This window comes from Rhipicephalus microplus, chromosome 3 (genome assembly GCF_043290135.1).
Source record: "Rhipicephalus microplus isolate Deutch F79 chromosome 3, USDA_Rmic, whole genome shotgun sequence".
NCBI classification, from domain to species: domain Eukaryota; kingdom Metazoa; phylum Arthropoda; class Arachnida; order Ixodida; family Ixodidae; genus Rhipicephalus; species Rhipicephalus microplus.
This window is the reverse complement of record NC_134702.1, coordinates 134574599-134818688: the sequence shown is the minus strand read 5'-3', so window position 1 is coordinate 134818688 and position 244090 is coordinate 134574599. Positions and strand designations below refer to the sequence as shown.

At 46.7% G+C, this 244090-nt stretch overlaps 2 protein-coding genes and 2 non-coding genes across 14 annotated transcripts; 3 read left to right on the top strand and 1 right to left on the bottom strand.

The window, feature by feature from the left end:
• Positions 1–62304: 62304 nt before the first annotated feature.
• LOC119171581 (cholesterol transporter ABCA5-like) lies at positions 62305–176107 on the bottom strand. Of its 10 annotated transcripts, none has more exons than XM_075890255.1 (27): positions 175879–176022; positions 157173–157238; positions 139537–139606; positions 110130–110228; positions 108421–108693; positions 107760–107895; positions 105927–106045; positions 104248–104950; positions 98021–98186; positions 97033–97381; positions 95749–95868; positions 93364–93502; positions 93039–93129; positions 91535–91820; positions 89146–89262; positions 83488–83601; positions 81089–81281; positions 78355–78497; positions 76964–77236; positions 75121–75405; positions 73914–74051; positions 71492–71794; positions 67621–67827; positions 66641–66813; positions 65078–65607; positions 64552–64607; positions 62305–62536 (listed from the first exon to the last, which is right to left on the bottom strand). In XM_075890255.1, exons 1-27 carry the CDS (start codon positions 175899–175901, stop codon positions 62468–62470), a joined length of 5241 nt encoding a protein of 1746 aa, XP_075746370.1. In that variant the 5' UTR covers positions 175902–176022; the 3' UTR covers positions 62305–62467. The 10 variants fall into 10 exon arrangements, with proteins under 10 accessions (XP_075746370.1, XP_075746371.1, XP_075746376.1 ...); XM_075890256.1 differs by lacking the exon at positions 175879–176022 and adding an exon at positions 175845–175867; XM_075890261.1 differs by lacking the exon at positions 175879–176022 and adding an exon at positions 175046–175119.
• Positions 126385–126456, top strand: TRNAE-CUC (transfer RNA glutamic acid (anticodon CUC)). Its single transcript has one exon. It is a non-coding gene; the product is annotated as a tRNA-Glu (tRNA).
• On the top strand, positions 136453–136524 carry TRNAE-CUC (transfer RNA glutamic acid (anticodon CUC)). The gene has a single exon. It is a non-coding gene; the product is annotated as a tRNA-Glu (tRNA).
• Positions 176108–176401: 294 nt separating the features above from the next.
• LOC119188206 (rRNA methyltransferase 1, mitochondrial) lies at positions 176402–237796 on the top strand. 2 transcript variants are annotated; one of them, XM_075890253.1, is made up of 10 exons: positions 176402–176555; positions 176810–176976; positions 185516–185798; positions 189792–189862; positions 192973–193027; positions 193392–193471; positions 203737–203830; positions 219463–219598; positions 233375–233491; positions 236801–237796. In XM_075890253.1, the coding sequence occupies exons 1-10, from the start codon at positions 176538–176540 to the stop codon at positions 236839–236841; spliced, it is 1062 nt and encodes a 353-aa protein (XP_075746368.1). In that variant the 5' UTR covers positions 176402–176537; the 3' UTR covers positions 236842–237796. The 2 variants fall into 2 exon arrangements, with proteins under 2 accessions (XP_075746368.1, XP_075746367.1); XM_075890252.1 differs by having other exon boundaries at positions 185513–185798.
• The last annotated feature ends 6294 nt before the right edge of the window (positions 237797–244090 follow it).

Below are 244090 nucleotides of genomic sequence, written 5' to 3'. Positions count from 1 at the left end.
AATCTTTTTCTTTTTGTCATCCTTCTTCTCCCCTATATATATTTTTTAATGCTCTTTAGTGTGCCTGATGATATCCGTTGTTTGGAAAAACCAGCACACTTCACAGAAATGACAGTTGCATCTTTGAGAGTGGATTGACGGGTGTGTAGACTGTGTGTGCTGTGTGCAGTTGGAGAGGAAAAAAAAAACTTTATTGTGGTGACGCTGTTTATATTGTTATAGTAGACTTCCTTCTTGGGGTTCTGTTTTGTAACTTCCTTTTTAAAAAGAGGTGTGTGCATGTGGTTTGATTAACTTTTTCGAATGAGCTGTTGCGCTTTTAGCACAAAATGACTCGTGGCAAGTTTCGCATTGCGTTGGCTGGTGTGGCTGGCTGGCAATTTCCCGACGCTCCCCATTTAGCTGATGTAAATTTGGACATGCGAAGTGAAAGATTCGTGTGTAGGTATGCTCAAGAAATGTTGATTGAATGCGAGAGAAGCACAATGAAATGAATGAGTGTTTGAGGAGAAAAACATGTTGACCACCTTCAAAACTTTTTTTTTCTTTTATAGTGCCTCGTGGCTAATGTGATGGTGTTTTGTGGTGGTCATAGTCCAGGCGAGAATAACTGTAAATGCTTTGTTTGTCCAGTGAACATGCTTTTTTTTTTCTTTTTTTTTTGTGAACGAGAGCGCGAGTGCCCAACGTACCTAGTCCTAAACCAGACTCTCTGGACAGTGTGACATTTGTATTACTTGAAAGTGCAAATCTGGCTGGCCTTGCTGTGTGAAACGAGCCTGGGAAATTGCTAGCCACATTGGTCAGAGTAGCGCCCTCTTTTGCTATTTTTTTCCTCACCCATTTGGGATTCTGCTGTTAGATTTCATTCGTTGCACCAAGACAGACACATTCGTGGTTGCGCTCGAACTCATGTAAAGTAGTGCTCTTCAAACAACTGGGCTTTTTGTATTAGACATCGGCAATAACCGCAGCATGACGGATCCTGCTGGATGCGCTGCTATAATGCATTATCATTATGACTAAGCCTGACACAAGGCAGATGATGTATTTAATGATACCTTTGTTATTTTGGGAGGGCTGATACACGGTCATTATAATGCACCATGGTTTCTCTGCGAGAGGCTGTTACGGTTAATGATGCCATTGCCTGACCAGTGTTTAAACACCCAAGCTTGAGGAGCTCTGTACATTCCTAGAGGTACTCTTGCCTTCACAGTGTGTATACTTGCCAGTAAGCATGTAGAACAAGAGCAGCAGTGATGCAGCCTGTTTCTCTTTGTAGTAGGAGTGCGTGTGTGTGTGCTTTTTTTTCTCTCCCTTTTTCTTGCTCTCGATGGTCTTGGTGTAAAGTGAGTGTGCACAAAAGAAGAAAAAACAGAGATGCGTATTGCCTTTAGTTAATCATTGCTGTGGGTGGAGTGCGTGTGTGATGCATGTTGTGTATGATGTGTGTTGCGGCAAACAGGAAACAAATAAAAGCCGTTTCTATATCGGACAGCCCTTTTGTTGTGCGTGTATGTGTGTGTGATGTGGACGAATGCTAGATGCCTTTGGTTGGTGTGTGTGGCCTGGACATCTAGAATCCAACAAGCAGGGTCATTCCTTGTCCACTCTTTTCCGAAGGCACGTTAATGCACAACTCCGAGCAGAAATTTCAAGTTGAGGTTAGCCAGGGCGACAACCGCACCTCCTTTTTTATTAAACCTTCTCAGCAACCTCAGGGGCCACGGCGTAATGCTAAGCACATGGTTGCGGGGTCGATACCAATCTTCATTGACCACACCTCTGTGGGGCGAAAAGCAATAACTACAATGTTCAAGGGCTAAAGTGTGTGGTGAATAACCATAGGAGGTCGCAGTCCTCCTTGTTTACTGAAACAGTGCATGCGCTCTAGTGGTAAGGTCTCAAAACATGTTGGTATTGTCACCGCAAATCGCTCCATTCCGGAAGCTCTTGTGATTGTGTATGCACACGTGCACTGCTTCAAACGATGCTGCGTATGGTTTTATAGAAAACATGTCTTTGTCTTACCGACAATGCACACATGTGTGTGCATGCAACAGAAGGCACAATTCAACAGAATAGCAAGTGGCGTGAACATCATTTAAGTTAGCTTGAGTGATGTTTCGTAACGAAGTTTAACGTTTCTGATGGATATTTGCAACTGCCTGGGCTTCATCTTGTGCTGTCAGCACATGCCTGACTTTTTGTACCTATTTATAGATGACTACTCCAGAAAGGTGCCAATAGCAATGGACAGTTCAGCGGAGTCGGTGGTTTGAAGATAGTACAACCAGTGCTTCAAATTTCAAGAGCACTTAAGCACGACTCATATTGGGGAGCGGCAACTAAACACATTTGTACAAATTAGTGCCTATTATTAAGGTGCTGCATTGTATACCAGTGCTTTGCTATTTAATATCATTGCACTTCAAGCAAACAATGAGCTGTAAGTATACATAGACGAAAACACTGGACTGGTAAATGAATACTCGGAGTGGCAAAGCTGGGCAGTAATATTGTCACGATGTCAAAGCAGAGGTCTTGCCCCAGAAATCGAGATACTATAAGCAGGTCGGTCTCTTGTTTATTAGAACGTGTAAGCGAGCTCTTCGTATTTTCAATAGTAATTCTTAGCACATGCATAAGTAGGTACCATCGTCTTTCTTGCCGCTAACACGCGACACTTGCTTCTCTCCAAAAGAGGCATTGTCCCAATGCACAACTTAGGCACTCTACCAGGCGTATTGAGTGGTTGCACCAACACGGTAACCGGGAGCTAACTAGCTAAATACAGTTTCATACGCTCTACGGGCACCACATCTGATAAATGCTTTCGGCGCTTGGAAGTATAATCACTGTTGGGAACAACCTCGTAGTTCAAGTCGTTCAGGCAACGCATGACCCTGTAGGGGCCAAATTACCGTCTTAGCAGTTCTTCAGACAGTCCATGTGATCGTATTGGAATCGGAAACCTAGACCTTGTCGCTTGGTGTGTAGCTAATGAACTTGTGTCGGGGGTTGTACTGTTGTGCATCTTGGTGCTGCTGATGACAGATGCGCACGCGAGCTGTCTAGCTTCCTTGGCGCGCTGAGTGAAATCTTTAGTGTCTACATGAATGTCGTCACACTCATGCGGCAACATAGCGTCCAACGTTGTCATTACTTCAGGCTTCGTCATTCCGTTTGTGACAGTATGCAGTTCTCCTGTGAGCTGTACCGCTGAGTCTGAGAACCGACTCCAAAAGCTCTGCGGTGAAGCCAGGTCCCCTGTCTGTGATCGCTGCTTTTGGAGCGCCATGCCGAAGGACGATGTTTTCGATGAAGAACTGAGCGGCTTCTGCTGCTGTGCCACGCTGCATAGCTTTAGTCTCTACATAACGAGAGAGGTAATCAGTGGCCACACTAATCCATCTGTTCCCTGTGGTGGAAGTTGGAAAGGGGCCCAACAAATCCATCCCAATCTGGACGAACGGCTTTGCTGTTGTTTCGACTGGATGTAAAAGACAGACTGGCTTGCTGGGAGGCACTTTGCATCTTGGGCAGTCAGTGCAAGTTTGCACGTGATGTTTAACAGCAGCAGATAGCTTTGGCCAGCAGTACTTGCACCGCAGTCAGCACAATGTTCGGGTGTAGCCTAGGGGACCAGAAGTGGCTTCATCATGGCACGCATCCTTAATTTCTTTTCGAAGGGATGTAGGCACGATGACCAAGTGTGTTGCTGTTTGGAGATAAGTTTTTCTTATAGAAAATATCATTCCATAAGCAAAAAGATGGCAGTCCTCTAGCAAATAACTGTGGCACATCTTTACGTCGTCCTCCTAAATAATCAATGAGTGGGAACAGCTCGGGGCTACTGTGCTGCTCTTGTGCAATAGTGGCCGTGTTGTCAACTCCAATGTTTTCGTCGTCGGGAGCGAAAGGCTCGACTGGTGACCGTCAGAGACAGTCGGCGTCGGTGTGCCTCTCCCAAGATTTATAGACGATGGTCATGTCGAACTCTTGAAGCCTTAGACTCCAGCGCGCCAAACGACTGGATCTTTAAGGTTGGTGAGCTAGCAGAGAGAGTGATGGTCGCTAACAACCTTGAATGAGTGACCATACAAATCCGGACAAAACTTGATGACCATACACACCCACAGCGCGGCACTCCTCAGTAGTTCTCAGGGAGAGAGTTCTGCTCATATAGGCTATTACTTTTTCACAACCGTCTTGCTACTGCGCCAGAACGGCACCCAGACCTACATTGCTGGCATCAATGTGAAGCTTTAGGGACTTCTTGGTCAAAGTACACAAGGACAGGGAGGTGTTTGCAGGCGTTGCCGTAGTTCATTGAATGCCATTTGTTCATGTTCACCCCAAAGAAAGGGGACGTCCTCGCATGTGAGTCGTGTCAATGGTGCCGCGATAGACAAAAAAGTACGATAAATCGTCAGTAATAGGAGCATAGTCATAAGAAGCGCCTCTCGGTCTTTTTGTCGTGTGGTGCAGGGAATCGCGCTACGGCGTCCATTTTGGCTGGGTCAGGTCGAACGCCCTTGTGACTGACGAGGTGGCCTAGAGCTGAGTTTAATGAAACCAAAATGATATTTTTCCGGTTTAAAGTAAGACCGGCCGAACGTATGGTGTGGAGGACAGTGATTAAACGGCTGAGATGTTCCTCGAATGTTGCCAAGAATGCAATAACATTGTCCGGGTAGACCAAGCATGTTTGCCACTTCAGGCCTGATAGCATGGTGTCCATGAGACGCTGAAAAGTGGCTGCTGCGAGCACAACCCAAAAGGAAGCACCTTAAATTCGTAAAGGCCATCAGGCGCACAAAGGCCGTTTTTTTTTTTCAAGATCTCGCTCATTGACTTATATTTGCCAATAGCCACTTTGTAGATCCCCTGATGAGAAATAGTGCGCATGGCGCAGCCTATCAAGCGAATCATCTATGCGAGGCAGTGGATAGACATCTTTCTTTGTGACTTTGTTCAACTTGCGCTAATCCATGCAAAAGTGCAAGCTGCCATTTTTTTTTTCTTGACCAGAACCACGGGAGACGTCCAAGGACTTAGCAAAGGTTGTATGACATCATCTTCGAGCATCTTCTGTACTTGCTTCTGAATCTCCTCGCTTTCTTTTGGAGCCACACGATAGGGATTCTGCCGAATCGGTCGCGTGTTGTCTTCAGTAATGATGCGGTGCTCGGTCAATGGTGTTTGCTGGAGCTTTGACTTGCACAAAAAGCAGTCTTTGAATTGGCTGAATTGGCGTATCGGTTCAAGCAGGCGCATCCTATCAGAAGGCCGCAGCATAGAGCACATGTCCACTGACTAATTCGTCGAGGCAGGGACAGTCACGTCGACCGGTTGCAAGGCAGAACAATCCCCAGCTTGGTCTACATCACCGTAGCAGGCAATGGCGATGCCCTTCTGGATTTGACAGCACTCGTTGCTGACAATATTTCAGTTAGCATTTAAAGAGATTGTGGCGAAACATTCATTTCCGGTGCTGGAAGCATAGACTTTCAGCGAAAAATTCGTTTTCGGTTGTGTCGACACCCTACCGAAACGGCAGTGAGCAGGCACAAAAATGTGAGGGGCTTGTGTTCCACCTGAATAAATGAGAAGCCAAAGAGTGCCCGCGATCCAGTGCTGTTTAATGTTGCCACTTGAGCTGATGTTGAAAACTAATGACAATGAGTAGTGGTGCAATCATCGTTTGGGAATGCGTCTGTTCGTTCCAACAAAGGTGGACCAGGGAAAGAGGAGGAGGGCGTCCGTTGCTGTAGGGATGTCTCGGATCCTGGAACTGGCGACAAAAACTGGAAACAGCGTTTACACACGTTATGTCTAGTTGGCGTGAGGCCTGTGTCGCAGAAATTCCGCTGCTGTCGTCATTGGCGTTGACGCTGTCTTGTACCACTTCTAAAGCTGAAGCTTGAGCGATTTTCAGTTTTCTTGCAGAGACGTGAACTGTCTAGACAAGGGCTAAAAAAATCCGCACATCTCCACGAAGTGGACCACGATGAGCGTTTGACGCTCTTGATGGGTAACCGCATGTTACGTAAGCGTTGGTCCATATAATGTAAATTGAGTGATGTAATGTGTACATAGAAGCGTAAATTTATTTTACTTTCCAGTCGTCCTAAGCTATCCAAGGAGAACTAAGAAAATTGTTGAAGTAGAGAATATACCTTGAAAGTGAATTCAAGTAGCCACCACCTTACTAATGGCAGGATACCATTTTAATATGGTTAATGTTAAAACATATAGTGCTTGCTGTGTGCCTTTGCTTTACAGGTTTCACAAATCAACGGTAGCCGCTTCGGCAGAAGCAAGTTTCCGAGCTGTCTAACGCCTTCTAATTGGGCATCTGCAAGCCTGAAGTCGTGCTCGGAGCTTCTCGCCCAGTGGTTGAGAATTGTTGGGTGGCTTTTAAGAATCGCCCAATATGCTGGAAATGCCAGAAATAAACACAAAGATGGATGATATGCACAACCGGCGAACACCTTAAGGTGGGGCAGACGCACAAATCAACCTTGGAAATTTCAGTGTCTTGCCAAAGTGTTTCCAGCGGCAGAGGGGAGAACAGCAACACGGTAAAAAATAGGGCAGCTCAGCACTTGTAGTGCTGAGCCTGAAGGGAGTGCACAGCTGCATGGCCTTAGCTTCTCTTTGGTTGTCTTTTTTCCTACTTTATTTTTTTTTCGCTGTTCCAGTTTTTTCTTTTTCTTATTTCAGTTAATTTTTCCTCCTATTTTTTCCCCTTTTGATCTCTTCCTGTTTCCCGCATGATTCCTGTGTAGTATTTTGATGCCAAGCAATGACAACCCATGCACCTATAAAGTGCTCCGCGTCTAAAAGCTGGCTTATAGCAGACGTTCTTCACTATGGCTGGTGTGTGTACCTTGGCCTTGGATTTTACAACCCTAAAATTAATTATTGGGTGGTGTCCATTACATCAATGAGAGGTGTGTGGCCCTACATGCCGAGTGGTGTACCTAGTTTGGAGATTCCATTGGTTGAAGCCGCCAGCCTTGCTCTCCGGACCAAGGTCTTCTGGGCTTGAAGGTGGGGTGATGTGCATGGATTTCAACGTTGGCTGCCCATGCCTGAAATCGCCGCAAGCTTTCATATTCGGTGGTGGTTTTCACTTCGCAGTAGCATAGCTGCGTTCGCTGCTGTCCTTGTACATTGTTCATGGTCCGGAGCCTAAATCCTCCTCCTGGAGGTGTAGGAAGGAAGGATGGACAAGAAGAATAAGAGAGAAAGCAGGGAGGTTAACCAGGCACATGCCCGGTGTGCTGCCCTACGCTGGGGGAATCGGAAGGGGTAAAGATGAGAGAGGAAAGAAAAGAGACAAAACTGTCAGTCAATGGGCTGATGCCTATTTTATTTATTTATTTATACTTATACCTACAGCGCCCTCTGGGGGCATTGTTGGCGGGGGGGTTTACAAATTCAAAGTACATTTAAATCAGTGGGGACAAGTTGAATTGCACGGCACTCAAAAAATGAAAACAAATCAAAAATACCTAAATCGCAGCATACAATATCATTGTGTGACCACATACTCCTTTAAAAGGGAAGGAAACGCTGTGGAAGGGGCGGTCACAATGTTTTTTGGAAGACTGTTCTATTCGTGAATAGGTTTAGGAAAAAAAGTATTTCCACAGTGGTGGACTACACAAAAGTTAAAGGCGTTCACATAGGCCGGTATTCCTCAAAAAATGCAAGATGACTTTGACTGCCTTTTGAGCCGGCAGAAGACTAGCACGGTGCTCCAGCAGCATCTGCACAGATAGTGGCCGATCACCCAATTGTCGCAATGCGTCGGAAATCTTTTCCCTCACAAAGGCACATCGAGGGCAATGGCATAGCAGATAGTCGATGTTTTCGGTGCTGCAGACGTCACATTCCGCACTGTCGGTCAATCCAGTAAAGGTTGTATATGCTTTTGTGAAGGCAAGCCTCAACCAAAGCCAACAAAGAAGCAAATCTTCACGTCGACGGCTTGAGCCTGCACCTGCTGGCTGAAATGTATAATAACTACGTGCACATATATACCGATGGTTCAACAACAGCGTCTAGTTCTGGTGGTGCGGTGGTTATACCAGCTAAAGGAATCGTTCTGCGAATCGAACTGTCGCTACGTCTACGGTCGCAGAACTTGCGGCTTTGCGTGGCGCCCTAGAGTACATCACTTCCCAGAAACCGAGTAAATGGGCTGTGTTTTCCGACTCGAAAATGGCCTTACAGAGCATGCAGTCAGCCCTTCGACGAGGTTGCCACGAACACGTAACGTACGAGGTTCTCAAGCTTCTTCAAGTCACCGAAACAGGCCCGGAGGTCAATTTTCAGTGGCTACCTGGTCATTGTGAGATCAGTGGCAATGATTCCGCAGACACCCGGCTCGCGCATCCTACTAAGAAGAGCGAAACCTTCCGATTCCTTTGTCAAGGACAGATGCTCCAGGGCAACTTCGTCACCTGGCATGTAGTGTGTGTCTGCTGGAGTGGAACACCCCAAGCATAAGACATGCGAGACTCCACCAAGTAAACCCTCGACTGCAACTTCGACCTCCATCTATATTAGTGAGAGGGTGGAGGGGGGCGGGGGCGTAGGAAGATAAGCACAATATGTGTTTCGAATACTCAACCAGAACTGCTGTCTCATCCTGCACGAGGTAAGTATTTCGTCTATAGTAGTCTACATAGTTGAAAAGATGCACATGTCTACTCAAATTCCTGCAGGCCCTTGTTCTTTGTCATGTGTGATACATGTTTAAGGTCAAATAAAGCGTTGGAACAGACTATCTCGATTTTTCCTTCTCGATAGTTAATGCGGCTTTATTCACACACAGTTAAGTATATGGCAGCCCAGCTAACTCTAGCGAGAGTAAATGTGTCGGAGCATTTTAGGATGATGCCAAAAAATGTACGTTGCAGACTATTGCATGGAGTACATCGCAATGCTTTTTAATGTCCTGCTTGCTTCTCAGACTAAATTAACGAACTTTGGAAGTAACAAAGCTGTGCGAGAATTCCAACGAAAAAGTTGTAGATTGATTTCATCAATGTACGGCTAGACAGTTTGTCGGTTCAGTATTGGTGGTGGCCTTCACACGTATGACGAAGTATTCATTTGACACTCTGCTTGGCTGTCAGGATTGCAGTCCTCCATAACGTGCCGCTTAAAAACGATACGCTTCCCTCGCAGTGATTAAGCGGCATTCACACAAAGGGCATGAAGTCTGAGCTTGCAGCAATTCGCAGAAGCAGGGCTTGAAGTCAAGGGGAGCCCAGTAGGGCTGGCCCCTTCTGGCCAGATAAGATGTAGCTCTGCGGCACCGAGATGATGAGCGTTGGAGTTAATTATTTTGTCGCTGCACTGGCCGAGGTTCAGAAGTTTTGCGTGGCTTATGTCGCGTGGTTTCGCGAGCAGTTTGGCGCAAGCGCGAGGAGCTGTGACGTGACATGCACAGCTGGCGCGCCGAAGGTGGCATGGAAGCTCGCGCACTAGTCCGTCTGTGGCTCACACTGCGTATGTTTTTTTTTTTTAAGAAATGGCTTAATCACGAATATTCGTTCTATGGTGCGCCAGCGAAACCGAAAATAAAAAGAAAGTTTCTCCATATTCCGCTAAAAGGACCCATGTGTGGATGCGAGGCAGCTGGGAGATTGTTCGCTTGGCGGGAACACAAGCTCTATAAAAGTTTTATTCAGAGCTTATGCGGGTAGTAACACTGCCCGTGGCGTTGACACTGCTGCTCATTGCGGTATCGCGCAGGAGAGAAACCTGGGAAGGCGCAAAGCACGCAGTGATATAGACTGATGTTTTTACCCTGTAACGGGCCAATCGCTGCTAATGGGCAAAAAGAAACGGAAAACTGATTGGACCCAGAGACTTGCAGTCCGCTTTTTCACTCCCTCGCTGGATTTCGTGCCGACCGGTTGTGTCCTCGCGATCTCCGACGTCAGCGCAGCTCTGGCCGACTGGGCTCGCCCTACGTTATCTCTTTACGCCGATCTCCGAGGACAGCACAGCTCTGGCCGACCGGACTCGCCCTACGCCATCTGCTGATGCGGACAAGAGCTCTCGCCGAGTAGTGCCCCGTCCTCGGACTCCTGGGACCATGTCCATCTTTCCTATCTCATCTACCGTCGCTCGCTGTCCCTGCGCCTCGCTCTCTCCTTCCTGGCTGGCTGGCTGGCCTCCTCCTCCTCCTTCAAACGTGCTGCATACCGTGTCTACCCCCTTCGTATTTGGCCCGATATGTCTTGGTTCGCAATACTACTCCCGTCCTCCCTCAAACAGTAGAGAACTACCCCGAGTATTATTGTAGATCTCTAGTGCGGACTTCTTCATTTACCCGTCAATTTTCTGGTTCGCTTCCTTCATTTTGTATCGACATTCTTCATGTACAAGTAGCTGAAAACCTTCCCAGCCCAAAGCTCCTTCCCCATTTCTATCAATCGCTTCTCAAATTTTATCTTGCTGCTATACCTATACCACATTGCTTAATTTCTAATCTTCCTTGAACTTCTGATCTCATGCACACGACCGCATTGCCGAAAATCAGACCTGGAACCATGACCCCTTTCCATAATACTCTCACAGCATCATACCTATTGTAATTCCACAGTGCCCTGTTTTTCATTACCGCTGCATTCCTGTTACCTTTAGTCGTCACGTATGTTTCGTGTTCCCTTAGGTACTCGGCCCCATTGCTTATCCATACGCCAAGATATTTGTATTTATCTGTTTTCTCTAGCGTGACCTCCTGTATTCAAAGCTCGCTACCTTCATTGTCATTAAAAATTATGACTGCTGATTTTTTCCTTACTGAATCTGAAATCTAACCTATCTCCCTCATTACCGCAGATGTCCGCCAATCTCTGCAAATCTTCCTTGTTGCCGGCCATTAGCACTATATCATCTACGTACATCGATGCTGGTAGTGCCTGTTCAATGAGTTTTCCTTGTTTGACGAAAGAGAGGTTGAAGCCCAGTTCACTTCCCTCTAATTTGGTGTCTAGTCCTTGTAGGCACATCATGAGTAACAAGGGTGACAAAGGACACCCCTGCATAAGTTCCTGTTTTACGTCTGTGGGCTAGTATACCTGTTTTTTCCCACTTTATAATTACCCCGTTACCTTTATGGATATTATTTCAAAGATAACTGACTCCATCTTCCACACCTAGTGTGTCCAGTATTCCCCACAGGTCCTCTTGGACCACGCTATCGTATGCTCCCTTAATGTCCAAAAATGCTAGCCACAGGGGCTGTGTTCATTTTCTGCTATTTCTATGCACTGTGCCAGTGAGAACAGATTGTCTTCCAACCTCCTGTGTTTCCGAAACCCATTCTGCAGTTCCCCCAGCACCCCCTTATCATCTATCCATGCCTGCAGTCTTTCCTTTATAATCTGCATCGCCAGCCTGTAGACCACTGATGTCACCGCTATAGGACGGCAGTTGTTTATGTCAGCTTTGTTCACCTTTCCTTTATAGATCTGGCTTATCCTGCTAAGTTTTCAATCATCGGCAACTTCACCACCGATTATTACTTTGCTCACTGCCTCTCTCAAAGTCTGCTTAGACTTTGGACCCAATGTCTTTGTCAGCATAATTGGAAACCATCTGGGCCCGTTGATGTACTACTAGGAACCCTCTTCTCAGCCTTTTCTCACTCTAGTTGTGAAAATGGAACAATTGCACCACTTGATTCATCCTTGTCTATTGTGGTGCATAAGGCACTTCTTTGTTGAAATTTTTTTGTCACCCTTGTTCTTATATATCAATAGCTTCGTCCCCTTCTATCCTAGCACCTTGAGCTGTAGTTATAAACCTCTGCTCTAGGCTCGGGTCATTTTTTATGAATTTAGATGGTTCTAAAATCTCGCCGCTGCCTTTCTATCCTTTTTATGTACTTCTGCCAGCCACTGCGCACCCTTCTCATCTTTTCATTGATCAGAATGGATGCTTCCTTTCTACAGCTTAGAAAAATTTCCCATTTTCTTCAACATCATCTGTCGGTTCACCCCACTTGTTAGCATGCCCGTGTTTTCTAGAGGCTTCCTGACGTTTTGCTATGACTCTCTTACCTTCCTAATCCCAAAAACTCTTGGGTTTGTGTCGTCTTTTCTGGGGTGACTTGTCACGTGCCTTAGCAAGCTCTAGCTCAAACAGTCTAATTATATTTGTGTATGTCCACACTGTTATTGTCCTCAGTGGTTACTTTCTCAATTTTTTTAGTAGCTATTTCTATTTGCCTTTCTGGATAAAAATTTTCCTGTAGTTGCTCATCTTGTCTCCTTCCCACTTTCACTGCTCTGCCAAAACTTAGCTTGGTACATTTGTGATCACTACCCAGACTTCTGGACCCACATTTATCTATGTGCATTCCCCTGAACCTATCATACATATCATATGTGACATCAGTGTGTAATCTATCGTCGACTGCAGCCTTCCTATCTCCCATGTTATTTGCCCTTCACACTTCTTAGTACTGTTGCAAATCATCAAATCATTCCTTCCACACATATCCATGATCGTTTTGCCTGTTGGGTCGGTATACCCATCTATATCTTCTGTGTGCGCATTCATATCCCTTTGTAAAATTATCTCGCACTCTCTTCCTAATTCCTCAATGTCCTTTGGTATACACTCCATTATTGCCTGGTTTTCCTCTCTGGCCTTTGCTCCCGTCCACAAGTACACCAAACCAAGGAGTGTCATTTGCCCTGCCACTTTCCCTTTTAGCCATAAATGATCCTTGCACTCCTGCTTGACCCTTTTCCAGTCTGTACTTTTATGAATAAATGCCCCAATACCACTCCCCTTTCTGCTGTCTTCTGTTCTATTACAATATTCCCACGCGTAGTCCGGATTCTTAGGAGGTTGTTCCATGTCCCTAAGATGTGTTTCTACAAAACCGTATACCATCGGCCTCTCCTCCCTTAGCTGTCCTTCCATCTCTTCCCACTTAAGCCTGTTCCTGCCACCCTGCATGTTAATATACCCTACGTCTGAATTGGTTCGGCCCTTGTGTCTACGTCTATTTCTGCCCCGGCCTCTACCTGTCTTAGATATTGGTGCCACTTTAGAATCGTATCTGTCCATACTACCTGTCAAAAAGTCTCCCTGGTTGTTTTCCTTGTTACTAGCTATCCTGGACCCCGTAGAGCCCGCGTTCCTCTAAAAAAAGCTACTGCGCATACTGCAAGTCGCCAACCCACCTCATGACCTAGCTGCCCATCGAAGTGAATTCTGTCTTGTTGAAAACCACCCCACCTATGCACCTTTCTGTTTATTTCCACCACCTCAAAGCCTTTCTCTCGACTCATTCGTCATATCTCTTGGTTTGCGTTGACAATCGCTCTTTGCAGGTTGCAGTCACGCACCGTTACCTCCGGTATCGTGCATATCACCACCTGTACCTGAGGAGAAGTGGTGCACGTGTCATCGACCCCTTTCGCCAGTGTTGTCGCTAGTGCTGCCGTATCTTCATTTAAGACTTCGTTTAAACCACCTGAAATTATCACGAGGTTTCGTCCATCAGCTGTAGTTTTGAGCTTTGCGCTCGATTGCCTCATGACTAATTCTAGCTTGCGACCTGGGAACGTCCCTACTGCTACACTCTTGTCACCTCTTACCGTCTCTTTGATTGCTTCTGCGCATCGATTTAACTTCCGAGTCCCCGGTGATTATCACGTGCTTTTACTTTTCAGCTGGAGCATTCTGCACCGGGGGGGGGGCTACTTGCACCTGTGACGCCGGCTGCTTTGTCCTTTCCCAGCCCCACCGCTGAAGCTGGGTCTTACGACCATCGAACTGACTGAACCTGTTTTTTTTTTTTTCAAACTTGCTTGCTCTTTCTTCTCCGCCGTTCTGGTTGCCGATGCCTTACTGTTCTCTCCGTCGGCCGCTCCTTTGTTCACCTTTGCTAGTGCCTCCTCGGCGAACTCCAGCCTTTCTCCCATAGCCCTCGTTTTCTCTTGCTCTGTCGCCAACGCAGTCTCCAGCTCGGTGATGCTCATCAGCAGTTCACTCTGGGCAACCATCATTTTCTCCATTTTTTCCTCGACCTCACATTGCCTACACTTGGCGTTAGCTTCCTCTCCATTCGATTCTGCACTTGAGTCCATCTTCAAAGCCACACTGCATCTTGAACACATTACAGCCTTTTTAACCATGTCCTTCTGACACCAATTGTCCTTATCAATTGTCCCACTCGATAATTACATAACACGGCGTACGACAAACCCTGCACTACAAAAAAGAGAAAGTCTAAGCTCTACTACAAAAATGTGCAAGTTCAATGTACTTGCACGTCCCCCACAGCGTGGCAAGAGAAAAAAAACAATGAAACAAACACACACAAACTAGTAAATACTTGGTGACTGACTCCCGAAAAAGCCGTTCAATTTAATAAGTGCTGCAAAGGTTTTAACTGCTGCCTTAATAATTATAAAGGCAAGCTTGAAACATGAAAAACCACTTATCTGCGCAGTCGATCGGGAGCGCTCAAAAAACACGTCTGTCCACCGTGCCAGTCTGTACTGAACTGTGAAACTAAGACAAAGCGCTTCCTGGCGCCGCGTCTCCTTCCTGTCTGACAACGGCACGTACGCGGTTATACAGTGAACTAGATAGGGTGGTGGTAGTGGTTAGAAGATGAGAAAAGGCACCTAATTTCTGCAACCCGGTCGGGAGCACGGCGCAGTGCCTGCGGGGAAGGGAAAAAGGGAGAAAAGTGGAAAGAAGAGGAAAGATTAATTGAGCAGTGGAGCGGTCGTCATCAACAGAAGCAGCAGTCCAGAAGCAAAAGTAGGGGTGGCAAGGGCCCCATCCTCAGCGGTAGGCCACGATTCCCGTCTCGTCCAGGAACTCCACCAGGCTCCGGAGTGCTGGTAGATGGGGACGAGATGGGAACAGTAGGTGCTCTAGGGTGGTGGCAGGAAGGTCATGTCTCCGGTAGGCTGTGGTGACCCTCGAGCGTTCCTGGGCCAAGGCAGGGCAGGCACAGAGGAGGTGCTCGAGGGTCTCGGGGTCGCCGCAGCGGCTGCAGGCTGGGGAGGCGCTGCATCCCTTGATATAGCGTCGGGCCGCAGTCCACACGCATCCGGTTCGCAGCCGCAGCAGGTTGGCTCGTTCTCTCCTGGTTAGGCCTGCCTCAGGAAGACGCCTGGGTCCCCGCCCATTGGCCACCCTCTGGTCTGGGTGGACTGAGGCGAGGAGCTTCTTGATACGGGCCTGCGAGTAGTCTCTCACCGCCACGGTTTGGGTGATGGGGGTTCCCAGCTGATGTGCTGCCTTGGCCAGCGTGTCCGCCTCCTCGTTGCCAGCTATGCCCACGTGAGAGGGCAGCCAGTGGAAGGAGACGGACGTCCCGGCTGCTGCTAGGGCCCGATACTTGGTTGCCAGGAGACTCCCCGTGAGCCCGGCACGGCGATGGTTGGCCAGTGTCTGCAGGGCTGCCTTGCTGTCGCAAAGGACTGCGACCGGTTGAGCGGGAACGTCCTCGGCCAGCAGGTCCGCCACCAGGTGTAGCCCTGCCAGCTCCGCAGCCGTCGAGCTCGCCGGGAAGGGCAGTCGGCACTGCCTGCTGATGGCCCGGGATGGGATGACGCAGGCGGCCGCCGCTGAACCGTCTGGCATGACGGATCCGTCGGTGAAGACCTGGAGCCGCCCTGCCAGTTGCTGCTGGAGCTTGGAGACGGCGGCCTGTTGCAGTGCTGCAGCAGGTGTTCGGCGCTTGGTTACCCCGTCCAGGTGCAGGTGCACCTCAGGCGGCTGGTGGTGGGGTGGTGGAGGGGCCACCGGGACTGGCGGGTCCGGGACCATCTGGTGGTAGAGTGCACAGAGACCACCCATCCGTGACCTCGGCTGGCTGCGAAGTCGCTCCAGGAGGGTTCTGCCGTCGGCGGCACGGTGTAGGCGGTCTACGTGCCCCAGAGCACGCTGGAGCATGTGCAGAGACAGGGGCCACTCTCCAGCCTCGGCCAGGGTCGCTGCCACGGGGAATACCTGGGGAGCCCCAGGATGGCCCTCACTGCTCTCCTGTGATGTCCCTCCAGGTCCAGTCTCCTGGCAGGCGTCAGGTCCACCAGTGGAAAGGCGTATAGCAGGACTGAGGACGCTGAAGCCTGGTTGAGTCGAAGCGCCAGCTTGGTCAAGCAGCCATGTCCACGCTGCTGCAGCTTGCTGATGGCTCCCTGGACTCGCCGTACTTGTGTGCAAGCGACCTTGGCAGCTGGGACCCAGGTGAGACGGTGGTCGATGGTGAGCCCCAGGTACTTCACTGTCAGCTTCCAAGGCAGGTTGCGGTTGCCCACTCTCATCTGCTTCACGTAGCGTCGTGCTGCGGCCAGCGGGTGGATCAGCAGGGCCTCGGTCTTGGTTGCGGAGACCTTGAGTCCGATTCCACTCAGGTAGGCGGACACCGCATCCAGGGCCGCCTGCAGTGACGTCCTGATGGCTGGAATGGACCGCCTCGGTCCCCGGGCCCAGAGTGCCACGTCGTCGGCGTAAACAGAGCAGCGGGCCGCGAACCTGGTGCCTGTCGGAAGAGAAGCGGGGAGTCCAGCCATCGCCAGGTTGAACAGGAAGGGGCTCAGCACGGAGCCCTGTGGTACACCTGCGGTGATGTCTCTGGGTTTGCTGGTCTCCTTGCCAACTCGAACCCGGAAGGTCCTGCCGGTCAGGAAGGCAGTCACGAAGCTGCGGAGGCACCCGTGAACGCCAAGTCGGTCCAGAGACGTCTCGACGACCTCGTGTGGGAGACTGTCAAAGGCACTCTCCACGTCCAGCAGGAGCAGCATGGCCACGTCACCACAGCTCTTGGCATCCTCAAGGGTGGCGACGACGTCGGAAATGGAATCAGCTGTGCACCGGTGGCGCCTGAAGCCAGTCAGTTGTTCCGGGAAGAACTCGAGTTGGCCAGCAATCCACTCAAGTCGCTCCAAGGCCACCTTCTCCAGCACCTTGCAGGGAGCCGAGGTGAGAGAGACTGGCCTGTACGAGGAGAGTGCCATGGCTTTCTTCCGGGGCTTCAGGATCGGGGCGACGACCGCAGTGCGCCATGACTCCGGTAGGACCCCACTGCTCCAGACGTCGTTGTAGTACTCGAGCAGGTGCTGGCGGCCAGCTCCGTCCAGGTTACGGAGCATCTGGAAGGTGACACCATCAGCTCCCGGGGCACTTCGTCTTTTCGATCCTGCAAGGGCAGCCTCCAACTCGTGTTTCCTGATGGGTTCGCAGCACAGCTCTTGTACTTCTGCAGCTGTCCACCCAGGATGGTGGCAAGTGTCAGGATACTGCAGCGCAGCAAGGGGAGGTGCAGCAGGCAGCTGGGCAATGTCCCTCGCAGAAAACTGGTCGGCCAGCTGTTCTGCCAGGTCCGCTGCCTGGATGGAAAGGTGGACGGCCAGGGACATCACTTGGTTGAACGGCCGTGGCACCATCAGCAGGCACTTCAGGCGCCAGGCCTTGGTGCCATCCCGTGATCGGTCGATGGAGGCGCAGACGCCCACCCAGCCCTGCTTCCTGCGCGCTCAGGCGTGGCGTCTGCAGGCGGCGTCGACCTTCCGGAACGCGGTCCAGAGCTCTGGTTGTCTCTTCTTCAGAGCCTGACGTTCTGCCCGCCTCCGTGCTGCTCTCAAGGCTAGGTGCCGGATGTCTGGAACAGGCTGCCCTTGCTGCGCCTTAACAGCGACAGTTGCAGTCCGGGCACTGTCAGCCACCAGCTGCATGAGGTCCTTGTCACCGGTGTCCTGCCTGAGCAGCTGCCGGTATACCCGCCAGTCTACCACCCGGTACTCTCGATCCCTGGGGGCCTTGCCTCGGTAAGGGGTGAGAAGGATGGGCAGGTGGTCCGAACCCCAGGTGTCCGGGAACGGTGTCCAGGCGTACCGGCAACCCTCCGTAGCCACGCTGAGGTCTATGGCTGTGGTGGTGCTGTTTGCTCCGCGACGCAGGTAGGTGACGGCCCCCGTGTTCAGGATCACCAGGCCCAGCTGCCAGAGGACGTCTCGCACCTCTCGCCCTCGTACATCGGTCCTGCGGCCGCCCCAAGCTGGATGGTGAGCGTTGACGTCTCCACACAGCAGGAAGTACTTCCCTAGTTGGTGCGCAAGCTGCCGAAGACACTTGGGGTCCCAAGGTTCCTTTGGTCTGATGTAGACGCTGGCCACCGCAGTGTCAACACCGGCGAGGCGGACCCGGACGGCGCAGCACTCGAAGGGCCCTCCGGCCAGGTCGGCCACGAATACCTCCGCCTGCAGCAGGTCCCGCTTGACGTAGATGGCACAGCGGGAAGGTCCTTGTGGGTGGTTGTCGTCCAGGCAAGGGGCAGCACTGCAGTCGGTCAGGGTGCAGCTCGTCCGGCTGCTGTAGCCGACGTAGCCTGGAAGTCGGAGCTGCTCTGCCTGGGCGTAGACCTCCTGGAGTGCAAGGACGTCATAGTCGTTGTGGAGCAGGTGTTGTGCGAGGTCGTCTCTCCGTGGTCCCAGCCAGTGGGCGTTCCACTGGAGGACGCTCGGGCGTCGGGGCTGACGTTGCCTGGTGGGAGGACTAGCCATGCTGGTTGTTCTGTTGCCAAGCCCCTGCCTGCAGGCAGATGGCACGAAGCGGGTGCTCTTGTGGAAGCAAGGCAGCGACTGCCTGCAAGGAGAGCAGAAGGGGGCCCAGAAGTTGTTCCACTAGAAGTGTCGGGGCAGAGGTCTCAGCAGTCTGGGCCCTGGGAGTGGCGGTTGCGGGTGTGCAGACTTGAGCAGGAGGTCGGTCAACAGGAGCAGCTGGGGTTGCAGGCTCAGCTGGAGTGTTGGTTGCAACTGCAGGGGTTGGCCGGCGGAGGTTGCGTGGTGCTGGGGTTGGTCTGGCTGATGCCGCGTGGCCCTTCACTGCACTGGCATAGGACCGAACCTCCCTTGTCTCTTCCCTCACAACTGCCGCGACTGCTCGTCTGGAGAGGGCTGTGGTCGAAGAGGCCATGATGGTAGCCACTCGTCTCTGCTCCTGCCAGCGAGGACAGTCTGGTGTGTCAGCACGATGAGGGCCCCCGCAGTTCACACAACGGAGATGCTGGCAGTCCGACTCTCCTGGGTGAGACCGGCTGCAACGAATGCAGCTGTCTGGCCAGTTGCAGGTCTCCCTCACGTGGCCGTACCGGCCACACTGCCTACACTGGAGTGGCCGTGGTCTGGCTGGTCGGACTGGGAAGCGTACTCGGAACAGTGTCACGTGGTCTGGGGGAACTGGGCCCTCGAAGCGCAGCGTGACGGTTCGGCCTTCTCTAGATGCCGAAAGGACCCGTACAGCCGACTGGAGTCCGGACAGCAAGTTCTCGTCAGCAGCGTCGCCGTCCACACCGTGGAGGAATCCCATACTGGTTCGGCGGTCTGCAGGCTGTCTGGCGGTCACTGGTATGCCCTTGAGCTCTGTGAGGGCCAAGAGCTTGACAAGGCATTCCTGGGAACTCACGTCCACTGCTACCACGTTGCAGTGTTGGTTGACCCGGATCGCAGCGACTCCCGGGTGCAGCGACTCCCTGGTGCAGCGAGAGTGCCTGGGCTATGGTCAGTCTGGGGCAGTTCCGGAACGAGCCTCCAGCAGAAGCAGGCCGGTAGAGCACTGTCCCCTTCACCGCAGGGTCTACAGGAAGGGCTGCTGGTGTCAGGTTCCTGGTACGACGAAGGGCAGCCTTAGAGCGAACTGTCTGGAATCCCTCATGGTCAACTGTCTCAGTGGTAGGGGCAGCTGCACGTCTGAGGGCAGTAAGGGGCGTGGGGGATGGCCCCGTGGTTGTGGTCTGCTTGCACTGGCTCCCAGAAGAGGGTGGGGAAACCGCTGCACTCTGCAAGGCTGGTACAGTCCTCCTCCTACGCCGATTCCTGTTCCTCTTCCTCCGAGGTTGCCCAGTGGTGTTGGCACTTGTGGCATCCTTCAGGAAAGCCGCGGCAGGGTGAGGGGACACGGTCTCGTGGTGAAGTGCTTCGTCCATTTCTTCAGGAGCATCAATGGCAGGTACGCCTGGAGGGCCCGTGGCCACAGTAGAGGGGTCCACTTGGATCACCGAGGCCACCCTAGTCGTAGTGCTGCTTGCAGAACTGTCGATAGAATCCTCGGTGTGTTGGGAGTCATAGGACAGCCGAGAATCCGAGCTGTCGGCACTGCTGTTACTCTCTCCTTGAGGATTGCCTTGGGCCAGCTTGCGCCGTGTGTCCGCTTCATCGTCGCTGCTATCCTGAGGGCGGGGACGCTTCCGTGACGCGGACATGTCCATCTCCTCTTCAGCAGCAGGGGCACTGGTACACATGGCGTCTCCGCGCGAGGCCTTCGACAAACGTCGAACAGCGTCTGCGGCAGCAGTCTTCCATGCCATGACCATGTTGTCTCTGGACTCCTGTAGAGTCCAAGATTGCAGGCTTTCCAGCTGGACGAATGGAATGCCACCAAAACTTGCGCCACGTTTGTGCCTGGGGTTTCGCACAGGTCGGGCCGGCAGTGCTCCTGGCGGCGGCATCATAGCTTGCGCTAGTGCCTTCGCATCCTCGGAAGGTCGGTACCTATCCTGGTCGTCCATGATCGTGCAAGGGAGCCGACTGAGGTCTGTCGGTTGTGCACGCACTCACCCGCAAACACTCACACACTTTCACTTAAACCACTAGTTGGCAGAGTTCTGGAAGGAAACACTTCTCGGCAGAGCCGGTGGTTATTGTGAGGGGAAAAGCACTGGTTAGTCACTGAAATCACTACACGTAATGTAGTGCACTAAAAAAAAACGAGCACGCTACTATACACGCTGCCCAGAGGCAAAAAACACGCACTTGAGTGGAAGGCAAGAACGCAAACAAGCACACACACAAGGGCTAAAAACGAGTCAAGTAAACGCTGGCACAAGGCACACTTGCTAGGAGTAGTCAAACACCAACGGTACTCACACTAAAAGTAGCCGAGAGGCACAAGAACACACTCCCGATAAGTAAAAAGCGCCCTGTAAAACACGAAGAAGGCTAGGCTGAAAGAAAACAGCGCACGGGAAAGAAAGCGCACACGCCCACCTGAAGAAAAAGATAACGCTAGGCACAAAGCACACTCGCGATACCTGATCAAAAACCCGCCTTACTTGTGCTATCAGTAGCTCGAGAACACGCGCTGAAAGTAAACAAGCCTTAGCAGTGCGCGCGCTACGTCACTAGAAACACAAGAACAGGGCACGCGGGTTAAATGCAACTAGCAGCTAGTGACTGTTATAGAGCCTGAAAAGAAAAGTCAAGCTCGTTCCTAAAGATTGCTAGCGTTCCTAAAAACAGACACTCGCGTTTCTGCAAAAAAAAAACGAAGTCTGAAAAGAAAGTAAGACCGCACGTGTTCGAGACCGCTGTCGTCACACGCGGTGCGATGAGCCGCGCTAGTCGCTACACTCACTAGTCGAGCACAAGAAACCGCAACAGTAATAAAGAATCACTCACCAACCAGTCGATGCAGGCTAGAAGGCAGTGGCCGAAATTCTATGTCGGTTATCTAGAGAAAAGGCACAGGGCACACGCGTTGAACCACGGGCACGGCGGTGCTTGCGGCGCGCGCGAGTACGGACAGCGTACTCGCACGAAGCACCGGTGAAGCGACCGCACTCCTCAGTGGACTACGCACGCCCGGCGCGAAGCACGAGTCACGAAACCAACAGCTGAGGAGCGCGCGTAAACACGACCTTCCCCTTCGGCTGCCGAAACGGCTCTCCCAAAACTAGATAGCTAGTTCACTATAGTTGTTATTCAAACGCATCCTCTCTTCCTTCTCACCTCTCTGAGGCCGGCGCCGCGTCGGCATTGGCCAGATGCCGTCACGTGGGACCGCTCGCAGTGTTCGTTTGTTTACAATCACTTGCGACTGCCATCTTTGCTCTGGAGGCGCGGACTCCTTGGGGCGCAGCGCATCTGTTTTGACGGATACGAACTTGTCCTTCCGTGCGCGCCCTGCTGTGAAATACTTTTCAATCAAGAATGATGTCGCGGTTCATTGCCGTGAGTGGTTGTTGCGTCCTCTGCTACAAGTCGCAGTTGTGTTCAAGATCGCACGATCTCTCACTCAGGTGTGATTGACGCTTCTGGGGGGGCTTTTTTTGTCCACAATACATGGTTACGTGTTCTGCTTGTTATGCACCAACTGCTTTGAGTTCGTGGTACTTCTTTGTGCGCTTAGATTGTACGTACGCGGAAAGACGCTCGAAATTGTGATTACAGAACATCAGAGATTTCGCATTGCTGTTTTGAATTAACAAAACTGGACTGCAGCAACTCAAATTAAGATTGGTACTCTCCGCTGGATTATGTTGCGTGTTCGTATATTTCAGAGCGAATTGCTCTGTGTGGCTTTTGTACGCGTTCCGATCAGCCGGGGGACTCGCGATGCAAGGATATGCAGCAATGCATGCTTTCTAGTCGCTGGGTGCGTGCATCGTTTACGAACCTCACACATACGTTTCGTTTCGCGCGATAATCTATTTGCTATTTCGTGTGAAGGTTTATATGTCCGCGAGCGGAGCTCTCGTGAAGTAATCGCGTATGGTGGTACGCTAGTTAATTCATACGCTAGCTCATTCTTTGGGCCATATAGTTCCTATGTGAGATACGTCCATGAGGCGCCCTTCTGAAATATGATAGGTACGTCTAACCACTTCACGAAACAACCATAGCTGTTCGAATGTATCAACTGTGTGCCTTCTGACACATTATTAAGGGCTTAGATGCCACAATAAACGCTAAAATGGGCCGTCAGCGACTGTAACAGGCCCCGTTAATTAGGGAGGCGATCGCCGGGCTAATTCCAAGGGCCGAAGTATCGGTCCCCCGAACCGCACCACGAAATTGTGGACAAATTAGAAGTGGTCCTATTTGGCGCGCCAGCGGACGCCGGCTGTGGCCCAAAGAACAGGTCAGAGCCGAGAGTTGATAAACAAAACAAAATTATATTCTCAGTTATGGCAGATCCAAACGATACACAAGATTGCACACTCGTCAATAGTTGAATACAATGTGTCACCAATCAAACAATGTACTACACAGTACAATCAGCCACTATCGAAACAAGGAACACAGACAACAACACGCACTACAATGCAGTCGCATGCATCGAACAACCAAGACACTTAAAGACTAAAGAGTTAGAAAACTTATTCAGTCCAAAGTTCTTGGAACAAAAGTCTGGATGATACTCTTCCGAGAATCACTCAAAGTCCAGCGTTGTTGTCGTTCCGCTGCCCCCGAAGTTTCTCTTCCAGGAAACCTCTGTCGTTCCGCTGCCCCCGAAGTTTCTCTTCCAGGAAACCTCGCGTCTTCACTTGGCCGCTCTCCAAGCTTCAAACTTCTTCGCCGGAAACACGTCGGCTTCACACTCGCAACTGTTGCCACGCGTCTTCGCTCGATAGCGGTAGACACACACTCTTGCCTGTAGCTCGAGTCGTCACCCCTCAGGTGGAAATCCTCTTCTTCTCCTCCTTTGTCACGGAAGACAAAAGGCTTCGCCCACAAGGCGGAACACCCTATGCCCTCTGGCGCATACTTTCTTCTTCTCCTGCTTTGTCACTAAGGACAAAACCTTCACCCAAAGACGCGGCGGAATACCCAACGCACGCTGGCGTTAACTTCCTTCTTCTGATCTCTCATCTTGGCTGCTCGATTAAATACCTTCCGCGCGAGATTCCAGAAAGTTCTCATCATTTCGTCGGCGTGATACGCAGCGAAGGCTGGGGGAAAGGGCGAGACGATACGGGGGCCGTGCGCGACGGATGACTCAACCCGGCATCACCACGCCCCTTTTCATCGAGAAAGTTCCAGGGCTTGCTCGGCCGCCGACGCGAGGAGGTTTCGTCGGCGTACCTACCCTTCCGAGGGAGGGAGACGCGCGCCCAGGAAGTCTTTGGATGTTTGTTTTCTTTTTTTATCGTTGACCTCGTGGCGTCATTCCGGCGTTTTGTCGCGAGAATTTGGCGGCGCGCCCTTTTTGAGCGCTCGTTTTGAGACACTGCCCCCACTTTAAGAATATTATCTCATAATATTCAAAACCACACAAACGAGTGCGAACAGTCCCCACACTCTCAAAGACTGTAACATAATCCATTGCTCATGACACTTCTCATTCACAATAGATCACTCAATACAATTGTACAATGTAATTCAATCTCGCAACACATGAAATATAACCACATGTGCATGAGTACAACACTCCATCACAGATTCCAGACAATACAAATGTACAAAGTTCTCTCATGACAACAATTGTACAATCACATACCCGTAACAAACATTTTGACTCACTCGACATACAGTTGTGACACAGGATAACAACCACATTAACTTAACATATAGCACTGTCAAACACATTCCGAATTGACCTCGACACCTATTCTGTGCATTTCGAGCAGCGCTTGCGCCATTTCTCGCGGTGCTCTCTCGATCTTTTATTATTGTTTTCCTCGTTTTGTTCCGGTGAGCCCCTTCCAACGACGGTATCTGAAGCGGCGTCTCAGCCATCGTTGTCACTTCCGACAGTGTTAACGGGTCAAGACGCTCAACCGATCCTGCCCGGTTATTCACCCGCTTGTTCATGTCATGACATTGGCCTGGCTGACCGACTACGTCACCTTTACACTGTCGGTCGGTTGAGGTCGTGCCGACGTAAGTCCAGCTGCCCAGCACGTGAACTCATTCAACACGATCATCTTCTCATTCACTGTCTCTTGCACCGCGGCTTCACCTTGGGCTCCAGTGAGATCAGTCACGGGATGCTCCTCCACTGTATCTCGCGGTCGCTGGGTTGGCGAGGGCTCCATCTTCGGGTCTTCTCCCAATCGTTCAGGATCATTCGGCCCTCGCGCCCCGTCGATGTTTCCGACGACGAGGTCGTACAGGGGGGTCGTCATGCATAGAGCAGTAACCTTCCCGCTGAAGTACGGGGTTTCGACCTCAATTTCTGCTTCGGGAAGCATCCGAACCGTACTATCAATTAGGCAAACTGGTTTAGTTTTGCCTGTTAACTCACTTTCTCGTTCCAAATTTCTCCGCACGATAACGGTGGAAGCTACCGGTGTCTCTTAACACCGTAACCTTCTTGCCCGCAACTTTTCCAGACAGTGCTGGCATTCCCTTCGTAACACCGGTTGGCTGTTTTGTCATTACAGCATCTACAATAGGAAGTTTCTCCCCATTTTTCAACTCTACGAATCCGCCGGTGACGGCATTATCATCGGATTTTGATGCTGCTAGCACGCAGGATACCTGGTGAGTTTGACTCACTCCGTCACGACAAGCGTCTGCTTTGTGCCCAGTCTGACCACACTTAAAACATTTTACTACTTTAGGGCTCGTAAAGTTAGTATGACAGTTAGCGCGGTGACCCACTCGGTTACACAGAAAACATCGCGGAACACTCTCTGGTGCACGCTTTTTTTGTTCGGGTGCCGAATTTTTCGAATCTTCGGGACACTCCTTGACCTTGGCCAAATTAGTTCCACCTTGCGCTTCCAAGAATTGGTCAGCCAATTCAAGCATGCCTTCAAGTGACTCAGTCTTCCTCTCTTTCAAGTACAGCGACAGGCTTGGGTGGCAACTGGTGAGGAATTGCTCTCTAATAAGGAGCTCTCTAAGCTCATCGTACTCCTGCGCTGTCCCTGAAAGTTCAATCCATCTGTCGAAATAATGGCAAAGTCGGGCGGCATACTGCGTAGCCGTCTCACCATCAGCTGGCTTTCCTGTCCGAAATCTGTCCCGGAATCCTTCCACAGTAAATCTAAATCGCTTCAGTAAAGCAGTTTTCACCTTTGCATAGTTGGCTGCATCGGTCGGCGTCAGCCTACCGTACACACTGAGCGCTTCAGCATTCAAGCAGGTACTCAAAGCAGTTGCCCGTTGATGTTCCGGCCAATTATGGCTCCTTGCAATCGTCTCAAATCGGTGAAGGTACGCGTCAAAGTCGTCCTTCCTTTCATCAAACGCTACGAGCAGCTTGCTTGGGTTCAAGCGGAAGCCGTGGTCCTCCCGTTCGCTGCTTTCAACTTTAGCTTGGACCGGAGTCTCACTTCGCTGTTGCAAACGGAGCCGCTCGAGTTCCATTTCGTGCTGCCGCTGCTGTTCCCTTTCAGCCATCTCCGCTTCTCGTTCTTCTTTCGCCCTTTCAGCTGCCAGCTTTTCTCTCTCCAGCTCCAACTTCAATTGTTGCTCTCTTTCTTCCTTGGCCCTCTCTGCTGCCAATCTCTCTCGTTCCCACTCAGCTGTTTTTTCTTCCTTGGCTCTCTCAGCTACCAACCTCTCTTTTTCCAACTCAGTTGCTTTTTCTTCCTTGGCTCTCTTAGCTGCCAACCTATCTCTCTCCAACTCAGCTTCTTTTTCCGCTTTGGCTCTTTCGACCGCCAACCTTTCTTTTTCCAGCTCAGCTGCCTTTTCTTCTATGGCCCTCTCTTTTTCTTCATTTTCCTTCTGGGTGACTCACTTCCGTAGTTCGGCACCAGAAAGACCCATCTTCTCACCAAGAGCTACTTACTTTTCGAGATCCATTGTGTCTCGCAAACGAAGTCTTGCCGCGTGGAAAAAGTATCTTCCTAAATCAGTCTATCGGAACACTCCCCTGCACTCGTTAACGAGGACACTGAGCAACACACGAAATTGTTCGGATAGCTTTATACACAACTCGAGGCTCTTTCTCACTACTTTGGACACACTGTGCACCAAAAGGTCCTTGTCGCGGATGCCAGATTAATTCTCACAGGTCCCGTTAATTAGAGAGGCGATCGCCGGGCTAATTCCAAAGGCCGAAGTATCGGCCCCCCGAACCGCACCAAGAACAAGTCAGAGCCGAGAGTTGATAAACAAAACAAAATTATATTCTCAGTTATGGCAGATCAAAACGATACACAAGAATGCACACTCGTCAATAGTTGAATACAATGTGTCACCAATCAAACAATGTACTACACAGTACAATCAGCCACTCTCGAAACAACGAACACAGACAACACGCACTACAATGCAGTCGCATGCATCGAACAACCAAGACACTTAAAGACTAAAGAGTTAGAAAACTTATTCAGTCCAAAGTTCTTGGAACAAAAGTCTGGATGATACTCTTCCGAGAATCACTCACTCAAAGTCCAGCGTTGTTGTCGTTCCGCTGCCCCCGAAGTTTCTCTTCCAGGAAACCTCGCGTCTTCACTTGGCTGCTCTCCAAGCTTCAAACTTCTTCGCCGGAAACACGTCGGCTTTCCACACGCAGCTGTTGCCACGCGTCTTCGCTCGATAGCGGTAGACATACACTCTTGCCTGTAGCTCTAGTCTTCACCCCTCAAGTGGAAATCCTCTTCTTCTCCTCCTTTGTCACGGAAGACAAAAGGCTTCGCCCACAAGGCCGAACACCCTACGCACTCTGGCGCATACTTTCTTCTTCTCCTGCTTTGTCACTAAGGACAAAACCTTCACCGACAGACGCGGTGAAATACCCCACGCACACTGGCGCTAACTTCCTTCCTTCTCCTGATCTCCCATCTCGGCTGCTCGATTAAATACCTTCCGTGCGAGATTCCAGAAAGTTCTCATCATTTCGCCGCCCCGCCGCGGTGGTCTAGTGGCTAAGGTAGTCGGCTGCTGACCCGCAGGGCGCGGGTTCGAATCCCGGCTGCAGCGGCTGCATTTCCGATGGAGGCGGAAATGTTGTAGGCCCGTGTGCTCAGTTTTGGGTGCACGTTAAAGAACCCCAGGTGGTTTAAATTTCCGGAGTCCTCCACTACGGCGTCTCTCATAATCATATAGTGGTTTTGGGACGTTAAAACCCCACATATCAATCAATTATCTCATCATTTCGTCGGCGCGATACGCAGCGAAGGCTGCGGAAAGGGTGGGACGGTACGAGGGCCATCCGCGAAAGATGACGCAACCCTGCATCACCACGCCCCTTTCCATTGAGAACTCTCTAGGGCTTGCTCGGCCTCCGATGCGAGGAGGTTCTTTGGCGAACCTACGCTTCCGAGGGGAGAGAGACGCGCGCCCGGGGAGTTTTTGGATGCTTGTTTTCTTTTTTTATCGTTGACCTCTCGGCTCTTCGTCGCGAGAATTAGGCGGCGCGCCCTTTATTGAGCGCTCGTTTTGCGACAGCGACATCGGCGTTCCGCGTGGACTGCTACAACGCGAGTTATTGCTTTTTTTGAATGACAGTCACTGTGAATACTCTGTGCACATATTGTGTACTCTATACACTGTGAAGATCGCACCACTAATGCGCTGAGTAAAGAAAGACAGTCGCACTGTCCATTCAGGTGCTATGTCGCCAGCTAACAGAAAGGTTAGCCATAGTAGCTGCACATGAACGTTTGAGCGATGTTATTTACAGTATAAAACCTATGCGGAGGCGCACTAAACGATGGGCCAAGAAAAAACGGGTGTTCTCACTAACGGTCACAATTTTTTTATGTTTAAAGGGGTCCTGAAACACTTTTTCAAGTAACCATAAAATGAATTAATTGGAAGAGCTTATTGCCTCACGAATCCAATGCCGCAAAAATTATAAAAATCCGTCCATTGCGAGTGGAGTCACAAAGGTTTGTCGCATGTTGCAGTTGCATTCTCTGTTCTCTAGTCCCGACGAAAGTGCCAGAAGCTAGGCTGAACGGAATGGCAGGGCCACAGAAAAATGTCACGTGCGATTCTTTACTTTGAGCACTTTCTTTTTTTCTTTCTTCGAATGCGCGCCTTTGTCAATGTGATCGCGTGCACATGGATGGATGGATGGATATGACTGTACCCTTTAGATGGGGCAGTGGCTAGCGCCGCCAAGCCGTAATACTTAATGAACCAAAAACTAGATTTATTTTTTTCTTTAAAAAGTGAGTTTGAGGATTCGTACTTTGCAGTGAAGAGTTTAATTTTCATTCGTGCCTTGACTTTAGCCACCAATCAGATAACCTCTTTCTAGTTAAGTCTACCCGCTTAAAGTATACTTTGCCCTCCCGGTCCCTAAACCCCAGTGCTTTGAAAAACTCTGCGCCATCATCCTGAACTATAGGGTGAAGCCCTTTACAGAACATTATCAAGTGTTCGGCAGTTTCTTCTTCCTCTCCACACGCACTGCATACTGTGTCTACCCCTTCGTATTTGGCCCGATATGTCTTGGTTCGCAGTACTCCCGTCCTGGCTTCAAACAGTAGAGAACTAACCCGAGTATTATCATAGATCCTTTCCTTGGCAATTTCCTGCTTAAAAGTTCGATAGATCTCTAGTGTGGACTTCTTAATCATGCCCATTCTCCACATGTGAGTTTCCGTTTCCTTCACTTTCTTCTTAACCGATATTTCTTTTGGGTATGGCCACCTGCTGTTTTCTAAGTATTTACCAGTCAATTTCCTGGTTCGCTTCCTCCATTTTGTATCGACATTCTTCATGTACAAGTAGCTGAAAACCTTCCTAGCCCAACGTTCCTCCCCCATTTCTCTCAATCGCTTCTCAAATTTTATCTTGCTGCTAGCTTCCCTGCCCTCAAATGATGTCCATCTCATATCACCTTGTACTCCCTGATTTGGTGTATTCCCGTGAGCTCCTAAAGCAAGCCTACCTATTCCACGTTGCTTAAATTCTAATCTTGCTTGAACTTCTGATCTCATGCACAAGACCGCATTGCCGAACGTCGGCCCAGGAACCATGACCCCTTTCCATATTCCTCTCACAACATCATACCTATTGTAATTCCACAGTGCCCTATTTTTCATCACTGCTGCATTCCTGTAACCTTTAGTCGTCACGTATATTTCGTGTTCCCTCAGGTACTCGGTCCCATTGCTTATCCATACGCACAGATATTTGTATTTATCTGTTATCTCTAGCGAGACCTCCTGTATTCTAAGCTCACTACCTTCGCTGTCATTGAAAATCAAGACTGCTGATTTTTCCCTACTGAATCTAAAATCTAACCTATCTCCCTCATTACCGCAGATATCCATCAATCTCAGCAAATCTTCCTTGTTGTTGGCCATTAGCACTATAGCATCTGCGTACATTAATGCTGGTAGTGCCTGATCAATAAGTTTTCCTTGTTTGACTAAAGAAAGGTTGAAGCCCAGTCCACTTCCCTCTAATTTGGGCTCTAATCCTTGTAGGTACATCATGAATAATAAGGGTGGCAGGGGACACCCCTGCCTAAGCACCCGTTTTACCTCTGCAGGCTTGGATACCTGTTTTTCCCACTTTATAACTACCTTGTTACCTTTATAGATATCCTTTAAAAGATTAGTGACTACATGTTCCACGCCTAGTGTGTCCAGTGTTCCCCACAATTCCTCTTGAACCACGCTATCGTACGCTCCCTTGATATCCAAAAATGCTAGCCAAAGGGGCCTGTGTTCCTTTTCTGCTATTTCGATGCACTGCGTCAGTGAGAACAGATTGTCTTCCAACCTCCTGTGGTTCCGAAACCCATTCTGCAGTTCCCCCAGCACCCCCTCATCCTCTATCCATGCCTAGAGTCTTTCTTTTATAATCTGCATCGCCAGCCTGTAGACCACTGATGTCACTGCTATAGGACGGTAGTTGTTTATGTCAGCTTTGTCCCCCTTTCCTTTATAGATCATGCTCATCCTGCCAAGTTTCCATCCATCGGGAACTTCACCATCGATTATTATTTTGCTCACTGCCTCTCTAGAAGCCTGCTTAGACTTCGGACCTAATGTTTTTATCAGCATAATTGCAATGCCATCTGGGCCTGTTGATGTACTACTAGGAACCCTTTTGCTCAGCCCTTTCCCACTCTCGTTGTGAAAATGGAGCCATTGCGCCACTTGATTCGTCCTTGTCTATTGTGGTGCATAAAGTACTTCTTTGTTGAAATGTTTCTGTCACCCTTGTTCTTATATATTCAATAGCTTCGTCCCCTTCTAGCTTAGCACCTTGGGCTGTAGTTATAAAACTCTGCTCTAGGCTCGTCTCTTTTGTTAGGGAGTTTAGATGGTTCAAAAATTTCGCAGCTGCTTTTCTATCTTTTTATGTACTTCTGCCAGCCACTGAGCTCCCTTTCTTCTAATATTTTCATTGATCAGAAGGGATGCATCCCTTCTACAGCTTAGAAAGGTTTCCCATTTTCTTTCAACATCATCTGTCGGTTCACCCCGCTGCTTAGCATGTCTGTTCCCTAGAGGCTTCCTGACGTTTTGCTATGGCTCTCTTAACTTCCTCATCCCACCAACTTTTGGGTTTGTGTCTTATTTTCCGGGGTGACTTGTCACGCGTCTTAGCAAGCTCTAGCTCAAAGAGTCTAATTAGATCCGTTTATGTCCACACTGTCTTATTATCCTCCGTGATTACTTTCTCAATTTGTTAGAGGCTATTTCAATTTGCCTTTCTGGATAAAAATTTTCCTGTAGTTGCTTATCTTGTCTCCTTCCCACTTTCACTGTTATTCCAAAACTTAGCTTGATACGTTTGTGATCACTACCCAGACTTCTGGAGCCACCTTCATCTATGTGCATTCCCCTGAGCCTATCATACATCCTATGTGACATCAGTGCATAATCTATTGTCGACTGCAGCCTTCCTACCTCCCATGTTATTTGCCCTTCACACTTCTCGGTACTGTTGCAAATGATCAAATCAAGCCTTTCACACATATCCATGATCATTTTGCCTGTCGGGTCGGTATACCCATCTATATCTTCTATGTGCGCATTCATGTTTCCTAGTATAATTATCTCGCACTCTCTTCCTAACTCTTGTATGTCCTGTGATATACACTCTACCATTGCCTGGTTTTCCTCTCTGGCCTTTGCTCCCGTCCACAAGTACACGAAACCAAGGAGTGTCATTTGACCTGTCATTTTCCCTTTTAGCTATAAATGTTCCTTGCACTCCTGCTTGACCCTTTGCCAGTCTGTACTTTTATGACACGCGCGGACAAATAGCGGCCTCCCGCGGTGATCTCTGTAACAAATGAGTGTGCCATGTTCAAATCAGCCAATGGCTGAAAGATTGATTGTTGACATGCAATTTTCGGGCATATAACGTGATTTGTTGAGAGAAGAGAAAGCAATTTTTAGCTGACTTTGATTATTTATTGTGAATTCCAGGCCACGCGCTGTGCTATATTATTTGGCTTGCGTGTTGTCGGGAGCCTCTGCTACCGATCGGCAGCGTTTTCTGACCATGCCGAAAAACTGTTTTAGGGCCCCTTTAAGAACATACTAAAGGGTGATGTGCACAAAGTTAACATACGGTCACTGCGATGCCGAGTGACTCCGTCAAGGCCTGATCACAAGTACGCCTTGCGCGTGGCACTAAACAGTGCTAATATGGGCTAGTGCTACACTCGTTAAGATAATTTTAGGATGAGTGAACGACTGGCGCGAATCCTCTCAGCGCGCTGCCTGCCGACAAGCGCTCTCTTCGCGAAAGGGCGTCTGCTACACAGGAGCATTGCAGGTGGCGCCACGTTCGAAATGCGAGTGTGGAGGAGAAGAGACCAAGGAGAAACGCGAGCAGAGGAGGAGAGTGTCGCTACTTTACGAAGTTCTAGGTACTTTAGTTGTGCAGCGCGAGCTGTTGGTCTTTTCAATCAAGAAACTTGCTAGCAGGCGCTGCATGCGTCAGCGTTGAGAGATGAGAGAGGGTGAGGGGACTTGAAATAGTTGTCAACGCCGCGGGGAGGGTTGCCTAAAGGAGATAGGGGGAGTGAGCGTAGGCTAGCAGATTCTGCTTGCGGCGGCGTTGCGGAGCGCTGGAAAGGAAAGAGGGGAGGGGACGTGCATGCGCAGAGGGGAAGGGAGGTAGACGCCGAGGGACTGAGGGTTACACCCCTGGCATAAGATGCTTCGCATACTCAGGTATTTTCGTAGAATGTTATTTCCTGAGGCGTAGCACACCACGGATCACCACACGGTTCGACTAAGCTTCTTAGAACTGCATACTGTTTCCATGAGCAAGAATGTATACCTGCTCGTGAATTGAAGGGTCACCTAGTTTTTTTTTTAATTTAGCAGCCACTATTCACTAGTAGTGAATTGCAGGTTCCGTGTAACATCGAAGACGCCTGTATTTCGCCTTCTTTTTTCAGGCAAGTGCGTAAAGCGAATCCTGTGAAGCTATATATTGTTACCACATGTGTAATTTAGGTATGTGCACTTGTGTAGCGGGGAACATCGTGGTGGCAGAAGAAGAGGACGTTCGGTTGGTGGCAAGAGCTAATGGCGCCGCCTTGTAGTAGGGTGGTTTGGTAGGTGGATGCGGAATGGTTTCGTCAACCCTACCACCTTGTCGCTGTAGCTCTTCATGCACAATTGCCCGAATAGTAGCGGCAAGGTCGGTGGGCGGGCTCACGTCAACGCTGGCGACCGTTGTCACATTTACCAGCCTACCAAATTTCGGGGCGTTGCGACGAGTCTTCAATTTTTCAAACGTGCGGCAGTTATGTTGGACGTCGGAGGCAGAGGTGAGGTCATCCCCCTGCCTATCAGAAAATTGTAGACGTCTTCCGCTATGCGTTTCAAGAGGTGTCCGACCCTGTCTTCTTCAGACATCTGCGGGTTTATAATCTTGCAAAGCTTAAGAACGTCTTGTATATAAGCAGTGCAGGTTTCTCCAGGAGTCTGTGCTCTTCCAGCAAAAGTCCGCTCCACGCTTTTATTTTTTGAGTCGGAGTCACCAAAACATTTCTTCAGTTCTTGAGCAAAAAGAGCCCATGTGGTCAAGGACTCTTCGTGGTTTTCATACCACATCAGGGCAGTGTCCGTGAGAAACAGCGCGACGTTTTCCAGCTGATCGATAGAGTTCCAGTGGTTGTACCGGCTCACCCTTTTGTAGTGTGTTAGCCACGCGTCCACATCTTCTCCTGCCGTTCCCGCGAACGGGTGGGGTTCCATGTAGTGATGCCTAGGTGTAGCCAGCGTAGACCTGTACGAAGTTGAGGCGGTTGATTCCTGACCTTCGCTCTGGGCCATGACGACTGTTGTCGGTGGCAGACCGGCAAGACGACGGCTCCGGCGAACTCCGAATAGCTGTGTCTCCGTGGTACGTCGACGTGCCGTACCCCGCACCTCCACCACTCTGTTACGTCTACGAGAGGGGTTTATTCAGAGCCGACGTAACGGTCGACTCGACGGTATACAGCAGTGAACGCGCAGCATCGAGCTCTTGCCACCAACCGAACGTCCTCTTCTTCTGCCACCACCATGTTCCCCGCTGCACAGGTGCACATACCTAAATTACACATGTGGTAACAATATCATTGCTGCACCAGAGGTCATCAAGTCACTTAGAAGTGTGGCAGCTTCGGCTAGTTGGTATGGCATGACGACAGTTATAGCGCGAGAACGAAACGATGACACAGAGGCAAGAAGGACACGAAAGACACGAGCGTTAACGAGGACTGAATGATTAAGAGAAACACACGAAAAAGAGCCCGGGCTCTTCTTCGTATGTTTCTCTTCATCATTCAGTCCTCGTTAGCGCTCGTGTCTTTCGTGTGTTTCTCTTCATCATTCAGTCCTCGTTAGCGCTCGTGTCTTTCGTGTCCTTCGTGTCTCTGTGTCGTCGTTTTGTTCTCGCGCTATAACTATCGTCCTCAAGTCAGCCAGTGAATGTTATATTTGTTTTGAGTTCGCATATGTTATTAAACGTTCTTCATCCCCAGTTAATTCCACAAAAAAATTCTTTTGAAAATTTTAATTTTTTTCTGCTTTATTGTAATGGCGCATTAAATAATGCCCTAAATGAACTCTTAGTACGACTGCTTCCACAGGCGTCGGAAGTGGCGTGCAAAGGGGGCACTAGTACCCCTCAAGCCACGCCAGCACTGTCCCTGAGGCCATTGCAACCCTGTCGAAAAAGGCAACTGCATCACGAGGTGCTCGCGATTTAACGAGCCAGGCAACACAGGCCCAGAAACTCGTACTTACCAGTCAATCCGAGCTCGTTTCCTATTTTTATTCCGCAAGTCGACCTTTAGCAAGCTCTCCTTGTGTTTGGAGTGGCGTTTGTCGTATAAGACCGGGTTGTTGGTGCGTCGACAAGCCAACCAAATGCTACGATCGTGGGACGCTACATGGTCGAAACGCTATTTATTCTGACGCCATAGGTATAGCACCATCACAGCAATAAACAGGAACTCGCAACCATGATTTAGCGCTTCAGCAGTAGGTTCATCCCTATCTCGGGCGAGGTATATGACAGAACCTGCCGTCTCCGGCATTTCCCGGGAGACTTCTGGAGCTCGCTATTTCTTACGTTTAATTGTACGGTTGGCTGGAAAATCTCGCGGAAATAGAAATTTCTGTGCGTGCACATGATCTGGCCAAATTAACTAAAGTCCAACCCAAAGGCTTTTTACGAAACTACTGGACTATCACATTCTAATTTAAATGAATTCAGATGCGTTTATGTAAGCGTACAATAAAATAAAATATCGGTGATATCCCTATCGGAAAAATTGCCATGGTGGATACTGGAAAACATGGTGGGAGTAGTGGAAATAATAGTGGGCATGGTGGAAATAATAGTGGGCATGGTGGAAATTATGATGGCTATGGTGGGACGTAGTGGAAAATATGGTGGTTATGCTGTGACATACTGGGTGGTATGGTGTACAGATGATGGGTAAAGTGGAAATGATGGTGGAAAGCAGAGGCTAGATAGTGGGCAATAATGGGACACTCTGCCCACCATTGCGATAATGCTGGGAAGCCCTAAGCATATGGTGGGTGGTGCTTATTATGGTGGGCTACATGGTGTACCAAGTTGATAAACTCTTCCCACCATTGCGATAATGCTGGGAAGCACTAAGTAGATGATAGGTGCTGCTTGTTATGGTGGGCCACATGGTGTACCAAGCTGAGAAGCTCTGCCCACCATCGCGATAATGCTGGGAAGCAGTAAGCAGATGATGGGTGGGCTTATAATGGCGTGCAATTTATATAGTGTACAAAGCTGGGATCTGTACACTACATGTTCTACCACCATGATTTCCACCAAAGGTTAGGCCTATTGACCGAGCCCGTACAATTGTGTTATCCGTGCTTCTGGGTTTCAGAATACATGATTGCGACGATTAAGTATGACAATACAGCGCAGCCATATGGCATCAATTAACCTAAATGAAGCATTTTTCATTGTGTATGGTGTCCGCTCAAGAAGCAACAAACATCGATGCGACGCGATTTAAGCACTCCCAGAGAACGTAATTAAGTGTCTTCTCACCGACAGCCGCCGGTCACACTCGCCGGCACTTTTCTAGCTTTTGTACGAGAACTCAGACGTAGCAATTCGTGTGCTTGGTGAACCAATATCATAGCGTAATGTTTCCGGCACACTGCATTCGTTTTGGCCAAGCCGTTACGGTAGTTGTTGCTTTAGCGAAAGAGCTACAGCATTGCGCAACCGCCCTCTACATTGCGCGAAAAGCATCCCAATACTCAATCAAATAAATTAGGCTAGCGTATCTATGGAATGAGCCTAGAAGCTTCAGAAAGCGTGAACAGATGTCGCCCTTTAGAACGAGCGCGAAACGGATATTAAACTTGGCAGACCCCGCCGTTAAACTGTCGCTGCTCCCCAGTCCACTTGGTTTTTTTTTCTTGAAGTTGTGAATTGCAAAAAACAGCACTAGTGTCATTAACATAGTGGCAATCGTTACAGGCCGCAGTTGCTTGTGTTTAATAAATGTGCATATTTAGTAGCAGGTGTAGATCTTGTCTATGTTGTGTACACGACAAACATAACCAAGTTGAACCTTAAGTTTGTATGGCAACTAAGTATTTAACACGCAATCTACGTCATGTTGGTGTGGCGCAGCCGAGGTCGCGTTCGGCTTCGGTGGGAGACGGACGTGTGATGGCTCGCTCCGTGCGAGGTGCTTCGGCGGCCGCTGCTGGCCGCGGTGTTAGGTTCCCTTCTGCACCATCGGATTACCGGTTTTTGTTGCCTACATGGCCGTCGGGTGACAGTATGGAAGAGTGTGTGTTTCTGCACGGGGATTTGGAAAAAAGACTATACCGGTTGGAAGACTTTCGGGCCCCGTTGGAAGAAGTGGGACTCATCAAGGCAATCATTGGCATTGGAGCCTTCCAGATGAATCACATCTGGCTGGCGAAGATGCGAAGCAAGGATGATAAAGAAGCATTACTCAAAACAGGTGGACTCCGAGTCAAGGGTGGCTTCTGTGCTATCATCGACTTTATCCAGCATGATGTAACTGTGAAAATCCACTGGGTTGACTTTGCGGTCTCGAATGAGAGCATTCGACAAGCGTTAGGTGAGTTTGGTGAAGTTCTGGAGGTTTCCAACGACAACTGGACCGTCGCGGGCTTTGAACACGCGATATCGACGACGAGGGTGGTGCGACTGAAACTGAAGGAAGGCGTGGTGCTAGAAGACTTGCCGCACCTTTTTAAGATTGGAGGGGGCACCGTCCTTCTTGTGGCCCCGGGTCGGGCACCGCTATGCCTAAGGTGTCACATGCAAGGACATATACGACGAGACTGCCAGACTCCCCGCTGTGGTGTATGCCGAGCGTTTGGTCATGAAAGTCAAGATTGCGTCAGGAGTTATGCCAGAGTTACGAAGACCGTGCTGCCAACAGACGACGCCCAAGATAATCTAATGGACGCCGAAGAGGCTGAGAAGTTGGCCCCTGGCAGCAACGCCATGGGACCCGACGCCGCGGTTCAGGCAACTGGAGAAGAGACAGCCGACGCGACAACGCAAGATGGCAAAGACTCAACGGAAGAATCCGAGGAGTTGGCCGCAACAGGCGGCCAGCAGGACATTCAAGAATCGATGGAGGAAGATATGGGTACCAGTGGCGAGATCGCTACGCCAGAAGCCGGCACAAAGTCTCCGGAAGCGACCACGGGACGCGGCAAGCGTTACCGAGTGGAGAGCACGGAACGCAACCTGAAACGCCCGGAGCGTCTGTGGCATCGCGTCACGGGCGCTAAGAGTAAAAAAATATGCCCTCGAAACCCGGTCGGCGTCATCGTCGCCGGTTCGGGGACAGGATCTAGACGCGTAAGACCCCGGTTTTCCCACTGCACGGTATACGAGACACGGTAAGCGCAGGATTGTAGTTTTCATCTTTGTCATCCACATGGCTAGCATGACTGCGCCTTTACGCATTGGTACGCTGAATGTACGTAGTCTAGGAACGCGTCGCAAACAGTACCAGTTGAAACGCTTGATGCAAGAAAAAGACCTTGACTTGCTCGCGGTCCAGGAGACTAAAGTTAGTACTGAGGACGCGACTGATAGCTTGGTAGCAGAATTTTCATTGCGGTACAATGCGTGTGTGAGCTATGCAGTGGGAGCATCAGCCGGATGTATTATTTTTGTCAAGAACTCTCTTGGTATTGTAGTGGAAGAGGTCAAAAGTTGCCTACATGGGCGTTTTGTTTTGTGTGACTTTTGTTATGGGAACACTAAATTTAGAGTTATCTGTGTATACGCACCTACGAATTCGAGAGACTAGATGTTTGTTTTTTCGGGAAATGCAAGCGTACTTTGAATGTCAGAAATGTGTGGTTCTGTTGGGTGACTTCAATTGTGTTTTGACCCAAGAATATTGCACGTATACTGCTAAATTAGGTGATGAAAGCGTTGGGTTGCTTAGAGACAGCCTTAATAAGTACTTTTTACATGACGTAGCTCTGTTTGCGATGGGTGGCAGTCGCCAGCACTTCACACATTTTCAAGGTTCGAGTCACGCACGACTAGATCGAGCATATGTTTGTTCTGAGATAGTACCTTTATGTCAGAACTATGACGTTTATGCTGTTTCCTTCAGTGATCATTGCTTAGTTTTGTTTGAGATAGGTAGAAAGTGCAAAAAGAAGGTTGTATGGGAAACATGGAAACTGAATACTAAGATAATTACGCACGAAGGGTTTGTAGATAAGACAAAGAAGGAAATCGAGATTTTTTTCAAAAACGCAGAAAGGAGTGCCATGGAAAGATGGGAATTATTTAAGCAAAAGATAAAAATGAATGCAATAGAGTGTGGTTGCTACATGCAGTATCAAGCTCGAAAACAGGAACGTGAGCTACGGGCAGAGCTAAATGATTTGGTGAATATTGAAGCAGAAAACCCGGGCTTATTCACACATCAACTGCAGGTTGTCAAAAACAAAATTGAATGTCTTGAAGAAGATAAATATAAAGGCGCAATTATACGAGCAAGAGCTGAGAGATACCTCGTAGGTGAAGCCCCGACAAAGCGAGCCTTGTCAGATGAAAAGGCATATGCTCGAGCTCACGACATACTAGAGATAGAATGGAATGGTAAAATATTGAAAGAACATAAAGATATTATGAAAGCTTTTGAAAACTATTATCAGGACTTGTTTGCTTATCGCGAACCAAAGGAGCCGGGTTTTGTAGATGAGTTCTTGATAGAAATGCCGACACTTAATGCTGAGGACACAAATTTATTGGAAGTGTCTATTAGTATAGGGGAAATTGAGAAGGCTATCGATGATCTCGGCATGGGCAAATCACCTGGTCCAGATGGCATTTTTGCCGCCTTTTACAAGGCGTTCAAGGAGGATATGGCCGCCGCATTGCATGAGGTTTTTTCAGAGTCTTTAGATCGCGGAGCTTTGCCTCCATCGTTTAATCGAGCACACACCGTGCTGATTCCTAAAGGGAAAGAGCAACATGTTTTACGCAAAGTGACAGGATACAGGCCAATCACGCTAACAAACGTAGATTATAAGGTGTTTATGAAAGTTCTGGCTAGGAGGTTGCAAGGAGTTATATACAAGTTGGTCGGGTCACATCAGACTTGCGGCATCAAGCGTAGGAGCATATTCACGAATATTCATGTTGCCAGGAGCATTTTGGAGTATTGTGATGCTGCGCTTCTAAAAGTAGCTATGTTGCAAATTGATCTAGCCAAGGCTTTCGACATGGTTCCACACAATATACTCTTCATGCTAGCTGAGTACGTTGGTCTTGGTGCGATCATATGTAAAGGTATTAAATTGGCATATAAAAATTCAACCACAAATTTAATTGTAAATAGAGAACTGTCACAGCGCATACAAGTACTTTCCTCCGTGCGTCAGGGGTGTCCTTTAAGTCCTTTGCTATTCGCTCTATTTTTGGAACCATTGTGTCAGAAAGTGATTCACCATGCAGGGATTAATGGTTTCAGGTTGCAGTCATGTGAAGTGCGTGTTTTGGCATACGCCGACGATATTGCCTTTTTTGCAGTTGATAGAGAGAGTGTCACTTCGTTATTAAAAATCACTCAAAGGTTTTGTGACACGAGTGGAAGTTTCATGAACAAAGAAAAAAGCATTGGTTTATGGCATGGTAATTGGGACCTTACGCCCAGTTCTTTTGGAAATATTCAGTGGCTCACGACGCCTAGTCGTTACCTAGGGGTACCATTGGACAGGTATCAAGACAGTGAAGCATTTTGGCTTGAAAAGGCTGAAGAACTGCGCGCGACCGCCGAAGGATGGGGCGGTCGTGGCTTATCAATTTTCTCTCGGTCAGCTTTATGCAATGTGTTTCTGGCTGCTAAAATTATGTACCTTTTGCAAGTACTTAGTTGTAAGCGTAAAACCATTCACAAAGTCCACAGGATATTCGCCACGTTCATCTGGAGCTCTACGTGGGAGAGAACATCTAGAACGAACTTGTTTCGGCGAGTTAAGCAAGGAGGGCTGTCTCTGTGCCATCTGTTTCTTAACCAAGTAATATCACGCTTCCTGCTCATTAGAGACCAGAGAGACTCTTTTTTACGTTCTTTATTTCAAACAACGCTGTTACACCACATGCCTGACTTCTTTGTATCTTCAGACAGGCGAGAACGACACACCTTGTCACCGTTCTTGCGCGAAGTTGTGTTCTCATATCGTTTCTTAAGGGCGAGGTTTTCGATAGATTACCTAACTAATGTGAAAAGAAAGCGCCTTATGAAAGACCTAATACAGAATGTTTTTCCTGTGCCCCTGTACCGTTCAAGGTATGAAAAATCATATGGTCATGACGTACTAAAGCGAGTGAAAAACATGTGTATACCACCCAATGTGAAAACCTTCTTTTTTAAACTTCATACGGGAACCTTGCCAGTAAAAACGTGGCTTGAAGAGAGAGGGATGTATGTACCATGGGGAAGCAGCTGTCTCCTGTGTAACAAACCTGAGACCATTGAACATGTGTTTATTGATTGTAAGAACGCTATTTTCTTTTGGGACATTTAACAGAGAACTTTAAAAAAAGATTTACCTCTTACTTCATATGGAATTCGTTTTTTGCCTTGTGATAGTTCTGTGCAAAACTTGGATGTTATATTTGTACTTGGTCTTCATTCGGTTTGGCGTAGTATGCTATCGTACAGACACTGTGATGTGAGAGTTCTATCCGTTAATGAGTGTTTCGTGGAAGCTGTTATAAAAGTGCGAGAGGTGTATAAGACTACCGACTGTACTGAAGATGTAATATCTTTGTTTGACGCGTTGTCACGCATGAAACACGTGTGATAGTGATTGTCATATTAGCTTGACCTGTAGTCAAGAAGGCAATAAAGAAAAAAGAATTGGTGTGGCGCAGTGGTTAGCGTCTTCAAATAGGAATCCGCAGGTTGCACGTTCGATCCTCTGTGGCGCCTTGTTTTTTTTTTTACGGGATGGGTGTTTTTTATACCGTTTTTATAGAATTCTTTTTTATTTTTGTGGCAGCTCGTCACGGTGATTCTGACGTCATTTCGCGCTCAAGTGTTGCCGGCACTGCAGCACCCACCATACCCACCATGCGCCATGGTGGGTGTTTCCCACCATTCACCCACTACATTAATCTACTACAATGGTGGGTGGTGGTTTCCACCATGCCCACCATTCGTTTTTTTCCGATAGGGATGAATTTGTGAAATTCCCCAGCCGAGTTCCACTGTGTCCAGGGGGCCGAAATTTGGACGTTCCGAACACTTTGGTGCGTCGCGCCAGGTGATACGAACTGCGGCAGCAAACCATCGAACAATGGCCGAGACGAGAGCAACGTGCTGGAAAGCTTCAGATGGACGCATGCAGCCAACGAAACCACGGTCGCTCGACACGATCCGACAGAACTCCGAAAGTGCACGCGAGTGATTGGCGCACTGATGGGGCGGGGGGGGGGGGGTTAGGGGGTTGTAACCGCCTTCCCCCAGAGGCTGACCTAACCCCCCTCTTGTATGCCCCAATTTCCTTGGGGCCGGAATCAGGTGTTTTAATTTCCCCCACCAAAAGTCGACCCCCCCTCCCCATAAGTGCAGCCTTGTATTCGAGTTGTCGTAGTTTCAATCCAAGAAGTGGCTCGAAGACAAAATTGCCCGATTTATTATATTAATTATGTCGTATTCACATATCTACTCCTATACTGAAGGAGAAGAAACCGCATGCTATGTGGCTCGAGCTGCGTTCACTTCCAGTGAAGCAGCCTTGTAAAAAAAAGAAAGGTGCTTTCACGAGTCGTCAGCGTGACCGTTCTTATTTCATTCTTGGTGGAAGTCTAAGAGGGGCTGTGTACAATGCCCTGCGTGTCTTGGCTTCGGTGCACAGTGCATGTCACTTCGTAATGTATCACATCTAGCAGCTCAACCAGCTATGTATGCAATGCTACATAAATGTATGTTGAAGATGAGCAACATTTGCAACATACATTTGTAATACTTGTGTTCATGTGCTTCGAGTTGTTGAATACACCCTTGCGCTGTCAAACGCTAGCTTCATATCCTGGTTAGCTCGATTGGCAGAGCGACCGTCCCGGATAGGTGTTGGTTCTGGTTCGAACCACGTACCAGGACGAATTTTTCGGCAACTAAGAGGCTCTCTTTCTGGGAAATGCATATACATTTTCTTGTGGCTTCATGCTAGAAACGGGTGGTTGTCTTCTTGCCCTTGCATACATGTATGTTCAGAACAAGAGTTCGCCGTGTTGTTGACCGTTTATAGCATTATCCGGTTCACACGGGCAAATCTACAGCACTGACTTGCATACATACAAATACCTGGTTCACATGGACGCTGCTAATGCAATGAGAGATTCAGATCTCAAGGGTCCTGATACCACTAAATTATCGGCCTCACAAGGCTTGATGTAAGGGCCCTGAAGGTTTGATGTGACGAAGCTGCAAAGTGATAACATTACGGTCATGTTGTTTTAAATGTGCAACTTTATTCAAATAAAAAGTCATGAAGCTAATTTCAAAGAAATAACAGGTAAGTTCATTCAATGGCCTCACTCGCTATAGAAGTGAAACACGTGGTGCCCATTTCCAGTTTGGATGCCGGTGCCAGTTTCGTTACTTTTTCCCAAATACTTCACATTATAGTGAACATGAATTGTGTCCGTCATGTAGCTTGTTTTCCTTTAAATAGTCAACAATAAGCACAATACTTGCCTAAAAGCATTCTTTTTACATCACAAGTGAGCTCTTCAAAAGTAAGAACGAGGCACCTATTCGACGGTAAACGCGTGTCGCCGCTACAATGCTCTTTAGATTTAAAGTATTTCCAATTATCTTCACTGTTGACGTGCAAACGGTGTATAATTCGGATTGGCAGGATGAAATCAAGTTAACTACCGATCCTCTGAAACAAAAAAATAGGAAAAGACCATTTCAAGCACCCTTGCCTTTCCAGATGCATTGTGTGACGTCTTTTTCTTGCTTCATCACAATGCATTACGTTTGTTAAATATACAAACTTTCTCATTGTTATTTCATTATTTGGAACTCTGAGCCCGTGTCTACGCGCATTTCCACCGCGCCAAATATAACAATGAAACACACCAAGGAACTTGCTTTTAATCCATTACAACTATAACCGCACCTTCTAAAAGACCAGATTCATCTGAAGGACTGTCGTTTCATGAGATCTTAAGTCGCATTTATTCTCTCATCTAAATTTATTAAACAAGTATTCAGTTCCCCCTTGTAGCAGAGGCTCATTGTTGCTTTTGGATGTTCTCGGAACCTGAAAATAAAACTGCAAACACACCTACCCTAACTTATATCCTCAGTTCACTTCAGACCACCCAAAAATCCGCGATGCATCAGTAGTAAAGACAGTGATGCGAAGAGCCGCAATCCAGTGCAGCACACAACTAAAAAAGCAAAAAGACGCTATATATTTAGCAATTTCGCCATTAACGATTATCCAACATTGTTTATTTAAAATCAATTCCCTTCCAAAAACACAAAGATGCAGCCTTAGAAATGCAGCAACAGTATTTCCGCTATCAACACCACGACAGAAACATCACTATCCGTTGTCCGAGGCGCCAGCGAAACCATCGCCCGTTTGAAGCGAACTCAAGCGACGTGCATTCGTACAAGGCTGAGTCGGGTCCTTAGAAGGATGGTCGTGCATTTTCTCCTAGACAGCTGACGTACAATGAGCACTGCAGTGGCGAGAAGAAAGGTGACCTTGCACGTGGCGACCGCAAACCGCGGAGGCTCTGCAGCAGAATCACATGGCGATATTAGTTTTAAGCACATACGTAGCTGTGGTTGCTGCATTTCCGAGCAAGCCTTATAGCGTGCGCAACGCCAGCATGGTCATCTGCCACCCCGCAGTACAGCACACATGCAGGGACCCCAAGCAAGCACGACTGCCATGCGAAACCTACAGTTGCGAAGAAGGGAGCAGCAAGACACCGTGGTATAATGAGGTAAAATGGCTTTGGAAACTTGCGAAAGGTATATTGGTGGCGATCACCTTTTCTTGCTTTTTCTTTCAGAAGCTATGTGCCACGCTCTCTTCTGTTACCCCTTCTTTCTTGCACGTGGTACATCGGACGAAAGCCACCCATGCATGCATACGTTCAGTTCACTCGCTACAACTTGCGCTCTGCGTCTGCTGCACGAAGTTGCGTCAGCAGTGCGCTTCCAAATACACCCCAGGCATCGCTGAAGTGCCATACGAACACGATCCTCACCGACTTCCCGAAAAAGATTCCGCATTCAAGATTCAAGACACGCAGCAACAACATCGGAATCCTCGATTACAGCCAAAAAGGAAGCGATTATACTCGGCACATGCTGCCGTCAGATGCGTCCATCGATTACTCATCACTGAGGATGCTTCAGTCGCCAAACTTGACCATCCGAATGACATTGCGAATTGGTAAGCGTAGTTACAGGGCAGTTGATCCGTAAGCTGAGAATTTTGCTACACGTGTGCTGCGTTGAGCTGTACATGCTCTTTATAATCAATACCGCAAAGCTTATAATCAATATTTACGGTGCACTTTCATACTTGTCTTACGAGGCTCAAAGGAAGTTAAATATATGGGATAATCTCTTCACATTATCCAGGAAATCCTCAGTTGCAGTTGTTTTACTGCTAAAGTTGCCAATAGGACTTGTTTGTATCGCATTTGCTGACGTTACTGAGGTAAAAAGACAAAATACACAATAATTGGGACACAAGAAAGGCACATTGCGCAAAGTGTCGTCGTGTGTCTTTCTTGCGTTCCTTTTGTTTGCTCTACCATAGAAGTCATATTCTTTTTAAACAGCATTGTTTGACCGCGAGCCGGCCCACACGTCAGCAACGGAATCATAAAACGGAGCTGAAAAGCTAAAAAAAGTAAGTATTTGCCAGGCAACTCTGTTGAGAACTATGTTACGCCTTGTTTTGTTCGATTTACCATTCATTTTCTACGTGCACTGCTTCATCGAACAGTTTCTCGGCCTTCTCAAGGTTTTTCGAGGTCTCCCGGTAAAAACACCCAGAGATCGTTGTCGGTGTCATTGTATATAATAAAAATAAAAAAAATAATAATAATAATAATAATAATAATAATAATAATAATAATAATAATAATAATAATAATAATAATAATAATAACAACGAAACGGGGTTTGTTGGCGTAAGTAGTACTTGCACAGCAGTTCTATTTTGCGGAAAGCGGTCGGCAGCAACGGACCCAGGAGTCATAGCACTCGGGGCAACAGCTCGCGCTCGGATCCTCTCGCTACAGGAGTGACCCACTGCGGCACATAATCTTCTTCCTCTCTACAATACCCCGGCGACGAAGACGAGCCATCCTGGCAAGTCAAGGTGACGAAAGTAGGAGTGGGTCGTGATAGGGCTTGAGACGACTCACGTGGACAGTCTCACGACCAAGGCATCGCCTGTATGTAGATGGCGTGACCGGCTCAATCACGTATGTGACATGAGATCGACGTTCGACGACGTGATAAGGACCGTGAAATTTGGGGGTAAACCTAGAGGACAGACCTGGGGAGTAGGAAGGGCAGTCGGAGACAGACGAGCGAGCCCATGGCAAAAGTCTCGACTTGCTGGTTGCAGTCGTGGCGGTCTTATTCGAGTTCTTGCTTGTCCAAGGGGATCGGGCCAACTGACGACACTCTTCAGCGTGGTGCAGAATTTCAGGAAGATGGTTGAAATCTGAGACGTCAGGACGATACGGCAAAATGGTGTCAAGGGTGGAGAATGGCTCACGCCCATATAGAAGAAAGAAAGGCGAGAATCCTGTGGTTGACTGCGTCGTGGTGTTGTACGCATAAGTCACAAATCGGAGAATGACATCCCAGTTCGATTGGTCGGAATTGACAATAATGGCGAGCATGTCTCCTGGAGTTCGGTTGAAGCGCTCAGTTAGACCGTTGGTCTGCGGGTGGTAGGCTGTAGAGGTGCGGTGCACCGTGCGGCATGCCTGAAGGAGTTGTTGTACAACTTCGGATAAAAAGACACGCCCTTGATCACTTAGTAGTTCACGTGCTGCCCCGTGACGCAGTACGAGGCGTCGCAAGACGAAATTGGCAACGTCACGTGCACCAGCCGTAGGTAATGGAGCTGTTTCAGCATACCTCGTCAGATGGTCGACGGCGACAATGATCCATCGATTTCCAGCGGCAGTATACGGAAGGGGATCATATAGATCAATTCCAACGCGGTCGAAAGGGCGCGCCGGACATATAGGTTGTATACAAGCCGGGTGAATGGGCCGCTGTCTTTCGTCGTTGGCATAATGAACAGGACCGAATGTATTTTTGTACAAAGGTCTACATACCACGCCAGTAGTAACGCTGGTGGATCCGGTGATATGTTTTTAACACACCAGCGTGAGCATGTTGTGGGTAGGCATGGAAATACGCACAGGCATCAGATCGCATGTGGCGTGGTATAACCAAGAGCCATTTACGACCATCCGCGTGGTAGTTTCTGCGGTATAGTTGCGCGTCCGGTATTTCGATATGAGTGGCTTGGCGGCGAAGAGCGCGTGGGTACGCAGAGGTTGAGGAGTCGCAAAGAATGTTAAGGAGAGATTTTATCCATGGGTCTTTCCGCTGTTTAGACGACATGCTTGAGACGGAAATGGGAGCGATGGGGAAGTTGCGTCCGAATGCAGGTCTGCGCTGGATCTCACTGGTGATTGTGAAAGGGCGTTTCGCATCAGAGTGTTTTCGTCCTGAGCGGTAGACGGCACGAATGTCGAATTCTTGTAGGTGAAGAGCCCAACGTCCAAGGCGACCTGAAGGATCTTTTTGCGACGCCAACCAACAAAGTGCGTGGTGGTCTGTCACAACGTCGAAACTCTGTCCGTACAAGTAAGGACGAAACTTGCTTAACGCCCACACGATTACGAGGCATTCTTTTTAAGTTACTGAGTAGTTCAGTTCCGCTTTCATGAGTGCGCGGCTTGCAATGCGACGACGTACTTTGGTATACCGGGCTTTCGTTGCGCGAGTGCTGCTCTTAGACCAACGCCACTAGCGTCTGTGTGCACTTCAGTGGGGGCACTTGGGTCGTAATGGCATAGAATGGGTGGTGACGTAAGCAGGTGGCGCAGTGTAAGGAAGGCTTCGTCACATGTCGGGGTCCATTTAGAAAGATTAGCTGGACCGTTCAGTAGTTGCGTAAGTGGGGCTATTATTGATGCAAAGTTGTGGACGACACGGTGAAAATACGAGCACAAGCCGATGAAGCTCCGAAGTTCTTAAGTTCTTTAGGTGAAGACGGCTTCGGAAAGTCGGCTACGGCTCGAAGTTTGTCCGGGTCGGGGCAAATTCCATCCTTTGACACAACGTGACAGAGTATAGTAAGTTGGCGAGCCCTGAAGCGGCACTTCTTTCAAGTCAAGCTGGATGTTTGCCTTAGTAAGGCACTGAAGAATTGTGCCCAGACGGTCGACGTGGGTAGGGAAATCAGGAGATAATAGGATAACATCATAAAGGTAACATAATCGTATCTGCTATTTAAGGGCGCGTAAAATGCTGCCCGTCATTCGTTCAAACGTTGCAGGTGCATTGCACAGACAGAATGGCATAACCGTGAATCCGTACAGGCCATCCGGTGTAACAAACGCTATTTTGGGACGTTCACACTCTGCCATCGGAACCTGCCAGTAACCTGAACGCAAGTCCAGCAAAGAAAAGAATTCGGCACCTTGTAGGCAATCGATAGCGCCGTCGATGCGGAAAAGAGGGTATACATTCCACCGTGTAATTTTGTTCAGTCGCCGGTAGTCGACACAAAATCTAATCGAACCGTCTTTTTTTTGTTTTCACCAGCACAACAGGTGAAAACCAGGGGCTAGAAGATGGCTTGATGACACCGCGCTGAAGAATATAGTCCACCTGCTCTGCAATTACACTTCGTTCCTTCGGTGATACGTGGTAGGGGCGTTGCCGCAAAGGAGGGTGCGTTCCGGTGTAGATTGTGTGTGCGACGGTGTTAGTTTGACTCAGTGCCTTTTGAGGAAGGTTAAATGAACCTCGGAATTCATGCAGAAGGGTTATTAGCTGGTCCAGTTGATCCGGAGGAAGCTTGCTGTCGATGGAACGATTGAAGATATCCGAGGAGTAGTCATCCCGCGTAAAAAGAGGAGTAACAGCGTTCAGTTGAAGTTGCTGGCAGGATTGTGGGACTCAATAGGCACAATAACGTTGTCATCAACAGGAAGAACATAGCCCAGTGTTTCGTGAGCTCTTAAGGTGAGAGGGCATGAGCTACGATTGCAAACGACCATTCCGGAAGTATCTTGGTGAGGTGGCAGAACGGCGTACGTCAGAGACGTACCGTGGCGGCGACTGAAAACGTCAGATGGGGAGAACACAACGGTAGTTGATTTCTCCCCATCTCCGGACAATTCTCCCCATCTCCGGACAATTCAGTGCTATTGACGGGGACAACGATGGCACTAAGAGGAGGAGCATCAATGTCGGAAGCAACAAGAAGCTTGCCAAGGTGATTACGCTCATTGTCGGTAGATGGCGCATCAGAAAACACAGAAAATTCCACCTGCGTGCGAGCGCAGTCAATTACGGCGCGGTGGCGCGACAAAAAAATCCCATCCAATTAAGTATCACGTCGTGGGAACAAGTGGTCAACACGAGAAACTCGATGTGGCACAGGACGTCCTCAATGATTACTCTCGCCGTACGTGCTCCGACTGGTCGAATTGGTTGCGCGCTCGCAGTATTCGGTAAAACGTCGGAAGACGTCGACGTTACTTTCCGTATCGAACGGCAGAGTATTTGGCTCATCACAGATACGGCGGCACCCGTGTCAACAAGCGCAAGAGTTCGTAGGCCTTCAACAAACATTTCCAGGACGTTTGTGGGGGACGGGCGAGTACTACAATGCGACGAGCTCGCAGCTCGTGCCTCTGTAGCTGCGGTGGTCAGCTTTCCGTCTCTACGAGGTTCGGTCGGCGACGCAGAGGGGACGGAGAACGGTAGCGGCGTGGTGAGGATGAGCGACGGGGACCGAATGGTCGGTAGCCGGCAGCAGGGTTGTGGTCTAGTTCGGTTGGGGACGGGTCGCGTTGCAGTGATTGTCGGTCGCATTGACGGGGCAGTTCTAGTTGCGCGTTGTACGGGGCCGGGAAAGAGTAGTCACATTACCTCGGTGCTGCGGCCGGGCCCGTTGCGAAGCACCGGCGACAGATGCGCGCCAAGTGACCTGGATATCCGCATGCGTAACAGGTCGGGCGATTGCCAACTCTGCGCCAAGGGTTTCCGTTATAGCACTGTTGTGTTGCTGGAAATGGCGTCGTTGGTACACGCACAGGCTGGGGAGTCGGCCCAAGCGGAGGTCGTGGCAGAGTATAGCTGAACAGCAGCGTAAGTCAATGGCGCGGTGACGGGTGCTTTCTGAGAAACGGACGGCAGTGGATCAGAGACCTACGCCTGTATTACCTGCCTGATGGTGGGCGCGAGACGCTCAGAAGAAGGTTCCGTTGCCGGTAGATACGACAGGCACGAAAGTTGTCGGGCCACCTCCTCGCGCACATACCGTTTGATATCCGACATTTTCGTGTTGTGGTCTCCACCCAGGGTCAATGCCGCGAGAGTTTCATCGGTAGCCACTGGCCACCTTGTCATGACCCGTTGTTTGCGCAACTCCTCGAAGCTCCGGCAAGGAGTGGCGAGTTCTGACACGGTACGTGGGCCCTTGGCCAGCAGCATCTGGAAGGCGTCGTCGTATATCCCCTTCAAGATGTGTTTGATCTTGTCTGCTTCGACCATTAAAGGGTCAAGGCGCTTGCACAAGTCGAGCACACCCTCGATGTAGTTTGTGAAGCCTTCCCCCTGAAGCTGTGCGCGTCCCCGTAGGCGCTGTTCGGCACGAAGCTTTCGTACCTCGGAATGACCGAACACATCGGTAATGCGTAGCTTAAAAGCACCCCAAGTGGTGAATTCCGAGTGGTGGTTGTTAAACCAGAGACTCGCTACCTCTTTCAGGTAGAAGGGTACATATTGCAGCTTCGAAGGGTCGTCCTACTTGTTGCTTGTGCCTACCTTTTCAAATGTCGACAGCCAATCTTCTACGTCTTGCTCATCAGTACCGTCAAAAAAGGTGGATCACGCACGCGTAGCATTACACCGCAGCGCCAATGTTTACGATTACGGGACCGTTTGTGACCTATTCCCCCCCTCCTTTTTCCCCGCGATGTTTTTTGTAAAATAAAAAAAGTGAGAAAAACTGACATACCCCCCCCCCCCCTCTCCCGTTGCGGTAATCTCCCGGATTCGGTTGGATGAACTTGGCAGGTATGCCTAGGAATAAAGAGTAGACAGTCTAGGGAGGAGGTGGTCTGAATTCTCGCAGCTGTCGAGGAATATGCCGAATCCTCGTAGAGTCACTGCAGAAGGAAAACCACCTGGCTGGGATGCTGCACTCTAATCTATACACAGGAACGGAATGACATTGCGCCAATCGAGGAGAGTGATTGAGTGATAACTTTATTGTGGCCCAAAAGTGGCAGAGGCTGGCTGATCGATTCCTTTCAGCATGACTCATGTGCTCAATCAAGGAGTTCGATATACCAATTGAAAACCGAACTCGTACAGCGGTCCGGGCAAGGCTGTGGAACATCGACGTACGTGCTGCACGAAAGTTTTCATGCGCTCTTCCTCTCCTCCCTCACTTTCCCGTGATGTAATACGAATGTAATACGAAGATGTACACGAAGATGTAATAGATCTAAGCAAAATACAAGCCTTTCTTTTCCATAGTTGTCATAGATCAGCCATGCCATAGATCTGTGCAATTGAAGAGGGGGTTGCTCGTCTTTGGTGCAGCAAACCTAGGCACGTGCATACACACATCATGGTGTTGGGACGCGATTAGGAGGAATGGATTAGGAGGAAGGGTCTACCAGACGCACGTCCGCGGTTTGCTACCTTACACGGGGGGAAGGGGTGAGGGGATTAAAAAAGAAGAAAAAGGAGAGGTATGGCACCGTGTGGGTATACATGTACGCCTGTCCATTGCACGGTTATAAGTGGTCATTTAGTCCGGTCGACTTCAAGGAACCTAGCAATGCCCACGTCGCTTTGCTGGCCTGTGACGCGTAGAGCCATGAACCAATGACTTTCTCTTCGGAAAAAGTTTATTATCTTTTAACGTTTTGTGTAGCACGTAGCTTTCGCTCGCAAAACGATCACAGGAACGCAGTAATGTTCTATTGTCTCGTCGCTATCGCACCAGTCGCATCTGGATGTATCTGCCATTCTTATGCGAAAAAAGTACGCATTCGTGAAAGGTACTCCTAACCACTGGCGGCACAGTGAAGTTGCATCCCGGCGGAAGAGGTCAGGGAGAGGTTGAAGCTTTCTAGATGGGTCCCATTTATGTAGGCGGCGGTTCCCGACACTGGGGTCACTCAAGTTTCCGACATTGTGCCAGCGAACGAATGAAGGCCCCTTGCAGCGTCGGTTCGCGACAGGGTCATTGGGGTTGCCTGGGTATTTTCGTGGGATGATCGGGCAGCACCGTCAGCAAGGTCGTTACCGACAAGTGCGGTAACCACTCGAACACCAAGTCATGCAGGGGCGGCCGTTGCCACCCCACACCCCCGTGCAGTGATGTTGCCGGGGGTCGCACCCCGGGTGGCAGGGGCGGCCGTTGCCACCCCACACCCCCGTGCAGTGATGTTGCCGGGGGTCGCACCCCGGGTGCCATCCCCAAAGTTGTTCGTCGTAACACACAGTGTGCAAAATGACCATTTGCCTGTCCGGCCTTGCTTCACCTCGAAAAAAAAATTCTGGCCTCACGCCCACGACTATGCCTTAAACAGCGGACCATATATAGTGTGTACGTCCCACAGAAATCGGGCTACACCATTATGCACCAATGGGCCATGAAAAGTGAAGGGAACTGGCGGCAAGCACCAGTTAAGGTGACATATTTCGCATGCCAAAAAATTGGCAGATCCCACGTACAGCGGGAATTGATGCAATTCGAAGCATAAATGAGAAATGTTGATATTCCACTTTAAATCGGCACATGGTTACGAGGTGGAGGTAAATATGTTTGGATGTGTCGTTTACCTTCGTTCTATTCACGTCACGTGATACCAAACTTAGTATAGGTCGAGCTAGCGAAATGGCCGCGAGCGCGCTATGAGCGTGGTTTGTTGTCATGTTCTTACATGACACGCGTGTCAGGATTATCATGTTTGCACTAGTCATATATTTGTCATTCCTTGACGTCGCGTGACACCAAATTTGGTATATGTGGAGCTATCAAAACGGCCGCGAGCGCATCACGAAGGGCCCAATATACTCCAATGTAGCGTTGACGCACGCGCACGCTGCAGGCACAGCGGCGCTATACGTTAGCAAAACGTGAGCTCTCTATAGTCTGACGAGGACGCTAGGTGGCGTCGAGCGGATCGGACGCGTACGTCTCGGCTCCTGAAAATTTTGCATGTTTTTGCGTTAAACTTCGTGGCTTCTTTAAAGCAAACGCAGAGTGTGTCTGGAAGTATGACGTGATCATTTTGACACCAAGTTATCGGGACAACGACACCGATTTCTTCCATTCTGAAGTGACCAAGGACCTGGCATGCCCAGCCGCCAGGCTAGGACTAGCGGCGGACCGGGGAGCAGTGCATCGACTACCAGCAACTCTCCTGGGCGTGCCAATGCAGCAGCCAATAACCCAACGGACGACGACCAGGTAACGGCAAGGGAAGCCATGGACACGGACGATCAAGATTTGAGCACAGAACTGGGCTCTGCAGAAGATTTCGTCAAATACTCCCCATCGTCTGACGAGGCGATACAAGTGGAGTCAGCCAGCGGCGACGCGAGCGAACACCATGAAGCTTCAAAGGGAGCTGACGACGAGGCGAAAGACGGTCAGTGGCAGCTTGCTCTTTCATTACGCGAACGTAAGAGACTAAGGAAGCAAGCGCGGGCCATGGAAGATCCCAGGCAAGTTGGTGATTTTCAGCAAACTTCACTAAATCTTACGAAAAGAACAACTAATGACTTAGCGTCTCTTGCAGACAGCAGCTTCAGAGACAGCGAGAGGAACGCGGGTGGAAGTTACGGAACGCCTGAGCGGGCGCACGGCAGTAGACGCGACGCGTCGAGTGCCATGAGAGGCCGCCGACGCTCACGTGCGACGCCTCTACCTAAGAATGATATGAAAATTATTATACGACCCAAACCAGGGCTCGTGGTGAGAGACTTAAAAACATATGAAGTGGCACGAGCGATTGCACGTGCATGTGGAGACGCGGAAATAGGCAGAGGTGACAAATTCCTGCTGCGCCTCCGGAATGGATCCAACATTATCATAGCAAGTACTCCGCACGAGCACGTCGCCGAGCAAATTTTGAAAATCAAGGCGCTCGACCTCAAGAACACCAGACATCTCGTAAATACCTACATTTCTACACCGGAGGGGTTTCTCAATGGAGTTGTGCACGGACTGGAACGTGAAACACCGGAAGAACTTCTCAACAACCTTAGAGTACGCACACAGGGCGTCACAATTGTGCAAGCACGCATGTTGGGAAAATCTGAGACGGCAATGATAACCTTTGATGGACCCATTGTGCCGCGTTTTGTGTATTACTTTGGTGGTGAGATGCCATGTCTACCATACCAACCCACAAGACAATACTGTAAACTGTGTAAAAGCCAAGGCCACAGGACGGACGTCTGTCCAACAACCACTGTGAATGTGTGTGGCGGCTGTAGGCTTAAAGACCCTCCAAACGACCACGAGTGCGTTCTCAAGTGTGCACTATGTGGCGGGGATCATCCAACGGCGGCAAAAGAATGCACTAAAAGGCTTAAGAAAGTCCCCCAACGGGGAAAAGAGCAGGTACAACAGCTTAGACACGAAAATGGACAACGATCTCCAGGAATACTGAAGCGTCGGTGGTTCAGCACCGAAAGGCAGGATATGGATTTAACGGAGGGGTCCGACGCGGGATCACGCTCCGGATTCCGGATCTCGATCCAGTTCCCGCTCGAGATCAAGGTCCAGATCGAATTCCCGAGACCACTTCAGCCCCAAAGGCAATCGGCAAGAAGAAAGCAAGACGAACAAGAACAAGAAGCTCAAGAAGACGCAGCAGCAGCAGCAGCAGCGGCGGCGGCGGCGGCGGCGGCGGCGGCGGCGGCAGCGGCAGCGGCGGCGGCAGCGGCGGCGGCGGCGGCGGCGGCGGCGGCGGCGGCGGCGGCGGCGGCAGCAGCAGCAGCAGCAGCAGCAGCAAGCGCAATCAACACGCACACAGCTCGCGCGACTAGAGCGAGAGCTAGAGTTAATGCGTGTAAGAATGGGGGATTTAGAAAGAGAAAATAGGCAACTTAGAAGCCAACAAAAGCAGCAGCAGCAACAATCACAAGAGAAACCCACTCAATCTTCCTTGGCAGGACAGCAACAGCAACAAAGCGTATCAATATTGAACAGCGACACTGTGGTGACGATAGCTATTCTGAAAGAAGCCGTAAAAGAAATAGTTCTCTCCATCGTTGAACAGGTCATGGGGCAGGTAGACAGAAAACTCGACGTGTTGGAAAGAAAAATTCAAGCGCAACAGATAGAACTCACGAAGACGTTGAGAAAGCATACCAATGGCAGCCACATAAGGGAAAAAGCAGATAAGGCATACAACAGGCCGGGCCTACTTATTATGACACAAGAAGATACTGACAATGCATAAGCGACTAAGAAAAACTACGGAAGAGTGTGACATATGGCAGTGGAACTGCCGGGGATTCCGACGAAAAAAGGAACAGCTTTCACAGCTGGTGGCCATGCAGCCGAGGCCACCTGCTGTGATAGCTCTCCAAGAGGTGGGAATAAGGCCAAGCATGCAGAGTTATGACACTCATGGTGAAGCTGTGAATAATAACGAATGGAGAGGGGCGACATTAGTCCACAAATCCATAACCGCAATACAGCATAAACCAATAGAAGGAATCGAAATCCCACATATCATTATGGAAATCCTATATAAAGAGAAGAAAAAGAAAAGCATTTTCATCCTGAACATTTATAGCCCACCTCGACAAAGAAAGGCAACTTTCCACAAACTCCTTGAAGATTCAGCAAAACTAGCGAAGCAGAACACGGTCATAGTGGTGGGGGACTTCAATGCAAAAGACCCAAGCTGGGGATACCTCACTCAGGATGCCAAGGGCAGAAACATAGCCCAGCAAATTAAAATTACAGGTATGACACTCCTGACGGATCCAGCAATGCCAACAAGACTAGGAAACAGTGACTCCAGAGACACGACACCGGATCTAACTATGTGCAAAAATTGTCAAGAGGTGGAATGGCACAACACTCTAGAAAATCTAGGCAGTGATCATTACATATTATGCACCACTATACACACAGATCAGATACGTAAAAATATTGGCGTTGCCAAAATAACTAATTGGCATGCGTTCAGAAAATCACTGCAACAAAGGTTGACTGCCTCAGATATAACAAACTTGAGTGATTGGTGTGACGAAATAAGGCGTCAAAAAGAAAGGTACAGTAAAAAAAATTACGCGATCAAGCAATGCCCCTGAGGTCGACTCACACCTACTACATCTTTGGGAAGCAAGAAAAAGCCTTACGAAAAGATGGAGACAGAAACGTAACCGTGAATTGAAAGAAAAAATCAAAGATATCACCCAGCGCGCAGAGGATTACGCCAATCAATTAGTTGCAACTAATTGGGCCAATTTCTGTGATTCACCCAATGAAACGCTGAGTACGGCCAAAACATGGAACATACTGAAAGCCATGATAGACCCCACGAAGACAAAAAATGAAAACAGTAAAGCCGTTGAACGATTGCTGCACTTATACCCAGGTACAAAAGAGGACCTCATTCAAGCCATGCATAAAAAATGCTTTGGGGAAGACGGAGCGACGCCTTCATATCAAGGAAGGTATAAAGGATCACCGCAACCTGATTTAGACAAGCCTTTTACGGATGCTGAGATAAGAGCAGCCATATTTAGTAACAAGAAAAACACAGCCGCGGGTGCAGATAAAATCACCAATGGTATGATCAGGAACCTAAATGACGAAGCCATTGAAGCTCTCACTAAATACATAAACAATAAACAAACATTGGCTGGCTGGAACTGTCCCACCAGAATGGAAACATGCGATTATGGTCATGGTGCCTAAACCAGGAAAAAAACTTGCCATTGAGAACATGAGACCTATCTCGCTCACGTCCTGCTTAGGAAAAATATTTGAAAAACTGGTGAACACCAGGCTCCTCAACCATCTCGAGAAGAACAACCTCATGCCCGAAACTATGTTTGGCTTTCGCTCACACCTTTCTACGCAAGATGTTCTACTACTTTTAAAAGAACAAGTATTAATGGACATCTCTAAGGTAGGGGAAAACGTCGTTATGGCAGTTGACATGAAGGGAGCCTTTGATAACATCAGTCACAAAGCAATCACAAGCAAAGGTCTGGAGGAAGCTAACTGTGGAGAACGAATGTTCGACTACGTCAAAAGTTTTCTTAGTAACAGGACTGCAACAATCAAGCTGGGAGATTACGAATCCGACATCATTAAACCTCCAAACAAAGGAACACCCCAAGGAGCGGTCATTTCACCGACACTTTTCAATGTCGCCATGACAGGCCTTGCAGGAAAACTCAAAGATATTGCCGGTCTACAACATGCGATATATGCAGACGATATTACGGTATGGACAACCACAGGCAGCCTAGCAGAGAAAGAACATAGGTTACAACAGGCAGCTAACACCGTAGAAGAGTACGCAAGGATACGGGGTCTTCAGTGCTCAGCCGAAAAATCAGAGCTCATTCGCTTCACGAAGAGAAAAGCACGGAGGATCGACCCGAATCTAAAGCTGGAAGTCAAGCTCGACGGAAATGTCATTCCGGAGAAAGATACCGCACGCATACTAGGAATGTGGCTTCAAGCTAATCAGAGATGTCTGCACACACTAAATCAACTCAAAACATCAGTACAGCAGATCTCACGCATGATCTCGCGAATAACAAACAACCATAAAGGCATGAGAGAACAAGATACCCTAAAATTGGTCAAAAGCCTCGTCATCAGTCGCATTACATACTCGCATCCATATCAAATTATGAACAGGGAAGAGAAGGAAAAAGCAAACCAAATAATTAGAATGGCCTACAAGACAGCCCTGAGATTACCGCGGAATACTTCAAACGACAAGCTGCTGGCGCTTGGTCTTCATAACACAATTGAAGAATTATCCGAGGCCCAGTTACTAGCGCAAGAAAATCGCCTTCTCCAGACCCCAACAAGCAGAGCAGTCCTAACAAAACTAGGGCGCGATACTTTACTACAAACACACCAAGAAACTAAAGAAGTACCAAGAGAATTCAGAAAATGGTACACCGTATTGCCAATACCAACCAACATGGATCCTACTCTGCATGCTGGAAGAAGAAAGGCAAGGGCTGACTACATAGAGAAAAAGACAAGATTTTCGAACACGGCCAGATTCACTGACGCCGCGCCTTATCAGACCAATGCAAAGAGATGTGTGTGTAGCCACCGACCATAGAGGGAAAATCACAGCCTGCGCTACAATAGATCAGGCGTCGACAACACAAGCAGAAGAAGTTGCCATAGCACTCGCAATAAAAGAGGGATGGACGCGAAACGCTCCATTAACAATCATTTAAGATTCGCAAAAAGCTTGCAGAAACTATCTAAAGGGCAAAATTGGAGCACAAGCGCTCCGTATATTGGTTGGGACAGGATGGGACCCCACAGTGAAATACGTACAGGCTGTGACTTGGGCACCGGGGCACGAAGGCGTGACAGGGAACCTGCGCGCGGATGAGGCGGCTCGAGGCTTCACAAATCACCGAGCCACTCAAGCCAATGCAAGTGATGACCCTACACCCGTGGACCCTTGCTTCGCAACAATTTTAAAGTACTATAGAGAAAATAAGCAACTGTATCCACGTCCTCACAGCAAACTCAGCGCTGCGGAGGCAACAGCGCTAAGAAAAATACAAACTAACACTTACATAAATCTGCACACTCTTCACCTGATCTACCCCACGGCGTACAGAGATATGTGCCCGTGGTGTGGAGCCACCCCAACACTCTTTCACATCACGTGGGAGTGTGCAGAGCACGACGAAGAACACGACACCACTGGCACGTGGGAGGAATGGGAGGCGCTGCTGTCTAGCCCAGCCCTAGTGGATCAGCTGCGACTGATCCAAAGAGCTGAACGGATGGCTCGCGCCAGTGGGGCCCTGGAATAGGGGCACCACCCTGCCGGAGAGACTTCGCTCTCCACCCCGTATATTCTTCGGGGCACTGGAGTTCAAGCCTGTCTGGATTATGTATATAATAAAGTTTTGTACTACTACTACTACTACTACTAGTCTGACGCCAGGCGCGGCCAGCGACCGTCGGTGCGGCCCGACGGCAACCGGTGCAAAATGCGACATGCTGCATTTCACGCCGATGCCATAGAGTGACATTGTTCTAGGCCGATGCGTTACCAAGACAACGCTGCGTCTCCCTCCTTTCGTGACAGAGGGACGCCAGACGTGCTGAAACGTGCATGCGTCAAAGCAGCGCAGCACGACGTGCACCTGCGAGTAAACCGCAAGACCGGCGCCTGGCGTAGCAACGCCGGCGTGACGCGACGAAATGAACGCCGGCGAGCACGCGCGCCGCGTCATGTCGAAATGTATTGGCGCCTGACGATGGCATGTACTGATGTTCTCACATGACACGCATCTCAAGATTATTATGGTTGCACCAGTCACATACCTTCGTCATTCATTGGCGTCCCGTAATACCAAATTTGACTTGTGCGAAGCTAGCAAAACGGCCGCGAGCACTCATGAGTGTCGCATGTAGTCCTGTTGTTACAAGACACACATCTCATGTTTATCATGTTTGCACCAGTATTATACCTCTTTCATCTATTCACGTTCCGTAATACCAAATTTGGTATAAGTGAAGCTGGCGAAACGGCCGCCAGCGCATCATGAGCGTGGCATGTAGGCACGTTTTTACATGACACGCATCTCATGAATATCATGTTAAGGTCTGTCGCTTGTGTTCGCCATATAATTATGTCATACCATACCAGTTTTGCAACATGCCATGTGAACGAAACCACCACAAGAGCTGCAGGACCATTAAATGTAAATTATCACATTCATGACATACATGTCACAATTTTCATGTTATGATTAGTCAAATATGTTCTTCATACAGTGATGTTATGCTATACCAAGTTTGATTCGAAACCATTATCGAAACGTCTAGGAGAGCTAAAAGGCGTAGGCAGATAGATAGATAGATAGATAGATAGATAGATAGATAGATAGATAAATAGATAGATAGATAGATAGATAGATAGATACCCTCAAAGTCGCCGAAGTTAGCTAAGAAATGCTTCGCATTTAAAACTCAGGCCGCTGCAACGGCAAACGGAAGTAAGCATACGCTAAATTCAAAGGCGACTTTCTGAACATAGGTTTAGGATTACGTTGGAGCGTGTGTCATCGTCTATGGTTTGAAATTTTTTGACACCTCCGCGTCGCCTTATCAAAGTGGAATGCTTCTCAAATATTTAAAATACTGATTGTGCCTCATTGGCGGGTAGACGTCATTATCAGAGGCATGTTTGGTCATGTGACGTTACAAGAAAACGATGCGAAGTTGGTAGGAGGCTCAACTTTACTAAAGATCTCTTTACATATACATGGTGACGGCAGTGCGGTGCTCTCAAAGTCGAAGCGAGAAGACGGAATAGGTTGTCGAGGCTCCGCCGCTAAGGAATGAATTAATGACAACAGGGAAAAAGAGTGCTTGATACGGGACGGTGATAGGAGGATGGACAGGGCACTTGAAATGCGATAGTTACAGAAGCTTCGCGCATTAGACCTAAGCACAACACAACACAGTATCTGCGCAGAGATATAAATAAGTCATCACGGCAAAACAGTGCTATAGACACGGGGCGTTGATGGAATGACAGGCAACAAGAACCTAACTTTAGTTCCATCATCATCCCCTGTCTTGCCTTCGCCACAAGTTTCGGCGCCGTTTTCCCATAGCAATATCTCCCATGTTTTCAGCTGTGAAATCTCATGCAGTTTGTCGAATGTTCTGAAAGAGATTTGTATTGGTCTTTGCGTGCAATACAATTGTGGTGGTGGCAAACAGGCAACGCGAAAAAGGAGCCGCTGTTCTGCTCTCCTGAAGCCTGTCTAAAGCTAGGGTCAGGCGTGAAGTCTGCCCCATACGCTGACCTAAAAGGGGAAGGGACGCTGCAATCACCCCCCCCCCTCCAATCGGGAATTCTGCGCATGCTTATAATTAAAAGTGGCACTCGTATAAGCACCAGTCCCCTAATTGAAAGTGATCGTGGAAATATTTGTGCATGGTACTATACTATGTCAAAGGAAGCCTTAAATACCAACCACCAGTCTTGTTAAAATCTAAGCGAGCATGTTTTTTTGTAGCAGATCCAAATATGGACACACCCTGCACGCAAGTGTTCCCTTTAGCAAGGAACCGTCTGTTCGTTTTTGCACGTGGACGATGAAAACCCTTCGCCATAAAATTCGACCTTGGTCGCCTTTGGACAGCCGTTATCGGTCAAAAAACTGCGAGTTGTGCGTGTAGCCATCAAACCACGCAAAATTGTCGCCACACCAAAAGGCGACGTGTACCGACGTGAATGCCAAACAATCATCATCACAGCCTGGCTACACCAACTGCAGGGCGAGGCCTCTCCCATGTTCCACCAATCGGCCCGGTCTTGTGCTTTCTGCTGCCACGTTATACCTACAAACTTTTCAATCAAATCGGCCCACCTTTCTGTCAAGGTTACACCTATCTTTTTCCTTTCCATCGCTTGCGGCGTCGTCCTCAATTTAAGCTAAACCCTTTTTGTCAGTCTTTAGGCTTCTGTTTCGTAGGTAAGTACCGGCAAGATGAAGCTGTTATATACCTTCCTCTTAAGAGATAGTGGCAATCTACCAGTCGTGCTTTGAGAATACTTGCAGAATGTGATACACCTTATCCTTATTCTTCCAGTTACTTCACTCTCATGGTTCGGCTCCGCAGTCGCTACCTGTCCCAAGTAGACGAACTCTTTTGCAACTTCTACAAGGGCACCTCTACCTATGTCGAAGAGCTGTTCTCTTTCGAGGTTGTTGTTCTTTTCTTCAGAATAATTTGTAAGACCTACCTTTCTGCTCCCTTGTTTAATTCAGTAATCATGAATTGCATTCGTTCTCTTAGTTGCTCGGCAATGCAATGTCATCAGCGAAGCGCAGGTTACTAAGATACTCTCCTATAACTGTTATTCCTAACTCTTCCTAATCGAGGACGCTGAAAACCTCCTGTAAATACGTGGTGAATAGCATTAAAGAGATCGTGTCTCACCGCCTTTGCACCTCTCTTTATTGGGAATCTGTCCCTTTCTTTATGGAGGGCTATGGTGGCCGTGGATTCGCTGTGGATTCCATAACTATGGGGGTTGCGCTTTCCGTATTGCCGAAGGAACGACAGTAACCGTCATGGTGGAATGGTCGTGGCAATGACATGCGCATGATTTATTCTTTACGAACACAGCGATGAGGCATCCGAACCCGAGCGTATAGGCAGCGTCAATGTGACAATGATGACACACAGGAGAAAAGGAGTACGGTGGAGGTGCGCGCACATACTAAGAAGAAACACTCTTTAGGCGTGAATCTGACCGTCGTCGTCTTCCTGGGCGAGCTCCTGCTCTTTGGCGAATCCCAGGAACACCTGCGAGTCAAAAAGAAACCGGAGTATGTCCGTCAGCGGTCTGCGTCATGCTTTCTGCGGAATCTGATGAGGCTGATGGAAACGTGACAAATGTTGCCCATGAAGACACGCAGCGTGGGCCATGGTGCTGATTGGACCGAGTCTCGCATAATTTTAATTTGGCCACATGTATCGCCATGTGCGTTTAACCCAACGCAACCTGCTTTTGACTTCATCAATTCTCACAATCTGCTGATCCTCATAACGCAAAAGTAACATGCGCAACGCAGCTCGGGAACCCAGGGTCTTGGACCCCAAGTTCTCAAACTCCATATTAACCCAGGTCGATAGATATTTTATCGCGATAACAATTATACGGGCACTCCCATGCATTTTGCCATCGCCGTCCCGTATACAGTCCAGACCGATAACATTGCCGCAATGGTCGCAAATTGCGGCAATCAGGAAATAGGCACTTTGGTCTTCTGGGCATGGTCGTGCACGACGTATCTTGCATGGAATCAGCAGACGAATCTTCGTATGTGCTGTGATCAAGAGCACGAAAGACGCTGCGCTGGCTGCAGCAACCACGTTTTCTTACGGCAGCGTCTTGTGCTACGCCAGGTCGCATGTTAAAGAGGTGAGCTGCTAGCCTTACTTCTTACACCATTCCAATATGTTGCTACCGCATTCAAGGTCTTGCCTTTGCAGCGAAATTGTGCCTTTTATATATTCGTATTTTTCAACCGGGTCGAATACCGCAGAATAGCTCGGATGTTTGTATCACCAAAGGTACCGTATAAGCACCAGATAACGTAACAAATTCATTTTTCGTGCGAAATTTTCAGTGCATATTTACCAATTGTCCGGTTCACATTGCAACTGAAATTTTTTCCGCTGGTTGATTAGTTGTCAGTGCGCAATTTCTGATTCCGCGTAACCTTCGGAAAAGTGAGCTATTGTTTAAACGTGAGTGTACTGCAAGTAATACGGCTAAATGTGGAAAATTGTCTAGAATGTGAGCACAAAAAATGAGGAAATAAAGCACGTTCATTCGTCCTCTTGCTTTAAGTCCATTCTCGCATACATCATGCTAAACCAATCAGCCAAAACATTTCTTAAATACGAAAATATTTTTTGAATGAAGTTCACCAAAAGATACAATTACTGCAAAATATTTTTGAACGCTTTATGACATCCTCAAGGTTGTGCACCGAATAAATGGCAGTTTCGCCGCAAGTGCGAAGTAATAAATGCGGCTAACAACTAATTGGAATGTTATATCGAGAAAGAGTGACAGCTAACTTCACCAGAACCTGATGCCACGTAACTCTACACAAAGCTTGGCGTAAGAGATTACGGGCCGTACCATGGAGCGAATCGGTTTTCGCGCTGCCTGTCGTTGAACGTGAAGTAAGCGGTGGAAGCACAGCACGTACAATAGTATGAAATGTATGCTAATATAAGTGAAGATTATGCGTGCGTAACCGCAGTCTTGATCGAATTTAGCCGCCTGTAACTTAGCAACGCAGCCCCCCCTTCCCCCATCACGGGCAGTTCATGCTCCTTCGCCCTGCGGAACCAGCCAGCACTTCATGTAGGCGATCTTCACAAGCTCTCGCTCCCACGTAGAACATATGACGTGCGTGGGGTGATGTGATGGATTTGTGCGTTATACGGAACATGACAGTGACAGCAAAATGGGCCTAGAGTGTACGTATAGTTGCTACTGAAAAAAAAAAAAAACATGCACGAGATGGGTGCTCGCATAACGCTTTGGGTTCGCACCAAACACGCCTTGGTAAGTCACTTCGTTGGCAAAGGTAAATCGCATTGCAGACCGCTTTCGCCGGCTTCGCGCAACTGTCCTGGTCTCACGGCTGGCATCACGCAGGCTTTCGCGCTGTGATACCGAGGGTGCGTCACGCGAATTAGGTTCGTAGTACTAAGAATAAGCCAGCTGTGTTAGGCAATCGCTATGAAAGGACTTTGCACATGCGCGCAGCCCACGCGTGCAAACGCTGTACGGGACTCACCTGTTCTAATGTTGTTTGGCTAAAGCTGAACTCTTCTATAGAGAACTTTGCTTTGGCTGAAATGAAAAACAGACAAAACCCGTGTAAGTGAGGTGTTCTGTGCGTGCAATTTAATTCTTTATACAAGAAAGCTTCCTCCATTGTCCAGGAATCGAACTATGCATTTGAGCATTCGCAGATGGTGTAAAAGCTTGTGACGTTTAAGTTTACAAGTGGGCTGTTCGGCGTCTGTTTACGACGTGCACGGTGGTTAAGAGTCCTGAATGGGGGCAAGTTAAACAGTAAGATTGAAGGAATTGTCATTCATGGCAATAATACACTTGTACGCATTCTGACAAAGAACATTGAAACGTACAAGTTCAGATGCTGCAAAATGGCGTTCACTTATAGTTGGCGTCGAGGTATACCTTTCTGAACAACTGCAGTAATCGTTCGACCCACAGCCGTATGGGAGATAGTTGTTCGCAAACAGACGGGCAGTTAACGAAAGTGTAGTACAAGAGGTACGACAGCCGCGTAAGCGCACCTTCGTCCATGGCGACGAACACGTTGGCTAGCGACGTGACGCCGGCCTGCGGGATGTCGTAGGTGAGCCGGTCCTGGAAGCCCTCGCGCAGCGAGGCCGTAGGGAACACCCGCTTGACGTACTGCTTCAAGTCGCCCAGGTTCTTCTCCCAGGCTCCCTCCTGGCGCTGCATCTTGATGTCAAGCGTGTAGCCGGCGCCGTACTTGTTCTTCAGGTGCTGCGTGGAGCCCAGGCATCGCAGGGCGCCTCGCACCATGATGCCCACCTTGGTGCACAGCGCGTCCGCCTCCTCCATCGAGTGCGTCGTGAGCAGGGCGCCCCGCTCGCCGCCCTGCGGGAACGTCGAGCAGATGGTGTCCCAGAGGAAGCGCTTCGACTGAGGATCCATGCCCGTCGAGGGCTCGTCCAGCAGCACGATGCGCGGCTTGCCCAGCATGCTGATGGCGTAGCTCAGCTTGCGCTTCGTTCCGCCCGACAGCTGCTTGGCACGCTTGTCCGCGTGCTCGCGGATGTTCAGCTTGTCCATCAGCCTGCCAAGAAAAAGGGAGATTAAGAGCCGTGTATAGCGACGATCACAATCTCGGTAGAGGTTAACATAACTATTGAGAATTTCGGCTTGTTGGTGTAGCCTTATGAATCAGTCATTATTGTCAATTAGTGCTGCGTTCTGTTTACGTTGGGTCTTAATCACTTACGTGCGTTGTTTCATTGATAATTACTTGAAAATAATGCGATGACTTTATAGGCGGTAAAAACGTGAATACAAGAGAGAGAGAAAGTACACAACACGCACTCTGGACTGACTCGTTTTATTTGCTACTTTTGTTTGGGCTCGTTCATGTGCCAACTATGCCTCGATAGCGACATAATTTTTACTACAGTTGAATACAACCGAATAATTCTGGAGATGTCCCACTCGTACAACAGAGGTGTGGTAGCCAAACGCTCCTGCGACTAAAGAAATAGTTCCGCTCATGTACTCAGCAAATCTCCTAGGTGGGGCCACCAGCCTTCCTGCTGATGACGTCACCGTTGAATGCGCGCCCGTTGGTGCAGGCTTGTGCGCAACCGCCTTTGAGGAGGAAATGCCTCAGGCTTCTATAAAGTTGTATCCGACTCTATATAACAACGCGCGTTTCTTTTGTTTTTGCTGTGTTCTGTTTACAACCACAAAGAATGCAGCACAAACAGCGCCCAAAGTGTTCGAGAAGCTTCGTTTTAGTGGATCACTTTGTCAAGATTGCGCGCCTGACGCGAACACTCGAGCTAATTCCAGGGTGTGCGACCAGTGATAAGGCTGGGAAACTTGATGGCGCTTCACCGCTTGTCCGTTTATCGACGACCGACAATCTGTGCGACCATATCAGTCGATAGCGTGCATTGCTTGCAGTAATTTCAGTTCCCGTTTCGCGGCCAGATAAATAGTTTTACCTTGAAGACGCAGACAGATCCCTTCGTCAACGTCACGACCACGTGGAAATATCATTGCTGGGCAGGGGCACCTTCAGCAGGGCATAGGTGCTTCCTTTAATCTACGTTACAAAACACATAATGTAGGCTTACCAGTTGGTTACGGGCTCGATCTCGTCATAGCGTATGCCCCTGAGTGCCGCAAAAAGCCGCAGGTGTTCGCGGAGGGTGAGGTTGTTCCAAAGGGCGTCGTGTTGCGGGCAGTAGCCCAGCATCTTGAACGCCCGGCACAGATTCGACGTGATCTCGAAGCCTCCCACTGCGACCTGCAACGTCGCCACACACAGTGTTGCAGGTAAGCTTTCCTTTTCCATCATAAACTGCCTGAAACATCTATACTCCGACGCTGCGATCACACGCCCCAAATGAAAATAGTAAGAAAAAACGCGAGATTATACAAACCAATGAAAAGATAACTTCTCGTTGATGGAAGTCGAAGCCACATGCATGCATGTAGTACGCATTGCACATTCAGTACGTTACTACTTGTCTGTACTACAGCGACTATCCAACAGTTATATTTTTTATTTGTACTGTGCAGTCGCGCCCAATATATGCTGCAACACGCTGGCTGTAGTTAGTGACCCCAAGCCAGAACGTTAAATTTGTTGAGAAAGTATCACTAGGGAGTTTATTTCAATTTATTTAAACGTAGGCGCCACTTTGCAGTGTTGGCGCCAGCTTGAGTGTAGACACAGAACTGCAAGTAATACTGAGTGCGACTGTATGTGCTATACCTGCCACGAGTGTCCACAGGCTGTGAACGGCGCATCACGAACAATTGAATCTGAAACTGTGATGAAATCTGATTGCGCCTGAAATAGCGCTGCCCCGTCGAGTGCTGGTTTTGACATCCGTGATCAACTCGACGCGTCATGTGCGATGCAGCCCACCGTGTTCAGTCGACTCGCGTTTCTCGTGATCAAGCAAGAGCCCCAATGTTCAGCGTGAGAAAAGCGCGCCGAAAAGATAAGTTTTGATCGCTTTGTTTTCGCATATCCAATCGAACAGTGATTACTGATTACTGAACAGGCGTGCGAAGTAAACAAAACACTGCTCGAGCGATGTCGTACCCTTCCGCTGGAGGGGCTCTCCTCGCCCACGATGACCTTCATGGTGGATGTCTTGCCGGCACCGTTGGGGCCGAGCAGGCCGAATATGTCGCCCTTGTCGATGGCCATGGACAGGTTGCGGATGGCGATCTTGACGTGGTTGCGCGGACGGCAGCGGGCCCCTTCCTCGTACACCTTGCGAAGCTCGTGCACGTACACCACCGGAGGCTGCGCGGTGCACGATAGTGTCGGCACCACTCGTTTGTGCCGACATTACAGCACGGAGCACTTTGTGTCACATTAGGTGGCTTAATCCGTTGAATAAAGCACACTCGATAAGCACTTAGAGGGCTCCTGACCAAGTTTGTACACTGCCAGCAGAAATGGAGTGGCGTTTCGGGTGCGCGCTGGAGATTATCTAGCTAAGTTTCGATTTGCTGAAGAGAAAGCTTCAAACGGGAGGCTGGGCGCTCGCCCCGCCGTGGTGGTATAGTGGCTAAGGTACTCGGCTGCTGACCCGCAGGTCGCGAGATCGAATCCTGGCTGCGGCGGCTGCATCACCGATGGAGGCGGAAATGTTGTAGCCCCGTGTTCTCAGATTTGGGTGCGCGTTAAAGAACCCCAGGTGGTCGAAATTTCCGGAGCCCTACACTACGGCGCCTCCCATAATCATATGTTAGTTTTGGGACGTTAATCCCTACATATCTATCAAGGCTGGGCGCTCTTTTAACTTTTCCTGCCAGAAAAGGAAAGTCAGATTGCTCGAACTTGTTGCACCACCTGCGATGTCGGACATTGGGGCATGTGGCTTCGGTAAGTTAACAGCCTGCGCGGAATGGTGACTGTAACTGCGTCAAGCAGCAAAAAGGAAAAAAAAGGAAGGAAGCGGAATTCTATAAAGTATCTTTTACGTGGCCCGCAGTGGTTACTCTTCATCAAGGTATAACACATCCGCATTCATTTGGATGTCACATTATACGTCATGGTGCCGACATATACTAGTATGTCGCAACTTGTCAGCTGCTTTGGCGGGTTGGTACTGTACTCTTAAAGGAAAACACTTTTTATTGGGAAGAGTGCGCTCCGTCGTACCCCAAGCTTTCTTTCTGAAAGACTTAGCACACAAAAAAGGGTTTTTCTTAAAGAACGCGTATACACTCACCGTATACACTCACCGTATACGTGCAATTTTGTGACACGTTCATTCTCTTTAGCTTATTCATCAGCAGTTTTTTTTTAATATGGCTCAATGAACGGACGAGCCTAAAACAATGCGAGCTTAAAAGTGGTGAATGAACATGCACTTCTGATAAACTTCAGACTTGTTGTTAGAATGGCAGAAAAGAACAGAGATGAACAAAACAGAAGCTGATGAGCAGAACAAATATCGCGTGAACCTGCACCAGGAAGTTGGTGACTGAAGCCGCTCGAGTGTCTGCGTACCTTTATCGGTTTTTGTTCGGGGTCCCCTGCGACTGCCGATGCGGGCTCTGCTTTTCGCAGAAACAGAGACAGGAACCACGGGTTACGGTGCTACAAGGAACACAACAATGAACAATCTGTTGCGCCGACCGCGCTGTGCAGCCATCGGTCAAGCTGAGTGTAAACTGTTGCCGAAATATATCTCTAAGAAATAAAGTAGTTGCACTAGATTAAGCTATTTATTTTATCCCTTTGTAATTTAGACCACTAGAAGAAGAAGCTAGACCAACGCTCATCAGTGACGTATCATCTATCACCAAAATGTTCGTCGTTCCTTTTTTAAATCCCTTTTATAGGGGAATAATCCCGCGTAGACCGACTACTTGCACGTTGTACACTTCGCACTTGGCGTGTACTGTAAGTAAGGAAGCCATAAAAATTTACTGAAGCGATGCTTGTTGTTGGGCTAGTAGGTTAATCGGTTTTGCAGACATAACAAAACTGTGGGAAGAAGACAACATGTTAAAAACACGGATGCACGAAGCTTAGACTTTCAGCTCTTGGAAGCCCACGCTTCCTGTGTCTACGTCTGAAATACGCGCCATTTAAAATGGAAAGTTTAAATGGTGCCTGAGAGGAGTGCGATGAGAAGTAGTGAAAGGCACAGTTTCCTAAAATTACCTAGAGCGACTCTCACGCAGCGATTATTAAGCCACTTTTAAATATGGTGGTTAGTACACAAATTTTCCTAGCGTTCGTACCCACGGGCTTCAAACGCACTTTGTGGGTTTGTTATTTGCAGTGTTTTATTTTTTTTTTAATAAAAGATCAGACCGTTGCGAACTCCGTGAGCCGATTTGATTTGGTGAGACGTCTTGCGGCAAAGCTGATTCGGACCAAATGGAGCCGCAAGAACGAAGATTGCACAAATTTGTGTACTACCCATCATTCCCATGCTGGTGGAAATGCCGTATGTCTTGGCTTCCGTAGACACTAGCGCCAGAGTTCCCTATAGCGTATATATAAAAAAACTATGGTCAAGAGAAAGTTTCATTATTCCGTAGTGAAGCAGACAGAGTAAGAGGACCTTTGAAAAAAATAATGTGACAACTATTTTAAGCTTGGCGAACGTTGAAACCTCATACATCGAGCGACGCTATTATGCGAGTACTGCGACTATGGTCTATACGCAGATGATTTTGCGTGCTGCGCGACAAGCAGCCTCGAGGCTGTATATACGTACTTCCAGCTTCTAGTCACGGATTTCAGGCTTTTCATATTTGGACGGCAGAATAAAGTGATGGTCTTTGTGTAGATATTGGAGTATATCGCTGGATTGAGGTTGAACGGAAATATTATCCAACGTTATCCATCATTTTATTACCATTAACTAACTTGTTAGAAGTAATTCATCAACATTCAGGTACGAGTAGCCAGCATTACATTCTATATACTCTTGTGGACGTTGAATATTATTTAAACACAAGCCAAAATCAGCCACTCCTAATCAATGCTTGCAGTAGACGAGTAAACACGGTATGCTATGATACACCGCTCACCGTTAGCGATTTCGCATTCGTCGACAAGTCGAGAGCAGTGAGGTTAAGATATAATATCACACCTAAAAATATCATGGTTTCTGCGCAGCATTTGTACGAAGACCGAGAAAAAAGCGCAGCTTGGTGATCTTCCTTCTTACTCTGATTTTCTTCTTGTTTCTTCTCTATTTTGTGCTTCTCTCTTTCTTGTATTTGTATTTTCTCTTCAGTTTTTTCTTTCTTCTTTTCTATTTCTCTGCATGCCTGTGTTTTTATTGTGTTTTGTATTAATTTCCTTTGTGTTTATTTATCTTTTCCTGTCTCGCACCTACTATACATGGTTGTGGGACTTGCCCGAATACGGTGGCGCGAACCCACTTGTGTGTTGACACCGCGCAAACTACGGCGAGCTACAACAGCATCGCTGCTACGAGGAAAGTTAGCAGCGGCAAGGCTAATTGTGTCGTTATTTTGCTCCCGGGAATACACTACCCTTTTTCCCAAGCCCCCCCCCCTAACCCCACTCGTATGATCGGACAAGCATTGCCGAATTTTATTCCAGGCCTACATAAGAACCCCACCCTCTCCCCTTTTACAGACAGGCCACCTGACTTCTGAAACCTCAGACCCCTGCATTTTGTACCACCACCACCCCTGACATAGACCAGACTATGACCGAGGTGGTTGACAATGATCTATCGCTGTATCACTGTAGGTAGCGCAAAACCGTAGGAAGAGCAAGGAGTAGCGTACAGCGCAGGTAGTGCAAAGGACAGATACAAAAGTTTTCGCACAATGTACGAGACAATTATGGAAAAACTTCTGTCCGCCACACCATCATTGTGTCATTGTTTAGCGTACCTAAGCTCGCCTCCAGAGGACACGGCGAGCTACGAATGGAGGAACACGAGGAACTACAGTAGTAACTCTACCTTTGGCATGAGGCTGATGTCCATCTGTGAGACCCTCTGCCTCTCGGCCTTGACGTCGGCGTCCTCCTTCTCGGGCAGGTCGGAGTTTGGCGTGATGTCGATGATGCGCCTCGTGATCCAGAAGGCATCCGCCATGCGACCCCCGGCCTTGCCGATGTCGGCCATGCGCAGCAGGAAATAGTAGGCCAGCGTGTGGATGAGGCACGCCACGTACGTCACTAGGATGTTGCTGTCCCAGTCGAAGAACATCCACCGGTCCGCATCGTACCCATTCGAAAGCCTCGTCTCGATTATCACCGACGTCTGCGAACAATGACAACAATCATACCTGATCATACAAGGCTGCTATTTTGTTCAATATATACTCGAATAATAGCGCGCCTGGAGCGAGGTGCTCTTCTTTGAAACTCAGATAGAGAGAGAGAGAGTACACTTCAAGATGGTAGTATCAGTTCAAGATGGTAGATGGAAGACTGGGACAGTTGGTGCAGCAGATTGTAAACTGTATGAGCACATAAACAGCAGAAAAAGAAGGAAACATGTTGACAGAACAGACGCTTTAACAGCCGGAACGTATGAAATAATGCTGACAGGACAGGCGCTGCCGAAATCATTTCTTCCATTTCAGCTGTTTATCCGCTCATACAGTTTAGAATAACGGTACTACTGAGAGGAAAGGAAGAATAAGCTTGACTATGTGGCCAGAAAATTACCTAACAAGTAGCCAAAGTTAGCTTGGAAATACAAAGAGAAAGAAGTCTAGTTTTTATTATTTTGTCCTCAGACACTACAGACAAGGTGCTGCCAAAGCTAAACTCTACAGTATACACGTCTGTGTCTTCGTCAGTGGCTGTGTGCGCGTACACAAATAAAACTCATTCATGCATTCGCTTGAATTAAGCTTTAGCTTAAGCTTGCGCAATAAAAAAGATTGTTTCTTGCGAAGACAGAAAAGTTCTTCAAAAATGAGAAAGGATGAAAACATGAAAGCTGGTGTCTATGTGCCAGCGAAGTTCTCGCGCTTGCTCGTGGTGAGAAGTGTATGTTTTGGAATGGATGCTCGCGTATCCGCTGTGTATCGGTAATATTAGATCACTTTGCGTTTCGCAAGATCACATGAGATTCAACCTTGCGAGTTTATATGACGATTTCCGATCAGAAAATTTCCAAATGACAAAAAAATATCATTAGAATTTGTAATTCCACATTTACGTGTAAAGGTGCTGTTACACAAAGATATTCAAAAATAAACATTCTCGCCTCCTTTTACTTCGATAGTTCCGACTCTTGAGCTGGTCTAAATTAATATATAATGTCACGTGGTGTTTTTAGCCAGCAAGCCATGACCATTCAACAAAGGCGGAGAAGTAAAGAGAGCTAGCCTTTGGATCGTCTTTCACATCCGTGTGTCTTGTTGTCGCACAGTATTTAGATGTTATTAGTGCAGTATCACTGTATAAGTATTTAAATAGCTTATTACAAGGGTCTACCAGTTTAGCGTTGCTCTTCAGCGTGTCCTTGATTAGCCGAACCTTAAGTCAACGGTAAAATGGCTGGGAGGAAAGATAATGAGAAAATAAAGGAAAAACAAAAAAATACTGGGTGTTGCTATCAAGACGGGATGAAATGAAGGCGAATTTTTTAGTTTTTGCTTTTGCCCCTAACCAGCAGTTGCGTTACGGCTCGATTTAACAAGCTTTGGACGATCCGAAGGACCGCCTCGGTTCAGTCGGGCCGCACACAATATTGCCTGGTCCTCATACTTGTAAAGCGTGCACTACCGCAATGCGCTTTAGCATGCAAAAAAGCATCTTTACAAAGTTTGTTGAACTTGTTTGAGATAAGCACTGGGTGGAACCATTTTTAGCTAGAAGTCAGAATTGTGCCAACGTGATGGAAATTGATCAGTGGGGCGGCCTGCAAATGAGGATCCAATTCTGTGAATTCTTACTGCGCCAGATTGTTATCACTGCTTTTGTCAGGTGGCATACTACAAAATGTGGTGGCGCAGCCGAATTCCGCAGGAAAAAAGTGATTCTTCACGGATAATGAGGCGCATATTATTTTCAACCAATTTCGCTTCTATATATATAAAAAAAGATGCACACTCCGCTAAAAGCCAGCCAGCGTTCCCTGTGTTGTCATCTCTGTAGATAGTTTATTTTTGGTTGTATGTGACGCTGTCAGCTGCAGCAATGAAACGATGAGGTAAATTGGCCGGGCCGAAAATATGAAATAGGAAAAAATTGCCTACGCATTCAATGTCTGTGCACCACATTAACAAGAAGCAACATTCATTCCTAATAAAAGGTGTGTTCGAATTAGAAATACAAGAATAACAATAATTGTATTGAGTGCAATTTATACCATCGCCGAGATGCAATAACTGCTTAATTCTTTCGCTTCAGAGGTTCCTACTCACCTTAGTGATGTAGTAGAGGCCGCCATTTGGAATGTAGAAAGGTACCAACAGACACAGGGTGTAGTGTAATGCCGTGGCACTGCGGGAGGAGCCCATCATGTCCAGGATGGTCACTGGTACAGCTGGGAACATGGAGCACTGTGGCGAGAGAGCGGATTCGTGAGAGTTAGGGTTTACGAACGAAGAACCACAGACACACAATCTCTTACTGGACCATATTAACATTATTGATAAACTCCTCATTGCACCATGCAATTTTGATGATTACCTTGATCGTTACTTTGAAAGGACGAAGCTCTGAGCTGTTGAGGGGGGGGGGAGCTGTGCAGAAAATCCACTGTAGCTGAATGCTTTTCGCCGGGTGAGAGCTCTGGTTTCATTTCGTTTCCTTTTGTCTGTATTTACGTTTGATTGCTTTTGCGGCGGACTGTTTAGTTTCTTGTCTCTTGCTTCAGTCCGCACACTTTGTTCACTCATACTGTTCCCCAATTTTGTGCCACATTCTCAGCTGCGCATATCCCCAATGCCCCAAGCTGTCTGTTAGGACACATACCGAGCAGCATGTGTCCATTGGCCTAAGTTGTATGGTCGGTAAAAAAAGAAGTCAGTCTCGAAAACTTCCCTTTAAAATAATCATTTTCCATAAGCTACATTCCCAAAAGTAGACAGGTAAGCGGCACTTGAATGAAGTAGGAGCCCCTATCACCAGTACAGTCCACTGTCTAAACTGGATAGTTTCTAATGATGCTCATTGGATGGAACTCTGGTGCTAGTGGCTATGGGAGCACCAACGCATGGCACTTCAGTGAGCATGGGAATGATGGGCAGTGAGCTCATTTGCCAAGCCGCCGTTCTTCTGACTTCGTTTGGGTTCGCGTCGCCTGGAGCCGCTCTGTCACGAGACGACAATCAGCGAAGGTTTAGCTGTTACCCTTCACCACCTTTTCCTTTTAGGACCAACACTTCAAATCGACTAACCAAGCTCACAACAGTCCGTTATTTTATGTTGAAACAAAGCCAAAAACACGGGTACAAACAAGTGCACAAGCATGTTCTAAGCAGGCATGCGCGAAGACCACACAAATATGCGCACTTCCTATCATTGCCACGGTCGCTTAACGATCGCAGCGCCAGAGTGCCCTTTAGTTAATTTCGGCAAACTCTACGGTTTACACCAGCCCAAGATGGCGCAACAATCTCTTCTCACCAGCAGCGCGAGGAAAGGAAGCACTCCTTTGGCGGTCTCGTGCTTGTTGAACAGGTGCGTGAGCACGTAGCAGACGACGAGCGAGGCCGGCACGTAGAGCAGGAACAGGACCACGATGGCGAGCAGGGCCACGGGCTCGGTGAGGAAGGGCACCCGCAACACCACCAGGGCCAGCACCGTCAGCAGCACCGAGAGCAGGTACAAGGCCGCGTGACTCAGCAGGACCGTGAACCAGTAGCCGCTGAAGAGCAGGCCGGACACGCGGAGCTGGTTCTTCACCTTGTTCTGCAGTGCACACGAGATGCGTCATATAGAGTTGCGTTGACTCGCGTCGTTCCGGTGTTTAATTACGTATAGTTTACCAGTGAAATGCCAGCCTTTGTACGTCTAGCGACAATAATATGGGGTTTTACGTCCTCAAACTACCATACGATTATGAGAGACGCCGTAGTGTTGGGCTCCGGAAATATCGAACAAATATGCACCAACACAACAGGAACGACGGGTCTCTGCCACTTCACCTCCAGAGAAAATGAGACCGCCGCGGCCGGAATCGAACCCGCGACCCTCGGGTCAGCAGCCGAGCACCTTAGCCACTGTTCCAATGCGGCGAACTGAATGCCTGTCGAATTGATTCGTCAGCGTACTCCGCAAATCTTGAGGACTGAGAAGGAATAGCTATTCTCACGCTACAGAATCTAGGGACTGTCACTGCGATGACACACACACACGCACACAAACACAAAACAACATAATACAGAAAGACATATGACCGCTACAATGCTCACCGCAGAGCAGTTGTCTATCAAACTGGCGACAAAGTATGGATTTGGACACCCGTACAAAAACGAGGACTATCAGAAAAGCTCTTAAGAAGATACTTTGGGCCATACCGAGTGCTGCGACAACTGAGTGACGTCACTTACGAAGTTGTTCCCGACAATTCGTGTAGTACCAAGCGTCGCCAGCGCCATCCTGAACTCGTTCACGTAGTGCGCATGAAGCCTTACGTCAGCGAGTGATTGCGTGAAACTTATCTTTTAACAAAAACTGCATTATTGACTTCGCATCGGGTCGATGCTCTTTGAGAGGGAGGCAAATGACCCGTGTCTACATGTGGACGAAAACGATGATGGGGGGATTTAGCGGACACCAGGTAGTGGGCCTCTGGCTTGACGCGAGAACGAAGAAAATCTTGTGGCTCAGCTGTTGAAAACACGCTGCTTTCGCTGCCTCAAGGCGTACTTGTGCTTTGTTCGCGTTGTACTGCGACAATATAGTACGAAAATAATTTAAAAAATAATTAGCCAGGAGACCACGTCAGCCCTATTTATCGCATACCGTACCTCGTTTCACAGCTCTTCATTTGTGCTATCTAACATCGTGCACCACCTGTACTCAGACTTGGAAGGTTTCATGCGTCCATAGAATTCGTAAAAAAAAAAAATCGGATGTAAGGGATGTCAACGAATACGTGGCACTCCAAAGGAAGAGTGTGTTGTCCAATTGTTATGACTTGGGCAGATTAAATGAATGCAGATGTATCTTCAGTTGGTCGGAACGTCTATCCGTCTGTACGAAGGCATACATAATACCTACAGTGTGGTAGATGTATGTACAGTATATATTATCATAATACCGAATAGAGTACGTATTCTCATAATACCGGCAAGGGCAAACTGTATACGCTCGTTAACGACTATTTCTAATGAACGGCTAATGTTGAAAATTTGACTGGCATCAGTTATAGGGCATTGGTCAAGAATGCTAACCCACGCAACGGCACAAGCCCACAACTACTCAGGCTGTAGCCAAAGTTGCCCGGTGTCTGTACGACACTGACCTGCCTGTCCTCGACTACCTCGACGGCGATGAGGGAGGGCATGTACGCGAGCACCACGCTCATCATCATGGTCCACGTGTAGAGCTGGGCATCGAACACCTTGTCGACGCCGCGCTGGGGCCACGGGTAAGAGGAGACACGCAGCCGTCGCTCGTCCAGCACAGCCTCGTCCTTCTCCAGAGACGCGTAAAGGGCGTTGAACGTGAGCGACTGGAGGATGGGCAGCGTGTGCACGTGCGAGTCGTTGAACAGCAGAGTCAGCGGGGTCGTGTACTGTGGAGAAGAAGGAAAAGGAGGCATGTCGGATTGCGAAGGGCAGGAATGAAGAGTCATCGATGCAAGGGCTGTGTGTACAGAGGGGCTCACAGTGGGAACACTTTCGTGTGCACCGTGTCCGGATTTTGCTCTCTCGCGAAAGAACAGTGGCTTATTCTTGCATAATACTCCAGGTGGTCCTTTTTACTACAGGTGACTCTCTTCTATGGAGCAGCGCCGTGCTCGAACTATGTGTCTACGTCTACTTGCAGTTATGGGGCCCGCATTTTGACAGGTGCTCACCAGAGTCTTTTTTGACACTTGATGACACTGTACATCGCAAGAAGGAGCTCGATACAGCAACATTTGGCTAGATTACATTTTGCATTAATCGACACTTCACGAGAAAAGGCACAATGGTCAATGCTCGATTGGAATGAAATATTCATATGAATGAAGTGGAGGCATCATTGGCAGTACTATTTCAGTTGCCTTATTCGGACGACTTCATGCGTGCCAAATCTCTCGCAAGGAAGCTGATGCCTAGATGATTTCTCGGAAGCTGTTCTCACGTCACTGATTCCAAGGCTACGGAAAGAAAATATACTTATAGAACAGTGAAGTTCTATCCCTAACGAATCTGGGGTAATAACGTTTTGTTGGGAGTGATGCACGGCACATCTTCTGCACTTAGTCGCGGATTGTCGAGTGAAACTAAAACAAGCTGCTTAAGGTCCTTTTTCAGGTCACTTCTGACGGTCACTTCTGACATCATTTTGTTTGGGATTGTGCTGTTCCTCTCGCGTGTGTTGGATCATTATTAAGTACTATATCAATATTTTTAACTTTGTCAACTCTTATCAGTTTCATCATTCTTATCAATGCCTTCTTGTCTTTATAAGTATATACCCTCGTGGTTCTGTACGCTGACGATGATGCCACTTTACGCGCCTATCGATTTTTTGGCCTCACATGTGTTGTTGACATTGCTGGACGTTCCCACTCCGCTTTTTATGAAGTACTGAAGGATTTTGCCTTTATATTTTCGACATGCAATAAGCAACGATTCGTTCCATTGATAACTTGCCGGAATGCCGAAGTTCATTCGTATACATTAAAGCTCTGGGCAAACTTACCTTGTAGTCCCCGCCAAGGTTTTCGGGCACCGAGGCGTAGTAGCTGTTGGGCTCGATGTTGTCCAGAGTGACGCTGCCGTTTCTCCAAGAGATGTTCATCATCTGCTTGCGCATCGCCTCCTCGTATAGTCGAACCGGTTCGCCTGCACAGAATGAGAGTGTGCAAACAATAAGTTTTGTTAACTGAAAGAGATTTGTAGGTAAAGCAAGGTGAATGAGCTTTATTTATTTATTTATTTATTCATTTCTTCTACAAGAGCCCTTTGCAGTCTGTTTTACCTTCTACTCAGGCTCAGGATTACGTACACTTGATCGCTTCTGCTTCTTGCCGCGCTAGATTTATTGGTTGGCGCTCTTTCTGTCTGGTCTTTTTTTTTTCTCTTGGTCAACCTTGCGCCACGTATTTCAACCCATGCACCCCCCAGCCCCACACACACACACGCACGCACGCATATTTTCCATAAGCTGTGTTGCGTCAAAGATATAGAATTGCGCACAAGGCGGAGCACGAGCTCCGTCCTGTGCCATTTTGCCGTTTTGCTTGTCAACGCGATAGCTTTAAAAAGCTTGACGTCAAGTCTTTGGATGCGAGCAAGAAGTTATCATATCTGCGACCGAGAAATCGAAAAAAATTGCAGATAAAATCCGAGTGAGAATCGAATCAAGGGCGTCAGAGTGACATACCACACAGCCACGCTATTTGCTCGAAACTGACGCCGAGAAAAAATGACCGCAGTTTCACGAGTGGGAACACTGGTTAGCATGCGGAGCATATATGTGCAACTGCAATAAATGTGGTTTGTAGTTTGCGATATGCGTGTGTGTTATGAGTGAACACGAGTGAACACGCACGCACGTATGCTGCGAAAGACGATGTTTGATATTGATGATATTGTTGTTTGACAATATTGATGAGACGTTTTGGGTATTTTGAGCAAGATGGCTTTATGGTCCCTAAAGTGAAGGGTGAGTGCGTCTGGATGCAGCGGTCGAATGTCGAAATTTGCAAAGACGTGGTTGGTGCACATCCCGCGAACCGTGGTTGGATGACGCTGGTGTGTTTGCGGTTTCGTTAGCATACGTTTTCACCAACGACATCGGACGTGTTGCGACTGCACAAACCAACCGAAGAAGGGCGGCGCGCCCCGACACTCGATTTTTTATAGTGAGCGCCGGCCTCAGCCTGCGCATGCGCGCGTTAGTATACAGCTGACGCACGTAAAAGGTCGTGCGCGGCGCGTAGTGTAGAAGCGAGCGCAGTGCGTGCTGTGTTGAGAGGAGGAAGGGATGCACAGATGGCTGGCGGAGGAGGAGGGGAGGCTGCGGACGGCGACGGCGCATGACTAGCCCCTAGTATAACATGCTCCGCATGTAAAAAAAGAAAGCACGTAATATGAGTGTTATGTGGTGGAAGGGGTCTAATGAACGCATGTAAAACTCCGTGGCAGAGGCGTAGAATTGCGCCAGGCGTCACAATATGTGAATTACACAACGCGTGGGTGTTCTAAAAGCTCACCCATTACAAAGCGCTCAAACATATGTTCGCGTGTTGCTTTATGGGCATGTATACTGGGCCCTTCATTGATTCGTAAATGGAAGAATTACGGCGTAGCGTGCACTTAACGATTGCACTTGCAGTCTACAATCTAGTATAGTTTCAAACAGGCGATGTTACACGCACGCTTGTTCGTTTCTTTACGGTGCGATTGAGGCACGCGCTGAGAACAGAAGCAGGCTAGCAATTAAGATGACCATGCACGCAGGGCCTGAATACGCTATTGCGTTCTACTCTCGAAGACTGTGACAAATACACGGCCTCACTAAGAAGGCGCGCGAGCGTTCCGTCCGCTTGCATGTCTTCCCAGTCCCACCGTGACAAATCCTTCTGTCCAGGCGAGGCGTTGCCACAAACTTTTCCAAGCCGTGACTGCTTCCTCGAAGACTTCGTTAAGGGGTGCAGAACAGTGGTCCACATTCGGTACAGCTACAGAGGCAACACCGAATACAACAGCACAGAAAAAAGCAATTTCATTGCGAGGGTGAAACCATTTGCAGTGTTATACAAAGGGAGGCTGGCAGCTAACTCTTTTGAATCAGATTTCACGTAACTCTACGAAGTGCTTGTTTCAGAAGTATAGCCTAAGAGGTATAGGCTCAGAGGTATTGTTTCAGAGGTATAGCCTCGTACTCTGTCTGTTGGCCGCTCTCCAGGGACACATCTCATCGCGTTGAGAGCACACCACGTATAAGGGCATTCGTGCCGCCCGCTGACGGTTGCCGAAATATCGAGATAACTCGCGTGCAAGGGATGAGTGCACGCTCGTGAAACCAAAGGTAGCAGTTGAGGCTCGAGGGGCACCCCCCCCCTTCCCTTCTCCTTGCGTATTTTCACGATCGTTAAAGACGGGTGAGGTATTTGCTCTCTGTTTGAGAATTCAACGGCCGGTCTAACCGGTGGGGGCAGGCTCGTTTGACGCCTGCTTCAGCCGGATTTGGCACCTCCGATTGCGCGCGATTACCCGTGGATAGAAGGTTCGATCCGACGGGGATCTTATCAATTTGGACTTAATGTGTTACATGGCGGCAACGGCGACGACAAAAATTCGTCTAAACCATTCATTTATTTGCTATTGCAATAAAGATATCACGTAGTGTTGCTTGTACGACTGGTCTATGAAATCCAGAATACAGACGGCGATGCAGTGGAGCCAGACCTTCCTTTTATAGTGCTTACTCTCTCTGTTGGCCGAGGTATAGCCTCGTATGATTTTCGCCTCCGGGTAGAAGTCTGGCGTGAACACTCCCAGCCTGTTGATGGGCACCTCGTTCTTGTTGAGGAAGAGGTAGCTCAGCATCACCATAATCACCGGCAACACCACCAGGGGCACCACGTGCATCGGGGCTCGCACGAACAGCAGCAGTCGGACCTGCAGGCAACAACCGTTGTGAGGATACGAGGCATGCGCCGTGGCGTACCTGTAACCTTCCCTTTTTAGACATTTAACCTGATGTCGTTTGCAAAAATGGTTTATTATTATGAGAGATAAGATTACTATTATTTGGGGAAAGTTAAAACTTTGCGAGTCGAACTCCTCGGAGTGGGACACGCATTTTACGAAATACGCTAGTGTATGTCTATTTCTTAATTGTTGAGCCGTAACTGTATACGGTTCTCAAGTGTGATGCTGAGATCTGCAGTATTTTTGTCGTACTTGAGCTGTTTCTAGGCAGTAGTGATTTTTTTATAACTGGATCTGCAGACTTCTTAGCATTATTTGAATATAATGAACTTATTCGCCGATTAATACTGCATTTGGGTAGACTGTGTCGGTGACGTTTACTGGTAGTGGTTTTAAGCTAAGCTCCTGTTAGCGTATCGCATGAGACTAACGTTCGCGTGGTTCGCTATTTCGGGGCGCTGTTGTGCCATTCTATTTTTGAAGCCGGGCACCTGCGCAATATCATGCTTGCTCTTCAGACTAAGCCAACACACAAATGAATCCGTGGAACGACAACCGGAAACGTATCTTAACAACGTGCGGCTGCTAGCGCAGCTTCATCGCGATACAGCTCTGATTTCAAAGTCAGGGCTACCCGATCTGCAGCTTCAGAAAACGTCTTTGTGTAGGTGCCGTCCCGTGGTAAGAGATGGGGTGTGAACGCGAAAGCTAACTGTATAAAACAAGCACGGGTGTCACGTACTTTGAATGACTGCGACGCTTCTGCTAATGCTAGGACGCGTTGTACTTCCCAGCTGGAACTGGCAAATGATTCAACAACCTAATAGCAGGAGATGCGTTGAGTATACACAGACTACAAAAAGTGATTTTTCGTTCCATTTTCTTCTACTCGTTCAGTGCCGCACACTTCAAGCTCAACAGCTGCGACCGGATTCACAAACTTTTTTCATAAGTTTGTCTTCCAACGGGTCGACCGATGTCCCGTGTCGTGATTGGCTGAAATGTTCTCTTACGCAAAATTTTAGCACAAGGCATTTCAGTCAATACGAAGCGCGCTTCGCAAATCTGAACCGTCGCTACGAAGCGTGACAGCATGGTCGCCATCAACAACACATTTTACGAGTGAGACAGAAACAGCTTGCTGGTACACTATATATGGCGTTGGCGTCTTTGAATTCCTGTCAGTGATACGGCGTTGAGGTTGCATTGCAAGAAAGAGACAATTTTCCGCAGCACATTCGAATAAGTTTAAACGCTCTTTCCAAATTTGTCATTCTGTGTTGTCGATTTTACTATTACGAAGTACACTTCAACACCTCGGACACCGCGAGTGACTGCCACATTACGCTCACTTGGTGCATTTCGGCTCTGCTTGTTGTCAATGCAGTGATGAAGATGTGCTTCCCACATCTAAGAGTAGGAATAGACTCGTTTCACTGCACATTGTAGAAGCAAAGCGAACAGCTTTACAGTAGCGGCGGCTTTGTCGGCTATTGATGAAGAAGAAAACTACCGCGAAATGCCGTGAGCGGGCTTTCCCACGGGCGTAACTTGACCAAACTAAAGATGCCGAAGGTTTCGCTTGCAGTGAACACTTAATTGAACGCTCAGACACTAAAAGAATAAACAGTAGCGTGTTATCACTGGATCGACGTTATCACATCGATACCTAATTCACGAGTATATTCTGAGCTTTTGTGTATTATCTGGGGCTTCACGTCCCACAAGCAATACGTTATGAGAGACGCCGTAGAGGAGGGCTCGAAAAATTTTGTTCATCTGGTGCTTTTTTTAGGTGCACTGACATCACACAGTACCGGACATCTATGTCATTACCATCGAAATGAGACTGCCGCGATCGAACCCGGGTCAGCAGCCGAGCATCGTAGCCACTGTTTCATCGAGGCGGACTACATTCCGAGTTCCGTCGTGACGGGTTAGGCCAAGCTAAACGTGAAGAAAAGCGTACTTGATTTTAATTATCGTATAAAGCGCCCAGCGAAACAACTTTCCCCTTCGAATTTCGTCTGGCCAGAGCAGTCATCTAGCGTGACTCGACATTGAGATGCTCACAGAAGTTGTCCGGAAAGTAGACCCTCGCTATTTGATATATCTGGAAGAACCGCGGTGGCTCAATAAATGCCGAGGCGTCCACGAACGGAGGTGAACTGACCTTGAAGAAGGCCATGAATGCCTGCAGCACGTTCGGCTGCACCGTGCTGACGGGCATGGTCTCCTTGTTGGCCTTGAGCAGCTCCATCTCTTCGATCTCCTTCTGGTAGTTGGTCTGCACACGCGCGAGACATCTGTTATCCCTATGGGATGGCCACTTCTGTTGACTGCTACAAGCCAAGTGCATGCAGATACTGAAACAGATACATGGCACTTTTGGGGAAAATATTATCGGGAACAAGGACGCCAAGTCACGATGATGACAAAGTAATAAGTCCTGCCGTCGTTAGTGTAGATGCAAGGCAGGGATGGTTAGCAATAAAACTGTTCGCACTTCTTACATTGCAACCTGACGCATCCTTGTGGCTGGCCAGTGATATCCATCTATGTCAATTCATTGCACAATATGTATGTATGTATGTATGTATGTATGTATGTATGTATGTATGTATGTATGTATGTATGTATGTATGTATGTATGTATGTATGTATGTATGTATGTATGTATGTATGTATGTATGTATGTATGTATGTATGTATGTATGTATGTATGTATGTATGTATGTATGTATGTATGTATGTATGTATGTATGTATGTATGTATGTATGTATGTATGTATGTATGTATGTATGTATGTATGTATGTATGTATGTATGTATGTATGTATGTATGTATGTATGTATGTATGTATGTATGTATGTATACATCAGCGCCAGAAATAAACGTCATTTCTCCGAATTTTTTTTCCGTTTTCCTGCAGCTGCCATTCCTCCCCTCTCCACACTCAAAACGTTTAAGACTTGTGACGTCTTAAATAAAGCGAACATGACATGGAGATGTGGAGCTATTTGTGTGCAACAAGGATCTGATGCAGCAAGCGACGGAGAAGGCAATTCCGGAGCGTTAGCGCAGGCGCGTACGGCAGACTGGTATGTAGCAGCGAGCGGTGTCAGTGGCGTGACACGTCGATTCAGAGGCCATTGACAAACACGTGAATTGACATGCGAAGGGAAGAAGGCACATGCAAAAGTCTGTAGAACAGAGCAGACAAGTTCATAGAACGACACTGCGAAGCAGGGACAGGCCCGTAACTTGTCGCTTTTAATCCGAGCGTACACATTACAGCACAAGCAGCACAGTCGAAGCCGGAGGACAAGGAGAGGTGCGCAGCTCTGAAAAGGAAGCGAGACAGAGATGCATTATTGCGATGCCAGGATTAGTGCTTCAATGACGGTAAGTGTAAAATGGTACGCTAGCTATTTTTGCAAGGCCCACATGTATACAACCGCATATGCTATAAATGTTCCGCAATGACGAAGCCACCGAAGAAATCTCGCGTGACATGTCGCAATTCTTCCGCGTTATGTGAAGCCCTTCAAGATGCGGGAACTGTTCTTTAAAAGTCACGAATGACTAGGGTTAAAATCATTTTCAGGAATTGAAAGATTTACTTAAAAGAGCGATCGTGGGGAGTCGATCTGTCAACTGTAAACCTTCATGAACTGGTCAGTATTGGCCTCAAGAATCCTGTATTTATCTGAACGCATATCTTGCGCTAATCGTACGTTTTAACATTTTCTCTTGCAAGGTTTAAATTTTGCAACATAAATGTCCTTCTGGGTTGAACACTTTATAAAACAAATACTCTCCAGTCAAGAGCAGTCAAAATTCACGCACATCCACGAAGTTAATGCTGATGGTGGGGCGAAGCAGCGTCTCTGTATATACGAACAGCACAACAGACAAAAACGCAGAATAGTAACAACACACAGCGCCGACTTTCAACAACCAGTTAACAGTGGAGTGGTGTACATATATGTGTGAAAAAAAAGGGCATGCATAGAAGGGGCAGTTAACAACCACAGCTCTACAGTAGCAGCAAAACTCTTGTCACTTGTTGGTTGAACTGGAAACCAGTACAGAGCTTAAAAATGGTTCAGATACGCAATCTCTTTTTGAAATAGCGCAACTGATGGTGAACTTACACATCTACCGTCAAACTTACTTATGTGATAGGCCTCAATTATCTCACGTGTGGGCTGCGAGTGGCGCTTGCCTATTACCTCGCAAGTTACAACGCTCAAAGAGGGGCATCCAGCCGCAGTGGCGGCAGTAAATCCCAACGTGACCTTGAACCCCATTGTGCACATTATTATTATGCTCTTATAAGCGGTGATTCAAGCTCCTTCTTTTTTGCTCTATGAATGTCTTACTACAGGAGAGCGGAAGAAAACACACGACACCAGTAACACAAGGAACAAAGCGCGTTCTGTGTTTTACAGAGTACCTTACAGAGCTTTACATTTTACAGAGCTGGTTGATTCACTAACTTACATTTACAGATGATCTTACAATGTTTGCTGCTTATTGATTCACCGTCTTACTAGCATTTGATAGCTTTTTTGGAGCAGTAAAAACAACAGTGATGCCAGCGCGTTTTCCGATTTTTTTTGTCAGCCTGCAACACAGTTCTTAGGAACTGAAGCATTTTAAGGCTGAGATTGCCTTCCTTGATATTTGATTTGCTTCAAAATCTTTTCAGCAACAGCAGAAATCTGAGAGTTCGAGTAACCAGCTCTTAAGAGGCGCTCTACCTGTGCCTTGAAACTGCCGATTGCATCGAGTGCGGGCATGACCTCCTAACAGCGTTAACAAGGCAAGCAATAATAATACCCCTTTTCACTACTTTTGAATGAGCTGAGTGGAAAGTTGAAAGGGGTTTTTCAACTTCTCGTTGTGAACAGCCAGTACAACAGATCGCTCCGAAAGCAGAGCGTCAGGTCTGAAAACATAATCGAATCGCCAGACAGTAGCTCATGCGTAAGTTCCAGTGGATGCAAGTGATCCTTGAACAACAAATCATACAAATCTTTCACATCTAATGAGAAAGCCTTCAGTCCTTTGCCATTGGTCTTTAAAACCCCGATAACAGCCTCCGAGTCTTTTACCACGAAAGGATCGTCAAATGTTAAGTTAGACTTTTCTTGTGAAAACATGGCGGCCTCTTTTTGCAAAGTCCTGTTTTCAGTTACCATTACGCGTTGTGGACATTCAATCCTGTGCGTCTTAGCGGCAAAAAAAAAAAAAGTCCAAACTTGGCTCTGGTGCTGCCAACCCTAGGAGACGGTTCATCCCTAGATCGACCCTCTAAGCATTCCTAGATTGCTTGGTTGGTTCATTCACAGAGGGACAACGTGTGGTCCTAAGATTCTCGGCCCCTAAAACTAACGTAACATGACGAGGCCTGTTGGAAGCTTTTCTTCACGGTGACTACAGTCAACTGGCTTCGAAACATTGGGTAACCTTTCTCTGAAAGTAATTCTGGCTTGGCACTCGTCTATCGCTATGCACATTTCCTTGGGTGCACTTTTTGTTCTCGGACGTGGAGAGCGGGTAGCCCCTGCGTTAGTATAGCGTGCAGTGACGAAAGTTGCACGAGTGACGGACGTTAAGGTGGATGCGTGGTTTCGTGCAGACGTCGGTACGCGCGTTTGAATAAGCGTGTTTACCAGATGCACTCCACTAGACGATGCCATAGGGCTAGAGGAGGTACCAGACTGCAGACTCGCGTCGTGCTGCAGAAAAAGGGAAGTTTGCCGTTGAAAGCAGAACCTCTGTACCCCTTTTCATCTGACAACGCTATTACCAAACGTTTCTTCTATTAACGTAAATAGGAAGCAATAAATAAATATACCAATTCCGTTAGCATTGCAATTTCTAACCGCTTTGATCATTGTGAAGTTGCTATTCTTAAGCAGCTGCTCACATGCAGTCATAAGTGTTGTATGACTGACACGGCTGAATGTCTCCATCCTTCAAACATCTTGGCGCTAAAGAAATGATTCAAGAAGTATACGTTTTAACTCATCATATCTGGTACACCAGGGTATCTCACCATTTCTTCGTATCGAGTGTTCGAAAAGTTGCATTAGGAAAACAGCTTTTCAAATAGTGATCTGGAAGTTTCGATTTCTCAAGTAGGTTCTTACTTTTTCTTTCAAGCACGGTCTGTGGAATTTTGCCCCTAAAAATTGCAGGTATTAGACTATTTTTGCATACACACCCGACTTTACTATTTAAAAATTTGCTATAGTTTAATAAACTTGATTCTCAGCATTTTTTTTTCACATAAAAAAGTCAAAGCTTTGCGGCAAAGGCGAAGCAATGAAGGTGATAGCAACAAATTGGAAGGTCGCACGCCGAATGGCAAGCAGATCTAAACGTGTCCCGCGTTTCTCACGCATAAATGATGCACGAAACGAACTCAATGGTGCAGATGAATGCGAATAAGCGTCTACGTTGTTACTTCGCTATGTCTGGAAAGCGCGCCCTTTTCGCAAACGAAGACTGTGCAGTGATTACAGTAAGCTTTGTGCGCCCGGTAACTGCAACAGAAACGTTCTAGTGAAAGCCGAACACCAGTCAAGACCAATGCCTCCTAGAAAAACTATGCCTGGAACGTCGCTCTCTTTTCAATTGGGAGCTTCCTGCCAGCACGCTATCTCGGAGGCCATGCCTCCTGTCTTGTTTTACAACCCTGCAGCCGCCGCGTGAGACTGCTCGCCTCCGTACCGCTCTGTCACGTGACATGACGGCTGCTAAGCATTGCTGTGTTTGCAGGGGGTGGCCGTCAGAGACGCTCGCCTTCGTACCGAAGGAGGAGGGTAAAATCATAGGGTAGGGCAGCGCGTTCGCGGCTCACGTTCTAGGCATAACTTTTGGGGGAGGCGTTGTCAAGACGTGCGATCGTCCCCACCGGGAGTTAAGGGCGCGTGAGCGAGCATCCCCCTTCTCTACTCTGAGGGGCAAAGTACGCTGGGAGATCTTTTCCCCCTCTCCCTCCCTCTGAGATGCCCATCACCAGGGGTAAGTGGTAGATATAAATAGCTTGCCGTCTGAATGTCGAAGGACGTGCTCTGCGGTGGCTCAGTAGTTAACGCTTCGCATTCACGACTCGGAGGTTCTACGTTCGATTCCGCGCGTCAAAGTGTTTTGCAGACTTTTTTCTTTATTTTTTGCGTTTTCATTAATATATGAATACGTCTACATAGACAGTGAGTGTCGGCCACGCCCACGCTGACGCCGGTGGCAAGATCCAGAAGAGAGGGTCCGTATAATTGCTATCGCCATAAAAGGCGACTTTTCTACAATCTGTATGCGTCACTATTGGCCAACCGAATTTCGTTCTCGAGTTGATGCTTTTGTTTATTGTTCCTGCTCAACTGCATGATTCAGACATTGTCACGTGGTCGTGACGTGGATGAAGTTAGCAGACTGCATATCCAAGATGAAATGTTTATTTGGTTGAACTTGTAGCCGGTAAACGGAAACAGATTACTGCGACACACGCTGACACTGATAGCGGCGAACAGAGCGTCGATCAACTGATCCGCGGCAAGGTACGTCCACATTTATACATGTGGCGTAGAACATCAGAGCATCATTACTAGCGGCCGCGTTTGTTCTAGAATCAACTGAGCTGTTCGCGTTTGCGTGCTCAAGCCTAAAAAATGACCTCAAGAAATACCGAATACCCTCAGATACTCTGGCGTAACTTACGCAAGATACTATCTACAATTCAGATAGGCTGGCATCATGAAACAAGGAAATAAAAGAGCATAGATTAGAGAAAAGCACAGATAAGAAGCAGCCACTCACCTGAGGTGTAGACGAAACGGAACCGGAAGGTTCTGCGCCCTCAGGCCTTCTTCCCATAGCCATCGCTTTCCTCGTGGGCGGCGGGCTGTGGCGTACTGTTGATGCCGCAATGTCTGCCTGTCGTGAACGAGTCAGATGTGCACTGCGCTCGCGTCAAGATCGTGACACCTGGAGACGACCCGGTCTGGCGAGCTTCTGGAAAGCAACCTTACGCGCGGTGCGGTCCCTTTGTGCGGTGCGGTCTCTTTGTGCAATCATTTCGGTTCTCTGCTCACGTATTATTGAGCTAAAATATGTAATATTGAAAAATACGCATTTATTTCAAATACCTTTCGCCTTGTCACGTGCCGTGACACCAATTCTTGAGTAATTTAGTGCTTTAGCGTTTGTGTGAATCACTTTTGCAGTACAAAAAAGAAATTTGTACTGAACAAAAATTGTCATTCACGTTGTAGTGTAAAATGAATTTTAAAAGTAAGAGTTACTGTATTGTTACTGCAGTTGAACCCGTATAAATAAAAATTTCAAGAACGAGAATCAGTTCGGTATATTGTATAATTCGGTATAAAATGTTTGAAGAATACACGTACCATATTTTGGTTGCGAATTTCGGGCCGTGAGACAACTTCACGTAATGTGGGACGTTAAACCCCACAAATCAACCTCACGTCATCGCGCGAGGAAGGTGGCTTCATGGCAGTACGGGAAGATTTTCTTGTTTATCCATGGTTTGTATGTAGTTGAGGGTGCGATTTATATGCGGTGGTGCGAAGAACACGGTATTGATGTAAACAACGCCTCAACATTGCCCTACGCATACGCAGCTGTGTGTATGCTCAGGCGCTGGAGACTTTCAGTCTTCTCGGCCCTAACGTTGGCTTTGTTTTTGAATGTGATAATCCACGTTCTTTATTGTATTCTGTACGCAGCGGTGACGTCAGACATATTTTATCCACGTGATTATCACCGACTACGCGGATAACCCCCAGGTTCTTCTGTTTTACGGCAGCGATTACGTTAAAGGGTCACTAAAACGTGGCAATGAATTTTTTTAGAATGATGAAGTGTAGTTCGAGTACAATAATTTTGTTAAGTTTCGTCACAGTTTAGTAATAAAGAAAACATTGAAGATTGGAGCAACACTTCAGAATTTTCTGCCGGAATTTTCGCTCGTGACGTCACGGGTTCGAATAAGTACCTGTCGTATTTTGGCAATATATGCACAACATTTCCGAAAAGCTGGTTTGTTAAGTCTAGGGCATCTTAGAAGGTCAATGCACTTCATTTTTACCTACTTAAATATCTACGACGTCATGACGTTTGGCTCGGGAATTTACAAGTGGCGTCGTTGCCTGCCACATTTTTTGTACCCTTTCTCATTGACAAAGCGTTCTTTGTGTGTGCGTGTGCGTGTGTGCGTGTGCGTGTGTGTGGCAAACATGGCGATTATAGGACGGCAAGAAAGTGATTTACGAATACGAGGCAAAATTTTCTTTTTTGTCTTTACGAGGGGAGTGGAGAAACGAACGACGTTCTCACTCTACGGGTCGACGAGCGTGCCAACAAAGAATCATAGGAAAAAGCAGGAGATGGCCAGCTCACTCAGTGCGACACCTTCTTAACCGCCCCGTTAGCTCTCCCTAATGCATGCCTCGCCTTCCGCGAGGGAAGGCCAACCGCGTGGAGCATCTCACGTAACCGATGTTCGATATATCAAGTGCTGCGGCAATGTTTGTTCGACGTAGCCGTAAACTTTTCTAAGATTAGACGCTAAAGCATGATGTTTGAGTCTCTTTCGTTTTCTCTTTCTCCTCCTTTTTGTGTGGACTAATGGTTTGCCGCGGTACAGTTTTATTTGTATATTTGCAAGGGTGAGCGATTACTTGAAAAATCAAATATGAATTCAGCAATGTCCCCACCCACGAGGTCGTATTTAATGTGAGAGTCATGTATTCGAAAATCTAGAGTTTTCATCTGATATCCAAAGAAAAGTGTTCCACTTTTCTACTCGTTTCCCGATTAGATGGAACGGTACGGGTGCATTTGTCGCGGGTTAAGTAGGTGTACTACAAGAGCTTTGCGATTGTAGAACCTTCTTGTCGGTAATTTAGTTTGGTTTTGTATTGCAGCTTTATGCCACGTATGCCACATGCGTCTTTCAAACAAGACCTTTCCCTGTACATATATTGCCCCCTGGAACACCATAAATACGCGTTAAGCCCTAAACGATGCACTGCTGAGGCAGCGACGTCAGTGTTGCTACTCCAGTGACCTAGCTCAAAAGAAGCTGATCCTTCTCTACACTACTTTCGAGTATACGAGAAGAGTCACACTGCACCCGTTTGCGGGTACAAGAGTGAAAACTTTAGAGCAGAAGTACGCTGCGCACCTGAATGTCTCGCAGGTGCACCTCGTCGGGCTTCTCGACCTCGCCCATTTTGAGGAAGACCTCCTCGAGCGTGGTCATGGAGATGCCGTAGCTGCGCACGCCAAGGGTGCCCTCGGAGATGGCCTCCTCGACGGCGGCGAACAGGTTGGCGAAGTTGTACGTCGAGTCCATGGGCAGGATGAAGGCCAGCTCGGTGCCCGTCGACCGGTACACCGTCATGCTCGGCACGTACCGCTGCACCAGCTGGCTGATCTGGCTCTTGTCCGCGCCCTGATCGACCACCATGCTGCGCCGAGCAAGCAACGACAGACTCCCGTTCAGCAACGTAAACATCGGGATTTGCGCGAGCGCTGACGAAATTCCATAAATGGTGTATACTCTGTCGCGAGGTGATGTCGTCGTCGCTGTCATTGATTGTACAAGCACGGCAAACTATAAAAGCACCATCCTGTATAAATAGGCCACACGGTTCGGATTGTACGAACTTTGTCAATGTTCAGTTCATCTAATAAATATGTGGCCGACAGGGCAAGTCGTCGTTCTTGTAACTGTATTTTCTCGCGTATGTGATTCTTAAAGAGAGAAAAGAAGATGAAAGTGAGCCCCGTAAATGTCTGTATCACAGTGCGATACCTCAACAGTAGCTCACAAGGGATGGCGGTAAGGAGGAATTACAAGGACAGGATTAAAGGTATAAAGATATGGAGGGGGAAGGAGAGACGTGGCGAAAGGGCCGCGACATCCCGAAGTAAGAAGAAGATAGGAAAGATGGACACGGTCGCAGGAGTCCGAGGACGGGGCACCACTCAGCGAGAGCTCTTGTCGGCGTCAGGAGATGGCGTATAGGTTGAGCCAGTCGGCCACAGCTGCGCTGTCGTCGGAAATTGCGAGGCACAACCGGTCAGCACGAAATCCAGAGATCGAGCCGTATTTTCTCGCCGATACCCTAATGCATTCTTTAGGAGCATGTCCTTACATCTTCGCCAGCATTTTTTTCCGAACGGTGCCCGAAAATTCGCTGCACAACTTCAAGGGCCGGGCTGAACTACATACCTTACTGTTCGTAAGCTTTTCGTTCGGTAATATGTCCAGCACCATGATCAGCAAACAGATTGCTTTTGAGAACAATTCTAGTGTTAGACATTCTTTGCTTACGTGGACCCTCGGCCATTTTTCTACTGTTCCGCTTCCAGGCGTGCTGAACTCGCTGTATCAAATATAGTAATATCTTATACGTATACTAATCAAATACACAGCCATCCACTGCAGTCACCTCTGCTTTGAACATTCTTGTGCCATTCTATGCGTTTCGTGAAAGGATCGGCATGTCCTTAAGGAAGCAAAGGCGTCGGCAACCGTCACAGAGCTCGTCATAAGTATGCACGCCATGCTGAACACGCCCTTACAGAGCAAATGACTTCAGCACACGTTTTTGGGGGCTTAGGCATCAATACTGAAGTAGAACTCCGCATAAAGCAGTTTCAAAAAAGTCAAGTTCACTTACGTGAGGTGATAGCCTATTCCGAACCGGTTCTTGAGGAAAAGGGAAGTTCCGGCACATCGCAGCTTGCCCTTGCACAAAATTGCCTTCCAGTCTGCGAGAGTAACAAATGCTTAAAATCATCAATTGCTCCAGAATAGACTGCATACAAGTGCTTTCCTTAAAGTTTGGCGCTTCATTCGACAAAGTTGACGAGCGTGCCACCCATTTAACGTTTGTGGTTTCCGCGCATCATTACTCTACAAAGACTACGCAGCGCTCGGTGTTGTCTTTAGTTTTCAACCATAGAAAGGCGTATTTGTTTAATAAGAACGCCGAGACCACGTGCCTGCGAGGATGTCAGCCTCGTCCATAAAGTGGGTGGTGAGCACGATGACCTTGCCCTCCTTGCGCTTTTGGAGCTCACTCCACAGGTGGCGCCTCGAGTACGGGTCCATGCCGCTGCTCGGCTCGTCCAAGAACACGATCTGCGAAGTAACAAACGTCGGTGTTCGCTGAACGATTTACTATCGTGGTATCATTTCCACGACACCGTCGACGAAGCTCCTTCGGTGCCGTCACCATGACGTCTATTCTTCACGAACGAGATCTCTGCAGAACGTTATCAAGAATCCTAATTCGTTTGGGTGCTATAGGAGGTGCCTTGAAAGCCGCGCGCAGCGCCACTTTTGGTGCGGTGGACGCGCAACGTTGAGTGTCTTGGCAGACAGCAGCGCCTCATTGTCTTGATAGCTATGGTGGCACAAGCATCCGTGGGTGGCGTGCTAGTGCTTCAAGCAGGATTAAAATTTATCATAGCGGGAAATTCTTCCGAGATGTCACCATGAATAAACAAAAAAACCTGCGCGAAAGCGGCCACGTTTTCCACGTTAGAGAGCGCCTTGCTGCCCGTCGTCAGTATACTGATGGCGGAATGCGTGCGTAAGGAGTGCGTAATGAAAGATGCTTACTTTATAGCTGTCGCGGTAAGCTGCCGTTCTTCCACACTTTGTATATTGGTGCGTGGCCACTACCCGCGTACTTGAGCATTTAGAAATATCGAAGGCTCCACGGCCCCTCGCCGTGGAAATCATGGTGAGTGGACGGATGGCGTGCTCGTTTGTTGTGGCTTCGCACCGCGGCGATTTTTAAACACCGAGTCTCGCAAAGTGCTTTGCTTGAAATTCTCGCGTCATCATCATCATCACTCATCATGATCATAGTCTTTACCTCGCCGCTCGCGCAGTTCATGCTAAGAGCTTGAGGCGCGGGCGAGAAAGAGAACGTGCTATGCGATTTCTGCCAGAGAGGACGCCGTAACGCCGTTTAGCCTTTCGCTTCACCTTGTAAAGTGGCGACGACGATGGTACGGTCACTTCGGCCACCGTACCATCGTACCTCTCTCATTCAATACAAGCTCTTGCGTTGATCTATGTTCCTTTACGGAACAAACACTAACGTGCACACCCATCGCTAGAAAATTCCGAAAGCTTCATTTTTTTACGCCATTGTTTTGCTACTCTACGTCCCGCATCATTTCTTCCTAACATGCAGAATGTTTACCAATAAAAAATACTTCTGCATTAACCACTCCGAAGGGTGGGATTCAATTTATCACATCCGGTAGCTCTTTTCTTTGGCCCAGGCTAGCACTAGGTTTTAGCCCCAAGAGCATTTGGCTAGCACTGAGTTTTATCCCCAAGAGCGTTTGCGACGCCGTTTGCAATTTACGTGAAACGTAATTAATGCTAAGGTTATCTAAATAAATCCTATTTTTAAACAAGATTTGTCATTCTTTCATGAATTGAGCTAATTAGTAGTTTCGAAAACGATGTTTCAAAATATTTTGAGATTATAAACAAATTCATTTATATAACGAGACACCGCTCACTTTATGGCCGGTCCACCATGGTAGGTTGTGCCAGTTTATTTAGGGACAACAACCAATGAACGTCTTAGCTCGATCCTACCGAATGCGCATAGTGCTGCTGGGCGGCTAGTTGTGTTTACGGCGATGTGCTACGCAACTGAGTTTACTCCTTAACTGATAGTCCCATCAATCCAGCAAAGAGCTGATTGGCTTCGCATTACATTTCCCAAAAACTGCGAAAAGTAGACGGTGAGCTAACACTTATTAAGCTTCAATAGAACGTTCCAGTAGCCTTGAGCCGAAATAAAATGCTTTGAGTCGTTCATTTTCTGCTCATATGGCAGCAGGAACATTACGCAAGATCATTGCACCTGCTGAGGTGGTGTCTCAGACCAGTTCGATCATGCAGAGGAAGAATGCGAGACGGCAGACGGAGCAGGAAGCAAACACTTGTACGCCTCACAGCCGTGATACACACATTTCGCTGCCCCAATGAAGCAGGGACGAGTCGAGAAACTGTAAACCCGCAGGACACGACATGTACTCATTGGTGCAATCGACTACGCAGCAGTTCACGATTTCGATAAAGTACGTGCTAGCGGGCGTTGGAAGAGCGCATGGTTCTGCTCGGGCTCTCAACGACTATCTGCACTGATGACCGCGCGGTGGCACGCCAGTTGCAATGCACGGAGTGTATATAGCTGCATAGTGAAATCTAGTTAAGAAATGTATAACGTAACCTAGCGTTGGCTAGAAGCACTTGACTGTTGGTTAGCGGTGGTGGCATTTCGCCTGTATCGTGGATCTGGTTGCGTGCGGACAGCGTTGAAATATCTAAAAACAGGCAGAGACAACCACATATACCTTTGGGTCCCCGACGAGGGCGATGCCGACTGAGAGCTTGCGCTTCTGTCCTCCACTCAGCTTGATGGCTTGCACGTCAGCTTTCTCCGCTAGGTCCAGCTCAATCAAGATGTTCTTCACCTGCGGGACCACGCATGACGTACATGGGGCTGTTCGAAGGCAAGCTTATTTACATGCCCTGTTTAATTTCTCTCTGTGTCAGTCCTGAGTGCAATTGTCACTTCATTTTTTTTGTGGAGTCTTTCTCGGCACACTTACATTGTGAACGCTAAAGTTCAAAATTACATTATATATATCTATTTTTTTCAAATTTGATCGCTGTGTTGTTTATGATGTGTGGATGCTTTCTTGTTAGGGTGGGAAAACTGCGGCTGGTAGATTATGAAAATAACACGCATCATCGAGGCTCGTATATTTTTGGAGATATCTAAGTGTGTACAGACCTGAAATAAATTTTGACTGAAGTCAATTATGATTTAATTGTCTTCTTCTATAGTTTACTCATATCTAACAAATAAAAAGCTCGAAGTACCTTGAGCGCATCATAGTGGGCACCAAATCACTAGCTGGCCAGAAATTCTAGATGTCGAAGTGTCGCCATTTTGATAAAGTGTGATGACGCGCACAGCTGTCCTGAATCCCGACATCCTAATCATCACATTTTAAGTATGTTATCTCAAGCATCGAGAGTCATTGGTACTACGTACCAGCCTACTCCCTCCCCCCCCCTTTTTTTTTTTGAAGGGCCCTTCACTAATCCGTACTGTCAATTTTGGTTACACACTTGAACTTGGAAAGCGTCATTTTGGACACTTTCTGCCACTGTTTTTATTTAATTGGTTTATTAGCGTAGTACTTATCCTGAGCTTTGACAGCAGGCGAGGGACATTTCCAACAGATACTATCTGGCCCTTTTGCCTCAGTCAACTTCTACAAGGGTCGTACGTTCCTTGAATTCTCTAGTGAGCCCCATTCGAGTTTACGCGCCCTGTTCGTGTGACAAGCTCCGCCTTTTTTTTTTCATTGTAATTTTATTTTGGTGCGAAATTCAAGAAGTGGAATGGCTCACTCTTCAAGGTATGATAACAGAGATCGCGCACTGTGGTGAAAGACGTTCTCTTATCATTGCTTGTCGTTTAAAACATGCACGCTTGCGTTTGTACGCTAAACTCAGAGTTTCTCGATCTTATCCAAATGCGGGCAGCGGTTGTTTGTCGCGATTTCGAAACATTGCAATAGTATTTTTTATACGAGCCATTGGAACAGTATGGGAAGAAGGCATGCCTCGAGGTCAATGCTGCTGTGTGGCACTCCCTTCATGCGAGCGAAGAAGCGCAGGTGCTGCCGGGCGGTGAGCGTGTCAAAGAGGATGTCCTCCTGGAGGCAGACGCCCAGCATGGATCGGATCTGGGCCACGTCCTCGGGCTTGTCCGTGTGCAGGTCGTAGATGCGCGCCGAGCCGGACGAGGGCTTCAGGGTGCCCACCAGCATGTTGAGCAGAGTGCTCTTGCCGGCGCCGTTGTGACCCAGCAGGGCGGCGATCTGTCCCTCGTGCATAGTCAGGCTGACGCCGTCCACGGCCACCACGGGCTCCTTGCGCCACGAGACGAACACCTTGCGCAGGTTCTGCACTCTGCGTGTAGCGACGGAGACAATGCGCGGATGTGATTACAGGAGTGCTGGCTGGTTCATTTGTGGACTCGTTACGCGAGGGCAGCGTGAAGGCTTAAGTACAATGAAACGCAGTCCAGCGATCGTGAAATCTACTGTGTTTTTTATGAATGTATGTTTGCGCACCTCTTCCTAACATGTCTTTAAAACACCACCGGTGTCACTTCCAGGCACCACAGTTAAGATTGAATCCCGCCGATGCTGCCATACGCGAGAGTGAAAGGAGTGGGTGAGATGGAAATGTGGCGACCACTAGTGCAACAGCGAGCCTTATGTTCTAATTGAAGTTTGACTACGAGAGAAACCTGAAGTGCTTCAAGGAGAGCTGGGGTCCGGAATATCGGACGCGGAGAACCAAGTCAGCCAGGGGCGTAGCAAATAGACGACCTCCTCAATTTAACGACTTGCGCCTTCGAGTGATGATTTCGTGTTCTTGTGGCCGGGTTTACTCAGTATCGGACTAAATCACGTGATATAAACGAAAGACATTGTATCGAAAGCCCTTGGCTTCTGGAAGTTAATGAACGCCTACGGTGACAATATGGGCCATCACAATGATTTCGTCCCTACACAGCAGAGCGAAAAACGTCAGTTCACTCACTTAATGGCCTCCCTGCCGAGTAGCTCTGCTGGTCGGTCCTCGACGTCGGGAGAAGGCATGCTGTTGTCGGGCTTGACCAGATCATCCGGCGCGGTCGGCTTGCGGTTCCCGCCAAAGCCGAGCCAGCTGAAGATGAAGAATGGGCTACGCTGTTGACCGAACTCGCCTGCGATGGACACAGTGACCGCGGCGGACAAATTAGACCCCTGGTCACGTGAATCTTGTATTCATGTAAGACTCCGTCGCTTGAGAGGAGTACATTAACTGAGTGGCTATTCCATGGATCAACATTATCACCAGCCTGTTTTTGTCCACCGAAACCCACGCTGAGCTGCTCAAGGTGCTTTTACTTTATGCACCGCATTGTTTCGCACTTACACTGGACATGTCAAGTGGTCACCTCAGTCAAACTAATATGTTCAACCGCAATGTATCATTATCTGCATCTAATCTCTTTTAGCTTACTTATTAGTATAACCTCTTTTAGCTTACTTTTGCTGCATTCCAACAAAACGCGACTGTTAACATTCCCGATGCTTTACGTGACCATTCTTAGCTTCAAGTGCTTGGAAGTTCGAAGAAGTGTGAAGTCCTCGCTCTCCCTTTGCCTTTGACTTTCTCCATCACGACTTCTCAACTACAAAAAAAAACTGCTAAAGAAACAGCGAAGCTGATGGGTACTTGTTCTCGACTCTCTTGGATGTGTATGCAGAAGCAACGTGTGGGTACGGACTAGTTGCTATTCCGTTTGTATAGCGATTACAGTGCAAAGGGAAGAAATGGCACAACGAGACGAAGGACGTCAGCGTTCGTCTTCACCCCGTGTCTTCCGTTGTGCGTATCGACGGTTTCGGTGTTTGTAAACAAACTGGCTCGCGCCCAACGGCCTATACCCCAGCAGACTTCTGGTGCGGCACTTCCGCAAATGCTTTTTCAAAGGTTCCGGCGGTGTTTTCGTGGTGTGTTTCAGTTTGCTGCTCTGTTATTTCTGGCGCATTCTTTAGGATGTGTTTGCAGCAACGTATAGCGGCTACATGAAGGGGCTCACTGCTCACGTAGCCAATGGGCGCCGCGCAAAATATTCTTCGTGGCGTTTTGATAAGCGCCGCCTTCTGCTCCGTGTTGCCTCCGATAGTGGTCGCGCCTATACAAACAGAAGATGCATAAACTGCCCGAGAAGTCTGTCAGCCCACTTAATGGGGCCGGTTGGTTCTGCATGGCAACAATGCGGATTTGAAGACGCGGACCAGGATTTACAGCGCACACCTTTTCTCTGTCTGCCTCTTCAAAGCGCACCCACATCGTCGACATGCAGACGAAGAGTCGCTCGATTCATTGTGAAGTTGTTCAATTAAGCTTTTCAACTAGAACTGGAAACCTGCCCTCCTGTTGAACCCCGAACATATTTGTTTTCGTCTAAGCATACAAACTCAGTATAAAACGCTTATTTCTGCGTCTGTGTCACACCAGGCACTTTTTAAAGAGATCAGCGACAATCGGAATCGCTGGCGATCCGAAGTGTCCATGTGACTGAGAAATTATAAAATGTGCTGATGTGATGACTTCAACTGCGGCTGCAGGGTCACGCGAACTATTATGGTTTACTCACGAGTAAGCTATTCATGCATTACACGTTCAAGTTGAATCTACCTAAATTTACAGTTCATGTTCACACCCAAAAGATACATTAGCGAGAATGCGGCGATGTTCATTAACAGCAGAAAAACAGGCGATGAGTCATTTGCTCACACAGATGAGATCCTACTCGCCGGCGTCCCTTAAAAAAATCGAATGCAACGACAACGAATCGTGCACACCACGACTTACACTATGCGGCAAATAATGTTAAGTGCGGGTACATTGTGTCTCGTGTTGTTTTGAACAGTGCACATAATTGATATCGCTCAAACTATAAAATAAACACCCTTGCGATGGATTTTCAGTGTTAGCTTTCACGTTTTTCTGCCCGTTTCAGGCGTCAGTACACTTACGTGTCACGGGTAGGACACGACAGTGACTGTATGCTGTGTTTCAGTGACTGGGCGTTTTCGACTATAGTCTAACGTCTGAGTATCGCCTCTGTGCTATCAGTCTGCGCCGAGCTTTGCATTTCATTTGATGAAGTGCAGAGCAAACTATACGCGCTCTTATAATGGGAATCTAGTTTTCTTACGTGATCGCTACAATGCAGGCACCCTTTCTATCGTCATCGGTGAAAACAGAACGTTTTGACTAGCATATAAAATTATTTAGGCATGTAGACTGCATCCTGGCTTGACAAAGCTCTGCTCGAGTTGCCAGCGCTTCATCAAAATAATTTTATTTGCATAAAACACAGGAACACAAGCAGCCGCGGTCAGCAACAAACGCTAAAACCACGCAAAAACAAGCGAAAACGGAAGCTTCCAGGGATGGTTTTCCGGTGAACGCACAGTGTTGCTAGATACCGGCAGGCTCTGGCGAAACCGTCTATACAGGTTCCTTTTGGCGTTGCTGCTAGCTCTCCCGCTTAGCATCAAGCCTTGTTTCGCGAAGCGTGACCTCCTTTTCGGCAGCACAAACTTATTCTATGTCGGGCCATTGCAGCTACTGAGCGAGCACGCCACATGCGCATGCGAGGTGGTTGCATCTGCGCATGCACGTCTTCGCGTGACGTCACTACAGCGACCGAAAGGCTTTTCCATGTGTTTTTGCAGCTTTGACGTCAGCGGTTGCTGCTATGGCGAAGGGGCGACGGCACAGCGTGAATTTGTGACAGGTCAACGTGAATGCTTGGGTGAGTTGGTAGCTCACAGTGAAGAAAATTTTGAACACTGCCGAAAAAAAAAGCACAGATGTTCAAAAAGAGGCTGACGTGGACAAGCGTGACAGGGTTGAAATTATGGCTTGCTAGAACAGCCTCGCTATAATGTAAAAAAAAAAAATTCAAATCATGAATATTAGTTGTAAAGGTAGCTTCTCTGTCAAGCGACTCTGTCCACAGCGGTGCACGCTTTACAAGGTTGGCATTCAAGGCATCTTGAGCTAACCGGTTTCTGTCGTGTTAGTATATTATGTTTCACACCACTGTATTTGCGAGACAACGCTTGGTAAGCGAAAGAAAAACCCAGTAAGAAACATGGCTTACGCCGCTTTGAGATTCCCGCACCAATTCGCCATAATGTCATAGTGTTTGATGGCATCGGCCAGGACATACATAGTGTCACGGGGGTGAGAGAATGAATGAAATACATATTTACAAAATATACAGGGAGAGTCAGAGGCAGCTGCCGCCAAGATGGAGGTACAACAGCAGAAACAACAAGAGCGCGATCGCATTCATCGTCTTCGTCGTCTACCTGATGCTCTCTCGTTGCCGGTGTCTTGTAACAATAGTATGATGGAATAATGAAGCAATTTTGGGAGCATACAAACGAAAATGCAAACATACATAGCGAATGAGGAGCGGACACTGCACACGGCATTTGGACTGTCATGTTCTCTTCCGCTGTGTTTTTTTGGCACGCCAACCCTGTTTCACGATGAATTCTCTATGAACTAAGGTTTCTACCTTTAGTAGAAGAAGATATTGAAATGTGCGACGTAACATCGAAATTCAACTGCTAACAATCCGGCACTAAATTCAGTAATTAAATTTGTCTTTTTCTCTTCGCATAATGTACATACAGGGTCGGCATTGATGGGAATAGAGAGTTCTCAAGGAATGTATAGAGAATAAACGCCCCAGTTTTGGGAGCGATGCTCCCGTGGCCGGTCTATGCGTTACAGGAGATAGACGATGTGGTGGCGGCAACGACAGGTGCACGCATTCATTCCTGGTTCGAGCCACTAGTTAGCAGTACTGCTAGTTAGCAGTAGCTACAATGTGACACGTCAAAGATGCATTGCAAAAGCTTCGGGAGTGTGCGGCAGAAGCGGGGGCGGCACTGTTGCTGCGGAAGGAGACGCGCCATGGGTATTCAGAGTTACAATAAGAGCTGTACCGCCGTTCGACGTTACTTTAAAAGCCTATAGCGAATCTTTTTTAACTTATTTGGTGTTTCTGTGTTAGGTGAGTGTCCCTACATGGCTTCATACGACGGAGCGGTTAAAGCTACCTGATCTTACCTTCTTATGTTATAAAACGTGCTATTGAGTGATCGATATTCAATATAAATATCGCCAGCCCCGCGAACTCTGATTCAAGTTTTTGCTCTGGAACGCAACTATCAATATTACCTAAAAATTTCGTTGTGTAATGTTTCACACGACTGTACCAACACCCTTCCTTGTGCAGTTTCATTTTAGCAGTAATCGATGGGTTCTGGTGAACTTGACGCAGCACGCAACAGCCGCGTCCAACCAGGAGGTGCTTAGATCTGACCCTTACAATCATTGGCGTACGCGCTTGTTTTTCTGTTCTGTAACCAACCCGTTACACTTGTAACCACCACCATGCGCAGGTTGCGCCAGAATGCTCGAGCCATGGTAGATTATTTGAGAATATTCCAATAACATTGCGCGCACAACGCGAACAATACAGTTTATGCTAAAACTACTGCTGCCACCAGCAATAACGGTGTAAGATTCTATGCCACGTGTATAAATGCCGATACGTCTTACCTGGTTGATCAGATACTTTGGAATGCGGGTACACAAGTGTAATTACGCGAAATACAATTACGGAATGTTGTTATCTGGCTGTTTCTAAGATTCTACGGAAGCAAGTTAGCTTACTTCAGTCGCTGAAAGAATCGTCCAGAAATTTCAGCTAGGTCGCTGACGGCAGCTTTCCGCTTTCTGACGCCCATGTGTTGGGGTGAATTTCTCGTGCACCCCAAGCCTACTTTAATTAAATCTGTCAAGCTTAATTACAATTACTCTAGCAAGTGTCTTCCTTAACAAAATTAACGTGAAAGTTATCCATGCATGCAAAACTAAACTCTTGCGAAAGTAGCTGAGACGGATACGAATTCTTGAAGAAAAAATAAATTCAATGCTTTGCAGAACGCGCAGCAAAGTCACAGTGAACGTTTAAAAGCGGCCCTTTTAAAGACTTCTTTAAGCACCTTTAAGGCAACTACTACAGTATACTTGTATGGCACCCACTACTCCATAAATCGTCATAACTTATGCGATGTAGCAAATCGTATAAACTCCGTTATTATTCCTTCTTCGTAGTAGCGTGGTAACACGTGTAAGACATTACGTCTATTTTGTTGATGCTGTGGCTGGTGGAACGATGGATGTTCTAACATTAAGAGACCAGAGAGACGCAATGAGCTCTTCCCGCAATGAGATGTTATACATTGCGGCTGATGAGTTATGGCTGAGCATTTTGTAAAGAGTTGAAAGCAATGGACGACCCCCATTACACAACTCGCGTTACACAACTTGCGTTGTGTAACGCTTGGTTGTTACTTTACTCTTCTCACTTACACATGTTAACGTGATTCCTTCGCCGGCATGAAGCCAGCATAGGCTCTGTGGAAGATTACTCGGCTCCCACGCAGGGGACTCGGGTTAGAAACCTACTTTCTCTAAAATATTTTGTCGTTTACTTTCTTTTTGTTTCTTTTTTATTTCGTGTGGTAACGGCTACCGATTACCGACAGCGAACAAATACGGTGCCAAAACAACCGTAGTTGTGATGTCATAACAGCTTTCGCTGTGAAACAGAAACCACTTACGCTCTGCCGAAGTGACAGACAGCTGAAAGCGCGACTTCTTGGCATGCCCGTCGAGATTCGACGCTGCCCGCTGCAGATCAGGACACGACTTATAGAAATCAAAAGCGGAAACTTATTGCCTACCCAGAAACCTCAGGCGCACATGTCCCTCATCTGATTTGTCGCTTACATGAAGGCTAGCGATAATAAAATTAGAAAATTGTGAGCGCTTCAGCAATTGTCCAGATTACTTTAATAAGGTGAAAGCACTGTCAAACGCGGGTTCCGCTCTGGTTGCCATTTTGTTACACGTGAACCACAGTAAAAAGTGCGCGCTGAATTTCGAATTGCCTATCACCAGGAGTGCAGTGAAAGCATAGAAGCTGCGGAATTGTTTTCGCTTACACCACGAGAACTAGCCCAGATAGTATTCACAGCCCTTTGAAGACCAATTTTCCCAAGCAGACTTTCACGGCAGTTGACTTGCAATGACGAATAGGATGCAGTGATACGCAAGCTCATTGATGGGTTTCTTCACAAGCTAACGCTTTCTCGCAGTCGTGCAGTTGTACCTCTCACCTGGTACAATGGCGTCGAAGTAGTAGGCGAGGAATCCGTACAGGAATATGTCCACGCTGAGCATGATCATGGCGCTTCCCACGGAGAAGTCGTCTTCAAAGAGGTCAGCCCAGTGCATGGCTCCTCGGACGTCCATCTGGCTCACCTTCTCGATGCCCAGGGTGAAGGCGGCAGGCGAGAGCAGCGCCACCGCGTAGAACACCCACGCGGCCACGCGACCCCTGAGGAACACGGCGAGCATGTAGAAGAAGCTGAAGAAGAGCATCATCAGGCCCACTACGGAGCCAGCCACCTTGGACTTGTTGAAGAACGGCGTCGCCATGAAGCTGAATGTGACTATGGTCAGTCCGTAGAGGAGGGACAGTACGAATACGATGAAGATGTCAGTGTTTGGCAGGATGTGCAGCACGTACACCATGAAGGTCATAATGGCCGCCACGTTGGTCACCACAATGGCTTCTACGACGGACCAGGCGGTCCAGTAGGCGGACGGCATCATGCCCATCATGAGCATGCCTTCCTTGATCTTGCGCTCCTTTTCGAGTACGATATTGACGCAAAGCACGGAGACGAAAGGCGAGAACGCCAATGTGAGGTATAGCGGCACCAGGGTGCGCCACGTGGTGCCCGGGTCCACGTAGCCCGGCTTGGGCAGAAGCCTCACCACCACTTCGGGCAGCCGCACGTCACTCCTGGTCCACAGCTGGACAATTAGAAGACGGGAAAAGTAGGAGAGGTAGACTGGTGTTAAGTTTGCCGTCTGTCACTCTTACTGTCCTTCCGTATTTGTGTGCGCTGTACGTAAGCTGACAGTGCGCCTTCTATATGTACAGAAGCACTATAGAAACTGGCAAAAACCAGGAGCGTTGCTCTTAAGTACGCGATGGGTCATCGAACGCGAAATGCGAGTGTTTGACCTTGAAGATCTCGAATAGTACAGTAGTCTACACTTGTGCGAAAGCATAACTGGCACAGTAGAGGTCGCGCACTAACCCAACCTACAGAAAGTGTTGCATTTCGGTACTTTCAGTGGTAAACTAGCAGTAAACTAGAGAACTAACGGTCATACCACTGCTGTCGACAGGTCAGTGATTCTGTTTTCGTGCCATTGCTTCTGTATTATTTCAGCATGTTTTGTATCTTGTACTAAGTTGTTGCCGAATTTTTGTGTTAAAGAATTCCACCACTGTCTGCATGTCTTTTCCACTGTGAGTGCTAGTAGTTTTTGTATATTTACCACACGCATACGGGTATTCGGTGCGATGAATGCATGTATGGTGCTAGAGGACCAGTCAGGTGACGTATGTTTCAATGTCACCCCTTTCCACAAGCACCATGGCAATCTTGTATCGTTGCACAAGTAAATAAATAAACAAATAAGTAAATAAATAACAAATAAATTATTAAATATTAGGTCTGCATGTTTATAATGGCTCAGCATGTCATTCAGCAGCTGCGCAATTTCGAAAGCGGAATGTGGCAACTTAAGGGCGAAATGCGCACGTTTCTCATCGGCAGACATACCACGGCATGGTGAACCGTTCACTACATAACGAACTTTTGCACATTGTGTTTAGGATGTTCTACAGAACAATCCCGCGTACCATGTGCACACGAGGCCCAAATTTCTAGTGATGACGTCATGTTGTCATGTGCACGTATTTTCATACGCAGCTCACCTTGATAAACGTGTAGTCGATGGCCGCTTGGAGCACGCTGAATCCGCTCGAGTAGTAGCTGCCGGCAGGGCACAGTGTCGGGTCGGATGAATGCACGAAATGCTTGACCCGACACATCTCTGTCAATTCAAAAAGAAAAACAATTTTATTAACCCGACGTGGTGCATTTAAGACTGAGCAGAGTATCTTTGAAAACGAACCACTAACTAGAGGACAGCCTTCGATCTTCAAACGACTGGCCGAGCCTGCAGTCGCAGAAAACGGAAACGCACATACGTTTTTTTTTTTTAACGCGATAGCTTTTAAGAGCTCGTTTCGCCAAAATACCGGCGTCGGTACCGGCATCGTTAATTGTGAGCATAAAATCTTCATCTTGTGTGTCACCAAGAAATCTACAAAGATTCCAGAAAGATGCACATAAAATAAAGAAAAATTCTGGGTCCCAGTGGGAATCGAGCCCGGGTCGTTTTCGTGGCAAAGGGGTGTTTTACCACGCAGCCACACGTCTGCTTGTAATTAAAGTGAAAATAATCTGCTTGGACATTCAGTGAAAGTAACTTTCAAGCTGTACAAAAACACGCGCACTGTATACATGCTTCACAATGCAACATCAAATATTGCTGTAATAATGCGTGGTACAACGTACATTCTCATCGGGCATCAGAACATGTGATTATCATAATCACTTCATGGTTTAAAGCCAGTCACCCACCACCCAAGGCACACCCATTACTGCACCCATTCCCTTAAGGCCACGTAGTGGGTGCGTAGCAAGTTTGAACAAATTTCGCGCAATAAGTGTTTGTATATAGAATGCACCCAATTTTTCTTTCTTCGTAATACGACAGAACTGCCCGAGTGATGAATTCGCGCCACAAAAGTATGCGTAAGTGCGGCATAACATAGGCATAAGATAGCGTGGAATAGCGTAGTACATAACTTGGTGCTGCACAGAAGAAAATGTCTATGGATATCCTTGCAGGGGGGGGGGGGGGGGGAATGCGCGATGGGAAACGCAGGAACTGTGCTGACGCATTGCCCTCTCTAAGTATAAGTAAGTCATTATGCTTTTAGATCCGCATAGCTTCAGCAATACGCAGCATCAGTACAGTCGACAAAGAAGAAAAATATGTGTTTTCGTTCCCAGTGGAACTGGGCGAATGCATAAGATACACCGTGGCTTTCTCTGAAATACACGTGCCGTATTCACCTAAGGGCATCTCTAGGCCCCTCACACCGACAGAAGGCACCATGTACCGTAAATACCCTGACACAAAACGCACCTAAAATTGACAGATAATCATGTGAAGATTTAAGATTGGTAGGGAAGTGGGGACTGCCTAAGCAAGCCGCTGTCAAAAGCAGTCTGTCAAAAGCAGTTGATTTTGAGGATATCACCGATAGGGACGATGCTATTGTCAGCGTTGGTTTGCCTATGGCATAATGAAAAGATCCTTAAAAAAACACGCCTCTTAGCTCCTATCTAAAGGCACAGGGTCGTTGAGATCGATTACTACGAAAACCACAAGATGAGATGCCTGCGCCGAGTTTCCCCTCTAGTTCGGGGACAGCCCAATCTCGCTTGTCCGGCACACTATATAGTGCGCATATCCACGCTGCCCACACGAGTGAGGAACTGCCTATATGCGCATGCATGTTTCGTAGAGTATCGGCGCACGCCTTCATAAACAATACGAGATGAAGACTGCCGTTTATTTTTTTTTACGTATGACTATAGAACATCCTTACATATTCAATGATCGTATTATCATCCCACGCTGTTTTCACTGAACAATTTTCGCATTCTTATGCACAAATCCTCCGCATCCTTACCTATGCCGACGTCCTTCAGTTCTGGCGACGGTAGGTGTCGAAGAGGAAAGCGCAGCTGATAGGAGCCGTTCTTTGTTAGGTCGTCACCTTCAAAGACCACGCCCACTAAAGACCGCGTCGAGTTCTGCCGGAATGCCTGGGCGCGCAAAGGATGAAGACAGGCGTGAGAAAGGAGAGCATAGTAAGAACAAACAGACAGATTGTAGACAGACAGATAGATAGATAAATAGATAGATAGATGGAACGATAGATAGATAGATAGAACGATAGATAGATAGATAGATAGATAGATAGAACGATAGATAGATAGAACGATAGATAGATAGATAGATAGATAGATAGATAGATAGATAGATAGATAGATAGATAGATAGATAGATAGAACGATAGATAGATAGATAGATAGAACGATAGATAGATAGAACGATAGATAGATAGATAGATAGATAGATAGATAGATAGATAGATAGATAGATAGATAGATAGACAGATAGACAGACAGACAGACAGACAGACAGACAGACAGACAGACAGACAGATAGATAGATAGATAGATAGATAGATAGATAGATAGATAGATAGATAGATAGATAGATAGATAGATAGATAGATAGATAGATAGATAGATAGATAGATTAGCACAGCATATAGCATGGCGCACCTCCTCCATGTCCCTGGAGGTGTTGTACATGGAGTAGTTGAAGCCGCTGGTGTACGTGTTGGCGTTCAGGTAGCCGATGACGTCTTGCATGAATCGCCTGGTCTGTGGCGTGGATGGCGCCGCCATGATCTCGTTGGTGAGCTGGGAGAGGTGTGACGGCGTCACCAGCCGCACGTGCCCGATGGGCGTGTAGTGGGGCGGCTTCGAGCTCGGCTTCAGTCCGCTCCGAATGCTCATTAACGAGGCCACCATGAGCAGCGGCATCACCACCTCCTGCGAGCATCGTATACGCTTTGTTGCGTGCAAATGGTGACGAGGAGAATGGAGCGAGCCAGTACCTTGCAGATATACGTGGCCCTACACATGCTGACGTCGCCAACCAGGCGCCCACCTTTTATATACATCTAGGCGAAGGCCAAGGCAGGAATTGGGGTGTGTGTTTGAGTCCCTTTTCCGCCATCCCTTCGAAGTTTTGATGAAGGGGCTGGTGTTTTACAGCATATTATGAAAATGTTTTTTTTTTTTCTCGAGTAGTAAGACCTTCAGCAAGTGCCCCCGCGCTCCCTATCCCTCGAAAAATATTGCCAAGGGGTGAGAGTAGGCATGTTAATGATGTTAATGACGACTTGTATCCTGGCTACAGACCTGTCTAGGAGGTATTGATGCACACTGTTGATGCCGCCAACCGAAACGAACTTGCGTTTAGGTTTGCCTATGAAATACTGGTAAAGTCGTAACGCAAAAAAAAAAATAGAATGCGCTTATTGACTGATAAGTGCGTGAACGAACATCCTGTGTGCATTTTAGGTAACGCACTGGCGTGCTTAAATGCCATAGATAAATGTTTTCTGTATAGGCTACGTCGTGGTTTGGTGGCGCGGAATAGTAATATGTTAGATAAACATTATCTTTTCATTGTGCTACTGTGACAGATAAAAATACGTGTGCTTTCTTTGTGTTATCAGTGACATGAAATCATTAAATGACTTGTAGGCTTTAAATAGGCTATAGCTGGAAATGAGAACCTGTCCTAATTTGTGCTATTAGGTCAACGTCGCTCAGTCGCTGTTATTAGGCAAAATATACACGTGCGTGTGGAAAGACCTTAGCGACGAGGAGTAATCTGCCTTTTTTTTACGTTGAAATATTGAACAGCCACAATCAACAGCCATTCTCTCCGTGAATCACCAAGAACTCCGCGTACTTGGTGTTTTAGGAATTTTTTACTACGCTGTTACGTTTGGTTGATTGATTTTTTTGGCAAGCACTTGTGAAGAATTTTTTAATCTAATTTTTTCATAAAGTTATCTTTTTGTACATTCAATGTGTGCCATCACAAAGAGCTTGCGTTCATCGTAATAAACCAGTTGCGAGTTCTGCGCTGTGTGTGTTCCTTCTTATGTGTTTCGTCTTTTTGTGCTAGTAAATCTGTCTTGATGAATGTAGCCACTTTACGAAGGTAGAAGTTGAGATACGGAGGTAATTAAAACAGCTTATTGCTGATAAAGTTAGTGCTGTAGTGGCACATTGGAAGTAAACTATGACCCTCGCGCAGCGTTTTCATAACCACGCGACGCATTCAGACCTACAAGAAAAATGGCCGTCGCCTCCTGGGCAGAGGGCCGGGCACCGACTATGAAAAACGTTTACGATGGAGGGTGGAACAACCCCGTATGGTGCGACAAACCTGGGCTTAGCCTGTGACTTACCCAGAAGGTCTTCGCCTTCTCCGTTTTCTTGAGCAAGTAGTTTCGCCATATCAGGGCCATGAGCTGAGTCCAGAACATGCTACGTCGTGGCACCGCCATCTGCGAACAAAAATGGAGACGTGTCAACGCCGAACGTGAATGTCTTTACGTTACGAGTCAACGTGGACAGTTCCATTACAATGAAGCCTTGCTTTAAAGGAGCCGGGGTCACCCAAAGAATCAATGTGAAGAAGCAAAGTCGTGAATTGAATGCGCGTGTCAGTGAAAGTGCACGAAAACCGAACTATTGGCAGGTAGACACAAATTGGAGGTCAAAAGGAGATATAAATATTAATCTATAATGTATGCCAGAGAAAATACATCAGAAAAAGGAAAAAAAAAAGGACAACTATCCACGAAAACGCCGTGTTTGCGTTCGTTATGTTGCTTTCAAAATTCACATTCGTTTACGATTTTTTTAAATACCAAAAGAAAACAGTAAAATATTTGTTACCGCAAAATGGATGATCATCGAGTGAATTCTTTATGCATTAGCATGGTGGGGACCAACTGGTAAAAAGTATACCAGTTTGCGTGAAGCCAACCACTGGCGTTCGATCGCCTGGTGTACCGCGTTTCCTGGTATACTATACCAGCCACATTCAGTGATGCTGGCGGTCAACTAATGCATTTCGACTGACTCAACGCGCATTTACTACTACATCATAAGTGATCTTTAATTGCACAAATCTTACCGCGAGGATCCGCAAGGTACAAACGGACAGTATCTGCCATTTCCCTTTCATCATCTTTGCTCCCGGAGCACCAATGTGTAAGGACGGCAACAAGCTATAAATCGGTAATCCGCCACGCCAACCGACATTTCCTGTTGATCCACGGGTATGCGTTGTGAGACAACCTCTTGATTCTTCAGCCAATATTTTGAGTTTAGGCCAGCTGATATAGTTATACGTATATATGGATGTATAGAATGGTGGCGGCAATTTCAAGGGCATTGCGTAACGAACACTTAAGTATTGCAACGATTAGCCGCGTCTATAAGACACACTTCCTACGCACGATGGGGACGGCTTGAATCAACTAATGTTCACTAAATAAACTGCATACTGGCTAGCCAAAATACAGCAACGCGGTCAAATTTCTGTGGAGCAGAGAGTTGTTGGCCGACTAATTCGCAATTCATATTTTAATTTTAAATTTAAAGTACATCCCAGAAAAAAATAGAGTCAACGAAGCAAGCTAGGGGAGGCCGTTAAAGCAGCTATATAATATGGAAATATTTGTGCTATAGTAGTGACATTGACTGAATAAAGAAGAAAACGTGCGGTTACAAATGGAAACTATCGGGGCTTTCTCAAAAAAAGCGTAAACAATATAACTACTTCAGATACCAGAAATCGAACTCGAGTCACCCCGATGAAAGCCAGATGCGCAGTATACAGCCACTGTTATGCCGCACAGCTGATTGGTCTCCCATCCCGACGTCAGGCTAGTGACAGGATGCTATACCACCACAAAGCTGGCTCTTTGACCGCGTCCTTGAAGGTTCAGCCTGATGATAATGATAGAAATATTTTTATTCAAATGCAAAGAAAATGGGGAGAGTCTTTATATCGGGACACCTACGCCAACCTCTGCGGCAGCCCGGGCCCGCTGAATGAGCGCCCGACAGACCTCGCAGGCGCCGTCGCGAAGGGTGCCTCCCCACTGATCTGGTGTACGGGTGGACTAAAGCATCGGTGAAAGGGGAGAGAAGTAGGCTGCGGTGCACTCTACAGTGACGTAAAAAGTTGTGGGGATAGCGCCACATCATGTACAGGCATCGGTATAACGAATCGGGTATATGCTATGCATAAAGTGCAGCTTTGGGAAAGGCCCAGTCTGCAGCCGGCGAAGTGCGACAGCCTCTTCTCGCGTGAAGGACTTCGTGGGAGTTGCCCTTTCGAACTCGCGGTGTATAGACAACCGCACAGCTTCTTCGTGTCCACGATTGCTAGGGACGGAACAAAACAGCTCTCCTTTTCAGCAGAGAGCCGTCTCATTGCAACAGAATTGGGCTGCCATCAGCCACCCAGTCGGGCTCTTGCCGGTGACCTGAATGGTATCTCGAGGCTACGCTTTGCTTTCTGCACGTCCCTCTGTTACATTCTCCTGAACTAATGCACGTCGTTGGACTACTTCGTTTCTCTTTTTAAAAGACACGTTTAAACTCCACTTCGTGCGTGCACATGTTCTGTTTCACACATGTTGCCTTCTTCGCACAGCTTAAACGTACGGCAGCTCGTATCATCATCCCCAGCCTAGTCTTCACGACCGAAGCTCGTTATGAACTATATTTCGGGGGCTGTGGCGGCGTTTAGACTTTTAATCAATCAATTAATTAATTTTATATTCATTGTCACACGCCCTGTAGAGTGATGACGCAAATCGCATACATATATTGGTGCAGCGAATAGTTTGCTGCGCTCACACCCACATACCGCAAACTGTGCTTTCCGGATCGCGCCAAGCGAACGTTAACCAGAACGTACTCCAGCACCTCCTAATCGTTTTACGCCGCGCACTGACAACGAACTCGGAGCTGCGCCACGCAAAACTCGTGCAAAAGCCAGAGGAAGAAAGAGCCGCCACGCGCTTGTTGTCATAAAACGTTTGCCCTCGTGCAATAGAAAGTTACTTTTTATTAATATGTTGATTGATATGTGGGGTTTCACGTCCCAAAACCACCATTTGATTATGAGAGACGCCGTAGTGGAGGACTCCGGAAATTTCCACCACCTGGGGTTCTTTAACGTGCACCCAAATCTGAACACACGGGCCTACAACATTTCCGCCTCCATCGGAAATGCAGCCGCCGCAGCCGGGATTTGAACCCGCGACCTGCGGGTCAGCAGCCGAGTACCTTAGCCACTAGACCACCGCGGCGGGGCTTATTAATATGTTTCGAAAGCACATGTGCCAGACAAATGTGCCCGTGCACGCGAGGTAATGTTACCAGACTACCTGTTAACAGTGTTTCAGTCGTATAGGTTTCGTTTGCTTCGCGGAAAATGAATGAGAAAGATCAGAAGATATCGTGGTCTAATATTGAAACGTAAGTATGGCTACCGGCAACCACTCGCTAACTATGTGCAAACATTTAGTTACGTATAAACCAGTGCTACGAAAGTCCTCCACTCTGTTGACGCCTCAGAGGTCGGTGCTTTCCTTCTTCGCCTGAACGAGCCACGCGAGAAACGCCCTGGACGCGACGTCTTAGCTCGAGACAAAGACTACAAACCCAAAGAAAGAGACAGACAAAGCAAAGGTCAGCGCGGCCACACCCAATACTAATCGAACCGACAAAGCATTTTACTGCACGGCTCTGAAAACGCCTCGACGAAACCAGCACTCATCATGCTCAAAGTGGTGTCACTACGGTGGTCTATCGGCTAAGGTACTCGGCTGCTAACCCGCAGGTCGCGGGTTAAAATTCCGGCTGCGGCGGCTGCATTTCCGATGGAGGCGGAAATGTTGTAGGCCCGTGTGCTCAGATTTGGGTGCACGTTAAAGAACCCCAGGTGGTCGAAATTTCCGGAGCCCTCCACTACGGCGTCTCTCATAATCATATCGTGGTTTCGGGACGTTAAACCTCACATATCAATCAATTAAAGTGGTGTCGCTAGGCCAACAGGCTTCTACCAACGTCGAATTTCCCGAAAGTCACTTGTTTCTACCAGCCTTAATGTTCGGACATCATTCTCATTTTGCTCGGAAAGACTGCCGATACCACACTAGGCACTGAAATTGAAACCCGGTGGACAACCTCCGGAAGCGAAACACACGCTGTGAGGTATGTTCTGGTAATGATGAGATTCGTACACTTGTGCGTATTTGGGCCTGAACAAGAATTCCGATGCACGCTAGCATATTTGGGCTCTGCACCCATCGAAATGCGACAGCCGGGGTCGGGACTCGAACTCGCAACCTTTTCGTGCGACAAGGAATGTGATAGACGTTGCATGAGCTGCTGCGACAGGAATCAAGAGTTTTCCGCCCACGTGATAGCATCGGTAGATCGATGCGACAGCGATAGGGATCAGAGAGTCTTACGCCCACATGACTGCATTGGTAGATCGATGCAACAGCATATAAAATTCCAGAGTGTAACTCGACAGCGCGCGTGTTTCTAATTAAATATGCAGAAGATATATTTCCTGACCTTGGCTGTTCCGTCTCCTCTCCGTGGCCCCGGCAAGGCCGCTGCGACTCGAGGCAGTGCACCTGAATGATCAGCAATTACGCTATCACCACCACCGCGGCAATTATCAGTGCGCGCGTAAACGATGCCATACGTGTCAAGGGCTGCAAGCGTACGCCATTTGAGAGTGCGTAGAGCACAATGTTAGGAACCGGTGCATCGTAGACCGGCGCGGGGTCGGTCGATGAAAAAAATAGGCTGAACCCGTTCCCGAGGTAACGGTCAAGCCGAGAAAGAAAGAGTGAAAGGCGCGCACCACCGAACACAATGCGCTTTCGCTTTCTCTTCACCGGCGACTACCGTGATGTTGCATAAGCACGGGACTGGCGTAGCTCTGGTGCAGCCGGAGCATGGCTGGCGCGCGTAGCTTGCTGATCCAGCAATGGGAGCGAGCAGCTTTTGCGGCGACGCGTTTATTATTGTCACTTCCAGTGACTTGACTGGCACCATTGATCGCAACATTATATCCTATACGACCCAAAACCACGATATATTAAAATGAGAAATGCCATTGTAGAGGGCTCCCGGAAATTTCTTCAACGCGGGGTTCCTTAACGCGCACATGAATCTGGGGATTCATGTGCGCACATGAATCGCCTCCTACAAGATGCCGTCGCAACGGCTGGGATTCGATATGGCGGCTTTCGCGTCAGTATTCAAGCATCATTACCATAAAGACCACTACGGCGGGTTCAATTAAGCCACCGCATTTTTCATTATGATAATGTCCCTGCATCTCTAGAGAAGAGGAAAAAGTCTAGGAGCATCAGTCATTACATAGCCATAACATTACGTTACATCACGTTCCACAAAACACTGATATTTTCATAGTAAGAATACCATACGTTGCACGTCACCACTCAGACAATGTCGAGAGCCTGTGGCGTGTTTCGGAGAAGTGAGGAGGCATCGGTCAGCGTGCGCTGATCGATCTTTCCTGAGAGGTTTGGTTCAGGTAACAAAAAGATATTATAGCCATTCTGAACCACTACAGATTTGGTAAAAAGACAGCCCACCTCCGCAAACCTAGCATACTGGAGAAGAGGCGATGATGTGTACGGAAACCGTAAGCCGCCACATCCCTTCACAGCATCCTTTTGGACGCCACGTCTTCGATGATATAAAATAATTTCAGCATCTATGTATATGTTTATTTTTATCTATGTTTTATTTTGGCTACCCCACCCCTCCCTTCTCCTGCAGGTCGAATCCCAGCGAGGAATACATGACAAAATTCAAATGAAGTGCTGACGTGCTTAGTCCTGCCATTGGTTCTTGGGATACAACATCAGTGGCCCGAGGCCGACGTTACCGTCAAAATCCTTCGTATATAACAACAATAATAACGCTGCTCTTGAAACGGTGAAGGCATAGTAAAAAAAGATGGGGCACACTATACGCCCCTCTCCCCCATTCCACCCATGTTTTCCTCATGAGCATGCTTGTGGTGGGAAGGCAAAAGGACAACAAGGCGGTAATGAGGGCTAGTTAATACGTCTTCATGCTTGTGATATTCGGTGCAGGGTAAGGGGAAAAACAGACGAAAAAAAAAAACCCTCCTTTCTTTTTTTGCCGTTCATAAGCCACACGATCAGAATAAAGTAGTTGTTGGCGTGTGCTTCACTCTGTGTCGTCTCTGAATTTTTTTTTGTTGTTGTTTCTTTACCCAGCAGCGGCTCACAAGCATCAAGAGGACAAGCTTGATAACTGAAGGCCAAGTGCTGGTCTGTTTAGAGTGCAACGCCACCGACTAAGATCGCAGTATTCCGGGCTAAGCGTATTCTGCCGTCGGCACTCTGCAATAAGGTTTACTCCTCTTCCCACTTCCGAGTGCGTAGCCCACCGCGGCAGTGCGCACGTACGCTAATTACCGTGCAAATATGACACCTTCCAAACCAATCAAGAAGCCGCGACTAGTCCGAGTTCCTGCTGTTGTATCTACATTTCAGCTGAGGAATGTTAGTGATACGCTCAGAGTTGTACGCTCAGAGTGATAATATCATTGTCCTACCCGAAACAGGGGTTTTCATTGCGGAACACTTTACACGAATCCCCGTTCTCTAGTGGCCCGCAAGTTCACGATTATCGTCACGGTCGCATAAAATCAAACAAGCTTACATTTTACTCACTCATTCAGCTTCTTGAGGGACACTCGGTCATAGTAGACGCGCATGCATGCCGTTGTTTTAAACGCGGCTCGCAGCCATTCAGTTTGGACTGGCGTGTCTATGTATAACCGCCGCACTCACCGCTGCTTAAACCGCGGAGGCAGCGTCACAAGAAAAAAAAAAAAAGGTTAGATTTATGAGGAAGACCTGAGCTCGCTCGTGTTTTCATAGAAAACAATCGCGACCAAAGCGAAATCCAAATATTTGGAGGAAAAGAAAACTTCGCGAAAGCGTTGTCCGTGAATAGGAGTGGCTTAGCCTTTCTCGGAATTTTGGCCAGCCGTTATCTCCACATTTCGGAAAATGCTGCCGTGCGGATAAATAGCACGCATATTCCGGGCATGCGCACACTTCCGCAGCCGCAGCGCCCATCAAGCGTGCGCTGTGCCGGGGCCTGCGCTATTTCCGGGAGCCCGAGCATGTGGGCGTATGTCGTATATGGACGAGTGAAAGAGGGATCCATTTGTGCCCTCGAGGGCGAGAGAGTTCTGGCACCAGTCTCCGGAGCTGAGCACCGTCACTCGTCGTGCTCGTTATGGCGAGGTGCATGCAGCGTATGGAAGGCCGCGCTGCCCGCCGCTGTTCGCTGTTGTTCTTGCACCATCAATTAACGCCCGCAGGCTAGTCGTACACCTCACCCGCCCAAGTCGATCACCTGTCTTGCCGCACGCGCGCACCCTTAAAAGCATGCACTGGCGATTTTAAAGCCTTATTTACGTAAAAGTGACGCTCGTAAGTATTCAAATTTCCCCGCGCACGGTGTCAGACTTCAACGAAATGACTCCGGCCTTCCGTGTGCTCAGATTTGGGTGCACGTTAAAGAACCCCAGGTGGTCAAAATTTCCGGAGCCCTCCACTACGGCGTCTCTCATAATCATACGGTGGTTTTGGGACGTTAAACCCCACGAATCAATGACTCCGGCCTTCTCTGAGTCCTTTTCTATGAGAAATTCGCAAAGAATGGGTGCCTGCCGGAGTCGATGTTTCGACAAGTGGAAATGACTTTTTCAAGACTGCAACTTGCCAAAGTAGACAGAGTTGCTGCCTTTGAAAAAAAAAAAAAAAAAGTCCGCTTGGCAAAACGCCGTGACACCCACCTCCTGCTTACAATTTTTTTCAAAGCAAGCTTTGTTCTTCCTTTTTAACGTCTCTTTTTTTGTGTTGCTTTGCCACTCACACCAATCTCAATTTATGTCATTTTCTGTATCAAGAAAACGATACTCAAACTGTCCACCTGCTTAGATTTAAGGGTCTGCAGTATGTAATAAATAAAAAAATATTCTAATGTGACTGCGCCATTAGGGGGAATTGTCATACGGTAATTTAAGCGGAGCCACTGCGAACTAGTAACAAGAAATGCGGTCGCTAGGGCCAGGAATGGTGAGATGACATTTTTCAACCCTTAGAGGAAAGATTCTTGTGGATGACGCTGATGTTCACAAACTCATGTTGCCACCCGTAGGCGATGACGATGATATATAGCTCCAGTGATATCGTACGTGTGAACGAAGGTAACATTTAACAATTTGCAAAGGTAACGATATAAGTCATTGGCTGGTGGACCTCTTGAAGCTGCGCAATAGTGTACATTTAGCTGCCACACACGATTCGAGATTGGCTGTGGGACTTCTGAATGCGCGCAAGAGTAGAAATTTCACCAACTCGCGTATCAAGTCGCAGATCATGGTCGCAAAAAGAAAATTTGTGGAACAAGCCAGTGCTGAAGCGCAAAGCACATATACATATAATTTAGAAACAAACTGTGCTCAGTGTCCAGCGATCAGTGGCCAGCGCTAGTGTACTATTACACATGGCTGATAATCGAATAATAAATAATTTACATGGGAACAACCGAACCTCAGATGATGGCACGAGTGATGAAATGTAGCGTTGCAGACAGGAACCGTGGTTGTGATAGTATTCGTAAATGTGTACGCATGTAATAATATAGTCTCCAATGAGAGCACTATACGTTCTGCGGTGGCTGTGAATCGTCACTCGTGCATCATCTGCATACCGGTGGATCGGTGAATGAGCTGCGGGCATTCATTTTAAACGTTAAGGCGCTAACTGTGCGAAGACGTGCACTGTATGATAGCTTATGCAATTCCCGTATCTGTTCGTGGCATTACTTTTTTTCTACAGTTAATAATTTTGCCTATGTGCACCGCATTCGTCACACGCCGTAACGGCGAATGTGTAACTGAAAGGAATGTTCTCAGCATTTTTTTTTCTTTCCGTCCCGCTTGAGTGACAAACATCCCATGCGCGTGGGCACACTCCCCTTTCTAAAGAGGTTCCTCCTGAGTGAACTCCCCGTTGTGTTCCATCGTACGGCTGACTCGGGATTTTAATTCCCACAGAAGTAACACACAGCTCCTAATTTAGGAGAGAGTGCCGTGTTTGAATTGGAATATATAAGTGTTGTCTGCTGAAGACACCACCCAAGCTATAACAGTGTAGAAAAATGAAAAATATACGTAAAATACCGTACTTGTACTGTTCCGACTCATACACCATTGCATTAAAAGTGACCCTCAAGCTCGTGTTTGCGTTGTTTTTATTACTTTTCAGATGTTGAACTCTCTGCGCGTTTCAATCGGTTGCGCGCTATAACCGGGCGAATGTGGTATACTATACTACCCGCTTACAGGGCTACACCATCATGATGTGAGCCTATAATCAGCGCTCGCCACTCACGCTGCTTGCATGGCATTATATACATCGATCGGAAGTTCCCGACTGCGATATCTACTCAACGCTCTTGCGTGACAATCACGCTGTCTTCAGCCTGACCTACTCCGTGGCTTGATGGCCAGAATGCACGCCAGGTCGCCCTTGTCCTGTCTTGGTGTTTTACTTATACAACTGTCACGCTTTTTTTACTGCATACCTTTTTGTCGAAATCTCGCGCAACTGACTTTTATGTTTATTTTGAATATTTTCATTTCATATTTATTATTATTTCATATTTATCTATTCACTAACCCTTACAATCTCATCAGAGATTATAACAGAAAAGGCACACGAAAAGTTTTTTTTTCAGTTACACCAAATTGTACAGTATACATTACTATGATAAGAACGCATTGTTAACACAAATTCACTAAAAATTTGTATAAATGGGTATTGAAAGATTTATATTAGAGAAAAACTACGCATTAGTATAATCATATTGGTCCAGTGCTTATCAAGTTTAATTATTGTTCTATAACATTAGCTCTACTGGTTAAGCAAGTAATTAGTAAACTCGCTAGGGATTATTAGTCAGCTCCATTGGCAGGGTTACAACAATATGGGTGCGCAGGACGTGGGCGGCAGGGGGGTCATAGCGCCCCATTCATGAAGGGGGGGGGGGGCTCTGCGAAGAACCTTCGCCCCCCACCTTAAAGGAAACCCTACGTACGCCTATGAACCCTCATTACACGCAAAATGCAAGTAAACAAATCGCTCACCCTCTGGTAAGAAGCAACCTCGTATACGTGAATTCGCGAGTCTCAGTTAGACTATATCTATTACATAGGCCCGAGAGGCAAACTCTTCCTGGCCTTTACGAAATTCGGGTAAACGTAGCTTTGCAAGTAGACGAAGTTGAAACAGGCCTACTGGTCCTGGATTTCTAAGAGGTCCCGTCATGACCCAGTTTCTCGTGCGCACGTGCTATTGCGTTTTCTTTTTAATTTTTTTCCGGAAAATATGAAGCGTCATAGAGTTAAAACTTAGAGAGAAAGTTAAACTTGTAGGTTCGCGGTATTCTACTAACACAAAATGCCAACCTGCTTGGAAAGTTGAATGTTGTGGCCAGTTCTGTTAACATTTCGCACCTGACACTTAATAATTCTGAGAATGTGCATGTAGTACTCGCGCACAGAAGTGGGCGGACACCAGGAATTATCGGGCGCTTTGCAAGACGGTCTACTCGAGACATGGGATGAAGCATGCGAAAACACCTGCGGGCTCTTCTTAAATCCAATATTCGAAATGCGGAAAACATGAACAAAAAATGTGCGATTTTCTACACCATATCAGGGGATGGCCAGTGAAAAACGATTTTAGATCTGCAAGGCATGCAAATGGAAAGGCCTTTGTCCGTTGTAGGGGACATAATGTAGCGATAGTCGTCCGGAGTTAAGCGGACCTCGACATGCTGCTCGAAAACTGCGACACGTAATGAAACTGCGTGCATTTTTTTCTTTTTGCTTGCTTTTTGCTTCATTCAACAGTTATGAGCTCGATATGCTTTCTGGAGCGATAAGCATATCAGAGGTGAAAATTTTTCCTTCAAATTATGAGCCGTGCCTCAACTGTATTCCATTCAACCTTCAATCAGGCCGTAATAAGCGGGAAGAACTTGACAGTTTCTTTTGGCGATTCTCCAGGGCTGTTTAATGTAATTGTGTTTCCGAGACGTGGCTTGCTTCGGGGCAGGACGTTTACCAATTTCCCATGTGTAAGTCGTACTGTACGAATCTATCCGACAAGCGTGGTGGTGGGGTGTCTATGCTGCTAGCAAATGACCTGGACTTAGAAATTCTTTCGGATTTTTGTATTGTGAATCCCAGTTATGAAGTTAGTTATGAAGTTCTCAGCGTGAAGTCTCGTGCACAAGTATTCCGTGTATGCTATCGCACTACCGCCAGTAATTGTTCGCAGCTTTTTTCTCATCAGAATCATTTTCTAAGTTTGTTAACGTGAAAGGATACCATTTGATTTAAAGAGTGAATTTTAACATAAACATATTAGGTGTAAAAAGCACAGCACCGCAATTTTCGTCTATTTTGAATATATATTCGTTTGAGAATGTTACAATGACACCTACAAGATTTACGGATACATCCACGACTCTCATAGACCTGTTTACAACTGATTGGCAACAACAGTTTATACGCTCTGGTGCTCTATTTCGGGCCATCAGTGATAGTTTGGCTATACTTGTTTCTAAAAGTCATACCGTGACCTTATCTATGCCCCCCATCAAGCACTTTCTCTTATATCTATTAATGCCCAAACACCGTCTCTCTTTAGAGAAAAGCTGCTGGAAACAAACGTCAGTATCGTGCTACAAAAATGCAATCCAGACACTGCATATAAGCTATTTTTAACAATACTTCTAAAAGCCTATCATTCTGCATTTATCGTACAAATATTCCGACGCTCCAAAAAAATGTAGAAAACCTTGAATGACAAAGGAATTACTCAACCAAATTACAAAAGAAACAAGATAGATTACAAAAGGCATTCATATTGCTGTTACCAAGTAGCTTTGAAGGGTTAAAAATGAATGCCTACTCTTTCAATTTACTAAGACTGCAGGACGCTCTGCTGAAATTTGGAAAACTAAATACAATGCTTGTAAAATCACATGAACAAACAATTCAGATGTTACAAAACGGCGTAAAATTGGTCGTATTTTGGCAAACAGTTTCAACGACTTTTTCCTTTCTTTTGGGCGTTCTTTAGATAATGATCCAGATTTTACCTATACGAATTCTTACACAGAACATACAATAATTCTTACACCAGTGTCCGACAATGAAGTTACCTCATCTTTTATGACATTAAGCAACAGTAAAGCCACCGATGTGTCGGGCATTCAAGTACAACCAGTGATATGTGTAATAGATATTATAGCACAATTTCTAACACACATAATTAACCAAAATTTGTCTCTAGGAATATTTACACGTGACTTTCAAGCAGCCAAAGTGACACCTATATTTAAAAAGGGAATAAACATGAAATGAGCAACTACAGGTTAATATAGATGTTACCCAGGATTTTGGGAGCTTTAGAAAAAAAAATAATTTTAGAGCGCTTGTCATTTTTAGAAATCTTATGCATCCGGCGCAATTTGGTTTCCGTAAAAAGTCCACCGAGCTCGCCTTCCTTGAACAGAAAAATTTATATGTTAGAAAAATTCTAATGTGAGGAAATGGTGCTGGGTATGTTCTTCGACCTTGTTAACTATAGCATTTTGTTGAGAAAGTTGGAAACTTATGACATTAAAGGCATAGCGCATTTATTTATTTCATCATATTTGAAACATAGAATTCAATCAGTAATTGTTTTTGCTGGAGAAAAATCATATGAAAACAGGTCAGATGTGGTGTTCCCCAGGGAAGTATCTTGAGACCATTTTCATTTTTACTTTATATTGTTACGTGATTTCGGCTGACAAACAGGGCATAGTGGGACATACCCAAAAAAGGTGCCTCAAACTGAGAGTGAAGAAGTGGACGTTGTCGGTGAACTGCGTTTAGGCTGCAGACTAACTACTGTTATTTTCCACAAAACAATATCAACCAAATTCCGCCTATTTATGATGCAGCAAAGTCACTATATACGCAGACGACACTTTTTTTTTTTCAGGGAACTCAGAAAAGTACTAAATTCATAGAGGTAACGAAACTTAATCGAAAATAAATTACTCGACGACTCAACCACTTAAAAGATAACTCCAGTAAAATGAAAGCAATCTTGTATCGACAGCGGAAATCTTGTTCAACTAGCACCGATAGCGTTAAATGTTTCATAAATAGTGTTTGTACCACCAATAAAAATAAAAACTTTAGGCGTCTATTTAAATGAACAGATGACATGAGATGACATTTACGCGTAGCAATAATCCGCTCATGTTTCCGTACACAATCAACAGCTTACCCCTAGAACTGACTAACTCTTATAAATACCTAGGTGTCACCGTGACTAGCGATCTGATCTGGCGTACGCATGTCCAAAACATCATTTCATCGTCTAACAAAACCTTAGGCTTTTTAAAACGTCACCTCAAAAGTGCTCCAATGCAAGTAAGATTACTTGCCTACACATCACTAGTGCGACCGAAATTGGAATACGCATCCGCCATCTGGGACCCGCACCAAGCATACCTCATCTGCGCTCTAGAATCAGTTCAAAACCGTGCAGCTCGCTTCATTCATTCTTCGTATTCATACGACATCAGCGTCACATCACTAAAATTACTATCCAATCTTCCATCGCTCGCTCTTCGTCGGCGCATTTCTTCTCTTTGTCTTTACCATAAATTTTTTCACAGTTCAATCCTGCATCAACCATCTTACATCAAACCCGCAACACGCATATCAGCCAGGACAAGCCACACGCAGCAGGTTTCATTAATGCGCGCTCGAACATCAACATTTCTCGCGTCATTTTTTTCCCGCACAGCAAAAGACTGGAACGACCTCCCTTTTTCCATTGTCGACATAATATGTCCATCTTCTTTTGCACAACATGTCACTGACCATCTTCTAACAAATAACCTTTAAGTGCTTTTTTGAATTACATGTTGGTTACGTGTGTTATTTATTGTACATGCATATTTCCTTGTAATATGAAGAAATGTATATAGTTGAAACCCATGTATTGATTACGTTTGTTAAATATTATTCCCACCCCTTATGTAATACCCCCATTGGGGGTCTTTAAGGAAAATAAACTGACTGACTGACTGACTGACTGACATAAATCACCTAATTAGTAAACTATTTAGTACATTAGGTGTGACGCGCCGTGTTTCTTTCAAATGCACGACAAGATGTCCTTGTATAATGCTCTATTCGTACCAAGACATGATTATGGATTGCTAGTTCGGGTACTAGTACGAAATAAGACATTAACAAGCTCACGGTATTACAAAAACGCGTGATTCGATTTGCATGCAAGGTTCCATGCCTCTCACAGACTCACACACCAGTGACCTTTTTATAGGAAACAACATTAAGTCCATGTTTAACGTTAATTTATGTCCTCAGTATAAATCTAGCATAATAAATAAAGCTAGTACTCTACAGACGCTAGCAGGATTACAGGCCACCATAATAAAGTGATATACGCAAACCAGAAGAATGCAAACTGAGAAATGTTACAGTAACTACGTTCAACAAATGCTTCGGTTCACGCTACCAGCATTGCTAAATAAAATCAGAAAAGAGCAGTTTTTTTTAACATTTGGAAAACATCATTTAAAGAGCTACGGATACTTTCAGCACAATTTCCTTATCACGAACTTGCCTCCTAATCAGCGCCGCCTATTCTCTTTTTCATTTTCGTTGTTTCTGTAGAGAATTTTTGTAATGTTCCTTGTAATGTCTATGCAAGCGCGTTTCTTTTTTACACGGAGGATACCAATGTGCAGTATATTATGTGTGCATTACATTTTTCTGCTTTTTTGTTCATTACCAACATTTACGCTGTAATACGTAAAGGGTGGTCAGGACATTCTCATGCTTATTGTGTCACCTTTTTGCCCCCTGGTCTGCCACAACATCTTGTTGTGAATAAATCAATAAATGAAATGTGTTCAATCTTGTAGCGCTATGTCGTGTGATGAAGGCACTAAAGGAAAAAAAAAACAGCAAAAGGTCATCTTCTTTCTAGATCTCCCCCTCCAGTTTGTACTGATGTTCGTGCATAGTTACAGGCAATAAATGCTACGGAGATAGTGTAAACAGAAAGAAATATGCAGAGAAAATAACACACTGACATCGACACTAGCGTCCTCGTCAGGCGTGAAATTTATGCTCGTGATTGTATTGCCTTTTAACTGAAAAAGAAAGAAAGAACGATCAATTTTGCGTCAGCCCTTTTAAAGAGGTACTGACTCCTTTTTTCGGAGGCGAGTTTACTCTGTCATACAAATCACTCCTATACAAATATGGCTCTGAGCAAGTGTGACGCTCAGCAAATGCTCAAACGATATTTCATTTTGATATTAAAGTCAATTTTCACGTAGCGCACCTATCGACATCGACACTAACTTGACGTCAGGCTATACTGATCCTGGTGACTTCACGCGGCAGTCTGGCCAATTGTAATGATGTCAAGACCCAGAACACGTAAAAAAAAAAAAAAGACGGCAGCTTGCGCGTCACCTTCTCGATCGTCTGCTCGCGCCGTCTGGTCGTGCGTTCACTGTCATCCAGCGGACCTGTGAAGCGAGCTAGCGAGTCCTGAATAGTGTACGTGCACGCGAATACAAGATGTACGCTTATCAGAGGAAAAATGAATTGTGTTATTTCGAATTTGCCGTCATGGCGTCAATATCTCGCCTTGTGAAGTCTTAAACCAGTGAAACGGGAAACAACAGGCGCAATTTTCACCAATTCCCGTCCGACTCGGCGCAAAGACAAGCGCACGTGGGTCGGCGCCGCGGTCGAGGCGGTACCTGGACGCCAATCAAGCGGAGTTTACTCTGTTCGTTGCTCTTCACTCCAGACGTGTACACGCGCAACATGCAGTTGCTGACCGACTTGGGAGTGTCGTAATATTGATGTCATCCCAACGTTGTGCCCCCCTGCCACGACAGTTACCCCACGTGCGGAGCGCAGCAGACGAAGCAGACGATCGAACAATGGACCCACGGACGAGGATACGGCACGAAAACTTGCGCGTGCACATATCGTGGCGCTGCTCACCGTGCCGTGTTCATAGCAATAATGAGAGCAAGGCTTCTGATGCGGTGGTCAGGGAGAGAGTGAATAATGTTGAAAAAAGTGAGCAACACTAAATAAAATCCCCCCCCCCCCCAATATAAAGGGGAAGACCACAGTCACCATCATTATGATCATCATCGTGACCTCGGGATACAGTAGGAACCGAAACTAGCTTTTCAAATCATGTTGATTTTTGTGTGATTGATTCTTGAGGGCACACTCACGCTTACTGCTACATTTTCTACGCTTCGAACGTCGCGCCGAAAACACTCTTTCGCAAACGGGCGCACGGGACTGGTTTTTTCCCCCTCTCCCCCAGACCGCTATTCACAACACGCCACGGAGAAAGACATGCTCCCGCATTGGTACAAAAAAGTTAGCGCGCACCACCATACTCCGGCATGGTCTAGTGGTTAGGATACCTGGCTCTCACCCAGGAGGCCCGGGTTCGATTCCCGGTGTCGGAACAATTTTTTTTATTATAAAGAGTAGCTGTCATGTAAATAAATGATTCGTGCAGCTTGTTTGCGACTTTACTTTTATCCCTCGGCACAGTGACTCAGCAGCAAACGGGGTGCCGCTAGACAACTGAAATAGGCGCGAGAAGCTGTGTCTCGTGGCATATCATCGCGGACGTAGCCAGATATGTTCAGTGGGCATGGCGGGAAGTGGGGGGTGTACTCCCTCGTGCACCTGTGTGTATGTGCGAGTATATTACAGATGCAGATGAAGTTGCGGTCAACGACCAAGTTTTAACAGCACACGAGACACGTTTCGGGACTCGCTCGTGTTTCTTGAGCAGCGAGCACAGTGTTGTCAATGTCAGCCGACTGGGCGAACTTTTGTCCAACTTCTGAGTGGATACACACCACAACACGTAACTATTCTAGGGAGAACACATGCAAAATGCAGTTATTTCTAGGGAGAATCGGGGTGTTCAAAATTTCAAGATCAAGCCCTCGGCTACTCCAACGCCAGCGAAATGTGGCGGATAATGAGCCGAGCATTCACGTCCAAAACACTGTACGCGTGTTTGTGTCTTTTTCAGAAGCCCTGACCCTCTGCTCAGAAGTTACCCGTGCATTCGACACGCGCTGTTTTTGTTTTTACTGACGCTGTCATTTGACCGCATTCCAGCTGCCTCGTTAAATAGGCTATCACCTCTGTACAGGCCCGCAGTTAGAAATATTTTTTTCGGGGGAGGGGGGGAGGAAGGCGCCTGTTGAAGGCCTTCAAAAATCCCTATTTTCATTATTCTCGGCTAATCACTGCGCTTCACACGAAAGTTGATGTGAAAGGAGAGCCTAGCCCCCAGCCCACATGCTATACGCGCTTTTCTGTACCTTTACCCCAGTAAAGGTTTTCAAACTCATGTCGGGTAGCGGGTCACAATAATGAAATATAGTCCAAGGGCTAGCGGGACAGTGAAGAAAATGTAGAGGAGGGTGCAGAGAGCAATTTATAAACGAAATGCCACCAAAGTTTGCTATGTCAAAGTACGCCTTTTCTATATCTCATACAGGTCGCATATCTGAGGGGGACTTGCTCGAGAAAGATATCGACACTGATTTCCAGAAGAACTACAATTCCAAAAGAAAGCTTTTGTTCTACGGTGATGTTCCAACAGAGCGACCGGAAGGAGCTCTTGATAATCCTGCCCCGATAACTTAATTACTGCGCATATCAGATGACTCGTTTTAATCATACAAACTCGTCCGGCTATTGACCCACTTGATGTACCACTGTGTTTCATGCAATGATTAGAGCAAGCACTGATGCAAGTAGGACGAATAAACTGTATACAGATTTGCCTTAGCAAAGTTAACTTTGTCCCCCTGGCTTCAGTTGGAATGACAGTAAAAATTTGTCATTGTCCAACAAAATGCTGCGTGTTAATTAAGTGCAATGGTGGGGTGTCCAAATGCACGAGCGAGAGCCGGTTCCCTTTAAACGAGAAGACGACCTTGAGGGCTATTTTTCCACTGACTGCACGTGCCACAAGCAATTCTTTAAGCTGCAAACACAATTTTTTTACTTAAAATTTATGTGCGCGGAGAATAAGCTGTCTTGCGGTGTTTGCGAAACAACGAGTGTCAAGGATTAAATAAGTATGAACTCAAATGGAAGAAATACCACCACGCGAAGAATAACAGCTACGCCCATGAGAATTATAGAGTATACAGCAACGCTATTGTGTCTTATAGTTATTTTTCTACCAAATTATAAGGAGTCCGAAGGCTCTCTACGGTGTAGATAGTCTACTCTCACAAATAACACTGAGGATGCTCTTTCCCTAATCAGTTATGTAGATGCGATGTGTTGAATGAGGTAGTTAAGTACCAAACTCTACGGTGTTTATATATGGAGTTATTTATGGTGTAGGTAAATTACCATCTTATAAGTTACATATAGGGCACTTCTCTGATTAGTTATGTTGCCCGATTCAGTCATGAATAATGATTCGCTATCATAAATGCGTCAAATTTAACGAGTCATTAGCGTTTTTCAGCGTTTCAAAAAGACTAAAAGCGAGGACGTAGATGGCTTAAAATTAGAACCAATAATGTATATTTTAGATCTCGTATGCACGTGCTTAGTTCAAATTTACAATCTTGTGTTAACTAATTGTTTCCTCAAAGGATGAAAAATGCTAAGGTAACAGTTTTAAATAAGGGTGGGGATAAAAGCAAGTTAAGTAACTGCCAACCAATCACAATTTTGCCTATTTTCGCAAAGGTGTGTGAAAAACTTATTTTCGCGAGGATGTCTAATTTTTACCAAACACAACATTATTACATCGTCACAGTTCGGTTTTCAGCCCCGCCTGTCAAACGAAAGTGCCTTAATATACCAAAAGGAATTGATTCTAAAACAAATAAACGCAAAATAACTTACGCTAGGAATATTCCTAGAGTTCTCCAAAGTATTAGACAGGATAAACCATGATATTATGCTTGAAAAGCTTCACTGTTACAGCATTCGTGGTACAGTTTTGGCTTTAATAATAAGCTAGTTATCAAATCGGATACAATGTGTATCAATAAACCGAGAGCTATCATCAGCCATGAACGTTAGGAATGGTGTACCTCAAGGTAGCATTTTGGGGCCTCTAATATTTAATATTTTTATCAATGATATTGTACACGTCAGCAGCTCTGTAGAATACGCAATCTATGGGGACGGTACAAGTACATTTTTTTTCTGGAGAAACTGCTGATAACCTTATCGTTTCTGGTAATAAAGTACTATGTAAAAGATGTGCCTGGACTGTGGCAAATTCCCTACATATCAATTGCTCTAAAAGTAGGGCTGTACTGTTACGTGCGAAATCAAAATCACTTGAAGCTTCTCACAATCTAATACTTAATAACGCAGAAATTAATCTTTCTCAAACAGTTAAAACTCTCGGCGTCCATTTTCATAAACACATGGCATGGAGTCACCATACCGAGCACATTAGTCACAAGCTTTGTAAAGTTTTAGGTGTGATGCGTCGATGCCAAAATATACTGCTTGCGAAGCTAAAAAATGTTCGTATATAGTGCTCTGTTTTCATCTCATTTACATTATTGTCATTTTGTCTGGTCTACAGGCTCGAAAGCATCATTAAATGACCTGGTCGTATGGCAAAAAAAAATGCTTTGCGGTGTATTGAAGGTGTATTCTATAACGCTAACAATGCTCGAATATTTGAAAAAATACTGAATATTAAGAATCGCTAGTTACTATAAATACCAGCTTTGTCAACATTTAAATCGAAAATACGCCGAGGAAGTACACTTTTACGTACATTGGCCGCCTTGCAGCCTAATCTTGCCAATCGAGTGACTCGGCATATAGAAACTTGGCATGTACCACGTCCTCGCACTAAATATGGGTTCGAAACCCTGAACTACCGTCTACCAAGAGTAATGAATAAATGGAAATTAAGTATTGATAATCTACGTACATTGTCTAAAACTGATATGTTAAACTGGGTATGTGCTGCTTCTGTTTTTCATGAATGCCATGGGTGATAGCCGTTATGGTTACTTTGTTTCAGACAATGCTTTGTTATGAATGATCTTGTATGCAATTTAGAGTGGCTTTTTTTAATATTTGCTGTCACGGGCCACATGCGCGTTTCTTTCTGTATTGTCGGTTTTCGCTGTCTGTAATATTTTTTTGTAATTTTGTAACTTAGATTCTTTTTGTTATCTTTTCCGGGTGAAGGGGCCAGTCAAGCTGTCACATGCAGCTTTTGTCCCTTCACACCAAACCACGCATGCAATGTGTTTTATCACGTGGTTATTATAAATGAAATCAACTCAACTCAAATTCACGTGAAATATTTCCAAGGCATTTATCATCACATTCTAAGTAAGAAAATGAAGAAAAGCGTTTTAGTGTTAATTTTAGTAAATAAAGTTAACGAATGCGAAACTATGTAATTATTTTGTCACCAGTCAGCTTCAGAACACGCATAAAAATTCACTATTTGGCCTGAAATGTTCTTTGGTTGTATTTGTTTCGAGCGGAGGAAAAAAAAATGCTTTTCGCGGTTGTCCAGGAACGCGCCACATAGAACAATCGTCCAACATGGTATAGTGTATCCAGCAAAGTGATAATGAAGTTAAATGATTGCCTGTTGTCCACTCAAGAGGCCTGCACACCAAGTTTCAAGCCATTTGATGAGACACGTGGTGCGTGACGTGCCATTGAAGTTGGCGCGTACTTATGTACACACCGTGACTGAAAAGGGTATATACACTAATAACGTGTGATGGTAGGTAAGGCAGTTCTGCAGAAAACTGCCTCACCCCACGAACAAGGCCAGTCCTCCTCGGTGGAACATTGGCTGCTCGGCTTCAGATCCCAAAGGTCGCATTTTGATGGAGGCCAAGTGGCAAAGGCCCGTGTACTGTCGACCCAAGTGCACGTTAAAGAACACCAGAGCCCTCCACAACGGCGTCCCTCATAACCATGTGCATGGTGGCTTCGGGAAGTAAAACGCCCCGACATTATTAACAAAGAAGGCCAGAAAACGCGAAGCACACACCGGTCTGGCTGGGAGACTGAATGGGCGCGGCCCTTTTTAATTTTTTGCGTACCGACTGTCTCAATGCGCCACCGTGGAATTAATATTTATGCACCATGCACGTGTCGAGCTTTGTGCAGCACATCCGTTTCGGCCGCACCTGGGCCGCACGGTCACACCCATATATAAGTCTACTAACAACAGTATATAGAAAAAAACTGTACAGTTGCTACCACTTAGCTATAGCAGGAAATTGATGGTAAGGGCAGGCTCAGCTAGCATACGACCCTCGTAGCTTCAAACACAGTTTTTACTTTATTTACCCATCGTCGTCTGCTTTCAGTGGCCGCAGCTAGTTGGGCAGCTTGGTCTTATGAACAATTGCGCTTTCGTATCACAGCGAGAAAATGTGCGGCTGTGCCCCTAAATAATCATTTCATGTTGGGGCACCGAGTCATAGTTTGAAGATAAAAAAATTACAGAAAATTTACAGAAAAAAGCAGCTTCGCCACCCAGTCCCAAACCCGCTTGTAATGCAGAAAAAAAATGAGGCAGGTCCATCTACAATCTCATAATGAATAAAATCAAAGTTCCCGTAGATGCAACTTTCTTGCCTCTATCTACTCTGGCAGGCAACCGTGGTTTAATCACGTGATCGCGATCGCGACAGTTCCTAATGGCGTAAGCAAGTAAACCCGAATAAAATGAAGATGACATTGTCACTTATTGTATTGAGCTTATCAGGCTTTATTTTGCAGTATAATTGTAGGCCTGAGCAATTACGCCATTCGTGTTCCCTCTGTTCATCGAAAATCTGCTACCCCATTGAACAGTCGCGTACAAGCCTGCAGCTGTGTCCCCGATCGTGGAAAGCAATCCTGGCCACGGCCATAGTTGTCACGGTAAACGAGTCTGAACGTCAATTTAAAGCTAAGCTGGTTTAACTAAACTAAAAGTCGTCTGAATAAATGAGCCCAGTCACGAAGCTATTAAATATATTTAAGAAATGACAAAGAGAAATAATTTTCTTGCAATAATAAATTATCCTTTCGTAATTCAAAACCACATCTATTGCCACAAGAAGACGCGTCGAAAGCAACAACAGCAGCAGCAACCATTCACACAGAATTAAAATCCAGCTGGCGACGCCGCCTTGAAACTCTCGAAATGACTCGCCGCCACGCCAGAGATTATTAACGTGCGTTCCAAGCACGATTACGTTTCGTTGAGTTACATCGGTTACTACTTCGGAACGGCAGACTTCGCGCCCTCCCTTCTTCGGCTTCCGTAGTAACCTCAAGCACATACCTATAAACATAAGACCTGCGACCCTGGAGGAGTGGCAGGTGGACTCCTCCCCAGACATCATGAAGACACTGCTTCGACATTTGAAACTTCTAGGCCTGTCTGATGGATAGGCCTTTTTTTAGTGGACCCGGACTGGGGTTCGTTTGATTTGAGCAAAGTTGTTCTCTCTCTCTAGTTACCTAAACAAAGAAGTGGGCGCCAATTCTCCCCCACACATCGACTTAATATACGGTGCGGGAGGGCACTGCGAAAAACCTTGTGCATAAACGAGCATTATTGCATCGATATCGTCTGAAAAGAATGTTACCGTCATAAAAGCGGATAAGCTAAATTAAGCGTCTCTAGCCAGTATGAGCCAAAACTTTCATGTTTAGCTATCACGCGGCAACATCAGTCAATGAACCCGTTACAAAAATCGCTAGTAAGTAGCGAGGCGACTAGACAACATTATCAGTTATTTAGCCATGCCTAGTCAACATTATCCAATATGACAGCCAATACTGACCAGCGCATTTTGCATGCGAGTAAGCATGGTGCGAGATAGGGCATCTACTGCTCACCACTCGCCGGTCATTGTTCACGAACTCGTGGGCGGGGAACGCTGAAATGCGCTCTCGCATATTACACACACACACACACACACACACACACACACACACACACACACACACACACACACACATATATATATATATATATATATATATATATATATATATATATATATATATATATATATATATATATATATATATATGCACTTTATTCATGCACTTGAATCGGATAATATATATATATATATATATATATATATATATATATATATATATATATATATATATATATATATATATATATATATATATATATATATATATTATCCGATTCAAGTGCATTAGAACGGTGCACGCTGACGTCTCTCGATGCCTTTCAGCTGGAAATAACTCCCGCACCCTCAAAACAACAGCTCCCCGAGGCACTGTGTGTCATCATCTGGACAGCAGCCAAAACACCTTGATGAAGGCGCAAGGTTCCAAACGTGGGACCGCTAAAGTACAAAAGCGAACGCTCTTCTCAACTGCCGATCTGGTCACACAGACGCCGCTGACTTCTTATATAGCAATTGAGGCTTACGTTCATCGCAGCGTCTCCTACCGCAAAAACATCGTTCGTGAAAGTCAGCTGCATTGTTATGGCAATGCGTTATACCTCATAAGGCGAAAACAGGGACCCTGAAAAACAAAACGATTTTCTGAGTGTTCGTAATGTTCAGTTTCACCATCCCGGAAACACCACTCAGGCATGACGCTTGCATGGTAAGCGAAAAAACGCGCGAATAGAAAATGTGGGTGGAGACCTCACCTGAATATTGCCACACTAAACACCGTGACGTCATAAATTTTCAAGGCGTGTACATCCTCCTAAAACGCTTATAATCAATAAAAGTGCATTATCATCTTTGGGTGCCTCACACCATGCATACGAAGTTTTAAAAAAAAATTCATGTGAGCCAATGTCGCGGAAATACGAAAAATACATATAGAAATCTTTCACTAAACACGCGCGGAAAGATATAGGCGCTGAATTCAAGGATGAAACCAACCGTGATTTTCTCCGCTAATAATGAGCTTATTGTAGTAAAAATTATGATATTGGATATTTCAGAGTGTACTTTATCAATATAAACAAAACCATTGTTTCTCTTCAGTGTCCTTTAAGGAAACACGGCGTCCGGCGATGTTGCGAACGCGAATGAACTCGAAAGTGGAAGGAATACAGAATGCAAAAGAACGACGTCATATGAAGGCATCTTCAATGATGCTATCAATGACGTAACGTGAGTACGTCAACTGCTGACTCCTTGAGATGACCACATTACTTGGTCAAAAGTGGGCTGGTTTCGGGGTTTTTGCAAAACCAGCCAGAAAGTTTCTGCTTAATGGTAGTATCTGGGGGCTCAACGTCCCGAAACCACGATATGATTATGAGAGACGCCGTATTGTAGGTCTCCGAAAATTACGACCACCTGGTGTTCTTAAACGTGCACCCAAATCTGAGTACACGGGCCAACAACATTTCCGCCTCCATCGGAAATGGAGTCGCCACAGCTGGGATTCGATCCCGCGACCTGCGGGTCAGCAGCCGAGCCACTGATCCACCGTGGCGGAAAAAGAAAGTTCCTGAAGAAAGCAGGGTTTGGGAGAAGGGTACTCTCTCGCAAACCTTTCGTTTGCGCAATCTTTGGTGTTAGATAAAGGGAATGCATTTTTTTATCTGGACGTGCTTCGCGCGTTCGTGATTTGATTTGATTGATATGTGGGGTTTAACGTCCCGAAACCACCATATGATAATGAGAGACGCCGTAGTGGAGGGGCTCTGGAAATTTCGACCACCTGAGGTTCTTTAACGTGCACCCAAATCTCAGCACACGGGCCTACAGCACTTCCGTCTCCATCGGAAATGCAGCCGCCACAGCCGGGATTCCATCCCGCGACCTGGGTGTTTTGCGCAATCTTTAGTGTTAGATAAAGGGAATGCATTTTTTTTATCTGGACGTGCTTCGCGCGTTCGTGATTTGATTTGATTGATATGTGGGGTTTAACGTCCCGAAACCACCATATGATAATGAGAGACGCCGTAGTGGAGGGGCTCTGGAAATTTCGACCACCTGGGGTTCTTTAACGTGCACCCAAAGCTCAGCACACGGGCCTACAGCATTTCCGTCTCCATCGGAAATGCAGCCGCCACAGCCGGGATTCCATCCCGCGACCTGCGGGTCAGCAGCCGAGTACCTTAGCCACTAGACCACCGCGGCAGAACAGGGTTGTATTTTGTTAAGTTAGAAAAAAGATGGGAGACCAGCATGGAATGATCAATATTTTCGTTTCTCAGGAATCTCGCGATATTTGACGATGTACGAGAATGCGCGCTTGTTTCAAATGAGTGAAGGTTCCGTGATAACACAACGCAGCGGTGCTCCTGCCCCACCGCAATGTTAAAAAAATTTATCCAGTTTAATATTCATTTATTTGTGTGCATGCAAATACGCAGAGATGAATCGGTTTTTAAGGGGTCCGTGCAATTTGTACTTTTTTAATTTGGTTTCCTTGTTCATGTCCAAGTTACATGTAAAATAAAGCTCCCTTTTGTATGTTCATTACGAATGAGGACTTGAAGTAACCGTTAATGACAAACCGATTAGCTTATTGAATCAGTCATTACAAGTAAAGAGAAGGTGCTTAGTATCTCGACTTAATTACGCAGCCAAATGTATAGATACAAGTGTTTTTCCTCGATAACAACTGACAGCAACGGTACTTGCGAGATCGTCTTCATAAACGCGCACGTGTACATTTAAATTGTAGAGATCAATGAAAGTGTAGTTAGCTAGAAAAACTTTACCCAAATATTCACCGTGTCAGCTTAGCGTGGCTGCTTCTTTCTAAAATTTTCTCGAGGATCGGACGAATGTTTTTCTCATCAGGTGCCCATAATGAGCTGGAATGGCGCCCCATAACGATATCTGGGGTTTCACGCTGGGGCCCAAACCACGATGGTTATGAGAAAACTAGTAGAGAAGGGCTCCACTTATTTCGACTATCTGCAGTTCTTTAATGTGGACTGGCACTGTTGATCAAAACGAAAAAAAAAAATCACTTCGAAGCTTTCGTGGATTCCTCTGTCAGCATGGCTATACTGATGCATTCCCAACACAGAGAAAAATACTCAAAAAAAAAAAAAAGAAATGGTCCCTCTGGAATCGAGTGTGTTTACAAATTATTACACTTTAGTACACGATCAGCGAGCAGGAATTACTGGCCGCGTCAAGCTAGAGTACGGTACGGTGATGGTGTTTGCGGTGCACGGCTGCTGCCGCGGAGGTAGCGTGTTCGATGCCCGCCGCGGTGATCGTGGTTCTATGGAGGCGCAATGCTTGGCACTCGCGATGGGCTGTGATGCACGTTAAAGAACACAAGATAGCCAACGTTTGCAGCGCCTTCGAATACGGAGGACTTCATGTCCATATTTCGGGGGGACTTCATGTCCATATCCATATTTCTGAACTACTATTCAGAACAGGGCGCGCGAGAAACTTGTTCTCGCACAGGCACGAACAGTTTGACAAGGCAACCTCGTCTCCGGCATGGTCTAGTGGCTAGGATACCTGGCTCTCACCCAGGAGGCCCGGGTTCGATTCCCGGTGTCGGAATTTTTTTTTACTTACCATTTTTTGTGATTTGGTGTATCAGTTTTAGATATGTTAGTGTTGACTGCGTGAATTGTGAAGCGGCCATTAAAATGCCTTAACATTCGGAGGGAACGAGTGTTCGTCTCTATCAGCGTTTGTTTTCCTTCTGCGATCCCCGTCAAGCTCTGTACAAGGTCGGGTGTGCTACGATTTGTGAGAAACGCATTTTCACCTTCATCTTAACGCACGCCGGTTTCCAATGCAGTCATAAGCTGGGGAAAAATGTGTCTTAATATGATCAACCACCGAGTCTAATTAACGCAAAATTGGAAGCACGTGCGTTGTATCAAAACAAGCTTATTATGGGAATATGCTTCGAGTTACTGCATTGCTGCATGGCACGCAAAAGTTTCAGCGGCGTATTGCCTAAATAAAACGTTGATTATCAAACAAAGGTCGCACGCCGGAGTATACATGACGTCACTCAGAACGCTACCAAAGCCACGACACTATCACCAAAGCCACGACACTATCAAGGGTGGGTATCTAAACACTTCGACGTCCGAACACACGAAGGAACAGCGCAGCATCATGACTCTTTTTAACAGCTAAGCCGTTTTTGGTCGAGGTTTTTCATGCCCGGGGAACATCGTAGATCGTAAATTGCGGTGGGGTTTACCCACCGAAAACGATTAAATACCACTGTGGATATGTTACACGCCTCCCACCACTTTCACCACTACTCCCACAATTCACCACTTCACCCAATTCATTCCCACTTCATTCTTCGTAGCATTTCATCCAACCCACTTCGTTGAACCCCATGTCACATCACTAGCTTCACTGATTCATCACTATCCGTGAAAGGACCAGATGTGGCTGTTTTGTTCTTTTTTACACGCCTTTTACACGACTTTTTTTTTCGCCTCTGGTAAGACACGTTGGCACACTTTCGTCGCAACTCATTCAGGTGACTCAGACATACTCCGAAGAGAAGAAACGCCGCGACGAAAGTTTACGGGGAACACCACGATAACGTTTGATACTCGCTCGTCAGAGTCAAGCGATTTGCGGGCGGCGGTTTTCTCCGACCGCTCCAACGTTCGAGGCCTCCCGTTATCTATACATATTCTGATACTGCGTATCACAATCCGTTTCTGCCCATGTGTCCCCAAGGCTGAATACCAGCGCTATTTTTTTTTCTTTTCAGCGATGACTACGTTACGCCGTAGCATCAACCGATAAGCTGCCCAGAGAGGGTGAGACGAGGATTCCGAGTCGGCCTCGCTTACGATGACGTGTGTTGGCGCATAATAGTACTAAACAGTTCCCGGTCCACTTGGAGCTCGGGGGAGACGCCTCATGGTGTTGTACGGCCTAAAGTTATGCACGGCATCGCAGAAACACGTGCTCGATGAAGCCACGGCACTTGAGACAGGGGCCCATAGAAGAGGACGCGGTTTTTGACGCGGTTTTTTGCTGGTTATTTCAATTGCTGTATAATCGCAACATGTTTCCCAAATAACAATTTAAATGTGCGTAGCACACGCCTTTTCCTCCTCTTTAGTCTCTGCCTATTAAGAGCTATGGTTTCATTGATCGTTACCAACCAACTAGCCAGAAGTCTATTATCGTCCACCGCGGTGGCGTAGTGGTTACGATGCTCGGCTGCTGACCCGCAAGAGACGGGTTCGATCTCGGGATCAAACTTGTCTCCTGCGGGTCGATCGGCAGGTAGATGCGAATCGTAGAGGCCAGTGTAGGTAGAGGCGTAGAGGCGATCAGCAGGTAGAGGTGAATCGTAGAAGCGAGTGTAGGTAGAGGCGTATAGAGGCGATCGGTAGGTAGAGGCGTAGAGGCGATCAGCAGGTAGAGGTGAATCATAGAAGCGAGTGTAGGTAGAGGCGTATAGAGGCGATCGGTAGGTAGAGGCGAATCGTAGAGGCCAGTGTAGGTAGAGGCGTAGAGGCGATCGGTAGGTAGAGGCGAATGGTAGAGGCCAGTGTACAGTTTGATGCCAGTGCACGTTCAAGAACACCAGATGGTCGAAATTTCCGGAGGCCTCCATAACGGCGTCCCTCGTATAATCGTATCGTGCTTTTGGGACGTAAAGCCCCAGATATCATAGAAGGACTGAAAGCTGGACCAGTTGGTGACAGTACTTGAACATATTTTAACGCGCTGCGGTTTCTCCCTTCTCTTGTGTCCGCGTAGTCCAGCGCTGTGTTAAATTAATAAATATCTGTTTTCTTGCAACAATGTATGTAGAGAGAGAGAGGAATCTTTATTGTGGCAGAAAGACTGAGAGGTCGGCCTGAATACACTTTCTAGCCAGCTACACAGCGTTAGGAAGTTGGTTGTAAAAGAAAGGAGAGAGAGAAGGTGTTGATGGTGGTGATGACGCAAAACCTTGGATTTAGTTATAGGCACTTGTCGAGTTCTGTCTTTCGAAAAACTTGGTCAGTGCTTTCAGAATGTCACACTCATGACGAGGTGGTGGTCCCAACAGAACTTTTTCAGAAACCTCGTGCTTGGTACATTTCATCAACCTGGTGTCCATCGGTTTCTTTGCGCGATATATCATGGGCATATGCACAAGATATGTTCATTTATCTCAGGGGTGCCACATGTAGGCCTCATTATCGGGGCTGTGTGCGTATATACGTACGTACGTACATACGCACGCACGCACGTTCGTATGTATGTATGTATGCATGTATGTATGTATGTATGTATGTATGTATGTATGTATGTATGTATGTATGTATGTATGTATGTATGTATGTATGTATGTATGTATGTATGTATGTATGTATGTATGTATGTATGTATGTATGTATGTATGTATGTATGTATGTATGTATGTATGTATGTATGTATGTGTTATGCACATTTTCAGGTATTGTCTGCGACAGTGGAGCATCAAAACCTTGAAAAATCCCGCATAAGACGTCGTACTAGCGAGGCCTACGTATACACGCTCATGTATCTATAGCCGCGCATGCTGGAGCAGTGCATACATATTCCACTCACTTCAGGGTTGCCTCGCAGGTTCCACGTGTCTGGTAGTTCAGTGTGGCAGGCCTTTTGGCGGCAGAGAGTCCTGCGGGTTCGCGGGTGCGGTGAAGCACGTTATGGAGCAGTTTATATCTAGAAGCACTGTTACTACATATTTTCGTATCTTATGAAGTCGAAGTTTATTTCTGGCAAAAAACGTGTTGTTGTCTAGGGGAAGTGGTGAACTGAACCGTAAAACCCAACGATTCAGGAAATTTTCCCTGCGAATGTCGCGAGGCTGGGCTCTTGGAACGTAAATCGCCTTTCATGGATGATGACGGTGCAGTGCATTACATCGGAAACAATAGCGCAAGCAGACAGGACGAGCGCTCACTTTCAACTGATGCTTTATTGCATTGTTCCGTGTTACGCTATGGTTTTTGATGTAAGATGAAGTAACAACACGCCCAAATATCCCTTTTGCAGTGCATTACATTAACTTTCTTGGAGGCAATGCGATGAAAAAAGATAGATGATACGTACTGCACGGATCTGGCGATGCGCCTAATTTGCATGTACACTTACTCCAAGATACACAGCGCTTTATAGAACTTTTATGCACTCACGATATAGCTGCAGATACGTTAAGTATACATGTATCTTATTGCATAGCCTGACATGTTACTCGCAAGTCTTAATTACTTCATAAAATTGTGAGGCTTTCCTTCTAACAATCTACATACGAAACTTAGTTTCATCACATATAGGCAGTGCGGAAGTCACACAAATGCTGCTGATTGTCACCCCGTGCTTTGCACAATTTACCTCTTCTTATAAACTGTCATTTTTCTACTGTCATTTTTCTGCGGAAGGTTAATTTACACTTTAAATTTAAAAAACTTGTTTACGTCACACAACAAAAGTATTGCACACCCACAGATTTGGGTGCACGTTAAAGAACCCCAGGTGGTCAAAATTTCCGGAGCCCTCCACTACGGCGTCTCTCATAATCATATGGTGGTTTCGGGACGTTAAACCCCACAAATCATCATCATTGCACACCCTCCTGCTATCATAACGCAATGGCACATGACTGCGGCCACCTTGAGCCGTCGAAAGAATGGCTTTTTTATTTTTGTAGGCCACGACGAAATATAGTAAGGCTTCGCAACGTGAAGTTCACCTATAGTAGTGATCAGCATTTGGGGACAATGCTTTGGGGTAGAAAGGGGACAACTGTGCGTGGCGCCATCTCTCGGTGACAGAAACAGCGTCCTGCCATAACTGAACGGGAAATAGGCGAGAAAAAATTCTATCTGACCAGCATATCTAGTTATACCTAAAGCGGCTCCCAATTATATGAAGCATACACGCAGTGGAACATTCTGGTAAAATTTGTGTCGCACAAGGGCCCTATGTCCCTATGTGCTTCCAATGGGTGATGGTCAATTGTCTTGGGAAGCAACACACTTTGTAGTGGAATACTGTATTTCTTTTTCCCAGAATGCTCGGGTTAGTTCAGCTTTTCTCGTCATATAGATTTTTTTTCTCGCCCATTCAGTTATGACAGGACGCCGTTGCTGCCGCCGAGAGACGGCGCTACGTACAGTTGTCCTGAAATCCTGAGCGTTAAACTATTTTGATGCGTATATGCATGCGCCATGATGAATTGTTGGAGACAAAGCAGCAGTTAAGAGCCAAATATGGTGGCACTTCAACCCATCAGTAATATTGTTTATACACGTACGCAACGCCGTGCGAGCACATTAGCTCATATTGTCCTCTTTGAATTCAGAAACGTTGTATGCCGCTGTTCGGGTGGAGGGTTACATATGGTAATTCGTAGTATCAGGCAATAAAATAAATAAATATGAGACGTAATCATACATTGAATAAGATTAAGCGTACCTAGTGTATATGTATATATATATATATATATATATATATATATATATATATATATATATATATATATATATATATATATATATATATATATATATATATATATATATATATATATATATATATATATATATATATATATATATATATATATATATATATGAACTCATATGGTAAATGTGTTGCCCTGTTTCACGGCTTCTCCATAAATCAAAAGCAGCCTTTCCATGTTTATGAAATACCTCATAGACAAATCGCAGAGCGAATACCAGTGCCGTCTCATTTAAAAAACGGAAGGTACCATAAGCTGACAAGTACTGCTAACTGGACGAGTTGGTGCATGATGAAACGATATTACTTCAGCAAAGCTCAGTTTGAGCGCGTAGAAAGGTACTATATATGAAGTCAATAGGGAGAAAAAAACAGACGACAGTGTGAGCGCTGAAGTCTACCATAAGCTGAGGTCTATCTAGCCTTCGGAGCACCCACTGATTATCATATCGACCGTGGCGTAATAGTCGCGTTAAGTTCCCCAATTATGAATCGGAGCAGTCAAGATATAGGTAGGCAAAGTTTACTGTATGAAATAAGGGATTAAGTCGACAGATTCATGGAGCTCGTATCAGCTATCACGTTGAAGTCAATGTCCGAACCACGAGTTATCAAGATCACATAGGGGCGATCTCACACATGCGCGATGCACTTACTCATATTTGCCCTTTGCTATATAAGAGCGAACCGAAGCACCATATTTCATAATGGTGCTGAAATGGATAACTCCGTGGGCTATAACTCGGTCATTGATGAAAGCATGTCAAGCATAACTGCAAGGCAGTCACGGTATTTCCAACAAAATCAGGACGGCGTTGACAGGAAATATAGAATCACCGTGAAATGGCGTACACGTTACAGTGAGTGTTGGTATATACTGTGCAAGACAATACGTGGCTCTGCACCAAATTTGGCCTGACAGCTAGCAGCTCACCGGCGCAAAAATTTCTCATGCTTCTAACGGCCAGCCAGATGACACGGGTAAGTTTGACAGATACGCAACTGTCACCCTTACAATCGCAGCTTTAGCTTGCACCTGCAACTGTTGAGTTTACCGATGTCTGTTGAGTTTACCGATCGCAGAGTTACGTTACCGTGACGATTCTGACCTTTACTGGCAACTCTGCGCAAGTACTTCGTGTTCACTTTGTTCCACTTCTAAAAGCCACTTTACATTTAGGTACAATACTTTTAAAAGGATTTTCACGGGTCTTCAGCGACGGCGTTCACATAACAGCGCTATTTCGCTCTGAAGAATCCGTCAGTGGCGGTAGACAGACCTTCAACTATACAAGTCACCTATAGGAATGCGGCCACCTGATTCAAAATGAGAGACTGATAACCAAACATGGATCTCAGCAGTGGCTTGCCGTAGCACTGTGTCCCATCTTGCTTTCATTGTCCCTGTGATTCTTCGCGCTACACTGCCTGAGCTACGGGCCACCCGATTTTGCGGAAACACGTTCTCCGCCTGTTTTCGCGCAGAAAACCTGTTCTAGAAGCATGCATGTAAGTGCAATCAGTGCTGACGACATTCACGTTCTCGTTTTCAAGAGGGGCTCGGGCCCTAACGCGGAAGACGCGGTGCCATAGGCCTTGAAAGAAAGAGCCACGCGGCCCGCTTTCTTCAAAAGCATCGCTGGGTGGTCCACAAACAATGCCACCTATACGTTCCCGCACTATACGGCAAGCCGTGGTAGTGCCTCTCACCTTGCCCGGTCGCCGCCGGGTCTTGGGTCGTCGACGGTTGCGCGCTCTCCCTACTGCTGCTGGCGCGGCTGCCGACTCAGAAGAGGGCGGCCGCCATGGCGCCTGGGCGGCGGACGCAACGTGATCGTCGCTGACGGGCGCCTCTCTCGCGGCTTCACAGGGTGCGGATGGCGTAGACCGCTGGAGCCCGGGCTCTTGCGGTTCGGAGGCTGCCCAGTCCGAGCCTGCTTCGCTGCACTGGCTCGAGCGCACGCGACGCTCCTCGGCTTTCTTCTTCCGACGCCGGTGTAGACACAGCGCGGCCGATGATGATGATGATAACGAGCGACGTGTTCGTTTACGTCACGTCTTCTTCTTCGCCTTCCTTGTCAGTGCATTAAACACTTTCGACCAATGTACACCAGTCCTTTTCCAACGAGCAGGTATGTGTGGCGCGTACGGCCCGAGCACCGGACGATGCCCAAGCCTCCTCTTAATTTTACGAACAAGACACATGGCGTGTCAGGAGAGGAGAACCTCTGCGGCCGATTTATATGCTACTGCACTGAATGTCTCATTTTACTATTATTTTATCTTGCACGTGCGCGCCCGTTTTTGTCTACGTATACACTTATTTCCACCATTCTTTTTCTTCACTTGCACCACCAGCGCATGTCGAGTTGCTCAGGCGATCTCTCAGCTCTGTTCTTTTAGTTACTGAGTCTCTCTTCCTCTGATACGATGTCTGGGATTGCCGACATAGTCTTGGGCCTGCCACACTGCACATATGGCGGTTCGGTATAGATGTCAATAACCATCATCACCAAACAGCATGCGACAGTAGCACGTTTTCTTCGTACATTAATTATATGAAAGCGTCACAAGTACGTGCATCTATAAATTTTTAGATGTTCGTACACATGTGAGGCAATGCGCGTTCTGAATATTCTAGACGGCTGTGCTTAAAAAAAGTGGGTAACGATTTAGAGCACTGGGTATACTCTACTAAGGGAGAGCATGAAGCCGTCCCGTGAGCCTCACACTTGATGAGACGCTGTGGGCATGGTGTTTCTATTAGGTGCACGGATAAAGATTTGGAGTACTTGGTATACTCTACTATCGGCGTCTTCTCGAAAAGCCCTCATTACTGAAGGCATATCTCCGGAAGCTGGGGCTAAATGACGTGCCACTCAGTCAAATGTCCTGCTTTTGTTCTACTCTACCTCAATTCAATATTTCCTCAGAGTCTAACACAAATGCGGATGAAAACAAGCAACATTCTCTGAACAGCCCTTTAAAACACCGTTCCTGTTTATTCGAAATGAAGTTTTATTTCATGGAAGACAAGTTGTGCTGTCCGCTCTGACACAATTTACTATCGACTGACACCGAGATAAGTCGACGAGCGCTCAGAAGTGGAGAGGGTACAGTTGGGCTGAGCCGCTGAGCTTTTGGAACTAAAGCGGGATGAGAATAGCGTCTTAGACTATATACTGTTGGCTCTTTTTCGCACTAGACCTGTGCGCCGGTGTTTTAAACTTCGTCCGCGGCGTAGCGCGGGTAAGAGTTGCGGGGGGGGGGGGGGGGGGTAAAGCACGATTCAAGTGTTGGTAGGAATACCAACCCAACTTGTTCCTTCAATTTTGAAAAAAAAAAAATCTGTTTCCCCGAGAAGGTAAATCGCTTAGAGTGACCGCAGCATGTCTTAATGTCATTTAATTGCAAATATTGCTCCTTCAGGCTTCGAGACACAGGTGTAAATACAGATGTTTATCACCTTCAGAGATACAATTCAACAAAATACATGTTCACGCAAGTCTTTTTTTTTTTTCCAATTACTCAGAACCGAGTCTGCGCAGGCACCGATCAAGCTAATTCCAAAAATGCACGTTCCGCAGAAAATCAAACAAACAAAAAAACGAAAACAATTCCCAATTGATTTTACAAGCACAATATTCAGAAAATCAAATCACCGTGTACGGTGTGCAGACGCTTCAGCGAAGGATATGGGTGATAGAACACTGGAACCAGTGTAAACCATCTTATTTATGCAGGAGGATGGCACGATTGTAAGTGCACCGTTGTTCGAAAGGGGCTGCAGCGATAAAACATGCGCATTCGAATTGCATACAAGAAGCGTTGGCCATAGCGACACATAGCTATATGATGCTGAATCATAATAGAGAGTTGGGCAAGTTGGTGGATGTTCATCGTAGAATATTTTACAGCGCAACGGATTAGAGACGGACAGAGAAGGGAAACAGCGCTGTCCGTCTCTAACCTGTTGCGCTGTAAAATGTTGTATGATAGCTATATCATGTCTGTGGTCAGGTCATAAAAAACAACCAACTCTTATTGGAGTTTGGCCAAAATCTTATGCGCCGTCAGTCCGCATCTTTTTGTCTAGTTGCTTAGCATGTGTCGGAGATACCAATGTTTTCGAAGATGTGTACTGTCCCGAAATACTGTGCCATTTAAATTTGTTGGGAGAGTTACACCAATATATTCAAGCTGTGTGACACGTACACCGTCATCAGTATATGTAAAATGAAGAGGTCATTTCTCATTTTGAAAGGTCGTGACTACAGTATTCTTGAAGTTACTAGAAATTTCCATATTTCACTCCTGTTACAAAACGCCGAAAGAAAAACAGCAATCAGTGCATATTGATTTTGAGTATTAGATATGATTTTGCAGATAATGCAGTCGTCTGCATACATTTCAAGTTTAATTTGGATGTTACTGATAACCTCGGCTACGTCATTGGTATGAATAATAAACAAATCAGGATGAAGCACCGAGCCTTTTGGCCTCTTTATGATGTTTATGTATACGTTAGATGACTTTGCAGGGTTAAACGTAACAAATTTCGAGCGCGATCGCAAGTAATTTGCTATCCAACCAAACAGCCTGTTACCAAAATTGTGAAGAAGCTAGAAGTTTGGTACGGCAAACTATGTGAAAATTCTTAGAATAGTCAATAAATATGGCATAAATCTGTCTGTGGTCGTTAAGGGAAGCAACCATGTCGTGCGTAAATTCAAGCAACTGCGTAGCCATCGTGGAAATAAGTTGTGCGATTAGGTATTCCACATAGTATTTGTTGATTATATACTCGTTTAGTGTGGAGCCTGCACAGAAAGCAAAAATATTGGCCTATAATTTTCTCTTTGCTTGTTTCCGGGCTTAAAAGCACAACGTTTGCTGATTTCCGCAGTTAGAAGACTGTTGCAGAGATTTATTTTTTTAATATTACAAAGATAACTAGCACGCCATACATAGTGCCTTTTTACAAATATATTTGGCATACCCTTTAGACCAGAGCGTATACCGTAACTTCAAAATTACTATTATGTTATGCACTTCGGAGGAACTCAATTCAAGATTAGGAAGAGCAGGTAGTTCGATGCACGCGGGAAGTGAAGGAGTGACGCCGTTATCGGTAGAAAAGACAAATAGATTTGAAGTAATTAATAAAGGCATTTACTATAGCTTCCGAATTTTAAGAGGATTGGCCATTAAGAATAAACAATGAGGGCAGAGACTATAGGCAAGGCTAATCAACCTTTAAAACCTGGATGAATTATTTTTAGTAACAGTAGCACATGGATTGCTAAAGTAGTAGTTCTTAGCCTCTTGATTTTTGCTTCTATTTACATTTCAAAGCATTACCTCAAGAAGCATCATCATTAAACTTGAGATGACGATTCTTACGTACGCGCTTTATGCGACGAGTTAGATGCATTATATCTTTGTGGTAGCATGGGTGTATTGGGGTTTCATTCAAAATATTTGTGAAGCACATACCTTGATAGGCGTTACCACAAAACTTAAGAAGGATCGAGCACATCTACATTGCGAAATTCGCTAAAACATTCAAATTCTTCAAAAGATTAGGCTAAAGTGTCCGGTACGGAAGTGTCATCAACTTTAAGAAAGATTAGAAGAGTTATGATTTCAGGTCTTCGAGGATAACGCGCTAAGTTTGAGGCGACATAAACAGTAATATGGCTGGAAAACCCTTCGACGACTTCGCATTTTACACCATGCGATGGGAGCTTGCAGCCTTATAATAACCTTAGGCTGCAGCTAACTCTTTTTCATATGATTTCGCGAAACTTTTAAACGCCAGTGCATGGGAATACGGCTGCCTCCGGGAAAATAGGCAGGGTTCGTACAGTGATATCACAGCGTGTAGAAGGGTAAACTAGCCGTTCGCCGATGTCTGCTGAAATAGCGAACGCGCTGACGCGTGCCAGCACTCGACCCCACGCCCTTAAAGGGCAAGCCAACAGGCTCCGGAATTCGCAGGATGAGCTCGCGCATTTTTCCTGTGCGTGACCAACCTCCTCCTACGCTCAGTGACGTCAACTCGGCGATGTGACGTAACATGCAGCATTCGATTGGCCTAAACCAGGTATCAATGAAGAGTAATTTATTCAACGTCGCCGATCGCTGAGCTGACGTCACTGCGCGTTGAACCAGGTTGGTCAGGCGTACGAAAGATGCGAGAGCTTTTCCTGCATGCGCAGTCCGGAGCCTGTTGACTGGCCCTTCATCAAAGTTCACAGATGCGGATCAAGCCTGAGCCTGCCTTCATACTCATTCGTCCAGCAAAAGACAAACAGGGTTTCGTTTCCGGTTGAAGAGCAATCGAGGCATCGCGCGCGGAGTGATGTTATCGCATGCGCCCTCCGTGCGATAGAGATGGGCAGCTTGTTTCATCTATGCTTCAGCAGTGTTCCTCGCTATGACGTTGGTGGTATTTTATCTGAGGGAACAGCATACACTGTGCGTACAAAAGTAACTTATTTGGACTTCATACGGAACAAGTCAGGGATGATGAAAGCCTCTATAGAGGTTGTTCATATAATTCTTCTCCGAATAAAAAAAAACTATACAAATACCGTCGAAGTGGGGTGACCTTTGTTATGGAGAGATGCGTTATCTTCGCTGTGAAGAATTCATCCGTACGGAGAATGAAATAACTCGGCGCCTTTTCCTTTGGTTTCGTTTTCGGTTACACTGCACTATACTCTCTTTACTACAATTCTTACACGCTCTTCGACATTTATGTCTTCATAAAGCACGTGTGCGATTTGAGCGCTAAGCGTTGAGCCTATCAGGATTTCGAGCTTCTCGGCTACACTCTGCTTATTTCCACATGCGCGATCGAAAACTCACAAAATGCAGCGAAATTAGAAGTTCATCCCGCATGATAATCCTGTGAGACACGATGAAGAACGGGGATGGCGGGTGGCGAATGCATGGCAAAGAAGGGTAGAGAACAGTTTACAACTCCTATTTCTCGTATATGGACTATTCTAGAGTCCTATTTGAGTCACGGGAATCACTGTTCTGGCGTCACGAAGGGCGCTAAAAGAACGAGAATCGCCAAGACAGAATAACACTCTCGGCTGAGTATCTTCGGAAGCTGTTTTAGGGCCTTATATACATAGACAGCGCATGAAACACGAAAGCGAGAGATCAGTCACGACACCGCAAATGCCGCTCTCAGAAATCTTAATGTCGCAGAAAGACAGGTCAAGTAATGTATTTTGGGCCCAGATTCCACACTCGGGTAAAATTGAGACAAACGTGTCGGCGCGCCGAAAAATATTACCCGGCAGCGGCGGTGGCGTGCACGTGGTCTCTTTCGGAACTTCGGCGGCGGCGCGAATGGCGCAAAAATGGGCGGCGGCGGCGGCGCACAGCTCTACTTTGCACTGCTTATTGTGTATCGGCTTGCAACGACCGCGGAAGCTAGCGCCATGGCGCTAAAAACAAATAAAAACGAAACTCTTGAGCAATGAAGAATTCGTGGAGCGATGACGAAACGCGCCCAAAGCCGACTCGAGACGTCCTTACAACATTGCTTGATGTATCAGTTACGCACAGATAAATTAATTTTTTGTCAGCCATACGAAAAACAGCTTCCCCAAATAATCAGCAGTTTGCGATCTTCAACACTGCCTGCCTATTATTCCGTGAAAATTTTGTTTGGCCTCGCCAAGCATGTGATTGATCCTGGCCCGACTTTTCTGTCACTATACATCTGAAGGGGAAAACAATCAGACGGAACACGCTGCAGATGACACGCATCTTGACTGCCTTAGCAAGGAGGAAGTAGATAAAGAGCAGCCAAAACTATAGCGCCCATGTCGCACATCGAGTTTGCGAATATCTCAACTTGTGCCCGGGAAATCCCGTAGATACTTGTCTCAGACGTTCGCGGCATCGATGGTTCGCTAAACAAACTAGTGGGAACTCTACGAACTTCCTCAGGATTCCGAGTAGTGAAACCGCATTTAGCGCAGGATAATTGTAGCTGCACCCGTCGCTACACGAAAGAACGAAATTTGTAAGAGTGGAGCTCTTAAAGTTCGAGGTAAAACGTCCACCGTCTACAAGAACTGCGCACCACCTCGGTTTAACCTCGCTTAGCCGCGCATGCGCCGAAGATCAGCCAATCACCATGCTCCGCCCGCTGACGGAAAGAGTCCGCATTGCCGTCGCACCGAGTTTGCCTAGTTTGCCCGGCCTGCCGCGAGCCGAGTACGAGTGACGAAATGGCCACAGAGTTTCCTGAATTTAACTAAAGGGGACTCTGGCGCTGCGATCGTTCAATGGCCATGGCAATGGTGGGTAGTACACGGATTTGCTATTTGCGGGTGGGGAATCACACTTGTGGCTTCGTTTATTGCTGTGTTTCGATTTTATTTCGAACGAAAGAACAAACCCTTTTGAACTTGGTGACCCTATTTGAAATGGCAAGCCGCCCCGCCGCGGTGGTCTAGTGGCTAAGGCACTCGGCTGCTGACCCCCAGGTGGCGGACTCGAATCCCGGCTGCGGTGGCTGCATTTCTGATGGAGGCGGAAATGTTGTAGGCCCGTGTGCTCAGATTTGGGTGCACGTTAAAGAACCCCAGGTGGTCGAAATTTCCGGAGCCCTCCACTACGGCGTCTCTCATAATCATATGGTGGTTCTGGGACGTTCAACCCCACATATCAATCAATCGAAAGGGCCACAGCGTTTCCTAAATTTAGCTACAGGATACTCTGGCACTGTGATCGTTCAGCGACCATAAAAATGATGGGTAGTACCCAGGTTTGCTATTTGCGGGCGGTGAATCACACTTGTGGCTTCGTTTATTGCTGTGTTTCGGTTTCGTTTCGAGCGAAAGAACAAACCCTCTTGAACTTGGTGACCCTACTTGAAATAGTAAGTCTAAAATATTAAGGTGCTAAAGCGCGAGTGCCAAACATTTGCCCAATGTTGTTTCGTGACAAAGCAGCTGTTTCGTGACAAAGCAGGCAAAAGGAATGTAAAGTCCGAAGACTTGGCAAATCCGTGTATTATATACCCATCATTCCCAAGGTCGCTGAAGCGTCATGCGTTGCAGCACCAGAGCTCCTTCTGGTGTGTATATATAGGAGACTCTACAGAAATGTCCACGGTTACCACAGCCAGATTTGCGCGTGAGTTCGTGGCGATTGATGATGGATTTCCTTGCAAGCTCTGAGAGTTCGACTCTACTCTGTTTATCATCAGCCAAGAAGGCCACGTTGTTAAGCTCGTATGAGATCAACCAGCCCCGCTAGCTTTACAATGCTAAAGTTTTTTTTTTCGTCTTTGTTCCACCTGGTAATGAACATGTTCCATCGTGAGTATGTATAATGTTACGAGGTTGTAACAATGAAGCTTGCAGAACAAAACGTTGTAAATAAGGAACTTGTAGCGAGCGAGGAATACGTGACGGCGGCCAACGTAGTCGTTTCGTTGTCTCGCCACTTTAAAGGCGATTTTGCCGAAGCCGAGCGGCAGCGGCTGCCACGTTCAAACCGCCAGGCGCGTGAGCTTGTTCTAATCCGCGCAGCTCGAGCTAGCATCAGCTGCGCGAGAGGCGCGGCGCGGCGGTGACGAAATGATGATGATGACGATCATGCACTACAAACTCTTTATTCGGGGAACTTGCACCCAGTGAAATATATACTCAAAGTATAAGCAGCACTCACTACAATGACAGCGGCGAGCATGGGCGTCGTTCGTCGACAATCTGAGCGCTGGTGAAGCGCATCGGCTTTCACATGACGCAGTGTCGAAGATACGGCTGTTATCGTCCGTGACCACATTAGTTAAAGCATAAACCCGAGTGCTTGCGTAGTGAGCGCAATCTTATCAGAACAGTCTGGAACAATAAGGAAGTTTTCCGAGCGGGTAAATATACCACGTGTAATATGCCAGTCACGTAGCAATTCGGATAATAGTAATATGTAACATCTCCGGTTTTACTTCCCAAAAGCACGATAAGATTATGAGGGACACCATAGCGCAAGGCTCCGGAAATTTTAACTGGTGTTCTTTAACGAGCACTCATGTCACACAATAAACGGACCTTTATTTCGCCTCAATCGAAATGCGACCGCTGCGGCAGGGGTCGAACCTGCGACCTTCGGGCCAGCAGACATGGAAAGACAGAAAAGAAGTGAGTCTGGAAATGCACATAATTAACGTATTTCCACCCTTTTAAGAGCACCCGTCAGAAAATGTCGAATAATTAACGACAACAACACACACACATATACAAGAAATCACAGCACATCCACGAAGAGAATGGGGACGAATGGGGAGAAGTGGACGGACGCAATGATGGACGGTCGGACGGACGTTCGGACGGACGCATGGACGGACTGCCGGATGCTTCATCCCACTCATCATCATTCACTCCGCGGATATGCTGTGACACCGTTCCTATTGACACGCAATGCAATGCAACTGGCTACTACAACGACTACGACGACACGGGACGTACGACCCACAGCGTAAGGGGCTTCGCCCCTAAAAAGTCTTCACCTATAGCAGTCAGTCGATTGACGAAACGCGGTGAAGAATTAAGGGTTAAGGGATTTTATGACACGTATACACGCAAGCTACTCAGCTATACCGAAGCTGGTGTTTGCGGCGGCGTTCTTCGCGGTATGTTTATAGTGACGTTGCTGCCTTTCGCGTGATTACGAAATATACTCCACATGGTACACGCGACGTACTCGTCGCAAATGGTGCGTATCGTACAGCGCTATTTCGCCAGCCTGACAAAAGACGCGCAGTATACGTATTACGGGGAAACAGCTGCTATTCGTGCAGACACAGTCGCACTGCAGAAGCAGACGTTTTGGATTCGAGGGTCCTGAACAGCGTATTGCCCTGACCCATGTTTTTAAAGTGCCGTCCCAAATGTGCCCAAAACGCCATGCTTAAAATTTTAGGTCAGTGGTTTCCAAGGAGACTCTCTCCGCTTGCGCGTGCATGTAGGCTACGTTCGCGCCTCTACAAATCAATTTGGCGCTAGCCCAAAGCAAGAAAGGAAGAGAGAGAGAGAGAAGCTGACAACGACCTTGAAGAGAAATTAAAAAGAGCCGGGAAGCATGTTGCCTGGTCAAACAGGCGACACGTTAAATGTGATAATGTGCAAGGTGAGTGATGAAGTGAAGGATATTAAAAAAATGAAGTCCAGAAATCAGAGAAAAGACAAAGAAGAATGCATTTGGAACACAAATGCATCCACGCTCACCCCTAAAAAATAAATACGAACAACCAATCGTCCAAGAAGGGGAAACATCGCAAAGTTACGTATGGCAGTGCAACCGCTACTTTTTTTTTTTTTTTGATGTCCTATTAACAGCGGGACGTTAGCGTTTCTAAGCGTTGCCAAGAGACGTAGACGTGCACTCTTCGAAGCAAGTGCACCTTGGAGGGCGCCACAAGGCCGAAATATCAGGAGCCTTCCACGCCATTATTATTATTATTATTATTATTATTATTATTATTATTATTATTATTATTATTATTATTATTATTATTATTATTATTATTATTATTATTATTATTATTATTATTATTATTATTATTGTACACATAGTGAAATAGCAACAATTGGCCACACTGTTCGTGGTTGAGATATCTTTCGTGTAATGCCGCTGTTCCGATTCCCGAAGGATAACTGCTCTATCAGATTCCGGCACCGAGATTGCAGTCCGGCGTCCCCAGACGGACAGACAAAGGCAATGCTTGCGGTGGGGCTCTTCGGGAAACTGCGTCTTTCGCAACGGCGGAGAAAGGGCGATCTAGCCGACAGTGCATTTGTGTGTGCATGCGTCTGCGCTCTTTCCCTCTCTGCTTCGAGGACTGCGCCTCCTCCTCCCCAGCTTGGCCTTTCTGTATCATCGATCGGTTGACGCCGTGTGCTGGCGGCCTTGTATTTCGGGAAAAGCGGGGCAACAGACTCCCCGCCGGGGAAGGGACGGTGGCGAAAGCCGCGAAGGAGAAGGGGAGATTGGCGCCGTCGGGACGGTGACCTCGAAAACCGTCCGACCCAAACACGGTTTCTTCGCTCGTCCCTCAAGGCGCGTGACGTCGGCGGATCCGAGTAGAGGTGCGTCGGCTCAGACGCACTGGGTGTTCGGTGATGGTATAACGAATTAGGAGGCAACTCTACGTTAAGCCCAAAATTTTAGATGCATGATCGAACGTGAGAATTGAGCGTAAGCATCCCGTGGAGTCGGCGTCAAAACGAGCGATGCGAAAAATAGTCACGCAGTGGCGTCGCGTAGCGCCAGAATTGGTGACGTCATAGTAACGCCATTGTGACATCACGTAACGTGTGCTCACATGATGACGACGTCACATGACGTCCTCACTCGGTCGAAGGCGGGCCGAAACCACCACGGTGATCTAGTGGTTGCGCATGGTGCCTCCCTGCTCAACCGAGGGTCGCGGGATCAAATACCGACCTCGGCGGCCGCATTTCCGATGGAAACTATGGAGAGCCGTGTAACTCTGAACCGCAACTAAAACCGCATCAATTACATTAACAACTTCGTGAACATCAAAAGCTTTCAACGTTTGTTACATCAACATATACGTGCAGAAGGCGCAGATAAGACGCACATTAGACGCTAATCGTTTATAGCTGTGGCTTTGAACTGTAGATTTCTTCCTATCACCGTTCAGGGTGGTGAACCGCACACAGACGCATATAGGTTTTCCATTTGCTCGAGGCGGGAAGCGGGGAGGGGGGGGGGGGCGACAGCATAGGTGGGACTAATCGTACATGCAGTGAGGCGTGCAAGACGTAACAGGTGAAGTCACCACATAATCCAGTAAGTCGACTTAATTTTTACCACAGGAACTGGTGGTAAAAATTACCACTGAATTTTTACCACAGGTATACCTATAATCGCTGAAGTAATTCCCACACTAAAAAAAAGGCGGCCTCACATGATACAAAATTACAGGCTGATTTATATACCCTCGTTTTCCAGCAAAGTAGTGAAAACATTAATCGAAATTTGTTTCCCTTGTTACTTCGCGAAACTTAGCATACCATCTGTGTCACAGTTCGACTTCCGCGTGGGTCTTTCAACAGAACATGCTGTTATTAGTGTTGTGGACTGGATTACAACACATTTGTACATGACACAACAGCAGCTTCATTGTTCATTGATTAAAAAGAGACCCTCACAATATCAACCATGCAGTTTTGTTTATTTAGAAAGCCATGGCACTAATGGTCCACTTTTGGAGCCTCCAAAAGGGACACTGAAGAGAAACAATCACTTGACTTAGGTTGACTATAACTGCAATTTGAGAACTCTAATGTCGCATGTTTCACTAACACAAGTTGATTATTAGCACATAAAATCAAGGTTAATGTTTTAGTTTCAAATGACGTGCCGGAATCTCTGCGCTAACGTCGAAAATTTCAGAATATATTTTTCGTAGTTTCGCGACAAGTTTCAATAAAATTTTCTGGAACTTCCCATGCCAGGTCTATATGGCACCCACTGCAGATGACAATTTGCTTCATGTTTATAGATTTGAAACTACGTAGAGCACAGTAAGCGCCTTGAAAATATGTGACGTCACGGTGTTGGGTTCGGAAATCTCAAGGTGGCCTCTCCACCCGTATTTTTGCGCGTTTTCTCGTTAACCAAGTGACGCGTCGTGGTGGTGTTTTCGGAATTGCCAAGTTGCACTTTACTAATACGCGAAAAATTGTTTTGCTATTCAGTTTCACTTTAATGATTACTTTTTATTCCAGCAGTTATCGAACTGTCTGCATCAAAGGCACCGTATTTTTCAACACATGTAGGCTCATAACCAAAGTAATCTATTCTCAGTGCGCTCTTATATTTGAGAATAATTAACGATCTAGCAAGTTATTTACGGCATGCAGAAAAATGGGCTTTGCAATAAGCGCATCAATTAGAACTCGTCCGAGCTTCGGAATTGATAAACTCCAGTCTGTTTATCACACTTTCGTCCATTCTCGTGTAACATCTCGCGTTACGATTAGGGAAACTGGTTGTAGCTCTCGGACATCTGGTTTAGTTGGAAAACACAAACACACCACATAAATATTTCCAGCTTCAAATTCCCTCGTTCATCATCCAAAGCCCCTATATATAAAATTGAAGAGACATCGTCTTGCGGGCACACTGTTACAATACAAGAATAAATAAAAGCTACCCTTAAAACGTGACCGGCTTTCTCAGTTTCGACTGCATCTCACCAATTACAACTGCCAGATTATGAGTAAGTTAACGCCAATTTCAACTGGCACGAAAACTGGCTACTTAGTATCCCAAAGGCAGTGGCGGATTCAGAGGGTGTGCGGTACGGGCCCCCAAAGAACTCTGTGTCAGCACATCCCCCCCTCACTTCAGTGCTTGAAGTCCACATCCTATCACCAATTAGGACTAATAGGTAGGAGCGCACATTAACAGTATTAATGCTATGAAATACATTTAATTAAAGAAAGGGGGTCTTTTCTGCTGGTAAAAACAAAAAAGTCGTGACCACGACCCCCTCTCTAATGTCACTGTCGGCCTTGCCCTAAAATAAGTGGCTGGATCCGCCCTTGCATAGGGGAGCGGGCTCGTGGTGCAGTTAGTGAGGGGAAAAGTGGGACATAGTTGCACTTCAAACCGGATAGCTAGTCCAGGGTCTAGCTGCAGCCCTACAATTCTGCGACGAATGCAACAGGCCGGCAGTCTCACCGGAAGGAGCATCTTGCTCTACAGCGAAGTATACGTGGTACAATCACATGAATGTGCTGCTACATATCGTGACCCAGGTTAGGGCAACGGCTTCGTACATCCGCGAGGCTTCATACCCTTTCCTTCCAGAACTCACGATAATGTGCGTATTGCACTACACGGCCATTACTGTGGTGCTTATCTAACAGTTGTGGCTACGCCATATACTTGGACAACGCCGATTCTCGACAATGCATTAGGTTGGCAACGCTGTTACGTATCTAGTTATTATTAGAGGCATTTCTCAAATATACGTATACCGAAAAAAAAAAGATCCAACAGATACCACACACGGTTGAAAGGGATTTTTACGAATCAGTTCGGGGCTGGAGGTGCCGCATTGTTTTACCTTGTCGGAAGTGTCACGTCAACGCCTCCTAAAAAAATTATGCTTGGAGCGTGAGCCGCGAACGCACTGCCCTACCCTCTGATTTTACCCTCCTCCTTCGGTATGAAGGCAAGTGTCTCCGACAGCCACCCCCTGCGAACACGGCAATGCTCTCAAAGTTGTCTTTGAGCAGCCGTGATGTTACGTGACAGAGCGGTACTGTTATGTCACGTGACTGAGCGGTACGGAGGTGAGCAGTCTCACGCGGCGGCTGGTCGCAACACAAGGCAAGAGGCATGTCCTCCGAGATTTCGTGCTGGCAGGAGGCTCCCAATTGAAAAGAGAGCGACGTTCCAGGCATACTTTTTCTAGGAGGCGTTGGTCACGTCAATCTGTCACGGCACATCAGACGGTGGGGTGGAATGATTCGAAGGGAGTCTTCACCCCACCACGCCCCCGCTTCCGACGCACATGTATACACGTCTACACGTCATGATGACGTATGCAATGACAATGGCATACATGAAGTTTTCAGGTCATCATGTATACGCTTACGAGACAACGTACTTCGCACTCGCGGAAAAAAGCGAGAAACGCTTACGTTTTCCCCGCTTGGCCTAGGTTCTCCGTTGGGAGTCGTCGCTGATCCATTTTCACGAACTCGGGCCTGCGAAAACAACCCCGAGAAATCTGTTATAAGGTTTGTTCTCCTTTTTCTTTTTTTTTTACAGCGGGAGTTGTATGCGGCTAGGAGAAATCGGAAAATCCGTCGGGAAGCAGTGTCACGAGCGGTCACCATTGGCTGTGTTATCAGTTCCGTCGTTCGCAGCGTCGTACCAAGCACGCACGCCATTGGCTGAGTTGGGAGTGACGTCGCGAATCTTGTCGCAGCCGAAGCTCCGAGCGCACGCGCCACACTGCAATTTCTCCTGAAACCTTCCACATGGGTATGCCATGGACAACTTTAGAAGAGCGCCGAAAATGGAAACGTGAGAACTCGCATTCGCCGTGCTGATGGTGCAGTCTGGGCACAAAAACACACCCGGGAGCCGGCAGCAACTGCGTACCGATGATCCGGCAACCTTCCAAGCCGCGCTAAGTCGCTGATGTGAATGCAGGCGCCGGTGGCGGGCGAATCCTGCAAACCAAGCCGCCGAGTTCATCGCGATGTGAAACGCTTGCGACGTGGTTGCGGCGTCAACGTGCCGATTGCGGGAATGCGTTCACCGGGACGCGGAAGCCCGATTTCGGCGGGAGTTTCTCCAGCGGCATATTGGCTTCAGCTGTGACGTCTGTGACCACCCGTGGTTCCAGAACAACCACTACAAACGAACGCATTGCCGAACGCATTCAACCGCTCATTACATTCCTCCATGACCGTGATAATACCGGGCGCAATGTGTGGCGCGTGAAATAAACACTGTAATAAACCCAAATCAAACGTGTGTCTAACCTGATTAACAAGCACGAAAGTGTAACCAATAATTCTGAAAGGCTTCAGTGCCACGTCGGGTGGAACCCAGTACTTACCACCAGAGCCACACGTTTTAGCTTTCACTGGTTAACTATTTGTACGGAATGCTTGGACAGTGATTTTTATCTATCTATCTATCTATCTATCTATCTATCTATCTATCTATCTATCTATCTATCTATCTATCTATCTATCTATCTATCTATCTATCTATCTATCTATCTATGTATGTATGTATGTATGTATGTATGTATGTATGTATGTATGTATGTATGTATGTATGTATGTATGTATGTATGTATGTATGTATGTATGTATGTGTGTGTGTATGTATGTATGTATGTATGTATGTATGTATGTATGTATGTATGTATGTATGTATGTATGTATGTATGTATGTATGTATGTATGTATGTATGTTCTCGTTGCCATTGCCTTCCCTTGGTTGGGACGAGAATAGACATTGGAGGGTACAAGGGTACGACGTGATGAACATTGTTGACAGGTCATCACAAAATTCACGTGACATGCTGGTCTGTCATGTTTTTTATCACACGCGTTAATGTGAAACGCATAATTTCATTGCCAGCGCTGTTCGCACGCGTGTGCGTGCGTGCGTGCGTACGTGTGTGTGAGTGCGTGTGTGTGCGTGTGTGTGTGCGCGTGTGCGTGTGTGTGCGTGCACGTGTGTGTGTGCGTGTGCGTGCGTGTGTGCATGTGTGCGTTCGTGTGCGTGCATGCGTGTGTGTGTGCACGCATGTGTGTGGGCATGCGAGTGTGTGTGCGGGTGTGCGTGCGTGCGTGCGTGTGTGTGTGTGTGCGCGCGTGTACGTGCGTGTGTGCGTGCGTCTGAGCGTGTGTGTGTGTGCGTGCGCGTGTTTGTGTGTGTGCGTGTGCGTGCGTGCGTGTGTGGGCATGTGCGTGCGTGTGTGCGTGCGTGTGCGTGCGTGCGTGTGTGTGCACGTGTGTGTGTGTGTGTGCGTGCGCGTGTGTGTGCGTGTGTGTGTGTGTGAGTGTGCGTGTGTGCGTGCGTGTGTGCATGTGTGCGTTCGTGTGCGTGCATGCGTGTGTGCGTGCGTGTGTGCGTGCGTGCGTGCGCGCGTGTGTGTGCGAGTGTGCGTGCGTGCGTGTGTGTGTGTGCGCGCGTGTACGTGCGTGTGTGCGTGCGTCTGAGCGTGTGTGTGTGTGCGTGCGCGTGTTTGTGTGTGTGCGTGTGCGTGCGTGTGTGGGCATGTGCGTGCGTGTGTGCGTGCGTGTGCGTGCGTGCGTGTGTGTGCACGTGTGTGCACGTGTGTGTGTGCGTGTGCGTGCCTGTGTGTGTGCGCGTGTGCGTGCGTGCGTGTGTGTGTGCGTGCGCGTGTGTGTGCGCGTGTGTGTGTGTGTGAGTGTGCGTGCGTGTGTGAGTGCGTGTGTGCATGTGTGCGTTCGTGTGCGTGTCCACGAGTTTTCTAGACCTTCAGAAACGTAATGCAAACATGCAGAGTTCGGCTAATAAATGAACAAAAAGAATTACTTAGAATTATCTGGCAGTATGCACGGAAGATATCACAGTTTTTCAGACGAGACGTGTGCACTCATATTGTCATTTAGCAGCCCATCACTTTCATGGCATCATTTTTCGGCGAGATAATATACTAAAAAAGAAAACAACCGGGTAAATGCACACAACGGTGGACGAAATCCTCTCGAATACACTGACGAATTGCTACATAAAAATAGTGTGACGCGAGTTCAAAACGTGCAGTCATTCCACTTTGTTAGTGCGTTAATTTTCTTCCGAAAAAAAAAAACTGCGTTCAGCAGTTATTTGTAGCGATCCGCAAAACAAAGCAACGTCGACAGCGACTGGAGGTCCCGAAACGCAAGGGGGTAAAACACACAACACCAACACACAAGATAAAAACACCGACTGTCGGTCGCGATGAGGAGCGATGACGCGAGAACAGTCGTCTGGCAAAAGCCAACACGATACACCGTCTACATGGCAGGAATCACGGAGGCAAACGGCCAACGGTCAACAGACAGCAACGCATTACTCAGCATATCTCCGATCGCATATCATTCGGCTCTATGTTTTTTCGTGGCTGTACGTATAGAGTGTCTTCTCTCTGAAACACATCCGATTTGTCGATATAAATGTTTACAGAACATTTCCTTAACGCGTATACGTGCCTATACAAACTGCACCTTGAAGCCTGGATCCTGTGACTCGTTGCGGTGCGCGAACAATAGCGGCTCAAACTCCTCGTTCGTCGCGCACTCGTCCATGGGCGCCCGGCGATCGCAGCAGCTGCCTCCGCATTTCTGCGGCATGTAACGGATGACAGCTCAATTCGTACGCGCTGCGTGTTTACAATACACATCAAGCGGATGCTGACGCAATGCGTAAGAAAACGCTGTGCCCCCAGTACTGTCTTTCTCTCTCTCCTTTGCTCTCTTCGTGCGAGAGTTTACCTGTATAGAATGTGTAAAATGCTGAAAGGAGATAAAATGAAGCACAGACAAAGAATGAAGATACGGAACCGATCGGACGGAGTGCGTGCGCGAAGCCAGGTCGGGACTTTTTTTTTTCTTTTTCTTCGTGGCCGCAAGGTTGCTTTTGAAGACACATTGCACGTGGTTAGGAGAACGTTGCTCATATTGTGATACAGCTTGAGTTTACGCGTCGGAGCATGGGTATGCTACTGTAACAGGCGGGGAATGGGAGCGAAATACGATGATATGGAAAGACTGAACCGTTTCTATACGGCATTTTGAGCTTCTAGATTTTCTTATTCTCCTCTCTGTCCCTGTGACATCAACGAAACCCGGAAAACTAAGCGGCTACAGAAAGGCCATTTAACCACGTAACCGAGGATAGTTTGAAAGGGCCAATCGACACGTGCGAAAACGTTATTCGCCTAGCGGCACGACGTGGGCACGTCTTAGCTCCACCGAGAACTGAAGAGAGTCGAGGCTGTCGATGCGAACTGGGTCCGACTGCGATTTCGTGTTTTATACTCTCGAAGGCGAGGCTCAACTGACATCCAAGTTTTACAAGGGAAACTCCTGAGAAGTTAGCCTTGATTGTCCGGCGTCCAGCGACATCCCGGCGTCCACACCCGTGTCACAACACCTTCTACACAGCTGTAAAAAGTCCACCTGCGGCATCCGCCTGTCCATGCGTCCGTCCACCAGTCCGTTGATCCATCCGTTCTTCATAATAGGTACTTAAACGTAGACATTATGCACCTTAGGACCTAGCTTAACTATTTCGTCATCTTATACATTCCTACACGAACAGTGATGCTCGATCTCGCATAAAAAAGGAGTGGAGAGACAGGCAGTTTTCGCGTAGAGTCGGCGTAGAAATGCTTACGCTGTTACGCAGTCAAAATCCCTCTATGTATGTAGTGCAAGACGTCATGCTGACATGGAGCGTTGTGGACGTCAGGAAGGCCTGTACGTTGCAAAAACGTGCCAAATGCACGTTTTGGTAGTCGCGAAGCGCTGCTGGTGTATGGGGCGCCATTCCATGACGCTATCAAAGGACGGCATGGCACAGTTCTATGCTGCCCTAAAACAACGCTCGGAGATAGAGAAAGCTGCAGCCTGCGATAAAACTACCCGCTTACGCATCACAGCTGCTGGAGGAGATTCCGCGATATGTTTTGCATTAATTCATTCATTGTTATGATTATCAGCAGTATATAGGTAGCCAGGCAGGTGGTCTGGAGGCTCGTGCTCCCATCTCCCCTGGATGGATGCACGTTGTTCGGTCCTTCGGTACGCACTTTAACACGTAGCGGGCCTCCCGAAAATAATACACTTTGTTCGTGTATAAAACTCTAACACACAGAAATACGCACGAGCATGCCTCAAGAGGTCGGATATACTTGCTCGAAAAAAATAAACAAAAGGTGGAACTCGCACTATATATATATATATATGTGTGTGTGTGTGTGTGTGTGTGTGTGTGTGTGTGTGTGTGTGTGTGTGTGTGTGTGTGTGTGTGTGTGTGTGTGTGTGTGATGCCGATTGTTGGTAGGTTTCTTCTAGGTCGTTGCTAGGTTTTAGCTAATGAGACCTCAATAGCTATATATTGCGTATATAAAACAGCCTAAAAGTAACGTATTGATGCTATGGCGGTATTGTTTCGCCTTGAATTGATTTGTGTGGTGCAAAATACTATTGGGACGGCAAGAAAACACTCATAGGAAACGGAGACTCAGTCAGTGCGTGCAATATACAAGCAAGCGTGTGCGCGTCTGAGACTGTATTGTATCACAGATCCCTCTGCCATGCTCCAGTATACTCATATCGGACAAACTGGAAAGTGGGCCAATGCGACATTACGAGTCCGCCAGCGAAAATAAGAAAAAAATGTAACGTATCTTCAAACCCCGCGGCACATTGAACGAAACATGAGTGCAAGCTAGTGTTTAACAATGTGGTGACAATATATAGACGCAGTGCCATGTAGAAAAAGTCATTCTGCAGACTTGCTACATGAACGAAAACAATAAAAAGTGCATCGGTTAGCCGTCTACCTTAATGAGCGATAACGAGAGCGAAATTTTAATAACATATTTTAGCCGCGAAATAACACATACAGAGAGCAAAGAAACACATAGCGACAGTACGGTTAGCGTTGTATATTTTGTTGCTCCGTGTATTTGCTATTTCGCAGCTAAAAGATATTATTAAGGGCCAACAAAACAGGCTTGTTGAAACAAATTGCTAGAAGTCACGCCAAGACGCAAACAGATTAGGGACCCTTTTGTTTCCTGATATCTGCCTGTTAAACAACTTTCAAGTCACTTCAAGATGAGTCAAGACCAATTGACCCGGCTTACAGCTCAGGTATAGGTTTTGACAGCATCAAAACACTGCTGTGATGTCGACAATTCGGCTAAATGACATACATGCAGATAGTAGGATTTAAAGATGGCCGTAATATGCCAATGTGCTTCTTTATAGCAGGTGTTTTTTACCAATGACAAACTGGCTGACCTTTTTTGTTATAATTAACCACGAATGAAGACACGCGCTGCTGGAAAGGCAAGGTTTGATGCAAGTAAATTCAGTTGTTAGTCAGTGATTATAATCTTGAGGTGTGTTTCTTCTCACCGTCTTCTTTTATGAGCACAGTGATGGAAGCAATATTTTGCTTTTTCGAGCAGAAAAAAAATGCTATAGCTTTGGGTTGCTATTAGTGTTTTCCGTGCAGATGCACGTTCCTAACGACTCCTGAAGTCTAAAACATCACTTCAGCATCCAATAAATAGTTATATTTGTTATTAAACATACGTGTCCTAGTACGCAGCTAGTATAAAAGCAGTATAGTTGGCGTAAATTGTGGGGGAGGGGTCAACAGAGTTAGGACTTTTCTTGTGTTCATGTTTGGGAGGACACCCCTTGCAAGCGCCCCACTTGAGATTTAGCTTTAGAACGTGATATAACTGAGTTAACAGTTGAGTATAGCGCAATGAACTGTTTCAAAAGCTTTTTATCTTTCACCGCATGGAAATCGAAAAAAGGTGGCAAAAAAGAGACTGAACACAACAATGCGATTGCTCGAGCTCAGACCCCACGCTCGTTTTTTAAAAGTATATTTGAACGCATGATTCAATTATTAAATAAATAAAAAATGGCAACATATCCACGGAGTGAATGATGGAGAGTGGGGCGAAGCATCCGTCCGTCCATTAGTTCTTGCTTCCGCCCGTCCGTGCGTGCGTCTGTTCATGCGTCCGCACGTCCATCTGTGCTTCCGTCCCTGCGTTCGTCCATGCATCCGCTCCTGCGTCCGTCCATGCGTCCATCCGTCCGTGCAGCCATCCGTGCGTCCGTCTATGCATCTGTCTGTGTGTCCGTTCGTCCACCTATTCAACACTCCAAATGCTACCATCTCGCATATTGTCATCATATAATCCTCATGTAGAAGCACCGTGATCCAGCGGATATTCCAAGGACTGAACGAGAGGAGGCACACGCACACTTTCTTACGGCTTGTGCTTCGTGTCTACTTCTCACCTTTAACCACCTCGAGTGCGTGGTATATACTAGTTCACTGCATTCATGGCACTGTGGCCCAACGTTCGCTAAACCTTTCTAAAGCCAAAGAGGTTACACCCAGCGAGTATAACGTAGCAACCCTTTCTTGTCAGATAGTCCTCAATGTACATGCCAATGGCTGCTAAGGGGTAATGAGAGACAGGAGAATTCGGCTTTCAGTTAACGCGCACGCTGCGATTTTTTTTATTGTTCAAGAACGCACAGAAGAAATCTCCCACCGGCACCTTCTTTGAGGTCAAAATCTAAGACTGGTTACACACTACGACTACTACGAGGGACGAACAAGTGCCGTTTTAAGGAGCTTCGCCCCTAAAACGCAATTATTAGAGAACAGCTGTTCAGCATTACGAAGGCCTACTAATGGGAATGTTGCTATTGACGTATCTATAGTCAGGGTATATATATATATATATAACCTGACTATATACATATATATATATATATATATATACTATACTATACTATATACTATATATGATATATATACATATATATAATGAGTACCTGGTACTCAACTATGGGAGAGCTTGAAGCCGTCCCCAAAAATTTAGTCACAGTTTATGCCTCAAAAGACCTGTTTAGAAAAAGTTTATTCTTTCATAGGACGAAACAAACCTAAGCGACAAGCGTCTGTATAACAGGTACAATAACAAACAAAAGACAAAGCACAACATACACTACATATTTAAACTAAAGTGTCCAAGTCCGTAGCATGTCCATAGACCTATAGACTCGTCCGTTGCAAGAACGTTACAGGCTGCTGCCCAGTACAGCGAAAGTTAAGGGAGACCGTTACTTTCAGTCATTCGGAAAAGCCTCCGTGCTTTATCTGGTTACACTGCAGCGTTTGGTCACCTATTCAACTAGTTTTTATTACAATTTGCTCAAGCAAGATCGTTGAAAGAAATGAAATCAAATTTCAATTTCATCCTTTAAGCAACACGACAACAATGTAAAGAACGTCTTTGAAGTGGTGGCGTTTACACTGTGCCCCGAATTCCTCACGAAACATGGACCCGGTCAGCGCATCCTCTATTTTTTTTTTCAGTGCCACGGCAAACGTTCTGTGCAGGCCGTCGAGAGCGCGCTCCGCCTCCACTCGCCGCTTCCGCATGGCGGCGCTGCACGAGTAGACTTTTGCAGGAAATTGCAAAAGAGTACGGTAGTAGCCTTCTGCACCAGTTACATACTGCTCGAGGCATGGCATATGGAGCGAACGTCCCAAAACATCAACCGCTCTCTCAGAACCCTTTCCCCAGTGTATACACACGGACTGCGCTCCACGACAAAACGGGAGAGAGAGGGGGGGAGGGTTCATTAACCGCCCCGCGAGTGCTTTGAAGACGCCGCTGATACGTAGTCACAGTCCCCCTTGAGGAAAGAACCTATATAGTCGGTTCCGAAACGTCGGGTTTCTTCACGTACTTTCGGTTGGAGTTTAAATCATTTCCCAGAGCTTTATTTACCGCCACATAAGGAGGCCCTGTGCTGCCCGTCCCCAGAACACAGAAGCCTACCTCGCCTACGGGGTCAGAGACTGGTTACCACCATCCAATAGTCGTCGACAAAACGCTCTACGTTAATGCGGGATCATTACTTGCAGTCCGTTGTCGAAAGAAAGCTGCGCGGCAAACACGAGGAACGTCAATTGTACCTCGCGACAACTTTCTGTGCCAAAGCTACGAGGGAGGAGTTTCTGCACACGTGTTGCTACTCCATGAAGTCCACCATGAGCGTTTCCGTGCAAATATCGCTCATGACGTTTGTGAGCTTGTGCAATAAAGTATCGGTGAAATTTAGCTGAAGTAGAAGGCTATCGAAAGCCGTGACATACTTATGGATGCAGGAGTGAAGGATGAAATATTAGGAATCGTAGCTGAGCTGAACTCTTCCGCAAATCACACATAGAACGCTAGTCGAGAGCTAGCGGTTCCACTCCGGGTGCAAAATAAGCGAGCATTGTATAGTAATGCTTACATTTTTTGAAGTTGACATGATATTCTGTGTTGTAAGATATCGTAGGAATGTTTACTGAATGGCATCGGTTTCATGTTTGGGAGCAGGAACTTCGCAGTTTAAAATTTTACGCAGAGGTAACGAACCATTTCTTAAACTTCGGTGCATACAAGGAGGCTAAAAAACAAAAAACAAAACAAAAAATTACTGCAGATCCACGGAGTGAATGATGATGAGTGGGGCGAAGCATCAGTCAGTCCGTCCGTGCTTCCGTCTATCCGCGCGTGCGTCCATTCGTGCACCCGTCTGTTCCCATGTTCTCCCATCCGTGCGTCCATCCGTCCGTCTAGTGAACACTCCAAGCACCGCCATCTCCCATCTTTTAATCATATATTCGGCATATACAACTACCGCCATCTTGCGGACATTCCAAGAACTAAACTAAAGGTGACATCCTCCTCCTCCTCCTCTTCTTCCTCCTCCTCCTCCTCCTCCTCCTCCTCCTCCTACTACTACTACTACTACTACTACTACTACTACTACTACTACTACTACTACTACTACTACTACTACTACTACATACATCGGGAACGCGCGACCCCCAAGGCTTCTTGGCCTAGCCAGGCGTGAATGTTTATAGTTTTCATTGGGTAAAACGCGCTCCTTACCAGCCGTAAGAACATCGCTTTGCACAGTGAGAACACTGTGCAAAAGCCGCCAGCAACTGCGTACCGATGATCCGGCATCCTTCCAAGCCGCGCTAAGTCGCTAATGAGAATGCAGGCGCCAGTGGTGGGCGAATCCTGCAAACCAAGTTGCTGAGTTTATCGCGATGTGAAACGCTTGCGACGTGATTGTGGCGTCAACGTACCGATTGCGGGTCGTCATATAGACGCCTGTAGTATGTGGTGTCATCAAGTTGTCTCTAGGCTTCATCAATATAACTGTCGGCGTTCATTACCACTACTGCACCACCTTTATCTGCCGGCTTAATCACTATATCCTTGTGCTATAGCCAATGCTTTGATAGCCTGAGCCTCTTTAAAGGGGACATTATGATATGCATCATAATGTATAAGATAAGTATCAATATGTTGTACACTCGCATACAAGCGAAGTTCAGTGGATGAGCCAAAAATACACACGTTTGTGTGTGTGTGTGTGTGTGTGTGTGTGTGTGTGTTTATTTATTACCAAAATGTCCAAAATGTGCGAAGGTTAAATATAAATCTTATTCTCTGGCTATATTTAGGTCTACTGTGCTACCTGTGCTACCTGTGTGTGTGTATACTGTGCTACCAGTCTACCTGTGCCAAAGCATCACGTTCACTGGGCTACTTGAGAAATTCCCCTACTGATATTCGAAAACTAGCCTTTCTTACCTTTATTCTGCCAATATTAGAATTCGCCTCAGCAATTTGGTCCCCTCATCAAAACTACTTGATTAATATGGTAGAAAGGATTCAAAATAGAGGTGCCAGCTTCATATCACGAAACTACGACATCACGTCAAACGTAACGCAAATTAAATCATACCTTCAGCTGCCGTCATTGGATAGCCGTCGCAATATTGCTCTTCTCTGTCTGTTCCAGAAATATATTACCTCTAATAAACGAACGCGGCTTCAGCTTCAAACACCTCACTCTTTTTCACGCAGATTGCATAATCAGTTCAGCTTCATGCGCATATACGGGTCAACTAATGCATTCAATTCATCACCACTGCCTCGGGCCGTTCGTCTTTGGAATGACCTCCCTGATTGCATAGCCTCCATATCTAATCCCGATACATTTCGCCGTCAGCTACTCACTCTGTTCACCATGTGACCCTGTTTCTGTATTCTGAGTGCATTGAGTAACGGTGATTTATATTCCCCTTGTCTTTTATTTTAAAATGTATCCCTCTGTCGACATGTTCATATCAACAAGTGCTGTATTCCCTCAAATTTACCTCGCCCTGTATAGCCTAAAATGTGATTTCATTTATATATATATATATATATATATATATATATATATATATATATATATATATATATATATATATATATATATATATATATATATATATATATATATATATATATATATATATATATATATATATATAGTTTTTCGTTGTTCTTGCACTGATCCTGCCTGTAAACTGTTCGTTACCTGTCTGTACCATTCCGATTCCTCCCCCCCTTACCCAATGCCCTGTTCTGGGGCCTGTAAGGTTTTTTTGAATAAAGAATAAAGAATACGTACGAAGAGTCACACTGTAGTATGCTTGAACGTGGCCTATCAACCCTTAGAACTGTGTCTGGCTTTTACCAATAAAACTAATCTCGGCCTAGTGAAAAATATCGTAGTGATCGATTCCGGCGAGGTCTGTTCCAGCGGGTACACGCATGACCACCGCTGCAGCATTAATCCAGTAGCCGAGCTAAGTTACAACGCTCGCGGCTGAGATTCCTGCCCAAAATGTCACACAGAGCCAAAGCCTCGACAAACACCCCGACAAATTTTCCCGCTTGCAGACATTACTCAGCGTAAAAGCACCCAGGAATGATATTGTGATATTAGTAACGCTTAGTTTCTAAATCATGTCAGCCCGAAGCGACAAAAAAGAAGTAGGTAAATGGCGGAGAGGGGGGGGGGGAACACGAAAACAAAAAATTTCGGGGGGGGGGGGGGGGCTTGCACCCCGCCCCTTGGTCTACACCACTGCTGTCCCTAAACCCCAATGCTTTGAAAAATTCCGCGCCATTATCTTGTACTACATAATAGGGTAGAGCCCTTTACAGATCATTAGCAAGTGTTCAGCCGTTTTCTCCTTCTACCCACACGCCCTACATACAGTGTCTGTGCCTTCGTATTTGGCTCGGTGCGTGTCCGCAATACTCTCGTTCTGGTCTCGAACAGCAAAGAGCTACCCCCAGAATTGCCGTAGACCTTTTCTTTTGCAATTTCCCGCAAAAGTCTACTAAAGACAGAGCGCGCTCTCGACGGCCTTCAGAGAGCGTTCGCCCAGGCACTAAAAAAATAATTGATTGATTTGTGAGGTTTAACGTCCCAAAACCACCATTCGATTATGAGAGACGCCGTAGTGGAGGGCTCCGGAAATTTCTTTAACGTGCACCCAAATCTGAGTACACGGGCCTACAACATTTCCGCCTCCATCGGAAATGCAGCCGCCGCAGCCGGGATTCGAACCCGCGCCCTGCGGGTCAGCAGCCGAGTACCTTAGCCACTAGACCACCGCGGCGAGGCTGGCACTAAAAAAAAAAAAAAATAGAGGAGGCGGTTACCGGGTACAAATTTGGTAAGGAATTCGGAGCACAGTGCAAGCGTCACTACTTCAAAGATGTTCTTTACAATGTTGTTGTGTTGTTTAAAGCATGAAAGTTAAACTTGATTTTATTCCATTTAACGTCCTTTCTTGTGCAAATTGCAATGAAAGCTAGTTGAATAGGTGACCAAACTCTGATGTGCAACCAGATAAAGCACGCAGGTTTTTCGGAATCACTAGAAGTGAATGTATTTTAAACGTTGCGCTTTCATTTGGTCAGCAGTGTGAGACGTTCTTGCTGTAGTTCTCCCATAGTAGAGTACCCAGTTGTACTATAAATCGTTACCCACTTTTTTTGAACCCACCTTGCTGCTTCCACGGGACGGCTCTATGCTCTCCCATAGTAGAGTACCAGGTGCTCATAATCGTTAAACACATTTCTGAACATATGGTGCGCACTCTAGTTCTTGACGGCTGGGGCTCTTGGTTCGCGCCGTAATATTTGTCATCAGGGCCTCCTCAAGAGTGAGGTCTACGGTACGGCTTTGAACTTTCCTATTGTAGAGTACGAAGTACTCAAAATCGTTATACACTTTTTCGAAACACATCCTTAGTCTTTGACCTCCGGGCTGGGGCGGCTTCCTGCTCTCCCATATTCTAGAGTACCGCGTACTCTTAATCGTTAAGCACTTTTTCGTAACACAGAGCTTTCTTTAACGTTAAACAATCGAGAGACGTCTGTCTTGTTGGGTATGAAAACTGGGAAATTATTTAAACTACAACCAAAAGTTTGTGAATAAACCTGATGTTTCGGAACTGACTTGGTTCCTTTCCGTGCGAATATCGCTCATAACGTTTGTGAACTTGTGCATTGAAATATCGGTGAAATTTAGCTGAAGTAGAAGGCTAACGAAAACCTTGACATACTTATAGATGCAGGAGTGAAGGACGAAATATTTGGAATCGTATATAGCTGAGCCGAACACTTCGGCAAATCACACGTACAACGCTAGTCTGACAGCTAGTGGTTCCGCTCTGGGTGCAGAATAAGCGAGCATTGTATGGTAAGGTTTACGTTTTTTTTTTGAAGTTGATATAATATTCTGTATTGTAAAATATCGTAGAAATGTTTACTGAAGGGCGTCGGATTTATATTTGGTAGCAGGAACTACGCAGTTGAAAATGTGACGCAAAAGTAACGAACCATTTCTTAAACTTCGGTGCATATAAGGAGTTAAAAAGAGAAACAAACAAAAAATCACAGCATATCCACGGAGTGAATGATGATGAGTGGGGCAAAGCGTCGGTTAGTCCATCCATGCTTCCGTCTATCCACGCGTGCGTCCATACGTGCACCCGACCGTCCCTGCATTGGCCCATCCGTGCGTCCATCCGTCCGTTCGTGCGTCCGTCCATTTAGTGATGACTCCAAGCTCCGCCATCTCCCATCTTTTCATGATATATTCATCGTATACAAGTACCGCCATCCAGCGGACATTCCAAGGACTAAACGAGAATTGGCTGCCTACTACTACTACTACTACTACTACTACTACTACTACTACTACTACTACTACTGCTATTACTACTACTGCTACTACTACTACTACTAGTCTACTACCATACATCGGGAACGCATGACCCTCGGCTTCTCGGCCAAAGGGGCTTCTTGGCCAAACCAGTCGTAAACGTTGGTATACTTCCTATCGGGTGGAACGCACTCCTTACCAGCCGAGGTCGTCGTTTCGCACAGTGAAAACACTGTGCAAAACCACGTTCCCCGCAGCGAATTGTATAATAGACATAAACTCGTCCTTGCACAGGCGAATCTCTGGCAGGTAATTTTATCATCGGAAAAGCGCCAAGAGCAGCTTTCGCTGTAGACAACGACGGGCACGGTGCTAATGCGCGTGATCTTCAGGATGTGTACGTATCAGCAATTGTAAGTAACCAAAATACCGACCATATATGCAACGCAGTGTACGAAATGGGCCATTTATTTTAAATGCTGTTTACAATCACAGTTTTGCTTTCAAGCAGCTGCAGGGTCTTCGTAAAGGACCGGTGACATGACGTGTCGCCGGCATCTCCTCCAATTGGATTCTATGGTGAACTATCCACTTATATACAGGGTAAAACGCGACAGTATAAAAACACGTTAGCTATGGGAAACTTACTTAATTATCTCGTTAATTATCTTTAAGAACATCTGTATATAATTATCAGAATCCAAAACGCCTCCATCAATATTGTACTGGAGGCCATCGACTGCATTATAATTCTGCCGCTTGGGACTAAGTAAGCGGTTCAATATAACCTACCCTTTCATGGTCCAAAGCGGGAGATACTGTTCCATTTAGGAAGCACTAATTTGCCACATTTACGCCTCGCCGTGGTGGTCTAGTGGCTGAGTACTCGGCTGCTGATCTGAAGGTCGCGAGATGGAATCCCGGCTGCGGCGATTGCATTTTCGATGGAGGCAAAAATGCTGTAGGCCCTTGTGCTCAGATTTGGGTGCACGTTAAAGAACCCCAGGTAGTCAAAATTTCCGGAACCCTCCACTACGGCGTCTATTTATATGGTGGTTTTGGGACGTTAAACACCGCATATCAATCAATCAATGCCCAATTTTGAAATTAAATACTGCAGTATTTCTGAAACAAGTGACAAGGAGTTCTACGACTTGAATTATTCGCGCTGACGTGCTACGCAGTGAAGGCGAGGCAAAGGCAGGCTTCCTACTACCTTTGTGGTTGTCCATCCATCCATCCATCCATCCATCCATCCATCCATTCATCCATCCATCCATCCATCCATCCATCCATCCATCCGTCCGTCCGTCCGTCCGTCCGTCCGTCCGTCCGTCCGTCCGTCCGTCCGTCCGTCCGTCCGTCCGTCCGTCCGTCCATCCATCCATCCATCCATCCATCCATCCATCCATCCATCCATCGATCCAATCTAGCCGCCCACGACTTTTAGCTTTCCTGGCCGTTTCGATAACGGTATCGATACCAAACTTCGTATGGCATAACGAAGAACACATTTGACTAGTCATAACATGAAAATCATGACATGTATGTCACGGATGCCATGATTTACATTTCATGGTCCTGCAGCTCTTGCGGTGGTTTTGTAGACATGGCATGTTGCAAAACTGGTATGGTGTGACATAATTTCATGGTGAACAGAAGCGACAGACCCTAACATGAAAATCATAACATGCGTGTCATGTAACAACATGACTACATGCCACACTCACGATGCGCTCACGGCCGTTTCGCTAGCTTCACTTATACTAAATTTGGTATTACGGTACGTGAATGGATGACGAAGGTATGTGACTGGTGCAAACATGATAATCATGAGATGTGTGTCATGTGACAACATGACTACATGCTACGCTCATGATGCGCTCGCGGCCGCTTCGCTAGCTTCACATGTACCAAACTCGGTATTACGCGACGCGAACGGATGACATAGGTAAGTGATTGATATGTGGGGTTTAACGTCCCAAAACCACTACATGATTATGAGAGACGCCGTAGTGGAGGGCTCCGGAAATTTAGACCACCTGGGGTTCTTTAACGTGCACCCAAATCTGAGCACACGGGCCTACAACATTTCCGCCTCCATCGGAAATGCAGCCGCCGCAGCCGGGATTCGAACCCGCGCCCTGCGGGTCAGCAGCCGAGTACCTTAGCCACTAGACCACCGCGGCGGGGCAGACATAGGTAAGTGACTCATCCAAACATGATAATAACGACATGCGTCTTATGTAACAACATGACTACATGCTACACTGATGATGCGCTCGCGGCCGTTTTGCTAGCTTCACATATGCGACATATGGTATTACGTGACGCCATTGGATGAAGAAGGTATGTGACTGGTGCAAACATGATAATCATGAGATTCGTGTCATGTGAGAACATGACTCATTCCACAGTCAAGGCACCAATACATTTCGATGAGACGCGGTGCGCGTGCTCGCCGGCGTTCATTTCGTTGCGTCATGCCAGCGTTGCCACGCCAGGCGCCGGTCCTGCAATATACTCGCAGGTGCGCGCCGCGCTGCGTTGCTTTGACGCATGCGCGTTTCAGCGCGTCCGGCGTCCCTCCGTCACGAAAAGAGGGAGACGGCGCAGTGTTGTCTGGGTAACGCATCGGCGCGAAATGCAGCATGTCGCATTTCGCGCCGGTTGCCATCGGGCCGCGTCGACAGACGCTGGTTGCGCCTGGCGTCAGACTATAGGGTGCTTGCGTTTTTGAGCCGTGAGATCTCGCGACACTGAAGAAAGACGCCAGCGTCGGCTGCGGCTCCGCCGCGGCAGTCTATAGTGGCTAAGGTACTCGGCTGCTGACCCGCAGGTCGTGGGTTCGAATCCCCGCTGCGGCGGCTGCATTTCCGATGGAGGCGGAAATGTTGTAGGCCCGTGTGCTCAGATTTGGGTGCACGTTAAAGAACCCCAGGTAGTTGAGATTTCCGGAGCCCTTCACTACGGCGTCTCACATATGGTGGTTTTGGGACGTTAAACCCCAGATATCAATAAATTAACCAAAATCCACGAGTTTTTTTCAACATGATTGCAAATGTTGAGAAATTTACCGGGTACACTTGCTGCACTATAATTAATGGCTTTGTCCTCTACGAAATGGCGCACAATAAAAGTAACAAAACAACGCCTCCTAAAATTCATCACTGTGACAAACATGCGCCTTCATATGCATATATCCCTACAAAATAAAGCGGACATTTTATAATTGGTCAGCAGTACGTTCGCTTACACAATAATTACTGGAATATATATGTGTCAAAATCAGTGTATTATTATGAGGTGCACCGTAGTAAAAGGACTGCGGATCAAGCACACGGTCGTTCGTTTCGATTTCGCCTCCATCGAAATTCGGGCGCCGTGGCCTGGAGTCGGACCCGCGACCTTCAGCTCACAGTACCGCGACATCTTGCGCGCCAAGCTTCAACGGCTGGTTCAATCAGATTCCTTCACTTTTACAACGAATTTACGGGGACATACAACGTACAATTTGTTGTGCAATAACTTAGTTACAAACGTTCCACGCGCTAACGCTGGCAATATATCCCGGACTTCGGAACTTCCCTTATCTTTGTTGATCGACATACGCACGAACAGGCATCACCATGAAACGGTGGGGGTCGAAACCATTTTGACAGGGCACATATCTGAGAGTCTTGGTGATTAATTTCCTCTTTTTTTGACGTTAGATATATAATAAACTGCTCCGTGACTGAATAATAATAATAATAATAATAATAATAATAATAATAATAATAATAATAATAATAATAATAATAATAATAATAATAATAATAATAATAATAATAATAATAATAATAATAATAATAATAATAATAATAATAATAATAATAATAATGATGATAATAATAATAATAATATGTGGAGTTTTACGTCCCATAACTAAGATATGGAGGGCTCCGCAAAGTTCTTTAAGGTGCATTGACAGTACACGGCTTCTACCATTTCAGCTGCATGCATCGAAATACGACTGCCACAGCTGGGATAACCCGCAAAGTTCGACTCAACAGCCGAGCACCCTAGCCACTGATCCAGCGACTGCACCTGTATATTAATTCATGCGCCCTTCATCAAAACCATGAAATTAGTTTGTTCTAAATATAGCCCTCGAGCGTACAATGCTAAGAATTTTTACTTACGTGGCTGGATCGAAAACGGTTCCTTTTGTAGTAATACTGTTTTTACTGTATTCGACATCTCCCACATTGTTATGACGCTTAATGGTTCACAGAAATGTATACAACGTTGCAATGTATTCGTGGCAATCTGGCGAATCGGCATTCTTAGTGGACAGTTTATATATTGATGTAACGTTAAAAAAATGTGATGGCTCACACGCTATTATAAGGTCACCGACAAAACTCGGTGGGTATCGCACGCTGTACTACATGCGGGGTTATCGACACGCGAATAGGTGGGACGATAACATTGTCTTATCAAATACAGCAAAAAAAGGCACTGCATAAAATTAATTACCTTTTATGCGGCATTATGAGTATATAACAAACAAGAATAATGTGCACCGCCTGATCGCTGTTAGACGCGGAAAGCGTGTGACTAAACTAGAGATAATAAATATTGCCATTTAACTACCTAAAGCAGGCTTCACTGCAGTGCATCACTGCCTTTTGGGTTGGGCGAGCGGCAGACCAAATGCGCATTAAAAAAACCGATAAAGATATGGCAGTAATACTAGAGGAGCGTTGCGATTGGCCCTGTTGACGCAACTTCACGAATTCTAGCACCGCTGAAGTTAATTTGCGCGCCAGCAAGGTTTGATCTCTTTGACGTCACGAGCGCGCTAGCAGCCGGTGTCGCGCACAACTCTCCAGAGAGAAAGCATGCTTTCTGTCGCGTAATGCGCCAACTTCAAGACAGGTAAACAACAACAACAACAAAACCATCCGCCAGCGGGTACCGTGATAAGAAAAAACGTACGTGCGCATGCGATACAGTCCCGGAATTCGCTCACCATGTCTTCGAGGATAATTTCATCCCGTGTGGCTCGCACGGCGCCCGACATCGTGTCGTTCTGATGCTGCTTTCCGGACGAGCTGAGGTTCACATGTGATAGCAGCATACCTGATAGTGCCGCGCTTTTGATAGCCCGATAAGAACGCTAAGCAGGTGTGCTCGCGCTCCGCGACATGTTATCGAGCGTATCGAGGAGAAGCGGTTGAAAGCTGCCACTCCTCCGTTCGCCGGTCGATAGCAAGAAAAAAAGAATCGAAACCGAAACTAAATCCTCGGAGATTTGTGATTAGTGATTCATATTTTCATGTCGCCTAATATCATATTTTCAAGTAAAAACATTGTAGCAGTATTTGCGTTGCTTAAACAATATTTTTGTACATACTGTGCTTGAAATTAAAAAAAAAATGATTCTTTTAGCTTTCGAGATTGGCATTACCTATACTCTATGATCGGCGCTACGTTGTTGAAGGTAATCTTGGAGGTCACAACATTTTTCTGTAGTTGTATATTTGCATTTCGCGCCTGATTAGCGCTGCTGTCGCTTTCGAGAGAACGCGCGATTTGAGCGCCACAGAAACGTGCTCGCATGCGTGCTCGTGTTTTGGGCTGTTGTACTCGATTCCGTTGACCGCTGTTCAAACTAAACTTTTCGCGGCAATGGCTCGTCCTCTCGCAGTAAGTAAACTTAGAAGAGTTACCCGTCTGCAGTCTTGTCTGCTGCGAAAGCAAGTTTACGTATTGGTGAACCCGTGGTGAACCCTTGTGAACTGTTTAATTCTATCGATAGAGAACACGTGATTATAGGCCCGGTAGCCAGCATTTGCCGCTTTTGCAGCGTTCCTAGTAGATTTTTTAAGACTTTGAAATACGTCATTTTTTTAAAAAAATGTTCCTGTATATTTACCTGGGCCTGGGGTGTGCCTCTGCAGGTATGCATCAGGGAACTCCTCAAGACGTCGCGTCTCGGTGCTAGCCCTGCCTCGAGCGCTTGGTTCTCGAGTCAGTCGAACCCCGAGGAGTGGGAAGCCCTCAGCGGGGATCTTATGGCCATACATTCGAGGCGTCAAAAAGACAAGCCAGCTTCCCTGAAGCGCAGGTGGGGTATTGTCTACGCTGTGCAATAGGTATCTACAGGTTTTCCCGCTCACTTTAATCCAAGTGCCAGATTAAATAATTTGCACGCCATAGAAATAATCTGAGTGCCGAGCTATTTAATCCTTGTGCCAAACATTTAATCCAAGCGCCAACTCACTCAGGCAGCGTGCCATTGAGTTTAATCCAAGTGCCATCGTGTTTAATCCAATTGCCTATGACTTTAATTCAGGTGCCAGTCAGTTTATTCCACGCACAAAAACCAGAATACGGGGCGTAAAAACGGCAGTGCAATTGAAATGCAGTTCCTACAGTATTAAAAACAATAGTCGGAAGGTAGAATCAATCATGATTATTTGTATTCGCCGATAGTATTCTTGAAAAAAATTACTGCCGTGGTTCGCTTAAGCCATGTTTGGAGTGCTTATACTTTTGCTATGCGCAAGTTTGTATAATGAGTGCTTGGCCCAGGTGAAATATTTTAAATAAAACGAAAAAACGCAGGAACATATTACTAAATATTTTACAGTGCAATGAAATTCAGTATCCGTCACTGAAGCCCATAATTGGCTTTGGTACACACTACAACATTACATGACCAGGACAGGTCATGTAATGCGAACGCCACACTATGTTTATTGGAGTGCCGGAACGCATACTAAGAGATTAAAAGCATGGTCGCGGGCAGTGATGGGTCAAAGACAGCTACATAATCATGAAATTAGGAAGCCTTCGCGCGGCACGCACTGTGAATTAGAGATAATTCCAATATGTTTTTTCCTGTAGTGAACATAAAACGTAAACTGATCACCTTGTTGTGGCAATAGGAGTTTTATTTTATATAATTGTATGCTCTTATTTTTTATTCAAACAAAGGTAAATGTCTCCAATGATACAAACAGTACCGATTGTTCGTTTAGCTTGTTAGTTTTGTGACATACTTGACGAATGCGATGAAACGAACACAGAGAAAACAAAATGATAATAACACGCAACTGACCTTGGGTAGCTTTCTTTTTTTTGTGTACGTGTTTTTTTTTTTTGCGCGGCATTATGCCTCTCATCGCACATTGGAAGCTTGCGGATTCAGTGCAATCAGTAAATTATTTGTTCTGTCCCCTCTCTCTATCTCCACACACACACACACACACACACACACACACACACACACACACACACACACACACACACACACACACACACACACACACACACACACACACACACACACACACACACACACACACACACACACACACACACACACACACACACACACACACACACACACACACACACACACACACACACACACACACACACACACACACACACACACACACACACACACACACACACACACACACACACACACACACACACACACACACACACACACACACACACACACACACACACACACACACACACACACACACACACACACACACACACGTTTGTGTGTGTGTGTGTGTACATACATATACATATACAGGAAAAAAAGAGTGATTACTACTATTTATTCTAGAAATGCAACATAGGCACAGGTTAGTGTATTTATTAAAACAGAACTGTCTCATAGGGCTCGGAGACGGATGTTCACAAGTCATCTTCACGTGAGCAAAGCGGCAGGCACGAAAGAAAAATTGTGTCGATCAAAGGCCGCGCAGTCCACGTGCTGTATTTGTTGCATGGAGTGGCGAGCCGCATCCAGCAGCAAAGAATGCCTGTGCTCCTTTTTCGTCATGCCTTGCGGTGTCAATAAAACTAAATTACGACGTTCGCTCAGGTAGGCCTTCACGTGTGACTTGAATTTCGAGAAGGCTTCTTCTATAGTGTTAAAGAAGGGGCTGTACGCTGGCAGGCGCTTAATTAGTGCATGGAGTTAGCCAAAGCCGCCTGTTCTGCTCGAGCGTGAGCAGGTGCATTATCGAAAAGGAATACAGCTTCGGTATTTGGCTCATCACGTTCTACGCGGGCCGAAACATCACTGAGGAAGCCATTAAAAACAACCCAATGAACTTTGTCCACCACAGTCCAGTGAATAACTCCATTTGTGGACATGCATGCTATAATGTTCAAGTTCACTCCCTTTGTCGTTGTGGTCTTGTGCACAGCTGGTTGTCCTTTAGCTGCCCTGCCGAAGTTCCTGGAACACCAGATATTGAAGTTAGTCTCATCCAAATAGAAGCGGCAAACACGCGGTCCATCAGACTGCAGCCATTGGGCGTACAGCATGTGGCTGTGCTTGATATCGTCACGGTTGCGATCTGTGGGCCTCTGCGTCACTAGCTTCATCGAGTAGCAGTGGGCATCCAGCAAGCGGTCGACTGTGCTTGCACTGATTCTTACTCCTGGCATTTTTTTCTCCAGGGCCTCCTTTATTTGCTTCAATGTAAATGTACACTTTTCGTCGACAATTCGTCTCAAAGTACTCACGATATCATCTCCAAACTTCCTTTTTGAACCCCCACCATGCTTTGATGTTTCTCTGTCGGTAGCGGCAATCGATCCTGCTGTTTTAATGTTGATGGCTAGAGCGTCGGCCAGTTGCTTTAAGTCACCGCCACGCCTGTAAACGTCCACAATCCTTGCCCTGTCGACCACCGATACTCTGCTATTTTTTCGACGAGGTTCGTCGGGGTTCTTAAAGTGTGGTCCTCGTTTGCGTCCAGCCATGACTTCAAGCAAAGCTCTCTCTTCGTCGGCAAATGTTCTCGTATGAAAACACACGTTTCAAGTAAACACGCTTCAGCTACACTAAGCGTCGTCTGTTACATGAAAACCGGAGTATCTACTTTGATGCTTTTATAACAACTTATTTCCACATGAACCCGAATAAATGCAAGTTTGGTATTTTTAAGTGGTTATTTCTGATTTCAAGAACGAATGGATATCATCTGTCGGTCACTGTTCTTTCTGGGCTGAGCAGACGACTGCGGTAGCCTCAGCGCATAAGTAGCCATATGCCGTCTGCTCAGCAGACGACACGAATCTATGCATATGCGGTGGTGTAGATGGTTAACCGGAATGAAGCAGTAGCAATGCAATAATGACTAACATGGACTCTATGAGCAAATACATTTAAGTACCCATACATGCAATTACTACCGACTGTTTTTTTTTTTTATTTTGAAGCTATGACACCAAAATGTTAAGGGGAAGTCGCACTGCGCACTTCATTTCATAAGCGCTACCAAGTATAGCCGAGGGAAAAGTTGTTGCTGTGATGCCATGTTTACGTTATTCTGACATTTATACTATATATAGTTGCTAACTGTGTGTTTCTAGCGCATGGATTAAACTGACTTGCACCTGAATTAATGTCATTGGCAATCAGATTAAATACGGTGGCACTTGGATTAAACTCAATGGCACGCGGCCTGAGTGAGTTGGCGCTTGGATTAAATATGTTGGCGCTTGGATTAAATGTTTGGCACATGGATTAAATAGCTCGGCGCTCAGATTATTTCAATGGCGTGCAGATTATTTAGTCTGGCACTTGGATTAAAGTGAGCGGGAAAACCTGTAGTTTCACAACTCTGTCGTCAGTCGTGAAAGTTATAAAAGCACGAAACCAGTGTGCAGTCGCGAGATAGACCAAGAACGACTTCACGGCGCTGGTTGTCTACCTCACTATTGTTATTGTTATTTTTTAAATATAATAATAATAATGATTGTCGTTGTTTTGCGTCTCAAAACCGTTATATGAGATGCTTTAGTGCAAGAGGAGTCGGAGTGCCTGAGGGTCGTTAACGTGCACCCAAACATAAGTACACGAGCTTACGTCATTTTTCCCCATGCTGAAAATGTGACTTTTCGTATCCCGGCGGTGGCTGCATTTCCGATGGAGGCAGAAGTGTTGTAGGCCCGTGTGGTCAGATTTGGGTGCACGTTAAAGAACCCCAAGTGGTCGAAATTTCCGGGGCCCTCCACTGCGGCGTCTCTCATAATCAAGTGGTGGTTTTGGGACGTTAAACCCCACATATCAATCAAATCTGAAAATGTGACTTGAAGAACGTCGGTGATATTTGGGTCTTCAGGTGTCACTTCATTACGGGTAAGTGCAAGATACAAGCATGTACCTAAAACAGAGTTAGCTTACCGTACATACAAACTTGTTCGTGATTCCTGTGTGCACAATCAGCATGTCAGGGAGGCGTTTGAAATCGTGAAGGCGATCGCAGAAATTTGGGTATTGCATTGAAACAAACAACTGTGAAAATGGATGTGAAACAATATTTGTTCACTCGCAATTGAAGTATAGCCGATCGGTTCGAGTTGGGGGGTCAGGTTTTTCAAAAATTGGTTGATTGATTCCCTGAAACGGTCTCCATAATTTTCAGGGACTCCACTGTACATTAGCGCACAACAAAAAGTAAAATACACAGAAAAAATTGTCCAAACATACGTGAAAAAAATAAAGTGGCTGCCATTACCACGGCACGCAATACGCGAAGTATCTACATCGCACATTTTCTTCGGCTGTTTCTACAAATTTCAATCAAAGAGGCTCGCACTGTTTAAAACACTTGGGGAGCCGCACTGCTACTTTGATGGCTTGGACAGTAGAAATATAATAAAATTTGCTCATCCACTTTTTCAATTGCCGCTTGAGAGACTTTGGTTCTGGCTTGTTCTTGGGCCACGCAATTTGTAGTGAAAGCGAGATAATGGGTCCTCGTAGATCGTGGCGGGCAGCCAGTGTACGAGATGGCTGGTATACGTGTCAAACTGTGGATTTTCTGGGATCGTATCGAGTGAACAAGCGCGGCCAACAGTACGACAACAAAAAACCGTACGGCTTCTTTCTGAACACCGTGCACAGCACCAGATGACGAGCCCTCGACAAACCGCGCTGCAGCACGCGAACTGCTATAGGTACCCAGGGAGGTACCGGGGCATGGCGGGAGAGGGGGAAAACGGCGAGACATCACCGGAACACCATGTATAGATGGCTTGCATTTGATGTCACGGACGCAGTTCCTGAAAGGAATTGTTGTTCTATGATGGCTGCTTCGATGACAAACAATTTGTTTCTATGTGAAACCAACGTGGCAAAGAACGTCACGCGTCAATAATGAAAAACATGCAGGTGACGTGTTGATAATATTATTGTGACATTGAAAACGTCGCTTCCCCACATGCTGGTTCTCTAACAAGACGCTTTCTGTGACGTCTGTGCAAGCTATCTATACGGAGCTTGCATGAACTGCAGCGATGCTATGCACTCTGGGTAGGCAGCCATATTTTTGTCAGAGGCGGCCGGGGAGTGTAGCAGCGCAGTCGTGTTTCCAAGCATTGGCGTAGCTTGAAAGTGTGATCGAGTGCGAGCGCGCTGCAAATTTAACTCCAGGAAGTGTCGAGCACGATGTCAGCCTCACCGGAAAATTACACCGATGCGCTACGCCAGAAAGATCTCGAGCGGTACGAAGAAGACACGAGAATCTGCTCCGAGTGGACCCTTTTTCACGCTTCGTGCGGGCGACTGTGTAAGTGACGTGGAGTTGTGGCCACGCATCGAAACCTCCGACATTCATGAATGTCTCGTTCCGAGAACGACTTTTAAAACCCGGGAGCAGATGAAGTCCAGAAAGGCCCTCGAGGGCCACAACTTTTTGAAGAGTGGCCGAGTGCGGGAGCCATGAGTGAAGAAAGTCGCCGCTGACACCGTGGCTGTCGTCACTCAAGTAAGACGTGTTAAAAAAATTGAGAACACTCTTCTCATGCACGTGCGTCGTACTCCACATATAATAACAACGCAGTGGGATGTGAGCAGGCTTCGCTATTCCCGGCCATGCATGTGCAGTGTGCGGCAAGGATCTTGCCATTGCTCTTGCCCATGAACAAGATGTCGATGGGGGCCTTGTGAACACATTGAGAAATAATTCGGAACAGAAACAAGCATTAGCATCTATGGCAAACTCAAGTAATTCAACTCCTCTTAATTGAGTGTCGACGACCACGGTGTCGGCGGCGAATTTATTCACCCACGGCTCCCACAACCAGCTACTCTGGAAAAAGTTGTGACTTTCGAGGGCCTTTCTGGACTTCATCTGCTCCCGGGTTTTCAAACTCGTTCTCGGAACGAGAAATCCATGAATATCGGAGCTGTCGACGCGTGGCCACAAGTCCACGTCACTAACACAGTCGCCCGCATGAAGCGTGGATGGGTCCACTCCGTGCGATTTCTCGTCTCTTCTTTTGTACCACTCGAGGTCTTTCTAGCACAGCGCTGCGGTGTAGTCTTCCGGAGAGGCTGACATCGTGCTTGACACTTCTTGGAGTTAAATTTGCATCGCGCTCGCACTCGATCACGCTTGCAAGCTACGCAATCGCTCGCAAACACGACTGCGCTGCTGCACTCTCTGGCCGCCTCTGACAAAAAAATGGCTGCCTACCCAGAGTGCATAGCGTCGCTGCCGTTGATGCAAGCTCCCTATACATAGTGTTCATACGATGTCACTTCCGCTGTTTTCGCCATCTCCCGCCATGCCCGGGTACCTCGCTGGGTACCTACAGCAGTTTGCGTGCTGCAACGCTGTTTGTTAGGGCTAGTCATCTGTTGCTGTGCACGATGTTAAAAGAGAAGCAGTGTGGTTTTTCGTTGTCATGCTTTAACGAGCTCATCGGGTCAGGAAGACCTCGCTTGTTCACTCGATACAAAATCAGAAAATCAAAACGTGTGACGTATACCAGCCACCGCGTACACCGGCTACCCGCCACGATCTAAGAGGGCCCATTATCTCGCTGTCACTACAAATTGCGTGGTCTAAAAACAAGTGAAAGCTCAAAGTCACTCGAGCTGCAATCTTAAAGGTGAATTAGTGAAGCGCACAGCTTCCATCGAAAACGAGCCATAGTGCAGAGGAAAGTTTACAGGAGATATATTATTAACAATTTTAATATATTGCTGTGGCCCACACCACCAAAGTAGCAGTGCCGCTCCCCGAGTGTTTTAAACAGTGCTAATGTTGAGCGTCTTTGATTAGAATTTGTGAAAACAGCCGAGGAATATATTATGCAAGGTAGAGACTTCGCGTGGTGCATGCCGGTCACTTTGCATGCCGGTCAGCTGATGCCGGTCACTTTTTTTTCGCGTTTGTTTTGACTTTTTTACCTTGTATGTTACTTTTGTTATTATGCGCTAATGTACAGTAGAGTCTCTAAAAATGATAGACTGTTTTAGGGAATCAATCGACCAATTTTAAAAAACCTGAGCCCCCAACTCGAACCGATCGGCTGTACTTCAAATCGCGAGTGAACGAATGTCGTTTCACATCCGCTTTCACAGTTTGTTTGAATGCAATACCCGAATTCCCACGATTGCCTTCACAATTCTAACCGCCTCCCTGACACGCCGATTGTGCACGCAGCGGTGGCGGACAAGTTTGTATATACAGTACCTATCTCTGTTTGCAGGTACGTGCTTCCCGTAATGCACTTACCCGTAATGAAGTTACACCTAAAGACGCAAATATCACCGGTTATTCAAGTCGTTTTTGTTAATCTGCGCCAGCCAAACATGCCGGTGATTTTGGGAAAATCGCAATGTGCGTTCTCAGTTTTAGATAATAACTTTTGGCAAACAGAACACCCTGGCGCTTTGCTCCCTCTTCGTGGACTGCTATATCAACTTGCCTCACCAGCAGCTGATAAATGCTCAAACTTGCATTGTTAGGCAAAACTTAACGGGCGCATGCACGAGGAAACAACACGGCAGCGTCGACCACGGAGTCAGTAGGTACCGAGGCATGTCTGTGCCGCATTTCGGAAGTGACGAATCAGCGCTGCGTGACGCACGTGCACACTATGTATAGACATGTGAACAGGAGCATATTGTGCCAAAGCAATTGCAATACATGAGTTTAAGCAGGACCTTAACATTCTACCTGCAAACATAATTCATTGTTTGTACTATTACATTTTATTTTGCGAAGGACTCTAAAGTGAAGCTGTTGATCACTCTCTCTGGCTGCTTTGCCTGTCTCAGGGTTCTTAAAATGACCTTAGGTGGCGGTAGTCACAAAATTAGGTGCGCTAGGACTGGGACAATAATCAGCATTGCAGGGGTGAATTGAAGGGTACGTCAGCTAATAGCGCATATGAAAGAAGAATACTTTCTCAGTCACGTTCATGGGTCATTTCTGGAACGAATTGAGTCGTTGGACTCCAGGAACATTGATACAGACTCCTAGAATCCCAGAAATTTGGACTCAGGTTCTTAATTAAGCAATTTTGTTGCACTGTTTTATATTTCAACACATATTGACGGCATGGGTACCTCATGAAAAATATTGGATGAAGGCAGGCATGTGCGGGCCGCTAGCGAGGGGTGCGCGGGCCAAGCGCAGTGAGCAGTTCCTATGTGCTATATTGTCGTTACCTAAATGCTATATGTACTATACTATATATGCTATATATACAATATGTAATATATGCTATATGCGTTATTGTCGTAAGCTCTCACTGGGCTAATTATGCAGGCAGTGCTGCCGTATGCATTGTGTCACACATTGTCGCGGGATTTTTTCAACCAGAAGGCCAGTATTTAAGACATCCGAGCAGCGTCAGAGTAACCAGCCGAAAGCCAGCCTTGGTGGTGAACGCGTGTTTGGACTGCACCCCGTGCTGCTGGCGCTGCGTGCTCGCAAGCGCATCTTGTATGAGCTGCATGTGGACGAACGCAAGCTGTCCAAGGCAGGCAGGCTGGAACAGAGTCCGCTGCTGCTCCAGATACTGGACCTGGCCAAGGAGCAGGAGCTGCCCGTCAGTGGCTGCCCGCAGAACCTTCTGCATCAGTGGTGTGGCAGAGAAGTTCACCAGGTGAGCTGGATTACTGTACTGTTTGCTTCTCGCAGTAACAGACCTGCATGAAACGAACATGATATTTTGGCTCTGGCATGGGTTCCGAAGTTTGTTGCGTAGTCAGTTTTCATTATAAATGAAATTGTTTCAGGGATTCAGATGTCCATTGTTGCGCTGTCAGTCACGATGGGCAAAACGGAGGTTGAGACTCTGCATGCATTCGGTTCAAGAAAGTGTCAGATGAAACTCGTACGCATGGCGCGGCTCGATCACGTGCCAACGCGCGGCCAGCGGAGCAGCTTCTGCTTTGTCTCTGCAAGACAATGACTGCATTGACACTTCTCGCGTTGTCGAGATTGTTACACTTTTGGTGCAAGGCTCTATCGTCTCAAGTGAAGCTGGTGTTGGTGTTGTGGGAATTGAGGCTAGCCCGCTGCCTTTGCGCGGGCTTTGCCGCCTTTTCTGCCGTTCTCATGTCCCGACATGTCTGCCCTCCTTTGCTGTCTGCCGTGGTGGGAGAGCGGAGTGACGTTTAACTCCCTCACCCGGAAGCGGATGTTGACTGTGGTGCCGTGCGCGGGGACCCCCGAGAGGTTTTCGCGCGCTGCGTCGGGGGCGGTCAGTTACTCTCCGGGACAGCAAACGGTGAGCCACGCAATCTTTTCCGTACGTCGACTCCCGTCGCTCGGGGGCTCGTCGGACTTCGCTGACGGCGCCCGCGGCGAATGCTCACCTTTTGTTGCCCCGCTGCGTACGCACGGCCGAGGGGCGGTACAGTGTCCTAGCGCGTGGCCTCGCTACGCTGACCCGTCTCCTTTCGAAGCCAGCGCGAGCGCCTTTGCCCTCACTCGAGCAACCGGGCCTTTGTTCCGGTGTCTCCGTGGATCACCTTTACCGCGGAGACGCGCTCGTGGCACCCTGTGTAGTACTTTGTGCCCGTGGCGTGGATAAGCCTACTTGCTTTCCCGCCGCGCCTTTTTGCAACGGGCTGTACTGCGTTTGGTGTTGCCACAATGAAGTGTTGCGACTTGAGCAGTATCGTGTTCTCGCCACGGCGACGGTTAACGCGTGCCCTGCGGCTCGCTAAGACCGGATCCACGCTGGTGGCCGTACTCCTTCGGGATACGTGTACACCACAGTGTTTCGTGCTCAAGTGCACCTAATGCGTCGCGCTCACTAAACGCAGGGATAATGGCCCTGAACAGTGTGACCACGTCGTCGAATGTGCATTTGCAGATACGTTTTTGGACGTGCGAGGAGTTATCCGTGGAAGATGGTGAACGTGCGGCTGCGCAACTAAAGCTGTGCGCTATGCCGGCGATTCAGAGGAAGTTTCGGATCAAGCCTGAACCCGAAGATGCCGCTGCTACGACTGAGGGCGAAAAATATTTTCTCGTGCAAGGGGATGTTCTTAGCGACCTGCTGTACGACAAGCAGAAAAAGCGGCAAAGGAAAGTAGTCCCACAGGACACATCTACCTACTATGCAGGGTGATTTGAAACTTTCAAAGTGTTTTCTCAAAATGGCTTTTTTGGCCAGCGAGGCTGTTTAGTCGGGTGATATCTCTGGAACCGTTCATCTGATTTCTATCAGATTTGTTTTATTATGTACCTTAGCAAATTGCCCGCACACTAAGTCGCCTTTTCAGTTTTTTGTTTCAGTAATTTGTAAAAATATAATTAAAGTTTTATTGCTGAAAGCCAAATGGCAGACACTAAATCCAGTGCTCTGCCAAAAAAGTTTCATCAAGGAAATTTTTAAAAAGGGCTCTGTCGTAGTGTAGAGCACTCATCTAGGAATCATCATGGTGAATTTCACATTGCTAGCACATTCACCAAATTCACCAGAGCCTGACTAAGAAACCCATTTACGAGTGAACATAAATGCATGAAATTTTGTGAATATTCAAACGGCTTTGCTATCAGCGTACCCTGAAAACTTCATTACGATATCTCGACAAATGAAAAAATGGCAGTATATTCACGGAGTGAATGATGGAAAGTGGGGCGAAGCATCCGTCCGTCCATGTGTGCGTCTGTGTGGCCGCCCGTGCGTCCATTCGCCCATACAACCAGTTTCGATAAGCAGCGTGCTTTTTTTTTTTTAGAAAAGAAGCGACGACAGTGGGACGACGTATCTGACAGGGAAACCTCACTGCACGCATTACACGATTTTTTAATTGCACGATCATATGCACATTGTATCTGACAGGGAAACCTCACTACACGCATTACACGATTTTTTGATTGCACGATCATGTGCACCATTGTTGCTATGCGAGGCACGATGCAACGAACTTGACGTCTTCTCAGATGCGTCCACGAAAACCATAGAGGCCGTGGCATGCCTGTGTGTGATGCCAGTGGGGCATGGCATCCTACCCAACAAGAGGTGGCATAGCCAACAGCAAGCACTGGACAGTCATATTTACTTGCCTCAGTATTCGTGCCGTGCACATCCAACTGATTGAGTCTCTTGACATGGCAGAGATGCCTTTCATACTTTCTTGGCGATACGAGGACCTGTCAAGCTCATACGCTCTGACTGCGAGGCAAACTTTGTTGGAGTGTGCGGGGAACTAGGAATTATTACCAAGAGCCTCAATCGTTCCAACATTGACAACTTTCTTTGCGAGAAAGGCTGCTGTTGGGAATTCAGCCCACCACATGCTTCTCATACGGGCAGAGCATGGCAGTGAATGATTGGCATCACACGCCGCCTAGTGTGTTCATTCAGAACTGGCATTATCTCCTAACGCACGACAAGCTTAAGACCTTCATGGCAAAAGTGTCTGCCATCATCAATACCAGGTCATTAACCTCCTTATCATATGACTCCGAATATCCCTATCTTCTCGCTCCAGCAACTTTCCTGACACAAAAACAGGTGAACAATGCATCAGTCCCTGAAAAACTGGACACAGGCAACTTATGTGAGCGGCACTGGCAACTAGTGCCGAGCTTGGGTGATGGTTTTTGGAAGCCCAGTTGCACTCCCTTCCTCTAAATTTTGCAGCAACGGCGCAAGTGGCAACTACCAAAGCCTAATTTAAAGAAAGGCGATGTCATCTTATAAAGTAGCCAGGCCGCCTGCAGCAACTGGCCTGTAGGAATCGTGACAGTCTTCCCAGCATGCATGGGAGAGTGCAAAAGGTAGCAGTTAAGGCAGTTAAGAATGAAACAGGCAATACATTCCACAGACCTGTTATCTAAGTTGTGCTTCTAGTGTAGTCATGATCTACGGTGGTTTGCAATGGGAGTCGACACTAGACGGAGGGAGTGTTCTGCACGCAGAGTGCACAGTGTTCGAAACACTGACTGCCTTGCCTATTCAACATTGTGCGTTCAGTGCTGTGCGCGGCATCATTCAGTGGGGTGTCTTCGGTTGCTAATGGTTTCCAGAACTTTGAGGCGACCCATCGCCACATGCGTGATGATGCCGCATGTGAAGTCACGACTCCTTGTGTTGTGAGTGCGAAGAGGACCAGGACTTCACGCCTCAGTTCGTCTTTACGTGTCCAAGAATTCGCAGCGCTGTTTTTTTATAGTGTCAAATGCCTTATCAACTTGTTTATTCATTGCTTTGTATCCTTATTACCCAGTCATCTAATTAAAAGTTTTGGTTTAAAGAAAATGGTGTCGAGGAAAGTTCGGTGCATTACAGCATGAACTAGCCAAATTATTAGTTCAGGCCTAGGCTGTCGTCCTGTAATTCTTGTTGAGCCATTAGGTGAATGCTGTTTGTGAAGTGCATGTGGACAGTAGAGGGCATGCCATTGTGGTAAACATACTTTGCAGATGGCAGCATGGAGTCTTCTGATAACTGTTTTATTGTGAAATTTCATCTTGTTGTGGCAACCTTCGCTCTTCTCATAATCAGAGGCATGAGTAGTTTTTTTTTTACTGTGGAAAACAAGAGCACACAGTTGTTTTTTAGTATTTACCACGTCACATGTAATTTTTGTTTGTTCATCCAGTGTTTGTTGAACAAGGTTTGGCATGTATCGTGCAGGGCGTGTGCCTGGATGTGTCCCAACTTCCTGTACAGCAAGGCGAGACTCTTATGGGCTGCTTTGACAAAAGGTGAAGTGCTCGAAATTAATGAAACTGCTGCACCGAACTAAGATAACCTTAATGAGACGCCTAACCAAGGCACCAAAGTTGTTTATGTTCACGAATCAGTTTTTCACAGCTTTGCTGTTGTTAACTTCACAACCGTCAGCTCTTTATTTAGGAATTTAAGAGAAAACGAGGTTCAAAACTTAATTTTTGAATATGTCTTTTCTTCGTAGTTTGGCATCATTTCCCCAATAAAGTATCCCTAAGCTTGCCATGTTAAGTCTGGTTTCATTAGGAATGCCCCGTAACTTATTTCGGCCAGCAAAGTGTTGTGGCAGTCCTGGCAGATGCAGTCGAAGTCTAGGATGTAGTGGCAAGCTATCATGTGACATACCTCAATGCAGCATTACCACCTGCATTTTCATTATTTTATTTTTTTTGCACATTGAACAGACAAGTTCAAAGGCATTGGAGATGCCCATTATAAACCACAGCGGTAGGGTGAGGCTATGGTAATATTTCAGAGATTCTTAATTACTTAGCAGTTATCATTTTAGCATTGTGTAGTTTATGTCGTGTTTAGTTTCTTTTTAACTTTTTCTTTTCATGCACTTTTTTATGCCGTCAAACGTGGCCTTGAATTCAGGAAAGTGGTCGTCTGTAGGTTACAATACAAGTTTACTTGAAATGGGGCCCCGTCAAGAACTTTAAATATTGAATACCGTATTTACTTTTTATAATAGGCCTACTTTTTTTTCAGAAAATCCGGCTCGAAGTTAGGGGTGCACCAATAACGCGGGGTAAAATTTTTCGACTCTGTTTTTGCGTTTTAAATGTGCACATTTGTCAAGTAAAAGGGGACTTTACGGTTTACTAATTAATTCAGCATAAAACAAACATACCTACGTACCTTTTAATGAACAAGCGAGAGCCGTCAATTGCACACACACAGGTAAAATTTATTTACACAAAAGTCGTAGGGGTTCTTCCTTTTCCGTATTTGGAGTCCGAGCGCACAGCATTTCCACAGGTGCCCTCTTAATCGTACCACTTGGAGTCAGCTGATGTCCTCCAGCCATCCAGGTGGTGTACAGCCTTCGAACATTGTCCTTGAAAGGCTTATTCAAGGACACGTTCAAAGGCTGCAGTATCGATGTGAGGCCGCCCGGAATCACTGCCAGATCTGTGCGCAGCTCCTTTAGCTCATCTCTTACACGGTCTACTAGGTGCCCACGAAAACTGTCCAGGACAAGCATAGACGGGAACAGCAGACCAGCCGGCCGCCGACCCCAGACTGTTTTCACCCAATCCACCATGAGTTCCGCACTCATCCAGCCTTTTTCCTATACTCTGACATAGATGCCTTAAGGGAAATTTGCCTTTGGGAGCGTCTTATGTTTAAAGATAACGTAAGGAGGTAGGTTGCGCCTATCCGCTGCCACTGCCAGCATTTACGGTGCATTGTTGTTTATCAGCGCAAGACGTTCTGATGTTGACGCTCCATGCACCTTTCTCGTCCACTGTCGTGTTCCAGGGCATATCAAAGCATAGGGGGGTCTGATCCGCGTTGCCGATCTGGGACAAAATGAAGTCTTTCTGCTGTCGTTGCTTTATAACTCCACCGCTTCGTCCTCATATGCTGCGGGCAAGCTCTGGCACAAGGTGGTTCGCCTTGGCAGTGCGAGGCCGTGGCGCTGCATGAAACGAGTTCTCCATCCGGAGCTGGCTTTGAACTCTTTTGCTTCAGTGCACTGCGTCAGGCTATTCTGCGTGCCTCAGTCTGCACAATATCTGATGACACAGCACAGCCTTCTTGTCGTAGCTCCTGTATATGCCAGACCAGCTGCCCTTCGACGTTAGGATACCTGCCGGTCTTGGCACGGCCGAAAGCTGGTTGTGTCTTCTTCGTCGCTTAAAGTTTTTCTTCTTCGTCCCTCCAGTACCGAATACTGGTTTCTTCAACACCGAAATGTCTGCTTGCAGCCCTGTTGCCGTGCTCCAGCATGTGCTGCACTGCCTCCTGTTCAAATACAGCCGTGTAGCTTGCGTACTTTCCCATAGAGGAACCAAAGTTGAATACACGATCACAACATACACCACTTGCGAAATGGCATTTCTTTTTCTCTAATGGTGGTTATGACAATCGAGCTTCCGGCGTTGTACACACTGCCTCCAAGGAGCATGGCGATAGGGGGGGGGGGGGGGGTATCTAATTGATGGAACAGCCGTTTTTTTCCGCTTATGGACGCTTTTTTTTTTTTTTTCATGATTTTGACAAACACGTTGGTTAGGTCGTTGCACTTCGAATTTTTTCATTTGTTTGTCGATTTGCCTTTTTTTTTTCTCAAGGTACGGGAACCGCTTTCCAACTGTACTGCTGGGGGTAGAATCGTTTCTGATCACGGCCAAGTTTGGGGTGCGCCTATTATGCGGGTGTGCCGATTATGCGAGTAAATCAGGTATCTCAATTTTAGTTGATATATGTATACTGGCTGTAGCTTTTCTCTTGTCATCGATATACACTCAGACCTGGATATAATGAAATATTCATTATAACAAACTAAATAAATAGGTATTAGTCTTGCTATAGTTATAGTGTTAGGAATCAACAAATTTTTGGATATAACGAAGTTATTTATGTGCAATGTACAACTTTGTTTGAATGAGTTTTGAGTGTAGCTGACAAAAGCAAGTCTTGTACATAAATGTTTGTGCCACGAATGAAAGGCACAAAGAGGCTCTTTCCAGGTTTATTGAACACTGCACGCACACTGCTTTGCCAAATTATTCTTCTAGGCATTTTAACATTGTGGCTTGAAGCTTTCAAAGTTTGAAAAAACAAAACAACAATGCAAATATTTCGGAACTTTGCTAACACTGTGCAGTGGAGAAATCTGGCGCTCCCTAAAATGTTATAAATGTCGATGCACTATATATTTTGTAGGTTCAGGCTCTTGTGCCCTATTCGTAGAACCTTCTGCCTAATACTTATGTAGTTGTTTGCTTAAATATAGTCTTCAAACAAGCTGTGGTCACATTTGTAGAAATGTAAATTGCTTGTGCTACAATGTAAGCTAGTGTGGCTTGTTGCTAGAATCGCCGCCTCCACCATTTTATTTTTATTTCTGCTACAGTGATGTTGCGGAGGACCGTGGCAGGCCACTGTGGCTTTTCATGGATAGGATACAGGTAATGTGGACATTTTAACTGGGCTTGTGTCGATTGTGAATTTTAGGTCTGAAGTAAATAGTGATTTGGTTGAAAAAATAAATACTGGAATCTATTACCTGGCTGTTTCATCAGTATGTACCAGTCAGTTAAATTATTCGATGAGTTGGTAATTATTCATCCTGCAGTTAATGAGCATTTAGACTTCTCAGTCACTTTAGTGTGTGTTCACCCTTGTTGCCGTGATCAGTGTGCTTTGACATGAAAGCATCCTGTTCTCCTTTCGACTATCCTCCTGCCTTTTAGTATGCTGACAGAAATTTTCGTACATGCGCCAGAAGACTTACGACTGGTCAGTGCAACTTTTTCCCCTTTCTTTGTGCAGGATCCAATGAACTTTGGTGCTGTCCTCCGATCATCGTGCTATTTCGGTGTCCAGAAAGTTTTCATCCCCGGCAAAGACAGGTTAGCCTTGTGTGGTGTACAGCATTTGCTTGTCAGACGCTAGCATGAAACACTCATCTGATGTTTTGGTAGTTTTTTTCATTTGTTTATTGCCAAAAAAAACATCGGTGAACGAAACTACGAGCAATGCTGAAGCGGCTTTCAGCTTCATGGTGATTTGCATTGGTGGCTTTCGCAGTGCGCAGTGACTAGGTGTTTCTGCTTCTGTGTATATTCTATCCGTTTTTCGAGCTCAAGTCATGCTCCTGGTTGGCTCCGGCTGGCAAGCTTTCAGAGCATTCCCAACAGAGACCGCGAAACGCCTGCTCAATGGTATCATGCAAGACACAAAGCTGCAAGTTGTAGGTGAAATCGGGGAGTAGTGGTGTAGCAAAAACAGCGCTTGCTTTTAAAGTAAGACGTCCCAAGAAGCAACCTCTTCATTCAAGTAAAAAAGCTGCAAGACACTTGTGGCAGTTTTGCTTCCGAGAGCGAAACAATGGGTTCAGTAAACCACAAAAATGTCAAGCAGTGTGTGGTGGTGTGGCAGGTGTGGGCCTGAACTAGGAATGGCAATTTGATAGCTACCCATTTGTGATGTGTGAGTCAGTAAGAACACCAGCTCTTGTTTCTCTTATAGTTCATTCTTTCTAGGCAACGTCTTTGGGCTGTACAACTTATTTGTTGTATGCAATGAAGAAGTTGCCGTTAAAAAAAAAGAAGCATTTTAGAATCTTTCAGCTTAGCCTTTCAGTAGATGGAAGCTCTCATAAATCTAACCCATTCTACTGGCCCTTCAGGTTTTGTTCAGCACAGAGGTCGCTGTAATAATGTCTTCCTGTAGCATTGCAATTTACATTCTATAATACTGTCTCTTGCCATCCAAATGCTCTTGCCAAATGCTCTTACTATCCAAAGAAATAAACTCAACAAAGCATGTTCTGGTGTTGTTGCTGTAGTGAATAAACTTGCACGATGGCAGAGAACTGGAAAGGTAACTTTTAGCTTGGCATATAGGTTTGTGATGCCAGTGAAGCTATAAAAGATTGCACATTGAGTAGGTTCAGTTTTGGTGCCAGTTGTGTGGTGACATCAGGTGAAATGCGTTTTGCGAAAATATATAAGCAGGTGTGCTGTTGCAGGATGACACCTTTTCCGATGCTGAAACGTTTTAAAAGCTTTTTGCATCTGCTCATTGACCATGCTGACGGGCAGACCGTTGTATCATATTGGATGAGTAAGCGCAAAAAGTGCCGCAAACTGTGAGAAAATGCAACGTCCTTTAGTGAAACAACAAATACAGTGAAAGCTCGTTAATTCACACCTCATTAATTCGAAATATTGGATAATTCGAAATGGTCGCCGCAGTCCGGTCTGCAGTGCATAGGAGACCACGTGTAAAACGATTCGTTAATTCGAACAGAAATTGCTGCCTCTACGGATAATTCGAAGCGCGCGCCGCCGAGCGTCATCATCGTCAAACACTAGTGGAAGCTTTTACGGCCAAACGATAGGTGGCACGACTGGTTTTTTCGAGCTTCAAGTGGCCTCCGAGCAAAGGGCGAGCAAAGTATGGCCTCCAAAATCCAGGGAGCAATTTTTTTTTTTCCCGTAGCCCTCTCGCTATCTCGGCGCCTGGCGCAACTTGCATACGCGGGACCCGCGGCACGCTGATAGGTCGGCGGAGTAGTCCTAGCAGTCCTAGGCCGCGCCCGGCAGGGTCACTGTTCCTGGAGCACGTTGTTCGTTCACGCCATCAAGCCGTCTTATTCTGCATCGAAGTTGCAAGATGCCGCGGGGAAACTACTGCGCGAAGACTGTCAAGGAGAAGGTGGAGATTTTGCGAGAGGTTGACCAAGGGAACTCGAGCAAATACGAAATTGCGAGAAAGCACGGCATACCTCCGAGCACGTTGTCAACCTACATACGCAACAGGACGGCCATTTAAAACGCCTATGAAGCCGAGGATTTTGGCGCCAGTCGAAAAAGGCTAAGGACAGCGAAGTTCCCAGAACTGGAGTCAGCTTTGATTATCTGGGTTAAAGAAATGGGAACCCAGAGTATCGCATTGAGCGGCCCTATCATCATGGCCAAGGTAGCAGATTTCGCGCTGCGCTTGGACATTGAAGACTTTGTCGCCTCCGAGGGATGGTTTCATCGTTTCAGGGAGCGGCACGATCTCGTATTCCGCACGTTATCTGGCGAGGCAAAGGAAGTGGACGCCGAAACATGCGCTACTTGGAGAAGCGACACCCTGCAGCAGTACTTGGAGAGCTACTCACCACAGGATGTGTTCAACGCTGACAAGACAGCGTTATTTTTCAAGTTGCAGCCAGACAAGACGATCACCTACAAGGGAGACAGCTGTGCCGGCGGCAAGCGCAGCAAAGAGCGTGTCACTGTTCTGGTCGCCGCAAATATGACCGGTACGGAAAAGGTCCCCCTTTTTGTGATTGGCAAAGCACTCAAGCCACGGTGCTTCAAAAACATTCGGTCACTGCCGACGGAATACGCCGCAAACAAGAAAGCCTGGATGACAGGTGACCTATTCAGGAAGTGGCTACTGAAATTCGTCAGGCAAATGGAACTGGGTGGCAGACGCGTTCTTCTTGTCGTCGACAACTGTTTGGCGCACAAAGTCGACGTTGAGCTGAGAGCAACAAAGTTAGTGTTCCTTCCAGCAAATACGGCTGCGGCCCTACAGCCAATGGACCAAGCTGTGATAAGGAACATCAAGTGCTTTAAGGGGGGACGCGGCCCTTGAAAACCGAAAAATCGCGAAAAAGTCGGTTTTTTGAAAAACCACATTTTTGGGTTGTATGTCTCATAAACTACCTATTCTGTAATTATCAGCACCTAATTCAACCGTAAAGTGCAAAAAAAAATACTATTTTCGAGGCCGCCGCGGCGTCCAAAACAGGCGCAAATCCTGAAATCAAACCAAACTTGGCGCGCGCGCCATTCCTGGACCATGGGGTCGTCCCGTGCCATCTTGGTGTTGTTTTGACCGTGAATTCTTTCTCTCTCGTTCGCCGCCTTGCAAAATGGCGTCGGCAGCACAGTTGAGACGCTATTGGCGTTTTCCCGCGATGCGATGCGGAGCGCTGATTGGCTAGAGCAGCGCATTCATATCTCGCGGGAGAAAGCGTGCCCGCCATTGGCTGCTGTGCAGCAGCGGGGGCGGTCGCTCTTCTCGATGGCGGGTCCAGCGCGCTCGCTTCGTTGTTGCTCTCTGCTCCGTCCGCCTCGACAGACGTCTGCTTACGAGCCGCTCTTCGCCTTGTGCTATCATTTCGATCATTTTCTCTCGTTTTTTTTTCTTTTTGCACTAGTTCTGTGCCTTTCGTCTTTGTTGTTGCGGGCGATGCCGGCAACGAAGCCGAAGTCAGTGCGGAAGTTCGGTGCGCGGAGGCGCGCTATGCGGCTTGTACAATCATCGAAATTCCGCTATTCTGCTGCGGGTGCCCACTGCGTAGACACTTGCAGCGACGGAACTGTGTTGTCGGCTGTCGCCAGCCGAGAATCCGACACATCGAGTGTGGCCGGAGCCGCAAATGCACCGAGTGTTTCCGAGATCGCCGGGCTCGACACGTGCTCCGAATCGATGCCATCCAGTGTGACACCGAGTGCTTCTGATATCGCCGGACCCAGCACTTCGTCTGAATCGGTGCCGCCATCGAGCGTGAGTGGACCGTCGCTTCATCTGCGGACGCGTTTCCTAACGAAGGAAGAAATCGATGCGAATGCGAAATGTCGTGACGCCGTTCGCGCTGAACTCGAGTCTACGCCGGCGACGCAGAAGAAATTTCAACTGATGCAGCCGGCTCTTGCACCTGCAGTGACAAGTGAGGGCGAACATTTTTCGCTCGTTCAAATGAACATCTTTAACGTCGTGCTCAGCTGCACAGTGTGCAAAGAATGTTTGAAAGGTGCTATGACTGTCCGAGAGAGCACCAAGCTTGGACTTGCAACAAAACTTGAAGTCGTGTGCGCCTCTTGTGGCACCGTCGATAAATTATGGACATCACCCCGCAAAAAGGACACGCAGGCCTTCGAGATGTAAATGTCCGCGCCATAATGGCTATAAAGCAAATAGGCAAGGGGCAAACAGCTCTTAATGACTTTTGGGCTGCCATGAACGTCTCTTACAGAGGTCTTCACCACAAGACGTTTCAAAAGCACTTGAAAGAGACGTTCAGGAAGCCAGAGGCCACCGCTTTGGAGAAGTTTTATGCTGATTCTGTCACAGCAGTGATCAAAACATATAAAGAAATGGACCCCAGCTTCTGCAAGGACATCACCGTAGTGTACGATGGCACATGGCATAAGCGAGGTCACACATCACACATCGGAGTGGGATCGGTAATTGACTTCTTTACAGGTCTCATCTTGGATGCTGTAGTTCTTTCAAACCACTGCCTTTGATGCCAAACAGGGCCCAAACCTGGAGATGCAGCATACGAAAGCTGGCAGAAGCACCACATTTGCCAGAAAAACACAGACGCAAAATCTGGAAGCATGGAAGTGGAGGCAGGCTTGACTCTCTTTGGGCGGTCTGTATCCAAGCATGGCCTGCGGTACACCACTCTTGTGTCCGACGGAGACAGCCGTACCTTCGCTGCCCTCACAGAAGAGAATGTGTACGGGCTAGTGCCAATTGTAAAAGAAGAATGTCTGAACCATGTTCAGAAAAGGATTGGAAGTGCTCTTCGAAACGTTGTGCAGAAAAGTGATAAGCCACTGAGTGGGAAGGGGAAGCTGACTAAAGCCCTCATTGAAAAGCTGACAGGATATTATGGTTGGGCCCTGGGAAACAATTCAACTGACCTAACAGCCATGCAGCGTGCAGTGATGGCAACATATCACCACGTCACATCGACTGACCAGGACCCACACCATGAACTTTGTCCAGAGGGGGCTCAATCGTGGTGCCGCCATAGAGCTGCAGAGGCAAAGCGTGAGCCACAGCCAAAACATAAACACAGCCTACCGGACTATGTCGCTGCAGCTATGCTGCCCATCTACGAAAGACTGTCACAAAAGTCGCTTCTTCAGCGCTGCCTGGGAGCGAAGACGCAAAATGCATCAGAATCATTCCACTCCATTCTGTGGTCTCTGATGCCAAAGGAACAACACTCATCCTTGATCGCGGTAGAAACAGCACTGCATGAAGCAGTGCTGCGCTACAATGCCGGCTGCTGCAAAGCAACCCAAGTGATATCGGACTCCATTGGACTTCAACCAGGTCATCTGGCCATCCAGCGAGCTCGTGAAAAAGACGCTTTACGCCTAAAAAAAAAATTCTAAAAGACACCAAGAGAAGATGGAGGCCAGGCAAAAGAAGAAAAGAGTGCGCCAGGACACTTCTAGCTACTGTTCTGGAGCTTTTTGAAGAAAACACGTGTTTTGAACTTTCTCGGCCTGTTTTCTCACAACGGATTTTTTTGCTAGTTGTGGTGCTGAGGAAAGCAAGAACTCGAAAACCGTTCATCAGATTTGTGTGCCGTTTTTTTTATTCTGTTCCTGAATGACCTTGCAAGGGCGTAACAAGCTCCTTTTTTTGAAAATTGGTGCTGTTAATTTATAATAAACAATTAATTTTTGATGAATCTGGTCATTACTGGTTACATCGAATTCAAAGTTGCGTGAAAATTTTTGGGGGGGGAAATTAAAAAAAAACGGCTTTGTAGCGCCCTGGGATAGCTATCAAGGAATGACCACAATGAATTTCAGCTTTCTACTATGTCCTGGGATTTCTCACGACTCTTCTTCAGGTACCCATGTGAAGCACCCAGTTAAACCTCAATAACTCTGGAACTAAAAAACACAGCTTCGTGAAACTTAACAGTTGTGCTAGTTTTATTGTAGTGAACAACCCCTGAAAGTTTCATCCAGATATCTTAAAAAATAAAAAAGTTCGGTCTCCAGGGTAGCCTCCCTTAAGGGCAGATGCGGGTCGAAAAACGAGAATTTTCTAAAAAATTATCGATTTTTTGTTTTCACCTGTTTTGTTGAGATTAGTACCTCTACTATTCTGAGAAAAAAAAAATCTATGTCGAGAATCAACTGGAAATGCTTTAAAATTGCGTCTGAAGAGCACAAGGTGGCTGTCAAAAGGCCGAAAGTGTGTCATCTACGAGCACCTTGCCGCTGATAATGCGCCGCTGCTCGCCATTGTCGACCGCATGAGGCGAAAAACCGAGCCTCACTCTTCAAATAGCGACGGTTTCCCGCGCTGCTGCAACGCAAGAAATAATAAAGAGAAGCGCGCTTTTGCCGCCTTTTTCGAGCGCCGCGACTGGCTTTTAAATCACGTGGTACGGATCGGGAGCTGCCATTGGTCGCTGCGCGCCTGTGTGTGCTGTGAAGCCTACTTGCAGGATCCGTGTCTCGTCGAGCAGCACAGCTGAACAACGCTTTTCTCGAGTGCTTATTCGTTATGGATGAAGAAAGCCGTAGGAAGCGCGGTCACCAGCCTGTGAAGTTTCACGCGGCGCACAAATTTCGAGGACGCCGGCGCAAATCAAAGCCGAACACTCAAACCACGAAAAGATCGTCTGCTGCCGTAAAACGTAGTGGCAATGACGCCGATGCGCCCGACGAGTTTGCCGCGGCATTCGAATATGTGAGTGCCTCCCAGAAAAAGATCGGACTCTTCGAAGACGAAGAAAAATCACAGGACGACGAGTCTTCGTTGATTGCTGATGTGACAGCACTGAACATGCTTGTGCGCGGTGCAATGTGTCCGACGTGTCGCCATTTGGGATTACGTGTCCGGGAACCGGCCGACAAGCGGAAAGGACTTGCGTCGTTCGTCGAACTCCACTGCCCAAACAGTGAGTGCCCCGAGACTATTCTTTCGGCGACATATACTTCGCGGCAAGTAGCTTCAGGCGGGGAGGCCAGCGTGAGCGTGGCGGGTGACGGACTGACCGCGAGGAGAACATACGACAGCGGGAGCTCGCGCGATAGCGGGAGCTCGCACCATAGGGCCAAACCTATGGTGCTGGCGCATTTTAATGGCAGTGGCCACTACAAGGAGGATTTTTCTTTCTTGTGTGCAAATTTCGTCGCATTCAATGACATCTTTGATAAATAAACATGCAATTTTGACTTTAAAACTTCTTTTTCTTAAAACAGAAATTTTGCCATTTTTGTCAATGTGCCCCTCCTTTTTCGGGTACTTCTGGTGCTCAGATCTGCATGAAATTTTTCCCAAATTTTTTCCAAACTACGAGAAATGCAATTATCTTGTTTAAGTTTCAATATTCTTTTTATATAATAAAAAAAAGTTATGTAAACTTTTACTTGGGTAGGAGAAATATGAACTTCCCACGTTAAAATTTTTCACGTCTAGTACATATTTTGTATGGACTTCCAAATTAGTTGTTTGCATTCCACACTTCATTTGAAACATTATGAACTATCAATTGTAAAAAATTAATGAAGTTTAGGTATGAAAAGAGGGGGGGCAAAGGGCTTAAGTTTTTCACTTTGTCATGTTGTAAAACTAAAAGTATGCAACTTGCATTATATATTCGAAATCAGCATAAAAAGTTCTATAAGCACCTCAAGTTTCATTGCTCTCGAATGAATATTAAAAAAAAAAGTGTCTTCGACCCGCATCTCCCCTTAATAGGCGTCACGTGCTGTAGAGAGCGATTTTGTGCGCGGGCGACAGGAAGGACTTCGGCATTACGCTGCTCACTGTCATGCACATGTTGGTGCGCGCATGGGAACAGGTGACCGCGACCACAATCGCAAACTGTTTCCGCCACAGTAGATTTGCAGCTGGAAGTGCGCAGGATAGTTGTGACGTCAACATGGATGGGGCTGAGGAGCTCATGCCAGTGGCATTGCGCGACACTCTTCGGGGCGTACGTTTTGCCGATTATGTTGAAGTTGACATCGGTGTGTGGTGCCCTGACTGTTGAGGACATTACCGCTCAAGTAGCCGGTGCACAGCCTGTTGCTGAAGAGCCAGAAGGTGAGGAAGACGATGACGAAGCACCTGTGCGCCCATCAGCTTCTGCGGTGATGGAGGCACTTAATGGGGCGCGTCTCTTCTTCAGCTTTGAAGAGGGTGAAGAGGATTCCCTGCGCCGCGTCCGTGCGCTGGAACAGAGAGCCGCAACTGTGGTATTCAGAGAAAAGAAGCAGATGGTCATCGCCGACTTTTTTGGCCAATAAATATTTTTCGTGCCCCCACCCCCGAAATCAACCCATTTTTGCTCACTTTCATCATTTCGAATATTGCTTAATTTGAAATTGCTCAGCATTCCCGTGGAATTCGAATTAATGAGCTTTTACTGTATTAGGGTGGAAAGCCTTAGATGCCAAAATCAGATACGAAAATTAACCGTCGACGTCCTTTGTTGACGGCATCCTGAGCCGTCAGGAATATGAGTGATGCAAAAAATCGTCGCATAAAATGGAGGCAGTGCGAAACAGAATGGTGTGGCATTGGACCATGTTTGGTGCAGGAAAAGGTAGGTTCAGCTCATCAGCTGAGAGAAAAAAAGATATCGCTTTTGTCTTCTAGTCACCTTGAAAGGGCCCAGCAACACTTTTCCTTGTTGCCATGAAATGAATTCACTGAAAGAGTTTAGTGGCTCATGAATTCACTGCTGCAAAAATTTATTTTTGCAGCAGTGAATTACAAGGCCTGCCTTGTAAATTTAAGCACTTTTTTTCTCTTCTTTTTTGTTCAAATACGTGTCTTTTCAATGTGATCGCACGTGCACCTGTTGACAAGTTGCGGCCACCCGTGGCAGTCCCAGTAATGACCAAGTGCGCCTTGCTCGAATCGGCCAACGGCTAATGCAATGGCTGCTACGAGTCATTCTTGAGCTTGTTCCGTCACTTACTGAGGAAAGAGAGAGCAATTTTGGGCAACCTTTGATGATTCAATGTGAATTCCAGGCCATGTGCTGTGCTATAATATTTGGCTCGCGTGTCCCCGGGGGCCTCTACTATGGATTGGCAGCGTTTTCTGAGGCAAGTGTTGTAGGGCCCCTTCGAAGGACCGCTCACCAGGTTTGACGATTTTGAGCTGACAAGCGCAATGCGTAGACGAGGCGTTCGTGATCACGTCTGCCAAAATTTGCAACGCTATGCGTCGCAGAAATGGGTCAAATTTCAAGATGAACGCAGCTCCCCTTCCCTTCCCCCTCCCTTCTGCCAGCGCGCCCAGAGAATGAGGGCGTGACGTGCGCGTATGATAAATGCCCCTACATACACGGCAATGCAGTGACATTGGTGCTCTACGTAGAAGACTCTGCTATGACGTTGCAAACAGTGGCAAGTGACATGGCGAAAATTATTTAACACTGCATGTGTAGTTCATGTAATTCGTTGCTTTAAGAGATTATTAAAACTCTAGTTAAATGATGAGATGCAATAAATGAATTTGAGCGTATTTTTCCCACTTTTTTCCCGTGAATTGCAACGAGATGTGGAGCTAATGTGTTGGCGTTTCGCATGCGTTCGTGTCCTTGCGGTCAACGCATCACGCAGACGACCGCCGTGGAACGCTCCTACGCTTTCGCGCACTCATTGTGCTCATCTATCTACCGTGTCTAAGCCAGCGTTTTCGAACCATTCCGCAGAAACAGGCAGAAGACCACAAAATAATGCTGGTCAGCAAAGCAACGCGGCTCGCGTGCTCGTGGGTTAGACTTGTTTGGGCACGTCATGCGCATGTGACCTCATGCTCTGATGCCAGAGAGGGTGGGGAAGAGATTTGGCTTGCGAAGGCTACGCAGAGGAGCGGCAAGGGTTTCGAGCTTGCCTCCTCGCATCCTCGTTTCGCGCCGCTTCAAAAAACCTGTTCTCTCCACTTGGGATGAACCGATTCAAAAAATTTTTGTGACAAAATGTTCCTCCGGACACTTAATAACTTTCACTGCCTTACTAAAATTTGATATGGGGCCTGGTGAGTGGCCCTTTAAGTAAATTCATAAGAGGCCCAGTGGTCGTTTTTTTTTCTCTTCCTTTGTAAGAACAGGGCAGACCGACGCTACTGAGTACCATTTAGTGTAGTGGCAGTGTGCGAGTCAATAAAACAATGGTCAGCCTCACAGTCTCAGGAGACTTATTGAAAAATAAATACTAAAGCATGGGAAACTTGCAATGTTGCGCCAATACAAATGACACTTTGTAGGATTTCATGCTTCCAGTTTGCGAGCAAAGATTTGTGGAGCTCACAATTCGCAAGATGTGTGAATGGTTGAGGTGCTGTTTTCTCTGAAGTTTCTCTCGCTTCTGTTTTTCTCTGCATTTTGCAGTTGCCGTCTGTCACCTACAGTGAGCAAGGCAAGCTCGGGTGCACTGGAATTGATGGACCTGTACATTTTGAACACGCCAGAGAAATTCATGACGGTGAGAAAGCGTGGGCTAAGGTGCCAGTGAGAAAAAACAAAGATGTAATATATTGCACATGCTTTCTTACAAGCTTTTTAAATTGTGTTCAGTCTGTGGACTGTGGCTGTAGACTCAAAAGCGAGATATTTCCTTTGCTGCTTGTTGGCAACGCAAGAATGATTATTTGTTTAGTGCTTACCAGTTTTTAGTGCCTGTCGGCATTAAAAATAGGTCGTAACTACTTGTACATTTGGTTGATACCGTGTGTGACAAAGTATTACTGTGTGGACCACTTATAACGTGACTGCTTATAGTGCAGAACCCTTTACAATGCTGTCTTTTTCTACTCCTGTTTACCCTCCCATAGAACCCCATGTATATGCATACTGCTTATTGTGCAGTCCCCCAAGAATATAGACCGGTTATAATGCAGTTGTCGGAAATAGTTTGTGACAAACGCGCTAGTGAGTGCGCTTCTGAAAGGAAGTACACTAGGTGTGCTGCCGAGGAGCGAACGACGAGGTTGTTACGAAGTAGCGGGGGGGGGAATGCGGAGCGAACGAACGAAGGGCGGAGGGAAGAAAAAGCAAATGAAAGAAGACTGCGGGACACTGTGCGGGCTCGCCGAATAAGGGAGGAGGACAGTTGCCTAGGTGACCGATAAGCCTTTGCACCGGCGCCGACGTGGCTACAACGTACTACGTCACTAGCGTGGCTTCGGCTGTGTGCCGCTCAACGTGGCACGTGCGATCTCGTCCTTATCAACTGCTTACGCTTTACAGTTTCGAAAGGCGTCGTCGTTATCAAGCTTGCAACAAATACAGCGTTTGCTTTCTCGTCTGTAAATTGAAAACCTATTATGGTTTTATGACGAGAGCTTTCCCTTTTGCTGCTAGTGCGCTGTTGATTGCAAGCTTGGTAAGTTTCGTTTCTGATCTCACTGCCATCAACGTGAACTTCGTATCAAAACACGCTGCTCTTGGTTCACTGCTAGTGCGATCTTTTTGACATCGAATCTTCATGTTTTGGACAAACTTTCCGCGACAACATACCAAACGGCAAGCTAGGCCTCATTGGCATTGGTTGCGCTTTGATTGGTAGCAGTCATGTGAATCTAAGTTACGGTTAAATACCAAATCAACGAAACTCTGCGGTGGCCACACTTGACGGTAAAGGTACATACCGTTGATGAAAACGAGGGTGGCACATGTAGCGCTCAAATAGCGGTTCGCGATTAGGTTGCGATGTCTTAAATCGAGTGCACGCTCGTGAAATCAAATGATTGGCGTCTTTCATCGCGTCAAATTCTGGACGTGATTCGACATAGTTTGTGTAATGCGCGTAATCTGGTAGTCAGCGAGTTTCGTTTGTTAGACACCCCCTCCCCTTCTTGCGTTTATTTCATTGGCAACAACGCAAGTCTTTGGACGTTAAATTCTTTTAACATTCAGAAATTTTAATGTTAGCAATCACGCATCGCATGTTTCCATTCTCGGACACGCGAAGCTGCATGCTCAACACGTTTTGCGCAAGTGCAGCCCTTGAAAAAGTTTCTTTTGGTTATAGTGCAGTACCACTTATACTGCGGATATTCACGACTTACGTTATAAGTGGTCTATACTGTACATGCAACGAAATTCTTCATATAACTGTGTGGTTACTAGGGACGTGCCAATAGTAAATTTTTTGGTTTGAAGTAAATTTGGAGGGAATAGTAATTTGGTCAAATAGTTTGAATTGTATATTTTTTATGTTATAAAGAAAAATGGGTGAATATTTTTAAAAAACTGAAGCAAGGTGCATGTGAATGTCATTTTTGGTTTGAAGTGAACGGTAAGCAACTTTATTATATTAGCATGATTTGAATTTAAGAGGGAGGCAAGTGATATCTGGTAAAATATGCTATTTTTCAAGGTTAACTATATCTAAAGCATATAAGCCCTTCTAACAAGTCTAGCTCTAGAAGTTTGAAAAATAATTTATAGATGTGAGGGTAATTATATTAATTAAACTTGGAAGTGGATCTTGTGGCTATGGAGATTTTTTCTGCAATGGTATTTCCATGGCATAACACTTTGAAACCACTTACACAAGGGGGTCACCTGCCATCTTTTATGCACTGATTCGTTCATTTCGAATACTTCGAAATTTCAAAAAGTTTACATTTGTTTAAAAGCAAATTTGAATACTTATATTCCTTTGAGTATTCAAAGAGATCGGCTATTCGCACATGCTTAGTGCTTACTGATGAGGTGCCTGAGCAACTTTTATAATTATCATCTTTCGGGCTCGGCCTGCGTTTTCATAAAAGATTTACTGGAGTGTGATCTTCTGCGGTGAAGTGAAAAATCAACACACTGTGAACTGTGTTTGAAAAGTTTTGGTTGTATGTGTCTCACTTTCTGCAGACACACTAGGCATATATAATCATAGTTTCCAATCATGAAAGCATCAGGTAAAGCCATGCTTTCCTTAAAGTAGCTGTGTCTTTCAGGTGTTCTCAAAATGTCCACATTTAGTGGTATGAGATATCGCTCTCGTAAACACACATTCGCATTGAAGCACACGTTCATGCATACGCGCGTTCACTTACCTGAATGCACAGTTTTAACGAATGGTCTGTTCTGCAACACCAGTCTTCAGAGGCTATTCGGCATGCCTGTCTACTTCCACAAGTGGCTGCTAGTTCACATTAGTTACAGTAGAACTTGGATAACAGTTAAACCTAGATATAGCGACAATGATAATTTCTTGGAAAAATTCATTTTGTTTTGTTATATGCAGGTTCAGCATAAAAATTTAGAAAATAAATGCTCAAATAAACAAAAGGGGGACTGAAGGCAGAGTTGACCCAACACCCTTATTTAGCGGTAAAAAACTGTGATATTATTGCGATAGCAATAGAATGAACTCTCAGCAGGTTTTCACTGCCGCAGCCATGTTTCGTAACGAGTAAAAATTGATAACATGCTCCCGCACATCGCAACTTTCACGAGCGGGTAAAATTGCGCAAGCGCTGCTGAATCAGAGATCAAATGTGTCGGCCCATCTCTATTGCTTAGAAGGCACACAAGATAACATTCCCTGCGTGTTAGAACTGCGGTCGAAGGCTCAACTAGAAATGAAACCACCTGTCTTGGATGAACATGAAAAAAACGGGGGGGGGGGGGGGGGGGAGGGGGAGGGGGGGAGAGTTCGCTCGAATAGCAACAATGAATTTTGATTTTAAGGGTGGCTAGATCAGTGGCATGCGCGCTATCTTGGAAAGTATCAGTGAGCTTTCAATGCGAAGAAACTGTGTGAAGAGAGCAGATTTCCCTGGAGGGATCGTATTTTCTCACACCAGTGTTTTGTGGGAGTTCTGCGACACTGGATCCAAAAGAGTTGGCTGCCAGTTTTACCGTATTTGCACGTAAATAACGTGGCCACAAATTTAATGCGAAGGGGGTACTATAGGTCTCGACAAAAAAAAAGAAAAGTGTATCACGATTATAACAGAGGTGATTCAACTGTAAACAGCAATCAAAGAGTGGACTCTATATTTATATTTGCAGCAGTCAAAATGCAATAATCACTGGCTTGCCTGATCATTCATTATCGCTGCTAGTCTTTGTCTCTGTCTACGAAAACCGAGGAGTCATCCGTGCCGTCCAGGCTGTTCGAGAGACAGCACTTCAAGAATGCCCGTGACACTATTGCCGACGGCAAGGCCTCCCAAGCATTGTGTACCGTATATACTCTTGTAAGGGCCGCACCCCTACTTTGCAGAGAGAAATTTAAAAAAAATCTAAAAAAATTCAAAAAGTCTCGTCTTAAATGTGCGGATAAATGGCACTTCCAGTTTTCCCGTTTTGGCAGAGACTGCTGCGCCGCCCGGTGCACGAGCCACCTCCTCACAGAAACGGCTGCTGTGCCGCACGGCAGTGATGTGCACTTTTCCGGTTAGGCGCCTCGTTTGCATTGTCGGAGTGTCTAGTTACGTCCAGCCAGCGCCAGCATGACAATACAAAACCAGCTTGTTAAACTCTTCGAACCGATCGGCAGCCGTGACGTAGTTGGTTACCGCGCCACATGCAGGAAGAGTGAGTCGATGGTTCCAGCATCACTGCAGTCTTTTTTTTTTTCCGCGTAAGTATTGTTTTAACATTTGTGCCTTCTCATCGGCCTCCGGTCAGCCTGACTTACTGCTGCTGCGCTGCTTGTGGTGGTGCTGTATATAGGCCTTTGATGACCCTCGCAGTATTGCCTATATTATTAAAATAAACTGTTTTGCAAATTAATCGTCCTAATCGGCGAGACACAGGTGGACACGCTAAATTCAAGTGCAGCTGGCTGCGTCGGTTTCTCCGGTACACGCATAAGCAATTGATCTGCACGGTTTACCAAAGTTCTGATGACAAGTGCGCACTGCACCCTAGCTACGCTGAATATGCAATAGGAAACCTTTATATATGTCGCTCAGCGTACCGTCACCACCTGACGAGGTAACCGGCAGGCCACTTTAACATACTGATGTGCCACTGTAAAGCTCTAGGCGATCAGCACTTCATAAACAATGCACAAGGGCTACTGCGGACTGTGGTAGGACACTGCAGGCAACTGCCAACTGCGGTAGCACACTGCAGAACAGGGCTGAACAGTTTGTCTGCCTTAGACGCATGGTCTGTGACGGCATGGCAGCATTTACCTACCAAATGATGTGAACGGCCGCACGAGTTCGCCCTTAGCAAAAAAGGCCTGAAATGCAAGAGGTTTGGTCTTCAGAGATCACAAGCTTCGTAAAAACACTTTGCAGCCGCACTGGTGTTTCATGTGCGTCCGGACAATCACATGTGAACTGTGCAAAAAACATTTATTTCATCGACTGCTTTGCCTTTCGCGACAAGCAAAATGAGCTACTCGGCAGCAGAGGCACTTTCACCTTCGACGACACCAGATTTTTACATTGCAATCTAGGAAGTTCAGTACGTCCAGCAGCAAAAATGGCAGTGGCTTAGCTCAGCTATGCCAGGATATACGCAGCGTTAGCAAAGGTTCAGCTGATTATTCTCTCTTCTCCATGGCTATACCACAGTGGCAAACGCCAGTCAGAGGCGCTATCAAGCAGCTTCAGCGCAGTGTCAGATGGCGACTGCACAGGGAAGGCGCGCGTGTCGGCGTTTATATGTCTACCAAGGCTATGACGGCACTCCTCTGAAAAGCGCACACCGGCGGCGGCGAGTCGCGCGCGGCCGCGGCCGAGTGCGAGGGAGGTGCCGGCTTCGGTGCGTGACACCACTGATCGTCTGCGCAGTGCAGTGCTTCCGGTGATGAGGACAGTGAGAGTGAAATGGAATCTTAATAAGAACAATCCTGGCTAGTCATTCGTGACTCTTTCTTTCTGCTACTGTTGTGAAAACGGTACAGAGGTGAGCTGTCATCAGCGCGATTTGTGTAAGGGCCGCACCAAGCAATGATTTCGAAAAAAAAAAAAAAGTGCAGCCCTTACACGAGTATGTATGTCCATCGAGCAACCTCGCTGACTGAAGCTCGCTTCATGCGACCCGATGGAGTCGATCGGCGATTGCTAGCCTCCAGCCACTTCTCGTACTCCCGGCGTGTGAGGTCCTTAAAAGGCTTATTAATGCAGACATCCAGTGGCTGGAGCTGCGATGTCAGTCCCGGTCAGTGTTAGCCTTGCCGGGTGCTTTTTTCACCTCATCGGTCAAATGGCCTCTAAATTCGCTCAGCACAATCATAGCTGGAGCGTTGATAAGTGCGCCCGAACGTCTTCTCTACCCAACATGGATCCACTACGTCATCATGGTGCTTTCTATCCAGCCCTTATCATTGCACCTGACGTGCTTCCGGTGTGGGAATATCGCAATCTTGGACCCACAGGGGCGCCTGCGCAAGTAGGCGTTTGGTGTGTAGCAACACCACGGACCCGAGCTAACGGGGGAGTTTCTACTCCCTCTCACGCCTAGCCGTGCGTGGCTTTGCCGTGTCCGGGGAAAAGTGGATCCTGGGGGCTGAGCCGACGCTGGGTGATTGGACCTTTAAGGCCCCCCGGCAGAGGCAACACACCCCTTTGGCCCCGGCTTCACGTAGACGGCACCCCTGGGCTGACCCACCCAGGGGAAATCGGCAGTCGCCTTTTCCTATCGCTCTCTCCCTACATCATTGTCTTTATCTCTTACTATTTATCTGTCCTGTCTTCTACTCTCTTCCGTTTACTTCCAAACTTCCTGGCGTCTAGGGTTAACCCTGTTAGCCTACCTTGGTCTAGGCGCATTGGGTTATAGTGGCGTTGTACGGCTGGCGTCTGCAGGTTTCAGCATCCGCAAACTTGTAGCGTCCCCTCGTTGGGCTCCGTGGCGGGTGGCCGCCAACGCTGCTGAACAAAAATAAGACAGGCATGCATAGAGCATTCCCCCTACTGTCTGATCGTACCGGCTTAAAGCGGGTACGCACCGATGATATAAATTTTTTCAACCAGCCAAAAGAAACATATTCTCACTTTCATGTTATCCACTGTGAAGAAACTGAAAAGCAAGCTAGGACTGTCTCTCCTTTCCTAGTTGCTAAATGTCTTACCGAAACTCTTGGCACAGGATACAAGGTAACCAAAATGGCTAGCGGAGACCTTCTCCTCGAAATCCGTGACAAAGAACAATTTGAAAAGCTAGACCGTCTTTCAGATTTCGGTGGCATACCAATAACCATAAGACCACATAAATCAATGAACACAACTCGTGGAGTGGTATCTGACATGGACTTACTTGACTTGACTGAGACTGTACTTTTGGAGGGGTGGAAGAGCCAAAATGTCACTAATGTACAGAGAATCATCAACAGAAGAGATAATAAGGAAACACCAACAAAACACTTAATACTCACGTTTGCATCTAGTAAACTACCGGAATCTATTCAAACAGGGTACACGAAGACATCTATCAGGTCGTACATACCAAACCCTCGTCGATGCTTCCAATGCCAGAGTTATGGCCATGGCTCTAAAATCTGTCGTGGTCGCCAGACTTGTGCACAATGTGGAGTCCTAGGCCACGTGTCCGAGAACTGCAAACAACCGCCACACTGTGCAAACTGCGAAGGAAACCATGCCGCATATTCACGCTCCTGCACATACTGGAAAAAAGAAAAAGAAATAATTACGTTGAAGGTAAAGGAGAACATTTCATTTAAGGAAGCACGGCGAAGAGTCGCACCATTCTATGGACCTACATACGCTGATGTGGCGCGTCAGGGGGCACCGCCGCACCAGCCCTCGCCACTCCTTCGGCCCGCGCATACCGAGCCGGTGGTTGTGGCACTTGCCCTCAAGGCAGCTGTAGCCCAGGCTACACCGCCTACTCCCAAACAGAGACCGGTGACTCCAGAGTCCTCGGGTCTCAAGGCCTCACCTCACCAGGCGAGGCCTGAAACTCAAACTAACAGCCCGCACGTGCGGGCATCCAGTGCCTCCGAGGAGGCAATGGATACGTCGGTCCCCTAGGTGCCGAAAGAGCGGCGTGGCTCCTTGGAGGTATTCTTTATTTATTCTTTATTTATTTATCGTGAATACATTGAAAGGCTGACGACAAAAGCTGCATACAAGCAGCTTGACAGGCCCGTCAGCCCAATTTGACAGGCGCGCCAAGAAAACAAAAAAGCAGATAAGAGGGCCTGGTGACGGCCATGTTAAGTGAGCTCAAACTCCCTGTCTAAACAGCCACTCGCTTTTCATACACACAACACTATTTTACATTCACCATGAACACTCAAATTAAACAATGGAACGTCAGGGGCCTTCTCAGAAACCTTGACGACATCCAAGAGCTCTTACACGAACACTCACCGAAAGTGCTGTGTGTACAAGAAACACACCTTAATTCAAAACAAACAAATTTTCTTCGTAAATATGTTATTTTCCGAAAGGACCGTGTTGATGCCATGACATCATCCGGAGGTTTTGCCATCATAGTGAATCAAGGAATTGCATGCACACTCTTACAACTCCAAACATCCCTTGAGGCAGTGGCTGTTCGAGCGGTTCTTTTTGATAAACTGATCACAATCTCCACTATTTACATTCCTCCTAGCGATCAGCTGCAAAAACGTGACTTACACTTTTTAATTGATGAACTTCCGGAGCCTTGTGTTCTCCTTGGAGACTTTAATGTGCATAGCAAGCTATGGGGTGACTCTCGGTATGACGCGCGAGGTCGACTGATTGAACAGTTTCTTCTCTCGTCGAGCGCATCTCCTAAATCGAAAAAAACCAACTTATTATAATCTCGCTAATAACACCTACTCCTCCATAGACCTAAGCATAGTATCTCCATCTCTTGTGCCTCTACTCCAGTGGAAAGTCGTCAGTAATTTGACGTAGTTTTGTGCACAACTCCGTTGTGCAATAGTTTTGTGCAAATCGCCGTAGTTTTGAGCACAACTACAGTAACTGAGTGTCCACCACGTGTTCCCAAGTGGCTCATAAACAGAGCCGACTGGGAACAGTTTTATACCATCGCTCATCTAGGTTCGAATGACATCTGTACTTTGAACATTGATGTTGCTGTCAACTACTTCACAGCGTTTTTGATTGATGCTGCAACAAAATGCATCCCACAAACAAATGGACACCCTGGAAAACGGCGTGTGCCATGGTGGAACTCTGAATGCCGAAACGCGCGTAAACAGCAAAACAGAGCTTGGAGGCTGCTTCGGAACTCACCGACAGCCGAAAATCTTGACACCTTCAAGAAAATAAAGTCTCAAGGCAGAACGCGTCGGCAGGCCGGAAGAGAAAGCTGGCAGAAGTTTTTGTCAGGGATAAATTCATACACACAGGAGGCTAAAGTCTGGAACATGGTCGGTAGGATAGCAGGAAAACAAGTACACACACTTCCACTCGTAAACACTCAGGGTGATACCTTGGAAGATCAGGCAAACTTCCTCGGTGCACACTTCGAACAGGTGTCCAGCTCATCCCACTATACTGACACTTTCCAAAAATACAGAGCAAGAATAGAAAACCAGAAACTCGAACACAAATGCACTAGATACGAGGCATATAATCAAGCTTTCAGTATAGCTGAGCTGCGAATGTCTCTAAACTCCTGCAGTACTTCTGCCCCAGGTTCTGACCGTGTGTGTATGAAATGTTAAAAAACCTACCAATCGAAACACAAAAAACCTTACTTTCTTTGTACAATGCTATCTGGTTTTCTGGCACTATTCCTACCTCCTGGAAAGAGGCTATTATTATTCCCATTTCGAAAGAGGGCAAGGACCCTTCTTTACCTTCGAGTTATAGGCCTATTGCACTTGCAAGCTGCTTGTGCAAAGTCTTTGAAAAAATGATAAACTGCCGACTTGTACATTTCCTTGAAACAAACAATTTGCTCGACCCATTTCAGTGCGGGTTTCGAGAGTATATCCACCACAGACCACCTTGTTCGTATCGAGGCACAGATGAGAGACGCCTTCGTCCATAAACAATATTTTCTCTTTGTGTTCCTCGATATCGAAAAGGCTTATGATACAACATGGCGTTTTGGAATTCTAAGAGACCTGTCCCACCTTGGCGTGCGCGGAAGAATGTTTCACATAATCGAAAGTTACCTGTCAAACCGGACATTCCATGTCCAAGTGGGCACGGTTCTTTCCCAAGCATTTGTCCAGGAAACAGGCGTGCCACAAGGTGGTGTACTTAGCTGCACACTTTTTCTCATCAAAATGAATTCCTTGCGCTTGTCCATCTTTCGCAATATGTTTTATTGTAAATATGTCGATGACGTCCAACTTGGCTTTCGATCTTGCAATCTGGCAATGTGTGGGCGGCAGGTTCAGTTAGGTTTAAACAAGGTCTCCAAATGGGCAGAGGAAAACGGATTCCGACTGAACCCACAAAAAAGCACGTGTGTCTTGTTCTCCCGAAAGAGTGGCATGCACTCGGAACCCGACATTGAACTGAATGGTCAACGTCTGTCCGTTAATGTGGAGCATAAATTCTTAGGATTAATCTTGGACAACAAGTTGACCTTCGCATCGCACATCAAGTATTTAAAAACAAAATGTTTAAAAGCCATGAATGTTTTAAAAGTGTTGTCACGTACTACGTGGGGTAATGACAGGCAATGTCTCATGAACCTGTATAGAAGCCTCATTCGTGCCCGCTTAGATTATGGGTCCGTTGTTTATCAGTCTGCAACTCAAAGTGCTTTGAAGATGCTGGACCCCGTGCACCATTTGGGCATCCGCCTTTCTACGGGTGCTTTTCGCACCGGCCCCGTAGAAAGCCTTTATGTTGAGTCAAATGAGTGGTCGCTTCATCTGCAGAGAACTTACATGTCCTTTGTTTATTTCCTTAAGGTGAAAGCGGATAAGAAGCACCCCTCATACTCCACTCTTAATGATTTGTCGAGCTCAATTCTGTTTCTAAACAGGCCTTCGATGAGGCAGCCCTTCTCAGTTCGCCCGAAAAGTCTAGCTGAGGAAACTGGAGTCTCACTTGAACACAGCTTAATGGCTCCTGTAGCATATCTGCCACCGTGGCAATGGCAGACTATAGACTGTGATGTGTCCTTTCTAGGAGTTACAAAACATGCGCCTATTGCCCATATCCCAACATACTTCCTGGAACTTCAACACAAATACACACGTCCTGAGTTCTTTACAGATGCCTCCAAGTCTAACTCCTCTGCGTCCTACGCTGCTGTCGGCCCATCCTTTTCGGATGCTGGCCCTCTACATCCAGGCACAAGTATCTTCACAGCGGAAGCTTATGCGATACTTGTGGCGGCTAAACACATCAAGCAATTACAAATACAAAAAGCAGTAATTTATACGGACTCCCTCAGTGTAGTAACGGCTCTGCATACTCTTAAAAAACAAAAAAACCTGGTCCTTGTCTCGCTTTACTCCATTTTGTGCACACTCTACACACTCAAACAACAGGTTGTAGTGTGCTGGGTGCCAGGGCACCGTGAGATTCAAGGCAACGTGAGGGCGAATCAGCTCGCTGCATCCGTCCACAAAAGCACTGCCCCTACATCCATATCAATCCTGGCCCTTGATTTTAAGCCGTCTCTCAAACGAAACTTCAGGGACTACTGGCAGAGCAAGTGGGATACACACACACAAAACGAACTACACATTATTAAGCCACACCTTGGTCATTGGCTGCCCGTATTGAAACCGCGTTATACAGAGGTAATACTAACGAGACTCGGGATAGGACACACATACACGACACACACATATCTTTTGTCCGGTGGCGATGCACCATTGTGTGACAGATGTGGTGAAGCATTAACAGTCCTCCACATGTTAATTCAGTGCAAACACTTAGAAACTCTAAGAAAACATTTTCCATTACCCTACCGACAACATATACCTTCACACCCTGCAGTGTTCGTCGGTAGAGAACCGCTTTTTAGTCATAAATCATTGTTAGCGTTTTTAAAAGAAATTCATAATTTTCATATCATATACCCGGGCATTCGTAGCACGACCTCTCCAGAGAGGTTTTTGCTGCGGGGGCTACACAAAAAAGCACTTGCCTCACGGCCCTTGGGCGCAAGGGTATGAACGAGTGAGGTACCTGTGCTAATGCCATACATGTCCACCATCGTTTTTCATTATCACCAACTTTTGTAACCTATTCACACCACACACACCTTTCACGGCATGGTCATGATTTTACTACTTGTATGTTTTTACTAATTTAATGATTTTACTGTAATTTTATGGCCCTTATACTGCCGCTTGTCACAATTATTGTCCATATTTTTAGTAAGATGAACTGGCGCTCTTTGGCCGTGAAATGGCCCTTGCGCCACAAAACATCAAACATCATCATCATATCGCAATCTTGGGTAAAGTCTTTCTCTTTAATATGATGAATGGCGGCAGCTTTCGCCCATCTGCCATGCACGCCATCATCACCGTCACCCGTGTCTTTCCGTTACTCGTTGTGCGAATGCGCACCTCTTTGGTGCAGAGCTCATTGATTACATAGCCAGCTAATATGTCCGAAAGGATCGGGGTCTCATCCGCGTTACCGATCTGGCCTACGGGTCGTTCTTCTCCCTCCTCGTCTTGATCACGTACCGCTGAAACTCAACGGGTTTCTCCTCATACTTGGCCGGAAGCTTCCGGCAAATCGAAGTCCTTTGGCGAAGCGAGAATCTCGCGTGACGCATGAACTTCTGTACCGATGAGCGACTGGCTTTGAAGGTGTCACGGGGCATGCTGGCCTCACGTGCAAGCTCCCTCGCTTTAATCTGCACGAGTTCAGCGTTCACAGGCAGAAACTGGCCACGACGTTGGCGCACAAATTCTGCCACGTCCGCTTCGATTTCCGGGAAGCTAGTCTTGTACCCATGCCATGGAACGCCTTGCGTGTCGGTGCGGCTTTGAAAATGCGGTTCGGAACTTACTCCAACCTTGAATGGTATACTCCATCTTTCTGAGATGCCATGCTGCACTTGAATTCCCCCTATTTTTGGCCAGCAGGATCGCCTGTTTTTTAAATGTGGTAGATTCCCTGTGTTCATGATGACTGGCAATGTGGAAAAAACACAGCGATGACCGACTGCGAGGCGTAAAAAGGCGACGTTTTTGCAAAATTATTGTTATCTACGTGTTGCCACTGGGGCTGCTATGGCACTAGCTGCGCTGGCGCACAATGCGAACGCCGCAGCATACCGTAGTGGCGCGCGTAGACGGCGCACTGAGCGGCGGTTCTCCAAGACACCAGGTGGGCGGCAGCGCCACGGTGCCCTCACACGCGGGGTCGTTGGAGGTGCAAGTTGGAATAAATTGTGCTATATAGGGCGACGAAACCCCGAAGTTTCTGGAATGTGTGGCGCATGTTACAAGGGTTAAGATTAAAAAAAAAAAAAAAGGCTCGAAAAAGCTTCGCGCTATATTTGTGCCGCTTTTTGTCACGAACCCGATTATAACATGAGGTGGCTTTTTCACTCGCAAATTTTCGGAAAAAAACTCTCGTTATATTTGTGCAAATATGGTACTTCGTATAACATTACAATTTTTCGCTTTCGCGTTCATTACATTGGATTGAGCGTGCCGTCGTGTTGTTGCCAAAGCTAATCGCGTAATCATGAAGGCTACAAGCCTGCGAATTCGTGACACGGCGCAAGACAGAAGTGCGTGACGAGTGGACTTAAGACCCATAGTCTTTGTAGTGTCGGTGAGTTTTCATCAGCACCTAATCTGACATGCCTTTGGCAGTGACGACACGGTTGTCCGCATTAAAAAAAAAAAGAAGGCAAAAAGCAAACCTAAACATAGTCTGGAGCCATATCATGCGTGCGCAGTGAAACCATGCATGTGTGCACAGCATCAGAATCGAAGAGCGATCTTAAACTGCTCGGTAAAGTACCCTTCATATGTAGTGCCGCCCAACATATGTGACACCAACTAAAAGCGTGGCATTGCCAATGCAAAAGTAGTTTTCTTTTTCTTTTTTTTTTGTCTTGATTTTGGTTTGGAGGTGGGGGGGAGGTAGCACATCCGCGCATGCGCTCGCGGCAGCAAGAACGACGGCCACACCGGGTAGTAGGGCACATGGCCAACGCGCCCTGCGCAACGTCTGCTCGTGCCGTGCGCGCCGTTGCTCCGCGCTTTCTTGGCGGGGCATCCACGGAAGATGCATGCTTGTACAAGACGGCAACATCCAGGGCAAAATTTCTAGATTGTTTGTGGGGAAAATTTGTTATATCAAGTTTGTCTCTCCCTGTTACTTTGTTACATAGTGGTCGCAAATACATGTCCTTCTATGCAGCAATAGTGGGGGATAGAAAAACTTCGTTATATTGAGGAATTCGTTATGGAGGTTGGTTATAAACAGGTTTAACTGTCCCCCGGTTTCGCCACGACTCGCATTTTATGACGAGTTGGTTTGGTCCCAAGAATATCCCCATAGAAACAATGTATTAAAAACCTCGGTTGTACGGTGCAGTTTTATGCCAACCCCACGTCTTACGATGACTTTCAGATTTTTTCCGAAAGAAAAAAACTACCTTTACTTGAATCAAATGTCGACCAAATATTCAAGAGTGCAAAATATGTACTTGTGTTCCCCTAAGTTGAAGTTATTCTACCGGAAGTTGATGCGCTTATACGTATGCCTTGATCGCGTGCATACGCATTCGGGGTCGTTATCTAGTCAAGCTCTATCCACAGAGACTAGCTTCAGCTGGCCGAAAAAGCTGATATTTTCGCGTTTTTTGTCCGTGAAAATTTTTCCTGGTCGACATACAGCTGATCTTCTGCATTTATCGCAGTCTCAGGCTTGTGCATGCATTAGGGCATGACGAAGCTGTTTTCACCGTGTAAATTTACTTCCTCTTGACATCAACATTCGTTATAACAGGGGGACATCATTAGTCGCACTTCAAAAGTCAGCAAATTACATCACACACAGCTCAGTCTCACACGAGGGCATTCTATGCAAACTCGTGGTCCGTCCCCATTATGTGATAGCGATGACACTGTGTCTGACTCTTCTGACGGGAGGCTGTTGCCAATGTGGTCTCGGTTTTATTCTCACACGCGCGCAATTTTCGGACTTATTCTATCAGTGAAAAGCTGCACATTGGATTCTATTTTTTAATTGAGATTTGGTCGGACCTCCATCAACTAAGTAATGCTGCCGTTAGCGGGCACTGGCAAGAATGATTCTATCTACCTTCCTTGCAGAGGCACAAGGGTATGTCGTGGGCTTACTCATGCGACTTGCACCTGTATTTTGGACATGGTTGTCACTGCCTGTAATCTAAGTTTCTTTCATTATACGACGGGTCTGCATGATCTTCTGAAAGTTGTTGAATCGGGTTTTCACTGCTGGTAATGGTGCTAGCTAGTGCCGTTACTATTGATGCTGGCAGGCTTGTATGTGCCGCTGTCGAAAAGAGAACGAAGACAAGCTTGCGGAAAAGATGATAGTCATATTGCTGGTGGTCGGACCAGCCTGACGTCTTTTTGTGCTGTCAGTTACAGGTTTTTGTTTCAGCATAACGTGACAATATTTTGCTTGAACCTGTCATGATATCCTGTGTACAACTCTTGGCTACCCTTGTGGAAAAAACTGTACACAAAAAAAGAGAAAGGGGAGTGTGATTCGTCCCACTGTACAAAGATGTGTGCAAGCACTTTTAGAGTTGTCCCAGTTTTATTGGGTGTTTCTTTAGTGTGCCAAAGTTTCATAAAAAAGAAACTTGCAGATTCTTGTAAAATGTAAAGTGATGTAAATAATTTGTTGAAAGTTTGGATCTTTCTCATGAATTTACAGTTTTACCTTATATGTGTGCCCAATTTAAGCGTTCAGCCCTAAGAGAAAAGTTAAATTTTTCTTGTGCAAACATTGAAAATTATATTATTGGTTGTTTTGGTACAGCCTGTGCATTTATGAGCCCGAGTTTTTCAAAAGCACAAAAAGTGACAGTTGTAAAAAGTGATTGCATTGTTTTCCATGTTTTGTGCTTTCCTGTGTACCCGTGGCCTTTTCCTGACACTACAAAAGCTTTTACCATGTATGTATGCAATAGCACTTCGTTCCGAGCAATGTGGCTCAGTCTCTCTCACTGAGGCTGTATTAAAGCGGCTGTCTTGTCTGACAGTGTTCATTTATGAATTTGATGCAGGAGCTGAAAATGAAGGGCTGGTGGATTATGGGCACATCAAGTTTTTACGACTCCACGCGGCAAGCATCACACAGTGGAAGTTCCAAGCTCACTTGGGACCTACCGCCACCTGACAAGCCTGTGCTACTGATTGTCGGTCAGTGTTTGCTTCGATGACGTGGGAGAAGTTGTCTTCCTGAAGTGAGACGTGTCTTAAAATATGGTTTAATAATTGGGCGAACTGAATGAAATTTTGTATGCTTATTCAGTTACTCCTGCAGAATCCAAATCATTGAATAGATTTTTAATAGGTACATTGGAACAAAAGATATGCTGTCTTTATGTTCTTATGTATAACTCTTAGTGATTTTTGGCGACATCTCTTCATCAAAAAAGAACAAACATTGCCAGAAGGGTCGTTTAGCCAGTGGTGCTGTTTATTTTCTTATAATGCTGTTTACCATGAAACGGGGTTTATTGGCACAAGTAGTACTTGCACAGCAGGTCTATTGATGCGGAAAGCGGGCGGCAGCAACGGACTCGGGAATCACAGCACTGGGGGCAAACGCTCGCGCTTGGCTCCTCTCACTAAAGGCGTGATCCACTGCGGCACATAATCTTCTTCCTCTCTACAATACCCCGGCGACGAAGACGAGCCGTTCTGGCAAGTCAAGGTGACGAAAGTAGGAGTGGGTCGTGATAGGGCTTGAGACGACTGACGTGGACAGTCTCACCACCAAGGCGTCGCCTGTCTGTAGATGGCGTGACCGGCTCGATCACTTATGTTACATGAGATCTACGTTCGACCACACTATAAGGATCGTGAAACTTGGGGCCAAACTTGGAGGACATACCTGGGGAGTGGAAGGGCAGTCGGAGCCAGACGAGTGAGCCCACGGCAAAAGTCTCGACTTGCTGATCGCGGTCGTGGCGGTCTTTTTCGAGTGCTTGCTTGTCCGAGGTGGATTATCAGGCCAACTGACGACACTCTTCAGCGTGATGCACGATTTCAGAGAGAGGGTCGAACTCTGAGACGTCGGGACGATACGGCAAAAGGGTGTCAAGGGTGGAGCATGGCTCACGCCCATATAAAAGAAAGAAAGGCGAGAAGCCTGTGGTTGACTGCGTCGCAGTGTTGTACGCATAAGTCACAAATGGAAGAATAACATCCCAGTTTGATTGGTCGGAATTGACATACATGGCGAGCATGTTTCCTAGCGTTTGGTTGAAGCGCTCAGTTAGACCGTTGGTCTGCGGGTGGTAGGCTGTAGAGGTGCGGTACACCGTGCGGCATGCCCGAAGGAGTTGTTCTACAACTTCGGATAAAAAGACACACCCTCGATCACTCAGCAGTTCACGTGGTGCCCCATGACGCAGTATGAAGCGTCGAAAGACGAGATTGGCTACGTCACGTGCACCAGCCGTAGGTAGTGGAGCTGTTTCAGCATACCTCGTCAGAAGGTCGACTGCAACAATGATCCATCGATTTCCAGTGGCAGTGTACGGAAGGGGACCATATAAATCGATTCCAACGCGGTCGAAAAGGCGCGCCGGACAAGGTAGAGGCTGTAATAATCCGGATGAATGGGCCGCTGTCTTTCGTCGTTTGCATAATGAACAGGACCGAATGTATTTTTGTACAAAGGTGTACATACCACGCCAGTAGTAACGCTGGCAGATCCGGTGATATGTTTTTAACACACCAGCGTGAGCATGTTGTGGGTCAGCATGAAAATACGCACAGATATCAGATCGCATGTGGCGTGATATAACCAAGAGCCATTTACGGCCATCCGCATGGTAGTTTCTGCGGTATAGTTGCGCATCCCGGATCTCGAAATGTGTGGCTTGGCGGCAAAGAGTGCGGGGGTACGCAGACGATGAGGAGTCAGAAAGAATGTTGAGGAGAGATTTTATCCATGGGTCTTTCCGCTGTGCAGACGACATGCTTGAGACGGAAATGGGAGCGATGGGAAAGTTGGCGTCCGAATGCAGGTCTGCCCTGGATCTCACTGGTGATCGTGAGAGGGCGTCCGCATCAGAGTGTTTTCGTCATGAGCGGTAGACGACACGAATGTCGAATTCTTGTAGGTGAAGAGCCCAACGTCCAAGGCGACCTGAAGGATCTTTTAGCGACGCCAACCAACAAAGTGGGTGTAGGTCTGTCACAATGTCGAAACTCTGCCCGTACATGTAAGGACGAAACTTGCTCAATGCCCAAACGATTGCGAGGCATTCTTTTTCAGTTACGGAGTAGTTCATTTCCGCTTTCGTGAATGCGCGGCTTGCATATGCGGCGACGTACTCTGGAATACCGGGCTTTCGTTGCGCGAGTACAGCTCCCAGACCAACGCCACTGGTGTCTGTGTACACTTCAGTGGGGGCACTTGGATCGTAATGGCGTAGAATGGGTGGCGACATAAGCAGGCGGCGCAGTGCAAGGAAGGCTTCATCACATGCCGGGGACCAGTTAGAAAGATTAGCTGGACCATTCAGTAGTTGCGTAAGTGGGGCTATTATTGATGCAATGTTGTGGACGAAATGGCGAAAATACGAGCACAAGCCGATGAAGCTCCTAAGTTCTTTGAGTGAGGTCGGCTTCGAAAAGTTGGCTACGGCTCGAAGTTTGTCCGGGTCGGGGCAAATTCCATCCTTTGACACAACGTGACCAAGTATAGTAAGTTGGCGAGCCCCGAAGCGGCACTTTTTTAGGTTAAGCTGGAGGTTTGCCTTAGTAAGGCACTGAAGAATTGTGCGCAGACGGTCGACAAGGGTAGGGAAATCAGGAGAAAATACGATAACAAGGCCGTGTAAAACGCTGTCCATGATTCGTTCAAACGTTGCAGGTGCATTGCACAGACCGAATGGCATAACCATGAATTCGTATAGGCCATCCGGCGGAAAGAACGCTGTTTTGGGACGGTCACAATCTGCCATCGGAACCTGCCAGTAACCTGAACGTAAGTCCAGCGAAGACCTGCGCGCGAGCGCAGTCAGTTACGGCATGGTGGCGTGACAAAAAATCCCATCGAAGTATCACGTCGTGGGAACAAGTGGCGAACACGAGAAATTCGATGTAGTACAGGACGTCCTGAATGATTACTCTCGCCGTACACGCTCCGACTTGTCGAATAGGTTGCGTGCTCGCGGTATTCAGCAATATGTCGGAAGGCATCGTCGTTACTTTTCGTATCGAACAGCATACCGTAATTACTCGAATCTAACGTGCACCTTTTATCCGGTTAAGCGAGTTCATAAATCGCACGCGCGTTAGAATCGAGTACAAACAAAAAAATTAACGTCAATCTATTGCCATCGGCAAATCCAAAATGGCCGCCTCCTACGTGCGTCGGCATGGCGCGTCGGCCATTTCTGCCTGTGTTTCCCCTGTGCGGCACTTCGTACGTGTGCTGAGGAGTTCGTCATCTAGTAGTGCATTAGCATCGACGGCGTGGAAGGGCCGACTCTAATAACTCGAGTGCACCACGATGCCGCTTTTAAAAGAAAAGTCATCGCGTGTGCAGAAACGGACGTAAATCGGGCCGCATCGCGGTCATTCGGAGTTCCCGAAACGTGCGTGTGGGACCGGCGGAAACAAAAGCAGAAGATTGTCGACAGCAAAGCTTCACGCTAAGGCTTCAGTTGACCACAGCAGGGTCGGTTTCCGCAAATTAAAGAGCTGCTCGGCGAGTATGTGCTTTAGCAGCGAGCAGCACAGCGGCCCGTGACGGCAGAACTGCTCCAAGTGCGGGCTTTGCAATTAGTCTTAGAAAAAGGTCTAATGCGGAGCCAGTTTAAAGCGACCAGGTGCTGGCTAACTAACTTTACAAGAGGAAAGGCTTTTCTCTCCGAAGGCGAACATGCATATGCGAAAAGATTTGCGGAGGAGTACGATGAAAAGCTTCACAGTTTTCAGAGGTTCGTCCTAAATTTGCGGCGCAACAACGGCTACCTGCTTGGGCAAATCGGGAACGCCGATCAGACGCCTCTTTACTACGACATGCCTGGCACCACAACCGTCGAGAAGAAGGGGGCGAAGCAAGTTCGCGAGCTGACATCGGTCCACGGTAAAACTACAGTGACGGCAATGCTCTGTTACACGTCAGATGGGCACAAGCTTCGCCCGTACCTCATATTTAAATGGAAGACGCTCCCGAAAGAAGTCGTTATTTCGAGTGGTGTGATCGTGCAGGCCAGCGAGAAAAATGGGTGCGCGTTGCAATCGATGTCTTACGTTTTTTTTTTTTTTTTTTTTTCGCTGTAGTAATCGAGGGCGCGGTAGAATCGAGTAAATAGGGTAGTTTTTGACTCATCACAGATACGGCGGCACCCGTGTCAACAAGCGCGAGAGTTCATAGACCTTCAACAAGCAGTTTCAGAACGTTTGTGGGGGACGGCCGAAGACTTATACAATGCGATAATTCCGCATCTCGTGCCTCTGGAGCTGTGGCAGTCACTTTTCCGTCTCTACGGGGTTCGGTCGGCTACGCAGCAAGGACGGAGAACGGTAGCAGCGTGGTGAGGATGAGCAACGGGGACCGAATGGTCGGCAGTCAGCAGCAGGGCGGTAGTCTAGTTCGGATGGGGACGGGTCGCGTTGCACTGATTGTCGGTCGCATGGACGGGGCATTTCTCGTTGCGCGTTGTATGGGGCCGGGAAAGAGTCGTCGAGTACCTCGGTGCAGCAGCCGGGCCCCTTGCAAAGCGCCGGTGACAGAAGCGCGCCAGGTGACCTGGATATCCGCATGCAAAACAGACTGGACGATTGTCAACTGTGTGTCAAGGGTTTCCGTTAAAGTGCTGTTGTGTTGCTGGAATTGGCGTCATTGGTACTCGTAGAGGCTGAGGAGCCGGCCGAATTGGAGGTCGTGGTGGAGTAGCAGCAACAGCAGCGCAAGTCAATGGCGCGGTGACGGGTGCTGTCTGAGAAACGGACGGCAGTACCTCAGAGACCTACGCTTGTATTACCTGCCTGATGGCGGGCGCGAGACGCTCAGAAGAAGGTTCCGTTGCCGGTAGATACAACAGGCACGAAAGTTGTCGGGCCACCTCCTCGCGCACATACCGTTTGATATCCGACATTATTGTGTTGTGGTCTCCACCCATGGTTAATGCTGCGAGAGTTTCAGTGGTAGCCGCTGGCCACCTTGTCATGACCCGTTGTTTGCGCAACTCCTCGAAGGTCCGGCAAGGAGTGGCGAGTTCTGACACGGTACGTGGGCCCTTGGCCAGCATCATCTGGAAGGCGTCGTCGTATATCCCCTTCAAGATGTGTTTGATCTTGTCTGCTTCGACCATTAAAGGGTCAAGGCGCTTGCACAAGTCGAGCACACCCTCGATGTAGTTTGTGAAGCCTTCCCCCCTGAAGCTGTGTGCGTCCCCGTAGGCGCTGTTCGGCATGAAGCTTTCGTACCTCGGAATGACCGAACACATCGGTAATGCGTAGCTTAAAAGCACCCCAAGTGGTGAATTCCGAGTGGTGGTTGTTAAACCAGAGACTCGCTACCTCTTTCAGGTAGAAGGGTACATATTGCAGCTTCGAAGGGTCGTCCTACTTGTTGCTTGTGCCTACCTTTTCAAATGTCGACAGCCAATCTTCTACGTCTTGCTCATGGGTACCGTCGAAAAAAAGGTGGATCGCGCACGCGTAGCACAGTGGGCACAATGACCATCGGAGGCTGGGTCGCACCTTGCTGGGTGGTTTCTTCAGCCACTTTTGTGATGGCAGGTAGTTTCCTGTTGTGGAGTGTCAGGTTGAAATACCCCGCACTTCCACCACTCTGAAACGGGGTTTATTGCCACAAGTAGTACTTGCACAGCAGTTCTATTGATGCGGAAAGCGGGCGGCAGCAACGGACTCAGGAATCATAGGACTGGGGGCAAACGCTCGCGCTTGGCTCTTCTCGCTAAAGGCGTGACCCACTGCGGCACATAATCTTCGTTCTCTCTACAACCAAATTATAGTTCACGATAATCATTAAGTGTATAAAGCAAAAATTTTTCGCTCATACTTGCATCAGTTTATATTCCACTGAGGGTTCAATGAAAACAATCAAATCAGCATCATCGGCTAGACCAGCCCTCTGGCAGTCTTGCCACATACGTCATTTTTGTGTGTGACAAAGCAAAGTGGCTGAAAAGCACTGTAACAACTATGCTCTCAGAAAGCGTATATATTTTTATTCCAATGCAGATACATTTGAACCCCGCTACAATGAAACCGATGGGGCGCATAAAAAATTTCGTTGAAACGAAAATTTTTTGTAGTGAAATTTTTTGGCGTCCACGCTGGATGCAGCTGCGTGCTCAATCCGTCCAGCGGCTATTGCGGGACATGCCTCGCCGAATTTTGTCAGGCATTTCATGATCGCCGTCGTTTCTTGCCGAAAACGTGGCGTGTATTTTTCTTCAGATGAATGTCTTTGTACATTTGAGCAGCTCAATAATCGGAGTAGTTCAAACGTGGGAGTGTAGTTGCGAGCATGAAGAACGTCGCGGAGCTGCCGAAATCTCGAGCTGAGCGAGTGCGCAACCACAAAGCGAGATTGGGCAAAAAAAAAAAAAAGACAAATGCAATGGACCAATAGGAGGCCAGCACGCAGAGCGAGCGCGTGCGTGCTTTGACCAATTACGAACGCACAAGCGACATTTGGAAAATGAGTGGTAGCGTCGCTCTCAGTGCACCGGCACCATTTCGAAGATAGGGAAAAGACGTACTAAGAAAGCAGCTTCAAAATTACACCAAGATGGCGGTGCCTGGTCGCAACGTTCAGAAGTTACGAGTGTGCGAACTTTGAACATAATTATCCAATTTTCGGTCGTTTCGCCTGCACTTTGACATGTAAAACGCTGTCTTTTTAATATTTCTAGGTTGAGTACAGCTTTCAGATTTCGCCAGGAGATTAATAAATGTTTGAACTTCACGATACTGCACTTTTTTGAATATCCACTTCTTTGTGATTTTTCACCATTTCAAGACCCGCGTGTCCCCTTAAGTATGTTACACCGTTGCGTCGCCTGGACGGCACTTCTTATAAACGTCTCTGCTTTCCCCTGTGCACGCGAGCTCCTCCACATGCTTCGGTCCGCGGCAGAAACCTCAATCACATCCTTAGACGTCTCGCTGTTTTCCCAGTGACATCGGTATCTATGTTAATATTCGTGTTGTTACGACGTTCTGTACTTTTTCACTTGAACACCCCTTATAAAACGTCTCGTGGCGCTCCATATAGCATTGGGTCGAGAGGTGCACCTTCCAGCCTTCTTGGCGTAGAGAGAAGCTTTGCAGCCGGTGCCAGCTCACCACCCGTAAGAGACGTTTGGAACTTGCGTTTAATCACAGTCGCTCCAAGATTGCATACTATGTTCAACAACAATGCGTGCGCAGCGGAGGATACCACTTTAGGCAGTAAACAAAATCAACCTCCCGAACGGCTCCGGATGTTCTAAGCTGACAAAAGACATTGCCGCCATCAGAGCTTGAAGCTGAACTGCGGTTGTCTTTGGACTCTATGCTCCGTATCCTCGTAACTTAATTCAAGTGAGTTTTCAAGATAATTTCGGACTGTGCGTGCCCACGGGTGTGTGAGGGCGACGTCATGTGAGTGACTTAAGGGGGGACACGGGTCTTAGAGACCAAAAACTCGCGAAAAAAAATAATTTTTTAAAATATTTTTTTCGGATTCTGCAGCGACTGATGCATAATCTGGCAAATTTTCTCGCGTCCTGGATTGATATTTTAGCCGCAGTAGCGTTTTTAAACATGCGTGTGATGAAAATATTTCTCGACGTACGTGCAAAATGGGCTTTTTTCCGAGACGCGCAGCTGCCTTTTTGCGTCTCCGATTGCGGCCATCTTGGTCGCGTTTGAAAGAGCTGCGTTTCGTTTTCATTTTTCATGCCACTGCTACTGCATACGCCTAGCGGCCACTAAGAAAAATCCTGGGAAAAGTTAGGCCTGTTGCGCGGTCGTATTGGTCTACTAGTGCACGTGACAGTGAGCGCGCATGCAGTCGCCTGCTCGGGCTGTGGCTGTTCCCATCAGACAACAGGGCTGCAACGCGCACTCATGCCAAAGTCTAAGCCGAAGTTCGCTACGAAGCATCAATTCGGTGGACGTACAAAGAAACCGAAGGTGTACAACTTTCAAAATCAGCGCCGATGATCTTCAGAAGATGTCAACTCGCCTCCCGTGCCAAGTGGCCCCAAAGAAGCTGCCAAGAACACAGAGTGCGGGCTAGGCCTAGCGTGTCAAAGCGGCTCTGACAGCAACGACGTTCCACCGACGTAGATGCAACACCATTATGTCGAAGCCCGCTGAATTATTAATGATTAAAAAGAATGCTGAAAAAGAACTATGGAACTTTGCATTAACGCCAGCTACCAAGTGAAAATCAGATCTGCTCGCTTGTGCTAACGACACTGCCACGACGGATGACGCTGTGACTGGCTCACAAGTGATGGATACACACTTCGCTTTGGTGAGCCTCGACGCTCTAAACACTACGCAGTCGATTGTGGAGGAGAAAGGGTGCGGCAGCGATGTTTCAGTACGCCTAAGTGAGCGGGAATAGGACCTCGCCATAAAGATTGTTTTGTCGTGCGAGATCTGCGTTGATAACGCGCTTGTGTGAACGACGGAAAATCGTGCAACCCCTTCGTCGTTAACATTCTTGCCACGCATGCTATGAAAAGCACTGGCAATCAACAGACTGCCTTTAGCGACATTTTCGCTACAAAGAATTGGTCTTCCCGTGGCATGCATACCAAAACGTGGCAGGCACTCGTGAAGTCGAAGATGACGCCCGCCACGACTGCAGCTGCTAATAAATGCATATCAGAAAGCGCGCTCGCTGTTCACAATCTTTGTAGCGAATTGAAGCTCGGTGACCCAGAAAACATTGCTGTTTCCTACGATGGTTCATGGATGACGCGTAGACACTCATTTCATATCTGTGTTGGCGCTGTTATAGAACTTTTCACGGGTTTAGTGCTTGACTATGTGGTGCTAAGTAATTTTTGCGCAGCATGCAAACGGGGACCGAAAGAAGGATATCCAGAGTATTAGTCGTGGATAGCAAGTCATATATGCTAAAAGAACTCCTGCGAAAATTCTGGTGAGATGGAAGTGGAAGCTGGATTGATGCTTTTTCAGAGATCACTGGAAAAATACAATCTCAGGTATACAACAATACTTTCAGACGGTGACAGCCGCAGCTTTCTTGCACTACAGGAAGCCGAAGTGTATGGCTATTTACCAGTCAACAAGGAAGACTGTCAACCATGTTAAAGAGAGAATAGGCACAGCATTGCAAAACCTCATTGCTAAGCAAAAGGGGGCTGGAACTGAGAGCCTTGGTGGCCAGGGAAAACTGACTGGCGACCTGATTGCCTAGCTCACTTTCTACTATGGCTGAGCGCTGAAGGGCAATAAAGGTGACATGAAGGCCATGCAAAGAGCTGTCATCGCAACCTATCATCATGTCACCTCTAATAACGAAGTGTCTGACCACAGTTTGTGCCCAAAAGGCAAAGATTCGTGTTGCCGCCAAAATGCAACCACAGCAAAAGGCGAGTCCATCCCCAAGCATCGCTACAACTTGCCACCTCATGCCTGCAAAGCCCTTTTGCCCATCTATGAACGCTTGTTGGATGGGAGGCTTCTTGAACGGTGCCAGTGGGGGAAAATGCAGAAAAGCAATGAGAGCCCCCATTCCGTTCTTTGGGTGCACTCAGCTACACAGAGCTATGCGTCACTGTTTTCTGTCCAAGCTGTTGTGGCTGAGGCTGTGTCGAAATTCAATGCTGGAAATGAAGCAGCCTCAGCATCAATCCTGAAAGAGCTGCACGTCAATCCTTGACTCTTGGCAAAAAAAAACGCATGGCAGAGAAAGACCGCCGTAGATAAAGCGCATCAGCTCGCAAGCATGCCTCTGTGGAAAACATGCAGCGGGCATTGAAAAAACGTCAATTAGGTTACGCAAAACATAAGGACTACATGCTTTGTGCCTACTCAGAAAGCTGAATTTGCAAATAATTGTAAATAAACAGCTTTTCCATGCTGCTGTCTGCCCACAATGGACTTGTGTTGTTGCATTATTTCTTAGGATTCGAATTTTGCTGCAGTTGCAAACTTGTCTAAAAGATATCTCTGCCTTCAGAGCAGCTAGGACTGTCATTTTGGTTGTGACATGTAGCTGCATCTTTAGTTTACATAATGGTAGGTGTGAATGTTTGATTGAGATCTTCAAAAATTTTATTTCTGCCATAAATTGGAGCATAAAGTGGGTGTGTCTGCAACACTGAAATGCAAAGTGCGACAAAACAAACCTTGTTAAAATTATCATATCGAAAAGCACTCCTACCGTTGTATGGCTTATGTTCATTAGTATACAGAAATGTGCCAATAGTAGCTCTTCAATACAAATTTATTGTGTCATTAAACTGGCAAACAATTGGTAATTACTTATAGGATATCTAGAAAACTGATTGGTTTAGAGGAAAAGTAATTATATTTTTGAAATCAGCTTCAAAAACTCACACGGTGAATTTTTTTATAAACACATGAAAATATCTGGCATTTTCTCTCAAGTACAGTGTCTCCAAGCACCCTTTCTGTAAAGAAAAAAAAACGCCAGGCCTGCGCAGAATGCGCAGCACAGTCACAGTGAAAGCGGCCTCTCGGAGCCTTTCTTAACACTCTTTGGGTCTGTGCTACTAACACTCTTGCAGGTTACCCACTACACCATAAATCATTATTTTTGTGTTGTGGGGAGGCCTTTACAATGCCAGCCTTTGTCATTCTTCGGAGGAGCGCAGTGTACTCACTACACACTTGCAAGAAATTTTGTGCAATTTTTTGTGCTGTTACTAATGACGAAGAAGAATTGTGCCTGAAGATTTAGTAATGGGTTGAAGTCTTCGACGACACCCTCATTACGCAATTCACACTGTGTGATGCCTGGTTGTTTTCCCCTGACAGTTTTGTAACTCCGGGCTTCCTTATGTAATAATGGTGAGTAAAGAATTGAATTTAAAAAAACACTTTATTACTCATATTAATGTGATTCATTTCCCGACATGAAGCCTGCCTCAGGCCAGTTTTTCATGGAGCTTCAAGTAGCAGTGTGGCTCTGTGGTAGAATACTGGGCTGGCACGCAGCGGACCTGGGTTCGAATCTTAATGTGTCCTTGGTGTATTTTATATACCGTATTTACTCGCATAATGAACGCACTTTTTTTCTCGAAAAATTGGAGCAAAGTTGGGGAATGCATTTATTACGCAAAGCAAATTTTATGAAAACTTTTTTCGGAGAAGGAAAAAATGCGGTAATGCAAAAAAGTTACATCGCTTAGTCTTTCGCAATTTACATACCCGTACATTGTTTGGAAACAGCTTCTTTGTTGCACTTTACTCATCTTCGATGGTTGATGGTGCTATCTTTTGCAAGCTGTCCCCAGGCCGCCCACGCATGCCATAAAAACACTTTGCGACTATATTTTCTGGCAATCGTTTAACCGCAACTGTGGTATCTGCTTGCGATATCGAGGGGCACCAGGAAGCGTGCACTCACGGGGAACGGGGAATGAAGGGATAGTCAGAGTGAAGAAAAAAGAAAGCTAAAAAATTGGCCTCGTATCTGCATGTTAATCTGCAAATGTCCTTGAAAGACGATAGTCTTGAGTATGGAGGGAGTGAACAAAACATTTATTTGATGTTCTGCGCAAGAAAATCTGTGAGTCGTATTCTGGAGGCGGCAAAGTAGTAAAAAAACATGAGAGAGCCAACGGGTGAGGAGGTGCCAGGTGTCGGTTAACGAGACTGCAGTGGATAAATGTAGGGGTGCGCTCATTATGCGGCAGAAAAAAGCCTAAATTTTGATGGCTGAAGTTGGGTGTTTGTTTATTATGCGAGTGCGTTCATTACGCAAGTAAATACGGTACTTTGTTTTTTTTTATATTTCAAGCAATAGAGGTTGTGGACACTGGCGGCGGCAGTGGACAACTACGACGCACGCGGCGCTTGTTGTGATCTCGTAACAGCTTTCACTGTAACTAACAAGAGAAGCCTAACTTAAGCTGCTCTAAACTGGCTTAATTTGGCCGCCTCCACACATTGTACATGCAGTGAACTTTCAGAAAAAAAGTTTAGATAGAATAAATCTTCCCCGGCTCTACAGCAGCTATCTAGTGAATAGCTGGTTTAAATTTCAGGGACTTATTGCCACTCAGCACTGTCATGTAGCGAAGCTGACACTATAATATGATATTTGATAACTAAGAGTTCGCTGGAGACAGAAGTTTGCTGAAGAATAACCATGAGTGGCATACATTTATCCCTAGTGCTGTAGGCCACGCACAGCTTCTCAATAATGCACACATTGGTTCGTGCAAAGGTTTGTCAGAAATCACCATTTTTGCCAAAGCAGGAAAATTGTTACAGTTTGTGAAAATGCCGTGGCAGGACTGACCACTAGGAGGACCTAGGTGCACGAGAAATAAATCCACCTTGTTAAAATGAGCAACTCAAAGCATCAGTTACGATGATCAATTTGAATAGTTAATGGAGAGATTCGTCAACACCTTTCTAAGCCATTGTTGATTGACCTCACAGATAGTTACAAATCGTTGTGGTTGCTATGTAAATTTTTCTTGAAGTACATTATTATGTTCAAGAAATTTTGCAAGGCCTCTTTGAATTTGAGTATGTCAGTTTGTGTAGAAAGAAAAAAAAATGCCATTACTGAAATCACTTTTGTGCTGTCACACTGTGCAAGTTTTTTTACAAGAGTTACACCAGTAGATATTTCAAATTCGAAGGCTAACGCCAAGTGAAACTAACGTAAAATTCTGTCGAATATTTCGTACACTAAGAGTGTTTTAGTGTAGAACATCGTCTATATAGCTCTTAAGAACAGGAGCGCTGTTAATGAACATTTTTTTGGCCCAGCAGGAGTATTTTCTTTGCAGGCTACTGACTTGCTTTGACATCCTAGATTAAAAAAAAGTTTATTGATAAGACTGTATGCACAAAACTGTGTCAATTACTCTGTATCATTAGGCTGACACTCTGAAGACATGGAATGCTGACTGTGTAGCTGCCATAGCTGGCACCTAATTTTTAATAAAATTGTGGTTCAGCCAGAGAAAAAAAAAGGGGGGGGGGGTGACAGTGCAGGCAAAATTTTGGTGTGCTGTTAAGCTTTTAATTTGGGGTGTGCGTATAGTGAAATATTGAACTGAATCGAATACGAATTGAGTATGGAAAGGAATTGAATACTTTTCAGATAAATTTTCAAATGATTTTCAAGACATAACTAAAAACTGTTTATTCTAAACAAACATTTATGAACCTTTATGAAATAACATTACCACTAGGTACGTAAATTGACAAAGAACACTCGAGGTATGTATACTGAAGTAAGCTCGTGTACGGTAGACTAGTTTTTTGACATATTTTTTTTTTATATCTGTAGGATGAATACAGCAATTATTCCTGTTGCTTAGGAGGTGCTTCGTCATCAGCTTTTAAATACCCCTAATACCTAAACTTTAACAATATTTTATCAATGATCATCACGAATCTCGGGATAATTGTAGTGGATTCAGCCTTGAGGGTACACTTGCTTTGACATCAGTGCATATGTTGATTAAATCAAAGTTTTTTTATCCAGTGAAGAGCAAAGCTTCGATAGTTTCATCAGAGCTTGAGCTTCATGCATCTTGGCAGTTCATTCATGAACACAAGAAAAGTGATCCTCAGCTCTCCCAATGCACTGCTCCTTGGGGGTTTTGTGTGGTTGCAGATTATCGAAAAAAGAAAATGGTATACCAAACCAAGTATAGAACTCCATTCAATTTGTTTTTTGAAATTTTCAAATATTCACTCACCCCTGCATTTTTATGCTTTTTCACCCTCCCCCATGATGTTCAGGCAATGAGGGACAAGGGATACAGCCAGAGCTGTCTACCCTGTGTGACTCGGTCCTCTGCGTGGCACCTGCCGGGCAAGACAGTCCCATCGGCAGTCTCAATGTTTCTGTGGCAACGGGTGAGTTTGGTGGTTTCCTGGCCCGCTCAGTTGAACACCTTCGTAAGAGACGTAGCGGAGAGTAGTTCTTGTTTCTTATTTGAAAGGTCTCTTATAAACAGGGTGCCGTGTTTTCAGCGTTGGATGAATCCGTATTTCAAAGCAGGTTCACTAGTATTTCTCTTGCACGATTAACTGCTCCACCAGTGTCTCTTGCGAAGGCGTGCCACTGTGCCTGCAATTAGCCGAGCTTACTGTAGCAGTCGCACAGTCCAGATTGGGACTTACTGCTAGCTGCTAGAGATACTAGAACGCATGCTATGCTTGAGTGAATATAGTGTGAAGTGTTGCAGCACATACTGTACTTATTCAAATCTAGGCTGATAGTTTTTTTTTTTCAAATATCTTTGTCTCAAACTTAAGGTCTGGCTTAGATTTGAGGATTTTGAAAAATGCACCATTTTTTATTGAGGAAAGAAGTGCACAAGTTGCACCATCTAGATTGTATTGTTGCCGTTAGTAGCCAAGCCAAGACCTGGCTCAAGTACTTACGTGAGGCCGCCATTTTAATCTTTGTGGTGAATGGTGAAAAGAGCCGTTCCTCATTTCGAGTCGTGCCTCGATTAATCTGTGTGCGGTGTAGTTCAGTGGGACCAGACAGGCCCTGTTGTTATAGTGCTATTTATAAAAGGAAACTTGTCCTAGCCACGGAATTGTCGTCCAACGTTCAAGCCGAGTGAGACTTAAATGTACGGAAAAAAATGTGCGTTGCTGGAGGTGCTGCAGCGTGGGACAACATCCCAGGAACTTTGATTGTGCACTCTTTTAAGTGCGGCATATCCAATGCGCTTGATGGCACTGAGGATTGCTCACTGTTTGAAGACAGCGACAAAAAAGTCCGCGTCGAGGGCAGCAGCGAAGATGACTGAGAATGAGTGCGGAATCTTTATGATACAAGTAACTAAAAGCAGCGCGAAAAAAAAAAAAAATGACAAAGAAACACACGAAACAGCACTAGCGGCTGTAGAGTTATTTGCGTCATGAACGAACTGCTTTCTTTCATCTTCTTGTTCAATAATTATTCTCTCTTTGTGTACGACGTCTCGCTATTTTGTTCGGTCTATATTTGAGTTTTTTTTTTCCATGCTTTGGGTTTTTAGGAGTCTACTTAGAATTAGGGTCGTCGGCCTAGATTCGTGTAAATACGGTAACAGCAGTACCCTTTGAGACATGTTGACTGTAATGGTGGTCAACAGGTACCGTTTCTTTAATGAGCTTTTAATTGAATACATTGGATGTTCACTCGGGAGCACCGTGAGGCACTTCGCTGTTGCAGGTAGCAACCTTGCACGCAGCTACCAGACAAATTCGGCAAGTAGCGTTTCCAGTTCGGGAGGCACTGCAGTCCACCCAAGAAACGTTTTTTTTTGTTTTGTTTCTGCACGGTGTTATGCTCTGCTTTTGGCTCCTCTAGTATCGTACGCTTTTCTCCGATGCACCAAATTCCCATTGTGCCGCCAGGTTATCGTGCCCTTTGGCATACTCGATAATTTTTTTTTTCTTAAAGCATATCGTAAACTACCGTTGACTACCACTCATTTCAGAAGAAAATAGAAAAAAAGAATACAGCAGACTGACAGCAGATAACTGAGGCAAAATGACTTTGCTAAAATACTGTAGGCCTTGCATAGCCTTGCCCAACAGGGCTGCTGCTGATGCTCACGATGGCAGTGGAAGCTTTCAACTTCAGCTGCCCATTGTTGCAAGGCTTTCACGTTTTTTTGTGCCAATGACCAGTATATAAGACGAGGGTTGACTCATTGCATTTTTTTTATTCGACTTATATTGAATTGACGGATGGCCCCGCCGCGGTGGTCTAGTGACGAAGGTACTCAGCTGCTGACCCGCAGGTCGCGGGTTCGATTCCCGGCTGCGGCGGCTGCATTTCCGATGGAGGCGGAAATGTTGTAGGCCCGTGTACTCAGATTTGGGTGCACGTTAAAAAACCCCAGGTGGTCAAAATTTCCGGAGCCCTCCACTACGGCGTCTCTCATAATCAAATGGTGGTTTTGGGACGTTAAACCCCACAAATCAATCAATCAATCCTCAATGAATTGACGGATGTTGATAGTGTTTCCCTTCAATTTTTTGTGTCGTATTTTGGAGAATGTGCGGACATGCATGCACACTTGTGGAAGTGCTTGTGCAAAGTAAACTTGAGGTTTAAAGTGAAGAATGATTTGGTCGAATAATTTTGTATTTAATTTGAGCAATGTATATCGCATATTATAAAGAAAAATCAGCATATTTGTTATGTCCCAACTAGCCTGCAAAAAATGCTTTAAAATTTCAATAAGGCATGCGTCAATGCAATTCTCTTTGGTTCAAAAGGAAGTGGAGATTCTGAATAGGAGCAGAACTTTACTTTCGGTAGAATGCAAGTGATAATCTGCGAAATATGTTGTTTTTAAAATTTAGAGTACTTACACATACATATAAACATATAAGGTAGTATAACAAGCTTTTGAATTTAAGAAATCGTAGATTAATATGAGTGTAATATGTTAATTTAACCTTGAAGTGGGGCCTTCTAGCAGTGTGGATTTCCCCTGGATAGGCGTATTTATGGCATATTTCCCCTTCACTGTAGTTAAACCGCTTTTACATGGGGTTTCATGTGGTTTGAGGCGGTATATACGTCTGTTCGTTCATTTTGAATGCTTGGAAATTTCGGGTAGTTTATATTTGAGCTGGAGGGAGTTTCATTACTCGAAGTACTCGAATATTTGCACCAGCCCCAAGTGATTGAAATGAATCCCCCCCATTACAATTTGCCCTGTAACACGTCTTGGGTTTTAGACAAACCAAATGATTACAACAGATTACTTAAGCTGGGGAAACTGTAGGAAATACTTATCGTTTTTAGCTGTAGGTTACTAATGATGACATAAAGTGGATTGAAGTGGAAGAAGAAAAAAAATATCTTTCCCATTGGTACGATCCAAACCGACAACTTTTGAACTGCAGTAGCCTTTTGTTAAACAGAACCTGAAGGGACCAGGAAAATATGCCTCATTTAACAAGGATTTCGATTGCTGAGAGACAAACAGGGGTGTAAAATCTAGATATTAAACCAATCGTACCAGAGGAAATTGTTCCATCCAAGCAGAGGTTCCGTTCAACAGATATTTGCTTATTTACAGTCTACTGCATGCTGCTGTATTGATTTGTGTTGTGTCTTCAGCAAAATGAGCCCTCAAAAAAAAAAAATTTCATCCTGGTTTAAATTGTGTAAAACGTCGAATAATAATTCGCCCCCTCCCCCCACAGGAATAGTGCTACATCACCTATCCCTGGCTCGACGGACCTGAGGGTGTGACACTGAGAGGCACCACAGACGAAGCCATCGTTCGTTTTCGGTACACAGCCTGGCCAAGCTTCAGGTGACGTTTTGCACACCCGCAGGTCACCCGGGTTTCCCAGCAGGTGACCTTGACACCTCGGCCTGAGGACCCTGCTTGACCTGCTGCTGCGGCTTGCACTGTGATGTGGCTTCTGGCCATTATATTGTCCTAGGACACCACCTGGTCATTGCCTTGTCTTAGAACACATTTACACGTTACACGGTCGATACGAAAGTGGTGGGCCATGTGCAATCTCCTTTTTGCTGGTTCTGCGTGAACAGGATGTAGAAGACTCTCTGTAAATGGAAATTTCTTGAAACTGAACTTACTGCCTAAATTGAACAATTGTCCCCAAATGTGATTAACTGCATACTTGGACTCCATGTCCTGCTCTTAGTAAGCAGAACTAATGTTAGACGGAACACATTTTTCTGGTTCCTTCAAATTCCAGTTATTGAGGGTCTGCTGTATCTCATTAGGGCTATAGTTGTAGTTGTGAAAGGCAAAGCTTTTGAGTGATTCTATAGAGAACTACGGGATTATTTCGTGCTAATAACATGCTTTTCCAAAATCTTACTTCCATTACGTTTGCTCTGGTTGGCTAACTAAAGCAAGGCATGAAGCAAAGGTATGTTTCACATTTCGAATGTCACACTGAAACCGCCATCCGGTATGTCTGCATAATGTCTTGGATTTGCAGGGCTGTGCTTTAGTAGATATTTTCGCATATTTTTTAAAGAGCAAAATTTGCACTCTATCTTTGCCCAAATATTTATCTTGGGCTTAACAAATCAGTGCTATCAAAAACATTATTTAAACTTTACTTATTTTTTTTAAGATACATTAGGGACTACAGTCGAGCCCACATATAACGGCCCCACTTAAAACGAACTTTAGCTTAAAACGAACAATACCCGCGTGACTGTGAAAATATACATTTGTTAAATGGCACAAAATCGCATTTACAATAAACGTCTTAGAGCGCCGGTGATCTGTTACAGCGAACGGAGTCAGCGGTTTGCCGACTTCCCAGGAAACCACTTTCGACCACCGATCAGGCATCGGCGATGTGCCCATACATTCTTATTGTTAAACGTCGACCCTGCCTCTGCGACCCTCTAGTTGCCGCTCCCCCACTACCCATGGAGGAAGGAAAGCTGTTTCCTTCCTCCTTGCCCGGGCAGCTTTTTGTTATGCACCCCTCCGTCCTTTGTCCCCCCTGCTACTCTGAGCACCCCGCATCGCCAAACGAGGCCCGTGTTTTCACACAGCCACCGATCTTTCGAAGACCGGTCGGCCATCTACCCTGTTTTTGATCGCTGGTACTGTCGTTGGCGTCGCTGGCCTGGAGTGACCAGACCATTTGCCAACATCGTCGGCCCCCGACTGTATCCGATATCCGATAGTCTGCGTCTAGTGCACGCACGTACGCTGCCCCACCGACTCTGATAATTCGAGATTCGCTTTGTTTTCAGGACTTGTTCTCGCTCACTTTGCACTCGGCTCAGCAGCCTTTCGTGGGAGTGCGGAAGCGCGAAAACGGCTTTTAATTTGCGCGGAACGAATCGCGAAATACCGAAGTTCGTGAGGCCACGTAAACCCGCCGGCGCAACAAAACGATTTTTTTACCACGGCCGCCGATTCTTTGAACACCGCTGCGGGCACCGATCTAGGCGGCTGTGCTTTGACTTCTGCGCGCGTAGGCACTCTTCCCAAGTTTTTTTACGTGCAAGTTTCGCGGACCTTTCAAGCAAGCTACCCAACCTGCCTCTTTCTCGTGCGTTTTGGTTTTCAAGGTCACCTTCCCGCCGCATCCTCCCCTCTCTTTATCGCAACTTCTTGCCCTTCTCTCGCAAATCTGCTCTCCTCTCTTTGTCACAACCCTTCTGCCCGTCTCCACCGCTCCGCGATGCCCGCCACGCTGACTCGAATTAGTTTCGTTTTCTGGCTGGAAACAGCCCAGAGCTGTTCCATGCGTTCTGGCATGTGTGTGACAACCCTTCTGCCCGTCTCCACCGCTCCGCGATGCCCGCCACGCTGACTCGAATTAGTTTCGTTTTCTGGCTGGAAACAGCCCAGAGCTGTGTGTCGCGTGTGCCCGTCTTGCTCGCTCTTGGTGTGCATGTGTGGTCATGATGGCCGACGGGAGGACTAGCACGCTTTTTCCTGCTGCTCAACAAAGCATCGAAAGTGTGACCGCTTGGCTTGAGCGTAATCCGCGCGTTAGTAGCCGCATTGCGGAGTGCTTGCTCATAGCTGTTGACCACTGAAGCAGGACTGATAGTTGGGCTAGTTGGTGATACATTATGGGCAGTACCAGTGCACAAACTCACGGAATGAAGAGAAGAGACACAAACAAGCGCTGACTCTCAACTGAAGAATTCATTGAAATATACGCGTTATCTGAACACATAAGATAAAAACGCACAGAACATGCGCATACTGCCAGCGAAGGATCATGTTGACGTCATTAACAATTTTGCGCTACGGGTAACTGCGCAGGCGCGGCATATTCCATTGAAACAAACATGCTGTTGATTAAGATTTCTTTTTTTTTCATGTAAAGATATTGATGTCTGGCTGACACAGGACTCCCCTTCTTTTTTGATGTAGAATGCTTCCACTAGTTCTTTTGTGATCTGATCGCTATGTTTGAAGAGCACTATCGCTTCATTGAACAAGGGCCTGCATCCACACGTGTGGCAGTGCGAAGGTGAATTCGCGTACGTGCTGGTCTTGAAGGTTCTGGATAGAGACAACGCCCTGTTTGTCCAATATAAACCCTTCCGCATGTTAAGGGAATTCTGTACACCACTCCTAGTGCACAGAGTAGTGAGGCGTCCCTGTGTTTAACACCACATTTATTTTGGCTAGAGCTCTTTTTATCATGCTTTTTGTTCACCATAGGGCACAATTTTTCTAGTTTGGTTTTTGCTGAGAATAGAACCTGCGCATCGTATTGCGATGCCACATTTTTTTAGTCCATGGGCTACTCTATGCTTGTAGGGCATGGTGGCACATTTCTTTGACCTCTCTTGTTTTTCAACACTTTTTTCACCCTTCTTGATCTGACATATCAGACCTTCGCAAACAGAAGTGATAACAGTCACAAACAGTCGTTGAATTTCATTACTGCCTCGGCAACTGCAGCTTCAACTGCAAACGGTGAAGCATGGCACTGCTTAGGTGCCAAAGCCCAGATCATAGAATGGAGACTTTCATTACTATATTCTGGGTTTTACCCATTTGACACCTTTCTGGAAGCCCTTTATCAGACAGGTGCTTATATACTGGCAGAGGAGCTTTGTACGCATATTGTGGCAAATTGTAATGGTGCTGTTGGACACAACACATATTGTGATTTGACTCACTATCATTAGAAGTGATGTGATAGTAAGTATCCATCACACCTCTGTGCATGCCGTCAACATCTCCCTTGTGATATTTAAGCGCCCAGCCGTAATAGGAGCTCAACTTTGTGATCATGTCCTCAGTGAGCCTTCCCCTTCCCCCAAGGGCTTCACAGGCGCCTCCTTTGTCTCTTGCTACTAAATTGCGTCAGGTAGTGCCCATGCTCTTTTGGACGTGATTGACACAGTCCCGTTTCTGTAATGAAGCCGTACACATCTGCTTCTTGCAAGGCTAGAAAGGTGCGGCTGTCACCATATGACAGGATTGTCGTGTACTTCAGGCCATTTTTTTTTAGGGACCTCTCAAAGAGGAGCACAGGTGCCTCAACTTCCATTTTGACAGCTTTTTTTGTAGTATTTTTTTGGCACATGTGGCTGTCTTGGGTGATCTGCCTTCGGTCTGCGCTCACACCCAGTACAGTCATTACTCAGAACCACATAATCCAGCACTAGGCCTGTGAAGAGCTCGATCACTGCTTCCACGCCTATGTGGGATGAGTGCCCGTGCATCATCCATGAGCCACCGTGTGAAAGTGCAATACTGTTGGCATTGTAAATATACACCTCCTTGTACAGCGCGCAAACTGCACTCGCCCATGACTTTTTCGGCTGCGCGATTAGCTGTAGGTGTCAATTTCTGCTTCACATATCCCTGCCATGTTTTCTTAAGAAGTTTGCAGTGGGATACGCTTATGGTCGAAAATTATCCTTCATAGCCACTTGACGGTTCTCAGTGGCCTGCATGGCTCGAGCGGCGAAAATGTTGACTGTGAACGGGTTCACTTTCTGTGTGCTGTCAATATATACAGACAGGACAGACCGTATTGTCTGTCCTGTTTGTATATATTGACGCTTCCGTTGCAAATTGTACATTTCATGGCATCAAGCCGTTGATTGATGGAGCCAATATCAGCAATCAAAAAACTTGCCTCTTCCTTTAGCTCCGGGGGAGTGGCGCTGGCCGGTGTGTCGTTCCTCAAAAACTCACTTTTTCTCTTCGATGCGACAGTCGATGCCAGTTTCTGCAGCCTTGAACTGGTCTTTGTGCGCCTTAACTGCAGCTCTGATTGCGTTAGTAAGGTTGTATCACGGCGAATGCGGCCGCTTCTTCTCGAAGGGTCAGTGGCTGGCAGGCCCACTAGGCCTAATTTCTCGTTGACTGTCACAACGCCTCGGCGATTCCTTCGCTGTTGGCAGATGAGATTGGGGTCGTGGAGTCTCGATCTGCACGTTCCGGTGATGGATGTGCCGGCGATGCGTCATGTTTCTGAACGTAGCAGGTTGGCGAGGTCGTCAAGCTTGCGTCGGTGGCATTGGCGGGCGACCCATCTCATTCTTTGTTGACGCTACTCGCCTAGAGACGCGCCTTGAAGTTATTCGCCTGAGATTTTTTTTTTTTTTTTTTTGCCGAACTCATGCCAGGTATGAAACTTTTGTGCTGACCCAGGCATTGCGACAACCTCGATCGGAAGGACGCTAGTCAAAGCACAGGCGGTATGGCAGCACAACATGTTCGCGCGTTGTTCACGCGCCAAGCAGACGATGCGAACACAATCAGCCAACGAAGTGGCCACCTTGTGGTCACGTACGCTTAACAACCAATAGCGTCGCGTACTTTGCTTTTTTTATTTTCAATTGTTTTGAAATACACCAAGCTGGGCAAGCTGTTTTTGTGAGCTTTTCATTTCTCGTGCTTTTCTACAGCACGCTTATAAAAGCACCGAGATTCTAGTCCTTCAAGCCACAGGTTGTGCTTCGGGTCATTATTGGTTGGTGACATGAGGGGCGAGGTTGTCTTTATTGCCCTCTTCATTCCGGGCACATCATTCTTATGGCTGCGCAGTGCCCAGCCATAGCAATTCATAATTTTTTTAATGCTGTCGTGAGTTAACCATTTCTTTCCTCCAAGGCGCTCACCTTGGGCCTTATTCTTGTCAACCAGCCTACGCAAGGCTGCTCCCATGCGTTTGTGTATGCGGTTGACGCTAAAATTTTTTTCTGCCTTAATGAAGCCGTACACAGCCTGCTCGGTCGAAGCATGGAAAGTCCTGCTGTCACAATCAAACAGCATGGTAGTGTAGTACATACTTCTGAAGGGATCTCCTGAGCAAAATGCGTTCAGCTTGCACCTACATTCGCCCGGCGTTACAATTTGTGTTCTTCTGGCAGTCTGAAACGCGTTTGGCATGCCAAGCCGCGTACCCTAGCTCACTGGGTTTTGGACCAAGTGAGCAACCCAAGCTTCACAAAGGGCAATATGATCCACAACGAGTTTGGTATATATTTCCTTTACACACCCCATGGCGGTGTGTGAACTGTGGCCATGCATCAGCCAGGTTCCGTCATAGATGACGTCGATGTTATCTAGTGGGTTGTGCAAGTCCCTGTACAGCTCCTTGATTCGTACAACGCTTGCGGCCTCAAAGTCTGTTGCAACTATGGTTCATGCCTGAACCGTCATGTCCATGTGGCCATGGAAAGTTTTGTGGTGCAAGCCATGATGAGAAACATTCATTGCAGTAAAGAAATCAGAGAGGGCAGTCGCTCTCTTGCAGATGCTCTGAATGGCCTTCTTCGCTCTGGCATTCACTCCGAAAGGAGTTATTCTGGCATCACTGGGGACTCTCGGGGAACGAAATTGCCCCAAGCCCATACCACAAGTGGAGCACTCCACTTGGGCACTATGACAAGCATCGCTGCCTTCTGTCGCGCATTCCACGGTTGCCTTCATGTCTTGCTGAACCCCTGACGCATCGTAACCTTGAGGCTTTGAACTTCTTTGGTCATTCTGGTAGAAAAACTAACACTTCGCCGAACACAGTAGAGTTGTACTGAAGAAGAGTAAACGGTGGCACAACACAACCACGCCAAAGACCACGTGAAACTCGCTTGTGCTAGACCAATAGAAGTGAAGTGCATAGGGCTGTGCGTGCTAGGGCCAACCAGCGGCACCAACGCATCCTTCAGAAGTGACTTGATAGCGTCAGTTACAGCCCACCGACACCATTCGTAAATTGAAAGTTTTTGTTTTGAGAGTTTAAGACAAAACGTGGACACAGATTTTTATTCCAGGAGATGCCGTGAGACAACCTTAAAATGCACCAAAAACATAGTCTAAATGAATTCTGCACTCATGCCTCCTCTTCACTAGCTTCTGGAGTTCCAACGAGACGGTTCTTTCCTTGGAGCTGATGCTGTGACGGTGGTCCTTTTCTCTGGCCCTCCTGGCAACAGTGTCCGGCGTAATTATGCTCATCAAAAATTGCTGTTCTGGAATTCGAATCTTCTGTGTTGAAACGCAACACTGCGTCTGCAACGGCTGCTTCAACAGTGAACAGGGACGCATGGTGTTCCTTGGGGCCAAACTTCGGATCGCCGAATGCAGCCTCTCGTTAGAGTTCCGGGTATTGCCACATTGGCACTTCTCAAGCAGGGCACTTTCTTAGTCAGGTATGCACTGAAATTCGGTTTAACAAACTTCAGGGGACCGCAGAAAAATGTTCATTATTCTGAAAGGTTGTTATCGTGAAAGCCCAAAAATTTACCATACCAATAACATTTCACTAATGCAAACCTCCTACCTTTGCAACGGCAAGTCCTTGAGCTCATTTCTCACAGCAATGTTCGCCCTAAAGGAGAGAACACCCCATGGCGGTGTGTGAACTGTGCCCATGCATCAGCCAGGTTCCGTCATAGATGACGTCGATGTTATCTGGTGAATTGCGCAAGTCCCTGTACAGCTTCTTGATTCGTACAACGCTTGCGGCCTCAAAGTCTGTTGCAACTATGGTGCATGCCTGAACCAT

Excerpts from the sequence above, each read along its gene's own strand:
- LOC119171581 (XM_075890254.1), bottom strand. The coding sequence starts at position 160,358 with ATGCCGCAGAAATGCGGAGGCAGCTGCTGCGATCGCCGGGCGCCCATG. Across the intron at positions 106,046-107,759 it reads ACTGAAGGACGTCGGCATAG|AGATGTGTCGGGTCAAGCAT; the intron begins GTAAGGATGCGG and ends TTGAATTGACAG. Across the intron at positions 74,052-75,120 it reads TTCCTTTCCTCGCGCTGCTG|TGCTCCATGTTCCCAGCTGT; the intron begins GTGAGAAGAGAT and ends CTCTCGCCACAG.
- LOC119188206 (XM_075890252.1), top strand. Across the intron at positions 185,799-189,791 it reads GTGGCAGAGAAGTTCACCAG|GGCGTGTGCCTGGATGTGTC; the intron begins GTGAGCTGGATT and ends TGTATCGTGCAG. Across the intron at positions 189,863-192,972 it reads ATGGGCTGCTTTGACAAAAG|TGATGTTGCGGAGGACCGTG; the intron begins GTGAAGTGCTCG and ends TTTCTGCTACAG.